Source organism: Anarhichas minor, unplaced genomic scaffold, assembly GCF_050575085.1.
Source record: "Anarhichas minor isolate MPS153535 unplaced genomic scaffold, ASM5057508v1 ptg000041l, whole genome shotgun sequence".
In the NCBI taxonomy this organism is placed as follows: Eukaryota; Metazoa; Chordata; class Actinopteri; order Perciformes; family Anarhichadidae; genus Anarhichas; species Anarhichas minor.
In genome coordinates this window covers 1-256,120 of record NW_027466487.1, presented here as the reverse complement: position 1 = coordinate 256,120, position 256,120 = coordinate 1, and the positions used below count along the sequence as shown (strand labels likewise).

At 41.0% G+C, this 256,120-nt stretch overlaps 8 protein-coding genes, 1 non-coding gene and 6 pseudogenes across 17 annotated transcripts; 4 read left to right on the top strand and 11 right to left on the bottom strand.

Annotated features, from left to right (window-relative positions):
• Positions 1-1,340: 1,340 nt before the first annotated feature.
• Positions 1,341-5,508, bottom strand: LOC142969655 (protein NDRG1-like). Its single transcript, XM_076109660.1, has 12 exons — positions 5,458-5,508; positions 4,677-4,782; positions 4,160-4,280; positions 3,952-4,014; positions 3,771-3,831; positions 3,201-3,287; positions 2,877-2,933; positions 2,574-2,740; positions 2,240-2,339; positions 2,025-2,060; positions 1,869-1,920; positions 1,341-1,555 (listed from the first exon to the last, which is right to left on the bottom strand). Exons 1-12 carry the CDS (start codon positions 5,506-5,508, stop codon positions 1,341-1,343), a joined length of 1,116 nt encoding a protein of 371 aa, XP_075965775.1.
• A 13,067-nt stretch (positions 5,509-18,575) lies between these two features.
• On the top strand, positions 18,576-20,304 carry LOC142969433 (protein tyrosine phosphatase type IVA 3). Of its 4 annotated transcripts, none has more exons than XM_076109319.1 (5): positions 18,576-18,705; positions 18,894-18,986; positions 19,144-19,235; positions 19,667-19,741; positions 20,070-20,304. In XM_076109319.1, exons 1-5 carry the CDS (start codon positions 18,598-18,600, stop codon positions 20,185-20,187), a joined length of 486 nt encoding a protein of 161 aa, XP_075965434.1. In that variant the 5' UTR covers positions 18,576-18,597; the 3' UTR covers positions 20,188-20,304. The 4 variants fall into 4 exon arrangements, with proteins under 4 accessions (XP_075965434.1, XP_075965433.1, XP_075965435.1 ...); XM_076109318.1 differs by having other exon boundaries at positions 19,105-19,235; XM_076109320.1 differs by lacking the exon at positions 18,894-18,986 and having other exon boundaries at positions 19,105-19,235.
• A 2,787-nt stretch (positions 20,305-23,091) lies between these two features.
• zfat (zinc finger and AT hook domain containing) lies at positions 23,092-35,021 on the top strand. Of its 4 annotated transcripts, none has more exons than XM_076109208.1 (24): positions 23,092-23,275; positions 24,226-24,384; positions 24,864-25,022; positions 25,451-25,579; positions 25,808-25,912; positions 26,069-26,191; positions 26,306-26,373; positions 26,820-26,908; positions 27,097-27,174; positions 27,530-27,678; positions 28,243-28,334; positions 28,500-28,648; positions 28,725-29,622; positions 30,206-30,332; positions 30,489-30,721; positions 30,963-31,044; positions 31,286-31,405; positions 32,243-32,416; positions 32,541-32,629; positions 32,791-32,929; positions 33,175-33,281; positions 34,153-34,240; positions 34,385-34,482; positions 34,560-35,021. In XM_076109208.1, the coding sequence occupies exons 1-24, from the start codon at positions 23,257-23,259 to the stop codon at positions 34,758-34,760; spliced, it is 3,675 nt and encodes a 1,224-aa protein (XP_075965323.1). In that variant the 5' UTR covers positions 23,092-23,256; the 3' UTR covers positions 34,761-35,021. The 4 variants fall into 4 exon arrangements, with proteins under 4 accessions (XP_075965323.1, XP_075965322.1, XP_075965321.1 ...); XM_076109207.1 differs by having other exon boundaries at positions 27,094-27,174; XM_076109206.1 differs by having other exon boundaries at positions 23,094-23,143.
• Positions 35,022-35,980: 959 nt separating this feature from the next.
• Positions 35,981-62,939, top strand: mtbp (MDM2 binding protein). 2 transcript variants are annotated; one of them, XM_076109471.1, is made up of 23 exons: positions 35,981-36,158; positions 36,254-36,337; positions 36,429-36,502; positions 37,127-37,275; positions 37,522-37,580; positions 38,255-38,399; positions 39,850-39,964; positions 43,205-43,321; positions 49,627-49,721; positions 50,166-50,232; positions 50,444-50,564; positions 51,442-51,624; positions 52,730-52,843; positions 54,799-54,963; positions 56,108-56,201; positions 56,934-57,092; positions 57,579-57,674; positions 57,839-58,102; positions 58,261-58,379; positions 59,192-59,304; positions 61,185-61,298; positions 62,188-62,253; positions 62,329-62,939. In XM_076109471.1, exons 1-23 carry the CDS (start codon positions 36,092-36,094, stop codon positions 62,365-62,367), a joined length of 2,619 nt encoding a protein of 872 aa, XP_075965586.1. In that variant the 5' UTR covers positions 35,981-36,091; the 3' UTR covers positions 62,368-62,939. The 2 variants fall into 2 exon arrangements, with proteins under 2 accessions (XP_075965586.1, XP_075965585.1); XM_076109470.1 differs by having other exon boundaries at positions 39,850-39,979.
• On the bottom strand, positions 39,121-39,192 carry trnat-ugu (transfer RNA threonine (anticodon UGU)). The gene has a single exon. It is a non-coding gene; the product is annotated as a tRNA-Thr (tRNA).
• A 14,589-nt stretch (positions 62,940-77,528) lies between the features above and the next one.
• On the bottom strand, positions 77,529-115,321 carry sntb1 (syntrophin, basic 1). Its single transcript, XM_076109723.1, has 9 exons — positions 114,249-115,321; positions 110,959-111,765; positions 100,463-100,715; positions 94,260-94,377; positions 94,021-94,110; positions 91,945-92,081; positions 91,252-91,448; positions 83,098-83,327; positions 77,529-79,829 (listed from the first exon to the last, which is right to left on the bottom strand). The coding sequence occupies exons 2-9, from the start codon at positions 111,521-111,523 to the stop codon at positions 79,737-79,739; spliced, it is 1,683 nt and encodes a 560-aa protein (XP_075965838.1). The 5' UTR covers positions 111,524-111,765; positions 114,249-115,321; the 3' UTR covers positions 77,529-79,736.
• A 61-nt stretch (positions 115,322-115,382) lies between these two features.
• Positions 115,383-117,160, top strand: LOC142969713 (uncharacterized). Of its 2 annotated transcripts, none has more exons than XM_076109725.1 (2): positions 115,383-115,512; positions 115,700-117,160. In XM_076109725.1, the coding sequence occupies exons 1-2, from the start codon at positions 115,443-115,445 to the stop codon at positions 116,935-116,937; spliced, it is 1,308 nt and encodes a 435-aa protein (XP_075965840.1). In that variant the 5' UTR covers positions 115,383-115,442; the 3' UTR covers positions 116,938-117,160. The 2 variants fall into 2 exon arrangements, with proteins under 2 accessions (XP_075965840.1, XP_075965841.1); XM_076109726.1 differs by having other exon boundaries at positions 115,434-115,531.
• A 3,345-nt stretch (positions 117,161-120,505) lies between these two features.
• LOC142969533 (CCN family member 3-like) lies at positions 120,506-122,792 on the bottom strand. Its single transcript, XM_076109485.1, has 5 exons — positions 122,745-122,792; positions 122,037-122,265; positions 121,621-121,875; positions 120,945-121,174; positions 120,506-120,799 (listed from the first exon to the last, which is right to left on the bottom strand). The coding sequence occupies exons 1-5, from the start codon at positions 122,790-122,792 to the stop codon at positions 120,506-120,508; spliced, it is 1,056 nt and encodes a 351-aa protein (XP_075965600.1).
• A 10,647-nt stretch (positions 122,793-133,439) lies between these two features.
• Positions 133,440-145,197, bottom strand: LOC142969325 (secretagogin-like). The gene is made up of 11 exons (XM_076109164.1): positions 145,043-145,197; positions 144,755-144,825; positions 142,299-142,391; positions 139,002-139,091; positions 138,073-138,129; positions 137,750-137,827; positions 137,017-137,072; positions 136,424-136,469; positions 136,233-136,292; positions 134,947-135,015; positions 133,440-134,056 (listed from the first exon to the last, which is right to left on the bottom strand). Exons 1-11 carry the CDS (start codon positions 145,110-145,112, stop codon positions 133,925-133,927), a joined length of 822 nt encoding a protein of 273 aa, XP_075965279.1. The 5' UTR covers positions 145,113-145,197; the 3' UTR covers positions 133,440-133,924.
• Positions 145,198-146,509: 1,312 nt separating this feature from the next.
• On the bottom strand, positions 146,510-164,081 carry LOC142969715 (F-actin-uncapping protein LRRC16A-like; annotated as a pseudogene).
• A 1,575-nt stretch (positions 164,082-165,656) lies between these two features.
• LOC142969716 (F-actin-uncapping protein LRRC16A-like) lies at positions 165,657-183,071 on the bottom strand (annotated as a pseudogene).
• Positions 183,072-184,648: 1,577 nt separating this feature from the next.
• Positions 184,649-202,105, bottom strand: LOC142969719 (F-actin-uncapping protein LRRC16A-like; annotated as a pseudogene).
• Positions 202,106-203,684: 1,579 nt separating this feature from the next.
• LOC142969718 (F-actin-uncapping protein LRRC16A-like) lies at positions 203,685-221,121 on the bottom strand (annotated as a pseudogene).
• A 1,579-nt stretch (positions 221,122-222,700) lies between these two features.
• Positions 222,701-240,140, bottom strand: LOC142969717 (F-actin-uncapping protein LRRC16A-like; annotated as a pseudogene).
• A 1,574-nt stretch (positions 240,141-241,714) lies between these two features.
• LOC142969720 (F-actin-uncapping protein LRRC16A-like) lies at positions 241,715-256,114 on the bottom strand (annotated as a pseudogene).
• Positions 256,115-256,120: the final 6 nt, after the last annotated feature.

Here is a 256,120-nt window from a genome sequence, read left to right as displayed (position 1 = left end):
TTGAATCACAGTAAATAGACAAAAAAAAAACAATGTTGATGGACAGCAATGACCTTTCGCATGACATATAAAGATTGATGTAATTAGATTTCCCTTTTTGTAAAAGAAAGTGTAGACGTTCCTGGAACATTTACTGATGTTTTGATCGCTGCTCTCAATTGAAATACTATCTGAAGTATACTGTATCTCAAATGTCTTCTTTTTCACTTAAAAGAGTAGGACTGTGTCACTGATTTAGCGTTGCACATGGAACTATCAGACTCGTGACTGAAAATCGAAGACGCAGAACCAGAACATATTGTCTTTTTTATTTTTTATTCATTTTACAATTAATCCAATCAAATAACCGAGATTGAATGGTGATTATATGAACAGTATTTTGTCAGAATTATGTTGTTTGTATTACTGTAACAATCACAATCTTATTTGATAGCTGGTTTTGTCATTTGAATCCAACATGTTTAGTTGTAGGGCTGCTAAGTTCAAGATGCATGACAGTGATAGCAGTAAATGGTAAAATAACAGGTCACAGTGTTCTGTTTTTCATCTGCAGTTAGAATAAATGAGGGCCACTTAGATGACTGACAGCACAATAAACACTTACATCTGTTTTAATGATTGAATTGAATGTAACATGTTTTTACACTAACAATATGACTTTGTTTTCACGAAATTGCCAAAGCCAGTCCAATTTAAAACAACAATTTCTGATCTTAAACTTCTATCAGTAACATATTACCGGTTTATATCACACAACTCTCACCGTTGCATATAATCAATACACATTAGCTATGAACATCCAGTTATTACACTAGTAAATACTGGATCTTTTCATTTAAATTATATTAATAACATGAATACACATCTGAGTTTTACATAAACACACAATTTCCAAAGAAAACATTTCAGCTTTCACGATTTCCTCATGTAGTGTCTATTGTGATAAATATCAGAGCATGAGGAAGAATCTCTGGTACTAGATCAGTCGGGAGAAGAAAAGAAAGAAAAGAGAAAAGAAGACGAACAGGGACTGTGAGAGAAACACATCGTAAAGAAGGATACAGAGAGACATACAGCAACAGTTCAGAGAGAAGGAGACCAGTTGGATGGAGAGATTGGGAACAATGCCAAGAGAGAGACGCAGGAAAGGATTGTGCAGTTGATGAGGGACTCAGAGGGACAGAGCAAAGTCACATGAAGGTTCACGACCTTTGACCTTTCAGCTAGAGATAGTGCAGAGTAAAGGGCACGACAGAGAGAAGCTGTCTGGGTAGATATAATGAGGTATGCTTTGATTTATGTGCATGGAATTTAGTGCAGAGTGTGCTCTAGGACTCCGCTTAAGTGGACTTTGACGAGATTTGGTTACTGTTGGAATTACACTCCATGGAGACGTCGGTGTGCGAGCGCCCGCGCTTCTCCTCAGTGCTGTGCGAGTGTGTTCGGACACACTGCAGCTCGTTGGTGTGCGCGCGACTCCGAGAGCCATCGACGGACGAGATGCTGGAGCTGGAAGCCGTCCGGGAACGAAGTCTGGTCATGCTGGCACTGGACACTGGAGAAAGAGGAGAGATGTTTCTTATATTCTGCAACAGCTTTTAATGGTGATTAGAGTTTATTCAATCAACGGTTTGCACAATATTGATTCAACCTATGCCTTTATCATTTTCTGCCCTAAACGCCTCATGAGGGGTTACAATAATCCTCTCATTTACAGAAAGTGATGTTTAATAGGGGTTTGTTAGAAATAAACAGAGGAAGAATTGAGTAGCTGCCATAACTGACAGATATGGGAATACTTTCAGTACTGATCTCTCATTTGAGATAACTCCAATTTAAGATTTGGATAGTTTAGGCGAGTGACTTACAGTATCCCATGCCCTGGATGAAATATTTCAAAGCTTCAATCACTTTGGCTGGCTGTGGAGAGAAAGATGAAAAGTATTAAATATATTTCCAACCAATCAGGAGTGCAGATTCTACATTATTGCCAGCGGAGTAGCCAATAACATGTCACAGCCCACCTGATCCACCTGAGGAAGTCCTCCACAGTCCGCCATCTAGAAGAGCAAAGTGCAAAAGTCACGCTTTACCCGGTGTTAGGTTAATGGGCTTTCAGTTGAATTAATTACAAGTTGTTATTTGACAATAACAGATTACTCATTTCACAGGTTTGCAGCTTTAACTTTAATTATTTGGTTATTTGCTTAATTTTTGAGTCAGCCAGTCCTTTGGTTACCTTGAGCAGTGTGGTCTTGGTGGGGTCGAGTTTAGAGTTGCAGTCGACCACGGCCTCCACAGCTGGAGAATTATCTCCTACAACCAGCAGAGTGGAGCACCTGTAAACCAACACACAGACAGGTGAAACAGGCAGGAAAAGTAAGACACATAGGACAGGATAGGATTGACAGAGTCCGCTTCAACAATGTAATGATGATGACCTACACTTTGTTAGATGCTTTCTACCTCTTACCACTAACAAGGACATTATAATATGTGAAAAAAAACATCAGACTATCCATTTTGAATTTCCTGCTACTATGCCCTCTGTAAAGATCAATGTTTGTACTAACTTGAGGGTTCTGGCATTGATGTTTCCTCCAGGAACAGGCCTCTCCACCTCCAGAGCGTTGCGTTTGCTGTAGGAGTGGAGGAACTGAGTCACGTTGGACTGGTTCATCGTTGTGGTGATGTTGTGACGGTATGTAGCTATGAGGTCATGGTTGGTTTCAATCTCATCCTGAAAAGTCAGTTAGACAGGAAGACAGAAATAATCTGTATTCTATATTTAAGACGGACTTGATATTTAGTAATCAAAGATGTATTTAAAGATTCACTTTTGTTGTCCTGGTAACTAAGTAAGCCTGATAGCTTACCTTTCCAAACAAGTGTGTGATGACTGTGTCCGGGAGAGTGTGGGTCCAGCCGGTGATCTTTACACAAAACATACAAACAATTACATTCAGCTACATTCAGATAATAGCCTATAATACTATATCTATGTTACAGCAGGTTTAAAACAATCATGAAATGAAAAATCAAACACAAGGACAAACACTGTCACTACTCTTCTTGTGGCCTATAATCTAATATCTGTCAATACAGCCGGTTGTATTGATTGAAAGTAACACATTATTTGGAACAGGTTTTGATCTTATTCTACATACATTGTGAGTGATCACAACACAAATGCTGCTCACCTTGCTTGCAACAGAATCTATTAGTCCTTCAGCGCTGGGGTTGATGTTGATCAAAACCAATCCGTCCACCATATCTGGGTGATTCAGCTACACACACAAACACAGAGGACCTGTTAGTAATATGAATTCAATAACTCATTTACCTATATTAACATGTTTTTCTGCAGTTCTCTCATTTTAAGTGTGTCGTGTTCTTGGATTACATCATTGATTTATATAGCCATAGATTTCAGTTTATACCTTAGATTCCATCTTTCTATTCCCTATCCAGAGTTATTTATTGACAGCATGGCTGCTGTTTCAGACAGCAAATAATTAAATTATCGGTTTAACAAATGTCATCCAACCTCTGGAATTTATCAAACATGTAGTTGTATCTGTGTAGCTATGCGTAGGAAAGATCTTATCAGTAACTCTGACATGGATCTGATTTACGTAAATGCTTGTGTACACTAGGGGGAAAGTGAGGGTCTGTGCTGACAAGTGAAAGTTTTGGCAAACCAAGTATCAAACTATGCTCTCATTACGTGTCAAGTTCAAATGGGATTTAGAGACGACATTTGAACTCACAGCAAATTTAGCCAGGATGTAGGCTCCCGCTCCAACTCCCAATCCGATCACCCGAGACAACCTGCAAAGCACACAATCAAAAGGTCAACCTGAGGTAGATCCTAGTGTGTCATGTGAAAATAGTCTAACCTTTAACGACAGGACAACTGAAAAGTGTTTGTTGAGTGTCAGATTAACTCACCCAAAGTGTTTGAGGACAGCGGGCAGCGCTTCAGACAGCTGGTCCATGGAAGGGTAGGAATAGCTGAAGGGTCAAAAGTCAACATAACCATCAGCAGGTGTGGGATCCACTCCCTTTTAACTATATTGAATTAGTTATTGGTGTATGAAATTACAGCATGAAACGTAAATACATTACAGACTGAGAAAAACAAAGACAGTGAACTGACTCATTATGCAGAGTTTTGGCTCCCTCATGTTGTCCTGGTGCTTCAACATGACAAACAGGCAAATGTCTGATGATTTCCCGCATGTCCTCGTGGTTGAAGAGTGTCTCAAAAGAGGACTTGTCTATGAGAAGAAAAAACAAAAATTACATAAATTCCGTTGAAGTTAAGTGATAAAAGGTGATAGGAATATGAAATATAATATAAGGAAACAAGACACAAGCAAATAAAAAATATACATCACTCAGATATATATTTATTTATAGAGAATAATACATTAGAAATGCGCAAGACGCTTGGATTAAACTGTAAAATAAAGTGTTGATGGATATGAAATATTAGAAAGAATAGTTTGATGCATTCATGCAAACTAAGCTTATTTTTCATAATGAACCAACAAACTGTATTTCTTAAGATACAATACCAGGGAAATGTAGTTTTCAGCTTAGCTGATATAAACAAAGTGATGAGTGATGATGGATACAAACTTTACAAACACCACACTATTGCTGGGACTTACGGTTCAGTCCAACATCATGAAATGTCAGGATGACGGGGAGGTTTGCCTTCAGAGTTCCTGTCATGATGCAGTGGACGTTCCCATAGTGAGTCTCCACATGCTCCTCCTAAAACAAACAGATTCAATCACATTGTCAAATAATTTATATTGGAGATAAAACTTAGCTGAATTTCAGGAGCAGGACCACACCTCAGCCGCTCCCCCACTTCCGGCCACACTCCTATAAATACCCACCGACACTAAACCTCGGCTTGCCACGCCTTTCGCACCCCACCCTCCCTCCCTCTCGTTAAACCACTTCACTAAAGGTTATCTTCCCCCATAGTCACCATCCACTGTCCCATATGGACCGGGGGGTCTGCAAGGCCCGGGAGCCGCAGTGGACCCTCAACCTAGCCTTTCCCCAAACCGCTTCATCCAGGCTAACCTCCACCAACCATTCCTCAAACTCTCCAAACAACCGACGAAGGCTCGCTCCGGCCGAGGTGGGGCCCTAAGCTAGTGAACTGGTGTTTATGTGTGGCTGAAGTAAAACATTTACAAATTAAGTTTATGTTTTAGCAGATTAGAGTTGTGTTTCTATACATTTTTAATTTGAACTGATAATATATATATATATCTTCATAACATGACACCCAATTGTCTATGCACTCTATATGTAGCCATGCAGTAAAAAAACCTGTGGTATCCAGGTAAAAGTCATGTAACTTTGCCCAAGGATTATAGCTGTAGCAGTGAATTTAGCAGCAAGGTTAACTTAAGCTCTCTGTGGGGTACTTACCGTGATTTGGAGGTCAAAGACAGAGTCACACTCATTCTCCTCGAGCACCATGGCTGCTGATGCAGAGATGTGCAGTAGATGGAGAGCAGATGTCCCGTGTAGATCTTGGATTCTTAAATTTTGAGGCAAATATTTTTTTATCCTTATTCGTATTTCTTGACACTTACAGTCCTGCAGAAAGAGACGACCTGAGAGCAACAGCGCGTTATGTGTGTGGACAGATTTGTTTGAGCTGGTTTATATATCCTCCAACAATGATCTGCCTCAAAGCCCTAACTCCAACCTGGCTTACACGTGACCAACTGGCCCCATCCTGTTTTAATCTGACCTCCGGCTGCTTTTCCACAGAAACAAGTCCAAAAGGGAATTAACCAGAAGATCTTACACTGTAAAAACACAACTCTTTACTGGGAGGTTTTCATCCATCTTAAGATACTTTGAGCAACATTTTCCAGCTGTAATTACAGATGATCGTGACATTTATTTCTAGATATTTATTAAACTTATCGTCTTTTAAAATCACCTTTGAATAATGTATTCGCATGTTTCATGCGCAACAACTGAAATGAATTGAAAACAACTAACTACGGTTATGTAGGGAAAGAAATTGGACTAAATGCACACTTTACCCACTTACATTGAAATCACAGGTAAAGCTTGTTATTCTTGCGATGAGGCGTGAGAGGAATCACAAGACGTTCAGCCAAGCCGTGAGCAGGTCAGCTGTCTAATCTCAGCGAACCATCTGTTCGTCACAGCAAAACATTCAGCTCTTTGCAGTTAAGTTAACCTTGACCCGCCTGCTAACTAGTACAAGTTAATTTGGATTTGGTCATGTTGCTCTTACACAGCACTAATTAATCCGACATTCTACAAGTACATTTAAAAAGCTGTGATACTCTTTGACTTTCTTCTAACTTCATTTGTAAAGCCTTTTTTAAAGATGGAACTGTACATTAGCGAAGTACTATTACTGATACATCTTAGCCTTCGACTTCCCAAATCTATTAAATAAAAACAGATGGGATTCTTCAGTGGAATAATTGTCTGGGTGTAGCATTGAATGTCATTGATACCTAGAAACTATTCTGTAAATATGTTTGATTGTTTATTTTATATGGTTTGAAAATGTTTTTTCAAGATAATCTAATCGTCACTTTACAGGGCAGTGTAAGGGAATTCTTCAAAAGTTGTTTTATGAATAATAGATGAATACATTTTCAGATACAAAGCAGTTGAATGAGGCTATAGACCAGGGGTCTCATTTCTAAGTGTTCTTCCACGCGGTAGTTGCCGTGATTCACCATAAAGATCCACTGATCAGCAGGCTCATCTCTAATTATCAACATTCATGAGGTGCTTTGCGTTGACCATTTATGGTTGAATGTGGGCGTGTAGAGCGCGGGATGTGAGGATGAACCAGCTGCACACATTTACAGGTTGATTTGGGATTTATAAAAGGAAATTGTGCACTGGCAGGTGAGCAAGGTTTTATAAATCTAAATATTTTTGGGCTACGTGCATTTGAACGTAGGCAAACATTTAGTGTGGATCCTATACGCACTGTTTTATAAATGAGACCCCAGATGTTTCATTGCACTGCAATACACTTTGGTGGCAGTCCTTGCAGTTACATCTTTGTGAAAATATCAGCTGTTTTTAAAAAGGCTTACTAAGAATGAGAGGTTTGATTATTTATTAGGTTTACAGATGTATTAAAATAGTTTGCTTGTGGGTAGAGTAAACGCATCTACAAATTCCTTTGCATTCTCCAAGGTAATTGAATGGCTCTTAAATTAAATGGTGTTTCCCTTGTGATGGCAGCAGGTCAAATGATTAGCTTCAGAAAATCAGGGTGGGAAAATGAACGAGCGCTATCCCCTCAGCGTAAAACACTGAATCCTTAACATTGTGACCGTCAGCATGCAGCAGACTTATTGATTTTGTCATTGTCCCTGGCATATATATTACTCTCTGTGATGTATTAAAACATGTTGTAGGGGTCTAGACAGCGGCAGGTGGACGACACTGCAGAGACTAACAGCTGGCTGAGCGGAAACACAGGAGACTGTGCTGTGACCACCTTCTTTATTACGGCATATTGCCTCCACTGCTTTGACGTAAAACACAGCGAGATGAGAGCTGAGTGTGCAGCAGATTTAATCCATTTAGTGGTTGCAGATGGGTCTTACTCAGCCTCACGTCAGCCTGAAGCCATTTTAACGCCATCCTAACTCTGACTAAACTTTGGTCTACTAGCCTATTTCACCATTGACCACTGCCCCATAGTTTGTGATCTTTTCAATTGATCATTGTGTCACTTATTGTGCAAAGGAAAAAAACAAAAACCTGTGTTTGTTTTGTTCTATAGTGTGTCTGAGGTTTAGAGTGACTGTATGCATAATCCCACTAGTTGTAGTATCAATATTAAAACACAGCAATGGCAATACCAGTCTAATACAACATCATTCTGAACTGAATACTGCTCTGAAGTAATCCCTCATTAGGTGGGAAGTAAATAAGTAGGGTAGGGTCAAATAATACCATACACTGATTCAGGATCTGAAGAATAAAGTCATACAAATGAAGAGAACACTTTAAACATCTTATGGCTACGTCATGTGAACAGAGTGACAGTGAGCCAGTGAGCCAGCATGAACAATGTCAGGACCCATACATGTAGCATTCATCAGCTTTGGCACTCAAACCCCACATTCATAAAAGAGCCATATGAAGCTGCAACCGATCTCAAACACTAATCTTGCTGTGTTTGTAGCAGCACATTCTGCACCTGTGTGTCATTTCCACTAGATGGAGGTAGAATGTCGACTTTCTGGATGCAGCTTGTCAACCGGCAGCATGAATAAGATCAGAATAATATCAACACCCTGCTTTGTTTTTCACCTGACAAACCTTGTTTTTGAAATGACTGTTGCTTTATATCACAAGTACTTTGTATGTACTTCCCCATAGCTTGACATTTACAAATGTGGCATTACATATATTCAATAAGATATCTATGGAAGTCACTTGGAGCTTTTTTTTGTTTGTTTTGAAATCCATGTGGGTGTGTCTATTTCAAAACAGAAGGATTGGATGGTGAGATGGAAAGTGAGTTTTGAAAGCCAGACATCTCAGCATATGGTGAAGTCGTCCTTGACTCACGAGTATTGATCTGGAACCTTCTATTTGACCTGTTGCACATGTGTTATGGACATTCTGTGTTGTTGGCGAGAAATAAGTATTGCTTCTATAACAACAGGTTGCATGAGCGCATGTATCCTACACTTTATTTGCTTTCTTTCTTCATGATCTTCGGGGCTGCAAGGCTTACTTATACATACTTACATAATGTTCCTGGCAAGTAAAGTTGCATTGTCATGCTGACAGCTGGTTGTCAAGCAAACTCTTCAGTCTGCAGGTGAAAGTCCTGCTGTCCAACTCTCAGCTTTCAAAAACTCTAATTATACACACAGCAGCTGCTGCTGCTTGCCACATGCTTGACTGTGTGTGTTTGTTGTTTGTGTGTGTGCGTGTGTGTGTGTGTGTGTGTGTGTGTGTGTGTGTGTGTGTGTGTGTGTGTGTGTATGTGTGTGTTATTAAGTATGTATAGGATTTTTCTCTGAACCTGTGTGTGTGTGCGCGCGTTCTCCTGTAAGCATGTTTCTGAGGGCGTGTACCTGTTTATGTGCACAAACACACAGGCCCTTTCCACACTTCCTTGTATAGTATGATCAGCTAAGGGTACAGTATGACGTGTTATTTTCATGACCTGGCTAGAAAAAGAGGTTTAGGTACAGTAGGTGTTTTGCTGTGGGGTTAAGCCTTAAAAGTTTGATCCCTGAAACAGTTTTTTTTAACTAAAAGTAAAGTAAAGGTCCACTAAATCTCCCCAATGGCTCTCAACCCTTTTCTGTTTTTATTTGATTTAGTTTTAGTGACCTGAAAAGCTGCAAAAACGATCCATTATTCAAGTGAAAACAGGCAAAGATGAAAGAAATGTTGGATATGTAAATATAAGTACATTTGTAGGGTTAATGTTTTCCTCTGTTTTCCTATCTTGGTTATCTGCTTCCGATCCTTCAGAGTTATTTTGCAACCTATGGGGGTCCTGCTATACATGACACTGTTATATATAATACAAGTTGTGTATCTATTAGCACGGTATTGCATTACATTTGATCATAATGTCCTGTATCATATTATATAGATACAACCTGCAACACAAGATCCCTCCAGATCAACTGCAACCTGCAGTCATTATAAACTGGTATAGGTAACACTGACATACAGTAACTAATCGTTTGTTTCCTTGAGTAATCTAGTTGAACTTCAAAATATTAGCATGGCTCAAAACAGGAAGCCCCTGAAATAGGATATGATCCAACAAGCAGCATAATGCTGCTTCTCCACCACGCAGTCCTCCATGCTGCGTCTTCATGCACTCCGTGTGTGAAACAGGAAATGGCAGCTTACATTATAAAATATAAAACGGTTGGGAGAAACCCCTTTTCATATCCAGTTTCATAGTTGCTCCGGGGATTACACAGTATTTCACACTGCTGCATGAGTAGTGTGCCTGGGGGACAGAATTACAAATTAGTCCAGGGGAGGGGACGCACTGTGTAATTGTATATATCAACGTGGTTCAGCACCATTTCAGTCATTCATCAGGAGTGATTGACACAGAAATTTATAGAGACATCAGTAGTCAGGACATGGATTAATGAAACATTAACCTTGTATCTGAGTAGTTTAAAGACAAAGATGGACAATTAATAAGGGATTACCAACTGTAATTACAGCGTAGTATACAAGTCATTACAAGAGTAACTTTACTTTAGAAGCTAAGCTTTGCTTACATCCTTTGCTTACTTGTATTGGAATATTTTCACAGTGTGGTATTAGTACTTTTACTGACGTAAAGGATCTGAATGCTTCTTCCACCACTGTAGTTATTCATACCATTGTAAACTGGATGATAAACCAGTCAGTTATGGACTATGGTTAGATCACTGTAGGTCAGACTTTTTTTTTTTACAGGAGGCTATGTCTGTATTCAACAGCCACAAATAAAACAGAGGGAGACGAGAGACTGAGCCAGATTAGAGCGCTTCTATAAATGTGATCGGAGGTTTAAATAGCACCAATCATTACATAAAGCCAAGAATAGCTTTCCAACGATAATCTAATAAATCAACAGGTAAACAAAACTTGACAAACATACGAGAAATAGTTAAGTAACAAACGTGCAAAGTAATGGAGTGTGTATGTTCATAGTGTTAAATGTATTTATGCAATATCGTTTTATTCTCCAGCAAACCTCTTAAACTTTGGCAGCAGCATTGGTTCTTCTTTAATCAGTAATTTCACAATATGTCATCTTTTAAATTCAAAAATGCACTTTGACAAATACACACACACACACACACACAGTTTGACAAGATATGAATTGAAGAATATGTTTGGCATGACTCAAGATCAAGAGATATAAAGTGCCATTGTCATAGTATTTAGCCGCGTTATCATGGAGGCCATGATTTAAGAGTTGTTACACTGAAGGGTTTGATATGAGACAACAAGGTAATAAATGATCCCCTTTCATAGTTGCTGCTTTAGTCCAACTCTGGCAGGTGAGTCTGAGCATAATGATTCATAACTTCCATCATGGCCACCATCAGCAATGTTTGGTTTATGAAAATAAGGCTTGAACTCTTCCTTGACATTTCGTTGAAGCTGAGGTGAAAGGATTGTGGAGCCTTTGCACGTCAGACCATTGCTTTCATGACGCCACAGCCGGCGCACAAAGTGTCCTTTCGGCTCTGTCAAAAGCACAAGACTGCCAGCTGAGAGCTGACCTACAGGGTGTCAGCTCACATTTCCAGAAAACATTGCAGCAACCCTGTTTAGGCCAGTGCAATGCTGTTGGTAGTATCAAAACAGATGGTCCCACTGGAGCTGACTGTTCCTCAGGAGGATCATATGGATGAAGCTTTGAGAGGAAGAGTATGTGCATTGACAACAAGAAGACGGAGGGACGATGTCTCTGGTGTGTAATGGCATATATTTTATTCAAAAGTTCAAAAGAAACTGACATTCGTAAAAGAGCTCTGAGTGGTCAGAAGACTAGAATGGCGCAATACAAATACAAGTCCATTTACCAATTAACTTTAAAGGGATACATTCAAATGCTGCTGAAATTGACTCACAGATGTTTATTTCTGTCATGTTATCTATAAATATTCAAGTTTCCACTACATTAAAATAATTCTCTTATTCAATTTAATTTATAACTCAACCTGTGAAAACAATGGAAATCCAGCCTTTCCACACTTACTATGATGTACTTTTTTGTTGAATGCTTAGGTGGATTATTATCTCCGCCCGGAGATAATGAGATCAGTCGTGTTTGTGTGCGCGTGTTTGTGTGCACAGACCCTGTGCAGACATCTGCATATTACAGTGAGAGTGAAAAACACGTCTGACACACTAGTGGTCTACACTAGCTAATTGTGGTTTGTATTCATTTAATTAAACATTGCTGTGGTTGTTGCAGACACTCCTGGCGGAGATCTGCACTCTATTGAGTGCACCTTTCTAGTTTGTTTTATAGATGATTATTAAAGCAATGCAGTCAGTCAGCCTCAATAACCCTTGTTGTATGTATAACTCAGGTAATGTTTATAGTCTGTCTAAATTGGCTTTGTGATCTCAGAAACAAATTGCAATGTCACCTTCAAACATTTTGTTGCATGCCGTGCCCATGTTCCTGTCTCTTTTGACTGTTTACAATCATAGCGATGCCACCTGTGCTTTGAAAGGTGTAAAATACACGTACTGAATAATGTGTGAACAAGCCATATTCACCTCTATTCTATGTTTAGATGTTGTTTGCAGTCAAAGTCCTCAGCAAAGGACATCAAGGCAAACTAGTACCCTCTCTTTTTCCATCTAAGGTTTTCATCTGTCTAACAGCCACTTTGTTTTTGGAAACCCGCTGATCACCACTTGTGTCTATATTTACACTGATTATCTGGAAACAAAGGGGACAGGTCACCATAAGGAAAGTATTAAGTGAGATAGCACTGGGTCATCATACAGAAGCCGAATGCTTCTCACCATAATGCAAGCAACAAACACAGCTCCATTTCTGAGAGCATGTAAACACACAGAAAATGACTTAAGCAATAAGCAGCAGTCATGATCCTGAACGCTCCAATTTCAATGTGATAAACTGGAAAGCGTTCAAGTAGTGTGTTTTTTTAAAGCTCTGTGCGTGGGGGAACAGTCATGTCAACCTCTACTCAAAGTGATTGATAGTGAGTGAGGCCCCTGCTTGTTCTGCTTTGAGACGTCTGTACATATGACTACCTTGTGACTCTCTGCACTCACATATCCATCCCGTAACCTTGTAAACAAACCTTAAAAACGCAAAAATACAAAGCTGCATGGATTTTTTTGGAAGCCTGCTTTAAATGACATGAAAAAAAAGTGTCCTGCAATTTTCCCTCTTTTTATTGAGCCTTTAGACAAACACTGAGGCAAAGCGCTGAGGCAACAGCAGTAGTAGTTCCACACGGTAGTTTGGCTGTAGGAACACAAACTAACGTGAGACTATTTGTCAGTTAAGGAGAAAGTCAATTCCGTGAACTGGGACTCAAAGGTTTTACTTGTCCAATATGTCTGGTAGTAACTCAAAGGAACGTCTATTTTTAGTTGGTACATGGAGGGACAGGGGGGAGAGAGGGAGAAAAGGAAAACAAGAGAAGGTCCAGACAGACGTGTCAAGACAGAAACAACCCATTGGACCTCCAGTTTCACAAATTATTTTAGTTATATTTGAGAGAAACATGAACTGAAATCACTGATCTGTAATGATCGTGTTCCTGTGCACCGTACTGAATGTGAGACCACACACTTCCTTGACCGAGCCTTGTAAGCATCAGCCTATAGGAAGGGTGAGGAAAGGGGAGGACAGCAACTCTTCTTTACCCTGGAAGAGGGGAGGGAAAAAGGAGTGGAGTGGATGAAGAGCACGAGGAGGAGGGAGTGAGGCTCTTCTGCTCTCCCTCTAAGAGCATTAACTGTAGAGTGTTCTGGTAGTGACAGGGCTGTCAGGGTCAGATGGCTGCTCAGCCTGATTAGATCAGCTCACAGCAGATCCTCAGTCCAGAACACTGCAATGCTACAGCAAGGTAGAGCCACAAAGCGACGCGTACAGTACAGATATCGCAACGGTTACTGATAGGCCGGGAGGTACAGGGAGAGTTTAGTGTTACAGTGAGGCCGTGCAACAGGTTGTTGCACAAACACTTCATTTTCTGCTGGTTGACTACCAGACATTACAGCTTCCAGAGGCAGAAAAAAAGACTAAAAGTAGGTGGACTTTTCTGTGGCAAAGAGGGAGAAGAACTAATATTCAGCCTGGTGTTGGAGATGACATTGAATAGCAGGTAAGGACTATCACTTTATAGATATGTTGCTAGATACAGTGATCAAGCTAATCACAGTTCTTCACTGGAACAGACCGAGTGAGAAGACAGGGCTGCACTAGCGTTGCAGACTGTTGCTTCCACAAAATAATTGTAGTGTGTCATAGAATGAGCTGCTCGTATAGATACAGCTATAAATACAGCTGCAGGTATTCAGTGTCTACAGGAGTTTACTATAACGGGCAGTCAGCTGGTTGTAGGTCAGCACTCTCACTGTTGAAGGATTACTGCATGCTTTTGCGGGACTAACTGTGGTTTGTGGATTTTCCTGTTCAGCAGCAAAGTTGTCCACTGAGGTAAGAGGGAAGACTGTCTGTTTACTGTTTCAGAAACAACTCAAATGTAGGCATTTAGCACATCTTCTCTTTCAGAGTGACTTGTGATTGGAGCTGCTGCAGAAAACTTCCTCTGTAGTTGTCAACAGAGGCGAATGTGTAAACAGGATTGGTCCTTTTTGAGGCTACTACTAACCTGCCTTGTTGTTGTCTTTACTACTAGCCTGCAAGGTTACTGTGTTTCACATTGCACGTACTGTAGAATAGTTTGGCAACCTGACGCGGCTCCAAAATAATATTGAGATCCATTTTTAACTTCTTTGGGACCTGAGCCAGCCTGTGACACGGAAGCAGCCAGGCAGCCAGGCGACCATGGCGACGCACCTGTTTTTATAAACTGAACTGCGCTCTAAGGTGACAGAGAAGATCTGCCTTACAGTTTCAATTGGAATTACTGCTACCGTCTCGTCATTTCCCTCATGTTCCTTTATGCTTTCATATGATATTTTTATATTAAGTCACTCGGCTTTAGATGTCAGCTAATGTCTGCTAAATGTATGCACTACTTGTGAAAAGTTAATATTGAAATATGTTTAGATGCTTTGGAGCTTTTTTTTTTATACCTCGTCTGTCTCTCAGTTTCAGTGAATTCACTGCTTGGTCTTGTCTGTGACAGTACAACATTTTTGCTTTCATCCTGTGTGTCTCATCCTGTGTGGCATCTTTATAAAAACTCATTTAAGTAGTTGTTCTATCGACACTTTGCATTGACTGGATGGAAATTTAATGACGTCTATCCTGATTAGTGGTAACAACAGGATAAATTCCTAATTATAGATAGTCAACAACCTGGAATAGACTGAGAGTTAGTGAGTAAGTCGGCATGTGATTATGAAGAGTGTGTGTGTGTGTGTGTGTGTGTGTGTGTGTTGTATTGTCTGAGCTGAGATGAAGAGGTGAGGATGGATTACCCAGAGTACCTCTGGACTTTTGCTTGTTGTTTTTCTGAATACAAGATAATCAGCATTTGTTTTTCATTTTCTTGGTTAAGATAAAATACTTTTCACCTAAGTCCATCATGTTTAGTGCCAGCCTTTTATACATGTGAGATTTCAATAGCTTTATCAGACAAATTTCTTTCTAAATTATTACTTGTCTACCAAGTAGATTATTGAACTTGTTGACTTGAGAAGAAACTGCATTTTTATTTCCAAGCAGTGTCCATCCTGTATCCTTTCACCAAGACAGAATGCGGCATATGAATTTTCTGCAAATATACTGAACCAAAAAAGCATATTGTATATTGTCTTTTACATCACAGCATTAAGGGAAATGAGCTGTTCAAGACACAATATTATCTTGGCTAAAGGTCATCATTTAAATTTTGTTAAGCTCAAACTAAATATAATTTAAACATATGTACTTACATGTACTTATCATCATCACACAACTACTGTCTGCATGACAACATATGCCAAAGTTTATGGCTGTTGTTGCATTTTTCACAAAGTAGTGATCTGACATACATGACCAGTCTTGGTCTATGAGCCCTGCTCTCCATGAAGTAGCCATTGAGATAACCTTCCTTTTTATTTTGTTCTACGGTTGGTATTCCAACATGTGGTCTTTTGTCCCAAAGGCTGAGGAACTGCCCTAAAATTCCACTACTCTTCTACATTTGCATCCTCCTATACTTTAAGTATACCACTGGTTTTCTGAATGTATCTATTTTTTCCCTTCAGACCAAATTTGATTTGGTTGATATTGTGCAGGCTAATATAATAACGTTACCCATATTTTGTGAGCCTCGTGTATTAGATGTTCTAGGTCATGCTGCATCTGACATCAGTTTCCCAGTATTCTTGACTATTTCATGAAAGTAGAACCACTTTTGTATATCGTTCAGTGACTCCATACGGTGACAGTTTACTCATCATTGTGTGTGTCCAAGCAAGGTAGAATCAGGAATTTAATTTTAAATAATTACAAGGACCAACAAATTTCCAAAAGTCCACTTAGGTTTATTAGTGATGGACAAGTCTGACCTCTTATAAAATAAAATAAAAAATCTGTCAATTTCATTTAGTATTTGAAACTGATGCTTTTAAAATCTGTATAAATGCGTATAAGTGTGTGTTTATCTAAGTGCATTAGCCAAAGCTTCCCTCCTGTTTGCCTCCATATTACTGATGAAGGCTGTCATTAGGATATTTTGCCATACAGTATAGGCTGGAACACTGGAACAAATGCTGAATTATTGATATTTGATTTGTACCAATTGTAATAACTGTTTTTCTGAAAGTTGTTGATTTGAAGAGTTACATTTATTTTGTATGTTTTGCAATTTAGAATCGCTGGTTGATGGAGTCTGTGCGGCGGAGTGGTGACTACTGCCACGCCCAACACATTTAGAGCCTATCTGGGATGAAGCTGCACCATGCAGTCCTGCAGCCCTGAAACCTGAAAGAACATTGGCCCTTGCCCTGTGAACCAGCCAGCTCATGGGGTAACACGTGGAGCCTCAACACTGGAAGTTAACTGGAGAGAGAAAGAAAGAGAGTGCTACTGAGAGAGAAGGACCGAAGCAGTGACAATCAGAGAGATAAAAACAGAGAAACACTGTAGCTTCCTGGACTACAATCAGCTGATGGAGTAAAACTGTACTCAAGACAACAGGACCTCAGAATTGGGAAAATACCTTAAAGGCTAAAAACAGTATCCCAACAGAAGGTTCAATAAGAGACAATAAGTCCAGAGTTACCTGAAGACCTGCTATTAGTTGAAAACACAGCAGCTACCTGCTACAGCTAGAGCTAAAGGTGAGAGGTGACTGGTCACCTGAGCTTCACTAAATATGGTGACACACCAACACTTTTAAACTCCTGCATGTTACTGACTTGTTGTGACTTGGTTATAGGATTCTGTGGTAGTTTTTTTAGTTAGGTCAGTGTGAGCTAAAATCAGCGTTTGGCTTACCTTGTACGATTTATTTACAAGAATGCTTTCATGTTCCAGGCCTTGCATATAAATACATCACGCTCCCTATTTCCAGAACTAGTTCATGTTTTTTTTGGGAAGGTTTAGCACAGTATGCTCAGATGAAATGTCTTTCTCTGTAAATAATACATTGACAAAGCACGCACAATATTTGAAATACAGCCAGTGCCAATGCAACTGGGACGAGGAGTGGCCTGATATGCTTCTCCTGTGTTCTAGGGTGTTCCTTGAATCAGACGCTAAAGTCATCACTGTCTTAGTTTATCCATTTGTTTATAATATGAACTTAAATGTAATAAATAAAATGTGCCCTTATCGGTAAAATGTTACAGGTGCATTCACGAAATCCAAGATTAGTGAAAAATATGACGATATGAACGTTTTTCATTTAATTTATTTTAGCAAACCCACACAGGTGTTTTTAGTTATTCTGGCTGATTAGAGCAGGTTGAAATTGGGCAGAGCGATGATATACTAACAAAATATATCTGCAGGCCCCTATCACAGCAGCCGGTTTGAAATGTCAAAGCAGGGTAAACACAGGTGTAATTGATCAAATTGATTACGGTCTAGCTGTGAGTTATAGTCATTCCAGTGAGGCAGCATGCACAATACCAAGGCCCTGGTCCACCTAAAGGGAACAGGGTCACACTTAATGCTCCTAAACTACACCTGTGTTTACCCTGCAATGATATGTCATAATGGCTGCTATGAAAAGGGACAACAGATAGAGTTGTGACCAAAGCAGAGAAGTCAATCAAGTGTCTGTACCCACCCACATAGTTTTGAGATGAGGTATAATCAAGCAAATAAGTGAAAACAACTGTGGGTGGGGTGGAGCCCTTTAACTACAGCACTGCATTCCTCTTTGAACACTGTCCCTTTACTAGATGTGCTTGTTTTGTCTCTATATTGCATGATACTTACATAAAAGGACTGTAAATATGTGACCTTGTGAAGAGTCATGAGATTTGGTTTGGTTGCGTTTTAAACATTTTCAGTAATGGAAATCAGCCATCATTCCTTTCATCATTTACACCTGTGCTTTTCCTACTGTGAAATGTCAAACGTTTTCCATGAAATGGCCTCTTGGTCAAAGATACAATAGTGATGTTTCATGGAAAAATGATTGAGAAAAACCTGACAAACTACAACGCTTGCAGTCAGCAAAACACATTTTAACTTTGAGGTAACTTGAGGTATTAAAGCTCTACAAGGCCTTCTGGGGACTGTTTTATGAGCAAATGTCTAAGGAGCTTAAAAATGTGAACAAAATGTGGCTCAAATATTTGACACCAAGTTACATTTTTAGTTATAAACTGTACATTTCTCCCCAACATTAAAAGGTCAGAGATCAACCTGGGATATCAAAGATCATGCTGGCCAACATGAACCGTCCAGCGCCAGTGGAACTGTGCCACAAGAACATGAGATTCCTCATCACACACAACCCCACAGACAGCACACTCACCTCCTTCATAGAGGTAAGAAACTTGTGTCTGTGTGTTGACAGACCCCCATCAGTACACCGAAGAGCTTCAGAAAGCTAACATACAAAAGCATGTACCTCATGTACTGCATGTTTCCCTTACTGATGACATGCAAACTGAAACAACTAAGAAGTTTTGACTTAGTTGTGAAAATTATCTCCTACCGCTGTCGTCACTTTCAGGATCTGAAGCAGTTCGGTGCCACCACAGTTGTTCGTGTCTGTGATATCACCTATGACAAAACACCGTTGGAGAAAGACGGCATCACTGTGGTGGTACGCGCACGCGCACACACACACACACACACACACACACATACACACATAAACTTAGTATGACAAAACCAAAACACAAAGTAACAGAAGTACTGTAACTGTTCTGCTTTTCTTTCAGGATTGGCCGTTTGATGATGGAGCCCCGCCCCCAAGTAAGCTGGTGGATGATTGGTTGAGTCTGCTGAAAAAGAAGTTTCAGGAAGAGCCAGGATGCTGCGTCGCAGTTCACTGTGTGGCTGGACTGGGGAGGTGAGAGACACACACAAAACCCAAAAAAAAAGATTTATTCTTATATAGTTTGTATTTGAAGTGAATCCAAGAGAGGGAGATGCACAAACACATGCACACCAGGGATTAACATGTAGAGAAAGTTTCATGTTTTTGGTTAAACTAGGTCAGACCGGTTTGATTACAGTCACACTATGGTTATTGTCCAATACTTATGATGATACTGTACACAACAACAACAGTAGTCTTTGTGGCATTGGCCTCTCTTTTAAGTGTTGGACACTTTACACATACACACACTTACAGATTCTAGTTTACAGGAGCTAATCGTTCTATCATACAGCATTACTGAAACTTTTTTAAAGATGCGGATAAACTGTCGTTATTTTTACACAGACGTCAGTCTCAACAGACATGGACGTGACTCTGTGTGTGTTTATGCATGCATACAGGGCTCCTGTGCTGGTTGCTCTGGCTCTGATAGAGAGTGGGATGAAGTATGAAGATGCTATTCAACTTATCAGACAGTGAGTACATTGATATCCTACATCCTCATCATGCAGAAAAGACAAATATCAAACAAATATGCAATATTAAACAAAAACAATATCTTATTCTGATTTTGATATATTGCACACCTGAAAGCTTTTTGTAGTATGTAAAGTGCTTTACATGGATTAGGAAATCATCTTTAAACACCACAAAACACAATTTATGCACTTGATGTTTTCTTTCTTTGGTGCCATCTGGTGGTGGTATCAAAGAAGACAATGTGGCAGACAGGAATAAGGGTAATCAAGAGGGGTTATGTCATTGACTTCCATCATACATTAGGTTTCTTTATGTGTGTCTCAGGAAACGTCGTGGAGCCATCAACAGTAAACAGCTAACCTACCTGGAGAAATATCGATCCAAGCACAGACTCCGCTTCAAAGACTCTCATGCACACAAGAACAAATGTTGCATAATGTGAACACACACACACACACACACACAGAGACATCTTGTGGTCCTCGACAAATTCTCTCAGGAATCCAACCATACAAGCCTTGTGTCACCGTCACAAACATTCAATTTTGTATACAGGCTTTATTGGCCCATGTGTACCCTTGACTATTTTGACAGCAGTTTTAGCAGAACCCATCTTTGTTCCCTTGTTTGTGATGATCTCTTGAGATTGATTCGAGATTCGAGAGACAGATTACAGTGAAGAAAGACACGGCAAAGATGGTCGAGGCAGAGAATATCACATAAAGAATTCAATTTTGTCGACACAAAATACATAAGGTTGAGGCTTGGGAATCCAGTTGGAATTTTCAATAAAACAAATTCATACAGTGCTCCTCTGGGCACACATCTAGACAGATTTGGTGTAGCTGATTTACTATGATATACCTGATGTATTGGCCTTCAAAACCTTAAGTCATACCGGATATTTTGTGGAAATACCATTGAATTTTCATTATTTTGTACAGATATTCAACATGTTTAAACTTCACCATGATCCCGGTATAAAATGACATGCAGTATTTCTCTGTGTGTTTCTTTGAAATTATTTCATGTCATGAAAAACACTTAAGACACTTTTTAAACAAGAGCCAAAACCATAACACTGAAACATAGGATTAAAATCATTTTGGCAGCTCAGTGTTTTTATTGAGAATTAGTGTCAATACTCTAAGATGCCCCTTTTTTAAAATGATTCCTGTTGGTGTCTGTTCTCAGAGTAACTGCAGATATAAGAGCTCATTTCTATCCCAGCATTTTCTGCCATTTATCTACGCTCAGAATTCAAATCTGCTTCTGAAATGCTAGATGAAGCAACTTGGTATATACATAAAGCAGTTACTTGGTTTTGTTACAGTTGCAGCATTTCTTGGTTGTGCTCAAGTTATGTGTTTACATATCAGGTTGTGCATTATATTATGCTCTGTTTGCTGACACCGACAGTAGGAAACATCTTTGTCAGCAGCAGCTGATTTGAAGTCAGGTTTAAAGTACATATGTATAATAAAAAAATGAATTGTTAATAATTTACCAGTAATGATACATTACACACATTCTAAAATGACAGAGAGATGTAAACTATTGTAAATATTAAATTAGGTATCTATTTTATTCTCCTAGAGGTAAACCACTCTAATACATTGACTACAAAAAGTTGCAAAGAAATTAAAATCATTGCAGGTATGACAAAGGTTTTTTTATATTTGCGTGTCAGGGAGTCATTTTCATTTTATTGTCCGTTAATGACCCAGTCTCTCAGTTTTATTCCCTTGGATGATATATGGGTAAATTGAGATATTGGTCAAATCCTAGCACAAATAATGCTGGGCATCATTTAGACTAGGTTACACTATATTATACATATTTTCTTGTGGGGTGGAATTTACTTATTAATTTGTATTGATCCTGAATGAGGCATGTAGCAAATGGCTTCAGTTTTTGCTGACGGTAGAGCATACACCTTTTATGGATTAGTCAGTTGCTTGTGATAGTCTCCTCACCATCTGATGTCATGAACAATAATTTGTAAGAAAGAAATTAAAGCAAAGGGTGTAAAATTGAAGTAAAGAATGATAGAGAAAAGATAATGTAGCATCTTTACCTGAAAGATTAACAGATTGGCTACAGTTTACTTGTTCATATGTGTGCGTGTGTTTGTTTGACAATGTGTGTGTGTTTGTTTTGTAGTCTTTAGCCATTATTAATCATTGGGACTGGCCTGAACAGACACTTTTTTAATGTAAAAACAAATGCTGTAAATGTCTGTAAATTATTGCACTGTTTAATAAAGGTTTTGTCATTGTCCCTATATTTGAATAGATAATAATTCATTCCTATCTGGAATGTCTGTTTTAATGTGCCAATATGATCCCTGTTTTGCAGCCTTAAGTTCTATTCTGCTGGAAATTATCAAACAAAAAGAGCAGTTGTCAGGCATCTAATATGACTATACAGAAGGAAGCATATACTGTACATTCCCACCTAAACCAATACAACTTTAGTTCCTTGTTGCTTGTGGAGAAAACATAGTTATAGATTTAGCATTAAAACATGAGAAAAAAACAAATGAACAAACATTTATGTACAGTATACGCATTAATAGTATAACTTTCCCTAAACTCCTGTATCTCATTAAATTGTACTTTTACTTGTTTTTGTTGTGTGCAATCATCAAAATTTCACTTGTGTTGATCTAACTATGAGCTTGCAAGTGATTGCACTGCCTTGTGGTGGATGTCTGTAAGGCCTGAAAGGATAATCCAGCCTACTCGGGTCTTTTCTACACTCTCCAATTTAAAACTATGTCATGTCTGTTCTGTGTCTCTATTTTTATGAAAATAATTTAGCTTCACTTTCTCAAATCATTATTATTGTTATTGACCTGATGATCATTTTTATCTTGGCCTGGGATATTTGAATGCATTCTTAGGATTCCAAATTCTATATTGGTAATGGTTTTCTAGACACGTAAATGTTTATTTAGTAAATGAGAATATCTTTGCTGCACTTAGATATCAGATATTCTTCAGCCATATCTTAGTTATTATCCTGTAAAATGACATTTCAATTATTTTATACACAGTCCCCCATTACCCACACTATGTAACATTGGAACAGGTATTACTCTATGAGACACTCTGTATTACTCCCACAACTTAAACTAAACAAATAAAAGTCTATAACAAGAGTGATGAGGCTTGTTAAGACAATGGTCAACATATTAAAGATGTTAGTGAAAGAAATCCTTGGCCAAAATTAGTTTCTTTGATAAAAACTGAACTAGTAGTAGAAGTTCGCGTCTCAGCCGCAGTACAGTCCTCCTGCCACAGAGGGCGCTGCTCTCCCAGCTACAGTATTACTGAGTCCGGTGCACTTCCGCTGGTTGGAAGGACTCATGTGGCAGATTCGACAGAAATTTCAATGTGCGTAATATAAAATTAAGCTCTAAAATCCGAATTCAGCGATTATGTTTAGCCGTATGATGTCTCAAATCCATCGATAAATTAGTTTTCTATTGTTGTTCGTACGCGGGAGAATGGACGGTCAAAAAGCAGGTACGGCTTTTGGCTAGCTTCAACTCGAATATGTTTGTCGGGTCTTCATGTTAGTTTGGGCCAAATCAAAATAAACGGATGTGTTAAGTATCTAACGTGGGCTGAGTTTCAGAGTGTTTTTTATTCTCGCTGTGGATATTATTTACAGATTTTCTTTTCTGCAATAAAGTAGTCTGCAGAGAGTGGCCTGTCGTGGTCGACAGCTAGCAGATAGTTAACTTCATTATAAATCCATATAAATTACATCCACGTGAAAAACAAATGCCAATAAGTTGTTTATCAATAGAACTAGCCTAATTGTTTAAATTGTCTACTGTTATGCCCTTCAATGTTACACAGGTGGGAACAAGACTACAGGAGCTGTGGTTAATATTAGACCGTCTCTTACTTTAATGAGCCCAAACAGCTCTGTTAGATGTGGATTGTGAAACGATAGAAGCAAAGCAACCGGTTGAAAGTGAACATGAACAATTAAAAACAGTTTTATTTAAATGTTTTCCAGCAAACATACATGCCATCCTCCATTACCTATCATTATACTGCATACAAGCAACAGAATATTCCTTCCCTTCCATTTCCCTCTTTTCTCCCTACTGTTGCATGTACAATATAGAAATACAGTTGAACAGAAGAAAAGGGGGGTGTCAACAATTTCAACACTGACATCTACACAAACTAACACTATGATAAACAACATATTGCAACATGTTGTAAGTAATGTAACATTTGAAATGAAGATTTAAATGTACTGCAATGACATTTATTGAAGCAGTTTTCATTGATCTGTCTGTTTGGCACCTCAGATTAAATAAACTCTGTCATGCCAAAGACAGTGTGTCTGGAGTATCAAGATGAGGAAATGAGGTGCAATGACTCAAAATCGTCAATCTGTCTCTCACAATTATTCTGTATGTTTCCCTCTGCCACCTTTCTTCTCCGTGTCCCCTCAGCCGGTTCTGTGTTTATGTGTCGGCTCTGCAACCTCTTCTCTCCCAGTCGCGCCCAGCTGCTGGCCCATTGCTCCTCGCTGCACGTCAAGCAGGAGCCTCCTGAAGACATCATCATTGCTCTGCAGCCTCTTGCAGGAGAGCTTGTGGAGACGTTGGCAGGTAAGATTAGCGTGTTCGATGCCAGAATCACAAAACCATGTGGAAAAAAACAACAACCCACACATGTTATGTCATAGTAAATATCACTACGTTCACTAATTTGGGGATGAACTGAACTTTGTTGTACAATGTATTTGAATTCAGTACTCTACTAATATTCCTGGACTGGTAATTACATCAGAGTCAATTATATATATATATATAGAGCAAATACAAATGTGAACAATTAATAAAAAATGAAGGAAAAATAAACACGATACTAGACGGCAATATGTCACTGCAACACTATAACTTTTCATTGTATCTGTGAGATAAAATCAGAGCTATTCGACATAAACTGTATGAGGCTTATGCTACACAGAAAATACGTGTTTGTAGGATAAGCTCGTTGTTTGTTTTGGTCTCTTAGTGGGACTTTTTTTAATTAATAGAACCCAGTGTTATCTTTTTATTTCTTTTGCTGTCTTGTTGGCCCACAGAGAGCCCAGTGAAGCGAAAACGAGGACGACCGAAAGGCTCGACAAAGAAGACGCGCACAGATTTGACAGAGGGCAAGGCCGACTCTACCCAGTCTAATGTTCAAAGAGAAGAAGAAAGGAATAAGGAGGAGGGAGACGAACAATGCAGCTCAGCACAAGGTGGCAATCCCATAATTCTTTCTCTTTTATGCGGACGACAGGATAAGCACCCTCTGCACAAGAGAAGATGCTTGTTTAGTTTATTTTATAAAGTTTATATATTCAAGTTGATAAACTTGACAAAGATGACATGGATGAGATCTGAATATCACCTTGCTGGTTGAGTTATAACGGACAAACAGTTCAACCGAGATATCTGTTTTATCTTTCTCACTCATAGTACTGCCAGTGTTTTAGGCAACTGGCTTTTGCCTGGTTGGTAATCTAACTTTTCTTAATAGTAACGTAATTGTTGTGTTTGCATTCAGGCAATGAGTTCTATGTCTTTTAAATTACATTTGTTTTTGTTTGTGACTTTTGTAAGTCTGCAACACAAACTGTGTTTCCCGCTCTGGCTACTCTGACTCTTTTTTTTCTTTCTCTGATAGGCGAAAGCCATGACGGGATATTGGGGCTTGAATGTAGAGACTGCCACCGCTCGTTCAGCAACAGACGACAGATTCGCAAACACATCTGCCTGAGAGAGGAGGAGGAGGAGGAGGACGAAGAGGAGAATGGTGAAGAGTGAAACAAATCAGCAATAGCAAAGTTAATATGTGCCAAAGAGGCAGTCAAAGTTGGGGTGACCTGCGGGATCCTGCTTGGAATTGTCCTTCCTATATTATAGATCATTAAGTACCTCCGTGTTAACTATAAATTAAGTACAGAAGAATATAATTTACATACATTTATTGTACTTTCTAATGCAGGTGATTCTGGTTAACAGACAGAATATTTATTTACAGGAAGCATCTGTGGTGGAGCAGGAACCGAGGGTTCTGGGAGTCTGCATCCTGGGGGAGCAGATCCAAACCAAAAGCCAGCAAAACCAGGACTCGTGAGAGAAAAAGGTTAAATTAAGTTCGGGACATGGTTTCTTCAAATTAATTCTTACCCGGAGGGACACTTAACTGCTGCATTAAAATCCCTGCTAAGTGTTATCTGGGATGACCTGTAAAAGATGAATAATCCCAGCGGTCTGACGCTTTCTTCTTCTCTGCTCGTAGACGTGGGCAGCTTCAGACACCCGAGAACCAATCGAAGCCGCACCTCCAAAGAAGCAGGGCTGGCAACGGGAAACAAAAAGTCGGTCATCAGTGTTGTTCTGACAGAAGATGAAACATTTCCAGGTTTGTCTGAAAGAGCTGTTTTTTTGTGCTAGCTTTTATGCTTTGGCTCTCAAGTGACTCGCCTGCAGAAGGAGACATAATTATGAGCGAGATGTGTTACCTTCAACTCAACAGGTGTTTCTAAAATGGTTCCAGTAGAGGACAATTCAGCAGAGACAGAGACTTCGGCCATCCAACCTCAGGTAATACCCAGAAACATTCACCCAAAAAATGAAATGTCTTTCTCACTTACCTCTTGTAGTCGCCTGGCAGACAGTTTGGATTTTATTTGCCCAGGTTCTGAGATTCACGCCTCCGTCCCACATCTTTGCATCTTTTTTTTTTTTTAAACTAAGGATAGTGCACAGACCTTTTTGTGAGAGATGATCTTTAAAAGCTGTCGACAGCTTCTTGTGTAGTGCTACTACTTACCACTGTGTAAATAATTACAGTAGGATGTAGGCTCCAAAGCAAAGTGAAAACATTTTATTTCTAAAATGTACATTGTTTTAGCATTTCAGCTGACTTTCAAATGGGATGATTCTGTGATACAATATTGCAGTGTGTGTATTTTAGATTATTGTCTAATATGATCTATGAATCCCAATATTACATGGGTTTATTTTCTTGAATTTGTCCGGGCGGTCAGCGGTCTGCAGTTTTCCAGAGTCAGTCACAAGACCTTGCAAGTGAAGCCACTGCCTGCGAGGGGAACCCTGAAACGGACCAGGAGCCAAGGTAACATAATGGAAAAAGTCCATCTCTCTTAATGCTTTCAATGTAACACATAGTTGATGGTCATGATAACGGATTGTCAGTAACGACGAGAGTTGATTCGTCAACTGCATGCGTGCATAATGATGTAAAGGCCCTGCTAGTTTGTACTTGTAGTAGTCTGACATATCAATGTTATCTCCTGTCAGCAGTGGGATCCCTTTGTCCACAACAACAGCAGCAGCCAGCAGAGGCTTCCAGGAATATTCTATCAAGCAGGATGCTACAAAGTACTGTAGGAATATTTTGTATTAAATGTCTTAACATCGATTTCATTTGATAGTAGTTGTAGCTTTGCAGGTTACGTGTAGCTGAATGCTCCTGTGTAAACTACAAGCTCCACACTACTGTTAACAGATCTGGTTCTAATCTAACAATCGATCATAAAAGAGTTTTGTTTTTCCTGTTTTTTGAGAAGTTAAAAATGATTTAGTCTGCTTACTTATTTGTGATGTTTTATCTGTGCAGCCTAAAGAAGTTTGTTTATTTTATTTGCAACATCAACAATCTCCAATGCCACAATAGCAACTACAATGATATTGGTCATCTGGTAAATGTTTCATATTGTTCCTCTCTGTCTCCTAGTCTACTTCAGAGCCAGTTGAAGATCTTTGCCTGTGAGTTCTGTAACAAGATCTTTAAATTCAGACACTCACTGATGGCTCACCTCAGGACACACACCCAGGAGAAACCTTTTCAGTGTCCACACTGTGACTACGCATCAGCCATCAAAGGTAAATCATCACAAATGTCAGCTTGATTAATAAAAGTGAGACGAAATCAAGATGGTTGAGTTACAATTTGTAGGATTTTATTTTTTGAATTTGCCTTTATGAGATAAAGTGTTAATCAAGGGTGCTGACAGGAAATATGGGGCAAAGGTGTGTGTGACAGTTCCCAGGTTATAAATATGTGTCCATATCTGTAGGATTTCATGTGATGACAGCATCTTTCAAATTATTCTGATGGAACAAGTTTTTGTTGATTATATGTTGATTTTGTGGTCTGCAAGTACTCTAACAGACACATCCTGATTGGCAGACTACGTTATGCAAATTTTCAGTTGGCGAATGCGTGCTCATAATTGAAGGAGAGTATTACCCATAGAATCCAGTAGAGAGTGGTGTCATAGTGACAAACAAGAAACACTAAATTATTGGACGGATAAGTATTTGTAAAACATATCGCAGAGCAGGGTAACTTCTGCAATCTCTAAATAACAAATGTGTAAAACTTGCAGTTACAAACTAATTTAAATTCCTGTAAAGGTTGCGTACTTTCTGCATTTCCCTTCACAGCCAACCTGAATGTTCACCTGAGGAAGCACACAGGAGAGAAGTTCAGCTGTCAGCACTGTCCTTTCAACTGCCTCAGCCCAGGACACCTCAAGGTGCTTTTATTACTCTTTTTTTGTATTAACATGCAACATTTGAGATACAGTGTGAACTCTGTTGTGATTCTGGTTTCTACATCCAGATAGATTGGATCAATTTCCAGGTCGCAGCGGCACTGTTTTCCTGGTTGCAGCAGTAATTCCGTGTTTCTGGTCATGCAGGTCCACATAGAGCGAGTCCATCTGAAGGTGAAGCAGCACTGCAGCTTCTGTGTGAAGAAATACTCCGATGTAAAGAACTTGCTGAAACACATTGAGAAGCGACATAACATGAAAGACCCCGCTATCTTCCAGAGCTTCCAGCAACTAAGGTTCGATCGACATTGTTTTACCTTCCTATCTGCTATCAGACACACCTGCCCTTCTAATCTGTTGATCTTGTTTCAGGTTGAAGACTCGTCAGGGCCTCAGACAGCTCCTCTACCACTGTCCCACCTGTAACCGGCGCTTTAAGAACCAGCTGGAGCGGGAGCGCCACCTGCTGGTCCACGGGCCCCAGCGTCCCTTCGCCTGCCTCATCTGTGATCATGCTGCGACAAAGATGGCCAGCCTGGCCGCCCATGTCAAGAAGCACCTCTTCCTATACATGTGCTGTGTGTGTGACGGGAAGTTTGTCAGCTCCCAGCGACTGAGGAGTCATTTGAAAGAGTCTCACCAGGAGCTTGACCAGGAGCAGGCCTTCACAGACTGCATCAACAGCAGCTACTATCTGCTACAGCCTGGAGGAGGCATGTGGGGCGATGAGGAGAGGGAAGATGTAGAGAAAGGGATGAAGGGAGGTCCAAGGATGGAGCAGGAGGGTGAAGATGAGAGGATGAGTGAGGAGGGTAGAAGAAATGGTGTCGGAGGGGAGGAGTGCCGAGATGGGGAAGTGGAGCGGCTGAAAGTAGCAGCGAGCGAAGATGGGGAGCAAGAGGAAGAACAACCTAAATCTCAGGGTGACAGAGCAGAAGATGTGCCGGGGAAAGAAGGAGAGTTAGAAAACGGAAGCGAGCAGCAAGGTTCCCAAGATCGGCTCCATCAAGCTATTGCTACAGAAACCACAACTCCCTCTGACAGACGGGATGAAGCAACAGCTGGGGAAAAGTCCCAGGACAACACGGCAGACACATGCACCCCTGCAGCTGGAGATGACACGCAGACTTTCTTATCACCAGAGAGCAGTCACACCCCTCTGTTGGAGAATAGGACTCCAGAAAACACACGCCCAGCTGATGAGAACACACAGACACGTTTGTCGTCAGCACCTTCAAAGGACGATTCTCAAACTCCACCTCCAGAAAGTGTAAGTTAATTACAGGTGCTCAGGAAGGGCAATAACCTCAGCTAGGACTGCATAGCGGTTATTTTCATAATTGAAGTATTTGCCAATTATTTTCTCAATTAATCATTTTGCCGTAGTTTGTCTTATTTTGTCCAACCAACACTCCAAAACCAAAAGGTATTTAATCTGATATAATGTTTGGACAAAGAATTTCACATTTCAGAGGTTAGTTGCGGGTTAATTTGCTGTCGATCAATTAATACGTAATAAATATTAGCACTGAAAATCTAATCATTAGTGATCTTTTACATTGCAATACTTTTATTTTGGCATTAGCGGACAGATACGTCTGAATTATGTTCTCCATATCTGATTATCCATCCAAAAGAACGTCCTTCTGCATGTGTAGAAATGCCGATGACGGGCAATGATTGCGCTCAATAAAGAGTATGATGTAGTCTATATTACTTATTAATTCATTAATATTTCTGGAATACATAACTTCTCTTACAGGAATTCAACTTTAAATCATCTTCTCATCTTCTCCTCAGGTAGCAGCTTTGCTCCTGGCGTGTCTGACATGTTCTTTGTTTTCTGCCGGCAGGTGTCGGAGGTTTTCCATCAGAGTGCGTTCCAGCAGGTGATCTCATCACTTCAGAAGACTCGGCTCAGTATGGAGTCTTTCCAACGGCTCAGGAAAATTTACGGAGACCTGGAATGTCAATACTGTGGTGAGGAAGATGATGAAACCCCCTCGGGGAGGCTGGTTTTGTTGTGTCCTGTTATTTAGTTTAATGTTCTTTTATATTATATTATTGTTATGTATTACTTAGTTTTTTGTCTATCTGGCTTGAGTGTTAAATATTGTCCTTTGTTTGGCTGCACAGGTAAACTGTTCTGGTACAAGGTCCACTATAACGTCCATGTACGCACGCACACCAAGGAGCACTCGCATTACTGTTCAAAGTGTAGCTACTCGTCCATCACCAAGAGCTCTTTGAAGCGACACCAGATCCAGAAGCACAGCGGTTTGCTGCTGCCTTGCTCCAACCCTGACTGTAAATACACCACACCTGACAAATACAAACTTCAGGCCCATTTGAGGACACACCAGGAACAGGTAACCAGCCTTCACCCGGAGAAATACCTATAAATCTACTTCAACGTTTGTGTACCTTCAATTAAACTTTACACGTGCTTGATCAATATTCTAGTTGATCTGCAGTACAATGTAATGTATGTGCAGAATGGAACACTCAAGGTAGCTTTTTAAATTGGTTAAATTAAGGTATGCCAACATTGACTTTTGATTTCTATTGGTGAGACTTGTCTTAATGCCTTTGTCTTGTTGCTGTATACAGGGGAAGAGTGTGACTTGTCCTGTCTGCCAGCAGAGCTATCCAGAGCACAGACTAAAACACCACATCAAAACATCCCACCCCGGTAAAGAATACATGGATATATATCTAAAGACATGGACATAAAACACACACACACTACCTGTTAATGTTTGTTTCAAACCTGTCCTTAAAATCAATGTGAGCATTAGCAGTTCATTCTTCACTGAGCTGACTGTGTGACACCTGACTGAAGTAAATAGCTCGTCACATAGCCAGGGTTAATACAATTTCCACGGTTGGGGTTTCACTTAGTGCGTTTGTGTTTGCATGCATGTGTTGCACAGACACACTACCTTCGCAGGGCAAAGGACTGATGGTTCAACGTGCAGAGAAGTGCCCCTACTGTGACTCCTACTTCCTGAAGAACAGCAGTGACTTTCAGCGGCACATCTGGGCCCACCAAGGTGTGATATTCCTCTTCTTTTAACACAGGCAAACACATACACACGCAGCACATGTGTGGAGAAACGCATATGGGTCCGTGCATGACCGTGCACAGTATTTCACTGCTTGATTACCGAGTTACCGGAGGTTCCATCTGTCTCTCCTTCTCCTGGCTGCACTTAATATGTAACACTGCATATGTTGGTCAAGTCACATGTGAAGTGATGATACAATTGTCTCCTTGTATGCTGCTGGCATTACACAAAAGTTATAAGACTTGCTGTTTTTGCAATGATCACTTGGTCAAAATGTGTTTTTTTTGCTTTGCTAAAATCACTGCTTATACATATGCGGTTGCTCAGATGAAGTGGTGAAATACATAAACCATGTCTACATTATCTGTGATGTATGTGGTTTTGTTTTGAGGAAGTGACTTGTTAGTCTGCTCCTCTTCCTGTCAGTCCCTTCTTAAACACTTCCTGAGCCTGATGAGCTGTTTACTTTGAAGTCTGTCCGGAAGCTGAGGAAGCTGGCACACATCCAGCACAGGTGTTGATGAAGGTCTAAGTGAGCACAGCCAATTTACAAAAAAACAAACCTGCAGTGCATAGTATGCTCATTATGATGTTATTTTATTAAACTCCAGATAATGTAATTACTATTAAACAAAACTATATTATCAAAAGTTCCATCTTATCTTGGCCAATCACCTTCATTCAACATTTTTATGTCCAACACCACCATCTCGTTTCTTCACACTCTTATACCCTTTGACTCTAAAAGTCTTTTTTTTCCATCTTTTTGTTGCTGTCTCGTGTGGTTTAACCTTTGTACACACTTGTGTCTGTGTTTTGTAGGTTTGAAGCCATACGTCTGCAGTGTGTGCGACTATGCGGGCCGCAGTCGGAGTAACCTGAAGACTCACATGAACCGACACAACACAGAGAGACGTCACCTCTGTGATCTGTGCGGTAAAAAGTTCAAATCTAAAGTCACGCTCAAAAGCCACAGGCTGAGCCACTCAGATGAAGGTACGTGTTATGTGTCTATTTATTATTATCTGTGGTATTATTGATTATTCTGCTTGAGTAGAAGAATTTGAGGAAGTACAAAGCGATGATAAATATGAAGACAATTAGTATTTGGTTTGTTCAGGGAAGCGGTTTCAATGTTCAGAGTGTGACTTCACCTCAGTCTCCAAGCCTTCCTTGCTCAGACACATGGAGCAACACGCTGAGTTTAAGGTCAGAATAAACACACACACACACAAGTTTCACTCATGATGTCACGTCAATGTTTTGACACAAATGATTGACAAGTTGCTTCGAAAAATCCATTCATATATCAAACGAAGTCTTGTCGTACAGCTTTATCATTGGCATTAACTTTTTGCCTGTCGATGTAGCCTTTTCGCTGTGCCCACTGCCACTACTCCTGTAACATCGCTGGTCCCCTGAAGCGACACTACAACATCAAACACCCAGATCAGAAATATCAGAATGCCGGACCTGGAGTGCCTAACCCTGATGCTCTGAAACAGCAAGGTCTGCTCTCTGCCATGTCTAGACTTTTCATTTTCTTTAAAGTCACATTTTACCACACTTGGACATTTGCACTGCATACAGATGTTTGAAGTGTGGTTGGCATTATGGTGAAGACTCTCAGGAGTGAGAATCTATGTGATGCTAGGAGGGAAATCATTTAAGATTACTTTAAGCCTGTACAGAGAACAAACGGCGTGTTCAGCTGCATGACGTAACATAGCTTGTGTGTGTGTCCCTGTGTTTAGGTGGTATGAAGTGTCCTGAATGTGAATTTGTTTATGGCACCAAGTGGGAGCTGAACCGCCACCTGAAGAGCAAGCACAGCCTGAAAGTGGTGGAAGGCACCTGGGAGGTAAACCTCTTACACATGAACAGACTAGATACGCTCATTTTTAGCCATGCTAGAGACGTGGCCCTTAGGATGGCAATGTTGGTCTGTGGGTCGGTTCACCACTTGGGTCCAGACTGTGATATCTGGAGAACTATTGGATGGATTGCTATAACATTTTGTGCAGACATTCAGGGTCTCCAGAGGATAAACTCTAATGACTTTGGCGATCGTCTGACTTTTTCCCTTAGCACCATCATAGGGTCAACTTATTCACTTATTCCATGAAAGGGTTATTCTAGTAGTATTCTGATTTCAACATCTAGTTGATGGGTTGTCACAAAATTTGGTACAGAGTACATTTATGGTCCCCACAGGGCAAATTGCCACTTTGGTGACACCCTAACGTTGCCTCTAGCACCATCGTCGTGTCAAAAATGTATTTTGTCTACTTTGGTTAATGACCAAACCTTTTGCATAACTAATAGCACTCCCATCAGCCTCAGCTGTATGTTGTGTTCAGTGCTAATTAGCTAATGTGAGCATGTTAAACTTTGATGGTAAACCTGCTGTAAATCAACATGATGGCATTATTTTTGTGAGCATGTTTGCATGCTAGCATTAAGCTCAAAGCAACACCGTGCCTAAAGTACAGCCACACAGAGCTGCAAGCAGGGATGGAGACTCTTTGTCTTGTTTCTGTCGCAATCTTTTATCATTCAAAATCCTATTCCTGATTAAGAAACTTAAAAACTGTTAAAATATCAGAAATTGGAATCCTACTGGAAAAACTTGCTAGCTCGACAATGTTAGCATATAGTTTAAGTATTAATCGTTTTTGTTCAACAGAGCATCAGTATTTTCAGGATAATACATAATCTGTATGACTATCCAGGTGGGGGAGACAGTAGAGGCCCAGTTCATACCTGTGGAGGATGAAGAGCAGCTGACAGAAGTATCTGTAGCGTCCCTGCAGGACAACGGTAACAACAACAACAACAACAACAGCACCAGTGATGAACATACAGTCGATACAGAGAAACCAACAGACCAAACCGTTTTTATTTGTTTTTCCTGCTTGCATGTACTATGTAACACATTACAATAAATGTCTCTTTTATGTTCAGTTGATATCCAGCAGATCACCGAGTTCAATTCAGAGACTCACAACGCCGTCACCTCCATGGTCGCCATGGCTCCAGGCACTGTCACCGTTGTACAACAGGTAAACAGCGCCACATCACGTACTCGGGTGATTGTGAGTGGTTACAACAAAGTGTTGACGTTAAGCTGTGGCTGCAGTTGCAGGTGGCTGACGAGCAGGAGGTCGGCGAGTGCACAAACCAGCTGATGGTGGTGAATGCAGACGGGGATCTAACTGGTGACCAGGTGATGGTTGTGGAGGACGCACACGGCCTGGAGGCCCTGACAGTCCTCACCCAGGGAGACAACACTCACCACTATATCGTCTACGTCCAGGAACACACTGTAGAAATCAACTAGTAATGCCAGCATGTCAACATCTGCTGGTTCATCAGTGTCAGCAGATCTGTTTTACAAAAGGGAAGTAACATCAAATGTACAATTGGGCAATGCATTCAGGATTTAGTGAATGTTTCCATGTCATCATTATGAATTTCCTTAATCAGATTTATTTTTCAGTGACTTCATAATTATGAAAACCATAAGTGCAATAACTGTTTGTGTGATTATGTGACATATTTTGTACTGACAAAGTATATTTGAATAAACCCTTGTCCTGAACTGCTCGATGCACTGGAGTGGCTTCATTTTCTAAAAACAACAAATCTCCAAGTTGTTCAGATCAGTTTTTACTCAAAATGTTTTTTGTCATTAGAATTCCTTAAAGGTTTGTTACAGTTTTCATATTATGACACACATTTGACATTTGTGACAATATAATATGAGACAAAGCAACACAGACAATTTGTAATTTACTTTAAAGTATCACAAAATATTCTAGTAATTTAAGAATAGTAAAACAGAAACATTTTAAATAATATTAAAGAGGATGTGTTTCTCTTCCGTACTTGATTGGTGTATTAGAAAACTGAAATATACTATAAGACTTTACCATGAAGACAATATGAACATACAGACACTGCAAAAAGTCTGAAAAAGAGGTCATAAAATTCAATAAGAAGTCCTGTCACTAACTTTTTTAAGTTGATAAACAAGCAAACAAGGAATATACTGTATATATCCCTTTTATTTGTGATATTGTTTTGAATACAGTATATTCACATGTTCCTGATAAATGAAACCATAGACTGCAAAATGTAGTGTGTGCCTGTGTTTTTTACATTAATTTAGATATGATAAATGTCTGAATATTATCAAAGCTTGAAAAGTTTAAACCATAAAATAGCCTTACTACACTTTAAATGAGCTAGAATTTGGCCCTGATTAACATACTTAAATTAGGACAACTATTCAGAGAGAGATTATTTAGACAACTATGTGATCGAGATTTTCACATAAAATAAATGTTTTTTAAAATTCGTTTTTAAAACCATGAATGACATGTTGAGATGGGTTTGCCAATAAAGCGACTATGAATGCACTGTGTCGTAGGGGATGAATAGAGAGACAGATTCTAACTCAACATTTCTAGTCGTAGTTCAGCCTCAGTCCAGCAGGTGGCGGTAGTGCGCTGTGTGGTCTTTTGACAGCTGCTGGTACATCACAAAGATTACAGAAGAAGAACAACAAGAAGCGGTGGGAAATTTGACAGTGCGCGAAAGATTGTTGTTCACAGTTCCCATTTCACTCCGAGCAAACATTAATCGTGAAAATACAAATACGTACATGACATGGACCGGTACGTGTTGGTTGTATCCTTCAGCCAAACGGATGACGACCTGGCGGAGGAGTACTCATGTAAGTTTAGCTAACGTCCACGCTGCTAAACCAGGTTTAGTTAGCCTGTGGCTTAAAAAGTGTAAACATGGCTACTGACTTGTCAATGTCCACAGGTCTGGAGCCAGTAAAGCAGATGCATGACAGACTTGTGGACATCTCCACTCAGGAATCATCGAGAGGGATCTCCGTGTTTCCAGGTGCAGTATGGGCATCGTTCAGCCTGTCTGACCTCGGTTGTTATTCCACTACTTTCCTCACCGCTTGTCTTTTCTCTTTGTGTTTTCCCAGCTTGTTCTCTCAGTGGCAGCCCTTCGGTTCAGAGGTGGTACTTCGCTGTTCAGGCTTGCCAAGGACTCACGCAGGTTGGAAGATTCAAGCTGGTTTATGTTGCGAGGAACTTTGCACAAGTGCCTGTATATGTGTCTACAGGAAAATGCCTCTCTGTCCACGGATAAGAAGTATCCATCGATCAGAAAATGCTGTTCAAATAGTAGAATAAATACTTTTTCAGGTTTAAATACACGAGACAATCGTATGGAGAGCTCCTGTCATGAAGAGTTGAGTGTAATATATATATGAACCCTCTCACTGCTCGACTTTCATGACTCTGAGTCTTATCCTCATAAGTTATATTATATAAATTTGGAAATGATTGCTTATCATTAGTAGTCATCATAGTCAAAACTACAAAGAACAGAACTTTATGGCAAGTTTGCAACATATTGATGATTTCCAGTTGTTGGTATAGCTGTTCAGTTTGTCATTAATGTTGAATCCACTTGTATGTTGACAAGTGAATTCATGTCAATGATGCTGTTAGAAGTATTCCTTTATTTTCTCCTAGCTATTACACTATAACGAAAAAAGGGGCCATGACATTTTAAGGAGTGAATGTATTTGGAGTTGTACCATTATTGACACCATGCTTAAGGAAAAGAGGCTGTCATTCTGTCATCATACTTGAATCTCTATCACCTGTTTGGTAGTTTTGCAGCTCGGACTGGGAGGAGCCGGGCTCAGGCCATCAGAAAACTGAGAGTGGAGAGGAGAAGCCCACTGCTGTGGAGTCGTGTCTCAGTTCTCTGAGTACTCAGGAGGCACCGGACCAAAAGGCTGATCAGCCGTCACTGACGGAGTGAGTGTCGGATGATATTTACTTTTTCTTTATGTGGATGTGTATTCTTGTTTTTGTTCTGCTCGCTGCTGCTCTGTGTTGCAGGTCTGTGCGTAAATCTGAAATAGTAAACTATATCATGATGATGCTGAATATTCCCCTCCTCATGAGTGAATGGAAATCTTATTATCCAGTATAAGTAAATATTATTCATGTCTCTTAAAAAGTCAAAGTGTTACATGTGATGTGAATGTCTTTATTGATCAGGCTGTTGGAGGAGGCTGCAGAAGGACTTCATCTACTGTCAGACAAGCTGCCACCTCCAGGTACTGTCGACCAATCCGCAGCGCTCACTTTCTTTGTTAAATGTATTCATATTAACTCTTTTAATCCATGGTGTTGAATCCAAAATGATTCCACACACTACTTACTTCTCAGATGATTTTGGGTGTTGTCGTTATCTGTACAGCACAGCTCGCCAGTTTCCTCCATTCATCTCTAATTAGGAGAACAACAAACGTCTCGTTTACTTATAGGGCAACAGAGCAAGATGTTAGTCTGCTGCACAGGAACAATGTCTGAGGTGAGAGTTCCAATAACAAGGAATTAAAACCTCTTTACTGAAGCCAAACTCCTCAGCGGTGTGACAAGGATCCAGTCCAATTTAAAGCAATTCGGTTTTGAATATCTGCGTGCTGCAGCCTTGTGGAAAAGGTGGCCTACTCTACTCCATGAATATGCACTCAGCACTTCTACTCTGACTACTTCTCTGCGACTCTGCCTCCTGAAGTGATATTTGCTTTCACTTCATCTTCACTGTCTTAAGGAGCATTTCTCAGTCACCGTCCATCTGGAGCTGGAGTCACCACGGGCTTCCAAAGATAGTGTCAGCGGAACAACCGGTCTCTGATTGAGCCCTCGTGAAATCCTATCGAGACAAAAAAGAAAGAAGACTGAAATGTTGAATCAATTCCTCTTTGGTTTGTCCCCCCCCCCCCAGGTAAAGCCTTGCTGGATGTGCTGGTGTTGGGCTCTGCCGAGCAGTCCCCTCCTATTAAAGACCTGCTGCCTCTGCTGGGAGCCCTCAAACACATGTCCCTCTGGCACGCTGCTGAGATCACTGTCGTCACACAGCACACCACTGGGTGAGGAGACGGCAAACACGCATGCGTTACACTTCTGGAGTTGCACAAAGCAAATGATGTCGACACTTTTGAACTTATCTAAAATGCAAACACAAAAGAACCTTCATAACGTCATTGTGTAAACAGGATACCTGTACATTCACTGGGCTGTACACACACACACACACACATACACACACACACACATATTCACGAGACTCAGACTCGCACTTCTTTTTTTTACTGAGAAGTCCGGCATTTGACACAACTCTGGGCTGGGTCACACTGCTCCGTTAATCATCATTTCTTAATTGCCTGTTAATTATTTGATCTCAAATGTAGATAACAGAACTACATGTGTCACAGATTTGCTGTGTGCACGCTTGATTGATTTGTTGATTTAATCTAAAGCTAACTTTTGGCGAATTTAGGCAAATAGACAAAGTAGTAAATTAAACAAATAAATGTATATTTTGGATGTTTTCTTTCCTCTGGTCTGAAAGAAGACATTATGGAATGAAATTGCCCAAAATTTCATAAGTTATCAGTCCAAAAATGGTGTTTTTTCCTGTAGTGTCTCCCCTTAATAACACAAAACAATGTAGTTGGTTCCATTGAGCTCCTACAACACGAGACAATTACAGATGAACTACCTCCTCCCTGTGTGTGTCTTTGGTCAGTGAAATGTCCAGCCATAAAAACACTATATTTAAGTGATTATTTGTAAATAGCATAATAATTAAGGCTCCAATGAGGATTGAACTCATGACCCCTGGTTTACAAGACCAGTGCTCTGCCACTGAGCTATAGAGCCGTATAGAAGCTGCAGGACCAGATCTCAGTTATGAAGAACCACCCAGGGTGTGGGACACAGTTAGATCAACAGGTTAAAGGTGTGTCCTGAGCTTTGTTATGCAGCACCAGCTGCTTGAATGCATAAACTGTTCACATGATGCAGCAATATACTATTCTAACTGATCTAAATGAAGATGTGCAAACATTTTCCTTAACTGTCCTTAAGGCAACTCTATGGCCAGATGAGGGCGTTCTCTTCAGGCTCAGCTGCTGCTGGTCTTTACACACAAAACTAATAGTTTGTTGTTTGTGTGCCAAACGGGAACATTGCTGAAGGAGAAATGGCAAAGATTACCCCAAAATGCTAGGAAATGCAGCGATATCGTATGAATTAGCAGATGTAATTATTTTGGAAGTGCTCCCAGTTTACCACTAGGGGGAGTCAGAAGAGTACATATGAGCAAAGTCAATTTACAGTAATTCTTGAATAATCTGAGGACCATTTCTTATGAAGCACTCATTTCAGTTGATGCTGAGATAGCTTCATTAAATCCATAGCAATAAACTGCTGTTGTGCTTGCTTGTATAGGAGATTATAAATTACAGGAATCGGTACAAGTTCCTAAAGTTCCCCAGTGCTCGTCATTGAGTGGTCCTTTTTTTTTTTTTTGCCCAGTTGGCAGAAAGCAGCGTCTTACCTGAGTGCCAGTCTGGTGGAGCCTGCTGACCTACACACCTGTATGGATCCTAGAGAACTGTGGAGGGGCGGCCTGGTTATCAGAGAGAAGAAGGTGAGGACCTCAGACGTGAGTGGAGGAAACCTGCAGGATGTGTCAAGTTTATTCCACCGTTTTCCTCTTTACCTGACGGAGAAAGATGGAGCAGGTGGAGAAAACATGAATTCAGTTCAAACCTGTACATTGTGCAGCACTTACTTACTTAATATGTAAGTATTTGTTCGTACTTGTATGTACTGTGTACAGTTTTGAAGTACTGTAGGTGTAGCTGATCATTTAAAAGCAGCAATGAAAGCAAAAGGTGTGTGTGTGTGTGTGTGTGTGTGCGTGCGTACGTGTATGTGTGTGAGGTACTAGCTGTTGATTAATGAGACAAAGTGAGTCTCTGTGTGTTTGCTGGTCATGTGCTGTAGAGGGCATGAAGAGAAAGCGGGGCTCTTTTGTCCTCACCTGCCTGCTTGCTCGGGGCTTCTTGTTATGAGCCGTGTTGTCTCTGCACACAGCTTGCTGGGCTCAGTGAGAGAAGGCGGAGGAAACGGCGTTTTCTTAAGCACCACCTGTGCCAGGGCTACTCGTGGAGACCTGTATCAGGCCTCAGTGTGCGTTCTTTTATCTTTTTCATATGGAATTACTCATGTGCTGCACACAAAGGCATTGGGTCCATTTTCACATATTTTGAATTATGTGATTTTCTGACTCCGTGGGAGGCATTACTGGAGGTCACTGAGGGGTCATGGGAAATAGCTCAGCCTGGCTGGCATTGCTCTGGCAGACCCGGCCCGGCCCCACATTGACTAGACCTTTCGCAGACAGGAGTCGGCTGTAATTGATTATTTAGGATTTAAGTAAGGACAAGTGTTAGAAAACGCCTCTGGGCAGCTTCTGCCTGTATTTAAAGGACCCTGATACTGACATGCAGGTACATCGTTGGTCTTTACTTTCTTCGGAATTTAAAGTGTAAAAGTACAATGAGATGAAAAATAATGGCTTTAACAGTACTCAACTTCATTCTCTTCAGGAAAACAATGTAATCTAGTCCTTACTGGTTTATTTACTATTCCATATGGTCAAAGTCATGCAAACACCAGCGTCGTATTTTAGACCAAGGGTTCTCTACCTTTTTGGATGTGGACCGGAGTGAGTCACCCTCATTCAAAAGATTCATCTCATTCCAGATTCTATCATTGAATCTGATCATTGATTCGATCATTGAATCTGATCATTGATTCGATCATTGAATCTGATCATTGAATCTGATCATTGATTCGATCATTGAATCTGATCATTGAATCTGATCATTGATTCTATCATTGAATCTGATCATTGGTTCTATCATTGAATCTGATCATTGATTCTATCATTGAATCTGATCATTGATTCTATCATTGAATCTGATCATTGGTTCTATCATTGAATCTGATCATTGGTTCTATCATTGCAGTCCATTGTCAGTGTATGCTCACTGCAGTCATCTGCATAGATTTAAAGCTGATGAATGTGACAACAAACGCTGCTCATACGTCATTCTGCACAGTGATGCTCAAACGTGTCAGTGGGTTAACAATAAGAAAAGCATGTCTGACTGGAGAGGGACTTGATCAAACAAGTGTAGTGGGTAAAGTAAGGTCAAAGTAAGTTAGTTCATTTAATTCTACCTCCACATTAAACTGTTTCAGAGAGAGAGAGTGAGAAATGTGGACATATTCACAACTAATCTGTCAAAGTGTGAACGATCCATATCAGAGACAGATGGAGGGTCTTTTTTCTGTTTTTTTTGGATGACGGGTTGGAGAAATGAAAGTATGTGGTCTGGAGGGGCAGGAAGTCTGTCGCTGCTGATGGTGGATGCTCAGCATAAACTATGAGAGGGCGCCAAATTGAATGCGCAGGTAAATGCATCATCATTTTTGATTATCTTTTAATGGAGCAGGGGTGGGGGGGGGGGGGGCAGGGGGGTACTTGATAGGTTCTTCAGATACGATCTTTGCAGCCCGGTCGTTGAGAATCACTGTTTTAGACAATAGTGTGATTCCTGCAGTTTGTCTCATACTGTTGGTGGTTTTTAACCTGGCTGACATTTCCTGTTGATCAGAGCTAAAAAAAATGTGTATATATATATATATATATATAAATAACTTAGGTATCTTGAAACTGCTCAGAAGTTATTTATGTTATCTTATGTTAAATTATGTGTTTGGCAAAGAATGTCTAATAAGGGCATGTTGTTAAATTTTTCACCTTATTTCATTTTAAACATAACCAAAAATGTTTTCAAAGGGTTTTTAGGCCAGAGAGATTGGAAGTTGAAGAAACATTCCCTTAAATGATAAGAATAATGTTTCTGTAGATGTCTGTTTGATGCGGACCGTATGAGAGGTTGTTGTGGAGATGAATCCATAAAACTGATGTAATTCTGAGGCCACACATTCTACGACCAGAGATTCCAGTTTGAAGTTGAACATTTCTCATTTTCTCATTCTCTGTTAATATTAATTTCCATTTCAGCAATATCTAAATTCTATAGCAGCCCTTTTACATGTAACGGAGACAAAAAGTTTCTGGGCTCAAATTCCTTAAGATTGAATTTGTTCGGTTCATTGATCTAGTGCTGTTTGTGTTCTTCTCTGAAATATGTTCAAAGCAGCATTAGCTGATATTTTTTGGAGGGGTGCAACAGCCTCTAAAAACACAACATTTAAAGTGAAGTTGCAGGCTAGTTTGAATTGTTGCCCTAGTCAACTGGCAACAGCATTGCACGGCTGACAGAAGTGTTCTCCAGTCATCTCTGCTCCGTCTACCGAGCTGCGAGCGAGCTGAGGCGAGCGTGCGGCTTCTCCTTCACAAAAGTGACCTTTTCTAAGTTGCTGCTTTCAGAAGTGAGTCAGTCAGTAAACGCTTCACAGTTGGCGAGCAGTGGAACAAAGGAGAATCCCCAAAAGGAATAAGAGCCTGTCTGAGAACAACCACCGCCACTTTACAGCTGTGTAATACAAAACAACTACTGTGTGTGTGTGTGTGTGTGTGTGTGTGTGTGTGTGTGTGTGTGTGTGTGTGTGTGTGTGTGTGTGTGTGTGTGTGTGTGTGTGTGTGTGTGTGTGTGTGTGTGTGTGTGTGTGTGTGTGTGTGTGTGTGTGTGTGTGTGTACCATTTACTACGCAGCCTTGTGACAAAGCAAACCATGTCTATTTCAGTGTTGAACAAACATTTACTGCATGATATAGACTGTAGCATTGTACAGAATACAATAACTTTCCTTTTCTCTCCTGTGTGTGTGTGTGTGTGTGTTTGCCTCAGTATGTGTCGGAGCTCCGTTTTGACGGCTTTTCTCTGCGCTCTCCATTGCATCACACACCAGGGACCGGCCTCTTGCAAGCTCCCTACACCACGACGGACCACAAACTGCAGTCTGAGGTGAGTCCTGAGCTCCTCACTACCTCTCACATCTTTATTCACCAACCTCAACCTTTGTTGTTTGTGTCATCCACTTTGTTCTAAGCTCAAAAACACCTCAGACAACCAAAAGCCTTTACTTATGGGAATAGTTCCCACTGCACTGAGAATGTGGCCGTCTTTTAATGCGTAAGTGTGTGAGAGCTGTAGCATGATAATCAGACTGAAAAGCCATTTTGTTTCAGGGCTTTGTATTTCGTTTTGCACCAATCAATCAGTCGTGAGTGACGTATCCTTTCCGTTGACGTCGTTGGCGATATGAAGCAATGTTGCTCTCCGGTTTGTTTGTATCGTGCATGAACACTCACGTGGGCGGTGTGATTCACATCCTGCCACTAGTTTCACGCCATTCAGCTGATCGAGATGCAAAGAAATGCAGTAATGAAGAAGGAGACAGCTAGTATGTAAACATGAATACAAACAATGCACAATTTTAGGTATTTAAAATGAGTAAGGAAATTCATTTAACACGTTTATTACACTTCAAGATTACAGACGATGTGTTTTGGTGAGAAATGAATGTAAACATTTCTCTTTTTTTTTTTTTTTTTTTTTTTTGTTTACAAGAAATCTCCACAGGGTAACTCTTCCACCTCATTATTTGTCGTTTCTTCCTCTTTGACTAAAGAAACGCTCTGATGTGCCAGCAGTTGCATCACAGCAGTGAGCAGAGTCTTCTGCCAGAGTGCTGTGGGCCCTGCACTTGGTCCAAACGTTGCCAGTGAGGAAATCTTGTTAAGAGAAATGTAACGTGTTTGAGGTCATTAAGCTTGAAAGAAGACGATGATATAATTACGCCTGTATGTCAGTTTTCCTTCAAACTTGAGGGAAGGTTTGGATTGACAGGATGTCGAGGAGATAATGACTGAATTTACATTTAGGAAGGAACTGTTCCTTTAACCCCAGTTCAAGCCTCATCTTACCTCCAAGCTAAAGAGTTGTATGAGCTGCACAATCTCCTAATGATTTCTGGTGGCCAGACGGAGAGGAGTTCAACAGGGTCACTTCCTGGTTGCCCTTTAATCACATTGAGGAACCTGTGACTGAAGGACCATCAGTCGGATGAATCAAATGCATTTTATCTGCCAAATGAGGGCTGACCTCTTGCGCCTCTGATGAACATTTAGCCACAAAACAGTGTTGAATATAGATTTATCATCTCATCACAGAGAGCCAATGATTCAGGGTTTAACTGATGGGAATCTGTCTGCTGCAGTCACATGTTGTTTCCTGGACCTCAGTGCTCATCTTTTATCCATCAATCTCTCACCAGAGTTTATATACTTCATGCGGCAACCTTCAGTTGCATCGTTCACTTTTCAATGATCAGCTTTTTTTTGTCAGATTTTGTACTCAGTTGTACTCGGTTCAGAGGTATTTGTCTTGAGGGGATATGAATCGCTGGCTGAGAAACTAGAGTTAGCTGTCAGCTCGCACTGATATCTCTATCCGCCCGATGTGTAGCCTCGGTTAATGTTCATGTAACACTTTTGATAGTAAGTTATTCATATGATCTGTTTGCAGTACATGTTTTTTAAGGGGTGCATCGATCCAACTTTTTCTTTCTGGATGTTGATACCTGGGCTCGGTATTGGCCGTTGCAGAGAACCGATCCAATACCAGTGCTGTGTAATGTAACAAATGATTACATAGATATATATTTACTGAATTGTTATTATTTAAATAATAAAATCGTGCTCCAGCAGCTTTGTAAAAAAGCTTCAAAATTAAAAGGAATTCAAATTGAAGTGTAACCGTATTTAAATGCAGCAACAAATAATAATCATACCTATTATTATAATAAGTCAAAACTTAAGCATATGTATTGGGGCTTTTTCTAGCATACTAAATATGGTAGTACGAGTACTGGAACACACTCAGTTACTGTCATAGTTGGTAATTACTGGTAAACATTACCTGCTCAATGTCAGCATTGTCATTGTGAGCATGTTAGCATTGTCATTGTGAGCTTGTTAGCATTGTCATTGTGAGCATGTTAGCATTGTCATTGTGAGCATGCTAGCATTGTTATTGTGAGCATGTTAGCATTGTCATTCTGAGCATGTTAGCATTGTTATTGTGAGCATGCTAGCATTGTCATTGTGAGCATGCTAGCATTGTTATTGTGAGCATGTTAGCATTGTCATTGTGAGCATGTTAGCATTGTCATTGTTAGCATGCTAGCATTGTTATTGTGAGCATGTTAGCATTGTCATTGTGAGCATGTTAGCATTGTTATTGTGAGCATGCTAGCATTGTCATTGTGAGCATGCTAGCATTGTTATTGTGAGCATGCTAGCATTGTCATTGTGAGCATGTTAGCATTGTCATTGTGAGCATGCTAGCATTGTCATTGTGAGCATGCTAGCATTGTTATTGTGAGCATGTTAGCATTGTCATTGTGAGCATGTTAGCATTGTCATTGTGAGCATGTTAGCATTGTCATTGTGAGCATGTTAGCATGCTGACGATAGCATTTAGCTCAAAGCACCACTGCTGATGTTGATTGACAACTCAATTAGTCAACTAATTGTGTGAGCTCTAAACATTATGAACATTGTAACATACAGTTATTATTGTTTTATAACAATGGGTGATTTTTTAAATACATTGAAATAGTTTTGCTACTTTTTTGGTTAAGTCTTGGTTATAACTGCATTTTTCATTTTGCCACTGAAGCGTCCACCATCGGAGATGAATAACATGAAGAGCTTTTTACTCTATAGGAGCGGAAGTACTAAAACCCAAATGCTAACTGTTCCAGCATGTGATATGTTATAATCTGAGAGTGTGTTCTTTGGAGAAGATGTTGTGTGCTGGTTGTGTGCAGTGTAGAAGCTGTGTATTTGTTTAGAGAGTGTGCTCTGTGTGAGACGAGGTCTTTTATAACAGTTGGTATAGTATAGTTCTGTAATGAGTTTTCTCATGTAGATTAACATCCATAACAATAAAACCACACAGAAGCTCTGCCTCAGAAGTTATGACCTGATATGGGGTCTAATGGCACACACACACACACACACACACACACACACACACACACACACACACACACACACACACAGATGGCCTTTATTAGCATTTATAGCATTAGCATCAAGGGCAGTTGGCTTAAAGGATGTCTGTTGTACACACTCAAGAAATACTGATAATAATTAGCTCTTCAGACAAGAGTAGTGATACAGAGTGGCTTCTGTAAGTTATATAATTTCCAATATGTGTGTTGTGTTTATCCTAACCATTGTCTGCTTTGTGAGTTTGTGTCTGGCACCAGATAGCATGTTTATGTCGTGTGTGTGTGCGCTCATTATTTAGTTAACACAGCAGAGAGCCACAATTGAGGTGTGTGTTTTTGCATGCTACCCATTTACACGTCTGTGGAGAGTGAGCCTTTGTGTTTGTGTGCGCCGGATGTGTGATCTCATTAGATCTGTGTACAGAGAAGCAGATGGCGGTGATTGTCTTGGCACACAATATAAACAACCGTCTGAGGACAACAAGACTATCACATCTCCACTCTGCTGGGATAACTGACTGTAAAATCTAAACTATGCTCCGACAAAAACTATTAGGCCTCCACACTGTCAGGAATAACTGTTGTGTTAATTACTAACACACACACACACACACACACACACACACAGAGACGCTCAGCCTCAGTGGGAAGGGAGGACACACTTTGGGTTTGGTGTGTGAGCACCAAACCTAAAGTGTGTGTTTACTGCATGATTTATAAAATCGAGTATGAAGTGTAGGCTTGCTTCTATCACATACTTGTAATGTATCGATCACAGTCATTTTTATGCTGCGATATCGATATATATCATGATATAATAATAGTAAATTCATTGAGATGAGAATCTGTCTGAGTAGATGAAATACTTGTCAAATCAAGGTACTTCATCACACTGATGTCCTGCTCAATGATTGTCAGCACTGCGCAGAGTGAGCTTGTACAACCACAGATATTGGAAGAATGGGCACTTTCTTACTACAGGATACAAGTCGTTATTCTATAATCTAACAAGGCGATTATTCTACAATCAGACTCAGAAGGATGGAAATTGAGTCCAAGTGAAAAAGTGATTTTAGAAAATGTGCAGTCAAGGAGATGCTGCTCTAAAAGTAATTATACTCTCATTCTACATATTTTCAAATCAAGTGGAGGACATTCCTCTTAGTCACGTCACAGTCAATGTTTTTTATTCTCTTTACTTAATTCTCCAGCGAGCTGTTTATCAGAAAAGCTTTTTATTAATGGTGAATGTTCTCCTACACAGATTCAGCTGCCCTATAGCGGTTATATGCCCGGTTACATGCGGAGGACTGTTACACAATATAAAATCACAACGTGCTGCTCCTGAAGAGCACTTACGGTTGAACACTGCTCAGCTATTCACAGGGGACAAGATTACAGCGATCTATGTACATAAGGATGGAAATAATATGGAATGCTCCTGCAAAACACGAACCCTGTTGCATGTTGGATCACCCAGAGTCATGTGGAAAAGTACAAAAAACATTATAACTACAGGCATATGCAATTTGAAACTATTACAAGGACAGTTTCCAGTAATGAGGTGTTTATTATTGGAGGCCACTGCGTTAGTCATCCTCTTCAGCTATTTGAACAAATGAGTAATAAACTTTACCATCTTGCTAGCAAGACTGTGAATTCGACCCAGTTTCATTAAAATCTCGGGTCTATCAGAAATAGGTCAGCCCGTCATTCTTTGATCCGGATCAATAAATTATGAGATTTCAGGCTTTCCTCGGTGTCCTTGTAGTTTTCTAAATGCAAATGTTCTGTTTTTCCACGTGACAAATGATTTATATATTATGGATTTCCCCATAACCTAATGAGCTCATTAGATAAGTAGGACAGCTGCAGATTGTTACGCTGTAGGTCTATTTTTTATTTTTTTTTAATGTGAGCTACATTGTGTTAAGTAACTGATGGGCTCCTGAGAGAAAACCGAAGATATTCTGTGTTTAGTCCGGCAGTGAATCTTTTGGTAGATCGATTGATTCTCGACTCAAAATCGATTCTCGTACAGTACACAGTGTCGCTAATTTCAGAGTCTGCTACAGTCAGCTGTGCACTAATACAGGCGGTTTGGCAAATTGTGGCATAAATGAGAATAAAGTGTGGATGAGATTAAGGAGTTTATTTATTTGACAAGTCATATCAACTAATTGCAATAATGTAAACACAAAGGCAAACCCTAAGACTAAAATGAGCATTTACTCGTGCTATACTTTCTCAGTGACTCTAAGAATGACGAGTTCAAATTCTACCTGTAACATAAATACAGTTACTAGGCTTGGGTTGGTTGCCATTTATATCTTGTAAATATATATATAAACAACACTCTATAACTGATCACACAATGATGTTAGACACAACTTTGACTTGGTGTGTTTGATTATTGTGAATCCATTCAGATTCTTAATTCTTACATATATCCCGTTAAGATGGTTTATGTTTAAAGTGTTGTGTAACTCTAAAATGATTAGTCAATTAATCGGTTAGTTGGTCAGCAGTAAGTTCATCAACATCATTTTTTACATTGGATTCATCTTTTCTTGAAGTAATTTTCTGGCTCTTTTTCTCCTTTTTTAATATCGGTGTAAACAGATAATCTTTGTGAACAAGACATTTGAAGACCGTCATCTTTAGCGATCGGCACTTGCGATAGAAATTTTTCTAAAATGTTCTGACATTTTATCAACCAAACAATTAGTCAAAAAATGGATGCATAAATTGATAATGAGAATAAGTGTTCTGTACTTAGGTAATTATACTGTACAGCGGGTATAACGGTGGATGTCCGTGCTCTGTCTCTGTGTGTAAATCTGTTTTCCTTTCCCTCAAATCCTCCTCTTCCTTTCTGCACACACACGTCTGGATGCACCATAATATTATTTTGCTGACATTTCCACTGGAAGTCCAAATCCAGATTTAGAACCGAGGAAGATCAGATCCGAGGTTGGTTATACAACATCACCTCTGAGCTGGTTACGGTTGAGTGTCTTGCTCAAGGACACTTCAGCTGTATCTTAGTCTTTCAACTGCTGGATGCTCTCCAACTCCTTAAGCTGTTGCCTCACAAACTACTGTGGTTTTTAGATGCTGTCTGTGTGATAAGATAACCCTGTTGTTTTTTTTCTTCATCCTCTCCTCTGTGTTTGTTTGTTTTTTTTCCTTATTTCGCTCTTTCTCTCCTCCACCCTTCTCTGTCTGTCTGTCTGTTCTGTCTTTGCAGGTCTTCCATTACTACGCACCAGTTTTAGATTTGGTTCAGATGGTTAATCTGTCGGACCTGCCCAGGTTTCTGATGTCCACAACCCAGTTTGAACTGTATCCTTATTTCTGGTGTGTGTGTGTGTGTGTGTGTGTGTGTGTGTGTGTGTGTGTGTGTGTGTGTGTGTGTGTGTGTGTGTGTGTGTGTGTGTGTGTGTGTGTGTGTGTGTGTGTGTGTGTGTGTGTGTGTGTGTGTGTGTGTGTGTGTGTGTGTGTGTGTGTGTGTGTGTGTGTCTTCAAAAACAAAGTATCTTCATTTCTTCATCAATCCACTTTTAGCCGAACCCACTTTTCTAGAAGCAAACTGTTTGAGTGACAAAATAATAAAACAACCTTCATTATTTTTCCTGGCATATAGATTTTGATGCACTTGAGATTACCCGATTGAATACAGGTCACAAAATGCAGCTTCTAGTGTTTTTACTGCAGCCGTCTAAGGATTATCCAGTCTTATCCAGGTTGGTATCGATATTGTATTGTTCCTTCACCACCAGCAAACAGAAGCGCGTCTGGGAAGTCGATGAAAGCTAAACTTCTGTTGGACCAGTTGAAGTCGCTGCGTGGAAAGGTATCGCCCCCTAAAGTCTGCCTTTATATGTACAAATACTGGAAAAAGTCAGTCATATAACTTCTCTAATGAAGTTTTCCCCAGTCAAGTCTGTGTACATGTGGATAACATGTAGATGGGACATACAGTAGAAAATGCCTAGAACATGCACCTTCTATTTGATTTGTGGGACTGAGTGAGTGTGTATGTTTATCTATGTTTCTACGTCTAGGTCGGAGCGTTGTTCAGCATGTCCTGTATAATCACCCCCATTGCTCAGCACGCAGCCAGCCAGCTCAGCTCGCAGCGCTGGAGAGAGTCTGTAGCCAGGAGACCAAAGTCCTTACCCGACTGTAAGACGGTTTTTGTTTTTTTCATGTCCTTTTCATTGCCTTGTTAAATGGATGACTGTCTGGCAACAACAGAGAGGAGCCATATCACCTTCTGTGGGGAAATAAATTGCTAACTAGGAATATACGGATATAGATAATAAAACACTTGGAAGTAGGACTGAATCAATTTGGAAAGCACCACAGGAAAATTCAGAGGCAAAATTTACTGGTATAGCATACCCTTGAGGAATTTGGATTGCTGTAGCAAATGGTAAACAATGAATTTTAAGAATTGGACAGCAGGGATATACAAAAACGCTTGATCAACAGTTTTTAGAGTAAGATACCTGAGAAGTCCAGTGTGTAGGCATTTATTTGCATGTAGTGGTGACGTTGCAGAATGCAACCAACTGAATACCCTCACCTCGCTCAGCCTGTAGAGAATCTACGGTGGCCTTCAGGTCAGTTAAAAAACGCAAAAGGCACTCTCTAGACCCAGTGGTTTTTGGTTGTCCGCTCTGGGCTACCGTAGCAACATGGCGGTGCAACATGGCCGTCTCTGTGAAGAGGACCCGCTCCCTGCGTAGATGTGGGGGGGGGGGGGCTCAGTCTAAGGTAACGAAAACACAACGAGTCTTTTCGACCAATAAATACCCCTAAATCCTACACACTGGACCTTTTAATGAGAATTGTATGGATGAAATATTTATAAATAAATTAAATTATTACCAGCTATAGGACAAATTAGGATTTAAAGATCATATGGAGAGTGCAGCAGGCGTTAAAGCAATAAATAACCGTAATACAACAAGTTTGTAAAACATGTTGAAGTGAATTCCCTGCTCAGTCGTGGGTTAACTCTGGATGTAATCTCTCTCTTTCTGTGGGTACCCTGCAGTGCCTGACGTAGAGCTGAAAGGTGAGAGTGCTCACTACCTCCTCCTGGTCCAGGGCTCGGAGGACGTCGGGTTCGGAGGCTGCAGGGTCCGGATGTTGCACTCAGACAGCCAGATCAATGGAGCGGCTGCCATGGCAACCGTCTCAGGGCTGCTGAGAGAGAAGTCTCTGTCATCATCATCAGGTATATTAAGCTGGTGTGTGTGCGCGCGTCACTGTGATTGTTTTGTTGTCACTATAACTAAAAACTTGAATCGCAGCATCTTGGACCCGTCTGTCTGTCTGATAGCAACATTTATTATTTTGCACCATTAAAATAATGCCAAATCAGCGATTTTCAGTTCCTGTTTGCTATGTACCCATGGTTGTACAGACAATTATCACTGGATTACTTTGATAGTGAAGAAACCTTGATGAAAGATGAAAGAGATGAGGAGGAATGGAGTGAATGTACAGTATAGGTGAGAGGGAAGAACCAGATGGATGGTTGAACAAAAGCCGTGGCTGGTTATGGCGGACTAGAAGGACAGACACGCGTGAATCTCAAACTGTTGTGTGTTTTGTTCTCTAAACTTCTCTTCTCTCCGGATGAAAGTCCTCCATTGTTCTTGGGCTTTATATGTTATTCAAGAGACCGGGTTTGGTGTTTCCTCCCGAGGGTTTCCACTGTTGTTAACATTTTATGCAACCTTCAGGAGACATTTTTGAAATACTTTTAAATGCGGAGCAAGACTATAAAAGGTGCCCTAACTGCTTCAATGACGGCAACGTTTTGACTAAAAATGAAAGTCTTAAAATGCGTACCAGAGGGTTGTTGTACCAGAACAAAAAGCGTTAAATACTCAATATATATGTGTGACCTTTTCTGGCATGTTTCAAATCTCTTTGGCCAACAAAGCAGTGACAGATTTAATTAGTGAACCATATGTTTACTACAAAGTATTGGAGCAGCAGGTTTATCTGTTGTTGTTGACTCATTCAGTGGTCCCCCACCTTTTGACCTTATGATGCCTTAAACAGGGCTGTAATTAATTAAAAATTAGTCGTAATTCCTCCCAAGAGTGATATTTTTTAAATTCGTTTTGCACATTTCTTAGAGACTTGAAGAGTTTTCTGCCAAGTATTTCAAGTGAACTGACCTTTTTTTCAGCAAAATCGTTGGAGCACCCCTTGAACTCTCCGTTGCCTCTTCTGATCCCACTCAAGAAATATCAAAACATTCTGCAAAGTCACGGTACAGGTTGAGGTTTAGCACATTTTTCATTCACTGTTTGTCTCTCATTGACCAGGAGGCGCTGTCGGCAGCATCTTCTACCCTCTTCCCTGTCTTCAAGGAGCCGGCCTGCTGAAGAGAGAGAAGAAGGTGACCCGGGTCCAGACACTGGTACTCCAAGAATATCTCAGTAAGTTCTACTTTTAACACGAATCCCAGAATATACTGTAATTCTGGGAATAAGAAGTAGGTGGTGTAGAAGTCGAACATTATGAAGACAGAAAATACAGCACACTGTTTAAGTCGAACAGATTTCATCATCACTTTTGTTGTGTTTTAGTGCTACCAATGCAAATTTTTTGAAATGCTTGCATGCTTAATGGATGATAATATCCAAGAAAAGCCCTCAGAGCATCACCTTGAGTTCTCTAAGATGTGTCAATCAAACGTTCATGCCCCCAAGCAGGATGGAGAAGCAACCTCTCACAGACCAGTAGAGGAGGTTCATGCATTTTTATGGGCACAGATTCTTCACATAACCTGACTTGTCTAATAATTGTTGTGTCTTCTCATCAGGAATATTGTTTGACACTTCATGACAGACCCGCATACATACACCTGGTTGATGGTGCGCACTGTTCAGCAGTCATTGTTACAGCGTGATGGGGATTGTCTGATTCATGACGCTAACCCTGTCCGTACCCTGACACACAACTCGTTGGTCCAACATGTCTTTATGGTTTGGGGATCAACACACGATGTGTAAATCCATTTCATGGATGGAAAAAACGCATCAAACCATTTGCTTCATGGCTCATATCTTCAAAAACAGGCTATACGATCTTCAAAACACAGATTAATCTCATTCCATAAAGTTATAAGAGCTGAAAGAATGAATTGATTAACCGTTCAGTTGATGTACAAACGACAAATTTGCAACTATTTTAATAATTCATTAATCATTTCAGTTATTTTTTAAATGAAAAAGTCATACCCTTGCTGGTTCTTCTTATATGTGAAGATTTGCTGCTTTCTTTCTATTTTATATCATAATAAATTGAACATTTTGGGGTTTTGTAATGTTGCTCGCATAACAAATTAGAAAATTGCAGTGGCAGTCTTCAGAGTGTGTGCATCAACTGTCGGGGCACATCGGAGCTTCCTGAACTGTTTTCAGTTGGAGCTCTCACCAGCCCCTCAGCACAGGCTGGTGCACAGAAACGCTCTGTTGAAATATCATTATTTTACAGACACACATTATGTCCCCTTGGCAGGAGAAGATAGCGAAACACCAGTAGAGTGGAGCCAGATTAAATGAAGTGGAGTGAAATTCTTCAACTTCAGGAAAAGCAATAGGGCTGTTCTTTGAAAAGGCCGTGAGCGGAATGAAGAGCCCTGAGAGACCAGAGACCTTAATGAAATTCATTGCAATGTATTCTGACTTGGCATTAAATTGGGAAAAGGCGTGTCAAAAGTTAGAAGTATGGTACTGAAGTTCACTGAAAGTTTTTTTGATGATGTGAAACGTGTGTGTGCACCATCATGGGTCCGTCGTTTGTCTCATAGGCTGTAATCAGTCTGTCTCTGCATGTGAGGAGTATTCAAGCTGATGCTGGTGCGTGCTAAGGACTTCGTCTTTCAATTTCACTGCTTATCTAACTCTTAACCGTTTATAATGTAGCATGAACCTTTTTTTAATGTGCCCCTTCACACCCGTGGCACTCTGCAGCTTTTGTTGACAAGAAATAGTTGCCTGGGTCCAGACCTTTGAATCCGCCCACTCCACCGATTACGACTATTCTGTTTGATATCAGGCAAAATAAATACTCAAGACAATGAATAATTACTAATGAATTTTACAACTGAAGTAAAATGTACAAAACGATGCAATTTGACAGTTACATAGATAGACGTACATTTACTGGGGCTACATCAGAGAGGAGACTTATCTCCCATAATTAAAGCAAGAGAGTCTCCCTGTTTCATCACATAGATCTTTGGAGTTTGTTGTAGTCGAGGGAAACAACTAGTCTGGTGTTGAGTTGTGAAATTCAAAAGTTTAGTGCAGCGAGAAACCAAAAAAAGTCAAAAACCTACATTTGAAATGTTGCCAAGATTAAACCCAGTGTCTGTTTGTGTGTCTAGGACAAAAAGAAGAAGCGTCCGCTTCAACCTCAATACCCGTCAATGACCTGAAGGTCATTCTGAGTCTGGCCAGGGAGCAGTATCTGAAGATGACTGACTCCACTCTGCCCTCTGGTGCCACCTGTCTGACAGACGAGGAGGAGAGCACAGCCGCCAACAACTCGGGTATGGATCCATCCAGAGCTGCAGTAGACGCAATGAAACTCCTCCCGCTCACAGACCACCTCCTCCTACACCACCCTGGGAAATGCTCTGTTTATACCCCTGAAATAACACTTTCTTTTTTTTAAAGTTGTTATTGTGTAGGCAGAATGTGAAGAACTGGAACAACGTCCCGATTCTGTCTCGGTAGAGTTCTCCTATTATTCCAGGATGGTTATCCTCGTTGCTAGCATGCTGTCAGAGCATTTAAACAAATGATCTTCTTTGGTTGTGTTACCTTTATGGAGTGGTAAGTTAACAAGCAGAACTAGATACAAACTCTTTTCTTGTGAGTCTTGTGCATCGACCTATGTGACTAGATTTGCCTCAGCTTGTGTATTTGTATTGGAACTCGTCTAATTCTCCCAAACAGTCCACATAACAGCCTTGTCTTTGTGCGTGTCCTCCCGATTTCACATTCTGTACCATTTACCTATATTTAGCTCTCCATTTGGTGAAGCCAGTAAGCTTCTAATAAGAGAAGTGATGATGGATGTAAACACGTAGAGACACACTTTCTAAGTTGCATATCAGGTTTTTTTTTTTTTCTATAATCCTTGCCCACCCTCTGCTCTGGAGAATATTATTTGCTGCTTCTGCAGTCCATTAGGAATGTCTTTCTGCATTTGCATTTCTGCAGCGCCCTGAAGGTGTGAATGACTCTGTGTGGGCTTTCAAACCACTGGCGGAGAGCTTCAGTCTCTTCATATATCACACTTAAAACCTACGGACATTTCTGTGCATGAAAAACTGTCATCTTGTCAGTGAACCTGCTCGAGCAATGCCAAGCAGTATTTGCAGTATACTGCAAAAGTAAGGATCGTTTCATTCAGACTTGAAGGCTTCTTTTGAAGTGCGAGTGTGAGATTTCGGGGCACGGTATACTCCTCTCAATGGGGAAACAACCTGTGACTGCAGTTTAATGGAAATCAACCAATTGAGGTTTTGAAGAAGAGGGAGACAATTTAACTACTCACATTTTTAATCAGACAAATACAAATGTTTCACGTGAGACTCATATTCAGCAATGTTGGCTCTTGCTGAAGGGGAATTTACCAAATGAATCATTGGGAACGACCAGCTGAGCCTTGATGTTTCCTCGTTGTAGGTCTTCCGAACATTTCCCACCTGCTATCTGACTGGCCTGAGAGGAGTGTCCTCCACAACATAGAGAACTTGCAGAGGAGAAGACAGAAGAGAAGGTACATTTTTGTTTTAATTTGTTGTCTTTTCGTCTTTATTGCTGGAGCACGTATGGCATGTGACAGAGATACACTCATCAACATCGATAAATGACGATGATCACCGCCCAATGCATCTTCGGAACAATCAGCCAGGCAGGGCCGGCCCGGACGCCACAGAAAGCTGAGTCGACTGCCTCGAGAGGAGAAGGCCGAGATGGAACCGAAGCTAACCCAGCTAGGACCGAAGGCTAGTCTGTCCCCGGCTAATGTCCGGTCGCAGGAAAATAAGATGGATGAAATAAGACTTGAGGCTAACCCAGCAACGGGAGCTCAGAGCCTGTTGTGCCCACATGTTTACATCGACCTGGCTTCTCTGGGGCATCCTGGATCAAGACTCCGGTGGGAGACGAGAGGAGGCGGACTCGGTGTTTACACTAACGGTGCTTGGTGCCCTACATAGTCAACGTGGATGACATTGTTCCCCTGGTGTTGAACTTTTAATGTCTGCCAAGAGGCCGGCCTTGTTATCTGCCCAGAGGATTGTTTTTGTTGCTGCGGTTTACATTCATCCTGATGCAAATTTAAAAAATGCACAAGTGTTTTGTTATATTTTGTTGTGCAACCCTGCGTTGCATAATCATGACACTACATTATCCTTGAATCCTTAAATGATATTTAAATAGACACATGACAGTTATGTGCTCTTTATATGCTGTTTATGATCTACAGTGTATTTTGTGTGTGTGTCAGATTTGGTTTGTTAGGTCCGGGCTCCAGTGACAGTCTGCTGGGTCCTAAAGACAGTCAAAAGAGCTCCTCTGCATTACTGGACGCCAAAGAACTTCTAAAACACTTCACATCTGATGGCCTGCCCAGTGGGGATCTACAACTCCTGGCTATCAATAGAGGGTAGGTTCAGTCATATTTTCTGGCTGAAGCTTATACACACATGGCACATATAGGCCTTCACACAGGAAGACATAAAGAGACAGTCGTGTAGACCGAGGCAGCCACAGACTGACAGGATTACAAGCAGACAACCGGCTGAGAGTGGCTCACACAAAGATGATCATGAAACAGGACGTATTAATAAAATAACAGATTTACAAATACACATGCTGTATTCAGGTTGTTTTAGCATGGTTATGAATGACAGTTAATGAGGCCATAATGAGGATTTGATTACGATCATAAGCCTGCTACAAACAAATATTATTGAGTTGGGTTAAAAAAGTAGCGGAGTTAGTTCTAATAATTATGTCAAAAAGTGTGTTTTAATCAAAAAAATGTGTATTTGTGATTCAATGAAGAGAAAAACATTTTCTTCAATAAACTTTTTATGTTTTTGTCCCCCACCCCTACTCTCTCTTTCTCCCTCATTGTCTCTCTCTCCAGTAATAACGTGTTTCAGTTGTCACCAGACCTTTCTCCCAGGAGAATTAGCCAGATGCCCTTCAACCAAGCCTCAGTGTCCCACTACCATGGCATAGAGTAAGTTTCTAGAAGCTATGCAGCGACTGTTCAGCTACAGTAACTGGTATTTTATAGTACAGGCAGCTATGAAAAATGTATTATGATCAACAGACAGTAGCAAGCCACATCAGTCTCCGTTCCTTCTTAATTTAATATTCATAAAAATGTATTTGTTCATTTAGGTTCTGCCTGGACAATCAGCGGTCCTTGGACCGGGACCAGGCCTTTGTAAAACTCCAGTCCCGTCTGATTCGATACGAGACCCAAACTACCTGCTCCAAGGAGCCCTGTGCCCTCCCGTTCGCCCTCAGCCCCGCCCCCTCCCCTGCTGTGATGTCAGAACCAGGAAGTGTGCCTGACGGAGAGACTCTGCAGAACGCTGATGTAGCGCGACTCAAGCGCAGGTCGAGGGACACAGACATTATCGGAGGTTATCCTCGCAAGAGGTATGATGATGAGGATGAGGATGATGATGATCTATGTTGGTCCTGGTTAGCGCCAAGAAAGCGTATAAATGAATGGACACATCGATGGATGGATCTTGGGGTTGCACCAACAATGTTTACCATGTTTGTGTCTTAATGTTTTTATCTGAATGATCCAGGCTGGTGAAGTCAGAGAGCAGTGACTCCCTCTGTTCTCAGAGCAGTGGCAGCAGTGGGACACACCCTGCCATTAGGTCTCTACGTCAACAGCCGAGCAGATCTCAGTCCACAGCCTCAGGTGTGTGCACGGTATTAACGATCGGACTATCTAATGAACAACACTCTCAATCTGTTGTAGTTTAGTATATAGGTGCTTCAAAACTGGCAAATATGCGTGAGAAAATCTGCACACCATTGATTATAGTGTTAAGTAAAATTCATCAGCTTAATTGTTTAGTGACATCCTAGACATGCAACCAGTATGAGGATATCAAATTATACAAAGAGCAGCAATTCCAAACTGTATCCATCATCTCTTCTCACAACAGGATACATACTTATAACATCAATACATCATATGTAGTAATTTACTCTTTTTGTTATGGAATTCTTTATTGAATAACTTTAAAAGCCTAAAACATCTTTTAAATGTGATTATGACATCAAAACCAATAATACATAATAATAATACATGCTACCAATAAAGCTATTATTATTAGCATGTATTATTTGCAAATTTGTAGATTTGCAAAATGAAATGCATCTCCTCTGTATATCATATCGTTGTGGAACAACACACTTATCAGAAAGAGATCCTGTTTGTATAGAACAAACTTTATTAACATGTTTTAACCAATTCAAACTTACTTCAAGCCCCTCAAATTTTTAGGTGAAAACTTTGGAAGACCTCCTAAAATAATAAAGAGATGTCTGGTGTCTGAGTGTAGTGACTGTTTACAGGAGAGCCTAAACACATGTTTCAGTTTGACTAAATGATATAAACATATTTATATTGATATTATTATGATCAGGATTGAGTCTTGTTCTACTCAGACATATGCTGAGGATTTGAAATGCCTTGTTGTTCATTTTCCTGACATTACTACCCAGGTTTGGTGACTCTTCCCCCCGCTGACAAACTTAAACCTCAGGAGCTGAAGAGCCATTACGAAAAAGCAGAGGACAAACCTTCCAAAGAGTCACGCTCCCAGAAACACAACAGGGTGAGTGTCTGTGTGTGTGTGTGTGTGTGTGTGTGTGTGTTATGTTAAAAGTCAACATATTCATGCTATGGAAACAATCTAGATATAACTGTTAACTTTGACTCATCAAAGCGTGTCAACCTCACTTGTTTGTGTATTTCTAGCAGGAAGCATGGAGAGCACTCACTGTGGATTTTTGGTTCATACATGAACTACAAATACGTTTTCCCTTCATGTAAGGTGGTTGAAGTTTCTTGTTAGGAGGCACTTTGGTAGCGGACATTGACCACGACGGCATAACACTGCATTTCTCTCATACCAACTAGTTTGTGATTCACAGTAAACATGGTTCAAGTTAAAGTTTGCCTTGGATTGCAGACCAGACAAACTGAAAAGTTAACAATTTATTGCAAATTTGTTGGACTTCACAACACATACACTATAAATAACATAAACAACGTGAGGAAGAATGTAAAGTCCGTGATCTTAAGGCTGCTAGTCTCCTCTTTGTCAGTCATGTCTCTCTCTCACTGAGCTTTTACCTTTCGGCATCCTTAAACTATCAGCACTCCAGCAGGTCGACAAGCAAATGTTAGCATTGCCTCGGTGTCTGGAGCTAAACAAATACAGAGCCTGGCTGTCTGGCCTGCTGTGGTCACTCTGCCTCTGTGTGACGGGTAAAAAAGGCAAACCCTTGTCGTGACTAACAAAATACAACTGCAAATGAAGACGGGAGCACTGTGTTGTGTTCATGGTGCCACCTGAAAACAACAGTATAAAGCTGCTGCTATACTGCCACACTTCTACTTCTATGACAACGACAGACACATTTTTAGTGATGTTGCCACACTCGCACAAGATCTAAGTCTAAGATTCTAGTTACTTTGGTTAGTAAAGGTGATAATAAACCATAGTTTTCCTGTGATATTCACCTATTTAACAACACATTTTAAAAAGGCTGTATTGTACCGTTTCTACTAACAACTGAATGTGTAATTCCCTCACTCACCACTATCTATAAAAGCTGCTGTAGTGAAAGAATTTCCCCTTGCGGGATTAATAAAGTATCTATCTAAACTTTACACGCACACACACACACACAACACACTTACTGTCTTTCTACTACAGATGAGAGTTGTGCAAAAGCTCCAGGAAAGATTAACATTTTGTGTTTTGCATACGATCACTGTGAATGTGTGGGCTGCGTTATAATGTCGCAGAAAAATCACTTTACAACTACTATACCATTATCATGTCACCTGCTGCCTGCCTCCATAGACACACACACACACACACACACACTTTTCTCTCCCATCTTTTATGTATTTTTAGGGTACAGTGTGCAATGACAGAAACATGTACGTGGCGACGTGACATAGTGCACACTGCACACACACACGTACAGCTCACAATCTGCATCGCAACCTTGGCTTGTTCTGATTTGTGATTACTATTCAAACAGGCTTATCATCCAAACCCAAGTATAGGAAAGGACAGTTGGCCCTACTCAGAAATAATGATCGCAGTTTATTCAGGACGGAGATTAAAAGCTGCCTTTCTCCTCTTGAGACTGAATGGCACAGATGATTCCTCACAATCATTTATCGTGTTTCCTCTGAACAGTCGCTGTGACAAGATTAAAGGCAGATCTATTTATTTCAGGACTGTGTTTTTCCCGCGGCGAAGCTACCGGTACAATATTTGTATGTTTTGTACCTGCAAGCTCACACTGAATGTAAATGCGCGCAAGTCTGAGGCAAGGACGGCCCCCAAAGTCGAGAGATTTTGACATCCCTTCCTTTTTAAAAAAAAAAAGGGAGCTGTGCTAAAATTAGCTAGTAGATGTTTTCACAGTAATGCCAATATAGAACTGTGAGCGTGTTTGTCTTTTGTGTCCTCAGATGCTGCAGGAGGTAGTGGCTAAAGCGCTCAAACACCACGGGATCACTGCCGAGCATGAGTACTTTGAGGCCTGCGGCAAAAGACTGTTTGATATCTCGAAATTCTATCTCAAGGTTGGTCTGTTTACTGCCCACACGCAGTCAGCGCCGTCCTCCCTTTGACAGTTTCTTTATTTGTATGCTTTGTATCCAGGACTTGTACTGAACTTTTGACCATATGTTGTGTTTTGTTAGAGATCCTCGCAACAAATTAGAACAATAATAGGAACAGTTTGAAGACATCCATTTCTGATATTTTTGCCCAAAACACACATTTCCATCTATTTTCTTTTGTGGCTCCTTGTAAATTGTGATTAGGTGTTTTTGTTTGATAGAATATAAACACTGAGGAAAAACAGCAACAGTGCTGGAAGAAAGCTACTTCGATCTACTTCATATACTGTTGGGTAGTGTCGAAGCTATATATTTCATTTCTTTTGAGTGTTTGATTTATCCTAGATGTTTGTTTTTGTGTAGATAGTATTTTTCATTGCTATTTTTCTTTCTGTAAGTATTTGGCATCACTGCAGGCACCTCAGGTTTATAGGACAATGGATACCACACTGAAGAAAAACACACATTACTTGATGGACAGTTGACTTCTTTTGTCTGCATATCATTTATTCCTGTGACGCATCACTGGCCTGTTTCAAGTGTTTGATTTTGATTATGGACAAATATGTAGTTTAATCTAATACAACTCACTGTATAGTTTGTATGTATTCATTTCCCTCTGAAATGTATTGCAGGATAAAGTAGCTGAAAATGCTCAAGAATATTTTATAGATATTTGAGTACATGTTACAGTTTGCTTTTTTTCTCTACTCTGTTCTACCAATATCCTCTCCCCACTTCAAATGTGTTCAACTTTGGCCTAAAATATCTGATGTGTATGATGTAAAGCCCACTTGAGTTTACCGTACTGTCAGTCAGAGTGATCTCCTCTTCTGTTGTTTGATCCCAGGATCTGAAGACATCTCGTGGTCTGCATGAGGAGATGAAGAAGGCAGCCAGCAGCAACGTTAAACAGGTAACACCACCAGACACCAATGGTTCTCAGCTTGGCTTTGTAGTCCTTCTAAACCTAAATGTTTTCTTGTTCTAGGTCATTGACTGGGTGTTGGAGAAGACTTCAAAGAATTAAAGACAGTCTTAAAGAATACGAGAGAAAAACTTCATTTTTATGTGATTTTTTTTATTATTTTATTACAGCTAAAAGAAGGATCCACCTTTTATTTTACATATATTTTATAAGAGTGTTTACATTTTAAGCCTTCTTGATTAGTTTTGAATTGTTACATTAAGTCTGTTTTAATGAACGTAATCCTTTATTTATTTTGATCATGTCTTCCACTAAGATAATCATTTAGTGACATATATTCTTTTTAGATGTATTATTATTTATTTTTTTCAGTTTGTGTTTGTGCACGTCTTTCTGATATACTCCCACTGCTCCAGAGCCTTGAAACAGAAAAACAGAAGCCTACTGAGACAGAATGGACATAGTGCCCTCTGCTCTCTGAGAGGCAACAAGGGCTTAAACATTGGCTTCAAGTTGCAGTTGTCTTTTCTTTGTAGCTATTTCCAAATAGGATTTTGAATACTTTCCCACTTTGTTCATTTTGTTTCTAAATACTATAATAATTTCATGGCTTTATGAATGTACATATTTTATCTTTTTACTGTTTGTAACACAATAAAGTGTTTATTTCCTAATTTGGGCACAGTGTAACTTCCTGATTACCACCTGAGGCAATGGGTACCTGTGTGTGTGTGTGTGTGTGTGTGTGTGTGTGTTTTTGTTTAGAATAATAATAATATAGTATGTGTGCAATCTCTCACAATATGTATTGTTATATTATCAGTGTAACGACTAACAGCCCAGTCTGAATGGTAGCTGTTATTCAGAGTCTGACAGCAAAGCCAGGAGCAGTGCAGAACACCATGAAGCACCGATTATCACTGATGGTTATACCGACTGATGAGGAACGCTGCTAAGATTTCTGGATGGCCATAATGAGACGCAACAGTCTCAGGCAGTCGTTCCACTGCTGGCACCATGCTGTCTTTTCTCCAAGAGGAGCTGGCTACAGGTTTCTGGCAACAACAGAAAAATCTCCTCCTTGCCAAGATAACATAAAATGATCTGCTTGAAGTTGAACTTCGCAACAAAAAAACCGCTTCAACTTCACAGCAGCGGATAGTTTTATTCTGAGTTGGCATTGTTATTACCTGCATGAATAATGCCGATACAAAGACAGTTTTATGACTATCCTCGAGAAGCCAAATGCGGTGAGGATAGCTGGACTGTTCAATAAACGGGAATAACTTAGTCATGTTTTGGTTTGTTACTTGGGTGCACTTTGGTACTAATTATGAGAATTAAGAATTGTCTGCTCTCTTTAAATAGAGGAAACTTTATTCTCCATATTTGTAATATTTGTTTGAATTTGAGAGAGAGAGACACAGAGAGATATATTATTAATATTATTGTGTATTGATGTTATTGTATGTTTAATTTTCTGATGCTTTGGCAATACCGTTTGTAAACGTTCATGCCAATAATGCAAAATTTGAATTTGAATTGAATTGAATTGACAGGCATAAAGACAGACAGACAGGAGGTCTAACAATGCCTCCAAGTTGTGTGTGTGTGGGGGGGGGGGGGGGGGGAGACAGACAGAGAAATACACCTGTGTGTGTGCTGTAGTGAGGACGCCAAATGTGGAAGAAGAAGAGTGTCAAAATACGTACGGAAGAAATAGTTGAAGAATAAAGATTAGAAGAACAATAGTTATATTGCCAACAACTATTGCTGGAATAAACAAGTGTGCTCACTTTAAAACATATTGGCTGTGGATGAAAACAAAATACATAACACACATTGGTGGGCATCACACTCACAACATGTTATCTTTGTGCTACCTCAAATGCACATGTAGCGCAGACGGACACCAATTCCATACAGCACTAAACAACGAAAATAAACATTTTCGGTACAGTACATGCACATTAAATGTTCTCGAACTTGAAGGATAACAGAATCTATAACTGTAGGATGGTCTTAAAATGCTAAACATTATTAGCCTTGCAGTTCTCTCCTGAACGCTTAGTCACTCGAAAAGAAGGATTTCACATCCTGCTTCGCTCTTCATGTCCCGCTAGCTTTCTCTGGAGTACAGTGCCTTCTAGTGGCTTTAGTGGCAACATCATTGTTCCCACTAGGTCAGTCACTTATAAAACTATTGCTGGAATAAACAAGTGTGCTCACCTTAAAACATATTGGCTGTGCATAAAAACAAAAATACATAACACACATTGGTGGGCATCACACTCGCAACATGTTATCTTTGTGCTACCTCAGATGCACATGTAGCGCAGACGGACACCAATTCCATACAGCACTAAACAACGAAAATAAACATTATTTTAACCTTGCAGTTCTCTCCTGAACGCTTAGTCACTCGAAAAGAAGGATTTCACATCCTACTTCGCTCTTCACGTCCCGCTAACACATTGGTGGGCATCACACTCACAACATGTTATCTTTGTGCTAATCACAATTTCATCACTTGCACTATCCAATCTGAGATATTAAAGTTCTCACTATTTCCACTCCACCAACAAACAATCCTGCTGCCAGTAGACCTTTGCCATAGCGAAACCACCAACTTCTGGTCTGAGTCTCAGCAGCATTGTTATGTTCAGCCACCTTTAGCCGCTGTTCAAGGTCATTATTTCGGGCCGACTCGACATCGTTGTTATGTTCAACTACCTTTAGCCGCTGTTCAAGGTCATTATGTCGGGCCGACTCGACATCGTTGTTATGTTCAGCCACCTTTAGCCGCCGTTCAAGGTCATTATTTCAGGCAGACTCGACATCGTTGTTATGTTCAGCCACCTTTAGCCGCTGTTCAAGGTCATTATTTCGGGCCGACTCGACATTGTTGTTATGTTCAGCCACCTTTAGCCGCTGTTCAAGGTCATTATTTCGGGCCGACTCGACATCGTTGTTATGTTCAGCCACCTTTAGCCGCTGTTCAAGGTCATCATTGTTATGTTCAGCCACCTTTAGCCGCTGTTCAAGGTCATTAGTGTTATGTTCAGCCACCTTTAGCCACTGTTCAAGGTCATTATTTCGGGCCGACTTGACATCGTTATGTTCAACCACCTTTAGCCGCTGTTCAAGGTCATTATTTCGGGCCGACTCGACATCGTTGTTATGTTCAGCCACCTTTAGCCGCCGTTCAAGGTCATCAGTGTTATGTTCAGCCACCTTTAGCCGCTGTTCAAGGTCATTATTTCGGGCCGATTCGACATCGTTGTTATTTTCAACCCCCTTTAGCCGCTGTTCAAGGTCATTATTTCGGGCTGACTTGACATCGTTGTTATGTTCAGCCACCTTTAGCCGCTGTTCAAGGTCATTATTTCGGGCCGATTCGACATCGTTGTTATTTTCAACCCCCTTTAGCCGCTGTTCAAGGTCATTATTTCGGGCAGACTCGACATCGTTGTTATGTTCAGCCACCTTTAGCCGCTGTTCAAGGTCATTATTTCGGGCCGACTCGACATCGTTGTTATGTTCAGCCACCTTTAGCCGCTGTTCAAGGTCATTATTTCGGGCCGACTCGACATCGTTGTTATGTTCAGCCACCTTTAGCCGCTGTTCAAGGTCATTATTTCGGGCCGACTCGACATCGTTGTTATGTTCAGCCACCTTTAGCCGCTGTTCAAGGTCATCATTGTTATGTTCAGCCACCTTTAGCCGCTGTTCAAGGTCATTAGTGTTATGTTCAGCCACCTTTAGCCACTGTTCAAGGTCATTATTTCGGGCCGACTTGACATCGTTATGTTCAACCACCTTTAGCCGCTGTTAAAGGTCATTATTTCGGGCCGACTCGACATCGTTGTTATGTTCAGCCACCTTTAGCCGCCGTTCAAGGTCATCAGTGTTATGTTCAGCTACCTTTAGCCGCTGTTCAAGGTCATTATTTCGGGCCGATTCGACATCGTTGTTATTTTCAACCCCCTTTAGCCGCTGTTCAAGGTCATTATTTCGGGCAGACTCGACATCGTTATGTTCAGCCACCTTTAGCCGCTGTTCAAGGTCATTATTTCGGGCCGACTCGACATCGTTGTTATGTTCAGCCACCTTTAGCCGCTGTTCAAGGTCATTATTTCGGGCCGACTCGACATCGTTGTTATGTTCAGCCACCTTTAGCCGCTGTTCAAGGTCATTATTTCGGGCCGACTCGACATCGTTGTTATGTTCAGCCACCTTTAGCCGCTGTTCAAGGTCATTATTTCGGGCCGACTCGACATCGTTGTTATGTTCAGCCACCTTTAGCCGCTGTTCAAGGTCATCATTGTTATGTTCAGCCACCTTTAGCCGCTGTTCAAGGTCATTAGTGTTATGTTCAGCCACCTTTAGCCACTGTTCAAGGTCATTATTTCGGGCCGACTTGACATCGTTATGTTCAACCACCTTTAGCCGCTGTTCAAGGTCATTATTTCGGGCCGACTCGACATCGTTGTTATGTTCAGCCACCTTTAGCCGCCGTTCAAGGTCATCAGTGTTATGTTCAGCCACCTTTAGCCGCTGTTCAAGGTCATTATTTCGGGCCGATTCGACATCGTTGTTATTTTCAACCCCCTTTAGCCGCTGTTCAAGGTCATTATTTCGGGCAGACTCGACATCGTTATGTTCAGCCACCTTTAGCCGCTGTTCAAGGTCATTATTTCGGGCCGACTCGACATCGTTGTTATGTTCAGCCACCTTTAGCCGCTGTTCAAGGTCATTATTTCGGGCCGACTCGACATCGTTGTTATGTTCAGCCACCTTTAGCCGCTGTTCAAGGTCATTATTTCGGGCCGACTCGACATCGTTGTTATGTTCAGCCACCTTTAGCCGCTGTTCAAGGTCATTAGTGTTATGTTCAGCCACCTTTAGCCGCTGTTCAAGGTCATTATTTCGGGCCGACGCGACATCATTGTTATGTTCAGCCACATTTAGCCGCTGTATAAGGCCATTATTCGTTGACCTTCTTCTTATACCCTGCCAAAGTACATTCATTTTGCTTTCTTGCTTCTACTGTAGGCTACTGGTGTGTCTTGAAAGTTCTCAATAACTGTGGACAAAGTCTGGGGTAGGTAGGCTTTATAGTTTCTTTGCCTTTGATCTGGACAAATGATTGTCTCTTTGTGACGTCATGCCGTTCTACAGAGTCTGTTTTGCCTTTCATCTTGAGAATCATGTGTGAAGTCATTCTATGCGCCAGCTGTGGCCATTTGGAGACCGAATGCTTCACTGCGGCTGCGACGAGGCTGTCCCATTTAGAAGACTCCTTCCAATGTAAAAAACTAGCTAGCAGCACTGATGGCTTCGACCGGGCGGCCGCTGGCAGACCCGCTGCGGGATGTTTTCCATGCTAAATCCCTTGTGTAGACTAAATTACTATCGCCGGTGATGAGTGATTTATTTATTCGATCGCATTCCTGTAAAGTGTGCGATGATATCGTTAGCCAACATGCGTCTTCTGCAACGTCCTTATTCTCTGATTATAGCTTATCCTCTTCACATGATTCGAGCCGAGGTTTCTAGACCGTTTGGTCCATCCATTAGAGCGAGAAGGAACTGTTGCTGCGCCTGCACAACTTCATTCGTACACTCACTCTTTCTGTTGTATTGAGGACAAACCGATAAGCCAGAGATGGACTTGCTGCTGCAGGACTAGGGGGAAAACGTCTTGCATTCCGAGGTAAGTCAGGCATCATGATGGACACACGTATTTTTCTTGAATCAAGTTACCTTTCAAAAACATTAAACGTTATTATATTTCAAGTTAGATTGGTTGTTTGTATTATTATCTTCTATTTTCAGGTGGTCATACAGATCCAGATGACTTTAGAGAATTCATTTTAGAGGCATATCCAAAACTCAGACAAGGGGGAGGATTTGAGTTGCTCAAAATCTCTGGAACAACACGAAGTCGCCAACTGATCATCATACCATGTCCCAATGAGGGTTACCATGTGAGACATTTAAAAGATCCACAAACACAGATTGGTCATGCTACAATTTCCATCCGACCACTCCAAAGAAACCTGAATCTGGACCCCTGTAAGATCCTCACTTTTAAATTGGTGTTCCCATATGAAAATGGCAAGAGTATGAACATTTACACAAGTATAGCTTGTGTTACATTTTAAAATGATCTTGTTTACAGGCATGTCAACCAGAATGCAGTAATGAGCTCGTTAGACCACCTCAGAAATGTGTGACGTGTGGAGAGGAGTTCCCTTTTACAAGAATCAAGGCTCACAGTGATGAGTGCGTGAGGTATCGCTCTACAGAACTAAAACATCACATTTGTCAAGCACTCAAGTAGTCGTACATCAGACATGAAGCATTAGGCTCTGGAGTCTGCCAAAAGATGTAAAGCATGTTGAATGTGGATGATCCTGTATGATCCTGAATATTGGTCTTGAGGGAAAGTTGAATTTGAATGGATTTATTCTATTCTATTGATATGACCATTCTTTTCTAGTTGCAGTGTTTTTGTGAATGTGTAATATAAAATATCCTGGCCCCAATAACAAAACGTGCTTCTCTTTACCCAAGACCATCACAGAGCAGTGGTGAGGTCGAAATTGTTGTGACCACAGAAAGTGCCTCCCGAAGTGAAGGTAGATTTGTGAGCATGTTGACAAGACTACAAGTGAGACAACAAGGGCCAGCAACACAAACTACTGCGTGCCACCTCTCAGGGACGTGTGGCTGCTCCTGAGATAGTTGACCTAGATCCTACATTTTCTCTACAGGATCACCCAAAGTATTCAGTGGCTGATTGATATTTCCTTATTAATTCTGTATGAAAGTTTGAATGTCTATGTCCTTTACATTCTGCACTATCAATGTTCTTTCACTTTTCTCTTTTAATTGAAGTACCAGGAGGAACTCTTCTTTTTGAGGGGGAACAAGATCATCTGATTCCCTCCACTTGGCATTACCTTTTGGAGCATGACTTCTTTGTTGCTGCTGGCCGAATGCTTGGTCATTCATTCCTCCATAATGGGCCATGCCTTGGAGGACTCAGCCCAGCTATCCTGCATGTGCTCTTTGGTGGATCCCCAGAAGAAGCCATAATAGATATTAAGGACTGTGCTGACCTTGACATCCGTGAGACAATCAAAGTGGTAAAATACATTTTTCCAGTAAGATTTGAATGATAAAAATTCGGGGCAAGGACAATAAAAGTAATACCTGATGTCAGCAATTTTTCTCATACATTTCTACCGACAAAATATCTAATAACTGAATATTTAAAGTGTTATTTGATTACGATCATAAGCCTGCTACAAACAAATATTATTGAGTTAAAAAAGCAGCACAGCAGTCATCAGTTAGTCCTAACTGTCTGTTTTAATCAGCAAAATGTGTATTTGTGATTCAATGAAGAGAAAAACATTTTCTCTAATAAACTTTTTATGTTTTTGTCCCCCACCCCTACTCTTTCTTTCTCCCTCATTGTCTCTCTCTCCAGTAATAACGTGTTATAAAAAGTATTTTCTCAATAATTCCAGACAATGACTGATATATATGTGTTGAGGACATTGTTGACTCCGCCCATACTGAAAATCAGACATTTTTACTGTACCAAATAAGAGACATTTAAAATAAAAGTTATACATTTGTCCCAAGAAATGGATACATTTCTGAATATTTGAGGTGATATAAAAACTATTTTCTCAATAATTCCAAACAATGACTGATGCATATGTCTTCAAGACATCGTTGACTCCTCCCATAGTGAAAATGAAACATTTTTACTGTACAAATTAAAAGATCTTTCAGAGTAAAAGTACTAAATATTTGAACATTCAAAAAGCTAATTTCGGAATATTTGAGGTGATATAGAAATACTTTTCTCAATAATTCCACACAATGACTAATGCATATAAGTTGAGGAAATCTCTGACTACACATTTACAGAAAATGAAACATTTTTACTGTACCAATTAAGAGATTTTTTAAAGTAAATGTCCTACATTTGTTCCAAGAAATATCCAATATAATAATAACAATACAAGGTATATTATCTGCATGTGCTGGTTGTATCGCAGTGGACCAACAAGAGATGATACAGTTTAGATTGTACCTCATGCATCTGTGTCACACAACAAAATCCTTGATAGAAAATGACCAGAAAAGGAAAATACTTTGTGGCTGTGCAGAAGAGGAGACAACAAATGGTGCCACTTATCACTAGTCCTTGGTAATAAGGGATACATGTAACTAAGCATGGAGACAGAAACTTTTTGTTCCTGTGTTAATAATACTTTGTACACATTTAAGTCACAACAATGTCAGATATACAACTTTCAAAGGAAGACAAAATCACAAAAGTGTAGAACAACAAATCCACAACCAGATATTGCAGTAGACGTTGCTTCTTGGTTTTAATGCCAGGACCCTAAATGATTTACAGAGATGATCTGTGGGCCCATTAAATGAATACAGCAGAAATAGATGAGTTGCCCATCTGTTGTCACTGCTGCTTGTTGCAACATATTAAATAAATGTTATTAATGGCCGTGGGAGGTTCTTGTTCCAGGGACAAATGGGCAGAAGCAGATTCATGCAACTAAAGGGGGAAGGAGAGGTTGCAGAGTAAAATACAGTCTTCTATCTTCTATCTAAACTGTTTCATCAGACATATGAAAAGTGTAAAGTTTTCACTCTGTTGCTTGTTTGTGAGGGAAACAATTTAATCTGTGTGTGAGGAGAAAACAGAGAAAAGCAGAATGTCTGTCTTCATGACAACTGGACCAAAAGGCTAATTCATTGTGTACGTTTAGTTCCTGATCAGCATTGTGTACCGAAGAGCTAATTCATGCGCTACGATGTTACATTGTTATCTACCTGTTTGATGTGGCCCTTCAGTAAAGCCATCCATCGCCAAAGTAGTTTCTTGATGAAACATTTTGGACTTGCCACTGCACTATAGTCACTATTAGGACTGAACTCTTAACTTTTGCTAATGCAGTGTTTTGAAAGTCTTTTTCATTTGTTCTTTCATCTCTATATGTTTAAGGTGTAGTCAATTGGGAAAAGTGCAAAATTTCAACTTGCATTTATGCATCTTTGTCTCAATTCGCCCATGTCACTCGCATCTTTGCATTGACCTTATGTGCAATTGCACTGCCTCTGAAGTTTCTTTCACATTTTGTCTAAAGCACGACAAAAAACTAATTTAACTTTGATTTTGTCTTCTGTAAATTTGATCTCCCTACATGCTGGTCTTAATGTTGTTAAAAAGCCTTCTCCACACTGAATTATGCACTAAGTTTTGCCTAAAATGCGTCCAATTATTTAGTCATTAGTTCTCAAGTCATTAAACTTGGGTGGGTGTAATTTTGTGTTAGTATGTGTAGGTGGCTGATTTTGTACAGGTGCATCAATGTGTGACAGTGCCCATTTCGGGGACAAAACAGTTATAAATGAAAATACAATCATGATTGCCATCTAGCCTGTGCACCTGTGCCAAAACATTCCTCTGAGAGATGATACTGGACCGGCGTGTGACAACATGAGACAACATGTAAACTTCTCACACACAGCTGGAATGTATTTCTTACTTTACTTTGTTTTATCTTCTTGTTTTATAAGCATTATTTTTTCATTTTATTTTAACTGGAAGGAATGGTTTGACAGTTGGGTAAATATGTATATTTGCTTTCTTGCCAAGGATTGGATGAACAGATTGATGCTACTCTTTCTTTTGTTAATTGGAGTAATCTGCTCCACTTTTCGTCTCTGTAAACAGCATTCTGAATGAGCTGTAGTTGTCTGATTGCGTCAAGGCCAACATGGTAATTTCTTTTTACCTAGTCTGTGAAAAGGGGTCATTTTTTGCCTAACTTCTCTCGTTCCACAAATAAGCATGTCAATTAAGTATCTTCATGCGTCTATGCTGACCGTGTTAGTGGACCACTAATGGCAACAACCTGGACCGGTGGAACATCGCCATGTTTTACGGTGAATTGTGGAAGTGTCTGGTGTTCGAGATGCTGGACGTCAGCCTAAACAACTACCTTTGTAAGAACTGTCATCCAGCAGGTAAAGCATCAGCAAGAAGGCATCACTGAACACTGTCAGTTTTAAACTAAATATTATTTGTATTTCTGACCTTGTACTTCTGTTATCTCATGACTGCTGTCTCTTATTTCTGCTTTTATGATTTAAAGCACTTTGTGCTACATAAATGTTACATTTATCATTATCATATCACTTGCATCTCCTCTCCAATGAATCGCACACAGATCCAGTTGAAATCCTGCTCTGCTGGCCTGATAATCTTGTAATGACATAATGTTGTCATGGTGTTTAAACTAAAAATTCACAGCTTCCAACTCCCATTGGTACTGTTTTCATGACAGCTTGCGTTACTCGTGGGATCCATTCACATGTGCAAGAAAGCAAGGCACACATGCACATGCATTACAGATGAATCTATCCCTGTGCCTCTGTGCACAGGTTGATGGGACAGAGTAGAACACAAAAGACTCTGTGTGTGTGTGTGTGTGTGTGTGTGTGTGTGTGTGTGTGTGTGTGTGTGTGTGTGTGTTAGAAAGAGAGATGGGGGTGCATTCTGGGGTAGTGTAGGGACTTGGCAGTGGCATCCCGAAACATTCCTTTCTCTCACACACACCCCTTCCTCACCCCTCATCTCTTTTATCGTCAGGTTCCCAGAGACTGGTACTTTGTATTTCTGTGTGTGTGTGCGTGTGTGAGAAAAGGAGATGTTGTGTACAGTCAGTGGGAGTACATAGTTCCGTGATTTGAGGCCACGTATGTGTATAGGTTGCGTGTGGGCGGTTGTTTTTGAGAGTAACCGAGCTTGAGGTGCAGCATGTGTTAAGTGGGAGGGTCACGGCAGCGACTTCACCTCACAAACATGCTTTCTATCTGCTTTAGTAAGACAGTGTGTCCTTCTGTGTGTGTTCATGTACAGTGTGTATGTTGCTGAGAAGCTTACTCATCTTCTTCATGTACATTAACAGATAATAACAGGGACAGAGTGAGGCGATGACCCAGTTTCTTTCTCTTGCAGTGCCTACAAAGTGTGCCTTTGTCTAACAGATTAATTGTGAATGTTCTCATGTGTATCACATCAGAGACCAGTTGTGTTCGCTGAGTTATCAGCTCAGATATCACATTCGACATACGTGCTAAAACTTAAAAGACATTAAGTAAAGTGAAACAAAATGGCCCATATTCCTTTGATTTAGGATAAACACAGCAAAAAAAAAAAATGTCTGAGCCAGATGACAAGACTTTGTGTTGAGAATATTTGAGCCTAACTAGGCCTCAAGAAAGTGCTATCCTGTAGAGCGACTTGTACCAGCATCACCAGCACTATCGCTGTATGCTCATTTGCTTAATGATTAAGGTAATAATATGTCAGAGGTGTGCGTTTTGTGTTTTTTTAGCTTGCTGTGGAGTGGTCAAACAATAAACACATTTATATATGTAGGCTTGTATCTATGATATAAAGATTATATATTGCAATGTCAATGCTCAGCCTGTACACTGCTACAAGGAGACTGTACAGATTAAGCCCAATTTGAAACCCCAAATTGGTTGCCCTGGCTAATTTCTCAGCAAAAGCAGAACGTCCTCTTCTTTCAAGAGAAGAAGCATTTGCAGCAGTTCTTCTTTTTTTCTTCTTCTTGTCTAAAAAAAAAACAATAGACAATAGATACCTCAACCATCCCCAGATCAAACAGCAATGTGGAATGTCTCAAACAAGATACGTTTTTCTTACCCGAGGTGGGGGAGGGAGCGATCTGCTTTTGTGTGGGTGGATCTTGGTGGCGACCAGAGCGGTGACAGGAACTGCAGCAGAGTGGGGACTAAACATGTGAATACCCACAGTTAGTATTCGCCCTGTTTTTGTCGTAACTGCTCTGGGCCTGGCTGCTGCAGACTCCACAGGTCCATCACTATCAAAACATAAAGTCACACTGCTATGTTAATGGGCAGCAAACAGGATTCCCACCTGGTTGTAATGAGTATTTTCGATGTGCAAAGCAGGAACGTAAGCGCTCATAGCTCACCACGCAGACAAACAGATGCACACACACTGCTGCTGTTGAGGGAGCTGTTGGTAATAAATAGGTGGTTGAGAATATCTTGAGGGGTCATCTTTCCCATCCCACTTGAGTATCTCCTTCAACAAGCTCAATGCACTCCCCCCTCTCATCGCCTTCTGTCTCATTATTATCGTCCAGGCGCATCCAGTTTAAGAAAAATTGGAAAATGCAACAGTGGTCAGGTCTTTCTGACAATGAATGAAAGTCACTTTTCAGCAGCTATCGACTATTTAACCGCCTACAGTCTTTCCTTCGTCCAGAGAACGGAAGGTGTAGAACCTGTAGACTAACGAGTAATTAGTTGATTCCCAGTACGCATCAGGCGTCTAAGAGAAGGTTGAATATATTTAAGACAAATGTCAATACATTTAGCATGTACTAACTGCAGTAAAACTGTTTGTTTTAATAATAAAAGGAAGGTTAAAGATGAATTGACTATTGTAAAAGTAGAATAAGTAATAACACCTTCATCATCCACTGACTGGATTCTGTTTTCTTGAAAAACACCTTGGATTTCCAACCAGCATTGAGGAGATGCCTCAGGTGGCGGACCATGGAGGTCGATAATGAATTGTAGCTGGAGACAAAACCCATTATAAGAATATCCAATAAAAAGGCCATCTGTCTCTTGTTGCCATGAAGCATTTCTATGGTAAAATCATAAAAACAACCTTTCATTGCAAATGACACTGGAGTTTCACAGAATAGATTATCAGACTTAAAATCATGAATATATGCTTTATATACTGTTTTCAAAAACAGCACTGATATATCAAACCTTAGCTGTGCTGTAGTTTTTGTCCTCTAATTAGAAATGACCAATTTCCAATCATATTTAGGCCTCGATTCTCCTAAATGTGTGTGCTAAAAACTCGTAATTCACTCAGATGAAGATTGTAAAATCCAAACATTTATTATAAAATGCTGGGATATTTATTACATATTGCGTTCAAGCTGTTTATTACAAAATGTAGCAGACTATTACATAATGCGGTGTTATTACACAATATGTTGTTAAATGCCTTTAAATATCTTATTGCTACTTTTCTAAATTAAGCCAAAATGCTGTGTAGCCGGCTAGCTACAGGTGGTTTAGCTAATTGTGTAGCACAACGAGAGGCTTCAGGTGTGTTTTATGCCCTGAACAGAGTCCAACTGCATGACTCAAGCTCAGAACCCAGTGTGTGACAGCTTATGACTTGTGAGTTGATTGAGGAAATTGACCTACTGTGGATGACCCGAGCATGAGATTCATGGGGTGTAACTCATTGAGAGAAAGGTTTGGTCAACCTTGACTGAAAACTTTGAGGGAGCCTTTATGAAATTGGTCAGAATGAGGAGGATGAAGATATTTCAGATGAGTCAGGACGGTTGCAGGATTTTTGGGTGATGCCTGACGATGAGAGTGAGGACCACCTTCGCTGTGAGTCAGGCACTCTAAATCTTGTTTCCACCAAAGAAGAAAAGTAACAAGGAACCACCCACAAACTGAAGCACAGCGCTGTGTTCTGCTGTCTGGAACACAGCATACAGGTTTTCTATAGTAGCAGAAGGTTTTGTTTAAGTGTTATTTATAATGTCCACCATGCCACATTGAGACTTGGGAGTTCAGGGCAGTAGTGACATGTGGATGACTTGGTGCTCAACTCACTCCCTCTCAACCCATCTCAAGACTACTGAAAGTAGTCTAAATTATTTGTATTTCTTTAATTTAGCACAACATTAAAATTTACACTCAGGAAATAAAATATGGTTCCGAACAAAGTATCCCTAAATGTTAAACGTTAAAGTCATGTTCAGTCTAAGTTGGACAGGTATTGGCTTTGCCCTTCCTTTTGCTTTGCCCACCCTGTTCTCTCTCTCCCCTATTATGTACACAATTTTGATCTAGACTCTCCAGCAGGCAAAGTATACAGGCTGCACACTCGCATGCAAAGACAAAAAGCTTTTCACACACACAAACAAAAAATAAGTATCCACTGTGTGCACATGAACACAACTCTGGACATTTGTTACACACACACACACACACACACACACACACACACACACACACACACACACACACACACACACACACACACACACACACACACACACACACACACACACACACACACACACACACACACACACACACACACACACACACACACACACACACACACACACTTATGCCTGATTGCTAATTGATCTGGTTCTTGTCCAGCCCCTCAAAATGAAAAGCTGACAGTCTAAGTCAATACAGCCCTCTCAAACTCTCTCAGTGAGAAAGCTGGTTATTAGTGAGCGTGCATGTTTGTGTGTGTGTTTGAATTCCATCAGTGATTGTTGGTCCATTTGTATGCGTGTGTGTTTTTAGGTCTTAAAATTGGCACAAACACTGCTTTCTGTCTGTCTCAGTGGGAAAGGTGACCTGGAGAGCTCTTTGTGTTTTTCTTTCACATGATGCAACAATTGCTATCTGCAGACGTTAAGTGTCCCACAGAGATGCTGACTTGATTCAACAAAACTCTGAGCAGAAGGGGAACGGCGATAAACACAAAGAGGTGGGGGGAAAGGTGGGAAATTGCTATAAAACAATGTCAACTGGTGAACAATGTCAAGAGTTATGATTGCTTGAGAGGTCTAAACTCCTTACCCTCAATTACATGAACGTGTCCATCCATTTGTTTGTGTGTGTGTGAGGGAGAGAGAGAGGATGCCAGCTCATTACCTAGGAGCCAAGTTAACAATGCCAAAGAGTTACGATTGTGTTAAGCGCTGCCTACAACTCAATTACTGTCAAGCTCTTTGGCTAAAGACGCGTGAATTCTTCCTGCTGAGCCGATCAATAAAACGCTTCCCAAGTCAAGCTAAACTGTCACTAATACGCAGTATATCAGCGAACCACCTCTCATGCTAACTGTCCCAAGATAAATTACTGCCCTGTTTACAGCAGGGTTCATTTCAGTTCTGAAAGTAGAAGAAGGGTGAAATAATAACCTACTACTAAAAACAAGTATCGTTAGCAAACAAATTTTAGATGTGATTTACATTTTTATGTGATTTAAGTGAAATGTCAACATTTTCCAGGCTTCTTCTCTCGATTTGTATTTGCTGTTGAGAAATGAATAAACAAGTGAAGACAATAAAAACAAACTCATCATGTCGCTTTTGTTAAATACATGATTTATGTGCACTGTTTGAGTTAAAAACTAGGCTTTGTCATTCTGAGTGACAGTACAGTAGCTGCCAAAGGCATCAGAGTATTCTACATATCAAAGCAACCTTCACTCAAAGAGCTTCTCCTCACTTGAGGTCATCAGTGAGTGCTGGCTTCTCGGCTGAACACAAACGTGTCACAATGACTTTAGTATCAACAAAACAGAGGCGTCTTCTAGAGAGTGGTGGGATTACAATGTGTAAATCATTCTTCACAGTGCGAGTGTGTGTATACTTGGTCATTGGAAATGTGTGTTTGATATGAACAAGACAGCAAACACAAAATATCTGCTAGTTGAGTATTTCTGTGCTCGTAACCAAGAGAAAAGTAGCCATAATAGAAGCCACACTATTGATCCACCCTTTGATCTCTATGATTACTTTCTTTGTCTTCCTCTTTGTCGTCTCAAGCCACGGGAAAAGACCCAGCAGCCGACTATGTCAGAGACAGTGCAGTGTATAGATTTGATCTGCTGCATAACATCCAATAAAAAGTGTCCTGCACTGGCTGCTCCAAGCAGGACGGAAGACTCCTATCATGTTTATATTGCTATAATTAAAGACAAATAATACTTGATGGGGCGACTGTGGCACAGACTTTTTAAAATATGAATATTAGAATCACTCATGGCAGATGTTGGCTTTAGTGTGTTAACCAGGCAAAGAGGCTCCGTTCCTCAGAGATTATCAAAGAATTTCAGTTGATTAAACAGGCTTTTAATCATGAACAGCTCTCAATCCACTCTGAGATAAAGGAGGAAGGAGTAAGACTGCAGACCCTTTGAGGAATAGTTTAACATTTTGGGAAATAGATCAGAAGATAAATATCCCTCTCGCATCTGTCCATTATATATAAGGCCATAACCAGTAGCTGGATAGCTTATCATACAGGAAACAGCCAGACAGTCCAAAGGTACAGTAATAAACTCCACCTACTAGCACCTCTAGAGCTCTCTGATTAACTAGCTTATCTAGCTAGCTGTTTTCCAATGTTAGCAAAGCTAAGCTAATAGGCAACTGGCTGTAGCTCATCAAACTCTCTGCGAGAAAGTGAAAAAGCATATTTCCCTAAAAGATCAAACTAATGTATCTGGTCAAAATGTGTTTACCAAAGTATTCTGCACATTACCTCATTGTTTGGCTATGGAACCATTAGGGATTAATTAAACATGCGCATATTTATCCTCATCTTAAACCTCCATGCATATGTAATACTAGTATCTCTGTGGAAATTGAAGTTGGCTGTATCATAGCAAGCTATTGCGCTCTTTCTGAGTGATAAAGAATACATGGAATTTAAATGTGATTTTAAAAAATACATCTGAATGCTTGTGTATATTATAATTCATGTTGATTGGAGCCGAGGCTTTTCTCTATAACTGAAGACATCAGAACTGACTTCAGATAAATCAGTCAAATGCTGAAATACTTTACTTACTTTGGTCACAGTATGCAACATCTTAAAAGAATACGGTGACATTTTGAATTTCAGTCAGCCGTCACATTGGTGGAGACTGTGCGGGCGGTTGTGCCAACCAGTTTCGATGATGAATGACGACGTCGCTAACAAGACGATTCAGTGGACGCTAACAAAGACAAATGCATAAAGTTTTTCCAGTGTGTCAAGTGTTTGGTGAAGAAAAATGACAGAGTGAAATTCAGAATGACCTTTGAGAGCTAATGGTGAATAAATTATATAATTGGTAAATGGAAGGCAGTTCGCTATTACATTTTGATTGAATTAAAAGTGAATTCATCTCAATCGTGTCCAGTCCTTCTAATCCTGGACGTGACAGTAATGCCCAATCTGTGTCCATCTGTCCGTATATATCATCCCTCTCTTTCTAGTCCAGTCCATGTTTTCTTCTGTGGTTCTTCAGTCAACACTTCAGTCCATGCAGCCGGTAAAGGGAGGGTTTATCCCAAAAAACAGTCCACTTCACTCAAAGCAAAAACCTACCTGGGTTAGTTTCTCCAGTGTTTCATTGACTTGGAGTTTGAGGTCAATTTCCAGATAGAGGCTACATTCAACTCAGCTTGGGTACCTGACTGATGGAGTTTGACGTGGCGTACTGCTGCATGCGGGCTGCAGAGAGGTGGAGAAACAAGGTGGATTTATGCTTTCAAAAAAGACTAAATGTCCCTTTAGAGAGGTCAGGCCACCAGACCCAGACGATAGATCTTAGCAGAGAGGAAGGAGTGGAGGATGAAGACGATCGGCTTCGGACACGAGTGGAGGTCCAGTTGCTGGAGGAAAAAGGGAAAAAAAAAAAAAATTTAAGAAGTACAAAAAAACAGAGTAATGCAAATATTACCAAACGGGACAGAATATATTTAAAAGATGTGAAAATTAATTGGAGCAGAAGGGATGACAGAGAGGGGAGGGAAAGAAAAGAAAAATAGTTTGTAAAGCTCATAGAAGTATATTCAGAACCAACTACACAGGAAACAGTTCCCCATGAGGCACGGATTAGACAGACCTAGCTGGAGCTGAGCACTGCGCACACACACAAACACCATCACTGTGAACAAAGCTCTGTTCATAGCCTGAATCAACGGTGGTACTATGACTCACATCCTGTTCCTCAGGTCTAAAGGGAGATTTAACCCATAACTTCACACTTGGACGACTGTTTAGGTGGTCATATTTAACACTTAGCACATTTTAGCGGCTATCTCATCCAGTATATCCAGTAAAAAAAAATATGAGTAGACCTACATCATTATTGGTCCACAAACATATGGTGTATCCAGAAAGTCAGATTTTCAGCATAGTTTTTTAGCAAGGCTTTAGTATTGGCAATGTCAGTCGGTCTGTCAGTTAGCCCAACACAGACTGAAATATTTCCACTATTTGGTTGTTTACTGTGGACTTTGGTGCAGATATCCACGCCGGCCAAGGGATGAATTCTAATGACTTTGGAGATCCCCCGACTTTTCCACGAACGCCACCAGCAGGTTGATATTTGTGGTTCAGCTAAAAGTTATCGAGGGAAATGTCTCAACAACTTGCAGGATTGCCATGAATTGTTATGCTGGTGATCTCTCCAATTTTAAACCCCTGCCATCATCAGGCCAAAGCTTTAATTTGTCCAACATTTTGGTTTACGACCAAATACCTGCTAAAATATTTAATTCTCGCCAGCCTCAGTTGTACTTTGTGTTTAGTGCTAATTAGTAAATATTGGCACGCTAACGCGCTAAACTAAGATGGTGAAAATGGTTATCATTGTACCCGCTGAACATCAGTATGTTAGCTTTGTCATTGTGAGCTTGTTAGCATGCTGAATCAAACATTTAGTTAGCATTTAGCATTAGCCTTGCAAGTCAACCACAGCAGAGGTGTGTATATACTTTTTGGTTTCTAAACCCAACATATACTTCATGCTTGGTCAGGGCCCTTGACCTCATCTTCTAACGCACGGTCGCAGTTAACAGGTGGTTAACAATGTGAAAAAACACTTTCTTAGGTTTAGGCAACAAAACCATTTAGTAAGGTTTAGGAAAAAACATTATAGTTGGGTTAAAAATAAGTATGTAAACTAAGTAAAACATAAACAACATAAGTACGGAAAGCAAGTAACTTCAAAATAACTCAACCACACTTTGGGACGCGAACACCAGTCTGCTGGTTGCAAGTCCTGTGTCATCCACCTCTCCTCCCTCCCATCCTGTGTGGGTTTTATGGGTCTTTATACTACGTCATCACACGCAAGGAGCATTTTCTCTAAGCGTCTAATAATGACGTGGATGGGTTTACATAGTAGTTACTTGAAAGCCTGGCGCATCTCCTACAGACACTGAAGGGTGCCTTGTGCGTCGGTGACAAAGCGTAGGTATTTGAAGCCCTGGGGATGAGAACAGACTGCCAAACCTCATCAATGGTTTTAACTTTATCCTTGCTCTATAATACATTTTCTGTATGGGGGGAGAGGGACTGTCAATTGCTGTGACAAAATTAGATATACATAGTCCCTGCCAAATGTGACAGTGTAGTCAACACTACTTTCAAATGTTGAGCTAATGAGCCATCAGCCACATCCGCAAGTGCCTTGGGATTTTTATAAAGCCTTGTGTATGAATGACTGTGTTGGGATTCAGAAATGCTACAGACACCAAAATCTGTTCTGCTATGGTAGCCAACAGAGGGTTTTGAATCAAAGCTCCAAAGTCTTTGCTTATTTGCCTTCAGCAGTATCTGAGCCGTGAAACACGAGTGTATCTGACAGAAGTTTTATACGGAGCTGTATGTGGACTGTTGTTCGAGACATTGATACAAAACGTCTCAGTTTCCAATTTGAAATCCCAAAAGCCTAGAGAGTAAATATTTTAGCTTTCAACGTCACTAACGTATAGTAAATCTCAGTGCTATGGCTTTATGAATGATGAAACATCAATGTTGCGATTCGGGGTAAAAACTGTTTGTAGAAGTGCGAGGGGGGACGGGGACGGGGGACGGGGGGGGGGGGGGGGGGTTAAGAGCTCATCCTCCAGACACCAACATTAATATTTATATCAGTGTTGTCAAATAAGATCCAAGAGGCTAATAACTGAACAGCAGCAGTAATACATATATTGAGTAGTGAGAGTGTGAGTACTTTCAGGTACACACATCGATAACTTTGAAGGTGGCCACTGAAACACCACACAGGGAGCTGTTGAGTGGTGTAAACAGATTAAAACTCTTACAGTTAGTGGCAGGCAGGCTATTGCTAAAGAAAAACACCTACGTATGTGTGAAGTTCTTTATTTTATGATGAAGTGCTGTAATTTACTTTCAGCTGTTCCACTTTCCCTCTGCCCGTCTCATGGACTTGTACTCGTTGGTGTTGGGCTTCATTTCTCAGAAGGCCTCCTTAAAGTAGGCATGAACACGACCACAGCAAAGTAAGCTTGATATTGAAGATTGTTTTTAGCTGCGACCAGCAGCTTAATTGCTCACTCGGTTGGTTCACATAAATTACCCCACCCTTTGGCGGCCACAGTTTTCTCCTTAAGAGGCTGAAATGGGCATGGAGGTCATGTGTGTGTGTTCATATAAGTTGCATAAAACAGGTGTGGCATTTAGAGAGAATCGCCTATAACAACAAGGTCTATAACTTCTAAACAGACCTGTTTCACTGATGTGTGTTAACCCTGCCCCCTATACTTTGACACAATGATCAAAACACCTCTATTTTACACTGAAGTTTAAGATTACGCTACGTGGGTTTAAATAAATCTTAAAAAGTTGCGTTTTAGTCTAGATATGTTAAAACCTTATATTTAAAACCGGAACTACCCTGTGCCACATTTGGAAAAATAGCAAATCAGCCTTTTCTATGGTGGTTTTCTACCTGTGTGCTTGTTTAACATTAGTGAGTCTAAAGAGAACCACTCGCATTACTTCACATGATTTCACATCACCTGTGTTTGACTATTTATACACAGAACTAAATGGAGTTTCAGTTGACCGTGAACAACAGAGTTCCTATCAGAGCACATCTTGTAATATGGTGTGTGTCAAAACACTCACAATCTCCCCCTCCTTCCCTCCAAATTCAAGGAAGAGCATGCGAACTCCGTCATCCGAGGACATCTTTAGTTTTTCGTAGGGGTAGGACAGGAGCACCCGGGGCCTGGTGGGTGTGTGAGCTCCTCTCTCCTCCCCATTGTCCCCGTCTCCCAGTTTGGGGTCAGCCAGCACAGAGAAGCCCTGTTCGTAGTGAATCAGCAGCCGGCACTCCTGGCTCTGGTATAGACAACCTGGAAGATTGAATAGATAGGACATTTTAACTTTGAATTGTTAGCGAACAAGATGCTTGTGGACAAATCCTCTCGTTTGAATCACTTGGTACATACGTTATAGAATGAGTCATTACTATGAGAGGCAAAAGTTAGACTCTAAATCACAGACTTAATGTAAATAGCAGTGCATCTTTAAATTGATATTGCCCACTTCAAAAATTATATTTCATCTCTGTTGGAAAACTCTCTCTCCTCCTTACTTTCATGGAGGATGTGCATTTTCTATTGTCTAATGACTTAAGTGCTAAGTGTTGGCAGGGCCATTCAGCATGATTGATGTCTTAATATGTTACTGGGTTGGATGTTTGTACAAAGTGCTTTCATTTTCTATTAATATAAAAAAAGATGAACGACATCGATACAGTCTCTTTTTCAGCTAAGTCAAGTGACATTCAGCTCTTCTCACGTAAAACAAAAACATCAATTACTTGTTTTATTAGTTTTTAATTATAGTTTGCTCAAAAGCATTCATTTTTAAAACAATAAAGTCATACGATACATTTCCACTGAAAGTCAATACATATATGGTGAATATTGACAGAACATTTGACCAGCCCTATTATGAGTATAATGTACTATATTACTGCTTCTATAGATAATAGAAAATACTTAAAACATCAACAATTACTGTTATTGTGATGGCATTCTCGGCTATATTTTCCCGCTGTTACTGTTCAGAAGGTATTTACCCTCTCTCTTATGTTTTTATTATGTACACTGAGCTAAAACTAATGACACACTTATAATATAATAATAAACCTGTTCTTCATGAAGGGTATAATGGTTTTTGCATTTATAACAAATTAAGATTATTGCATTCTGTTGTCCATGTTTTTGGTATCTTAAGCATGCGATTTTACATTTAAACTGAGAAGAATAATGATACAAATGTACAAATGAATACATGGAATGGAATAGTTATTCACGTAATAGTTATCAACCATTTGGTCACTTTAACCTATTATTTATTGCACAAAATTAATGTTTTACCTGGTTGTGCCACCTGACATTTAGCAGTTGACAACATTAATAATAACAAAATTTATGCTGAATATTTGCATTTTTACTTCAAATACAAAAAAGAGTTTTTGTCAACAGTCTCAATTGAAGTTAAAGTAGTAAATATTTCATAGCATCATGGTAATCATGTTCAGTTTTCTTTGTCTGTACATTTGCTCGGACAGGGGCGCCGCCGGACATTTTCAGGGTTTGAGATGCCAAAACATAAAAGAATGAATATTATTTGAATGTACTGAAAATGAATTCAAACTCAATAACTTTTATTGAATGAAATGACATAATGTCATGAATTGATACAATTTATTTTAAAAGGAAATAATGGACTCGGACACTAAAATATGGACGTCATGTCATTGACCCTCGTATCAATGAGGGAAGACTAAATATTGGAGACACCTCAAATACAGCATTAGGTTTAGCTAGCTGAACCTAATAAACCGGCTTCTGGTCTGTTGATTAAGGCTCTTCATATTAAAATATATTGGACAGCTCTGTCATGTAGTCCAAGCCGGACTTGTGTCTTTTACACATTAGAATTTACCACATTTCACGTGACAGACGGGCAGAGCAACCTGCTCTACATCATTTCTCATCACTGTCTCTCCCTCCTCGCAGCATGTGTCCGGCTGAAAGCATCTATCTTAATCTACTCTCCCAATTTATGCATCACTTTCCTCTGCTTTAATGACAAACCTGTCGCATCTCCACACAGTGTGATCCAGCTGCATTTAGTCCTATTTTTTAGTGCTTTGACAGTCCGTCTCCCCCCCCCACCAAGCTTCTCTCTCTTGATGACACCTGATCTATCGAGTGGCGTGTTTGCGTGACAAAAAGGCGAGAAGAAAGTTGTTATCTTTCCATTGCTTGCTGACAGCCTGAGCAGGATGTGTGTGCGTGTGTATATATTGCATGTGCAGGGAGGGGAGTGTGTGTTTGCACGCACGTGCGTACATATAACAGTGAGTGTCTGTGTGTGAAATGCCTCTAAGCTGGTAATGGAAAATTTGTATTTTTTTTATCTCGCCGCCACGTGAATGAGACATTGAGATGCATAGATGAATGCGTCTCTTCTCTCTCTGTGGGTTATAGAATAGCTATGCATGCGTGTTTACATATACGTATGTGCACTCTCTGTGGCCTGTGTCAGTCTCTTTTGTCCGACTGTCAACAAACCGATCCTCTGATTACTTAACCGTGTTGTCAGTCAAACCTCGCTAATCACACTATACACACCTATACACCCTTTGCGTTTGTCTCTTTAGCTGAAGGCGATTATGAAACCAAGGTTGGCAAATATGTACACAGTAACACACACACACACACACACACACACCAGACTATGAACGGCAAATCATTATTGTGAGTTTAATTTACCCTGCACAGAGTGCAACGATGCGATCAAGTTCTAGAAATGCATGCTAAAGGGATTTTTTTGTTATTGTTTCGATTTGTTGGCATCTCATTAGGTTCTGCACATTTTAATCTCTTTTGGAAAACTCACTCAATGATGAAAACCTAACCCTTGACGTAAGCATCACACTGGTTCCCTCGATAAAAAGCCGATGGGGTTTTCCATTGGATTTTGGATTATTTCGAACAAACATGGTAAACAAATGTCAATGATACTTAAAAGTTTTTGTTCAGCAAGAGAATCTTCAGAAATGAACACCACTTTTATGATTTTGAAGCATGAACGCAATCCTCAAAAGTAAAAAGCTAATTTTAGGCTATAAACAAACTACACCACGGTCACATGAGCGCGAGTAAAACATTCAATCTCTTAAGCTTGTGTTAACCGCAGCCCTTATTACAGGCCTCTAACCAACAACCCATTCAAAAAACCGAGGGAACTGGAAGTGCAGAAATGCTGACACATTACCAGGTTTTAGGACTCATTCTACTACAGCACTCTATATGGGAGTTTACAATACAACACAATCTCAAAAATGATAAGTGGAGCATAGCTCTAGACAGAGCACTGAAGTCATCAGCTGCTTGATGACCAGCTGACTAGTAATGTCCGATCATATTCAGGTGTGCAGTGCAGCCATTACACTTAGTGGCCACTTTATTAGGTACAATCTAGTAAAATCAAGTAAGACTCTTCTGCCATAAAGTTTACTTTTATGATTCCTATATTGTTCATTTTTTTACGACACTGTCAAAGATGCGTTTCATGTATATAAAAAGGGAGGCACATTTTTTTTTTTGTAAAACTGCTCAATATAATGTAGTCCAATACAACATACCGGAAACTACAACCTCAATGACAACCATATGGCAGTGCCTTGGTAGCGGAGTGGTTACAGTTACTTTTAATTCTTTAATTCTTTTAATTTCTTTTAATTACTGCAACGTCCCGGGTTCGATTCCAGTATTTGGATCTTTGTTGCATTTCATACCGCTCTCTCTTTCCCCATTTCTAGTCTCCGTCTCTAACACTGATAAATAAAGGCAAAAATACTCCCAAAAAACTGAACATTCAAAACGGCAAGGTAGAATTCACTAAAGAGCTGCTGAGTTGAATTGCATTAGATTGTACAAGTGTATACCCTGATAACTTCCACTGTTAATCTGCAGTAATGTTGATGCAAACTAAGTTTTCTGTTGCATTTCTCTCTGCCACCTCTTCTGCCTCCTTACAGTATGTGCTATAGTTTTGATATTAAATATTCATGTATCTGTTTGTTGAGGGGGGGATTAAGGGCCTGGGTATACTCTATCAACTAGTTTTTATGACATGCTGTGCCACCAAGTGTTTGTACTTTGGCTGTTTCTAACGGCTTCACTTGAAAGCAGAGTGAAAAGCCGGTCTATTGTGATATAGAACATTTTACATATTCCTAGATAGGAATACCGCAGAAGCAATGTTGGTTTAAAACATCACGGATCAGGTGTGGTGTTGGGACAATTAAGGCACCTACAGCAGGAAGTGCTACTCTGGGTTTTTCACTCTGTTGTGTGTGTCAGGAGCAGAGCAGTATATTACAGTAATTCCTCCTCTCCTTATCAACTGTGAAACGCACTAAACAACAGAGGTGTCTTCATTACAACTTCAGGAAGTAATGTTGATAAGGACACTGTGAATCAAATCGAAAAATGAGGCGCGCACACACACACACATTCTAATACACAGTAATATCCACAGAACCCTGAAGACATCCCATTCATGATGAAAAATGAGTCTCATAATGTGTAACATTATTCTAATGACGTATAAACAATCTGGCAGGACAAACGTCTCTCTAATGGCACAACAGTTGTAAATGGGGCAAAGAGTGCCGGGTCTTTGTTGTGTTCGGGAGTAAAAATTAGACCTGAAGCTCTACTCTTTCACCTGAGAGCCTTGATCTGTGAGGCAAGCAGGGTTTCCCATCATAACACACACACACACACACACACACACACACACACACACACACACACACACACACACACACACACACACACACACACACACACACACACACACACACACACACACACACACACACACACACACACACACACACACACACACACACACACACACACACACACACACACACACACACACACACACACACACACACACACACACAGAGGGGCTTTTCAGGCTGAAACAAAAGCCCCTCTTTGACGGTGAGTGGAGAAGACAGAAGGAGGGGCACACAGTGATAACACAGAGAGAGCTGAATGAATGAGGGAAAGAGGGAGGCAGTGAGACCCTAACTAACGCTTACTGTTACCATAACAATAAGTGCTAAGAGGTTTTTACAGGACAAAACTCTTTGTCATTAGCTTAAAACTTGTAAATGACATTAACAGCCAGTAAAATACTTAACATTTATCCTCCCACTGCGTTAAACTTCCAAGTATCACAGCAGGTTACTAGCTTCATTTTCCACAAACCACTGAGGCTTTCTTTTAAGTACTCCAAGTCATTAAGCTGTTTACCCATTCATTAACGGGACCCAATCGACCTCTCAGACAATTTTGCAGCTGTCACCTTTGACAACGATATGAACGAGAAGCCTGCGGGTGTACAGAAGGAGGGAGGAAAAGTGGGATTACTAACTGCAAACATACATATGAAGCTGCTCATAAAATAATGTTTTGAATCAGTGGTTCAAGGTAGCTTGACACCACGACCAACTTGAGGTTTTTACACTTTGGTTTTTGTACAGATTAATCAAGCGAGACATAATTAGGGAGCTTTAGGAAGGCAGATTTAGTTATCTTTGGACAGAGCCAGGCCAGCCGTTTCTCTCCGTTTCCAGTCTTTATGGAAAGATAAGGTAAGTTGCTCAACTAAGGCAACAGACAGCTGGTTGCAGCTTCATATTTAGCGTGCAGACATGAGTGGTATCTATCCTCTCATCTAACTCTCGGGCAAGAAAGCTAATTAAAGTCCCAAAATTGCAAACTATGTCCTTAAAACATTATAATCTGCGACACCAATGACAACTGGACAAACTATCTGCTGGATCATGACACAGGATTGTCATTATTGATTCATCGTAGGTTGATTAAGACTCCAGTGAAGCGAGACAAGCAACAGAAGACAGGGACAGCAGATATGCAGGAGACATAAGCGGGGTTTGAACCTTAAGACTGCATGATAGGCAGTGCCTTACCCTGCTAATTGCTCAAAATATCAATGTAACCTCTGAAAAGTTTGAGTCACCTTGGACATAATAATAACAGAATGACTGCAGGCCAAGTCCCTGGGAAATTTAATTTTGGAGCCGAACAAATTACTTTCTCCTTTAAAGTCGCTCTAAGAATGGCCTGCTGCCCGTCGAGTGATTGAGAGTTAATCTATCTAGCCTTGACAGTGAATAAACCATCACAATGATTTATCAGAATGTAACAGATGAAAAGATGACAAGGTCAGCGCGCCGACTCGTCAGGTGGAAACTGCTGAAAAATGAGTGAATGCACTTTGTATGCATTATCACACTCTCAGGGAAGTGTAAATTACTTTTCTACTTCCATAACAAGAAAGCGAGTGCTTGGTGCTGACATCAATCTGTTTCAGAAAAGTTATGGGATCCATTTCAGATAGAAATTCAATGGTGAGCAATAAAGATTCAAAACCACTCTCATTTTTCTTCATTCTTTCGACGTGTCACCGACCTGTATCCTAAATCTGTATTACACTTCAACCCATTGTAGCGGCATGCCTTTGCATGGTGGTGTCTGACTGGCAGTCCAGATATTCTAAGAACTATTTAGCTGATTACAGTGACATTTTGACCAGAAATTCACAGTCTCCAGAGGATGAATCCCAATGATTTTGATGATCCCCTGACTCTAAGCGTCACCATGAGGCTGACTTTTGATTTTGAGTGAAATATCTCAACAACTATTTGCTATCCAGTTTGTTACAGACATCCACGTCTTCATCAGGATGAATTGTAATCACTCTGCTGAACTCCGAACATTTCATCTACTGTAGCACTATCAGGTTTCAATTAAGGTACAATACTTAGATTTTAGACTTTATCACTAGATACCTGCAAAACAAATGACTTTCCATCAGTGCTTTGTTTTTGCTAATTAGCAAATGTTAGCATTACAGTCGTCAGCATTTGGCAGCTAAATTGATGCTAATTAATCATACTAATTAATGCTAATGTGGCTACATATCTGCTCCCTCAAATGGCACCAAAAAAAAAAAATCAGTTAATGCAGGTTCAAAGGCAGGGGTGTTTTCTCTTTTCCCAGCTGATTAGACATCTGCTCAGGTTTTAAGGTGGGCAGAGAATTACATGCGGTCACTGGACGCCATGCACCAATACGAATGATAACAGGTGTAATATTCACATAGTTTACAGGAGAATAAGGAAGGTGTTAATCAAACAGTCTGCACAATCCCACACACTCCTGTGAAGAGTTGTGTCATCCAAAATAAGTAAAACCATCCGTGTGGGTGCACCATGGGCGTGCAGGGCCCTTCACTTTATCTGTTGACTTGAGCTACAGCACGTCAATACTGAGCAGCTTGTTTTAGTCTAGACAGCGTTTTGTCATGGGATTAAATAAGATGTCCTTTTAACGACACACAAAATGTGATTATTATGAAACATCTTGGGAGTGTTTAATTCAAATTGAGCTCTGCAGGCGTGAATGAAGCCCTGCTATGCCTATCACAGAGTAACACCTGGATCAGTGGGTGAAGACATGATTTAGGGAGAGTTTTAACCGTTTGGTGAGGCGGAAACCACGCTGACAACCAGGATGTAGTGTTGAGGTCTTGTATCATTTGCTGCTGGAAAAAAGCTGTTTCATATATATGAGTCTGAAGTGAAACTTAATTTGGCACGGCGTTATCATAGATGGAGAGAGGAGGGGACCCAGGGGAAATGTGCAGTTCCCAGGACATTTTGTGCTTGGAGAGAAGGGGGGGGGGGGCATTCTGTTGGATTTCCCTGGACGGCACAAACCTAATGCCAAAAAGTGCGCCCACACACACACACACACACACACGAATAGCATTCCTTTCTATAAATAGCAAGTGCTTTGTCCACATCTTCCATATGGATGTCAAATTATATCACAAGCCCTCCCCTATCTCAGTGTATGAGTGGACTCATAGTGTATGTTTACATTTTGCTTTATGCACTGGATTTAGACTTTATCTTAGGCTTGCAAGACCTCAGGCAGTAGAGACTCTTAGGTCTCTCTGGATACGTTTTGCTGCAGCGAGCCCGAACACGTCTGAGGATGCGTCACAGAATCCAGCACGGCGACCTGTGCTGCTCGCTCCGCTCCATCCACAGCTACATGTTTGTGTGTTCCCTTCTCTCTTTAAAGTGTCTTTATCCAATTTAAAAGGTACTTTGAGTTACTCAATCTAAATGTTCATGCGTTTACTCACTTGTCGTGACTTCTTTGATCATCTCAGCTGAGGCGTGACATCCATTGACGATGTGTCTGGTCCACAGGGACAGATCCTTGGTGGTCTCTGCCCGGAACAGGTGAGTCTCGATGCCGAGTCGTGTGCCGGTCCGAGTGGCAAAGAACAGCTCTGTGCCAGAGTGTGGCGACCCCCGGTCAGGGCTAGAGTGGACCAGACTGGATGAACACAGACACAAATACACATTTGTTTACTCTGCGTCAAGGCTTTTGTCATACTGAAGTGGCCGTGGTTTTATCTCTGAGGCCCTTGCCCACTTTATATTTTTGTGCATTTTTCTTAATTGGTGGACTTAGGCTCAGACCTGGGGTGAAGTTACACATTCAAATAGTTGTTTAACCACTCTGCAGAGCTACGCATGTTAGCATGTTGACTTTAGACTTAACTAAAGGCTTCACTGTGGATAAGAGCCGCTTGCATGGCTGTAGTAGACTCACTCTTGTTGTCCTTGGGACTTGTGGTAAAGTAAATAAAAAAAGAACAGCTGTCATGCTAACATGCTCACAATGAAAATGCTAACACGCTGGTGTTTAGCAGATAATGGTAACAATATTCAACATTGTAGTTTAGCATGTTAAGATGCTTTGCAACATTCAAATTAGCACTCAGCACAAAGTACCTAAACTTGTCTGCACGTATGAGGGGTGGACCTACCGGGTTGCTAAGAGTGGATACGTGTGTGCAGGGCTCTGCCAGGCCTCCTTGCCTCGTGGTAGACTCTCATACAGCAGTAGGTCTTTCTCTGTCACCACCATCAGCACCGGCTTCCAGCATTGCTTCTCACTCTCCGTCTGCAGCACAAACACATAAACAATGAGACAGGAGAGGTTGTATCCATCATCTCTCCGATTTTTATATCCACTCATCCTGTGCAGGGTCATTGGGGATGTGCTCTATTCAGATGAAAAACATTGAAACAAAAAAGCAGTTTGAAACCATTATCTGGAGTATTGCACTATTTTGTTAAGTGCACAAATTACCAGAGCCTGAAGGCAATAACTTAAAAATGATTATCGAGTCTGATCAGCGGCCCAGAAAAGCATTTAGTATTCATTTTTGTAATAATATCAGCAGATCTTTGTGGAGCAGTAAAAGATAAATTAATTGAATCAATCCAACAAGGCTGCTCATGTTGAATTTGAATCAAGCACAACCTCAATTAATTTGATGCTGCGGGATTTGATATTCCTATGCCCTCTTATATTTGTGGCGAGTACTGAAATCGTTAGACGAAAGCAGGTATTTCATCTGTAATATCAATGGTTGTTTGCCAGTGAGCTGGCTTTATGAGACTAATGGTGTGTCAAAGAGAGGAATAGTGTGTGTGTGTGTGTGTGTGTGTGTGTGAGATTCATATGTAAACGACTGTACGAAGTGTGTACTCAGCAGTTGGTGTAGACCAGTCTTCATCTCTTTCCATCTGTCTTCTGTAATATTTCACGCCAAAATATGCCAAAAATGAACTATTATTATGTTATGAAGCTGTTCTGGACCCTCACTAGAAATGTGTACGTTCACTATACTGCTGTGTGTACCCGGTGGGGAATTAGCTATAAATAAACGGGAGCTGGTTTGCAGCTGCAGGTACACTTTCTTCGGATTTTCTTTGCCGTGCCCCCTCGCCTACCAATCCCTCCTAACGAGCAAACCCAATTGCTTTCCCCTTCAGAACACACGCTGTTAATCTCTAAACTCAGAGCACACACACACACACAGCCCGGTATTTCATTTCACAATGCTCCATAACTATTCTCGTTATGAGTGCTTATCTGCAGCCAAGCCATGGAATCCTAAACTGCTCTTTCATGTTCCGCCTCAGCCAATCATATCATGGGATTTAAAGGGTCGAGGGTCAGCTTTTTACCATAATGAGAATATGTTGCTAAGTAACAGTATTGTACTGCATTTGAAGGATCAAATATTGGCAAATTCATGAGGGCTAAATTATAGAGGAATGTGTGTGTGTGTGTGTGGATATGTTTGCACAGGTGATGATGTCTTTGTATGAAAGAGAGAGTGAAGCTTTACCTGTGTGTGTCAGTGCTTATGAATTTCAAAGAGGTCTGCATAAGTGTGTACAGTAATGAAAAGATAAACATGCAAACACCTATGCGCTCACACACACATTTGTAATTCTAGATCCTGTTTGCCATAATGCCTTTCTGAGCTCAAAGAAAATCTAAACCTAATTCTAACCTTATCCCTGTTATTATTAGATAACCACTAAATGAAGGAAACATATTTAAATGCAATTGATCAATTATTAAATAAAAAAGCAAATCATAAATGATGAATCTAAAAAAAAAGACGGAAAAACATTAATAAATAACAACTGTAACAACCAGAAATCGATATGTCAGAAAACAAGCAGATATCACATCTTTCATCATCTCATGTTTCAACTCCATAATTTAGTCCTCATGAATTTGCCAATATTTGATCCTTCAAATGCAGTACAATACTGTGGACACTAAACATAAAAATCCAAAAATCAACTTTTAACCTTTAAACAGCCCTTTAAAGATGAAATTGTGGGTCCTAATTTTCCAAAAATGTCCAAATGTTCCAACTCAAACTGGTTCTCAGAAAGACAGAACAAGAGCACACATGCACATATACACCTACACACCATAGTCACAAAACGGTAAAGAAAAGTTACCCCAATAAAATGTGAGAAATCTAGAAGCATGGGCGTCACACACACGCGCACACACACACACACACACCTACCTTCCCTGCCAGCCATCCCAGGTGTCGTATCTCTTTGCTGCCAGCTACCCCCGTCCTGGCGGTGCTCTGGATGACCTCTGCCAGCACCCGCTGTGGTGGGATGATCGTTCAGGGCGCATTAGATTTAAAGCAGCTCAGAGGAGCCGAATCGTGGCCACAGTATAGAATCATTGAACTATCTAATTGCAATGGTCACGTATATGGGAATATATGTAAAATCGATGAAATCAAAGACAGACCTGTGCCAGTTTGGATGTGACGGAGTGCATGACAGAGAACCAGGACAGGGCAGATGGTTGGTCTGGGCACCGCAGCACCACGGTGTGCCTGGCGTCAGGGGAGTGCAGCTCCAGTTGTCTGGAGGTGGAGATAAGAAAAGTTAAAACAGCTTTAACCTTTCGGTTATCGTTGGACGGGTTCTAAGACTTTACGGTTCACATCCCTCGGTGAATAAATTCCCTTTTGAATATTGAAAATCTATTGCTATCAGGCAGACCCAATTGGACTCAATTTAATCTCAACTCAGTTTTCGAAACCAAATGTAATCCATTTAGGTCTCAGCTTCAACAGATGCTCGTTTGTCTCATCCATTTGAAAATGGGCACTCGGTCAGAACAATGGAATGAAGAGCATTGCAATTTGAGTTCATTCGAGTCAATTCAAAATATAAAACAGGCATTTCTCATGCATCCTCTGTGGGCCATATGACATAGTGCTGTCTAAATTTCCATAGCTAATCTCCTTGAATCATATGGGAGTATTTCTGGCCTCCAGAGAATCTGTAGGATGCTTCTCCATCTCATTGAACAGCTCTTTGTGTGCTCAATGAATAGGAATTTTAAAAAAGGCCTTTATATATATATATATATATATATTGCAGCCTTTACAGTGCATAAAGCAGTGTACTTTGTAGCATCAATACCGATAGTGTTCATCTCTGTGACGTAAAGGAGGACAAGGCATGGTAAACGACCCTTCAGAGCGTGCCTCATGCTGGGATTTGGAGTTTACCACCTACTCTGAAACTATCTAGCATCTCTGTTCACACAGCACTCCACTGTCCAGGTGCTCCCTGTGGTTTAAAATAGAAACTACTCCAAAACCAGGGTGGTTTCACCTCTGCAAACATGCTTTCTTTGCAGCTTTCCTTGTTCATACAGTACACACTGGGGACCTGGAAAAGCCCCAGCGAATGTGATGAATCTGCTCTTCCACTGAACCCCCGGAGGTGGGAGAGACCGTCCAGACCAGCTCCAGGTGTTTCTCTTGGGTTAGAAATAGAAATGTTGCCTGTTGATTAAGGACAAGCCAGGGGGACAGCATAGGGTGAGGAAGTGGGGAGACTCCAGGGCCAGATGTGCGTCAGATCGAGGTGGTTCTTTAAGGATGGTGTTTGTTTTAGCAATGACTTGACTCCTGTGAGTTATACTAGACCTATGGGGAGGCATTATCTGCCATTTTCTGGCCAAGATGTGGGGTAGCTTTGGGGCTAAATTACCCATCTGTTGCATGCATGACGACATGCATTAACATGGGGAATCACTGGGAGAGCAGCACATGGACTAGATGACCTGTACATAGACTTGAATGTATGGACTTATATAAATCCTGCCTGAATGAAGATCAATGTCTCACTTGATCAAAGGGTTGTTCTCAAAGGATTAGCGCTATATATAGCAAGTATGTATTCAAGCTCAGTACTGTAGGTCTGTTCCAGCATACAATTTATTGTAAATATGAATTAATGAACTCTGTATGCACACACACACACCAGTTGCATGGAAGAATTGTTTTAATGGCTAAATATCAACTTTAAAGCAAAGGCGACCAGAACAAGAAAGATTTAATCCATTTGATTGTTTGTCATGGCCCACCCTGCCTCTACCTAAATCCTGATGATGACTCAACGTGGACTAATTGTTGCCTCACACACACAATAGGCTTCATTCAGAGCTGGGTTTAAGTTCTTTTTAGGTCTCAAGTTTTGGTAAGGCACTTCTCATGTCACATTACAAGTCTTTGAGGGCAATTCTTCACAAGCAAATTGCAAGTCAGTTAACATTATGTGAAACTTAAACTTAAAGATATGCATGTATTTTTACATAGCTGAGTTCTCTAAGTTAGATTAGAGGATGTGTGTTGTGTGACCATTTGGTGCTGTATTATTAATAAATTTACTAAATTGTCAAAACTAGTCTAGACTGTTTTTGCTTTTAGTCAGGTAGAGTTTAAGATGTTCCCTTGATTTCAAACCAATTACTCTTTTCCCGGAATTCCTGGGATTTGTAGGATTATGCTTTATCATGTTTAGTACAACAACTCCTCTCTAAAGTACATTTTTTTCATTTTGACCTCTTTGCGGTTCAAAAATCATTCGAAACGCCTGATCGGCTGATTTTCAGCATATCCTCTCACCAGTTTTATGCCCAAGTGGTTCAATGGAAGCATTTTACCATCTTTACAGTTCTCACCTGGGGTTAGTTGTGTGTGCAGGAAAGGATATCTCTCCCGTTATTTGAGTGGTTTGAGGAATTGGCAGCATTGTTCTTGGACATTTAGCTAAAACTTGCTCTTGTTGAATGCTGCTTTTCAACTGGCCCTATACTGCTCCCATTCAGAATGGATGTCTATGTTTCATTTGGACGTTTCTTGAAACGTCTACATAGTTTACCTTTACAAATTTTGCAAGTCCCTACTTTTGCTTCAGCTGCTATTTGAGCATGAAAATGATATGATACGGTGTGGATAAATGCTGTGCATGGGCAGGGCTAACAGTTGAACACTCTCTTGGCAGCGTGAGCTGCAGGTTGTTCATGTAAAATATGCGATGAGATATATGGAATACAAACAGGTACTCCGCTTTAAACCAGTGATACTGGAGACAGCTTAAGAGATCAGTAGTTCTAGAATACTAGAGCAAGAGGTTTTTATATAGTACGCAGATACACACCTGACCAAGGTGAGAATTGGAAAGAGAGTGTAAGTCCTCATCCTTTCAAAAATCTGTCCAGGTTAAACAGAGGTAGTAGAGAAAACTGTCTCATACTGTGAGGAGCCGTGCTGGTTCTGCCAGGAGTCATTTCCTCCCTTTACACAGCCATTTCCTGTGGATATTCAATTCTCCTACATTCACACTGCAGGGTTTTCAAGTATGTGATCTCAGTAATGACACAGATTAATAGCGAAAGAAAAAAGAGACATTTCATCCATTTTAAGAGCTAATTTCCTCTTTGTGTCTCTCAATTCTGCTTTCTCTTATCTTTGCTCATCTCCGCCTTTCTTGTTCTTTCTCAATTTCTTTCATTTTTCTGCTCCACCCCTCGTCGCTTCTTCTTATCCCATCTCTCCACACCTTCTCGCAACACATTTAATCCACAGTATGAATGATACAAGTGTAATCCTATCATTTTTTAAATTGAATCTGTCACCAGTGTCACAGAAAGTTTACGTCCTTATACAGTGTGTATGTTACAGTAAGGTGAGGAAAATGTCTTCAGAACATTACAAAGTTTTAGAAGAAAAAGGTATATCAAGTCTTTTATTCTCTATACTTACATCTTCCATACACACTCTACTCCCTCATTTTTACTTTCCTTGTCCTATATCATCTCTTCTCATCAATGTACGTGCTCCGCCTTTTCTCATATCCTTCTCTCTCGTCTGTCCTCTCAGGCTTATACACAGTCTAAACAGCATCTGCTGAAATGAAGAGAGAAACCCTCAGAGGGATGCAACATAGCACTGAGTCTCGTATTAAAAAGATAAGCCAGACTTCTCTGTCACTTAATATAAAGCCTCTTAAACCATTTCAGCTTTGAACCCAAAATAAGAAAAACAGAGAATAGGTTTAGTCTCGCCACGCAATGTTTATCTGATGCACATTAAACACTGCGATACTGAGAAGCATCCAACGTTTCAGTAGAAATGCCCTCCCATTTAAACATTTACTCAATATTTACTGGTGAGTCAAAGGGGAATTTACCCTGGCTGTGAGGATAAGGAAGGACCTTCATGAAAAAAAACAAGCTGGTCAAAGTAAATTTGGCCGGCTTTAACAAAACACTGTTATCTGTGGAAGGTAAAAACTCACCTTGTCACTAAAGAGAGTTATTGACCCCAATTCCTGGTATAACTGGCTGACCAATAAAGTCAAACTTACGACCAAAGTCAATGTTCAACTCTATTGTGCTCTTAAAAAAGGTTTAATACTTAAACCAAGATTTGTGCAAGTGCAGCAGAAATTGTCACCCAACACTCCCTTGGAGGTGGATCCTCCTTTATTACCTGAACTTGATGCACGTCACAGCCAGTTTCAAATGCAGCTCTAAAGAAGTAGTTTGACATTTTGAGCAATACGCTTTTTTTTTTTACAGAATTAATAAGAACAATACCACTCTCATGTCTGTGTGGAGAGCTGAGAGGCAATTAGCGTAGCTTAGCATTAAGGTTGGGAGAGAGGAGGAACAGCTAGCAGAAGCAGGTGGCTCTGTTCAGCCATTTCCTCCATTATGCGTAACCGCTTATCCTTTTCAGGGTCGCTTATTTAGTCATTTTAGGTAATTATCTGCATGTTAACAGATGTGTTGTCTTGTTGGGAATGCGATCGTGACGGGTTGTACGTGGGGTTTTGGCAAGCAGCTGCTGTCCCCTCTTCAGGTACTGCATCTTTTTGTGGTACGGAGTACTGGACCGTACCAGCCTACTTTCACCCCTGGTCTTCATGCTAAGCTAGGCTAACCGCCTCCCAGCTCTAGCTCTGCGCTTTCTCTAAAATGATTTACGTAATGTAGTGTGAGCACGGCCTCCGATCCTGGTCAGCATTTACAACGTTTTCCAGCCTGAAGAGTCACAGTGGTGCTCATGCAGCCACGGGCAAAGTACAGAGAAAAAGGCTTATGGATGCAATTTCTGTCAATAACTTACTCTACAAAGACTGGACTCATTCCCAGCAAGGAAAAGTGACAACTACATTTCCTTTTGTCAAGAATAATGTACTTTTTAGTTTTTCTTTATTTTGACAGTAATACACATCTTATTATACAGAAGAACCAGCCAACAGAGAAGCATCTGCTCTATCTGTGGATGGTGCTCTCATTCTGCATTTCATTTACAAGTATTTTTTTTATTGATTGTTTGGGTGTGTTAGCATTTACATTTTACATCCGCAGCGTTGAGCTGCCTAACAACATCCATACAGACAGAGGGACTTTGAAGTCACTGCTCACTGCTAGGACTTGACTTTGAAGTTGCCTCGATTGTCTGAAGCTTTGAAGTTTAGTGAGGTTTAACTGTCTTACACTTTTAAAATCATACATATGCAGAGGACACACATGAATGGAGGGATGGGACGATGGGGAGAGACACTGAGCTGTAGAGAGAGAAAAGGGAAATAAATCAAGAGAGACAACAACTGGAAGAGATAGAAAGAGAGAATTGATTACAGATAACAGAGAAAGCTGGGAAGACGTAGAGAGAGAGAGAGAGATCAGGAAAGTAAAGAAAGGAGAGGACAGCGAGAAGACAAAAGGGACAGAAATACACAAACAAGTAGGAAAGAGGGAAAATCACCAGAGTGACGGCACAACAAACAAAAAGACAAGCAGGAAGAAAAACAACATGGTAAGAAGAACGAAACAGAGGGAGAGACAACAGGGACAGAGAGCGCACATTCACAGACTGACACCAGAGATGTTTGAACAGCAAGTCTTTTTCTGCCCCCATGCTGTTTGATTGGGCCATTGTCATATGACTAACCAATAAACTTGACGACACCTCCTAACACCCCCCCCCCCCCCTCCCACTGACTGAGAGTTATCAAAGTGCCGCTTCAAATGTCTCTCTTTAAGAAAAACTGACTGAAAAAGCCAGAGACAACAGTATTGGGTAATCCCTTCAGGACAGCAGAAGGCGGCTGCAGTCTCTCTCTCTCTCTCTCTCTCTCTCTCTCTCTCTCTCTCTCTCTCTCTCTCTCTCTCTCTCTCTCTCTCTCTCTCTCTCTCTCTCTCTCTCTCTCTCTCTCTCTCTCTCTCTCTCTCTCTCTCTCTCTCTCTCTCTCTCTCTCTCTCTCTCTCTCTCTCTCTCTCTCTCTCTCTCTCTCTCTCAATATGGTACTTAAATCCCATAGAAACACCAAATGAACAACCCGTTAGTCAGTCCGTCAATACGTAAGAACTTTCTGCCTGTGGCTCCCAGCCCATTTGTTGCTACTGAAGATAGAAATCTTTTAAAATGGTACCACGTGAGTTGGCTGGCTGAACTATGTGAGTCAATCAATGAGCTATTAGTCATTAGTCAGTGAATCTAAAGCACAAGAGGAGCAGACAGATAATATTTGAGTGACTGAAAAAGATGGCGGCATCTCCGAAGAACTGCCTTCAGCTCTAGAATGAGGATGCAGGCATTTTCTATAGTGTGTGTGAGTGTGTGTGTGTGTTTCACCTACCTGTTCTCAGGGTCTGGTGTGGTCATGGCTCGGGTTACGCAACACATCTTGAGTGGTATGCACCTCCTGTCGCCCTGCAGGGACAGGGAGGGCTGGGTAGGAGAGCTCGGAGGGTCAAATGTGTTGAAGGAGGAGGAAGAGGAGATGATGGTAGGGCTGAGGCGAGGAGACTCAGGAGGGGGGGTTTCCCAGCCGATCTCTGACACCGGGGAGCCCTTTTTGACGTACGGTGTGGCCTCGCGCATGTACTTCACTGGGCAGAAAGGGAAGACAGAGATTTCCAGTATACATTGAGATATGGTACAGATGATAAACTAGGAAATGGAAGTAGCACATTTAGAGATTTAAACACTTTTGGTCAAAGTGGGGGGTTTAATTTACTTCACTTAACACTGAAGTCTTTTGCCATTGTTTAAAAAAAATGTAATACAGAGGCCAATTCAAATCTGAGAAGAATCTCCTGTATGTTGGAGCATTTAGTCATCTTTTGACGTGGACCCCATTTATTATATCAGACGCACCAAGCAGATTGTTGTTTAAAAAGGCTCACACACTGTTGAAGATAGTTCGTCTCAGAAACAGGATGTGGGGATACCACAGTTTAGATACAGAGCAGAAATATAAACTGCTTAATTATGGTACCTCTGAGGCATTTGGCAAGTATTAAAGACTGTCATGGGGCGTCAGATTGAAAGATAACTCTCGGCAATATCTCCGTCCATAAATGATGCTTGAACTCAGGAAGTGTCTGGAAACTGTTTTTGAGTTATGAGTCTGTTCAGGTTTGCATGAAAGGGTGAATTTTCTTCAAAGTAGACCTAAATATATGTTAAATATCAAAATAAATTGGTGTACAACTTGTTATTCTACCGTGCAAATAAAGCGGTGCATGCAGTCCTAAAACCAGTGAACCGTCTGTACCTCCAGAGCCTCCAATACTCCCTGATAGGACAGTCACAATCAATTTATGCTGCCAAATACCTCAGAAACTGCCATATCCACAAAGTAAAACATCAGGCTTTACTTGTAAATGTCAAACTCAATCACTGGAGGCTTGACAACCATTTTAACTTGCCCGTGTTTTTAGGTTTTGAGAAGGGGAGAAGAAAAGAGAAGACAGGACACATGTTTTAGCGAAGGACAGAAATGGAGAGGCAGAAATGAAATGGGTGCTCAGTACGCTTTCTATGTCCTGAATATTCTGAATCCTCGGTATGCCCTGGATGTTTAATTGGCATATCCTACTGTACGCGCCGCGTATAATTGGCATATGGCTGGTGGCATTTGTAATCCAGCAAGTGAACTATTCTTGGAAGAAGCACTGTGAACCCCTGTGAGACAGTGTAACAAGCCTGACTGTCAACCTGTAGAGGAGAGATGACAGGCTGACACATAACACAGAGGAGGAGACGGTGCGAAGATGTGAGTGTGTCCTCGATGGACCTGTGGTGACGACGTGATCCAATTACACAGCAAAATAACCCACACGGTCTAATCAGATTATAGGACTGAAAAATCCATTCGTTAAAATGCATCATAACAAGATACAATACAAGTAGATTCAATGGACTGAAAAGATCGAATCGCCTGCAGTTGGATGACGACAACCTTGTGTGGTTATGTTCGCTCGGAGGCATTGATGAGACTGAAGTGACACAAAGGCACATGTAGGATTTGGATTTAGAAAGGAAACCGCAACAAGGTCTTCAAATTTAAGATAGACTTAGTACAAAGATACACACACTAACACACACTGTCTGCCTGATCTTCTGTGTGTGTCTGGACTTTGGAAATGACACACACACACACACACACACACACACACACACACACACACACACACACACACACACACACACACACACACACACACACACACACACACACTATTTAATTTTATGATAGTGGCAAACTGTAGCCATTTAAACACAATTGCTGTTGGGAATATAATTAATGTATGATACAACCGGCGAGTGTTGGGGGGGTGGGGGGGGGGGGGTGGGGGGGTCGCTATCAAAGGGAGAAATCTGAAGCAGAGTTATAAATCAAAACCTACGACTCCAGAGGACTCCCATTAACCTCTTGCTTCGACCATAAATCTGGCTTTAGACTTTACAGGGCTTCACTTAAGACAAACAGAGTAGCACTGAAACAATTAATGTCGATGGATACAAATCTCTGTAACTTAAAGCCAGAAACTCCCTGGTTTCAGGGTCTACAATGTTTGGCTTTCTCAGCTTTCTATCATTTTAAATCAAATTTCTTTGGGTTTTGGACTGTTGGTGTGTTTTTTTTATATGATTAATCAAGTAATTAATACATTTTGCAGTCTTAATGAGGACAAATAATTTTTACTTTGAACACAAATGATATTACAATTATGTAGCCTAACAGCTCAGTCTTTGGTTATTTACAGTCCACTTTCTGAACTGACTTAATTAAAACAAATCAAATGCAGCTTTAACACAAACATAATGCTGTGTGATTTGTCTTTAGTTAACATTTACAATTGGCAGTCTGGAGGGAGGAAACGTAAACTCATGGACCAGCGTCACTGTACCCAGAAATAGAGCTGTAACTGTTTCCAGCGGAGGGGGAAATAAACGGGGTGGAGTCCATGTGATCATTACACTGGAAGTGTTTAACTGTGTGTGCATTCCCCTGGGTTGTGTTTCTATTTCATTACAGCACCAGCACAGCCAACTCTGCACAATAACCTCAATAGCACGATAAGAACTTGGAGAGGATATGGCTCGTACTAATTGGACCTTCATTTGAAAGCAACAGTTACGTAAGTCAAACAAAAAGATCCCAAATCCAAATGACCTCCCCCATCTGTCTGATTTTAGTTTCCATTTTTTTTGGCTTGTGCTTGAGACAAAGTGAGAGCACACACACACACACACACACACACACACACACACACACACACACACACACACACACACACACACACACACACACACACACACACACACACACACACACACACACACACACACACACACACACACACACACACACACACCTTTTTCATTATGACTCCTACTCTCCACTTCATTTGGAAACAGTGACTTGTTGTTTCAGGAGTTGTGATGCAGATGTCTGAACGGCAGTGCTTCACCAGAGACCGGCTGTCCAGCTCACCATTAAGAAAAGCCCCTTCCATTCATGATATTTAAAAATCATTCACTTCATTTTACAACTGCACTCAACCCCATTCACTTACACATTTTCCAATGAGGCAATTCATTTCTTCAGAAGTGTTCAGTTATGTCCACAACACACACTCAAGATGAATACACACACACACTCCGCTCTATACCACAAGGTGTAATTACTATATCAGCCTCATTGCGTCCTTTTCACTCAGTGGTCCTTAACAGTATTTAATGAGGTCCCAAGTCATTGGACTTCATTCCATATGCTTCAAATGGGGATTTCTATTTGGTGAGAAAATGTACCGAAGGAAAAAGAAACCTCTTCTCATTAAGCCTGTGGGGGAGTAAGTCGGTTCAACATTGGTAGAAGCTGGAGAGAGAACAGAGCAGGGCAAAGAGGTAGAAAAGAGGGAAAAGGCTCGACTGATTGAAGGCTTTTACTCCTTGTCGGCAGCAGGTAGCTGGATACCACAGCAGCACAAAAGGCCTTTATAAACCCACCCTCAAGGCTTTTTGTAAGATTTGGACCAATATCTCAGAGTTCAAATGTCCCCTTAACTGAACAATGAACAGTAACTCAGTTGGAGGCCCTTTTTAGAGAAGGAATTCGACAAAGAAATGTAAAAGTGCGTAGGCAGAATTACTTACCGACACTGAACTCTGAACTTGATGTCGAACAGTTACTATTGACCAATTAAAAGATGCTTTGGTTGAATGTAGGTAAAGAGTCTGTGTGGAGAGCAAAAGAGGAGGAACGCATCGGTCAAACTGCAATCCCCAAACCCACCTGCTACATCGATTTAGCACTTTAAAATTAGTTTTTAATTAGCTTGAAAACTGGCTACTTGTGAAACAATGCGGTTGTATACACGTCGTCTCTCAACTCCAGACTCAAGTTTGCATCTCATAAATTATTACGCTCATTTAGCAGATGCTTTTTTCCAAAATGACAATGGACTATCCACCAAACCCCTCTCTCGAATAGCGATTGTCCGATCACAGCTTAGCACTTAGCAACCATAACTACTAGGCACTGCAGGTCTGTCAAGCTTCAGGCTCCACATGCTGAAGTGGTGTGCATGCGGTTATAGTGAGAGTAAGATACCAGGCATTTAAAGAGGTACAGACAAAATAAAACAAGAGCAAAAGTGTAAGGAATTCAGTTGGTTGCAATTTGCAACCACACTGCCAGGGGCCAGCAAATAGATACTGACATTTAGATGATTTAAGCTTAATAATCCAGCCTACCAAAGCTGATAAAGTCTACCAGCACAATAAAGGATTATCAGCTAGAGATACAAATCCTGCTCTTTTCTACTAGTGTCTGAAATCAGGGACAAATTGTTAAAAATCACAAAGAATTTCAAGTGGTAAATCATAGTAGACTGTTTATGTGCCGTGATCAGTAACGAAGGAGGCCAGGGCTTAGTTTATGCCTAATTATTGCATTTAATCTCCATAGGACCAAGAGCTACTGTACACATCTCAAAAGACGTCAGGCCTCAAAAATGTTCAGTGCATCATCCATATTTAAACTTTACACAAATCTATCAAGGCATTTCCTCAATGTCAGCTCACGAGAACCAAAACACGCAGTGGCCACTACGCCCCTAATGATGCAAGGATGTCACACAATGACTTACTCTGATTTTAAAAAAGAGAAAAAAGAGAAAGGCACTACACATTATCTTTATCATCATCAATCTTTAAACCAGTGAGCTGTGTGTTACATGTTCCATTGTTTCCATAATTGGCAACAGAAACCACCATACTTACTCAAAACCACAGAAAGTGTGAACAGATGGTAGTTTTTACAGTAGGCTGTTGACTCGTCTACAGTGACACGGATTCAACACAAGTCGGCGAAGCTGCATAACGACTTCCTATTATGGGTCATTTTTGGCCACAGTCTTAATAAATGTCTTTTTAAACTCTCAATTTAAGCATTTAGGTGAAGTATTTAGCCACCCTTGCGTTTAGGTCTATGACGACCATCAGTAGAAAACCAGGACTAAAGCAAACACAATGTCAGCTACAAACACACAATGCTTACACCTGGAGGGAAAAGGAGTTGTTGTGTTCTTCAAACAAAGCCAACAGGAAAAAACGGATGAGCTTTGACTCTCTGACTCAGCTTTTGTTTTGCCTGTATAAACAGTCAATGTATCATCTTCACCACAACAATAATGCAACGCTGTTGCTGTTGTCATCATCATCATCACCATCATCTGCTCTGAGTCAGACTCCACAAACAGTAGCAGAGGAGAGGGTAGTTTCTCTAATGACATAAACAGGCAGCTATGTAGACACATCGGCTCTCTCTTCCTTAATCTCTCTCTCTCAACCACATACAGTATATCGACTGTAGCATCAGACTAGACTACACTGCTGATGACTAAAGTTGATGACGCATGTGCATATACACAAGCTGCTAGACACACTGCTGACAGCGGGCACAGACAAACTCACAGACAAACCCCTCCAGATGCCAGGTGATGACAGGTGACAGGCTTGTTAGTGGGTGAACAGGGGAGCTTACAGGACACTGACTCATTTCCTGTCTGCTGACATGTGGCAGATGTTCTTTATTGTATTCTGACTTTCAGTTCCTCATTTCTTCCACTTTTATGTTTAGGCTCTTTGGAGTTATCTTGATGCTTTTAAATAAACCTACAGTTTGACGCTGTGTGTCTGGTTTAATTTTCTTACAGAGTGTAACTACGGCTAGTTTCAACCAAAACTATCTCCATTACTTCAGTATGGTGTCCCGTATTTGACACCAAATGTTGGCTAAAACCCTCACCCGAACATTGTCGACTCATACAGTAGCTTAGCAACTCTACCTTTGGATTTCTCCACATGAGATGTGTGTGGGGTTGTAGTATGAGCAATACTCCAAATTTAAAGGGTCTGGAGTGTTGTCTATCTTTTTAATTAGCCTCTCTAAACCACAACAGCAAAAGTGTAAGGAATTGATTAAACAGTGTGTGTGTGTGTGTGTGTGTGTGTGTCTGCTGTAATGTAAGCTACAAACATTAGCATGTCCTACAGTATTAACCTTACAGGTTTATTTCCAAGGCCAAGAATTACATTAGATTACAACAGCAAACATTATTTTTTAAGGTTTTAAGGTTTACGGTTATGTAGGTCATTAACTGGTAAAGACGCTTATTATATGCTATAGATATTTTTAGCATGATACCACATAGCCACAATGTGCAAAAGATCTCTTTTACAGGGTTCTCATTGTCAGCTGAAAACAAACAGTCAGCCGGGAACTTCATCCGATTAATTCATTCGAGCTAGCCCGCTACAGGCGATACAATCTGCTATCAAAAGTTGTATTTCAGCCGGCAATAGCCGATCGACAGTTGCCAGCCAGAGATGAGGAGCATGTTTTTCTCTGTCTAATGACTAAGAATTTCGATGGTGAATCCGTCTACACTGTTTATTGCATATGGGCTGTGCTAGAGAGAAAAGCTTGAGGCCCAGCAACAACAACGCAGGGCAGAGCTTACAGGAAAATGTCAATTTCACTACCTGCTACTCTTAAAAAAAATAAAAAATAAAAAAAGAAGTGTTTTCACACCTTAAAAAGAATGATATACCGAGTATTCTCAACACCACTGGCTACTCAGACAACCTGTACTACTCTATTTAGCCTCTTAGTAGAAAGTCAACCTTGAGAAGTATTTGCTCAGTCGTCATGTGACTCAAGGAATACAGATAAAGGTTACTAAATAAATAAGCTGACCTCTCCTTGTGTGGGGTATACATCTCTTTCTGGCACTAAAACACTTTGTAATATAAATATGGACAAATATTTTTTACATGTGAGACCATCCAGTTCTAATTATAAACACAAGTGAATTGAGCTACACAATTCTCTAAAGGAATTTGTCATCTCTTTTTTTATTTGAATCAAATTGCTCTCTGTGCTGAGGGGAAAATAAACTTAACACCCACATGGTTTGACTGAATTTCCAATCATCATTATGTTAAACAATAATACAAAAATGAAAACAATGGGGGAGGAAAAGGAAGCGAGGGCTAGAACGAGGACAGCTGTGAACACTAAGAGCAGTTATCCTCGTGTGACCGCCTCGACTGACACCTGTAAAGCTCTCTCATTCCTGCACCGGGGACTTGTGAAGTTGTTTACCACCGGAAGGTAAAGGGGTTGTGTGTCCTGATGTTGCCATCCACAGCATCCCACAGGTTATCTGTGGGCTGTTGGCAAGAGAAGGCAGCATCTGCTGACTAAGTACGGTCACGGTGTCTTTTTGAGAGAGAAGTCCAAATCTTGCATACTTTCGCTCCTGCACACACCTGGCTATTAGGGCTTTTTTTTCTAACTTAAGACATCTTGACAGGTCGCAGTAGGTAAAGCACAGGTGTATGATCAAATTCATAATGGCTGAATTCCACATATTTACTTCATTTTCAGGGTCTTTCCATGGCATACTGGGACACTTGCATAGAGCAGAGCGAACCTTAAGGTTATTAGTAACACCTGTGCTTTTTCCTACAGCGACAAGTCAAAATGTCCAATCGCTGCATCAAGCTTTTCAGATATGTCAGTTTGGAAAAGTTGTAAAAGTCGTCAGATGCAACCCCCTCCAATTGTAACGTCAGAAAAGTGTGCAGCTTTCAGACACAACTCGGCAAGCACTTTGTTTGAACAGTACCGAGGTGCGTGAGTGACCTGGCGCTGTTCTGCGGCTGAGAAGCAGGTTATATTGACAATAGGCCTTTCTCACAGCAGACATTTTGACTCGTCATAGTAGGAAAAGCACAGCTGTTACTGGCAACATTAACTAGTAAGTGTTCCAGTGACAGTGACAGTGAGCCAGCACGGATTCTGAAATCAAAGCAGCTACATGGAATTCAGCCATTATTATTTTCATTATCTACACCTTGGCTTTTTCTTTTGTGACAAGTCAAAATGTCCTCTGTGAAAAAGGCCTATTTGCCACACGACCACCTACCAATGGTGTGACATAGGCCTTTTTTCACAGCAGACATTTTGACTTGTAAGAATAGCAAAAGCACAGGTGTGACTAATAGCATTAACAATGGCTTTGTTCTATTCAAGTGACCACAGGTAAACCTGATTAGGCAGTGCTGCAGGTGGACCTCATTAGCTCACATAACTATCTCTAGTGTGGCTCTCAAGTTGCAGTGCACTCTACAAGCTACACACACTGCTTTGAATTAGCAATATTCTGTACAAGTACTAACGGTATACCATCAGAATGTAATTGAAGTCTTACTTGTGAATAACCAATTATTCACCGTCAAAATTTAATTGAAGTCTTACTCGTGAATAACCAATTATTCACTGCACCACCTATAATAGCAGTGGCTGTGGTTGCTAGGAGCTTTGTGGCGGAGCTGCAGAACCCTGACTGATCCCCATCGGGAAAGTCACTTTTGACTTGTCAGACTGCATGCTGAGCCACAGAACAGAGCCAGCAAAGAGCCAGCAAAGAGATGGCGTCTTGCTCAGGGGACACTTTAACAAAGCGGATGCTCTCTGACATGGGGGCTTGAACTGAGATCCTCAGCTTTTGACCACTGGGTCATTCTGCTGCACTCTTACAGCCTTGCATCGGTGAGTGCTCACTGCCTATTCTATTGAAATGAAAGTTAACATGCTGGGCTACGTGTTAAGAACCTTTCACACCCCCAGAGATCCATGAAACCCCTTGAAAACACACTGTTTCACTTTTTAATATTCCTCTGTTTCACTGCTTTGGCAAATGCAGATTTTTTCTATTAAATTGCAGTTGTGGAGAACTTCAGTCTCTCCGTTACTATTAAGTTAACCCTCGCTGTCGTCTTCATAATCAGCCTCTTAGCCTCCCTCGTTAGCTCTCCTTCTGTTCCGTCTATTTCTATCTCTACCTCTCAGCACTTTCCCCATTAAATTCACATTTCAGCTATGACCCCCCTCCCATCTCTCTCTCTCTCTCTCCCTCGTCTTCCTTGCCTTGCTTCATACCTCCTCTCCTTCTTTCTTATCTCGGTAAGTTTTCAGCTGGGACCTGATTTTTCCTCTGCAGTAGAGCCCCTGTGTCCCCCTGGGAAGTATCATCACCATGCTCACATGTGTGTATATAAGTGAGAGTGTGCGTGTGTGTGTGTGTGTGTAAGAGAGGGAGAGCGAGAGACACTTTGTTCTTACTGTCTTGGGTCCAAGAGTGCTAACAGGAACAGGAAAAAAATACTCAGAAGTGGGCACTTGTGTGCAACATTTTCTGGTGTGTGAACGTGTGTTTTTTTGTGCTTGCAAACTTGTGTGTGTTAAGTGCTCACGTGAACGAGTTGAAAGCAAGTATGTGTGTGTGTGTGTGTGGCCTAGCATGATTCTCCCATGGCACTTCTGGTTGCATAATAACAGTTTCCTTCTAAATCTCAACTGTTCTTTTGTGCAAAAAGGCAGCCAGTCATTCACCTGTTTCCCAACTACAGAATAAACCTAGGACGTCCTGCACTGTTGCACTACGTAGCCTACCCGATTGGGTAGAGCGCTGCAAATTAAATACATTTGCAGAGAAGAAAAGTTTCACTTCAGTTTTGTAGCCTGGGAGACTGTTTGGCAACAACAAATGTTGACTTTGTAAATGAACAGGAAAACACATTGGATGAAATGAGATATGGATAAAATAGCAATACATTTCTTTCTTCGCTCTTGATATTAACCAGTAACTCCTTTCTTTGATGGAAAGTAAATCACATCTAACAGCAGAGGCTTCAACACTCAGAGCCCTGCTGCTTGTCCTCTAATCAGGGAGTTATTTGCAGCTGGGACGCCAAGTGAACGCAATCAACTGGCAGGTAGGACAGAAAAGTTGCAATACTCTGTATGCTGAGGACTAATGACCTGCTGGATGACATGCATAAAACAGCACATGAGGGATGAGAAGATCAGCCTTTTATAAAGCATGTTTCCTTCCCTGAAGTATTGGGCTTCCCGTGCGTGTTAAGGTGGACAGTTCCCTTAGGGATCTTTGAGTCTGGTTATATTGGGGTTCCATAAAAAATGAGGCAGAAAGCAGAAGGACTTTGGCTGAACTGAGGTCCAAAACGCTTATCTTCACTAAAAGATATCGATATCAACACTCAGATGTGGGCTTCCTAAACCTTATCTTGTGGGAGTTCATAAAGTGAGTTGGGTCATGCATGCGGTATTCCCTAACCCACATACTTCACCTTTGGGTCCCCTCTTGTTTCTGTCACACACACGCGCACGCACACGCACACGCACACACACACACACACACACACACACACACATATACACACACACACACGTCCAGCCTGCCTACCTACCTTCCAGTGTCACCTCTTTCCCGGCCCGTTTCAGCGCCTGCACAGCCTCGTCGTGGGTCGCGTCCCGCAGGTTCACACTGTTCACGGACAGGATGGCGTCCCCGACATACAGAGCCTGTGTCTGGTCCGCTGCGAGTCCCTTGAATATCTTACTGATGAGGATGGGCATTTTATTCTCCTTCCCACCTTTGATGCTGATCCCAAGCCCTCCGACCTCCTGCTTGGTCACCTTAAGGCACCGCTTTCTGTTGGCGATCGCCTCCGGCACTCGCTCCGGGAGGTCCGAGAACGCGGTGCGCACAGTTTGGGGACCGTTGTTGGAGTTGGCGTTATTGTTATCAAGGTAAGATCCGTTGGTAACGCCGTTGGAGTTGACGCTGTCGTTCACGTTGTCGTTATTAACGCAGCCCTCCTCGCAGCTTAACGTGAGCGCTTCCTCGTTTAAGTTGACCAAAACTTTGTGCCATCGTTCCCGCACCAAAACCTCAAGAAATCCACTTTTTTGGACTCCGAAGGCACCTGAAACCCCCGTCGTTATTACCACCGCCATCTTTGGAGCATTCATTTACAAAGACATGTGATTTGTTTTTTCTCCCCCAGCACGCTCTCTCACGTTAACTTCCACTCTGTCTCCCTCGCAGTCAGGCTGGACTTTGCCTCCTCTGAAGTTTTCAGCGGGACTTGTCAAGCGTCCCGACCAACCAGCCCGAGCCCTTTCGGCGCAAGCTGCTCCCCGCTCCGCCCGCCCGAGATCCTATCTGCTGGGTGGAGTTTGCGCCCCCCGCCGTCAGCCGATGCCATCAGATCCTGCATGCACAAATATGTGTTCATCATTTTACCCTGGACGTTTGAGACGTGACAGTTTATGCAGAGTGAAACACGACTAAACACTACCTTTACAAATCCATTATTTTGTATCCATTGACTCGTATCAGGTTGATCATAATAATATAATTATATACTATAATATATATATATATATATAAATAAATATATGGATGTTTACCAACCAAGGAAATTAATGTATATTTTGGGGGGTAAAGCCATAATCTGGTTTTGTGAGTCATTAGGCCACGTGGATCTGAAGCGATGACAGAAAAAAACTGGACCTTTTTATTCTCAGTTACTTTAAAACATGTCTTTAAACAAATAGACTAATCTCAAATATGACTAGAACTGAGTTTGTATTCTTCAAATTCCCCGTGGGACTGCTGAACGTGTCAACGCTGCAGACGTGACACCGGTTACGCGCGTGCAGGAATGCGCCTGTGCCTGTTTTGATGTTTCAAAGAGAAAGAGCTGTTTTTTCCCAGGAAGCTCTGACAGCTCTGGAAAGACTCCTTGCAATGATTTGCTCTCCATCACTATTATTATTATTATTATTATTATTATTATTATTATTGTTATGTAGGCCCATAAGAGTTGGGATTTGTAAACTCGGACCGTGAGGGTGCAACTAGTGTTATCATCACTACAATGCCTGGAACAGCTGTGTGACGGTTATGCGAGTTCGAGCCCCGCGAAAGACTGACAGGGAGACAAAAAACATGATGCAGCTTCAATCAGCGACATGGTATCAGAATAAAAAACTACGAAGCAGCTGCTGTGAGTGACTTCAATCAGGACTTCAAGTGCATTGAAGTTACAGCATTTTGGATGTAACAACACATAGATCTATAAATATGCGTTGTCTTTTAAAAAGCCGTCCCTCTGGAGCATGTCATCATGCTTTCAGTATCAAACGGCCTCACACTGAGCTATTCGCAATGTTGTTACGACACCTACTGGTGACTCTAAATTGATGTCTGTGAGGGTCAACAGTCCTGGCAATACAGGAAAACCATAAGGAACCCTCCATTGGTAAACAATAAGACGCACAAGGGTCATTTGTACAGGCCTGATCAAAAATTAACCCACTGGATTGAAATATCTTCATGCTGTTAGATTTCAATATATTTGTACCAAGCTTTGTGCTCACATTTCTGTATTGATGATGATTTTTGATTTGTGTTGCGGTGAGGATCAATCTTTCTGCCCTGGTGCCATTAAGATTATTCTAATTTATACACCAACCTAACTTGTATCTTGAACATTTTTAAATCATAGGCCACCAACACATACTGACCATCTTTCCTTAATTCCCCAAAACATTTTGTGATTTTGTAACACATAATACCGTTTTTTTCTTAAAAGATGCTCGGAAGTTTGAGTTAAAAAAATATGTTAAAATGAATAAGCGTACAGCCAAGCTTCTTATCAAGAAGCATAATCACCTCTTTTATATGTAAAATCCTGCATGTGATTTTGAGTCCAACACATGAGGAGGCATCAGAAACCAAGATATGTAGTGTTTTCCCTTTGAGCTATGCTTATAATTGAGTTTACTCTGTAAATGTATGGCCATAGGCTATTTGTTATTAGTTTATTATAATGAATTTAAATAAAAAAGGTCTAAAACAACAGCTGGGAACTTATATTTAAGGACATTTGTGTAAACTATGAGAAATAAGGGCATCATATCATTAATTTAATATTATGTATTTCAGTGAGTGTGTGTGTGTCATAATTAATCACATTGTGTAATCACAGGAACATATAGTACAGGCATGCTGTGAAGGAGACACACTTCCTTACTTGCCCGCCTTCTAAACTACAATGGATCATTACTAGCGAGCACCAAAGAGGGGATTTATTTTGAGAAAGAGACTGAAACAGAAATACGAAGAATTCTTTGGCTTAATGAGGTGTAGGAGCTACAATTGATTTTTGCTTTTATATGGAAATGAGCTATCAGATGAAATGTATACTCTTTGTTGTGGTAATGACCTTCAAAACCAACTAACAAACAGAGAATGCAATCCTATTCAATGTGATGGTATTTAAAGGTTGTTAATGAACCTTTTTTTTTTTAACCCTCATTCAGCACTTGTTTTTTCAATGCAACAGGGAGCAGCTGCAAAGAGAGTTATGCTCGCTCACCAGCACACAATCACACGCTCACACATGGGGTTTGTGTTGTTTGATCTGTGGACTGGCTTTCTGCAGTAGTTAAGAGAGTGCAGTCTTTTGCTCAAGAGCACTGCAAGCAAGAGATAAGGCTGGAGAAATATTCCTCTCCCATATTCTGCACCACCATATTATGTGTTCTTTCAGTATTTCAAGGTGCCTTGTAGAGTTTTTAGTAAACAAAACAAAAGTTCTGCTTAAAATTTTTTTTTGCAAAGCTGGTCATTTTTGCATGGTTTACCCCCATGTTCACTCGCTTCCGGTCTTCACTTGCATTTTCTTACCTTTGCTGGTGCATTGCTACGCTTCTTCGTGCGACGCCATCAACTGTCAATCAGCGGGATAGACACTTACACTTAAATGGCTCATTGACTCAGAGACAGACAGCAGGTGTGCATAGGTGTGGAGGTCAGGTGGAGCTGAATGGTTGGAAACAAAGGGGGCTACTGCAGGACAGAGAGATGGGGTGCGTTAGTGACTGTTGGCAGACTGACAACATGAACAATAAAAAAATATGCAAAGATGCTGTGAGCTGGCTGTTGCTATATTTGCCCACATAATGCCATAATGCTGAGTCTTTTGATGATGTGCAAAGTAAGAAAGCCTCAGTATTTCATGAATGTCAGTGTAAATACAGGAATTAACAAATGACCACACACAATGTTTTTGTCGACAAAATTTACCTGAGCTCCTACAATGTTCTTTCCTCGTACACAGAGGAATGATTAACAATACTCACAACATGTATTAGATTTGAGTCTCACAGTAAGAGGCCAAATACCAGGACTTCAGGGTTCCACTGGTTTGGCAGCATTTTTGTAATGGCTGCTGCTGGCATTGTTAAAACTTCCTGAAACGAGTTTCCAAAACCCAACTATCCAATCCAATCCAAATGTATTTAAAAGGCACATTTGAAAACATCAACATAATATAGCAAAGACATAAAAACAACACAGTAAAACAACATAATAATGATATCAAATGAACATGTAAAAACACTGGTCACTGCTGTCCCAACAGCTGGTCACACAGGTCTTACAGGGAACGATGGGAGATTCTTTTCTTTATTTTGCATACTGCAAAAAAAAGAAATAATAATGCATTTCCTCACAGAAACTAAACAGCCGTTTTACTGAAGAGAGAATATTTGTGGAGTGATCAGCTCATTTCAATCCTTTCACGTTAACCCTTTAAGAGCACAGACTACAAATAATTTCAATAACTAGTTGACTTGATTCTGAAAGCGATCAGAGTTGAGCACAGAAGCTTGTTGTGGTTGGATCCGGTGCTGTTTTGGTTGAGTGGATCTGTAATTACACTGACACATAAAAGTGACACATTATTATTATTATTATTATCTGTTTAAGCGGAATTGATGCTCATATTTCATTTTATGACATAAAGAGTTAAAAGTAGAGCACAGATGGGTGGAGTATGAGTCAGGGGAGGAGTGGCACCATTGCAACATTTGTAGAGAAATGAAACTAAAGGAAACAGTTCAGTTCATTTGCAAACACAGACCGATAGCAGAGCAGATCATCCAAGAAGGTGAAGTTAAACTCCATTGGTAATGTACATATACTTGATAATATTCTGATATTGGAGAGTACTCATAGCTTTGTATAATATGTAACAAACTTTGTACCCTTTGTTCATGAAGTGGCTCACACTAGTTGCACATAGGAGTCAAAAAACATGGATGGTTCTTGGTTTTAAAACCTCTCCTCTCCTCTAGATATGGCCACGGGCTGCAGCTTCCTGTCTGAGGATCAGTTCCTGTGCGCCATCTGTCTGGAAGTTTTCACTGAGCCTGTTTCTATTCCATGTGGACACAACTTCTGCAAGGCCTGTATCAACAGGCACTGGGAGGACAAAGAGCGGTGTCAGTGTCCCCTGTGCAACGAGAGGTTCAACAAAGGGTTCAAACTTCGGGTCAACACGGGATTCCGGGAGGTCGTGGAGAATTTTAAGGAACATCATGCCAAAGCTGACAATAATTCCCTGGCCAAACCAGGACAGGTACCATGTGACTGCTGCCTCGCCAACAAGTTCAAAGCCTCTAAAACCTGTTTGGTGTGCTTGACGTCTTATTGTGAGACACACTTAGAGCCTCATCTGAGAGTTGCAGCTTTAAAAAGACACAAACTGACAGATCCTGTTTATAACTTGGAGGACCAAATATGCAAGAAACACAACAGGATGTTTGAGCTCTTCTGCAGGAATGACCAGACATGTGTTTGTGTCCTGTGTACGGAACATAGCTCCCATGACACGGTACCTTTAGAGGAAGCCTTTGTAGACAAGAGGGCTCAGATGAGGAAGAAAAAGGCAGAAGTACAGGAGAGTAAACGTAGGCGTGGAAAGAAAGGCCAGAAGACAAAAGAGGCAGTGCCGACCAAGAGGAAAGGCATAGAGAAAGCGATGTCAAACTGTGTGGTGCCGAATCAAATGCAAGCTCCTCTCATTTGGTGGATTCCAAACCAATTCGATTGTAGCGCTGTTCCTGGAAACAGGGACGTTTCTGAAGGGAGATTCTACCATGAGGTTCAGGCTGAAGGGTTCACCAGCTGGGATTTAGAAGTAGTCAGAGAGCCGATGCGTGGGATAAGGACATTCATACCTAACCCGAGGAATGGAAACTGGGTCATAAGGTTAGGAACTGACGCCAACTGCAAGGCTCGACGCAAAATCCCCGTCCATTTCTTCCGGATAAAGGAACCTAAGAGAGTCACAGTGTTGGTAGATTTTGACGACGGATTGGTGCTCTTATATGACGCCGACACCGGAATCCTGGCCCACACTTTTATCTGCTGCAATTTCATTGATATGGTTTACCTATTCTACTGCCCCAGTCCGGACAGCTGGGCACACAGGCTGCAAAATAAGGTTCAGAAGATAAAAGCTCAAATTTCAGATACCATAGTCATCTTTTGTTGTATTATCTTTTACTTTGTATTCGTTAGTTTTATGTGAATTGTATAAACAAAATACTTTTTCTAAATCATGAAATTAAATAAAAACTATTCTCCTTCTCCCTCCAGTCACAAACTGTCACTTAATCAACTAAATAATAAATGTTCGTATACAGTAAGTCTGTAAATCACAATTCATGTTGTAAAAGTTGTAATCATGACTTTGTATGCTTGTTTTTTAATTTTGTGTTGAATTATCAATAAATGAGTTTACATAAAGTTTACATCTAAGAGATGTTGGTAAAGTCCTTTCTGAAATGAATAGATTTCACATTCACGATGGTGACAGAGGCTTTATTCAAATACACCACTAGAGGGAGCAATCTACTTACCCTTCATACAAACAGCAGCCCGCATTGCCCATTCCATTAAGATAGAGATGGCAAAATACGTCTTTATTGTACACGTCTTAATGCTTGTAAATTAGTTAGACAACAACCAAAAGTTGGGAAACTGCACTTCAGTGGTGAGTCTATCACAGTGGTGAACACTGGTGCATTAATGATTCATGACAGCATGAAGTCCATGGGCAGGTTATCGGTTTACTTTTAATATTCATTATTGGCCCCATTGTCTTTTCAAAAACTACCACTTGTAGTTGCTGCAGTAGGGATCCCACAACAAAACCTTGTGTATTTAATTAGACCATTGGTCACATGGGGAAAATCAAGGGATTACGCTGCAAGAATTGAATAGATGACTTGCATTACATTACAATTTTTCTTCTCAAGTTCAGGAATTTCCCCTCTTTGACAGAAAGGGTTTATCAGTCAAACACTTTTAAACGTCAGATTTCTGAATGCCTTCACAGAGCAGCAACAGACTTTGTTGGAAAGAGCGGAGTAAAAAAAAAAAAAAATTCAAACTGCCAGCAAACACAGCCAGGCTGTCAAGTCTGTCATTCATTGACATGCAGACAGTCAGCAGCACTGAATCAAGACTTACGCAGAGACGGCTGAATGATACGTCTTGTCTCTGTCTGTCAACGAATGAGAGGAGAATGGATCGCAGTCAGCATCCATACCAGACCAATCTCTCACACAGATGATATTTTACTCACACGGTACAGCAAGGCCGAGGGAAGATCTGAGCAGCATTGGAATGTGAACAAGCTAAAAGGAATTTAAGGGTTTTTATTAAAAATCAAGATGTTACTGAAATCAGCTGGTCAAATGTATTCTGTGTTTATCTTTTGTTGCAAAGTTATTGCTTGAACACAGAATGTGATACAGTCTGTGTCCGTGTTGTTGTTTGTGTAACCTGATGGGAAATGGTTTTGAGTTTCAAGGATGACAGACAGACATTGCCATCCCAAGAGCCATGCTACAGCGAATGGTCCATCTTCTTATGTTTTCATTGTTTAGCTTGCTCGTTGCTCTTAACATACTGTATGTAAAGAGAATGCAACACTAGGATACACTCAAAATCCTCGATCCACAAACATAACCAACATGTAACATTACCACACACAGCTGGTCAGCAGACACCATAACATAGCTGCAACCAGATGTGTGGACCACAGTGTCAGTCCACCTTCTGATTCAGCTACTGGTGAGCTAAAGTTTCCAATGAGGAGCTATTTTAGGAAGCAACAGCGGATAACAGGGTTTTCCACTGTGACCCTGCAGGTGGGGTTCAGGGAGAAAGGTCAAAGGCTCGGGGGGTTCGGTAACTTCTGGGTCCCACATGAAACCATGAACATCCTGCACTGTTAAAAGGGAATCCAGGCGAAGAGGTTTACCCCAAATGCAGATGTGTGAACACTTTCACGAGACACGGGATTATGGTGCATATAAGTGAGAAGAGAAATCAGTGTTTGATTCTTATGTGGTTAAATATATTTGATGATCTTTTATATTGTTTTGCTTTTATTCAAGGATATATGGTTCATTTATTGTCATTATGTAACACAGGTTTGCACAACAACATTCAGTTGTAACACCCTTTGCTACATCAGAAAAACACAACAAAAACAAAAACAGTAGTGCATTCCTGTAGGAATTGTTTTAATTTGCATCAGTATTGATCAATGTGGAGCAGCCATGTTGTTATATTAGGTAACATTTGCCATACATTTGACTGACCTAAAACCTACATGACACATCCATGATACCACTTATAACATCACGGTTTGATGTAGGGCAATTATCAGCGTCAATCAAACAACACGAGAAGCCAGATGTGGGAGAAATCACATGTTTTACGTTTTAACATTAAGTCATTAAGACTACTCATTTGTTCTTTAGTTTTAGGTCCTATCTATTCATGATGTGTATATTCCTGTTTCCTCTATTATCCTCAGTTTAAATTTTTAGGCAATTCCTGCTTGATTCTTTTTCATCTAACTAATTCAGCCTAAAGCTACGTCCCTAAAGTCATCATCTCATTTATCATCCCAATGATTGTACCTGAGAAAAGATTGATTTTAGTGTGGAATGTAGAGATGTGAATAAAGAGATTACAACTTTGATACAAAAAAATACACATTTATTTTCAAATGTTGAGTTTTACAGTATTATTGAGACAGATACAGCAACAAGCAGTGTGAAGTATAATTCAAGTAGTAAGCAAAACAATACCATACCAATATATACAATTCATGTTTACATTGTTACCGACTAAAGCTGTGTATTTGATACACACTCGGTCGAACAAGCTATACTGCAAGTATTTACAAAACTTTTGTCACGTGCACTACTTTTAACAAAAACAAAAACCTAAAAAAACATACAATTTAATTTATTGAAGGGAACATCGACATTATATAACAGGGGTCAGATTTCGTGCAGATGTTAGAAATGACACTAAGTAACTACAGCGACCTCTCTTTGGACCAGGTCAGAGCACACAGTCCAATTATTTAAAAAATGCATCCCATAGTTGAAAGATTTCCAGGGCAGTGCCACTAAAAGGTAACAGCTCACCCTGAGGTCCTTTATTTCCTTCTTTGTATTGTATCAATGTGAAAGTAAAAGGATTTCAGTATTATTATTTTGTGATATATAGATTTAGGTGTCAAAGTGTCACAGTACAGCAGGTCTTTTATTCTGAAAGAGGAGCTACTTTCTCCTTTGCCGAGTGTTTTTCTTCATGATTTAGGCTGAACAAAACACACAGTGGTTTCATGCTCTTTGTCTAAAAAACTATACGTTTTTCCTGATCAGCCAACCCGACTGTCAATCAAACTATCTGGTTGGAAGCAACCATGACACTCCTGTATTTCCCCACTAACCTGTAACGTTACACCTTCATGTTTGACCTCTTAAGAAGAGACAATGTAAGAGCACCTACAGACATCCGTCCAACTGAAGTCTGTTGTGAATGGTTGGAAGTATACTCCTCCTGATATATCACAAGGTTTAAGTGCTTTGATTCTACTAAACAGTAGAAGATGACACTTATTTGTCCACAGGATTTTATGAATACAAGTATGATTCTGACCATAATAAGCAGATCTAATCGTATTTTCACTGTTGATATATCACAGACTTGTTTTAATCTAACGTTTAGAGTTAATGCAACTCATGTTTTAAAGTGAATAAAAAGCTATTCTCCCTTCAATAGGGATTTTAGGACCTATAACCGCTGTATCCCATCTCCGATGGCTGCCACACAGCGTTGTCTTGGGGACAGTGGCTGTGACAGGCACAGGTCAGGATCACCATGACGGGTCTCCTGGTTGTTTTACCTTTGGCACACTGGAACTCCACCAGGGCGGTCTTGGTTCTGTGGGGGGTACAGCAGCGGCCGTCCGTGCAGGAGCCACAGTAGCGAGGCTTGTAGGCCTGGACGCTGGTGCAGTTCTTGTAGGAGAGGTGGACGGCTGCGTCGCTCCTCACCATCCTCTGACACTTACTGCCTCTCTGCAGGGAGAAAAAGAGCCATTCACTGAATGCATGTGCACTGTATCCCTCTCGAAAATAATGTGATTTCTTATGTATTCTCATCCTACTGGGTTTACTGTAGAGTAGAAACTCCTACATAAAGGACATGGCATCCAAAAAGTACCTTCTGTGCAAGTTGTGTCAGCTGCGTCTGGTCCTGCTGGTTGTCACAGGGTCTGATCATACACAGTCGGCTCTGCTTCACCATCTCACACCGTCGGTTCTTATTGCTGACCCTGGTGGACACTCCCATGCCGCAGGTTTCAGAGCAGGCGCCCCACTCCGTGGTCTGCTCGATGCAGTTAAGGCTGGGGTCCCAACCGTCGAAGCTCACCGTTTCCTCCTGACGATAGGCTGAGGGAACACACAGGCGGACAGTGGGTTAGAGAAAGAAGTCACCATTTTCATCTGGTACAAAAAGTAGACTAAGGTGTATACTTGAAACTTGAAAGCAACCAATCCAAGAATGTAGAAAACTTTTAGAGAACACGATGCTTGATTGGATTCAACTGACTGCAGTGATGTATCACATTGCTGTTTCACATTGGAGTCATAACACTATTTCTTTCCTCTGTGTTTCCTCCTCTCAGCCTTTCTCAGCTCTCACTCTATTTTCCTCTTTCCTTCCTTCTTCTCTTGGTTGCTGCTCCCTAACCCTGATCAGGTCAGAGACATGTACATAACCTTTAAACTCTGTCTCACACTGCAGTGGCACTGACGTCAAAGAGGAATGGTTGATTGTATGTGTCTATCTGTATGGTCCATCTCGTCCCATCACACCCTACTTCCAGTCCACTCACCCGCCATGGCAAAGCCGCCTAGTGCACTGGCCTCAACCTGGGGCTCACACACCCACTTCTCGCAGCACTCTCCAGGCACCTGGACCCTGCGTGGCATGGGGCAGTCCGGTCCAGGCAGCATCACGTCCAAGTTGCAGCGTGGCACACAGCCGATCTGCCCATCGCGGCACATACACTGGTACTTACAGCTGGGGAAGAAGGTCTGGCCGTTCTGATAGACAGAACCGTCCAGAACACAGACATCTCCTTCATGAACTGGATGAAAGAGACAAAATAGATAAGAAATCTAGTTTTAGTTTTTTTTTTACAAGTTAAATCATCTCTTATTCACAAGAAGAATAACTGACATCAGGACGAACAGAGCATCTACCGTAAATTGGACATCCTGCACACAATATTTGGGAATGTCCACTCACCGGCACAGATCCCAGTCCTCCTGTGGACCTCGACGGTGTATTCACACTGCAGCCCTTTCCGTGTGTCACAGGGGTTCATTTCAGAGCAGACCTGCCCTTTCTGACGGGCACACACCAGGCAGCAGACGCAGTCATCAAGGATCAAAGGGACCCCTGGGAGACACATGGGGGGCTCCTTAGGGCACTGGCATCTCCGAGGGCACACCTGGGTCCAGACTATTGTAAACACCTGGGTGGGAGACAAAATTCATTGGTGTTTTACATATTGTTGAAAGTCTTGATCTATAATCCAACCAAAATGACAAATATTACACACAAAAATATGTTTTATACAAGTAAATTTTTATAGGATGCAAAAGTTGCTAAACATTTTGTAGGGTAATTAATATGACATATCTTGTGAAAAAGGGAACATTCACAGAATAGCAAACAATGACTGAAGTAAACCTTAAAAGAACACTTGCTCAGTGAAACTCATTTGTACTGTTGGTAAAAAGTGGCTAACCAGTTCATCAATTTAGGTAAATTAAGACAACTGTGAAAAATTGTCTGTGAAAAAAAAGAATTCGATAGTTTCCAAAGTGAGAGGATTTTTTTTTAAATAAAATAAAATATTGTCTTTATCTTAAACCCCTTCAGAGCATCTGGTGTCACAATATAGAACTCTGTATCTCAATGAAAACAGTCCGTTACTGTTGTAATGCCTACCTGTGCTGCAAAGAAGACAAACAGAGCTCTCTCTGACAGATTGGTCATCTTCCTGTTAAATAAAGCAGAATCCAAAATATCTGCAGTCCAAAAAGGTTTTAGTTGTCTTTACTGGAGCTGATTTGAGTTCTTTGAGTTCGGGGTTGAATCGTCTCCCCTCTCTGGCTGTTGTGTAGCAGAAGGATGTGATCTCTTTGTCGTTCTGGCTCAGGGCTCGGGAGAGGAGGACCTTATATAGCGGAGCTGTCCTGCTGGCACCATGACGACAAACAGGAAGGAATGTCGGCGAGATCGCCCAGGTGTTGGAGGAGGATGAGAGTCAATGAGGATACCACAACATACATGGAGGTTCTTTTAACATTCTGCTAAAAAATACTTGTTTTTTACATGGTATTAAATGTACAACTCATATATGTATACATTATATACTTCCTTTTTTTTCATCTGTTAGTTATTAATGCACACTTTCCTTTTTCCTTTTGAAGTTTCCGTATTGGGGATTCCCTTTGCCCTCCAGGGTGTTCCTGTCGTCAGATATGGCATGCATGGGGTTCCCTTACTTTGGTCCCACTGACAGTGGGTGGTGACACTTTGACCTCTCTCGCCGAACCCAACCTGGGAGGTCACAGTGGAAAACCCTCTTATTCCCTGTAGGATTGTTACTGCTTCCTAAAATAGCTACACAGTGGAAACTTTGGTTCATCAGTAGCTTGGATCAGTGGGAGGACTGACACTGTGGTCGACACATCTGGTCAGAGATGTGTTATGGTTTTATTCCAAGCAGAGGTACTTGGATGGATTTGGGGGTGAAAGCTGACTGGATCCCTGAACAGAAGGGGGGCAGAAACTAAATGTGTATGTAAGTTTGTTTGGGGTTTATGTGAGTGTGATAGTACGATGAAGAAACGTGATCAGCGTGAATGTACATTTATGTCTTATGTGTGTGAGTGTATCCATGTTTCATGTTTGTTGATAATCAACCTATGATATTTTGTTACATGACATTATATAGATGGCATTATATAATTGCTCCCTTTATTTGGTCAGAGATTGTAAGCAAAACTTCAGGAAATGTATCTGGCAGAGCCAACTAAAAGCCATATGTTTAGAGTTTGTTCATGTCTCAACATGGCGCCTCCCAATGGTGGTGTTGACAAACATGCACAACACAAACTGCACAAACTGATATTCCTCAGTATTGCTTTTTTTTTTTTTTTACAAATAGAAGTAATACTATCAGAATCGTCATATTCTATCAGAAAGAGGCTACAAACACAAAAAATACATACAGTATCATTAGTTATTAAGAGTGACACATATTGATGCTTTTATTTTCAGGGGTCGACTCATCACTATTTACATTTCGGTTGTTCAAATTTCACATGGCAGACACGAGCGACAGAAAGGACACATTAAGTGTCAAAGAAAATGCTTAAAAAAAACAATAACAAGGCTGCATGGAAGTGTGCAGAAGTTGTAAAAAAAAGAACACACGGACTGAGGCAGCGCGTTAAATGCTATTGATACGTTAACTCATCCTTAAAGAGGGAATCAGCTGACCGAGCTACTTTCTTCTTTGTGGCCTCGTTTTTCAAGCTGTGACCACTGGGATGTTTGGTCTAAACGATAGTGTCATGGTGGATGCGTATATGTGAAGGACAGCGGCAGAGACCACACACCTGTTTTTAAGGTAAGACTGCTTTGGTTTGATACCAATACTGTTTATTGCTGGTTTAATGAGCAATGCAACTGCTTGCTTGGCTCTGGGCTTAATGTTTTGCTTTTTGGTGAGCGGATGGTCTGTGAGAGTACGACTTGCAGGTGCCAGATATACTTTATCCAGGTTTGAAGGTGGTGGCAGACTGATAAGATTTGGATGGAAAATACAGCATGTAGCTGTTGTGGAGTGCAGTTTAATTCATTGTATTGTTTTTCACATACAAATGCTGGTGAGTGAAACTTTTCCTCTAATATATGCAGTACAATGCAGTTGGCCTTTTTGATATTTCATGTGTTTTTTACTCTGGGCATGTGATATTTCACGGTTTTTTTCTGTTGGCATAAGTTTTATACAGGCTAGTATTGAGCTAGAGGTTGGTTTCCACTGTGTGATGGCCCAATCTGTGTTCAGATGGTTTCAAGAGAGAGAGATTGACATTTCAGAGATGAAGTGGCCAATAGAGAAGCTGGAGTTTGTGAGCTTCGTAGTTGTGTGTAAAATCATCAGACTTCAAATGAATGATCACATGTCTTTCTACTACATGGCGTACTGAGCACTTACTGTATGAATATTAATATTTGAAGGTATTCAAGATCAATCAAATTATTAAAACATGGAATCCCTTTTAGACAGTAGATATAAACTAATTTGTTGCAGAAGTTCAGTGTTCAACACTTACTTTTCTTTATACTTGCCGTGCACCGTTTGGTTACACCCACGACTACCATTTTATTTATTGCAGTATTTGTTCTCTGTTGCCATAGCAATATCTTGTTCTCACCAAAGTAAAATATTTAAAATATGTGACCAAGAAACTGCTAACAACTACCACATGTGGCCAGCTGTTTGGAGAACATTTATATGCAGGTTCCTCCCAACTTCCTTCATCAACGAAAGATACTCTGTCTGGACTTTCCTGTCCATCCACATACTATATAAACGATTGACTCCGTCACCCAGTTAGTAAAATCTGCCTTCTAAATGACTTGTGATTCCAGCGAGCAGTGGTTAGCTCTGCCAAAATCTTGATTCAGTGCTGTTCAAATAATTTGCCCGAAGAAGTTGAAGACTGTCAAATATCACAGGGGTGGTTGTGTTTGCCGACTGTGTGTGGATTTCTGCTCCTTTATTGCTTCTGCTTTGGTCTTTTTAAATTCTGCTTCTATTTCGCTGCTGAAGAGATAAATCAGGAGATGGTGCTGTACCACAGACATTTGTCAGGGCTGCGGTACCCACAATAAACTAAGGATCATGGATCAGTCAATTCTGTCTTTCCCTCCCAGATGTTTCTCATTTGAAAATCAGTTTGATTCAATTGATTGTAATTGGACAGAGATGGAGGAATGAGAGGAAATCGGGCTGCTGGCCTTAAGATGGAGGAGGCGGAGAAGGAAGAATGGACGAACAGACAGGCAGTAGCTGACTAGTCTCTATTTCTTTCCCTGCTTGTTTGTTTCCGTTGTCCAGAGGAGGGGTCTGTGGTAGGACCTGTGGCTGTTAGATGTTACACTTTGAGTTATTTTCACACTAATCTTTTGTTCACCCCCTAAATACCCCTCATCCTCCAGTGGAAGGACATGTTGCGGTACCACTTTAAACTGAGGTTTGACGCAGTCCTTTCTAAACAAAGATAAACAGTAAAAGACTTGCTTACAGGCGGCTTGTCAGCCTGCTAGCTGTTGGTGGACTCCACTGTAGGGGATCAAACCTTTTGCCAAGCGGTCAGGCCACACAGTCAACGCCACCACTGAGAGCTCCCCATGATTCATTTAGAGTTTACACTGACGGGTCCAACATCATTTAATGTTCTTGCAACACATCATACGGTGACATAATGTGGTCAACGGTCTGTGTGGCGCAGTAGATGGAGGACCTTCTTTGTCCCGTTCCTGAAGAAGTCTTCTGTTCACAGCGAGGAACCTAATGAGAGAAAACATTTTATGAAAACATCACATGTGGGATTCTTATTATACTCGGTTGACATTTATGAGCAGATCATGATGTTAAAAGCGTCTTTGCTATTCAGTTAATTATGGTTATTGCTTTCTTTATAGTTTGGGATGCCAAATTCCCCTTTCCTGTTGAATCCAATGCAGTTATATTGATATTCATTATTTTGGATGAAAGCTGTTTCCTCTTGACAGTGCCTGGAATATTCATTCATGAATCCATGCGTGCAGCCAGTCACAGTATTAGTTCAGGAACAGATGAACTCAGCGGAAGCAGAATATTCAGACTACAGAGAACATATCACAGATTATTAAGTTATCCTGTCATTTCTGATTAAAACAGGCCAGTTTCTCTCCACAGCCAGGCTGCACCGTCTGGGATCTCATGGTTGCACTTAATCCCCGACTGAAGGTTGGATGACTCCCATTGTGTTACGTATTGAAACAGAAACATTATCAAAAGTTCCATGAAAAGGAAGGTGCAATAGGAAAAAGACAATTTCCTCATATAACTTTGATATTATCATACATTCGGCCCCTGACCATCTGGGACGAGTCATATTTGGAACCAAACAGTTACGAAGTGTAGTGCAAATTTGGCAAAATGACTGGATCCTTTCAATGATGTAATTACGGACAGAGATTGTTGTTTGTAACAAGTGTGTCTGACCATTGCATACACGGCATGGTTGAAAAGCTGCTTATTTCCTGCATGACATCATATTTTCATCAGCATTTCCTTTCGTGAAAATCTTGTTTTTTTTGTCAGATCATTTAACATTGGCTTCCAGCCTTTAGACATGTAACTCCACAGTGCACCATTACTGGCTAGTAGGGGTGGGAATCACCAGAGGTCCCGCGATACGATATTATCACGATACTTAGGTCACGATACGATATTATCACGATACTGCGATATTCTGAGTATTGCGATAACATAGGCCTATATTGCGATTTATTACTTTTTTCAACTTCAAATTATGTCCCCAAAGGAAAACTGTGTCAACATGTTTTATCTAATAAGATAAAGTTTTCAGTCTGTTCATCTCACTTCAATCATTTTTATTGCAGCAAAATATGATTGTCAAGCAGACAGACTGACCAACAATGTCATAAATGTTGCATGAACCTGACAAACTGAACTGTTTGTATTATTACATAGTCCAACTTAACTAAATGCAAACGTGTGGACTCAGTATATGAACTATAACTTATATAAGTAGGATATAAGAGTTATATAACTCAGTATAACTTGCGATGCGTTATGCACTGCACTCTCCCCATGAGCCTGGCTACTGTTGGCAGATTTAACCCCGTTGTGAGGCCAGATGTCTCTATCTTTGTTTTGACCAACTTCCTACCAATCACGCTGACCCGGGACCTTTGCTGACCTCACCAGAAAATAACTCAGCACCATCTAGTGGACTGAAAAAGTAATTGAATTGATTTTTCTAAAAAAACAATTTTTTTATTTTTTTTATAGCTTATATAATAAAAGATCGATACTTGGCGTCCGTGTATCGATACAATATCGCCACGCAAAATATCGCGATACTATGCTGTATCGATTTTTTCCCCCACCCCTACTGGCTAGCAGTACATATGATGTCTACTGAAAGGAATTTTAACCACTGTTGATCCGTCTGTGTTGTTAGACATAAAAATGGAAATGTCAGTTTAATGGGATACACAACCAGTGAGTTAAAGCATTGCAGATGTTGCTGCAGGGATGTTTTGGAGACGGTTTTGTATTTGACTGGGAGTTCATGTGAGGCTCTGGTTGGGTTCAGAGAAAGTTGAAAAGTTCTAAAAAAAGCTGCTTGTCCTTTTTTTTAATTTCTCCCTCTCAATCCATCTCTTTACCTTACTTTCTCCCATGCACATCATCAGTTTACATCACTTCCTCCACACATTCACGGATGACTTTGAGGGCTCCCCATATTTTCAATTTGCTCGCCAAGTGGCATTCATGGCAGTGGGTTCAGCAGCTTGGGAGGCCACCGCAAATCTCTCACTCTGGGTTTATTTGCTGCGCGCCACCATACATGAGCTGAGACTCTGGGACGGAGGCAGATGTGTCTTATGGTGGGTGGGTGGCTGTGGATGGATGCAACACATGTTTTATTAATTAGTGGAAACTCCATATGGAAAAATCTGTATTTCATGAGGATGTCAAAGGCTTTATGTTCTGTCCGAGCAGACATATCTGATACCTGAAAACCTTGTGTATAGAAGAACAAGCACAAAGTGGGGATTAGTAGAGAATCACAGGACTCTGTATGAGAGAAACATTGTAGTTTGTGGTGCTATATCAGCTCATTGCAGATATATGGGTATCCATGAAAGTGGAAGGTGGTGTCCATGAGGTCTTTTTAATAATATCATTCTACTTGGCCAGCTATGTGCATTGTTGCTTTGGAGATTGGTCTCCCAGGATAATCATCATCAAACATTGTGTTTCTGTGGAAACATGTAAGTCAGATATAGAGGGTTGTTGTTGTCAGTGGTCACAGGGCCAACACACTCGGTTGCTCTCGTCTTCTCTGACAGGACACCCTGTTGAGTGTTCACAGTGTTTGTCACAGTTTGGAGCCATGGGTGGACAGTGATGTTTGTTTGAACTTCTTCTTGGTGGAAAAACTGAGCACATGGCTGCCGCTTGGGGGAGATCTCTTACAAAAACAAACACGCATATTGAAATTTATGGCCATATCTTCACAGGTATTATTTCCAACAGTGCACAGAGAGCTCCGAAAACAGAGCAAACTCAAGGAGGTCTGACTGGAATGATGAAACACAAATATTTCACCCTGGAAGGAGGATCAGATCTCAGCTTGAATGTTGGACTTTTGGACATTAATCTAATGTTTATGTTAAGATTAGCAATGATCACTGAGTTTAACTTGGCCTATTAATTGAGTCATACAAATAATCTGATACATTTCGTATTTAAAATGTGTTGCTAATTGCTTCATTCAAATAAACAAAATGTTTATTTAAATAACTTGCACAGCTTTTATAACCAATTTGACATAATTTGGCATAAAAACATCGTATTCAATCTTCCAGATGGTTTGAGTCTTTGGCCGTGTGACATTTTCACCGGTTCCACTGCTGCTACCTGGTTTGTTTGGGGAAATGCTCGTTAATCTACAGTGTTTGCCAACCACACGAGACAATTTCTATAGAAAGTTACGCAAGTAAAGAGACTTTTAGAGCGTCGCTTGAAACACCATGACCACACATTTTACATTATTTGCCCAACACCACTCTAAATATAGATCACTTTCACTTAGTTTACATGCTGTAAAGTGTTGAAGTGCAGTGACTCTCTCTCTCTCTCTCTCTCTCTCTCTCTCTCTCTCTCTCTCTCATTACTCCTTTCTTGGAGCAGAGTGTAACATCTTTCATTATGCAAGATTTGGCTTCAAATTTATAAAATAGTTACTTTTAGTACAAAAGTAAAAATGTAATTTAATATTCGCTGCTACAAAATATTTGAAACATGCAGTATATGTTTCTCATAATGTTTCCTAATTCATCAGTTTTCCACTAATGACTGCTTCAATCAGTTTATAGTCCACAGCGATACACGTGAATTTAGGGCAATTAAGAAAATTAATAATGTACGATCTCTTAAAGGATTTTGGTTGTAGAGCCACTCAAAACCTTTCTCTCTATGGCCTGTATGTCGTTTTCACTTGATTCAGGATAAAACATCATTCAAATTTCAATGACATTTTGCACCAAAGCATATATTTTTTCCTCTGACTGACCTTCTGTTGTAAAAGTCGTTAAGGCGCTCGGCTGAAACCACGGAAACCAGTGACCTGGCAGATCCATACATTGTGAATTTTGTTTACAATTCAGCTTACAGGTCCAGTGAACTGCATGCAGCGCTGGGATTTTGGGAATGGGAATGTTAGGTTTCACCTAGGAGTTGGGACAGAAATGCAACCTTAAAGAAGGACTCAAGGGTTACAATTTACAACACCGTTCTTATTTGTTGTTTACTCAGTGAGAATGCTCTGGAGCCAGAGAAGAAAAGAAGGTGGAAGAAAAGACATGGAAAGAGGACCCTGGGGTCAGTGGTCTGTCCCTCCGAGGAGCCTGGTGCCTTGGCCTTTTATACATTTTAACAAGTTGTTGTTCTTAGCTGAGAACAGACAAGTGCATACCAGCTTCATGCTGCAAGCCTGCTATTTTTTTCTTCCATAATGGCTGTAAGCAGTTTACCTAAAGAAATGGCTGAGCCTGCTCATTACAAATGAGATTTTCTGTTTTAAGACGAGTAGAAAAGTGGTTGTTGATACAAGACTGTCTTAGAATGGTGAATCATTTAGTGGCGGGCTGTCAGCCGTCCTCGGCACTAATAGACTTGAGGAACAGCACCATCTTCTGGGGGTGAAAATGAACCTATCCACTCTAAGTGTAGAGCTGAAGGCAGCTATATTTTAATTACAGGTCTGAACACAAGTTAACACCTTCAACTTCCTGCTCATTGCAGAGTACCACCGTTGATTATTCTTATTTAGTTCTGCTGTTGTGAGCAGCGAGTGCAAAAAAAACAAACGGGCTTTAGATCTGCAGAGATTTTTCAATTTTTACAGTTTACGGTTGAGAGAGACTCCACATGAATGGTTCAAAGGCTGCAGTGCCTCCGTCTGACCACTAGAGGGCAGCATGAAGCAATGTTACCTTCAATGATGCTCTGTTCTCTCTCTCTCTCTCTCTCTGGCTCAAAAAGAAGTCAGGCTTTAATAGTCTTCAAAACACAAAGAGAGCACAAAGTAGATTAAAGGTTAAACTGATGCACATAATATGTACATTTAGTCCTTTACAAAAGGTTATACACAGTATGACCTTTAGTTAGACCGTAGCTTCCCCCTTCATTTATTTTGGCTGTAAAGCCTCAGGTGAAGCACTTGTTAATGTGATGGCAATAGAACACCACTAAATACATCATTACTTAAGGATTTAGTCCCATCTAACTGCCTGATAACCTGTTTAGGAGCTCGGAGCAATGCAGGTTCAGGGCTGTGTGCCAGTGAGGCTACAGTTCAATAAGGGCCACATCACCACTGGATAGATTGAAACAATTTAGTAGACCGGACATTACTTAAACAGGAAAATAAATAATAAAACGTTTTTTTGTACGAAAAGGCTTGATTTCTAACTAAGATTTAAAGGCCAGACTTCCTGTGGTTTGAGATATCATCTCGGTAGGCTGACGATCAGGAAATAATAACAGACATGCACAAGGACATTCAAGTAGTCAGATTCAGTTTGAAGCCAAAATGGAGCTTAATTCAACAGGAAATATAAAAGATAAAATCACTTTGATAATATAAAAAGGATTATTTTGCTTGTGAAAGGAAATACATAATCGATTACGCCTTCATTAGAGTGCTTCAACTCCACTTTGATGATATTGATCGGATATTATTTAATTGGAATTCCCCGCGACTGCACCACTAAAACGTTACACTTCCAGTGACAATGAGGCCTGAGTTGAGGTGGGACTGCATGGCGAGTAAAGCTTTCAGCCTAAATGGGCAACTGTTTGTTTTGCAGCAGCTGTGTAGCAGCTGCTCTGCCCACACAAATACACTCGTAAGCCCTTCACTATAAAGTACAATACACACACGCAAACACTTAAGACAAATCTATCTATTTACTGTTCATGAACACACTATCTAAAGTCTCTCTTTGTTTGTAGTTGTGTCTCTTTGTTTAATGAGCGCGCACACACACACACACATATACAGAGATAGACGAGATCAACCCGTACACTACAGCTCTGTGAGGACTCAAAAGGGCAATCAGGTGGTCTGAGGCAGAGTAAAGCTTTTATGTCCGCACCATTAGCTCCCTTTTAGAGGCCAGAATGGTTTTCCATCTATTTAACCAAGCCGGTGTTCAATCTCTGGCTTCGACTTAACAAACACAGACTCGCCCTGTCAGCTTGTTGCATCTCACAGGAGAAATGTCGCAGTGACCTGACTCACAGTCTATCTGGTGGGGATGAAAGCGTTCAGTTAACCTCTACAGATGTTTACACAAGAATATCAAGCTTACATGACCGGGAACTTGTTTTTCTTCTCAAGATGTTTTTGATTCGTATTTTGTCATTTCCAGTCAGCAGAGTCGTATTGTATAATATATTGTATTATACTGTTAGGTCCCTTTATACAAAGAATACTCTCCCGCACTGCTGATGACTCATCAATGTGGAAGTACTTTCAGCATAAATGTGTATAATGAGTCATTGCATGAAGAGTTTATGTTTGATTCATTTTGTTGTGGAAATTTATCATATGGTTCTTTTAGTTATAACTTGTATCGCAACCTGCATATACCACCCTAACCCTCTACCCACGCAAAGGCTGGGAACCTGGCCTTGTTCTTCTTCGGACAACATCTGCGAGGGTTGCCGGGGGGGGGGGGGGGGAGAGGAGACGAGATAACGTGTATATACACTGTTTTGTCTGTTTATCTGGGTTAGACCTCCGAACCATCCGTGGGGACAGAGCTCTATCCATTCAGCTGAATTTTGATTGAAGTGTCTGTTCATTAAATATGTTTAACACTTTATGAAGTTCCATCGTGATTATTTCTCAGAGGTTAAAAAAATTTTTTTCAACCACAAATTTTCTTCTTCTGTTACAGCATTTCTGCCGTAATAATAATTGTCAACACACTTTTACCCATAACCAAAGCTTATTTTAAAGATTTTGTAATGAAATGTTATGTAAAATTAAGATTTTAGGAATAAAAACCATCTTCTGTTTTATGTATATTTCTATTATATCTTGAGATTCACTGATGTCGGCCGATATTGACTCAACTAGCTGGATCGAGTATCGGTGACAATGAGGCTGATCTATTCAATTATATGCTGTATATATTACATTATAGATCTAATGTAAGTTTCTATTTTGGCTGACGCAGTTTAAGAGTTGAATTTTTTTGTATTTAAAAGAGCCGTTACAATATAATCTCAAAAAAGGGAACAGAAAATCTGAATCAATATGCTCATCACTTTATTTCTTCTGCAATGCATTTATATTAAAATTACATCATAATATACTTCATTCAGCCTACTTCGACAGGAAAACATGCAGATGGCTGAAAGTCAGTAACTGCCAACAAACACGAGCACCAAACTGAAAGAAAAACCCTCTATATTACAATGGAAAACATTGTTTACTTACTAAAAAATTGATTCATATACCACAACTCTTAAGCGCAGTCATTTTAGCCAAAAAGACATTCACATCTCTTTTTTTTTCTACCACATGCATTTTCAAGCCTATAATTTATTTTTCATCACACTGTATCAAATTGTGTTTTTATAAGTGTCAGGATCAAATGACTTTATGAATATTGACCTTAAAAAAAGCCAGTAATTAGACTGATATGGATCAAAACACAATGTTCCCTCACTGTTGATTTTACAACGGATACAGAGTCAGTTTTTCATGATACAATCTCATAACATTACAGCTCTCTTAACTATGTTTAGGTTTGACTCCCAGACACAGAGACAGCTCATTTCTCTGAATCTTTCCGTCCTTGTTGACGTCACAGTGACGCAGCAGAATGCCTTTCAACTTGTCCAGCTCGGGGCTCGTGAGATTGGGCTGGAGACGACCGAAAAGAGAGGAAGAGGGGAAAGGCATTATACTTACTGTATATCTAGTAATCAACACTATGCCAGCGTTTAGACAACCTCTATTAGCATCTGTTCAATCTCTCTTTGAGTTGACCGTTACATTTGTTAGCTCAAAACAAGTTCCTCTTAAAAAGTACAGAATACAATTACATTAATTCCGTTTGATCATCAAATCAGGTTTAGCGTCACATTGGGTGATCGGTAGGGTTGTAGGGAAATAATCCATTTACTTAAGTATTACAACTTTTGATTTTAAAATGTCTGGATCGATAAAAATTCCTTAATTTGACTTTGAAGGTATAACAAATGTATCGCTTTGTCCAGTTTTCAAAAATATAGGCATATACAAAATACATTTATGGAAATTTGATTATATTTGCCACAAGTATAAAACATGTCGTCTGTATGCATAATACATTTAAAAGAAAATGTCATTAAATTCTTTGATTTTTGGGTTGCTCGAAAACATAACATTTCTGACGATAATTGATATTATTGACTTCAGGACATCTCTGACTATATACACATGCTGAAAGTCAAACTGTATTTTACTGTATCAATTTAGAGAAGCGTATGATTCAATTTCTTCTAAATCACAATACTTTTCGAATCGACACCCAAGTATTGTGATAGTATGGAATCGGTAGATCAGCATCACGGCCCAGCCCTAGTTTACGTATAGTTCTAGAGAAAGTTGTAGGGCTGCATCTAAGAATTATTTTTTACTATTGATTATTTTGCTCATTCTTGATTCATCTGTATACATTACAACAATTGTACTTCTTGTAAACAACACTCTAATATCAGCATATGAGAAAGCACATTCACAAAAAACAGCATTATAGTGTCATGTCCTACCCTGACCAGCCCCATCATGTCTTTGACAAAGCCGTCCACCTCGGGACCCTCCAGCGCTCCGGTCTTACTCTGAACAGGAAAGAAAGAGGCAGAGAAAACAAACAAACAGAAAGGAGGAGTGTGGATTACTTCATCTAATTCACATCCCACTCACATTATTCAGTCATCCATTAGCCTTCCTTTTCTGGGCGTATGCCTTTGGTTCACTTTCCAGCATGCAAGCTATAGTAAGCTCCCTGGAGTGTTTGCCCGTGAACCATATAGCTGCTCACATTAAATGCATTTGTAGTTTCCACAAACTGCAGTGGAAAACAAATTATTCTGACTGTTTCTCACTGCAGTTCTAACACTTTTGCTAGATTGCAGTTTCAAGTATAGGGCGAAATGAGACATTAGCCATCTTGCTATAAGACCGAAGCGCTTTAAAAGCTAATATCTGTAACTTTCTGCACATTTACCCTCTTCAGGATCTGGAGACATATTGTGTGACAGACTGCTGTTAACTTAAAAGAGCAATGGAACACTTAATAAAAGGCTTTGATAAATGCAGCCAAGGTGAAACAAGAGTGACAAAGCTTCTCTGAACATTAAAGCAAGTACATGTAGAAGAAAAAAAGGTTTCACACGAGCCATTAGGCCTAGTACATGCCGTACTTGACAAAGACAATCTAGGCAGGGTCATGAAAATGATTTGACAGAATAGGGGAAGCTTGTCAGTGACTCCTGATGGAGGTTATTGTGTCCTATCTGGAGCTGTACTGTGAATGAGTCTGAGAGAGTTAACTCATCAGCCCAGAGAGTGACTTGACAACCTAATGGGTGCTTTATTTCATTATAGAAGTAATGGAGCTAATTGGATTGACCGTTGCCATCCTCTTCTGAGCACCCACACGCATGCAGATTTTAGAGTGTTAATTTGGGATGGAACTGCTTAGTGGAGGTGATGCCTGCCTTGACTGGACCGCTACCATCACAAGAATCATAATGTACTTCCCTTGTGCTATGGAGGAGTACTGTCCTTTCATAAGAGCGATATCTGTAACACATTTAGTTGTTGGGCTGCTTTGCCCACGGGTGCGTCTTGAAGGAAGAAGTGGAGAGCGATTGTTTGCCGTCCTCCTCAATATAGAATTTCCTTTAGGCTAGCTGAGGATTTAAACCCTCAACCTTTAGGCCAGAAGCCTGGTGTATTATTTGTCCACATTCTCGCATAGTTTCCTTCAGGACATGCTCGTATGTAATACAGGTCAGCACCTGTGTCCCACACGGCGTGGTATTGTACTTACGACATCGTAATGGTCAAAGATCTTCTCAAAGTCTTTCTTTCTCTCCTCTTTACTGCAGGCCTTGGGGGAAAAAAAGAGTTCTTATAAACCAAGACAATATGGAGAGAAATGAGATAAAAAATAACTTGTTAAACTGTGTGTTGTGTTTTCATCTGTCAAATATTATAGAACAAGATAAAGATTACACTTACATCCATTTCGAACTGGAGCAGGAAATTCTCCTGTAAAGCCAAGATCCTAATTGAGGAAGAAATACATGTTTTACGAGCAGTCGAGTTATGAAAGAGATTAATGTTCTTAAAAAAATATCGGTTGGTGCATTTTGTGTTTTTTATTTTTATTTCTTTTGCTCAATGACCTAGATTATCCAGATGCATGCAGCTATGTCTCTCCACCAACTCCCATTACAACATGCAAGCTCGGACATAATCCATCAAGCATTTTAGCATTAAAATGTCTTATCCATTTGAACTTTTTTCTTAAAATGCAAATGAGCTAAACAAAGCAGTAATTTTGGAGATGTTAGGAAAATGTGATCAAATCTCTCCTTCATGCCTATACAACCATCTAACAGGTGTGTAATGCAATTCAGAATAGAGACAATCACAGACAGCTTAGCATTGCAGGGACCTTTACGATTACATTACAGTCATTTAGCAGACGCTTTTATCCAAAGCGACTTACAATAACTAGTCACCAGAACAAACATCTAAGAGCATAAACCAGAGCAAAAGTACAGTGCAGAAACAAACTAACAGGAAATTTAGAAATAGATAATAGATACCTGGCCAAGTCGTTCAAATCCAAACAGCCATCCTTGTTTTTGTCAAAGATTTTCATCTGCAAAAAAAGAGGAAGTACTGAGGAACACAAAAAGAACTTCAGCGACTGAATTTCTGTATCGCTGGTTCTTTCTTAACGCCACTTGTGACTCTAGAGGCGACTCATCATTCGATCTGACACTGAGCGTGAACCAATCTCTTCCAAATTGAAACTTAAAGAATAATAGGAATAGGCTTTCTGATACTCTGGGTTTCTACATAGCTAACTCTGGGAGACGGGTAAATAAATAATGCAAGCTGCCTACTGTGTCACTGTCTTTTGACATCTGAAGCGACACGTAAAATTCTCAGCCATATTTTAATTTAGCAGAATACCTGAGTGTAACCACTCTTATACAGCTTTTATTTGTGAAAATAAACACGTCAAGAATAATGTTTTGAGTACAGGTGTTGCATATATTATTTCCATTTCAATAAATGTACAGTAAGTCACTGACAATTGCAGAATTTCACTATTAAAACCCCCCAGCTCTACACACAGCTACACAGCCAATACAGTAAATGCAACAGAGCCTCCTGCCCGCAGTCGGCCACTATAGCGTGACCAATTAATCCAACTGCACACTGAGTAAGGAAAGGGTTTAGCATAAACGCATCTTATTTTAAAGCCAAACAACGTAGAGCGAGACTAGCTGTGGAATGTCAGTTTGTGTGCATGAGAGTGAATTGTATTACCATGGTATCTGTGTACTCCTCCAGCTTATCAGATGACACTTCCTTGTCATGCTTTTGAAACAGATCTTTCAGGAAAGCCTAAGAACAAAAGTTTATCACATGATTAGACACTTAAAGGGTCAAATGCAATGGGTGATTGACTACTACGCACACACACACACGATACTTCTTTGTGTAGTGAGGGAGAGGATAAACATCTCAGTGTGTGTCAGAACAGGAAATAGTGGCTGAGGGTTCTCTGCCAATGCCACCGCTTTTTCCCCTGAACAGAAAAGGAGGTGTAATTGGTCTTCTGTTGTGCATTTGTGTCTGTACAATCTTACTTTGAGCTCCAGAGCGGATATGTAGCCGCTGCTGTCAACATCATACTTCCTCCAGATCTACAGGGGGAGGAAAGGGCAAATGTTTACATGCAAGTGCACGGGTGAATTTGAACTAGTTGGAATTAATGCAATACCATTAAAATCATCGTCATCATATCTAGTGGTGATATTCTGACATGTTTTTATAATGCAGCGTTCACAATGAGAACTATAATTCACCGTTACATATTACACTCTGTTAGACACAAATCAGATGGATATAATCCAGATGGTTAAAAGCATCTTGTAATTATGATGTTATCAAAGTTAACAAGAAGCATTGAGTGTCATCACCACTACATTAAAAGTCAAACTCTGCACTGGTTCCAGTCAGGTTAGAATTCATACTCTGGAGGTTGTTGGGAGACTTCCTCATACTTTGCATGTGCTGCAACTCCAAGTTACTGATGCATTCTCCTCCACTCTTTGCTGGTGGATCTAGCTTTACTCATTATACAGAAAAACGTGTTGTCGTGTTGCATCTTACCTGCCATTATAATATTCTTAGAATTTATCCATAGATACATTTCCTAGTTGCCGTTATAGGCTCAGAATCAAAGAAGCAATTAAAACTTTTGCATTTTCAAGCTTAAAAATGCGGTACTTGTGTGAGACATTTTTTAGTCCCAATCATACCGTTTATGGCTCATGTCTATGCACACAAGAGTGTAATCAGTCCTGTAAAGTTATTAAACATGAAACAATGGTCCCCAGTCAAACCATGAATGTCGCAGTCACTTCATGTACGTGTTCGTCCACTGGCCCATCAGGATGCCTTTCTAGTTTTTGTGGCTTGATTCATTGACGCATTGGGATTGATACATTCTTTTGGGGATTTGGCTCGTCTTGTCACATCTCATAATGGTGTTTGGCATACTTTGTGACCTTACCTTCATGAAGTCAACACTGTTGTCCAGAGGAGCTTCTCTGCGGAAAACTAACAGGAAGTTCTCATCTTCAGGGAGGATCATGTTGGCCAACTGGAAAACAGGGTAGAGGTCAGAGGTCAGAGCAGTGATTGGATAATGTCATTCTATGAGGCGTTTCATCTTAAGTTGTCCATTTTATTAAGTTTACAGCAGTTATACATACAAACTTCAAAACAGTTCAGTCTAATCCGGTCTGTAATTGTGATCAGATCCGGGGTCAGTTTTTATTACATCTATTTTCCACAGAAGAAATGGATCCAACAAAACTGTTGACAGTGAGGTTCGTGGATTATCCTGATAAGCCGGGACACTGTATATTGACATTTCCAATCACCTTTATTGTATTAACGGGACAGCAGATGTCTCAGCCGCAGATATGTGAAAATATCTGCATGGGTACATGCAACAACAGGACACGTGAGAATGTCAACATGTTTTATCGTCATTTAGGTGACCAGCCCTACACAAGTTTCTCCTGGCACCTCTCCAGTTCATGTTGCTCTTCTCTTGTGTGAACTTCTTTAATAGCATCAGCCCTCCATTAGCAGATTAAACTGGTCCCCATCATCAATCTAATTATAGTACAAGATGATACTGCGGTCATTGGGTTCACAAAGAACCACTCAGTCAGACAATCGCAATGCACCAACAGTGATGCCAACTCCAGAAGAGCAGTTCAGGAAAGAAATGCAGATTGACACGTTTAATGGCGTAGTAAAGGACAGACTGAAATGTAGGGAGACACGGGGAAACAGAGGGTTGAATATAGGTAGTTTTAATGGTAAAGAAAATGTTCAACACAAAATTTGCAGAACAGAGGAGTCAAAAAATGGGTAACAAAATTGTCTATTAAAACAAAACTTCAAAAAACAGGGAACACGGTAGGGAAGAGCAGAGATGACTCAGGGAACATACCAGGGTTGATCAGCAGCACAAGTAACACCACAGACCAGGATACGCCACAGCAGACCGACAATGAGGGACACACAGGGTTTAAATACACTGGGAAGGTGCAGGTGATGAGACACAGCAGGGTTCAATCAAGGGCGGGGCAGACGATCACAGAGGCGAGAAACAGACAAGGACAGGAAGTGAAGTGAACACAGGACACAAGAGGCAGGGAAAGTCAAAATAAAACGGAAGAAACAACTAAACAAAACCGTGACAGAATAACACACTTTGAAAAAAAGTTGTGCCATTGTTGAATGTTTTTAGACATGTCTCAGCTAAAGCAGGAATATGAAATAAGGTCAAAGTCATTATATAATTATCTGTTGATCGAAGGTTGAAGTTGAAGTCGTCATGAATAAAGAACGGTTGGCAGTTGCTGGCAATAAATAATACATCTGTATATTGTTGAATAAATCTATTCAACAATATGCAAGTGCACTTTGTAAACACAACGGTATACACAAAGTAGCCTATATATGGTACCTACTGTACAGTACTGCAGTGCTGCCTTAATAATGTAAGAAGACTGTCTGCCAGCAGAATGTTACTGTTCAGACTGTAAATCCATGGATCGCAGTCAAATGCTGGACAGGTTGAAACCCTCATTTCATCAAGCGTCCATCTACTGAAGTGCAATTGAGTCAATAAGAGTCTCTGCCAGATTGTAAAAAAGGCTTTTAAATATCGCGTCCATGCAATTAAGTGTATATGTCACAATAAATGCACGGTATGCTGTACATTTGCTTACTCTGCACTAACAGTGGGAAGGGAGTAGGTTACTGTTTATAGATTTAAAGAGATATCGTCATATTTTTCTCGTCTGATAGTAAGTTAACACTGTGTCTTAACAGATCATCATATGATACTGAACTAGAGGAGTAACAGCATTTCCTGCAGTCATCACACAGGAAACTATGGCTTGTTATATTCTTACTAACTTCCTTCTTCCTTCTATAGTATCATAGAGCAGAGGCGACAGTAGAAGGGGAAATAGCATTACAAATCATTTAGAAGTCCAAAACTGGTCAGTAGAGACACATGAGCCTATATTCTTATTGTTGGCTGTAGGGCTGCAGCCACCGATCTGCTGCGCTGGATCAGTACCTGGTCTGATGCCGACTTCATTAACTGGATCAGGTATTGACCAGATATAACTAATCCACTAAAATACAGCACTGTAGAATATATATTGTAGGTACAGTTCCTTTGTCGATGTCATTTAGAATGACAGTGTTTCTGCTATCAGCTACATTCATTAAGTCACATAACAACATATGTAAATGTCCCAATGAGTTCCAAACAGTAAGATACACACAGAAAAAAATACACAAATCGGGAGAGAAAGCGTCTGGTGGGTGCATCCCTGGTCGGCAGGGCGTGTTGCTACAAAGAGTTTTGACCACACTGTTCCTGCATCAGCCACCATATAATCAGTGTAAGTGGAAGGCATGTATTGATTTTGTTTTCAGCTTTTTGAGTAAAAGCCAAAACATCTGGGGTCTTTGGGTGCAATGCATTAGGTAATTGGCCTAAGTTTCTTTTTCACAACTAATGATAAAATGCTCCGATGAAGTATGCTGCTGCTGTGCCAAGAGCTGCACCAATTACTCAGAGTGGAGGCTGAGAAAGCAATGTCATCAAAATATGGCTGTACATTTCTCGGAAACAGCCGCAGCCTGTTGAATTGTCAGTCAAATTTTTATTTAATGAAAGAGTCCTTTGAGAATCTACCTTAATTAACTACTTCTTCTCTCTCCGAAGGCTGTTTCTTCATTAAAGGATGGCTAAGCATGACCCTCAGCAGGCCTGGAAATGAGTTTTCATCCTTCTCGAATACAGCACAAGTTGCACGCTGTTATTCATACATGAGAAAAATAAAAGATAAAGAGGAGATGCAGCGGAAGCAGAGGGAGGTGGAGTGGAGAAAGCGGTGAGTAGAATCGATAAGTATGTGAGAGAGAGAGAGAGAGAGAGAGAGGGATGGTGAGGAGGAAGAAGATTTAGAATAATAGAGAATAGAATAAAGAGGAAGTTAGAGTGAGAAGGTTTTCAGTGTGTGCAGTTGGTGAGTGAGACAAAGAGAGAGAGGGGGCGTTGTGAGGGAGTTGACTTGTGCAGTGTGATGCTTAAATGTCACCGAAGTGCTTAATTGCATATCGCATCACTCTGTATGGACCATAAATATGAAGGAGAATTTCATATATCCGTGCTTCACCTTTACTTACTATAAAGTACCCGACCTTAATATGAAAGAAATAATCAAGTGAATGAGAGAGCGATTTCAGATACAGAAATTGTATATATTACCTCCTGAATCTGTAGTTTCCCATCAGCAGTGACATCATAGGCGGACATAAACCTTTGCTTCAGCCTCTGGACTCTCTCTGCTGTCACTTTCTCCTGAAGAGACACAACAGGTTGAAATGCAATTGATTTTCTTGCCCCAGAACCATCATTGAACTGAACACACACATGATGATGATACAGTATATGAAGGGTAAAATAAGAGCGGTATCTACAGTAGTAAAGAAAACATGACAGTTTGCATTGATTACTGAAAAGAATGATATTGAAGGACTGGCTGAGTCACAGTTATTTTAAGCAATGTCACCATGGATACCTCTTTGATCTCCCATTTTTTTCTCTCAATGTTCATTTTCTCAACCCCGGGCTAATAGTTTGTAAAGTGTTTCTGTTGCTCACTCTACATGACCTTGATCCACCCACTCCTTCTGCTACACAGAACAAAGTGTGTGCTGCTTTATACCACAAAGCTTTGCCTCCGTGACTTGCCATCCAAGATGAGATGAGGTATTTCTTATACACAGTGTCATGATTTTCTGTTCTTTTCTATGCATTTACAGTGTTCGTCAATGACCTGACTGCTTTTGGCTGCAACAAGCAGTTTCCTGTGAAATATATGAAAGCTATCTAAACTTTCTCATCAGTCGACTACACGGTGCTATAGACAACGAACAGTCAAGTAGTGCATGAAACTTGATGCACTTCAGGATGTGGAGGATGAACATATTTTAGCAGATTAGAACTAAAGATAATTTGAGATAAGTTTGTTGTATGCTTATCTTTATTTTCAAAAAACACATTTAGCTAATCATGCCGTTTTTCTTTGCAAACACCAGCATCACTGTACTGTAACTATAGAATCCTGTTGATTATGAAGTCTGACTCATCGTTTCATGCAGTGCAGAGCTCACTGACTGCAGACCAGCAGGTGCCGGATCCTTGCTCATTACAGAAAGATCCTCAGCATCAGCTTTCATGTTCGGCAACAGTAATCTCTTGTTGCTAAGCAGAAGTTTTTAAAGCACAAATTAATATTTGACTTAATGTACACTTTTGACAATATGTACACTGCATAACAAACTCATGTATTCAGGCTTTTACTGATACTGATACTACATTTACACTGCATCACACACAATTTCATAATTACTGGATATGTTGCCCTAGAGGAAATAAAGACACAAAGATAGATAGAAAGCCTCCATGTGGTTATTGTCACCAGTGGCTGAATATAGTATAATAGAATCACTGTGCCATGAGAAATGGACAGCAGCCAGAACTTATCCTGGGGGCATTTATGCTGGAAAGCAAACATCGGAGAGACAAAGTGGCGTGTGGTCGGTGGTCTGTTTGTTTTAGTGCAACCCCATTAGTATCCGAGGGAGTCCAATCACACAAGCAAACACACACTGCAACATGTAATAGTTGTACGCCCATTTGGTTTTCCATTATAACTGGAGAGGAACTTTTCCTCTGACAGGGACCAGATCTCTTTAATTGTGCTCTGTTTTATATCGTTACAGTCACCCCACCCATCCAGATAACTGCATTGAGGTTCAGCTGCCCACATAGCAGAGATCAATGTGTCCAAAACCAAATGCATTTTCTAGAAGCTGATTCAAGATTCAATGTCAACGAATGGTGTCTAACATTGAATAATTAACCTAAATATGCGAACATTAGTTACATTTGAATGAATTACTATTGTATGCAGAACATTGAATTTAATGGCAAATTTCAATTTTATCTTGAAAACAGTAATGCACATTATTTACACTAATATTATTAGTATTGGCTAATACTGTGTGTGTGTGTGTGTGTGTGTGTGTGTGTGTGTGTGTGTGTGTGTGTGTGTGTGTGTGTGTGTGTCTGTGTGTGTGTGTGCGTCCGTTGGTTTGTTCATAGCATCTCACAGTTGGTTATTTGAGTTACTGTTTTTGAGTTACTGTTGCATTTCTATCAGCTAAAACCAGCATGGCCATTTTCCTCTGACCTCTGACATCAATGTGGCATTTTTGCCCAGAGAAATGCTGCTCAATGTTTTTTTATTTTTTGATAATTCTCTTTAAACCCAGAGAGTCCAAGTAGATCAGCAGTTTGTGAAATACTTAAACCAGCCCGTCCAGCACAAACAACCATGCCACGTTCAAAGTCACTAAAATCAGCTTTCTTGCCCATTTCGATGCTGTTTGGTTTGAACTTCAGCGGATTGTCTTGACCTGCCTAAATGCATAGAGTCACTGCCACATGATTGGCTTATTAGATATTTGCAATAATGATATGATATAGTGGCCGGTGAGTGTTGATTGACACATTAAAGTAGCATCATATGCATTTTACAGATGTAAATGATGGTGCAGTTGTGTCTTTGTTCCTGCTCAGCTGCCCTTGACATACACTGTATTAAACAGCTGTCATCACAAGTTATGGAAGAATTAATCCAAACAAAGTTGACTTACCTTCGGACCCAGTCTCTTCATCAGGTGACGAAAAAAGTCATCAAGTTCTTTGCCCTCAATGTAGCCATTATCTGTCAAATACAAAATGTGTCGTAAAGGACAGATCCAATGAAGCACTGAGTGAGTGAGACACAGAACTTAAATTACTTCCTTCAACCAGGACTCACACATTTGTCATCACAAATAAGGACTGTCTTTTTCTCTCTAATGTCCAGCAACGACAGAAGATGCATTGTAAAGGAGTGCACTTTTTCTGGTAGATGGAGGAAAAATATAATCTGTCCTCACCATCTGCATCGAAGTGTTGCCAGATTTCCAGGAAACCAGCTGCATCCACGTTATCAAAAGCACTGTCCATTCTAATGAAGAAAGGCAAAGAAAGCTGTCAACTTTGCCACGTAGAAACAATGAGGACTGAGGTAACAAACTGTGTTGCACTGTGCCTGCTTGGTTGACATATGCTCCTTTCTGACTTAGTAAAAAACACTCCTCCTCTGGGTGTGTTTGTGTGTGTGTGTGTGTGAGAGAGTGAGGAAGAGAGAGACTGTACTGTAGCATTGTATTTGCCATCTGGTGGCTGTATTGTTGCAGTGCAAGTCAAAAGTTGCAAAGAAAGACAATACAGAGATTTTAAATGATCTTAATCAATATTAATATTTGCACAAATAAATGTCCAACACCAGCAGAATGACTTAGTGGATCTTATTGATCCATGACAAAATGGAACAAATAACCTATCAACACTGACAATGAGCAAACATGTCATTTGTTTGTGTGTTTTATTTTTCCAGCTCAGGGAAAATGTTCCATTGTTTTGCATAATTTCCTTTTTTTGAATAATGATGAAAGTAGCATTGAATTGATTACATGTAATAACAAATTAATACATACAAAGAATTAATTTCTACATTTATGAACACAATGTACAAGAAGAAAAACAACAAAGGATCAAGACATCACCGGCCACTGTTTTTTATTCCAAATAAGTTAAAAACAAACCCCTAGTATAGTAGTGTACTTAGTACCAAAACAACGTAGGTTTTGCTGAGTTCACATAGGCGTGTGTATGTGTCACAGTGTGTATATTACATGTGCGTATATTACACATTCATATCTACACACGTACACTCCTACATGTATGAAAGCACATATATACATACAGTACAACTCACAGCCACATCATGCAGTCTCACACATGTAGACTCAGGAGTCAAGACTCAGTGTTACTGGTTATCTTCACTTTCTCCACTCCGTGCACCAACAGTCTTTCACACAACTTGACAGAAACACAGCCAGCTGCTTCTGAAATACGAAACAGAAAACAAAAACAGAGAGAGGAGGTGTCCATATGATTTCCTTCCATCAGGATATGGCATATTTCAAACTAAAAGTAATGTTTCAGTTTTGGGACTTTGACTGTAAATCAAAGCAGTTGTTGACATCAGACACTAGATTAACTACATACAGAAGGAACAGTGTTATTTCCGAGCCATGATTAGTGACAAAAAAACCAAAATCTCATCATAATCCTTCAAAGAGACATCCATAGACGTCACAGGAAAAGGTGCACCAGTAAGACTTTTGGCTGTGACTAAAATAACTCTTGCATGGTACAACAAAATACAAGTTGTGCCCTTTTCACACTGGGCATAAAGAGTGAGGTCTGGTGTACATTTAATGTTTAATGTTGGAGCACAGTTTGGCACACAACAACTAGATATAATGATATATATCATTGATATAATGAAGCATTAGTTGGATCTCACATTCAGGTATTTATTCAACAGAAATGAGACAGATTATCATGTTTATGACGTGCGACAAGTGTTTCTGTCATCCCTTTGTATGACTGCAAAGTTGATTGGATAAGGGTTTAAACAATATGCTTTGACAATATAGCATTCTATCCTTTCAATTTGGGTTATTTCCCTTGACTGACGTGAGGCGTCCATGTTTGTTTGTTTTTTAAGGAAAACTTTCAGAACAATTTTTCAGAGTTATTATTACAACTTGGATGTCGATGGTATTTGTAAGTTAACTGGTAATTATAGTAACCCCAATATGAGATGAATGCAGTATAATTTAATGCAAAGGCTAAATGTCTGTCCCAACCGCTTTTTCTAATATTAGTGAAACTGCATGTTTATAATTCAAAGCAAAAAATCCAACGCTAAGGGTACAATCTGTAGAGGTATTAGTTGACACACAATCTGAATTTTTTTAACCGTAACCAATTAATCAGATGAATGATTTTGAACATGATTTTAGAATCTGTATGCTGACTGTGTAGCAGTGTGAAAAGGGCATTTCTCGCTGTTAAAAGACAAAGATGAGGCCTGAGACCAATGTGTGTCGTCGTCGTCGTTGTTGTTGTGTAGCGTTCAGGTCCTGAAAACGCTACATACAGACTAGCCTACAGGTCCCTGTGGTCAAAATCCAGCTACCCTCTGTGCACTTTTCCTTCAGGCACTGTTTTCTCAATCGTTTTCTAACAAATGCCAACTCCTTATCATTTAAAGTTCAAAACTTGTCTTTGGACAGAATAAATTGAAAGTGAACTGAATTTGAAATCCCTGAAGGTCAAGTCTGAAGTGTTTGAAGGCTGGAGTTCCCTCAGTGTGCCGCTTTCACACAAAGATAAGACAAAATAGCTTCTGAAATTGAAAGCAAATGTCAGTGGTTTCCATGTTACCTTCAAGCAGATTATTATACACAACATTACATACATAACATTATAACATCCTGTTTTTGAGTAAGCTTTCATTGGACCATCGGCACACCAGGTAGTGCTACCAGAAGTGAGGAATTAATCTGTCTTTAAGAGCAATTCAGAGTATGTGTGACAGAGTTTAGCAATGATCTATATTCTCATTTGTTTTGACAAGTTCCAGCTAGACATAATGCTGTTTTCTTTTTCTTTACCATAAAGCACCACAGACATGTTTATGATGGGCCTCTGTATTGCTCTTTAATGACAGACACATACTCCTTTCCCCCACAAACAGCAGAAAAAAGACATCCGCAGTTTAAAGGTATCATGATACAGTAAATGTTTTTTTTTTTTTTTCTCACAGTGTCTAAACACAGAACAGTGTTAGTTAACAGTGCTGAAGCCGTATGGATTGGTGATCAGTGATGTTATAGTGCACCACAGTCCTCTCAAAGCAACACTTCATATGGTTACTCCAACTCTCCCACACAGAGACAAACAAGAGTTCAGACGGGATGTTTGATGTAGTCTCCTCTAAGGGACTTGTGGTTTTGCTGTTAGATAAGCTACATCAAATGTGTATTTCTGATTTATGGTGGGCTGAGATTCTCAGCTGAACCTGTATTTTCCTGAAAAAAAAAAAGATGAATTGCATAATGGATTCAGTCACCTCTGAAGTCCGGAGAAAAGTAACTTGCACATACTGATAATAGCATATAGAAAAATCTATACAAATATATAGAAGGAAACGAATGCCATTGGGTCCTGGTCTGGTTGTATGTTTGAGATCAAGTACAGTACAGTGATCCTGATATTATTGTTACATGTGTTTGGTCCCTGGGAGAAGAGCTATTAGACAAGGAAAGAGAATTTTTTTTTAATGTCCACTCATATTTTCACAGTCTCTCTCTCTCTCTCTGTCTTTTGCACAAAAAGTCTGCTGGTTCCTGGAAGCATCTTTTTTTTTTGTGGTTTACAAACGTCATTCAAGATTCAGTAGTCATTGGCTGAAGATGCTTGAAAACTTCAGGAACCGTTTCCTCAAACCCTGAAAAGGTTATTTTTTGAGAGACATGAGATTTTCACCTGACGGCAGAGAGTAGGAATGAAAAAAGGAGAAAAGGCCGTCTGTGAGGAGGAAGCTCTTAGGAGACTTAGCACAGTTTGGTTTACTAGGTGACAAGTTGTGACTAAAAAAAGATTACAGAGGATATTACCCCAAGTGTTAATATCATTAGTTTTATCTTGTCATAGACAACCAAACTTGAATTTGAAACGGTGTATTGCATGACACTACAGCAGGTCTTCCTGCAAACCAAAGAGGATTTGTACTTTGCGGTCAGACAAAACCTACAGGTACAACCGCTAATATAAATGAAAACATATCAATTAATGATTATTGATTATAGTCCTCCTTTAGTTGCTTTTCTAAAAGGAAAACATGTGAGACTTGTCAACAGGTTTTTGCTGTGAATTTCTCTTACTCATATTAAAATAAAGTCTTTGTCTGCCTCCTCCCCAGAGTCTGAGGACTTTTTGCCCGCTGCCTTGTCCTTGTCTGGGTTTGGAGATTGGTCCTTGGTCTTGAAGGAGCCATGATCCTCAGAGTTGGTACGGAGACGGCTGGGTCGCTGAACAGAGTCCGACACAAACCCCGCCCTCACTAAAAAACAAGAGAGGGAGAAGATGAAAATGACAGCAAGTGTTGACAATGCTTAGAATAAGGGGAAGATAGGGGAAGAGAAAAGAAAGGTGAGGAAGAGAGGGAAATTGTTGAAACTACACATTTTGTTTAAATATATCTGATATTACGTATACTGCTACAGTTTCTTCATCAGAGGGTGACGACCGCATCGTACGTTGTTGTACGTTACAAGAGGTAGTGGAGCAGTCTTCTGTGCATGTGTAGAACGCAGGCATCGAGCACAGACAGAACAACTACGCATACGCAGCTCTTAGTGTCCGTTTTGGAGGATAACCGAGGCTTTACAGCAATAAGTGATGTAAAGCGCAACAATTCACCCTTATCTTTGCGAGCAATCTGCTGCCAAAAACGTCTTAGTAAATGTGCAAAGGAGTGCACGATTACAACTGTAGCAGAAACAATGGATTCTTAGATATACAGCACAAGTTGTAAACCTTTATTAAGGATATACAGATTGTTATCCCTTCGATTGACTGATAATCGTTTAAGAATATTTCCCTACTCTCTGCCCAAAGCATGCTGGGATAGAGTACTTAAAAGGGATTCTGCTCCACACTGCCACTTCACTATTCTTGATCGTCTTCTTCAACATGCAAAAGGAACTAAACATTCCCTTGTGTATACCGCCACCTAATGGCTCTCGATTGACTCTGTAATGATCTGCATCTGACGCATATGGTCATATATGTACAGTGCTTTCAGACAAGGGAGGACAATGTGCAAGTCTTTTTTTTTTTAAACGTTTCTTATAAAGCCCTGAATGCTTTCATGTCCTACATTTATTGTTCCAGCATCATTAAATCTCTAATAAGTAGGAGCAAAGGTTTTTTTCTGGTTAAAAAATGTGTTGTTGTCCAAGAATCCATCTGATGGCGCAGATGTTTTGACATTGCACTTTCTGCACTGAGCAAACAGAAACTACATCCTCTAGCTTTTAAGTCTCTGGAATTATTCAATATGCATATGGTTAAAACGCTGATTTTATTAAAGTTCTATTGATGATACAAAAAAAACAAAAAACTAAGCAGCCAGTGCTTTCAAAAGAAGTTGTCCTTTGCTTAAGAGCAGGAATTAAGCTCATCAACATGAATCAGATGTGTGTGCCTCTGACAGGGCCCAGAGGGCGTCACTGATAACGTTGAGTAAAGAAAATGAAGGGAGGAAGAGCAGAGAGAAGAAAGGGAGACCAAAGGAGAGGACATAATGTATAAAAACATCAGAGGGAAAGGAGCATAGACAGTCATAAATCACCAAGTTGCCGGGCTGCCTGTTACATAATACTGCTGTCACAACCTGACAGTGACATCAAACATCTATCAGTCTGTCTAGGCCCTAGATAATTCCTCTAGATTCAAGGGGAAATCTGCTCTGGCCAAAGGACAGGTTTCAGGTGAAGGAGAAAAAAAAAAGATACTCAGAGATTTTGACAGACAGATTTTGTGACCCACCATCCTGAGTGGTTTTGTTCGTAGAGCCTCCTGACTGCAGACTGTTCTGGCCCTCTTTGTCTTTCTCTGACACCGTCCTCTTCAGCGTTGGAGGAAGAACTGTGGCTTTAGGAGACACGCCACCACTGTTTGGGGAATCTGAGCTCTCATCTGTCAGGAAAAACATATTATCAGCTTATAACAAATATGGTCTCATCCGTCAAACAATCTGACAGGAAGATTAACAACTGAACCACTGCAGCAACAATCCTCTCAGTAATGTGGACATAAACAGTGTGGTAATCAGATCCAATGCTTGTACCTATGCTCCTGCTGGTGCTGCTGGTCCTTGGCTTATGTGGGATGGAGGGTCGGGCAGCCAGGGCAGGCTTCGCTCCCTGTGGCACCGGTGGTTTGGGACTTACTGGCCCCCCAGGAGAACTCGAGGAGGACGTAGCCCTGAGACGAGAGGCCTTGTCAGGCTTCGTCTCGCCACGAGGAGGTGCCTTGTCAGGCTTCGTCTCGCCACGAGGAGGGGTCTTCTCTGGAGAACCAGTCGGAGGATCTGATTTATTAATTGAGCCACTGGGAGAGCGGCTTTCTGAGACGATGGGCTGGGGCTTGGCTGCTGGCACATGCATAAAAATAAATTAAAATCATGCACACAATGATTTTCATGTACCATATGGGTATGAAACCAGACACTAAAACAGGAACGTGATCCACTAATAATCCACTAAAACCAGCTGCAGGTCTGCTTGAGTCACTAACTGTTGAGTTAAAAGTTTTGTTTTCTTCCTATGTTTATCTCAACAGAAAAAAACTCTCACCTGTTGCATTGCTGTCAGGTCTGTCGGGGCTGGAAGACTAGAGGAGACACAAGGACAAAATATTGTATTACGATATTCACGAGTGTAGAACGTTCTTGTTTTGATTCAGTGCAGTGGTGAAGTGATTATACAAACTGAACAGGCAAGTGTCAGCAAGACATCTTAAAGTCTCTTGAAGGTCTTTAGTATCATCAGATTATCTTTACTCTGCAATAATGCCCCCCCCCCCCAAAAAATCCCTTGCATTAAAAAAAGCCCTCTCCTTCTCAAAGTCCTGGGCTGAATTTCAGTCCCAGTAGTGACCATCTTTTTGAGTCTGGTATATTTTACACTTTGCAGTCAGTTTTATATACAGTATATTTGGAGTTTCAAGCTTTTATTGTTGACTGTACGTGTAAAGCAAAGCAACATTCAAACAGGAGGTGGCGCCTTTGTGTTAGAAAATGCCCACACACCCAAGCTCTGTATTAAGTAGTCTCCTGAATAGGTCTCTCCATTACACCTGTATATATACACACACACACACACACACACACACACACACACACACACACACACACACACACACACACACACACACACACACACACACACACACACACACACACACACACACACACACACACACACACACACACACACACACACACACACACACACACACACACACACACACACACACACTTTTCTCGCTTGTCTTCAGCACTGAACACTTAGAGCACTTTGTCCCCAAAACTAAAATATTTAAAGAAGCATCCCTCTATATCTCACTGCCATACCACTTTACTTTTGAAGTTTATCTTTTACTGTCATGTTATTTTGACATTCATTTTACAGAATTGGCTTAAAATAGACTATTTCATTTTTTTATTATTAAATAAATAAATGGAGCATTACTAAAACACCCCTTTTTTTCTACAGGTGGAAGGCTTAACTTGAGTTCAAAGATAATCACTTTTGAATCTCTTGCAAAACTGAGCTTGAATTCTTTCATTAACTTAATTTGATCATATTACAGTAGGGTTTCTCCTTTTTATTGCAGTTTATTAGTGTCACTCTCTTTCTTGTTGACTTTCTTTTGTGCCGTGTTTGTTTTTGCGATGGTTTGCAAAAGTGAAAGGAAGAGCACCACTATCATCTCTTCCATGTTGAAGACAGCTCCAAAAGAAGCAGGTAATTCAACCTTGAGTTGAGTTTTTTTATCAACTACATTTTGCAACTACAACCTCACTTTGTAACTGCCTTGCAAGTTACGACCCAAAACAGATGTTGCAGGATAAGGATATTCTGTGTTTGATTATGGGGGGCATATTCATCTTGTCCTATGAAATTAAAATCAGGCACAAGACATTTGCCACATGGTGGCGTCTCCCATCAGTACCTTACTTTTCCCTTATTCTTGTATCTTTTGCTTTTTGAAATCACACCGCCTCACCTTGTGTGCTCTCCTCTCCTGCTTGGCCTTCATCTCTGCGAGGAGGCCGCTGCCCATCATTTGCAACCCTTGGTACCGCCGGCCTCCCTGAGGGCTGCCCCTGCCGTCCGAACACTCCCAGGGCTCGTCCATGGAGTCTGGCGTCCTCAGCTCCTCCGAGCGGTCTGAGCTGCTGCTGTAGTCTGTGTGCTGGGAGCGGCTGGAGGCGTCTCTGCAGGAGGGACAGGAATTATTAGGGTATCAGGGGCCGACTGGTACATTCAGAGGTACTGTGAAATCTGTTGTTCTATAACAAGAAAATATTCATCTGTACCTGGACTTTGGCTCAGGTGCTGGCCTTTGGTGAAGAGGGCTCCTCAGGGATGGAAGCCGCCGTCGAGGCTACAGTGGCTGAGGATGTACCTGAAGCTGGATTGGTCGCCTGGTTTTTCTCTGACTTACCCGAAACTGGGGGGGGGGGGGGGGGGGGGGGTCGTCTGATTTTTTTCTGATTTGTCCAATTTATCTGCTTTTTCGGATTTGGTGGAACGTTTGATGAGGTTGAGGAATCCTCCTTTACTCTTCTTCTTCTCTCCATCATGAGATTCTGAACTCTTGGAACGTCTGAGAGGAGACAGAACGAGAGACAAAAAAGTATTAAATAATTAATACATAATAGTAAAATATAAATATTAGAAGCAAGTATAGTTGAATACATCTATACTGGAATACATATTCAGACAGTCCTTCATGACAAAACTCTAAATGAAGCATGATCCTCACTTGGAGTCCATCCTGGTGACTTTTGTGGAGAAGAACTCGTCCACACCCTCGTCCACCCTTCCCATTAGGCCGTTCTGCTCCCCATCCTGAGATGGAGCACTGTTGATTTGCTGAAAGAGGAAGTTGAAGGATCTGGTACCATGTCTGGAAATGAACTTTAAAAATCCATACAAAGCAGCTGAGCTTTACTCACAGGTATTTTGCTGGAGTGCTTTTTCTTGTTCCTTCGTGGTCGCAGTTTGGTGAAGTGCTGCAGCTTTTTTTCCTCCTCGGACGGCAGCTCCACCATCCCTCCTGGCGGTCGGTGCTCCAGTTTTGGCAGGACCTGAGATGGAGTAGGTGGAGTTTGAGATGAAGTTGATGCTTCGTCCACATGGATAGGGACGTCTTCCAGGGCCTTGTCCAGGTCAAACGCCATCTCTGTGGATTAGACGGTCATTAGAAGGTTCATTGTAGATACACATTGAATATTCAAGAGTACTTCCTTCCACGTGTCATCAGGTAGCACAAGATTGAGGAATTATTTGAAAGACCAAAGGCAGAATGATTAAAACCAGCCACCCTGATCCATCCGCTTTTTATATTATCAAGCAGAAAGATAATGTACTATTTGATTCTAATACAGCTAAATGTCACGACATATAAATAAAAAAAATATAATATACTGCTTACCAAAGGCACGAGACACTGGCCGAAGCATTCTGCTGTGGATGCTCTTCCTCTTGGATTTTGGAGTCATCTGAAAGAGGCGCACAGAATCAAATAAAATTTCTGGTAATTGTTAACAAATTGTCCAAGTCATTTCTATCACTCAAGACCAGTAGAGCTTTTAGTACTGTCAAACATCATGAAATTGATCAGCTAACTCTGTGGCTATTTGGGATTCTGTCCACATCTTATTTTAACTACACTAGATTTCATAGTTTGTACTAAGACCAGACATCATCATGTAATTATTAACAAATTCTAGAGTTACTTATTATGTTTTTTTAGACGGTACTTATTATGATGTTGCATATTATATTGTGCTGTGATCCACATTTACAAGGTGGTGATGACGCACATAGTGCATTGAGTGGAGAGAAACAGTGCAATGTGGCTGGATGCATAACAAAAAAGTTAATTTTCAAATATCAGTATTCAACTATGTTAAATAATTTGGAGAGTGAGTGAGGAAGTAATAGATAAATGCGTCCTACGATACTCGTAGTGTAGCTTTTCTACACCATCTTTAAAATACATCACCAGGATTAAATATTAAAATACGTGAGGCTCTTTGTGTTGTAGCACAGAGAAATGTGAAGCAAGCCGGCGCAGCAACGACAGACAGAAAAGGAAAAGAGCAGCGTGAGCAGAAAGTGAATTGAAAAGAGAGTTTAGAGGGACAGTCGAGAATTACTTACACTGGTGCAGCACAAAATCTCCATGGAGCAAAGGTGGAAAGAGAAGGAAGAACAGAGGAAAAGAAGATTGAAGAGGAAGAAAGACAACACATAGTAAAGCCTAGTGAAGACAAAAGAAAGATAGCTGGTGTTCTTGTAAAAGTAGAGGTGAATAGGACAGAGAGGGATATAAGATGAAAAGAGGGGCAAGACACCAGAGAAACAGACAGGACCAGAGACCGAAGAACATGCAGCTTCCTGTTGACTGCAGCCTGCATTTACTGTACATCCCAACTCACACACATTATTACATCAACACAAAAATCAACAAAACAAACGTGGTGAAAAGCAACCGTTCCAAGGGTTGACTACATTTGAAAGAGTGGTAGGTGATGAGGAAACAATAAGACTCAGGTACGTCTCCACACACACACATATCTGCCCTCATAGAGTACAAATGAACCAACCTGAAATGCCAACTATAAAAGCAAAACAGGTTTTTAGCATTTTGCAAAAAGTTCTGTTCTGATATTTACTGAACATCGAGACAATTCTTTAAATTAATAGTAAATTCTATCCTCAATTGTCTTTGGCAAATGTAGAGTAGCCAAGGTCTATTTTTTTCCAGTAGAGGGTGGTATTAGGTTGTAGTTTGCGTCATACAACTAAATCGAACATTTAATTAATAAATGTAATTTGAGTCGCATGAAAAACACGAGGTGCCTAGATAATAATACATGAAATAAATCACGGACAGTTAAAACACACGGTTCCACCCACGCCTACCATGCATGTCTCTAGATCCTCCAGCCTCTCAGCCTCCAGTATCTCGGTCGATGCTCTTTTAGGAATCTTTTCCTCCGGGACGTCCAGATCCACAGACTCCTGCTGCACCAAGGGGCGACCTCGCCGCACCAGGTGGTCTGCCTGGTAGGAGGAGAGGAAACCGGGAGCAGAGGTGAAGATGTGGATATAATTGGCAAGAATGGTAACGGAGAGATAAGGAGAGGTAAGATGGAATGTGAGGAATTGACAGAAATGGAGGATAAAAAACAGATATAAATGAGTTTCAGAGAGATTTACATATGTTACAGCAATTTAGAGGGCAAGTTATCAGCCATTGTTAATGAATCAATGAGCCAGTTGAGAGCTTTGTTGACTTTAATCTTACCAGAGTAAGTTGTGAAGTGGAAAGAGCCTCCAGAATCTCACGTGGTTGACACCCACTGGTCTCAAACCACATCCCAAATAATGTCATTTTGTATCCCTTTTAAACAGCATGTTGGGAACCTGTTAAAACTGTGTTTGCTCTAAAAACACATTTCACATGATGACATCCGTCACTATAATCACATGTTTTAAAGAAATGGACTTACGTTTATGGTTTTAATATTGCTTCAGCACCCCCTGCTGGTTTAAATTAGTAAATTATGTGATTGTGGCATTATAAATATCTGAGAAAAATTGCTGACATCAGGTATTACTTTTATTGTCCTTGCCCCGAATTTTTATCATTCAAATCTTACTGGAAAAATGTATTTTACCACTTTGATTGTTTCACGGATGTCAAGGTCAGCACAGTCCTTAATATCTATTATGGCTTCTTCTGGGGATCCACCAAAGAGCACATGCAGGATAGCTGGGCTGAGTCCTCCAAGGCATGGCCCATTATGGAGGAATGAATGACCAAGCATTCGGCCAGCAGCAACAAAGAAGTCACTCTCCAAAAGGTAATGCCAAGTGGAGGGAATCAGATGATCTTGTTCCCCCTCAAAAAGAAGAGTTCCTCCTGGTACTTCAATTAAAAGAGAAAAGTGAAAGAACATTGATAGTGCAGAATGTAAAGGACATAGACATTCAAACTTTCATACAGAATTAGTAAGGAAATATCAATCAGCCACTGAATACTTTGGGTGATCCTGTAGAAACCTACAGGGCCACAGCAGCTGCGTCACATTTGTTTGTTTTTTTAAGGTTTTAGGTATTTTCTACAAACCAAACACAGAGCCTGATAGCTGACAACCAGCCGTCAGCCAAAGTGAATATTCACTTAAAAGTCATCTCAAAACCATACTGAAGTTTGGACATGATGCTTGCAAAGAAATGGCGAGTCACGTCATCACCAATTGCTGGATCTCCTGAAAAAGCAAAATACACAGTACAGACATCAGTTAAATGAATAGATGATAATTTTTTACCTTTAGTTTTGCGTGTGTAACCAATTTACCCTCGAGTGTGCATGTCAAGGGGCAAGCCCACTCAACATTAGCCATCTTATAAAAAGAAAGGACTGTCCTCTGCACTGTCTCCAAGATCCATGGTAAGATATAATGATTTTCTAGTTGCATGCTGGCTTAAAATGTCTTCTTTGAATCTCTTTGCTGCTTCACTGGGATTTGAAAGAATTTTCCAATCTAAAAATAGTTTTTAAATTATTCCAATTAATACTGGATGAGTTGATATGTAGAGAGCAACAATTTATTGGAATAAATGATGTAACACACCATTTGGCGACTTCGTGTTGTTCCAGAGATTTTGAGCAACTCAAATCCTCCCCCTTGTCTGAGTTTTGGATATGCCTCTAAAATAAATTCTCTAAAGTCATCTGGATCAGTACGACTACCTGAAAATAGAAGATAATAATACAAACAATCGATCTAACTTGAAATATAATAACGTTTAATGTTTTTGAAAGGTAACTTGATTCAAGAAAAATACGTCTGTCCATCATGATGCCTGACTTACCTCGGAATGCAAGACGTTTTTCCCCTAGTCCTGCAGCAGCAAGTCCATCTCTGGCTTATCGGTTTGTCCTCAATACAACAGAAAGAGTGAGTGTACGAATGAAGTCGTGCAGGCGCAGCAACAGTTCGCCTCCTTCTCCCTCTAATGCAGGGGTCACCAACCTTTTTGAAACTGAGAGCTACTTCAAGGGTACTGAGTAGTACTGAGTAGTACGAAGGGCTACCCGCGTTCAAACCTCTAGTCTGGGCCTTTTCGGTCGGATTGTGTTGCCTCGCCTCTACCCCCGCCACCCCTGAGTTGTTGCCCCGCGGCCTGTTCCGAGGATTTACGGACCTGACGACGGGGTGCGCTCGCAGCTCGCGTCTGGCACCAACGGGATGCGCCCGCCATTCAGAACCTGAAAACCTAGTGTGGTCCGCCAGCCTCGTCCCGGCTGTCCGCCGTGCGCCTCCGGGTACCCAACTCTTAACTCTCTGCAAGCGTTTTTGATTAAAAAAAGAACAACAACTACAATTTTAGACGGAGCTCCATAATGACTAGTGCTATTTTTAGAACATGTCTTGCGGGCGACTCACTTGGTCCCTGCGGGCGACAGGGTGCCCGCGGGCACCGTGTTGGCTACCTCTGCTCTAATGTATGGACCAGACGGTCTAGAAACCTCGGCTAGAATCAAGTGAAGAGGATAAGCTATAATCAGAGAATAAGGACGTTGCAGAAGACGCATGTTGGCTAACGATATCATCGCACAATTTACAGGAATGCGATCTGACGCACAGCATGAATAAATAAATCACTCATCACCGGCGATAGTAATTTAGTCTACACAAGGGATTTAGCATGGAAAACATCCCGCAGCGGGTCTGCCAGCGGCCGCCCGGTCTCCGAATGGCCACAGCTGGCGCATAGAATGACTCAAGATTCTCAAGATGAAAGGCAAAACAGACTCTAGAACGGCATGACGTCACAAAGAGATGAAAGGCACAATCATTTGTCCAGATCAAAGGCAAAGAAACTATAAAGCCTACCTACCCCAGACTTTGTCCACAGTTATTGAGAACTTTCAAGACACACAGTACAGCTATTTATTCCTTCCTTATTTGAATAAATAAATATGAATCCGGCACAAATTAATCAATTTAGGGAGCGTCAAATGTTGAATCAGCAGGTCCGAATTAATAACCTTGAGCAGCAGCTAAAGGTAGCTAAGGATGACAATGATGTTAAGTCGGCCCAAATCAATGACCTTGCGCAGCAGCTAAAGGTAGCTAAGGATGACAATGATGTTAAGTCGGCCCAAATCAATGACCTTGCGCAGCAGCTAAAAAGAGCTAAGCAGGGAGCTAAGGATGACAATAATGTCAAGTCGGCCAAAATCAATGACCTTGAGCAGCAGCTAAAGAGAGCTAAGCAGGGAGCTAAGGATGACAATGATGTCAAGTCGGCCAAAATCAATGACCTTGAGCAGCAGCTAAAGAGAGCTAAGCAGGGAGCTAAGGATGACAATTATGTCAAGTCGGCCAAAATCAATGACCTTCAGCAGCAGCTAAAGAGAGCTAAGCAGGGAGCTAAGGTTGACAATGATGTCAAGTCGGTCAAAATCAATGGCCTTGTGCAGCAGCTAAAGAGGGCTAAGCAGGGAGCTAAGGATGACAATGATGTCAAGTCGGCCAAAATCAATGACCTTGAGCAGCAGCTAAAGAGAGCTAAGGTTGACAATGATGTCAAGTCGGCCAAAATCAATGGCCTTGAGCAGCAGCTAAAGAGAGCTAAGGTTGACAATGATGTCGAGTCGGTCAAAATCAATGGCCTTGTGCAGCAGCTAAAGACAGCTAAGCAGGGAGCTGAGGATGACAATGATGTCAAGTCGGCCCAAATCAATGAGCTTGTGCAGCAGCTAAAGAGAGCTAAGGTTGACAATGATGTCAAGTCGGCCCAAATCAATGAGCTTGTGCAGCAGCTAAAGAGAGCTCAGCAGGGAGCTAGGCTTGACAATAATGTCAAGTCGGCCCAAATGAATAAACGTGGGCAGTTTCTAAAGTGGTCTAAACATGACAATGATGTCAAGTCGGCCCAAATCAATGGCCTTGAACCGGAGCTAAAGGGAGCTAAGGATGACAATGATGTCAAGTCGGCCCAAATCAATGACCTTGAACAGGAGCTAAAGTGGTCTAAGTGTGACAATGATGTCAAGTCGGCCAAAATCAATGTCCTTGAGCAGGAGCTAAAGGTGGGTAGGCATGACAATAGTGTCAAGTCGGCCCAAATCTATGGCCTTTCGCAGCAGCTAAATACAGCTAGGCAGGAAGCTGATGACAATGATGTCAAGTCGGCCAAAATCAATGACCTTGAGCAGCAGCTAAAGAGAGCTAAGCAGGGAGCTAAGGATGACAATGATGTTAAGTCGGCCCAAATTAATAACCTTGAGCAGGAGCTAAAGTGAGCTAAGCAGGGAGCTAAGAATGACAATGATGTCAAGTCGGCCCAAATCAATGACCTTGTGCAGCAGCTAAAGAGAGCTCAGCAGGGAGCTAAGGATGACAATGATGTTAAGTCGGCCCAAATTAATAACCTTGAGCAGGAGCTAAAGTGAGCTAAGCAGGGAGCTAAGGATGACAATGATGTTAAGTCGGCCCAAATTAATAACCTTGAGCAGGAGCTAAAGTGGTCTAAGCATGACAATGATGTCAAGTCTGAAGAGAGCCTCTTGCCGGCTCCAGCTGCTGAGACTCGGACCACACAGTGGTTTCGCTGTGCCAAAGGTATACTGAAAGCAGGATTGTTTGTTGGCATCGCTGTCGTTGGAGTGGGAATAGTGAGCACTTTAATGGGTCAGACTGGAGTGTGCAACCTGTCAAGGCCCATATGATGATTAGCACAAAGATAACATGTTGTGAGTGTGATGCCCACCAATGTGTTGTCACATTGTTATGCATTTTGTTTTCATGCACAGCCAATATGTTATAAAGTGAGCACACTTGTTTATTCCAGCAATAGTTTTATAAGTGACTGACCTAGTGGGAACAATGATGTTGCCACTAAAGCCACTAGAAGACACTGTACTCCAGAGAAAGCTAGCACGACGTGAAGAGCGAAGCAGGATGTGAAATCCTTCTTTTCAAGTGACCAAGCGTTCAGGAGAGAACTGCAAGGCTAATAATGTTTAGCATTTTAAGACCATCCTACAGTTATAGATTCTGTTATCCTTCAAGTTCGAGACTTTCTATCCATCTTTAACTTTTTATCTCATAACTTTCTGTCTCATAACTTTGACTTTCTATCTGATAATTTCGACTTTCTATCTCATAACGTTGTACCTCCCCTAGGCCACTGCATAGCCTGGGGTAGCTTGACTTTAGGGTCGCCATGTCTATGCTGTCAACACGAATGAGTAAGGGCCACTATGGCTGGCAACAATGGCATGCGCAGGTTTTTGACCACATAGACCTTTGCCATGGTTTGCTTGGCTCCTATCCTCAGCAGCAGTCTAGTGAACCCCAACACATCTAGAGGAATCCGTCCTGGACCAAGTAAAGGCTTCTCTGCCTTCTGGAGCACAGTCTGCTGTGCATTGGAAAGAATGCTCTTAAAACAGACTGTTTTAAAACAGTGACATCCGCTCCGGTGTCAAGTTTGAAAGTGAAAGTTTTGTCCTTAACGTCTATATCAACAGTCCATGGATCAGCATCAGATGTCACAGAGCTGAGAAAGAAACTCTCCTCCTCTTCCTCAAGACCAAGCACGGCTTTACCAGCAAGGCACACACGCTGGTAGTGACCTTTTATTCCCACAGGAACGGCACTCTGCATCCTTAGCAGGGCACTCGTTTTCAGGGTGGGGCATACCACCACATCTGTAACACTGGGAGCTCTTTGGACTTGTACTCTGAGAGCTGTGTGGCTTTGCGACATTACTTTTGAATTTGCCGAATTTAGGCTTTTCCTTTAGCTGTCTGCCTATTATCTGATATAATCAATGTGTTGTAATTTCATTGAATGTGTTGTAATTCTGTTATGACATCTATTGCACTTATGTCCATCATGGGAGAGGGATCCCTCCTCTGTTGCTCTCCCACAGGCCTCTTCCTTTTTTTACCCCGTTAAAGGTTTTTTTTGGGAGAGTTTTTCCTGTTCCGATGTGAGGGTTCCGGGACAAGAGGATGTCAAATGTGTACATATTGTAAAGCCCTCTGAGGCAAATTTGTAATTTGTGATTTTGGGCTATACAACAATTAATTGAATTGAATTGAATATCCATCTGTTTTCTCCAATTACAGGCTCTACCAACAACCATCACTGCTGCTGCCTCCACCTGCAGATCCTCGCAGACACCTGCCGCCTGAACCTTCACCTGCAGCCATCAACCTCGGCCTCCACCTGAAGACGCTACCAGATGACTCTAGCTCCACCTGAAGCCTCCTCCATCAACCTGCACTGCTGCCTCCTCTCCTATTGCCATGTGAAGACCATAGAGGAACAGCAAGGACCAGAGACACACTCGTAAATATCACCTCTCAGATAACAAACAGAAACATAGCTGTGTCATAATAACATGTCTGGGCTGAAGAAGTAAAGCTGCCTTTCTGTTTACATCCTTCTTCTCCTCACAGCTATTTCCACACATTGACTGACTGTGATGCTGAACTTCATGGACCAGAGAGCGCTCTTCTTCCTCCTCAACTCAAGGTAGAGTTGATCAGCCAGATGTTCAGCAGTGTGAGATATTTGGTAGTGTCTCAGTGTGCAGCTGTGCTTCTTCAGCTCATCTGATTTTTTTTAATGGAGGGTTGGTGATGCGTGTTATTTCAATACAACACATGTTCTTTGTGGTTTCCTCCAGACCCTGTTGGACTTCACATCCAGATCCACAAGGAGCTGATAGAGAGCCGATGAGGACGATCCCTTCTACCAGAGCTGTGTACCAGAGATGCTTTGTCCTCCTCCACATCCTGCACATTCGCCACCGACTCCTGCTGCTCCTCTCCCAAACTGAGAGCGCCCCTCCCTGTCTCAGTTCCACCACCGCCAGATTAGTGGAAGTCTGAAAGATGCAGAGACGGCCAGTTAGCTCGCTCTGTTACTGTGCACGTGTAAACCTTTTCACTGTTGCTCAATAAATGTCCATCATTCTCTGCAGTCATCAGATCAGTCGTTTGTGTCCACAAGAGTTAACATAAACAGACACGTTCATATTAGAGATCATAGTCAGTTTTTTTTATGTTTTTACTTCAGTTTACCAGCAGATATTTTTACTTTATTTTTACTTTCTGATAAATGAGTTGATACAAATTATTTATTGGTTAAAAATGCTTACGTTTATCACTGTAAAATAATAAATGTCTTTCATATATGAAATTCATGTCTTTAATGCTTTATAAGCACAATCATAACACATTATAATGTATGTGCCGTCTTACCACCTAATAACCTCAGGATGGCGCCACAGCTACGGTTATTTGTTTCTAGGTGTGTAACATCACGTATTCGTATTAAACCGTTCGGTACGAGGCTTATAAACCGAACAATAATACTAGTGCATTTGGAAAATGCAGAAGTAAATATAAAGATTTCGGTGGAGACACCGGTCTGTCTGTCTGTTTAGTTTCCGGGTCAGCGCCTGACCCCGGAAGCAAAACAAAACACAGCTGAGGCACGTATGTTCTGCGAGGCTATGCTAAACTAGCTTAGTAAGGAAAACAACACGCACAAACTCACGCCACATTCTCCCCGCAGCGTTTAGGCAGCTGTTCCCAACTGATTCAAACAGGGCTAAGCAATCGCCACACAATCCCCATTTCTCCAGACCATCATTCTTGTTTGTAAAAGAAAACAGCCCAAACAGATTCAATTGTCCGGACCCTAAACCCACGCAGGACGGTATGCTTCGTAATTAACGGACAATGCATATGGTCAAAATCTATGTAATTACCACAATGACAAGAGCGAACTCACAAGAACCAGTCACATATATTTACAACAAAACGTGACAAAACAATCCAGCAACGCTCACACTAAAGAGCAAGGGCCATTCAAATATTATTTACATCAGGGAACACTATCCATAAACGACACGATAGGCAAAATTAACACACTGCAGATGTAAAGAAAACAAAAGCAGTTTCACTTACCAAACGCTGTTCTATTTGTCCAGACAATCGTGGTCCTCCAGAAATCGGATGAGAAGAGCAGCAATGTCATCGGCTCTCTTGTTGCCGGGTAACATAAAGCCTTATAACAAGGCGTACTATAGGATCATCTCATCACTGGTAATCAAGGCATCACATGTATCACCTGCATTAACGTGTCACCTTTTTTTCTGGCTGGTTTCAGTGAAGTTTCTTCATGTGTGAGTCCACAAAGATTTGAGACTTGAGATAAATCCTCATATGTTAAGTTCAACTTTTACTATTTAGTTTGGATACAACTTGTTGTATTTCTTATTTCAATCACAAGATGGTGCCATCATATTTAAAGCACACACAGGTGACAAGCAGGTGATACATGGTTTGATCACCAGTGATGTGATTATATTATAGGATGCCTTGTTATGTGTGAACATGTTTTTGGAAATGTATAAAAAGTTGTTTGTAACTTAGACTTCTTCCTTCTGACTTCGTAAAAACCACTCCTCCTCTGTGTGTGTGTGTGTGTGTGTGTGTGTGTGTGTGTGTGTGAGAGAGAGGAAGAGAGAGACTGTACTGTAGCATTGTATTTGCAATCTGGTGGCTGTATTGTTGCAGTGCAAGTCAAAAGTTGCAAAGAAAGACAATACAGAGATTTTAAAGCCTGTCAAATTATTTTAATCAATATTAATATTTGCACAAATAAATGTCCAACACCAGCAGAATGACTTAGTGGATCTTATTGATCCATGACAAAATGGAACAAATAACCTATCAACACTGACAATGAGCAAACATGTCATTTGTGTGTTTTATTTTTCCAGCTCAGGGAAAATGTTCCATTGTTTTGCATAATTTCCTTTTTTTGAATAATGATGAAAGTAGCATTGAATTGATTACATGTAATAACAAATTAATACATACAAAGAATTAATTTCTACATTTATGAACACAATGTACAAGAAGAAAAACAACAAAGGATCAAGACATCACCGGCCACTGTTTTTTATTCCAAATAAGTTAAAAACAAACCCCTAGTATAGTAGTGTACTTAGTACCAAAACAACGTAGGTTTTGCTGAGTTCACATAGGCGTGTGTATGTGTCACAGTGTGTATATTACATGTGCGTATATTACACATTGATATCTACACACGTACACTCCTACATGTATGAAAGCACATATATACATACAGTACAACTCACAGCCACATCATGCAGTCTCACACATGTAGACTCAGGAGTCAAGACTCAGTGTTACTGGTTATCTTCACTTTCTCCACTCCGTGCACCAACAGTCTTTCACACAACTTGACAGAAACACAGCCAGCTGCTTCTGAAATACGAAACAGAAAACAAAAACAGAGAGAGGAGGTGTCCATATGATTTCCTTCCATCAGGATATGGCATATTTCAAACTAAAAGTAATGTTTCAGTTTTGGGACTTTGACTGTAAATCAAAGCAGTTGTTGACATCAGACACTAGATTAACTACATACAGAAGGAACAGTGTTATTTCCGAGCCATGATTAGTGACAAAAAAACCAAAATCTCATCATAATCCTTCAAAGAGACATCCATAGACGTCACAGGAAAAGGTGCACCAGTAAGACTTTTGGCTGTGACTAAAATAACTCTTGCATGGTACAACAAAATACAAGTTGTGCCCTTTTCACACTGGGCATAAAGAGTGAGGTCTGGTGTACATTTAATGTTTAATGTTGGAGCACAGTTTGGCACACAACAACTAGATATAATGATATATATCATTGATATAATGAAGCATTAGTTGGATCTCACATTCAGGTATTTATTCAACAGAAATGAGACAGATTATCATGTTTATGACGTGCGACAAGTGTTTCTGTCATCCCTTTGTATGACTGCAAAGTTGATTGGATAAGGGTTTAAACAATATGCTTTGACAATATAGCATTCTATCCTTTCAATTTGGGTTATTTCCCTTGACTGACGTGAGGCGTCCATGTTTGTTTGTTTTTTAAGGAAAACTTTCAGAACAATTTTTCAGAGTTATTATTACAACTTGGATGTCGATGGTATTTGTAAGTTAACTGGTAATTATAGTAACCCCAATATGAGATGAATGCAGTATAATTTAATGCAAAGGCTAAATGTCTGTCCCAACCGCTTTTTCTAATATTAGTGAAACTGCATGTTTATAATTCAAAGCAAAAAATCCAACGCTAAGGGTACAATCTGTAGAGGTATTAGTTGACACACAATCTGAATTTTTTTAACCGTAACCAATTAATCAGATGAATGATTTTGAACATGATTTTAGAATCTGTATGCTGACTGTGTAGCAGTGTGAAAAGGGCATTTCTCGCTGTTAAAAGACAAAGATGAGGCCTGAGACCAATGTGTGTCGTCGTCGTCGTTGTTGTTGTGTAGCGTTCAGGTCCTGAAAACGCTACATACAGACTAGCCTACAGGTCCCTGTGGTCAAAATCCAGCTACCCTCTGTGCACTTTTCCTTCAGGCACTGTTTTCTCAATCGTTTTCTAACAAATGCCAACTCCTTATCATTTAAAGTTCAAAACTTGTCTTTGGACAGAATAAATTGAAAGTGAACTGAATTTGAAATCCCTGAAGGTCAAGTCTGAAGTGTTTGAAGGCTGGAGTTCCCTCAGTGTGCCGCTTTCACACAAAGATAAGACAAAATAGCTTCTGAAATTGAAAGCAAATGTCAGTGGTTTCCATGTTACCTTCAAGCAGATTATTATACACAACATTACATACATAACATTATAACATCCTGTTTTTGAGTAAGCTTTCATTGGACCATCGGCACACCAGGTAGTGCTACCAGAAGTGAGGAATTAATCTGTCTTTAAGAGCAATTCAGAGTATGTGTGACAGAGTTTAGCAATGATCTATATTCTCATTTGTTTTGACAAGTTCCAGCTAGACATAATGCTGTTTTCTTTTTCTTTACCATAAAGCACCACAGACATGTTTATGATGGGCCTCTGTATTGCTCTTTAATGACAGACACATACTCCTTTCCCCCACAAACAGCAGAAAAAAGACATCCGCAGTTTAAAGGTATCATGATACAGTAAATGTTTTTTTTTTTTTTTCTCACAGTGTCTAAACACAGAACAGTGTTAGTTAACAGTGCTGAAGCCGTATGGATTGGTGATCAGTGATGTTATAGTGCACCACAGTCCTCTCAAAGCAACACTTCATATGGTTACTCCAACTCTCCCACACAGAGACAAACAAGAGTTCAGACGGGATGTTTGATGTAGTCTCCTCTAAGGGACTTGTGGTTTTGCTGTTAGATAAGCTACATCAAATGTGTATTTCTGATTTATGGTGGGCTGAGATTCTCAGCTGAACCTGTATTTTCCTGAAAAAAAAAAAGATGAATTGCATAATGGATTCAGTCACCTCTGAAGTCCGGAGAAAAGTAACTTGCACATACTGATAATAGCATATAGAAAAATCTATACAAATATATAGAAGGAAACGAATGCCATTGGGTCCTGGTCTGGTTGTATGTTTGAGATCAAGTACAGTACAGTGATCCTGATATTATTGTTACATGTGTTTGGTCCCTGGGAGAAGAGCTATTAGACAAGGAAAGAGAATTTTTTTTTAATGTCCACTCATATTTTCACAGTCTCTCTCTCTCTCTCTGTCTTTTGCACAAAAAGTCTGCTGGTTCCTGGAAGCATCTTTTTTTTTTGTGGTTTACAAACGTCATTCAAGATTCAGTAGTCATTGGCTGAAGATGCTTGAAAACTTCAGGAACCGTTTCCTCAAACCCTGAAAAGGTTATTTTTTGAGAGACATGAGATTTTCACCTGACGGCAGAGAGTAGGAATGAAAAAAGGAGAAAAGGCCGTCTGTGAGGAGGAAGCTCTTAGGAGACTTAGCACAGTTTGGTTTACTAGGTGACAAGTTGTGACTAAAAAAAGATTACAGAGGATATTACCCCAAGTGTTAATATCATTAGTTTTATCTTGTCATAGACAACCAAACTTGAATTTGAAACGGTGTATTGCATGACACTACAGCAGGTCTTCCTGCAAACCAAAGAGGATTTGTACTTTGCGGTCAGACAAAACCTACAGGTACAACCGCTAATATAAATGAAAACATATCAATTAATGATTATTGATTATAGTCCTCCTTTAGTTGCTTTTCTAAAAGGAAAACATGTGAGACTTGTCAACAGGTTTTTGCTGTGAATTTCTCTTACTCATATTAAAATAAAGTCTTTGTCTGCCTCCTCCCCAGAGTCTGAGGACTTTTTGCCCGCTGCCTTGTCCTTGTCTGGGTTTGGAGATTGGTCCTTGGTCTTGAAGGAGCCATGATCCTCAGAGTTGGTACGGAGACGGCTGGGTCGCTGAACAGAGTCCGACACAAACCCCGCCCTCACTAAAAAACAAGAGAGGGAGAAGATGAAAATGACAGCAAGTGTTGACAATGCTTAGAATAAGGGGAAGATAGGGGAAGAGAAAAGAAAGGTGAGGAAGAGAGGGAAATTGTTGAAACTACACATTTTGTTTAAATATATCTGATATTACGTATACTGCTACAGTTTCTTCATCAGAGGGTGACGACCGCATCGTACGTTGTTGTACGTTACAAGAGGTAGTGGAGCAGTCTTCTGTGCATGTGTAGAACGCAGGCATCGAGCACAGACAGAACAACTACGCATACGCAGCTCTTAGTGTCCGTTTTGGAGGATAACCGAGGCTTTACAGCAATAAGTGATGTAAAGCGCAACAATTCACCCTTATCTTTGCGAGCAATCTGCTGCCAAAAACGTCTTAGTAAATGTGCAAAGGAGTGCACGATTACAACTGTAGCAGAAACAATGGATTCTTAGATATACAGCACAAGTTGTAAACCTTTATTAAGGATATACAGATTGTTATCCCTTCGATTGACTGATAATCGTTTAAGAATATTTCCCTACTCTCTGCCCAAAGCATGCTGGGATAGAGTACTTAAAAGGGATTCTGCTCCACACTGCCACTTCACTATTCTTGATCGTCTTCTTCAACATGCAAAAGGAACTAAACATTCCCTTGTGTATACCGCCACCTAATGGCTCTCGATTGACTCTGTAATGATCTGCATCTGACGCATATGGTCATATATGTACAGTGCTTTCAGACAAGGGAGGACAATGTGCAAGTCTTTTTTTTTTTAAACGTTTCTTATAAAGCCCTGAATGCTTTCATGTCCTACATTTATTGTTCCAGCATCATTAAATCTCTAATAAGTAGGAGCAAAGGTTTTTTTCTGGTTAAAAAATGTGTTGTTGTCCAAGAATCCATCTGATGGCGCAGATGTTTTGACATTGCACTTTCTGCACTGAGCAAACAGAAACTACATCCTCTAGCTTTTAAGTCTCTGGAATTATTCAATATGCATATGGTTAAAACGCTGATTTTATTAAAGTTCTATTGATGATACAAAAAAAACAAAAAACTAAGCAGCCAGTGCTTTCAAAAGAAGTTGTCCTTTGCTTAAGAGCAGGAATTAAGCTCATCAACATGAATCAGATGTGTGTGCCTCTGACAGGGCCCAGAGGGCGTCACTGATAACGTTGAGTAAAGAAAATGAAGGGAGGAAGAGCAGAGAGAAGAAAGGGAGACCAAAGGAGAGGACATAATGTATAAAAACATCAGAGGGAAAGGAGCATAGACAGTCATAAATCACCAAGTTGCCGGGCTGCCTGTTACATAATACTGCTGTCACAACCTGACAGTGACATCAAACATCTATCAGTCTGTCTAGGCCCTAGATAATTCCTCTAGATTCAAGGGGAAATCTGCTCTGGCCAAAGGACAGGTTTCAGGTGAAGGAGAAAAAAAAAAGATACTCAGAGATTTTGACAGACAGATTTTGTGACCCACCATCCTGAGTGGTTTTGTTCGTAGAGCCTCCTGACTGCAGACTGTTCTGGCCCTCTTTGTCTTTCTCTGACACCGTCCTCTTCAGCGTTGGAGGAAGAACTGTGGCTTTAGGAGACACGCCACCACTGTTTGGGGAATCTGAGCTCTCATCTGTCAGGAAAAACATATTATCAGCTTATAACAAATATGGTCTCATCCGTCAAACAATCTGACAGGAAGATTAACAACTGAACCACTGCAGCAACAATCCTCTCAGTAATGTGGACATAAACAGTGTGGTAATCAGATCCAATGCTTGTACCTATGCTCCTGCTGGTGCTGCTGGTCCTTGGCTTATGTGGGATGGAGGGTCGGGCAGCCAGGGCAGGCTTCGCTCCCTGTGGCACCGGTGGTTTGGGACTTACTGGCCCCCCAGGAGAACTCGAGGAGGACGTAGCCCTGAGACGAGAGGCCTTGTCAGGCTTCGTCTCGCCACGAGGAGGTGCCTTGTCAGGCTTCGTCTCGCCACGAGGAGGGGTCTTCTCTGGAGAACCAGTCGGAGGATCTGATTTATTAATTGAGCCACTGGGAGAGCGGCTTTCTGAGACGATGGGCTGGGGCTTGGCTGCTGGCACATGCATAAAAATAAATTAAAATCATGCACACAATGATTTTCATGTACCATATGGGTATGAAACCAGACACTAAAACAGGAACGTGATCCACTAATAATCCACTAAAACCAGCTGCAGGTCTGCTTGAGTCACTAACTGTTGAGTTAAAAGTTTTGTTTTCTTCCTATGTTTATCTCAACAGAAAAAAACTCTCACCTGTTGCATTGCTGTCAGGTCTGTCGGGGCTGGAAGACTAGAGGAGACACAAGGACAAAATATTGTATTACGATATGCACGAGTGTAGAACGTTCTTGTTTTGATTCAGTGCAGTGGTGAAGTGATTATACAAACTGAACAGGCAAGTGTCAGCAAGACATCTTAAAGTCTCTTGAAGGTCTTTAGTATCATCAGATTATCTTTACTCTGCAATAATGCCCCCCCCCCCCAAAAAATCCCTTGCATTAAAAAAAGCCCTCTCCTTCTCAAAGTCCTGGGCTGAATTTCAGTCCCAGTAGTGACCATCTTTTTGAGTCTGGTATATTTTACACTTTGCAGTCAGTTTTATATACAGTATATTTGGAGTTTCAAGCTTTTATTGTTGACTGTACGTGTAAAGCAAAGCAACATTCAAACAGGAGGTGGCGCCTTTGTGTTAGAAAATGCCCACACACCCAAGCTCTGTATTAAGTAGTCTCCTGAATAGGTCTCTCCATTACACCTGTATACACACACACACACACACACACACACACACACACACACACACACACACACACACACACACACACACACACACACACACACACACACACACACACACACACACACACACACACACACACACACACACACACACACACACACACACACACACTTTTCTCGCTTGTCTTCAGCACTGAACACTTAGAGCACTTTGTCCCCAAAACTAAAATATTTAAAGAAGCATCCCTCTATATCTCACTGCCATACCACTTTACTTTTGAAGTTTATCTTTTACTGTCATGTTATTTTGACATTCATTTTACAGAATTGGCTTAAAATAGACTATTTCATTTTTTTATTATTAAATAAATAAATGGAGCATTACTAAAACACCCCTTTTTTTCTACAGGTGGAAGGCTTAACTTGAGTTCAAAGATAATCACTTTTGAATCTCTTGCAAAACTGAGCTTGAATTCTTTCATTAACTTAATTTGATCATATTACAGTAGGGTTTCTCCTTTTTATTGCAGTTTATTAGTGTCACTCTCTTTCTTGTTGACTTTCTTTTGTGCCGTGTTTGTTTTTGCGATGGTTTGCAAAAGTGAAAGGAAGAGCACCACTATCATCTCTTCCATGTTGAAGACAGCTCCAAAAGAAGCAGGTAATTCAACCTTGAGTTGAGTTTTTTTATCAACTACATTTTGCAACTACAACCTCACTTTGTAACTGCCTTGCAAGTTACGACCCAAAACAGATGTTGCAGGATAAGGATATTCTGTGTTTGATTATGGGGGGCATATTCATCTTGTCCTATGAAATTAAAATCAGGCACAAGACATTTGCCACATGGTGGCGTCTCCCATCAGTACCTTACTTTTCCCTTATTCTTGTATCTTTTGCTTTTTGAAATCACACCGCCTCACCTTGTGTGCTCTCCTCTCCTGCTTGGCCTTCATCTCTGCGAGGAGGCCGCTGCCCATCATTTGCAACCCTTGGTACCGCCGGCCTCCCTGAGGGCTGCCCCTGCCGTCCGAACACTCCCAGGGCTCGTCCATGGAGTCTGGCGTCCTCAGCTCCTCCGAGCGGTCTGAGCTGCTGCTGTAGTCTGTGTGCTGGGAGCGGCTGGAGGCGTCTCTGCAGGAGGGACAGGAATTATTAGGGTATCAGGGGCCGACTGGTACATTCAGAGGTACTGTGAAATCTGTTGTTCTATAACAAGAAAATATTCATCTGTACCTGGACTTTGGCTCAGGTGCTGGCCTTTGGTGAAGAGGGCTCCTCAGGGATGGAAGCCGCCGTCGAGGCTACAGTGGCTGAGGATGTACCTGAAGCTGGATTGGTCGCCTGGTTTTTCTCTGACTTACCCGAAACTGGGGGGGGGGGGGGGGGGGGTCGTCTGATTTTTTTCTGATTTGTCCAATTTATCTGCTTTTTCGGATTTGGTGGAACGTTTGATGAGGTTGAGGAATCCTCCTTTACTCTTCTTCTTCTCTCCATCATGAGATTCTGAACTCTTGGAACGTCTGAGAGGAGACAGAACGAGAGACAAAAAAGTATTAAATAATTAATACATAATAGTAAAATATAAATATTAGAAGCAAGTATAGTTGAATACATCTATACTGGAATACATATTCAGACAGTCCTTCATGACAAAACTCTAAATGAAGCATGATCCTCACTTGGAGTCCATCCTGGTGACTTTTGTGGAGAAGAACTCGTCCACACCCTCGTCCACCCTTCCCATTAGGCCGTTCTGCTCCCCATCCTGAGATGGAGCACTGTTGATTTGCTGAAAGAGGAAGTTGAAGGATCTGGTACCATGTCTGGAAATGAACTTTAAAAATCCATACAAAGCAGCTGAGCTTTACTCACAGGTATTTTGCTGGAGTGCTTTTTCTTGTTCCTTCGTGGTCGCAGTTTGGTGAAGTGCTGCAGCTTTTTTTCCTCCTCGGACGGCAGCTCCACCATCCCTCCTGGCGGTCGGTGCTCCAGTTTTGGCAGGACCTGAGATGGAGTAGGTGGAGTTTGAGATGAAGTTGATGCTTCGTCCACATGGATAGGGACGTCTTCCAGGGCCTTGTCCAGGTCAAACGCCATCTCTGTGGATTAGACGGTCATTAGAAGGTTCATTGTAGATACACATTGAATATTCAAGAGTACTTCCTTCCACGTGTCATCAGGTAGCACAAGATTGAGGAATTATTTGAAAGACCAAAGGCAGAATGATTAAAACCAGCCACCCTGATCCATCCGCTTTTTATATTATCAAGCAGAAAGATAATGTACTATTTGATTCTAATACAGCTAAATGTCACGACATATAAATAAAAAAAATATAATATACTGCTTACCAAAGGCACGAGACACTGGCCGAAGCATTCTGCTGTGGATGCTCTTCCTCTTGGATTTTGGAGTCATCTGAAAGAGGCGCACAGAATCAAATAAAATTTCTGGTAATTGTTAACAAATTGTCCAAGTCATTTCTATCACTCAAGACCAGTAGAGCTTTTAGTACTGTCAAACATCATGAAATTGATCAGCTAACTCTGTGGCTATTTGGGATTCTGTCCACATCTTATTTTAACTACACTAGATTTCATAGTTTGTACTAAGACCAGACATCATCATGTAATTATTAACAAATTATAGAGTTACTTATTATGTTTTTTTAGACGGTACTTATTATGATGTTGCATATTATATTGTGCTGTGATCCACATTTACAAGGTGGTGATGACGCACATAGTGCATTGAGTGGAGAGAAACAGTGCAATGTGGCTGGATGCATAACAAAAAAGTTAATTTTCAAATATCAGTATTCAACTATGTTAAATAATTTGGAGAGTGAGTGAGGAAGTAATAGATAAATGCGTCCTACGATACTCGTAGTGTAGCTTTTCTACACCATCTTTAAAATACATCACCAGGATTAAATATTAAAATACGTGAGGCTCTTTGTGTTGTAGCACAGAGAAATGTGAAGCAAGCCGGCGCAGCAACGACAGACAGAAAAGGAAAAGAGCAGCGTGAGCAGAAAGTGAATTGAAAAGAGAGTTTAGAGGGACAGTCGAGAATTACTTACACTGGTGCAGCACAAAATCTCCATGGAGCAAAGGTGGAAAGAGAAGGAAGAACAGAGGAAAAGAAGATTGAAGAGGAAGAAAGACAACACATAGTAAAGCCTAGTGAAGACAAAAGAAAGATAGCTGGTGTTCTTGTAAAAGTAGAGGTGAATAGGACAGAGAGGGATATAAGATGAAAAGAGGGGCAAGACACCAGAGAAACAGACAGGACCAGAGACCGAAGAACATGCAGCTTCCTGTTGACTGCAGCCTGCATTTACTGTACATCCCAACTCACACACATTATTACATCAACACAAAAATCAACAAAACAAACGTGGTGAAAAGCAACCGTTCCAAGGGTTGACTACATTTGAAAGAGTGGTAGGTGATGAGGAAACAATAAGACTCAGGTACGTCTCCACACACACACATATCTGCCCTCATAGAGTACAAATGAACCAACCTGAAATGCCAACTATAAAAGCAAAACAGGTTTTTAGCATTTTGCAAAAAGTTCTGTTCTGATATTTACTGAACATCGAGACAATTCTTTAAATTAATAGTAAATTCTATCCTCAATTGTCTTTGGCAAATGTAGAGTAGCCAAGGTCTATTTTTTTCCAGTAGAGGGTGGTATTAGGTTGTAGTTTGCGTCATACAACTAAATCGAACATTTAATTAATAAATGTAATTTGAGTCGCATGAAAAACACGAGGTGCCTAGATAATAATACATGAAATAAATCACGGACAGTTAAAACACACGGTTCCACCCACGCCTACCATGCATGTCTCTAGATCCTCCAGCCTCTCAGCCTCCAGTATCTCGGTCGATGCTCTTTTAGGAATCTTTTCCTCCGGGACGTCCAGATCCACAGACTCCTGCTGCACCAAGGGGCGACCTCGCCGCACCAGGTGGTCTGCCTGGTAGGAGGAGAGGAAACCGGGAGCAGAGGTGAAGATGTGGATATAATTGGCAAGAATGGTAACGGAGAGATAAGGAGAGGTAAGATGGAATGTGAGGAATTGACAGAAATGGAGGATAAAAAACAGATATAAATGAGTTTCAGAGAGATTTACATATGTTACAGCAATTTAGAGGGCAAGTTATCAGCCATTGTTAATGAATCAATGAGCCAGTTGAGAGCTTTGTTGACTTTAATCTTACCAGAGTAAGTTGTGAAGTGGAAAGAGCCTCCAGAATCTCACGTGGTTGACACCCACTGGTCTCAAACCACATCCCAAATAATGTCATTTTGTATCCCTTTTAAACAGCATGTTGGGAACCTGTTAAAACTGTGTTTGCTCTAAAAACACATTTCACATGATGACATCCGTCACTATAATCACATGTTTTAAAGAAATGGACTTACGTTTATGGTTTTAATATTGCTTCAGCACCCCCTGCTGGTTTAAATTAGTAAATTATGTGATTGTGGCATTATAAATATCTGAGAAAAATTGCTGACATCAGGTATTACTTTTATTGTCCTTGCCCCGAATTTTTATCATTCAAATCTTACTGGAAAAATGTATTTTACCACTTTGATTGTTTCACGGATGTCAAGGTCAGCACAGTCCTTAATATCTATTATGGCTTCTTCTGGGGATCCACCAAAGAGCACATGCAGGATAGCTGGGCTGAGTCCTCCAAGGCATGGCCCATTATGGAGGAATGAATGACCAAGCATTCGGCCAGCAGCAACAAAGAAGTCACTCTCCAAAAGGTAATGCCAAGTGGAGGGAATCAGATGATCTTGTTCCCCCTCAAAAAGAAGAGTTCCTCCTGGTACTTCAATTAAAAGAGAAAAGTGAAAGAACATTGATAGTGCAGAATGTAAAGGACATAGACATTCAAACTTTCATACAGAATTAGTAAGGAAATATCAATCAGCCACTGAATACTTTGGGTGATCCTGTAGAAACCTACAGGGCCACAGCAGCTGCGTCACATTTGTTTGTTTTTTTAAGGTTTTAGGTATTTTCTACAAACCAAACACAGAGCCTGATAGCTGACAACCAGCCGTCAGCCAAAGTGAATATTCACTTAAAAGTCATCTCAAAACCATACTGAAGTTTGGACATGATGCTTGCAAAGAAATGGCGAGTCACGTCATCACCAATTGCTGGATCTCCTGAAAAAGCAAAATACACAGTACAGACATCAGTTAAATGAATAGATGATCATTTTTTACCTTTAGTTTTGCGTGTGTAACCAATTTACCCTCGAGTGTGCATGTCAAGGGGCAAGCCCACTCAACATTAGCCATCTTATAAAAAGAAAGGACTGTCCTCTGCACTGTCTCCAAGATCCATGGTAAGATATAATGATTTTCTAGTTGCATGCTGGCTTAAAATGTCTTCTTTGAATCTCTTTGCTGCTTCACTGGGATTTGAAAGAATTTTCCAATCTAAAAATAGTTTTTAAATTATTCCAATTAATACTGGATGAGTTGATATGTAGAGAGCAACAATTTATTGGAATAAATGATGTAACACACCATTTGGCGACTTCGTGTTGTTCCAGAGATTTTGAGCAACTCAAATCCTCCCCCTTGTCTGAGTTTTGGATATGCCTCTAAAATAAATTCTCTAAAGTCATCTGGATCAGTACGACTACCTGAAAATAGAAGATAATAATACAAACAATCGATCTAACTTGAAATATAATAACGTTTAATGTTTTTGAAAGGTAACTTGATTCAAGAAAAATACGTCTGTCCATCATGATGCCTGACTTACCTCGGAATGCAAGACGTTTTTCCCCTAGTCCTGCAGCAGCAAGTCCATCTCTGGCTTATCGGTTTGTCCTCAATACAACAGAAAGAGTGAGTGTACGAATGAAGTCGTGCAGGCGCAGCAACAGTTCGCCTCCTTCTCCCTCTAATGCAGGGGTCACCAACCTTTTTGAAACTGAGAGCTACTTCAAGGGTACTGAGTAGTACTGAGTAGTACGAAGGGCTACCCGCGTTCAAACCTCTAGTCTGGGCCTTTTCGGTCGGATTGTGTTGCCTCGCCTCTACCCCCGCCACCCCTGAGTTGTTGCCCCGCGGCCTGTTCCGAGGATTTACGGACCTGACGACGGGGTGCGCTCGCAGCTCGCGTCTGGCACCAACGGGATGCGCCCGCCATTCAGAACCTGAAAACCTAGTGTGGTCCGCCAGCCTCGTCCCGGCTGTCCGCCGTGCGCCTCCGGGTACCCAACTCTTAACTCTCTGCAAGCGTTTTTGATTAAAAAAAGAACAACAACTACAATTTTAGACGGAGCTCCATAATGACTAGTGCTATTTTTAGAACATGTCTTGCGGGCGACTCACTTGGTCCCTGCGGGCGACAGGGTGCCCGCGGGCACCGTGTTGGCTACCTCTGCTCTAATGTATGGACCAGACGGTCTAGAAACCTCGGCTAGAATCAAGTGAAGAGGATAAGCTATAATCAGAGAATAAGGACGTTGCAGAAGACGCATGTTGGCTAACGATATCATCGCACAATTTACAGGAATGCGATCTGACGCACAGCATGAATAAATAAATCACTCATCACCGGCGATAGTAATTTAGTCTACACAAGGGATTTAGCATGGAAAACATCCCGCAGCGGGTCTGCCAGCGGCCGCCCGGTCTCCGAATGGCCACAGCTGGCGCATAGAATGACTCAAGATTCTCAAGATGAAAGGCAAAACAGACTCTAGAACGGCATGACGTCACAAAGAGATGAAAGGCACAATCATTTGTCCAGATCAAAGGCAAAGAAACTATAAAGCCTACCTACCCCAGACTTTGTCCACAGTTATTGAGAACTTTCAAGACACACAGTACAGCTATTTATTCCTTCCTTATTTGAATAAATAAATATGAATCCGGCACAAATTAATCAATTTAGGGAGCGTCAAATGTTGAATCAGCAGGTCCGAATTAATAACCTTGAGCAGCAGCTAAAGGTAGCTAAGGATGACAATGATGTTAAGTCGGCCCAAATCAATGACCTTGCGCAGCAGCTAAAAAGAGCTAAGCAGGGAGCTAAGGATGACAATAATGTCAAGTCGGCCAAAATCAATGACCTTGAGCAGCAGCTAAAGAGAGCTAAGCAGGGAGCTAAGGATGACAATGATGTCAAGTCGGCCAAAATCAATGACCTTGAGCAGCAGCTAAAGAGAGCTAAGCAGGGAGCTAAGGATGACAATTATGTCAAGTCGGCCAAAATCAATGACCTTCAGCAGCAGCTAAAGAGAGCTAAGCAGGGAGCTAAGGTTGACAATGATGTCAAGTCGGTCAAAATCAATGGCCTTGTGCAGCAGCTAAAGAGGGCTAAGCAGGGAGCTAAGGATGACAATGATGTCAAGTCGGCCAAAATCAATGGCCTTGAGCAGCAGCTAAAGAGAGCTAAGGTTGACAATGATGTCGAGTCGGTCAAAATCAATGGCCTTGTGCAGCAGCTAAAGACAGCTAAGCAGGGAGCTGAGGATGACAATGATGTCAAGTCGGCCCAAATCAATGAGCTTGTGCAGCAGCTAAAGAGAGCTAAGGTTGACAATGATGTCAAGTCGGCCCAAATCAATGAGCTTGTGCAGCAGCTAAAGAGAGCTCAGCAGGGAGCTAGGCTTGACAATAATGTCAAGTCGGCCCAAATGAATAAACGTGGGCAGTTTCTAAAGTGGTCTAAACATGACAATGATGTCAAGTCGGCCCAAATCAATGGCCTTGAACCGGAGCTAAAGGGAGCTAAGGATGACAATGATGTCAAGTCGGCCCAAATCAATGACCTTGAACAGGAGCTAAAGTGGTCTAAGTGTGACAATGATGTCAAGTCGGCCAAAATCAATGTCCTTGAGCAGGAGCTAAAGGTGGGTAGGCATGACAATAGTGTCAAGTCGGCCCAAATCTATGGCCTTTCGCAGCAGCTAAATACAGCTAGGCAGGAAGCTGATGACAATGATGTCAAGTCGGCCAAAATCAATGACCTTGAGCAGCAGCTAAAGAGAGCTAAGCAGGGAGCTAAGGATGACAATGATGTTAAGTCGGCCCAAATTAATAACCTTGAGCAGGAGCTAAAGTGAGCTAAGCAGGGAGCTAAGAATGACAATGATGTCAAGTCGGCCCAAATCAATGACCTTGTGCAGCAGCTAAAGAGAGCTCAGCAGGGAGCTAAGGATGACAATGATGTTAAGTCGGCCCAAATTAATAACCTTGAGCAGGAGCTAAAGTGAGCTAAGCAGGGAGCTAAGGATGACAATGATGTTAAGTCGGCCCAAATTAATAACCTTGAGCAGGAGCTAAAGTGGTCTAAGCATGACAATGATGTCAAGTCTGAAGAGAGCCTCTTGCCGGCTCCAGCTGCTGAGACTCGGACCACACAGTGGTTTCGCTGTGCCAAAGGTATACTGAAAGCAGGATTGTTTGTTGGCATCGCTGTCGTTGGAGTGGGAATAGTGAGCACTTTAATGGGTCAGACTGGAGTGTGCAACCTGTCAAGGCCCATATGATGATTAGCACAAAGATAACATGTTGTGAGTGTGATGCCCACCAATGTGTTGTCACATTGTTATGCATTTTGTTTTCATGCACAGCCAATATGTTATAAAGTGAGCACACTTGTTTATTCCAGCAATAGTTTTATAAGTGACTGACCTAGTGGGAACAATGATGTTGCCACTAAAGCCACTAGAAGACACTGTACTCCAGAGAAAGCTAGCACGACGTGAAGAGCGAAGCAGGATGTGAAATCCTTCTTTTCAAGTGACCAAGCGTTCAGGAGAGAACTGCAAGGCTAATAATGTTTAGCATTTTAAGACCATCCTACAGTTATAGATTCTGTTATCCTTCAAGTTCGAGACTTTCTATCCATCTTTAACTTTTTATCTCATAACTTTCTGTCTCATAACTTTGACTTTCTATCTGATAATTTCGACTTTCTATCTCATAACGTTGTACCTCCCCTAGGCCACTGCATAGCCTGGGGTAGCTTGACTTTAGGGTCGCCATGTCTATGCTGTCAACACGAATGAGTAAGGGCCACTATGGCTGGCAACAATGGCATGCGCAGGTTTTTGACCACATAGACCTTTGCCATGGTTTGCTTGGCTCCTATCCTCAGCAGCAGTCTAGTGAACCCCAACACATCTAGAGGAATCCGTCCTGGACCAAGTAAAGGCTTCTCTGCCTTCTGGAGCACAGTCTGCTGTGCATTGGAAAGAATGCTCTTAAAACAGACTGTTTTAAAACAGTGACATCCGCTCCGGTGTCAAGTTTGAAAGTGAAAGTTTTGTCCTTAACGTCTATATCAACAGTCCATGGATCAGCATCAGATGTCACAGAGCTGAGAAAGAAACTCTCCTCCTCTTCCTCAAGACCAAGCACGGCTTTACCAGCAAGGCACACACGCTGGTAGTGACCTTTTATTCCCACAGGAACGGCACTCTGCATCCTTAGCAGGGCACTCGTTTTCAGGGTGGGGCATACCACCACATCTGTAACACTGGGAGCTCTTTGGACTTGTACTCTGAGAGCTGTGTGGCTTTGCGACATTACTTTTGAATTTGCCGAATTTAGGCTTTTCCTTTAGCTGTCTGCCTATTATCTGATATAATCAATGTGTTGTAATTTCATTGAATGTGTTGTAATTCTGTTATGACATCTATTGCACTTATGTCCATCATGGGAGAGGGATCCCTCCTCTGTTGCTCTCCCACAGGCCTCTTCCTTTTTTTACCCCGTTAAAGGTTTTTTTTGGGAGAGTTTTTCCTGTTCCGATGTGAGGGTTCCGGGACAAGAGGATGTCAAATGTGTACATATTGTAAAGCCCTCTGAGGCAAATTTGTAATTTGTGATTTTGGGCTATACAACAATTAATTGAATTGAATTGAATATCCATCTGTTTTCTCCAATTACAGGCTCTACCAACAACCATCACTGCTGCTGCCTCCACCTGCAGATCCTCGCAGACACCTGCCGCCTGAACCTTCACCTGCAGCCATCAACCTCGGCCTCCACCTGAAGACGCTACCAGATGACTCTAGCTCCACCTGAAGCCTCCTCCATCAACCTGCACTGCTGCCTCCTCTCCTATTGCCATGTGAAGACCATAGAGGAACAGCAAGGACCAGAGACACACTCGTAAATATCACCTCTCAGATAACAAACAGAAACATAGCTGTGTCATAATAACATGTCTGGGCTGAAGAAGTAAAGCTGCCTTTCTGTTTACATCCTTCTTCTCCTCACAGCTATTTCCACACATTGACTGACTGTGATGCTGAACTTCATGGACCAGAGAGCGCTCTTCTTCCTCCTCAACTCAAGGTAGAGTTGATCAGCCAGATGTTCAGCAGTGTGAGATATTTGGTAGTGTCTCAGTGTGCAGCTGTGCTTCTTCAGCTCATCTGATTTTTTTTAATGGAGGGTTGGTGATGCGTGTTATTTCAATACAACACATGTTCTTTGTGGTTTCCTCCAGACCCTGTTGGACTTCACATCCAGATCCACAAGGAGCTGATAGAGAGCCGATGAGGACGATCCCTTCTACCAGAGCTGTGTACCAGAGATGCTTTGTCCTCCTCCACATCCTGCACATTCGCCACCGACTCCTGCTGCTCCTCTCCCAAACTGAGAGCGCCCCTCCCTGTCTCAGTTCCACCACCGCCAGATTAGTGGAAGTCTGAAAGATGCAGAGACGGCCAGTTAGCTCGCTCTGTTACTGTGCACGTGTAAACCTTTTCACTGTTGCTCAATAAATGTCCATCATTCTCTGCAGTCATCAGATCAGTCGTTTGTGTCCACAAGAGTTAACATAAACAGACACGTTCATATTAGAGATCATAGTCAGTTTTTTTTATGTTTTTACTTCAGTTTACCAGCAGATATTTTTACTTTATTTTTACTTTCTGATAAATGAGTTGATACAAATTATTTATTGGTTAAAAATGCTTACGTTTATCACTGTAAAATAATAAATGTCTTTCATATATGAAATTCATGTCTTTAATGCTTTATAAGCACAATCATAACACATTATAATGTATGTGCCGTCTTACCACCTAATAACCTCAGGATGGCGCCACAGCTACGGTTATTTGTTTCTAGGTGTGTAACATCACGTATTCGTATTAAACCGTTCGGTACGAGGCTTATAAACCGAACAATAATACTAGTGCATTTGGAAAATGCAGAAGTAAATATAAAGATTTCGGTGGAGACACCGGTCTGTCTGTCTGTTTAGTTTCCGGGTCAGCGCCTGACCCCGGAAGCAAAACAAAACACAGCTGAGGCACGTATGTTCTGCGAGGCTATGCTAAACTAGCTTAGTAAGGAAAACAACACGCACAAACTCACGCCACATTCTCCCCGCAGCGTTTAGGCAGCTGTTCCCAACTGATTCAAACAGGGCTAAGCAATCGCCACACAATCCCCATTTCTCCAGACCATCATTCTTGTTTGTAAAAGAAAACAGCCCAAACAGATTCAATTGTCCGGACCCTAAACCCACGCAGGACGGTATGCTTCGTAATTAACGGACAATGCATATGGTCAAAATCTATGTAATTACCACAATGACAAGAGCGAACTCACAAGAACCAGTCACATATATTTACAACAAAACGTGACAAAACAATCCAGCAACGCTCACACTAAAGAGCAAGGGCCATTCAAATATTATTTACATCAGGGAACACTATCCATAAACGACACGATAGGCAAAATTAACACACTGCAGATGTAAAGAAAACAAAAGCAGTTTCACTTACCAAACGCTGTTCTATTTGTCCAGACAATCGTGGTCCTCCAGAAATCGGATGAGAAGAGCAGCAATGTCATCGGCTCTCTTGTTGCCGGGTAACATAAAGCCTTATAACAAGGCGTACTATAGGATCATCTCATCACTGGTAATCAAGGCATCACATGTATCACCTGCATTAACGTGTCACCTTTTTTTCTGGCTGGTTTCAGTGAAGTTTCTTCATGTGTGAGTCCACAAAGATTTGAGACTTGAGATAAATCCTCATATGTTAAGTTCAACTTTTACTATTTAGTTTGGATACAACTTGTTGTATTTCTTATTTCAATCACAAGATGGTGCCATCATATTTAAAGCACACACAGGTGACAAGCAGGTGATACATGGTTTGATCACCAGTGATGTGATTATATTATAGGATGCCTTGTTATGTGTGAACATGTTTTTGGAAATGTATAAAAAGTTGTTTGTAACTTAGACTTCTTCCTTCTGACTTCGTAAAAACCACTCCTCCTCTGTGTGTGTGTGTGTGTGTGTGTGTGTGTGTGTGTGTGTGAGAGAGAGGAAGAGAGAGACTGTACTGTAGCATTGTATTTGCAATCTGGTGGCTGTATTGTTGCAGTGCAAGTCAAAAGTTGCAAAGAAAGACAATACAGAGATTTTAAAGCCTGTCAAATTATTTTAATCAATATTAATATTTGCACAAATAAATGTCCAACACCAGCAGAATGACTTAGTGGATCTTATTGATCCATGACAAAATGGAACAAATAACCTATCAACACTGACAATGAGCAAACATGTCATTTGTGTGTTTTATTTTTCCAGCTCAGGGAAAATGTTCCATTGTTTTGCATAATTTCCTTTTTTTGAATAATGATGAAAGTAGCATTGAATTGATTACATGTAATAACAAATTAATACATACAAAGAATTAATTTCTACATTTATGAACACAATGTACAAGAAGAAAAACAACAAAGGATCAAGACATCACCGGCCACTGTTTTTTATTCCAAATAAGTTAAAAACAAACCCCTAGTATAGTAGTGTACTTAGTACCAAAACAACGTAGGTTTTGCTGAGTTCACATAGGCGTGTGTATGTGTCACAGTGTGTATATTACATGTGCGTATATTACACATTGATATCTACACACGTACACTCCTACATGTATGAAAGCACATATATACATACAGTACAACTCACAGCCACATCATGCAGTCTCACACATGTAGACTCAGGAGTCAAGACTCAGTGTTACTGGTTATCTTCACTTTCTCCACTCCGTGCACCAACAGTCTTTCACACAACTTGACAGAAACACAGCCAGCTGCTTCTGAAATACGAAACAGAAAACAAAAACAGAGAGAGGAGGTGTCCATATGATTTCCTTCCATCAGGATATGGCATATTTCAAACTAAAAGTAATGTTTCAGTTTTGGGACTTTGACTGTAAATCAAAGCAGTTGTTGACATCAGACACTAGATTAACTACATACAGAAGGAACAGTGTTATTTCCGAGCCATGATTAGTGACAAAAAAACCAAAATCTCATCATAATCCTTCAAAGAGACATCCATAGACGTCACAGGAAAAGGTGCACCAGTAAGACTTTTGGCTGTGACTAAAATAACTCTTGCATGGTACAACAAAATACAAGTTGTGCCCTTTTCACACTGGGCATAAAGAGTGAGGTCTGGTGTACATTTAATGTTTAATGTTGGAGCACAGTTTGGCACACAACAACTAGATATAATGATATATATCATTGATATAATGAAGCATTAGTTGGATCTCACATTCAGGTATTTATTCAACAGAAATGAGACAGATTATCATGTTTATGACGTGCGACAAGTGTTTCTGTCATCCCTTTGTATGACTGCAAAGTTGATTGGATAAGGGTTTAAACAATATGCTTTGACAATATAGCATTCTATCCTTTCAATTTGGGTTATTTCCCTTGACTGACGTGAGGCGTCCATGTTTGTTTGTTTTTTAAGGAAAACTTTCAGAACAATTTTTCAGAGTTATTATTACAACTTGGATGTCGATGGTATTTGTAAGTTAACTGGTAATTATAGTAACCCCAATATGAGATGAATGCAGTATAATTTAATGCAAAGGCTAAATGTCTGTCCCAACCGCTTTTTCTAATATTAGTGAAACTGCATGTTTATAATTCAAAGCAAAAAATCCAACGCTAAGGGTACAATCTGTAGAGGTATTAGTTGACACACAATCTGAATTTTTTTAACCGTAACCAATTAATCAGATGAATGATTTTGAACATGATTTTAGAATCTGTATGCTGACTGTGTAGCAGTGTGAAAAGGGCATTTCTCGCTGTTAAAAGACAAAGATGAGGCCTGAGACCAATGTGTGTCGTCGTCGTCGTTGTTGTTGTGTAGCGTTCAGGTCCTGAAAACGCTACATACAGACTAGCCTACAGGTCCCTGTGGTCAAAATCCAGCTACCCTCTGTGCACTTTTCCTTCAGGCACTGTTTTCTCAATCGTTTTCTAACAAATGCCAACTCCTTATCATTTAAAGTTCAAAACTTGTCTTTGGACAGAATAAATTGAAAGTGAACTGAATTTGAAATCCCTGAAGGTCAAGTCTGAAGTGTTTGAAGGCTGGAGTTCCCTCAGTGTGCCGCTTTCACACAAAGATAAGACAAAATAGCTTCTGAAATTGAAAGCAAATGTCAGTGGTTTCCATGTTACCTTCAAGCAGATTATTATACACAACATTACATACATAACATTATAACATCCTGTTTTTGAGTAAGCTTTCATTGGACCATCGGCACACCAGGTAGTGCTACCAGAAGTGAGGAATTAATCTGTCTTTAAGAGCAATTCAGAGTATGTGTGACAGAGTTTAGCAATGATCTATATTCTCATTTGTTTTGACAAGTTCCAGCTAGACATAATGCTGTTTTCTTTTTCTTTACCATAAAGCACCACAGACATGTTTATGATGGGCCTCTGTATTGCTCTTTAATGACAGACACATACTCCTTTCCCCCACAAACAGCAGAAAAAAGACATCCGCAGTTTAAAGGTATCATGATACAGTAAATGTTTTTTTTTTTTTTTCTCACAGTGTCTAAACACAGAACAGTGTTAGTTAACAGTGCTGAAGCCGTATGGATTGGTGATCAGTGATGTTATAGTGCACCACAGTCCTCTCAAAGCAACACTTCATATGGTTACTCCAACTCTCCCACACAGAGACAAACAAGAGTTCAGACGGGATGTTTGATGTAGTCTCCTCTAAGGGACTTGTGGTTTTGCTGTTAGATAAGCTACATCAAATGTGTATTTCTGATTTATGGTGGGCTGAGATTCTCAGCTGAACCTGTATTTTCCTGAAAAAAAAAAAGATGAATTGCATAATGGATTCAGTCACCTCTGAAGTCCGGAGAAAAGTAACTTGCACATACTGATAATAGCATATAGAAAAATCTATACAAATATATAGAAGGAAACGAATGCCATTGGGTCCTGGTCTGGTTGTATGTTTGAGATCAAGTACAGTACAGTGATCCTGATATTATTGTTACATGTGTTTGGTCCCTGGGAGAAGAGCTATTAGACAAGGAAAGAGAATTTTTTTTTAATGTCCACTCATATTTTCACAGTCTCTCTCTCTCTCTCTGTCTTTTGCACAAAAAGTCTGCTGGTTCCTGGAAGCATCTTTTTTTTTTGTGGTTTACAAACGTCATTCAAGATTCAGTAGTCATTGGCTTAAGATGCTTGAAAACTTCAGGAACCGTTTCCTCAAACCCTGAAAAGGTTATTTTTTGAGAGACATGAGATTTTCACCTGACGGCAGAGAGTAGGAATGAAAAAAGGAGAAAAGGCCGTCTGTGAGGAGGAAGCTCTTAGGAGACTTAGCACAGTTTGGTTTACTAGGTGACAAGTTGTGACTAAAAAAAGATTACAGAGGATATTACCCCAAGTGTTAATATCATTAGTTTTATCTTGTCATAGACAACCAAACTTGAATTTGAAACGGTGTATTGCATGACACTACAGCAGGTCTTCCTGCAAACCAAAGAGGATTTGTACTTTGCGGTCAGACAAAACCTACAGGTACAACCGCTAATATAAATGAAAACATATCAATTAATGATTATTGATTATAGTCCTCCTTTAGTTGCTTTTCTAAAAGGAAAACATGTGAGACTTGTCAACAGGTTTTTGCTGTGAATTTCTCTTACTCATATTAAAATAAAGTCTTTGTCTGCCTCCTCCCCAGAGTCTGAGGACTTTTTGCCCGCTGCCTTGTCCTTGTCTGGGTTTGGAGATTGGTCCTTGGTCTTGAAGGAGCCATGATCCTCAGAGTTGGTACGGAGACGGCTGGGTCGCTGAACAGAGTCCGACACAAACCCCGCCCTCACTAAAAAACAAGAGAGGGAGAAGATGAAAATGACAGCAAGTGTTGACAATGCTTAGAATAAGGGGAAGATAGGGGAAGAGAAAAGAAAGGTGAGGAAGAGAGGGAAATTGTTGAAACTACACATTTTGTTTAAATATATCTGATATTACGTATACTGCTACAGTTTCTTCATCAGAGGGTGACGACCGCATCGTACGTTGTTGTACGTTACAAGAGGTAGTGGAGCAGTCTTCTGTGCATGTGTAGAACGCAGGCATCGAGCACAGACAGAACAACTACGCATACGCAGCTCTTAGTGTCCGTTTTGGAGGATAACCGAGGCTTTACAGCAATAAGTGATGTAAAGCGCAACAATTCACCCTTATCTTTGCGAGCAATCTGCTGCCAAAAACGTCTTAGTAAATGTGCAAAGGAGTGCACGATTACAACTGTAGCAGAAACAATGGATTCTTAGATATACAGCACAAGTTGTAAACCTTTATTAAGGATATACAGATTGTTATCCCTTCGATTGACTGATAATCGTTTAAGAATATTTCCCTACTCTCTGCCCAAAGCATGCTGGGATAGAGTACTTAAAAGGGATTCTGCTCCACACTGCCACTTCACTATTCTTGATCGTCTTCTTCAACATGCAAAAGGAACTAAACATTCCCTTGTGTATACCGCCACCTAATGGCTCTCGATTGACTCTGTAATGATCTGCATCTGACGCATATGGTCATATATGTACAGTGCTTTCAGACAAGGGAGGACAATGTGCAAGTCTTTTTTTTTTTAAACGTTTCTTATAAAGCCCTGAATGCTTTCATGTCCTACATTTATTGTTCCAGCATCATTAAATCTCTAATAAGTAGGAGCAAAGGTTTTTTTCTGGTTAAAAAATGTGTTGTTGTCCAAGAATCCATCTGATGGCGCAGATGTTTTGACATTGCACTTTCTGCACTGAGCAAACAGAAACTACATCCTCTAGCTTTTAAGTCTCTGGAATTATTCAATATGCATATGGTTAAAACGCTGATTTTATTAAAGTTCTATTGATGATACAAAAAAAACAAAAAACTAAGCAGCCAGTGCTTTCAAAAGAAGTTGTCCTTTGCTTAAGAGCAGGAATTAAGCTCATCAACATGAATCAGATGTGTGTGCCTCTGACAGGGCCCAGAGGGCGTCACTGATAACGTTGAGTAAAGAAAATGAAGGGAGGAAGAGCAGAGAGAAGAAAGGGAGACCAAAGGAGAGGACATAATGTATAAAAACATCAGAGGGAAAGGAGCATAGACAGTCATAAATCACCAAGTTGCCGGGCTGCCTGTTACATAATACTGCTGTCACAACCTGACAGTGACATCAAACATCTATCAGTCTGTCTAGGCCCTAGATAATTCCTCTAGATTCAAGGGGAAATCTGCTCTGGCCAAAGGACAGGTTTCAGGTGAAGGAGAAAAAAAAAAGATACTCAGAGATTTTGACAGACAGATTTTGTGACCCACCATCCTGAGTGGTTTTGTTCGTAGAGCCTCCTGACTGCAGACTGTTCTGGCCCTCTTTGTCTTTCTCTGACACCGTCCTCTTCAGCGTTGGAGGAAGAACTGTGGCTTTAGGAGACACGCCACCACTGTTTGGGGAATCTGAGCTCTCATCTGTCAGGAAAAACATATTATCAGCTTATAACAAATATGGTCTCATCCGTCAAACAATCTGACAGGAAGATTAACAACTGAACCACTGCAGCAACAATCCTCTCAGTAATGTGGACATAAACAGTGTGGTAATCAGATCCAATGCTTGTACCTATGCTCCTGCTGGTGCTGCTGGTCCTTGGCTTATGTGGGATGGAGGGTCGGGCAGCCAGGGCAGGCTTCGCTCCCTGTGGCACCGGTGGTTTGGGACTTACTGGCCCCCCAGGAGAACTCGAGGAGGACGTAGCCCTGAGACGAGAGGCCTTGTCAGGCTTCGTCTCGCCACGAGGAGGTGCCTTGTCAGGCTTCGTCTCGCCACGAGGAGGGGTCTTCTCTGGAGAACCAGTCGGAGGATCTGATTTATTAATTGAGCCACTGGGAGAGCGGCTTTCTGAGACGATGGGCTGGGGCTTGGCTGCTGGCACATGCATAAAAATAAATTAAAATCATGCACACAATGATTTTCATGTACCATATGGGTATGAAACCAGACACTAAAACAGGAACGTGATCCACTAATAATCCACTAAAACCAGCTGCAGGTCTGCTTGAGTCACTAACTGTTGAGTTAAAAGTTTTGTTTTCTTCCTATGTTTATCTCAACAGAAAAAAACTCTCACCTGTTGCATTGCTGTCAGGTCTGTCGGGGCTGGAAGACTAGAGGAGACACAAGGACAAAATATTGTATTACGATATGCACGAGTGTAGAACGTTCTTGTTTTGATTCAGTGCAGTGGTGAAGTGATTATACAAACTGAACAGGCAAGTGTCAGCAAGACATCTTAAAGTCTCTTGAAGGTCTTTAGTATCATCAGATTATCTTTACTCTGCAATAATGCCCCCCCCCCCCAAAAAATCCCTTGCATTAAAAAAAGCCCTCTCCTTCTCAAAGTCCTGGGCTGAATTTCAGTCCCAGTAGTGACCATCTTTTTGAGTCTGGTATATTTTACACTTTGCAGTCAGTTTTATATACAGTATATTTGGAGTTTCAAGCTTTTATTGTTGACTGTACGTGTAAAGCAAAGCAACATTCAAACAGGAGGTGGCGCCTTTGTGTTAGAAAATGCCCACACACCCAAGCTCTGTATTAAGTAGTCTCCTGAATAGGTCTCTCCATTACACCTGTATACACACACACACACACACACACACACACACACACACACACACACACACACACACACACACACACACACACACACACACACACACACACACACACACACACACACACACACACACACACACACACACACACACACACACACACACACACACACACACACACACACACACACACACACACACACTTTTCTCGCTTGTCTTCAGCACTGAACACTTAGAGCACTTTGTCCCCAAAACTAAAATATTTAAAGAAGCATCCCTCTATATCTCACTGCCATACCACTTTACTTTTGAAGTTTATCTTTTACTGTCATGTTATTTTGACATTCATTTTACAGAATTGGCTTAAAATAGACTATTTCATTTTTTTATTATTAAATAAATAAATGGAGCATTACTAAAACACCCCTTTTTTTCTACAGGTGGAAGGCTTAACTTGAGTTCAAAGATAATCACTTTTGAATCTCTTGCAAAACTGAGCTTGAATTCTTTCATTAACTTAATTTGATCATATTACAGTAGGGTTTCTCCTTTTTATTGCAGTTTATTAGTGTCACTCTCTTTCTTGTTGACTTTCTTTTGTGCCGTGTTTGTTTTTGCGATGGTTTGCAAAAGTGAAAGGAAGAGCACCACTATCATCTCTTCCATGTTGAAGACAGCTCCAAAAGAAGCAGGTAATTCAACCTTGAGTTGAGTTTTTTTATCAACTACATTTTGCAACTACAACCTCACTTTGTAACTGCCTTGCAAGTTACGACCCAAAACAGATGTTGCAGGATAAGGATATTCTGTGTTTGATTATGGGGGGCATATTCATCTTGTCCTATGAAATTAAAATCAGGCACAAGACATTTGCCACATGGTGGCGTCTCCCATCAGTACCTTACTTTTCCCTTATTCTTGTATCTTTTGCTTTTTGAAATCACACCGCCTCACCTTGTGTGCTCTCCTCTCCTGCTTGGCCTTCATCTCTGCGAGGAGGCCGCTGCCCATCATTTGCAACCCTTGGTACCGCCGGCCTCCCTGAGGGCTGCCCCTGCCGTCCGAACACTCCCAGGGCTCGTCCATGGAGTCTGGCGTCCTCAGCTCCTCCGAGCGGTCTGAGCTGCTGCTGTAGTCTGTGTGCTGGGAGCGGCTGGAGGCGTCTCTGCAGGAGGGACAGGAATTATTAGGGTATCAGGGGCCGACTGGTACATTCAGAGGTACTGTGAAATCTGTTGTTCTATAACAAGAAAATATTCATCTGTACCTGGACTTTGGCTCAGGTGCTGGCCTTTGGTGAAGAGGGCTCCTCAGGGATGGAAGCCGCCGTCGAGGCTACAGTGGCTGAGGATGTACCTGAAGCTGGATTGGTCGCCTGGTTTTTCTCTGACTTACCCGAAACTGGGGGGGGGGGGGGGGGGGGTCGTCTGATTTTTTTCTGATTTGTCCAATTTATCTGCTTTTTCGGATTTGGTGGAACGTTTGATGAGGTTGAGGAATCCTCCTTTACTCTTCTTCTTCTCTCCATCATGAGATTCTGAACTCTTGGAACGTCTGAGAGGAGACAGAACGAGAGACAAAAAAGTATTAAATAATTAATACATAATAGTAAAATATAAATATTAGAAGCAAGTATAGTTGAATACATCTATACTGGAATACATATTCAGACAGTCCTTCATGACAAAACTCTAAATGAAGCATGATCCTCACTTGGAGTCCATCCTGGTGACTTTTGTGGAGAAGAACTCGTCCACACCCTCGTCCACCCTTCCCATTAGGCCGTTCTGCTCCCCATCCTGAGATGGAGCACTGTTGATTTGCTGAAAGAGGAAGTTGAAGGATCTGGTACCATGTCTGGAAATGAACTTTAAAAATCCATACAAAGCAGCTGAGCTTTACTCACAGGTATTTTGCTGGAGTGCTTTTTCTTGTTCCTTCGTGGTCGCAGTTTGGTGAAGTGCTGCAGCTTTTTTTCCTCCTCGGACGGCAGCTCCACCATCCCTCCTGGCGGTCGGTGCTCCAGTTTTGGCAGGACCTGAGATGGAGTAGGTGGAGTTTGAGATGAAGTTGATGCTTCGTCCACATGGATAGGGACGTCTTCCAGGGCCTTGTCCAGGTCAAACGCCATCTCTGTGGATTAGACGGTCATTAGAAGGTTCATTGTAGATACACATTGAATATTCAAGAGTACTTCCTTCCACGTGTCATCAGGTAGCACAAGATTGAGGAATTATTTGAAAGACCAAAGGCAGAATGATTAAAACCAGCCACCCTGATCCATCCGCTTTTTATATTATCAAGCAGAAAGATAATGTACTATTTGATTCTAATACAGCTAAATGTCACGACATATAAATAAAAAAAATATAATATACTGCTTACCAAAGGCACGAGACACTGGCCGAAGCATTCTGCTGTGGATGCTCTTCCTCTTGGATTTTGGAGTCATCTGAAAGAGGCGCACAGAATCAAATAAAATTTCTGGTAATTGTTAACAAATTGTCCAAGTCATTTCTATCACTCAAGACCAGTAGAGCTTTTAGTACTGTCAAACATCATGAAATTGATCAGCTAACTCTGTGGCTATTTGGGATTCTGTCCACATCTTATTTTAACTACACTAGATTTCATAGTTTGTACTAAGACCAGACATCATCATGTAATTATTAACAAATTATAGAGTTACTTATTATGTTTTTTTAGACGGTACTTATTATGATGTTGCATATTATATTGTGCTGTGATCCACATTTACAAGGTGGTGATGACGCACATAGTGCATTGAGTGGAGAGAAACAGTGCAATGTGGCTGGATGCATAACAAAAAAGTTAATTTTCAAATATCAGTATTCAACTATGTTAAATAATTTGGAGAGTGAGTGAGGAAGTAATAGATAAATGCGTCCTACGATACTCGTAGTGTAGCTTTTCTACACCATCTTTAAAATACATCACCAGGATTAAATATTAAAATACGTGAGGCTCTTTGTGTTGTAGCACAGAGAAATGTGAAGCAAGCCGGCGCAGCAACGACAGACAGAAAAGGAAAAGAGCAGCGTGAGCAGAAAGTGAATTGAAAAGAGAGTTTAGAGGGACAGTCGAGAATTACTTACACTGGTGCAGCACAAAATCTCCATGGAGCAAAGGTGGAAAGAGAAGGAAGAACAGAGGAAAAGAAGATTGAAGAGGAAGAAAGACAACACATAGTAAAGCCTAGTGAAGACAAAAGAAAGATAGCTGGTGTTCTTGTAAAAGTAGAGGTGAATAGGACAGAGAGGGATATAAGATGAAAAGAGGGGCAAGACACCAGAGAAACAGACAGGACCAGAGACCGAAGAACATGCAGCTTCCTGTTGACTGCAGCCTGCATTTACTGTACATCCCAACTCACACACATTATTACATCAACACAAAAATCAACAAAACAAACGTGGTGAAAAGCAACCGTTCCAAGGGTTGACTACATTTGAAAGAGTGGTAGGTGATGAGGAAACAATAAGACTCAGGTACGTCTCCACACACACACATATCTGCCCTCATAGAGTACAAATGAACCAACCTGAAATGCCAACTATAAAAGCAAAACAGGTTTTTAGCATTTTGCAAAAAGTTCTGTTCTGATATTTACTGAACATCGAGACAATTCTTTAAATTAATAGTAAATTCTATCCTCAATTGTCTTTGGCAAATGTAGAGTAGCCAAGGTCTATTTTTTTCCAGTAGAGGGTGGTATTAGGTTGTAGTTTGCGTCATACAACTAAATCGAACATTTAATTAATAAATGTAATTTGAGTCGCATGAAAAACACGAGGTGCCTAGATAATAATACATGAAATAAATCACGGACAGTTAAAACACACGGTTCCACCCACGCCTACCATGCATGTCTCTAGATCCTCCAGCCTCTCAGCCTCCAGTATCTCGGTCGATGCTCTTTTAGGAATCTTTTCCTCCGGGACGTCCAGATCCACAGACTCCTGCTGCACCAAGGGGCGACCTCGCCGCACCAGGTGGTCTGCCTGGTAGGAGGAGAGGAAACCGGGAGCAGAGGTGAAGATGTGGATATAATTGGCAAGAATGGTAACGGAGAGATAAGGAGAGGTAAGATGGAATGTGAGGAATTGACAGAAATGGAGGATAAAAAACAGATATAAATGAGTTTCAGAGAGATTTACATATGTTACAGCAATTTAGAGGGCAAGTTATCAGCCATTGTTAATGAATCAATGAGCCAGTTGAGAGCTTTGTTGACTTTAATCTTACCAGAGTAAGTTGTGAAGTGGAAAGAGCCTCCAGAATCTCACGTGGTTGACACCCACTGGTCTCAAACCACATCCCAAATAATGTCATTTTGTATCCCTTTTAAACAGCATGTTGGGAACCTGTTAAAACTGTGTTTGCTCTAAAAACACATTTCACATGATGACATCCGTCACTATAATCACATGTTTTAAAGAAATGGACTTACGTTTATGGTTTTAATATTGCTTCAGCACCCCCTGCTGGTTTAAATTAGTAAATTATGTGATTGTGGCATTATAAATATCTGAGAAAAATTGCTGACATCAGGTATTACTTTTATTGTCCTTGCCCCGAATTTTTATCATTCAAATCTTACTGGAAAAATGTATTTTACCACTTTGATTGTTTCACGGATGTCAAGGTCAGCACAGTCCTTAATATCTATTATGGCTTCTTCTGGGGATCCACCAAAGAGCACATGCAGGATAGCTGGGCTGAGTCCTCCAAGGCATGGCCCATTATGGAGGAATGAATGACCAAGCATTCGGCCAGCAGCAACAAAGAAGTCACTCTCCAAAAGGTAATGCCAAGTGGAGGGAATCAGATGATCTTGTTCCCCCTCAAAAAGAAGAGTTCCTCCTGGTACTTCAATTAAAAGAGAAAAGTGAAAGAACATTGATAGTGCAGAATGTAAAGGACATAGACATTCAAACTTTCATACAGAATTAGTAAGGAAATATCAATCAGCCACTGAATACTTTGGGTGATCCTGTAGAAACCTACAGGGCCACAGCAGCTGCGTCACATTTGTTTGTTTTTTTAAGGTTTTAGGTATTTTCTACAAACCAAACACAGAGCCTGATAGCTGACAACCAGCCGTCAGCCAAAGTGAATATTCACTTAAAAGTCATCTCAAAACCATACTGAAGTTTGGACATGATGCTTGCAAAGAAATGGCGAGTCACGTCATCACCAATTGCTGGATCTCCTGAAAAAGCAAAATACACAGTACAGACATCAGTTAAATGAATAGATGATCATTTTTTACCTTTAGTTTTGCGTGTGTAACCAATTTACCCTCGAGTGTGCATGTCAAGGGGCAAGCCCACTCAACATTAGCCATCTTATAAAAAGAAAGGACTGTCCTCTGCACTGTCTCCAAGATCCATGGTAAGATATAATGATTTTCTAGTTGCATGCTGGCTTAAAATGTCTTCTTTGAATCTCTTTGCTGCTTCACTGGGATTTGAAAGAATTTTCCAATCTAAAAATAGTTTTTAAATTATTCCAATTAATACTGGATGAGTTGATATGTAGAGAGCAACAATTTATTGGAATAAATGATGTAACACACCATTTGGCGACTTCGTGTTGTTCCAGAGATTTTGAGCAACTCAAATCCTCCCCCTTGTCTGAGTTTTGGATATGCCTCTAAAATAAATTCTCTAAAGTCATCTGGATCAGTACGACTACCTGAAAATAGAAGATAATAATACAAACAATCGATCTAACTTGAAATATAATAACGTTTAATGTTTTTGAAAGGTAACTTGATTCAAGAAAAATACGTCTGTCCATCATGATGCCTGACTTACCTCGGAATGCAAGACGTTTTTCCCCTAGTCCTGCAGCAGCAAGTCCATCTCTGGCTTATCGGTTTGTCCTCAATACAACAGAAAGAGTGAGTGTACGAATGAAGTCGTGCAGGCGCAGCAACAGTTCGCCTCCTTCTCCCTCTAATGCAGGGGTCACCAACCTTTTTGAAACTGAGAGCTACTTCAAGGGTACTGAGTAGTACTGAGTAGTACGAAGGGCTACCCGCGTTCAAACCTCTAGTCTGGGCCTTTTCGGTCGGATTGTGTTGCCTCGCCTCTACCCCCGCCACCCCTGAGTTGTTGCCCCGCGGCCTGTTCCGAGGATTTACGGACCTGACGACGGGGTGCGCTCGCAGCTCGCGTCTGGCACCAACGGGATGCGCCCGCCATTCAGAACCTGAAAACCTAGTGTGGTCCGCCAGCCTCGTCCCGGCTGTCCGCCGTGCGCCTCCGGGTACCCAACTCTTAACTCTCTGCAAGCGTTTTTGATTAAAAAAAGAACAACAACTACAATTTTAGACGGAGCTCCATAATGACTAGTGCTATTTTTAGAACATGTCTTGCGGGCGACTCACTTGGTCCCTGCGGGCGACAGGGTGCCCGCGGGCACCGTGTTGGCTACCTCTGCTCTAATGTATGGACCAGACGGTCTAGAAACCTCGGCTAGAATCAAGTGAAGAGGATAAGCTATAATCAGAGAATAAGGACGTTGCAGAAGACGCATGTTGGCTAACGATATCATCGCACAATTTACAGGAATGCGATCTGACGCACAGCATGAATAAATAAATCACTCATCACCGGCGATAGTAATTTAGTCTACACAAGGGATTTAGCATGGAAAACATCCCGCAGCGGGTCTGCCAGCGGCCGCCCGGTCTCCGAATGGCCACAGCTGGCGCATAGAATGACTCAAGATTCTCAAGATGAAAGGCAAAACAGACTCTAGAACGGCATGACGTCACAAAGAGATGAAAGGCACAATCATTTGTCCAGATCAAAGGCAAAGAAACTATAAAGCCTACCTACCCCAGACTTTGTCCACAGTTATTGAGAACTTTCAAGACACACAGTACAGCTATTTATTCCTTCCTTATTTGAATAAATAAATATGAATCCGGCACAAATTAATCAATTTAGGGAGCGTCAAATGTTGAATCAGCAGGTCCGAATTAATAACCTTGAGCAGCAGCTAAAGGTAGCTAAGGATGACAATGATGTTAAGTCGGCCCAAATCAATGACCTTGCGCAGCAGCTAAAAAGAGCTAAGCAGGGAGCTAAGGATGACAATAATGTCAAGTCGGCCAAAATCAATGACCTTGAGCAGCAGCTAAAGAGAGCTAAGCAGGGAGCTAAGGATGACAATGATGTCAAGTCGGCCAAAATCAATGACCTTGAGCAGCAGCTAAAGAGAGCTAAGCAGGGAGCTAAGGATGACAATTATGTCAAGTCGGCCAAAATCAATGACCTTCAGCAGCAGCTAAAGAGAGCTAAGCAGGGAGCTAAGGTTGACAATGATGTCAAGTCGGTCAAAATCAATGGCCTTGTGCAGCAGCTAAAGAGGGCTAAGCAGGGAGCTAAGGATGACAATGATGTCAAGTCGGCCAAAATCAATGGCCTTGAGCAGCAGCTAAAGAGAGCTAAGGTTGACAATGATGTCGAGTCGGTCAAAATCAATGGCCTTGTGCAGCAGCTAAAGACAGCTAAGCAGGGAGCTGAGGATGACAATGATGTCAAGTCGGCCCAAATCAATGAGCTTGTGCAGCAGCTAAAGAGAGCTAAGGTTGACAATGATGTCAAGTCGGCCCAAATCAATGAGCTTGTGCAGCAGCTAAAGAGAGCTCAGCAGGGAGCTAGGCTTGACAATAATGTCAAGTCGGCCCAAATGAATAAACGTGGGCAGTTTCTAAAGTGGTCTAAACATGACAATGATGTCAAGTCGGCCCAAATCAATGGCCTTGAACCGGAGCTAAAGGGAGCTAAGGATGACAATGATGTCAAGTCGGCCCAAATCAATGACCTTGAACAGGAGCTAAAGTGGTCTAAGTGTGACAATGATGTCAAGTCGGCCAAAATCAATGTCCTTGAGCAGGAGCTAAAGGTGGGTAGGCATGACAATAGTGTCAAGTCGGCCCAAATCTATGGCCTTTCGCAGCAGCTAAATACAGCTAGGCAGGAAGCTGATGACAATGATGTCAAGTCGGCCAAAATCAATGACCTTGAGCAGCAGCTAAAGAGAGCTAAGCAGGGAGCTAAGGATGACAATGATGTTAAGTCGGCCCAAATTAATAACCTTGAGCAGGAGCTAAAGTGAGCTAAGCAGGGAGCTAAGAATGACAATGATGTCAAGTCGGCCCAAATCAATGACCTTGTGCAGCAGCTAAAGAGAGCTCAGCAGGGAGCTAAGGATGACAATGATGTTAAGTCGGCCCAAATTAATAACCTTGAGCAGGAGCTAAAGTGAGCTAAGCAGGGAGCTAAGGATGACAATGATGTTAAGTCGGCCCAAATTAATAACCTTGAGCAGGAGCTAAAGTGGTCTAAGCATGACAATGATGTCAAGTCTGAAGAGAGCCTCTTGCCGGCTCCAGCTGCTGAGACTCGGACCACACAGTGGTTTCGCTGTGCCAAAGGTATACTGAAAGCAGGATTGTTTGTTGGCATCGCTGTCGTTGGAGTGGGAATAGTGAGCACTTTAATGGGTCAGACTGGAGTGTGCAACCTGTCAAGGCCCATATGATGATTAGCACAAAGATAACATGTTGTGAGTGTGATGCCCACCAATGTGTTGTCACATTGTTATGCATTTTGTTTTCATGCACAGCCAATATGTTATAAAGTGAGCACACTTGTTTATTCCAGCAATAGTTTTATAAGTGACTGACCTAGTGGGAACAATGATGTTGCCACTAAAGCCACTAGAAGACACTGTACTCCAGAGAAAGCTAGCACGACGTGAAGAGCGAAGCAGGATGTGAAATCCTTCTTTTCAAGTGACCAAGCGTTCAGGAGAGAACTGCAAGGCTAATAATGTTTAGCATTTTAAGACCATCCTACAGTTATAGATTCTGTTATCCTTCAAGTTCGAGACTTTCTATCCATCTTTAACTTTTTATCTCATAACTTTCTGTCTCATAACTTTGACTTTCTATCTGATAATTTCGACTTTCTATCTCATAACGTTGTACCTCCCCTAGGCCACTGCATAGCCTGGGGTAGCTTGACTTTAGGGTCGCCATGTCTATGCTGTCAACACGAATGAGTAAGGGCCACTATGGCTGGCAACAATGGCATGCGCAGGTTTTTGACCACATAGACCTTTGCCATGGTTTGCTTGGCTCCTATCCTCAGCAGCAGTCTAGTGAACCCCAACACATCTAGAGGAATCCGTCCTGGACCAAGTAAAGGCTTCTCTGCCTTCTGGAGCACAGTCTGCTGTGCATTGGAAAGAATGCTCTTAAAACAGACTGTTTTAAAACAGTGACATCCGCTCCGGTGTCAAGTTTGAAAGTGAAAGTTTTGTCCTTAACGTCTATATCAACAGTCCATGGATCAGCATCAGATGTCACAGAGCTGAGAAAGAAACTCTCCTCCTCTTCCTCAAGACCAAGCACGGCTTTACCAGCAAGGCACACACGCTGGTAGTGACCTTTTATTCCCACAGGAACGGCACTCTGCATCCTTAGCAGGGCACTCGTTTTCAGGGTGGGGCATACCACCACATCTGTAACACTGGGAGCTCTTTGGACTTGTACTCTGAGAGCTGTGTGGCTTTGCGACATTACTTTTGAATTTGCCGAATTTAGGCTTTTCCTTTAGCTGTCTGCCTATTATCTGATATAATCAATGTGTTGTAATTTCATTGAATGTGTTGTAATTCTGTTATGACATCTATTGCACTTATGTCCATCATGGGAGAGGGATCCCTCCTCTGTTGCTCTCCCACAGGCCTCTTCCTTTTTTTACCCCGTTAAAGGTTTTTTTTGGGAGAGTTTTTCCTGTTCCGATGTGAGGGTTCCGGGACAAGAGGATGTCAAATGTGTACATATTGTAAAGCCCTCTGAGGCAAATTTGTAATTTGTGATTTTGGGCTATACAACAATTAATTGAATTGAATTGAATATCCATCTGTTTTCTCCAATTACAGGCTCTACCAACAACCATCACTGCTGCTGCCTCCACCTGCAGATCCTCGCAGACACCTGCCGCCTGAACCTTCACCTGCAGCCATCAACCTCGGCCTCCACCTGAAGACGCTACCAGATGACTCTAGCTCCACCTGAAGCCTCCTCCATCAACCTCCATCAACCTGCACTGCTGCCTCCTCTCCTATTGCCATGTGAAGACCATAGAGGAACAGCAAGGACCAGAGACACACTCGTAAATATCACCTCTCAGATAACAAACAGAAACATAGCTGTGTCATAATAACATGTCTGGGCTGAAGAAGTAAAGCTGCCTTTCTGTTTACATCCTTCTTCTCCTCACAGCTATTTCCACACATTGACTGACTGTGATGCTGAACTTCATGGACCAGAGAGCGCTCTTCTTCCTCCTCAACTCAAGGTAGAGTTGATCAGCCAGATGTTCAGCAGTGTGAGATATTTGGTAGTGTCTCAGTGTGCAGCTGTGCTTCTTCAGCTCATCTGATTTTTTTTAATGGAGGGTTGGTGATGCGTGTTATTTCAATACAACACATGTTCTTTGTGGTTTCCTCCAGACCCTGTTGGACTTCACATCCAGATCCACAAGGAGCTGATAGAGAGCCGATGAGGACGATCCCTTCTACCAGAGCTGTGTACCAGAGATGCTTTGTCCTCCTCCACATCCTGCACATTCGCCACCGACTCCTGCTGCTCCTCTCCCAAACTGAGAGCGCCCCTCCCTGTCTCAGTTCCACCACCGCCAGATTAGTGGAAGTCTGAAAGATGCAGAGACGGCCAGTTAGCTCGCTCTGTTACTGTGCACGTGTAAACCTTTTCACTGTTGCTCAATAAATGTCCATCATTCTCTGCAGTCATCAGATCAGTCGTTTGTGTCCACAAGAGTTAACATAAACAGACACGTTCATATTAGAGATCATAGTCAGTTTTTTTTATGTTTTTACTTCAGTTTACCAGCAGATATTTTTACTTTATTTTTACTTTCTGATAAATGAGTTGATACAAATTATTTATTGGTTAAAAATGCTTACGTTTATCACTGTAAAATAATAAATGTCTTTCATATATGAAATTCATGTCTTTAATGCTTTATAAGCACAATCATAACACATTATAATGTATGTGCCGTCTTACCACCTAATAACCTCAGGATGGCGCCACAGCTACGGTTATTTGTTTCTAGGTGTGTAACATCACGTATTCGTATTAAACCGTTCGGTACGAGGCTTATAAACCGAACAATAATACTAGTGCATTTGGAAAATGCAGAAGTAAATATAAAGATTTCGGTGGAGACACCGGTCTGTCTGTCTGTTTAGTTTCCGGGTCAGCGCCTGACCCCGGAAGCAAAACAAAACACAGCTGAGGCACGTATGTTCTGCGAGGCTATGCTAAACTAGCTTAGTAAGGAAAACAACACGCACAAACTCACGCCACATTCTCCCCGCAGCGTTTAGGCAGCTGTTCCCAACTGATTCAAACAGGGCTAAGCAATCGCCACACAATCCCCATTTCTCCAGACCATCATTCTTGTTTGTAAAAGAAAACAGCCCAAACAGATTCAATTGTCCGGACCCTAAACCCACGCAGGACGGTATGCTTCGTAATTAACGGACAATGCATATGGTCAAAATCTATGTAATTACCACAATGACAAGAGCGAACTCACAAGAACCAGTCACATATATTTACAACAAAACGTGACAAAACAATCCAGCAACGCTCACACTAAAGAGCAAGGGCCATTCAAATATTATTTACATCAGGGAACACTATCCATAAACGACACGATAGGCAAAATTAACACACTGCAGATGTAAAGAAAACAAAAGCAGTTTCACTTACCAAACGCTGTTCTATTTGTCCAGACAATCGTGGTCCTCCAGAAATCGGATGAGAAGAGCAGCAATGTCATCGGCTCTCTTGTTGCCGGGTAACATAAAGCCTTATAACAAGGCGTACTATAGGATCATCTCATCACTGGTAATCAAGGCATCACATGTATCACCTGCATTAACGTGTCACCTTTTTTTCTGGCTGGTTTCAGTGAAGTTTCTTCATGTGTGAGTCCACAAAGATTTGAGACTTGAGATAAATCCTCATATGTTAAGTTCAACTTTTACTATTTAGTTTGGATACAACTTGTTGTATTTCTTATTTCAATCACAAGATGGTGCCATCATATTTAAAGCACACACAGGTGACAAGCAGGTGATACATGGTTTGATCACCAGTGATGTGATTATATTATAGGATGCCTTGTTATGTGTGAACATGTTTTTGGAAATGTATAAAAAGTTGTTTGTAACTTAGACTTCTTCCTTCTGACTTCGTAAAAACCACTCCTCCTCTGTGTGTGTGTGTGTGTGTGTGTGTGTGTGTGTGTGTGAGAGAGAGGAAGAGAGAGACTGTACTGTAGCATTGTATTTGCAATCTGGTGGCTGTATTGTTGCAGTGCAAGTCAAAAGTTGCAAAGAAAGACAATACAGAGATTTTAAAGCCTGTCAAATTATTTTAATCAATATTAATATTTGCACAAATAAATGTCCAACACCAGCAGAATGACTTAGTGGATCTTATTGATCCATGACAAAATGGAACAAATAACCTATCAACACTGACAATGAGCAAACATGTCATTTGTTTGTGTGTTTTATTTTTCCAGCTCAGGGAAAATGTTCCATTGTTTTGCATAATTTCCTTTTTTTGAATAATGATGAAAGTAGCATTGAATTGATTACATGTAATAACAAATTAATACATACAAAGAATTAATTTCTACATTTATGAACACAATGTACAAGAAGAAAAACAACAAAGGATCAAGACATCACCGGCCACTGTTTTTTATTCCAAATAAGTTAAAAACAAACCCCTAGTATAGTAGTGTACTTAGTACCAAAACAACGTAGGTTTTGCTGAGTTCACATAGGCGTGTGTATGTGTCACAGTGTGTATATTACATGTGCGTATATTACACATTCATATCTACACACGTACACTCCTACATGTATGAAAGCACATATATACATACAGTACAACTCACAGCCACATCATGCAGTCTCACACATGTAGACTCAGGAGTCAAGACTCAGTGTTACTGGTTATCTTCACTTTCTCCACTCCGTGCACCAACAGTCTTTCACACAACTTGACAGAAACACAGCCAGCTGCTTCTGAAATACGAAACAGAAAACAAAAACAGAGAGAGGAGGTGTCCATATGATTTCCTTCCATCAGGATATGGCATATTTCAAACTAAAAGTAATGTTTCAGTTTTGGGACTTTGACTGTAAATCAAAGCAGTTGTTGACATCAGACACTAGATTAACTACATACAGAAGGAACAGTGTTATTTCCGAGCCATGATTAGTGACAAAAAAACCAAAATCTCATCATAATCCTTCAAAGAGACATCCATAGACGTCACAGGAAAAGGTGCACCAGTAAGACTTTTGGCTGTGACTAAAATAACTCTTGCATGGTACAACAAAATACAAGTTGTGCCCTTTTCACACTGGGCATAAAGAGTGAGGTCTGGTGTACATTTAATGTTTAATGTTGGAGCACAGTTTGGCACACAACAACTAGATATAATGATATATATCATTGATATAATGAAGCATTAGTTGGATCTCACATTCAGGTATTTATTCAACAGAAATGAGACAGATTATCATGTTTATGACGTGCGACAAGTGTTTCTGTCATCCCTTTGTATGACTGCAAAGTTGATTGGATAAGGGTTTAAACAATATGCTTTGACAATATAGCATTCTATCCTTTCAATTTGGGTTATTTCCCTTGACTGACGTGAGGCGTCCATGTTTGTTTGTTTTTTAAGGAAAACTTTCAGAACAATTTTTCAGAGTTATTATTACAACTTGGATGTCGATGGTATTTGTAAGTTAACTGGTAATTATAGTAACCCCAATATGAGATGAATGCAGTATAATTTAATGCAAAGGCTAAATGTCTGTCCCAACCGCTTTTTCTAATATTAGTGAAACTGCATGTTTATAATTCAAAGCAAAAAATCCAACGCTAAGGGTACAATCTGTAGAGGTATTAGTTGACACACAATCTGAATTTTTTTAACCGTAACCAATTAATCAGATGAATGATTTTGAACATGATTTTAGAATCTGTATGCTGACTGTGTAGCAGTGTGAAAAGGGCATTTCTCGCTGTTAAAAGACAAAGATGAGGCCTGAGACCAATGTGTGTCGTCGTCGTCGTTGTTGTTGTGTAGCGTTCAGGTCCTGAAAACGCTACATACAGACTAGCCTACAGGTCCCTGTGGTCAAAATCCAGCTACCCTCTGTGCACTTTTCCTTCAGGCACTGTTTTCTCAATCGTTTTCTAACAAATGCCAACTCCTTATCATTTAAAGTTCAAAACTTGTCTTTGGACAGAATAAATTGAAAGTGAACTGAATTTGAAATCCCTGAAGGTCAAGTCTGAAGTGTTTGAAGGCTGGAGTTCCCTCAGTGTGCCGCTTTCACACAAAGATAAGACAAAATAGCTTCTGAAATTGAAAGCAAATGTCAGTGGTTTCCATGTTACCTTCAAGCAGATTATTATACACAACATTACATACATAACATTATAACATCCTGTTTTTGAGTAAGCTTTCATTGGACCATCGGCACACCAGGTAGTGCTACCAGAAGTGAGGAATTAATCTGTCTTTAAGAGCAATTCAGAGTATGTGTGACAGAGTTTAGCAATGATCTATATTCTCATTTGTTTTGACAAGTTCCAGCTAGACATAATGCTGTTTTCTTTTTCTTTACCATAAAGCACCACAGACATGTTTATGATGGGCCTCTGTATTGCTCTTTAATGACAGACACATACTCCTTTCCCCCACAAACAGCAGAAAAAAGACATCCGCAGTTTAAAGGTATCATGATACAGTAAATGTTTTTTTTTTTTTTTCTCACAGTGTCTAAACACAGAACAGTGTTAGTTAACAGTGCTGAAGCCGTATGGATTGGTGATCAGTGATGTTATAGTGCACCACAGTCCTCTCAAAGCAACACTTCATATGGTTACTCCAACTCTCCCACACAGAGACAAACAAGAGTTCAGACGGGATGTTTGATGTAGTCTCCTCTAAGGGACTTGTGGTTTTGCTGTTAGATAAGCTACATCAAATGTGTATTTCTGATTTATGGTGGGCTGAGATTCTCAGCTGAACCTGTATTTTCCTGAAAAAAAAAAAGATGAATTGCATAATGGATTCAGTCACCTCTGAAGTCCGGAGAAAAGTAACTTGCACATACTGATAATAGCATATAGAAAAATCTATACAAATATATAGAAGGAAACGAATGCCATTGGGTCCTGGTCTGGTTGTATGTTTGAGATCAAGTACAGTACAGTGATCCTGATATTATTGTTACATGTGTTTGGTCCCTGGGAGAAGAGCTATTAGACAAGGAAAGAGAATTTTTTTTTAATGTCCACTCATATTTTCACAGTCTCTCTCTCTCTCTCTGTCTTTTGCACAAAAAGTCTGCTGGTTCCTGGAAGCATCTTTTTTTTTTGTGGTTTACAAACGTCATTCAAGATTCAGTAGTCATTGGCTGAAGATGCTTGAAAACTTCAGGAACCGTTTCCTCAAACCCTGAAAAGGTTATTTTTTGAGAGACATGAGATTTTCACCTGACGGCAGAGAGTAGGAATGAAAAAAGGAGAAAAGGCCGTCTGTGAGGAGGAAGCTCTTAGGAGACTTAGCACAGTTTGGTTTACTAGGTGACAAGTTGTGACTAAAAAAAGATTACAGAGGATATTACCCCAAGTGTTAATATCATTAGTTTTATCTTGTCATAGACAACCAAACTTGAATTTGAAACGGTGTATTGCATGACACTACAGCAGGTCTTCCTGCAAACCAAAGAGGATTTGTACTTTGCGGTCAGACAAAACCTACAGGTACAACCGCTAATATAAATGAAAACATATCAATTAATGATTATTGATTATAGTCCTCCTTTAGTTGCTTTTCTAAAAGGAAAACATGTGAGACTTGTCAACAGGTTTTTGCTGTGAATTTCTCTTACTCATATTAAAATAAAGTCTTTGTCTGCCTCCTCCCCAGAGTCTGAGGACTTTTTGCCCGCTGCCTTGTCCTTGTCTGGGTTTGGAGATTGGTCCTTGGTCTTGAAGGAGCCATGATCCTCAGAGTTGGTACGGAGACGGCTGGGTCGCTGAACAGAGTCCGACACAAACCCCGCCCTCACTAAAAAACAAGAGAGGGAGAAGATGAAAATGACAGCAAGTGTTGACAATGCTTAGAATAAGGGGAAGATAGGGGAAGAGAAAAGAAAGGTGAGGAAGAGAGGGAAATTGTTGAAACTACACATTTTGTTTAAATATATCTGATATTACGTATACTGCTACAGTTTCTTCATCAGAGGGTGACGACCGCATCGTACGTTGTTGTACGTTACAAGAGGTAGTGGAGCAGTCTTCTGTGCATGTGTAGAACGCAGGCATCGAGCACAGACAGAACAACTACGCATACGCAGCTCTTAGTGTCCGTTTTGGAGGATAACCGAGGCTTTACAGCAATAAGTGATGTAAAGCGCAACAATTCACCCTTATCTTTGCGAGCAATCTGCTGCCAAAAACGTCTTAGTAAATGTGCAAAGGAGTGCACGATTACAACTGTAGCAGAAACAATGGATTCTTAGATATACAGCACAAGTTGTAAACCTTTATTAAGGATATACAGATTGTTATCCCTTCGATTGACTGATAATCGTTTAAGAATATTTCCCTACTCTCTGCCCAAAGCATGCTGGGATAGAGTACTTAAAAGGGATTCTGCTCCACACTGCCACTTCACTATTCTTGATCGTCTTCTTCAACATGCAAAAGGAACTAAACATTCCCTTGTGTATACCGCCACCTAATGGCTCTCGATTGACTCTGTAATGATCTGCATCTGACGCATATGGTCATATATGTACAGTGCTTTCAGACAAGGGAGGACAATGTGCAAGTCTTTTTTTTTTTAAACGTTTCTTATAAAGCCCTGAATGCTTTCATGTCCTACATTTATTGTTCCAGCATCATTAAATCTCTAATAAGTAGGAGCAAAGGTTTTTTTCTGGTTAAAAAATGTGTTGTTGTCCAAGAATCCATCTGATGGCGCAGATGTTTTGACATTGCACTTTCTGCACTGAGCAAACAGAAACTACATCCTCTAGCTTTTAAGTCTCTGGAATTATTCAATATGCATATGGTTAAAACGCTGATTTTATTAAAGTTCTATTGATGATACAAAAAAAACAAAAAACTAAGCAGCCAGTGCTTTCAAAAGAAGTTGTCCTTTGCTTAAGAGCAGGAATTAAGCTCATCAACATGAATCAGATGTGTGTGCCTCTGACAGGGCCCAGAGGGCGTCACTGATAACGTTGAGTAAAGAAAATGAAGGGAGGAAGAGCAGAGAGAAGAAAGGGAGACCAAAGGAGAGGACATAATGTATAAAAACATCAGAGGGAAAGGAGCATAGACAGTCATAAATCACCAAGTTGCCGGGCTGCCTGTTACATAATACTGCTGTCACAACCTGACAGTGACATCAAACATCTATCAGTCTGTCTAGGCCCTAGATAATTCCTCTAGATTCAAGGGGAAATCTGCTCTGGCCAAAGGACAGGTTTCAGGTGAAGGAGAAAAAAAAAAGATACTCAGAGATTTTGACAGACAGATTTTGTGACCCACCATCCTGAGTGGTTTTGTTCGTAGAGCCTCCTGACTGCAGACTGTTCTGGCCCTCTTTGTCTTTCTCTGACACCGTCCTCTTCAGCGTTGGAGGAAGAACTGTGGCTTTAGGAGACACGCCACCACTGTTTGGGGAATCTGAGCTCTCATCTGTCAGGAAAAACATATTATCAGCTTATAACAAATATGGTCTCATCCGTCAAACAATCTGACAGGAAGATTAACAACTGAACCACTGCAGCAACAATCCTCTCAGTAATGTGGACATAAACAGTGTGGTAATCAGATCCAATGCTTGTACCTATGCTCCTGCTGGTGCTGCTGGTCCTTGGCTTATGTGGGATGGAGGGTCGGGCAGCCAGGGCAGGCTTCGCTCCCTGTGGCACCGGTGGTTTGGGACTTACTGGCCCCCCAGGAGAACTCGAGGAGGACGTAGCCCTGAGACGAGAGGCCTTGTCAGGCTTCGTCTCGCCACGAGGAGGTGCCTTGTCAGGCTTCGTCTCGCCACGAGGAGGGGTCTTCTCTGGAGAACCAGTCGGAGGATCTGATTTATTAATTGAGCCACTGGGAGAGCGGCTTTCTGAGACGATGGGCTGGGGCTTGGCTGCTGGCACATGCATAAAAATAAATTAAAATCATGCACACAATGATTTTCATGTACCATATGGGTATGAAACCAGACACTAAAACAGGAACGTGATCCACTAATAATCCACTAAAACCAGCTGCAGGTCTGCTTGAGTCACTAACTGTTGAGTTAAAAGTTTTGTTTTCTTCCTATGTTTATCTCAACAGAAAAAAACTCTCACCTGTTGCATTGCTGTCAGGTCTGTCGGGGCTGGAAGACTAGAGGAGACACAAGGACAAAATATTGTATTACGATATGCACGAGTGTAGAACGTTCTTGTTTTGATTCAGTGCAGTGGTGAAGTGATTATACAAACTGAACAGGCAAGTGTCAGCAAGACATCTTAAAGTCTCTTGAAGGTCTTTAGTATCATCAGATTATCTTTACTCTGCAATAATGCCCCCCCCCCCCAAAAAATCCCTTGCATTAAAAAAAGCCCTCTCCTTCTCAAAGTCCTGGGCTGAATTTCAGTCCCAGTAGTGACCATCTTTTTGAGTCTGGTATATTTTACACTTTGCAGTCAGTTTTATATACAGTATATTTGGAGTTTCAAGCTTTTATTGTTGACTGTACGTGTAAAGCAAAGCAACATTCAAACAGGAGGTGGCGCCTTTGTGTTAGAAAATGCCCACACACCCAAGCTCTGTATTAAGTAGTCTCCTGAATAGGTCTCTCCATTACACCTGTATACACACACACACACACACACACACACACACACACACACACACACACACACACACACACACACACACACACACACACACACACACACACACACACACACACACACACACACACACACACACACACACACACACACACACACACACACATCACACACATCTTCAGCACTGAACACTTAGAGCACTTTGTCCCCAAAACTAAAATATTTAAAGAAGCATCCCTCTATATCTCACTGCCATACCACTTTACTTTTGAAGTTTATCTTTTACTGTCATGTTATTTTGACATTCATTTTACAGAATTGGCTTAAAATAGACTATTTCATTTTTTTATTATTAAATAAATAAATGGAGCATTACTAAAACACCCCTTTTTTTCTAGCATTACTAAAACACCCCTTTTTTTCTACAGGTGGAAGGCTTAACTTGAGTTCAAAGATAATCACTTTTGAATCTCTTGCAAAACTGAGCTTGAATTCTTTCATTAACTTAATTTGATCATATTACAGTAGGGTTTCTCCTTTTTATTGCAGTTTATTAGTGTCACTCTCTTTCTTGTTGACTTTCTTTTGTGCCGTGTTTGTTTTTGCGATGGTTTGCAAAAGTGAAAGGAAGAGCACCACTATCATCTCTTCCATGTTGAAGACAGCTCCAAAAGAAGCAGGTAATTCAACCTTGAGTTGAGTTTTTTTATCAACTACATTTTGCAACTACAACCTCACTTTGTAACTGCCTTGCAAGTTACGACCCAAAACAGATGTTGCAGGATAAGGATATTCTGTGTTTGATTATGGGGGGCATATTCATCTTGTCCTATGAAATTAAAATCAGGCACAAGACATTTGCCACATGGTGGCGTCTCCCATCAGTACCTTACTTTTCCCTTATTCTTGTATCTTTTGCTTTTTGAAATCACACCGCCTCACCTTGTGTGCTCTCCTCTCCTGCTTGGCCTTCATCTCTGCGAGGAGGCCGCTGCCCATCATTTGCAACCCTTGGTACCGCCGGCCTCCCTGAGGGCTGCCCCTGCCGTCCGAACACTCCCAGGGCTCGTCCATGGAGTCTGGCGTCCTCAGCTCCTCCGAGCGGTCTGAGCTGCTGCTGTAGTCTGTGTGCTGGGAGCGGCTGGAGGCGTCTCTGCAGGAGGGACAGGAATTATTAGGGTATCAGGGGCCGACTGGTACATTCAGAGGTACTGTGAAATCTGTTGTTCTATAACAAGAAAATATTCATCTGTACCTGGACTTTGGCTCAGGTGCTGGCCTTTGGTGAAGAGGGCTCCTCAGGGATGGAAGCCGCCGTCGAGGCTACAGTGGCTGAGGATGTACCTGAAGCTGGATTGGTCGCCTGGTTTTTCTCTGACTTACCCGAAACTGGGGGGGGGGGGGGGGGGGGTCGTCTGATTTTTTTCTGATTTGTCCAATTTATCTGCTTTTTCGGATTTGGTGGAACGTTTGATGAGGTTGAGGAATCCTCCTTTACTCTTCTTCTTCTCTCCATCATGAGATTCTGAACTCTTGGAACGTCTGAGAGGAGACAGAACGAGAGACAAAAAAGTATTAAATAATTAATACATAATAGTAAAATATAAATATTAGAAGCAAGTATAGTTGAATACATCTATACTGGAATACATATTCAGACAGTCCTTCATGACAAAACTCTAAATGAAGCATGATCCTCACTTGGAGTCCATCCTGGTGACTTTTGTGGAGAAGAACTCGTCCACACCCTCGTCCACCCTTCCCATTAGGCCGTTCTGCTCCCCATCCTGAGATGGAGCACTGTTGATTTGCTGAAAGAGGAAGTTGAAGGATCTGGTACCATGTCTGGAAATGAACTTTAAAAATCCATACAAAGCAGCTGAGCTTTACTCACAGGTATTTTGCTGGAGTGCTTTTTCTTGTTCCTTCGTGGTCGCAGTTTGGTGAAGTGCTGCAGCTTTTTTTCCTCCTCGGACGGCAGCTCCACCATCCCTCCTGGCGGTCGGTGCTCCAGTTTTGGCAGGACCTGAGATGGAGTAGGTGGAGTTTGAGATGAAGTTGATGCTTCGTCCACATGGATAGGGACGTCTTCCAGGGCCTTGTCCAGGTCAAACGCCATCTCTGTGGATTAGACGGTCATTAGAAGGTTCATTGTAGATACACATTGAATATTCAAGAGTACTTCCTTCCACGTGTCATCAGGTAGCACAAGATTGAGGAATTATTTGAAAGACCAAAGGCAGAATGATTAAAACCAGCCACCCTGATCCATCCGCTTTTTATATTATCAAGCAGAAAGATAATGTACTATTTGATTCTAATACAGCTAAATGTCACGACATATAAATAAAAAAAATATAATATACTGCTTACCAAAGGCACGAGACACTGGCCGAAGCATTCTGCTGTGGATGCTCTTCCTCTTGGATTTTGGAGTCATCTGAAAGAGGCGCACAGAATCAAATAAAATTTCTGGTAATTGTTAACAAATTGTCCAAGTCATTTCTATCACTCAAGACCAGTAGAGCTTTTAGTACTGTCAAACATCATGAAATTGATCAGCTAACTCTGTGGCTATTTGGGATTCTGTCCACATCTTATTTTAACTACACTAGATTTCATAGTTTGTACTAAGACCAGACATCATCATGTAATTATTAACAAATTATAGAGTTACTTATTATGTTTTTTTAGACGGTACTTATTATGATGTTGCATATTATATTGTGCTGTGATCCACATTTACAAGGTGGTGATGACGCACATAGTGCATTGAGTGGAGAGAAACAGTGCAATGTGGCTGGATGCATAACAAAAAAGTTAATTTTCAAATATCAGTATTCAACTATGTTAAATAATTTGGAGAGTGAGTGAGGAAGTAATAGATAAATGCGTCCTACGATACTCGTAGTGTAGCTTTTCTACACCATCTTTAAAATACATCACCAGGATTAAATATTAAAATACGTGAGGCTCTTTGTGTTGTAGCACAGAGAAATGTGAAGCAAGCCGGCGCAGCAACGACAGACAGAAAAGGAAAAGAGCAGCGTGAGCAGAAAGTGAATTGAAAAGAGAGTTTAGAGGGACAGTCGAGAATTACTTACACTGGTGCAGCACAAAATCTCCATGGAGCAAAGGTGGAAAGAGAAGGAAGAACAGAGGAAAAGAAGATTGAAGAGGAAGAAAGACAACACATAGTAAAGCCTAGTGAAGACAAAAGAAAGATAGCTGGTGTTCTTGTAAAAGTAGAGGTGAATAGGACAGAGAGGGATATAAGATGAAAAGAGGGGCAAGACACCAGAGAAACAGACAGGACCAGAGACCGAAGAACATGCAGCTTCCTGTTGACTGCAGCCTGCATTTACTGTACATCCCAACTCACACACATTATTACATCAACACAAAAATCAACAAAACAAACGTGGTGAAAAGCAACCGTTCCAAGGGTTGACTACATTTGAAAGAGTGGTAGGTGATGAGGAAACAATAAGACTCAGGTACGTCTCCACACACACACATATCTGCCCTCATAGAGTACAAATGAACCAACCTGAAATGCCAACTATAAAAGCAAAACAGGTTTTTAGCATTTTGCAAAAAGTTCTGTTCTGATATTTACTGAACATCGAGACAATTCTTTAAATTAATAGTAAATTCTATCCTCAATTGTCTTTGGCAAATGTAGAGTAGCCAAGGTCTATTTTTTTCCAGTAGAGGGTGGTATTAGGTTGTAGTTTGCGTCATACAACTAAATCGAACATTTAATTAATAAATGTAATTTGAGTCGCATGAAAAACACGAGGTGCCTAGATAATAATACATGAAATAAATCACGGACAGTTAAAACACACGGTTCCACCCACGCCTACCATGCATGTCTCTAGATCCTCCAGCCTCTCAGCCTCCAGTATCTCGGTCGATGCTCTTTTAGGAATCTTTTCCTCCGGGACGTCCAGATCCACAGACTCCTGCTGCACCAAGGGGCGACCTCGCCGCACCAGGTGGTCTGCCTGGTAGGAGGAGAGGAAACCGGGAGCAGAGGTGAAGATGTGGATATAATTGGCAAGAATGGTAACGGAGAGATAAGGAGAGGTAAGATGGAATGTGAGGAATTGACAGAAATGGAGGATAAAAAACAGATATAAATGAGTTTCAGAGAGATTTACATATGTTACAGCAATTTAGAGGGCAAGTTATCAGCCATTGTTAATGAATCAATGAGCCAGTTGAGAGCTTTGTTGACTTTAATCTTACCAGAGTAAGTTGTGAAGTGGAAAGAGCCTCCAGAATCTCACGTGGTTGACACCCACTGGTCTCAAACCACATCCCAAATAATGTCATTTTGTATCCCTTTTAAACAGCATGTTGGGAACCTGTTAAAACTGTGTTTGCTCTAAAAACACATTTCACATGATGACATCCGTCACTATAATCACATGTTTTAAAGAAATGGACTTACGTTTATGGTTTTAATATTGCTTCAGCACCCCCTGCTGGTTTAAATTAGTAAATTATGTGATTGTGGCATTATAAATATCTGAGAAAAATTGCTGACATCAGGTATTACTTTTATTGTCCTTGCCCCGAATTTTTATCATTCAAATCTTACTGGAAAAATGTATTTTACCACTTTGATTGTTTCACGGATGTCAAGGTCAGCACAGTCCTTAATATCTATTATGGCTTCTTCTGGGGATCCACCAAAGAGCACATGCAGGATAGCTGGGCTGAGTCCTCCAAGGCATGGCCCATTATGGAGGAATGAATGACCAAGCATTCGGCCAGCAGCAACAAAGAAGTCACTCTCCAAAAGGTAATGCCAAGTGGAGGGAATCAGATGATCTTGTTCCCCCTCAAAAAGAAGAGTTCCTCCTGGTACTTCAATTAAAAGAGAAAAGTGAAAGAACATTGATAGTGCAGAATGTAAAGGACATAGACATTCAAACTTTCATACAGAATTAGTAAGGAAATATCAATCAGCCACTGAATACTTTGGGTGATCCTGTAGAAACCTACAGGGCCACAGCAGCTGCGTCACATTTGTTTGTTTTTTTAAGGTTTTAGGTATTTTCTACAAACCAAACACAGAGCCTGATAGCTGACAACCAGCCGTCAGCCAAAGTGAATATTCACTTAAAAGTCATCTCAAAACCATACTGAAGTTTGGACATGATGCTTGCAAAGAAATGGCGAGTCACGTCATCACCAATTGCTGGATCTCCTGAAAAAGCAAAATACACAGTACAGACATCAGTTAAATGAATAGATGATCATTTTTTACCTTTAGTTTTGCGTGTGTAACCAATTTACCCTCGAGTGTGCATGTCAAGGGGCAAGCCCACTCAACATTAGCCATCTTATAAAAAGAAAGGACTGTCCTCTGCACTGTCTCCAAGATCCATGGTAAGATATAATGATTTTCTAGTTGCATGCTGGCTTAAAATGTCTTCTTTGAATCTCTTTGCTGCTTCACTGGGATTTGAAAGAATTTTCCAATCTAAAAATAGTTTTTAAATTATTCCAATTAATACTGGATGAGTTGATATGTAGAGAGCAACAATTTATTGGAATAAATGATGTAACACACCATTTGGCGACTTCGTGTTGTTCCAGAGATTTTGAGCAACTCAAATCCTCCCCCTTGTCTGAGTTTTGGATATGCCTCTAAAATAAATTCTCTAAAGTCATCTGGATCAGTACGACTACCTGAAAATAGAAGATAATAATACAAACAATCGATCTAACTTGAAATATAATAACGTTTAATGTTTTTGAAAGGTAACTTGATTCAAGAAAAATACGTCTGTCCATCATGATGCCTGACTTACCTCGGAATGCAAGACGTTTTTCCCCTAGTCCTGCAGCAGCAAGTCCATCTCTGGCTTATCGGTTTGTCCTCAATACAACAGAAAGAGTGAGTGTACGAATGAAGTCGTGCAGGCGCAGCAACAGTTCGCCTCCTTCTCCCTCTAATGCAGGGGTCACCAACCTTTTTGAAACTGAGAGCTACTTCAAGGGTACTGAGTAGTACTGAGTAGTACGAAGGGCTACCCGCGTTCAAACCTCTAGTCTGGGCCTTTTCGGTCGGATTGTGTTGCCTCGCCTCTACCCCCGCCACCCCTGAGTTGTTGCCCCGCGGCCTGTTCCGAGGATTTACGGACCTGACGACGGGGTGCGCTCGCAGCTCGCGTCTGGCACCAACGGGATGCGCCCGCCATTCAGAACCTGAAAACCTAGTGTGGTCCGCCAGCCTCGTCCCGGCTGTCCGCCGTGCGCCTCCGGGTACCCAACTCTTAACTCTCTGCAAGCGTTTTTGATTAAAAAAAGAACAACAACTACAATTTTAGACGGAGCTCCATAATGACTAGTGCTATTTTTAGAACATGTCTTGCGGGCGACTCACTTGGTCCCTGCGGGCGACAGGGTGCCCGCGGGCACCGTGTTGGCTACCTCTGCTCTAATGTATGGACCAGACGGTCTAGAAACCTCGGCTAGAATCAAGTGAAGAGGATAAGCTATAATCAGAGAATAAGGACGTTGCAGAAGACGCATGTTGGCTAACGATATCATCGCACAATTTACAGGAATGCGATCTGACGCACAGCATGAATAAATAAATCACTCATCACCGGCGATAGTAATTTAGTCTACACAAGGGATTTAGCATGGAAAACATCCCGCAGCGGGTCTGCCAGCGGCCGCCCGGTCTCCGAATGGCCACAGCTGGCGCATAGAATGACTCAAGATTCTCAAGATGAAAGGCAAAACAGACTCTAGAACGGCATGACGTCACAAAGAGATGAAAGGCACAATCATTTGTCCAGATCAAAGGCAAAGAAACTATAAAGCCTACCTACCCCAGACTTTGTCCACAGTTATTGAGAACTTTCAAGACACACAGTACAGCTATTTATTCCTTCCTTATTTGAATAAATAAATATGAATCCGGCACAAATTAATCAATTTAGGGAGCGTCAAATGTTGAATCAGCAGGTCCGAATTAATAACCTTGAGCAGCAGCTAAAGGTAGCTAAGGATGACAATGATGTTAAGTCGGCCCAAATCAATGACCTTGCGCAGCAGCTAAAAAGAGCTAAGCAGGGAGCTAAGGATGACAATAATGTCAAGTCGGCCAAAATCAATGACCTTGAGCAGCAGCTAAAGAGAGCTAAGCAGGGAGCTAAGGATGACAATGATGTCAAGTCGGCCAAAATCAATGACCTTGAGCAGCAGCTAAAGAGAGCTAAGCAGGGAGCTAAGGATGACAATTATGTCAAGTCGGCCAAAATCAATGACCTTCAGCAGCAGCTAAAGAGAGCTAAGCAGGGAGCTAAGGTTGACAATGATGTCAAGTCGGTCAAAATCAATGGCCTTGTGCAGCAGCTAAAGAGGGCTAAGCAGGGAGCTAAGGATGACAATGATGTCAAGTCGGCCAAAATCAATGGCCTTGAGCAGCAGCTAAAGAGAGCTAAGGTTGACAATGATGTCGAGTCGGTCAAAATCAATGGCCTTGTGCAGCAGCTAAAGACAGCTAAGCAGGGAGCTGAGGATGACAATGATGTCAAGTCGGCCCAAATCAATGAGCTTGTGCAGCAGCTAAAGAGAGCTAAGGTTGACAATGATGTCAAGTCGGCCCAAATCAATGAGCTTGTGCAGCAGCTAAAGAGAGCTCAGCAGGGAGCTAGGCTTGACAATAATGTCAAGTCGGCCCAAATGAATAAACGTGGGCAGTTTCTAAAGTGGTCTAAACATGACAATGATGTCAAGTCGGCCCAAATCAATGGCCTTGAACCGGAGCTAAAGGGAGCTAAGGATGACAATGATGTCAAGTCGGCCCAAATCAATGACCTTGAACAGGAGCTAAAGTGGTCTAAGTGTGACAATGATGTCAAGTCGGCCAAAATCAATGTCCTTGAGCAGGAGCTAAAGGTGGGTAGGCATGACAATAGTGTCAAGTCGGCCCAAATCTATGGCCTTTCGCAGCAGCTAAATACAGCTAGGCAGGAAGCTGATGACAATGATGTCAAGTCGGCCAAAATCAATGACCTTGAGCAGCAGCTAAAGAGAGCTAAGCAGGGAGCTAAGGATGACAATGATGTTAAGTCGGCCCAAATTAATAACCTTGAGCAGGAGCTAAAGTGAGCTAAGCAGGGAGCTAAGAATGACAATGATGTCAAGTCGGCCCAAATCAATGACCTTGTGCAGCAGCTAAAGAGAGCTCAGCAGGGAGCTAAGGATGACAATGATGTTAAGTCGGCCCAAATTAATAACCTTGAGCAGGAGCTAAAGTGAGCTAAGCAGGGAGCTAAGGATGACAATGATGTTAAGTCGGCCCAAATTAATAACCTTGAGCAGGAGCTAAAGTGGTCTAAGCATGACAATGATGTCAAGTCTGAAGAGAGCCTCTTGCCGGCTCCAGCTGCTGAGACTCGGACCACACAGTGGTTTCGCTGTGCCAAAGGTATACTGAAAGCAGGATTGTTTGTTGGCATCGCTGTCGTTGGAGTGGGAATAGTGAGCACTTTAATGGGTCAGACTGGAGTGTGCAACCTGTCAAGGCCCATATGATGATTAGCACAAAGATAACATGTTGTGAGTGTGATGCCCACCAATGTGTTGTCACATTGTTATGCATTTTGTTTTCATGCACAGCCAATATGTTATAAAGTGAGCACACTTGTTTATTCCAGCAATAGTTTTATAAGTGACTGACCTAGTGGGAACAATGATGTTGCCACTAAAGCCACTAGAAGACACTGTACTCCAGAGAAAGCTAGCACGACGTGAAGAGCGAAGCAGGATGTGAAATCCTTCTTTTCAAGTGACCAAGCGTTCAGGAGAGAACTGCAAGGCTAATAATGTTTAGCATTTTAAGACCATCCTACAGTTATAGATTCTGTTATCCTTCAAGTTCGAGACTTTCTATCCATCTTTAACTTTTTATCTCATAACTTTCTGTCTCATAACTTTGACTTTCTATCTGATAATTTCGACTTTCTATCTCATAACGTTGTACCTCCCCTAGGCCACTGCATAGCCTGGGGTAGCTTGACTTTAGGGTCGCCATGTCTATGCTGTCAACACGAATGAGTAAGGGCCACTATGGCTGGCAACAATGGCATGCGCAGGTTTTTGACCACATAGACCTTTGCCATGGTTTGCTTGGCTCCTATCCTCAGCAGCAGTCTAGTGAACCCCAACACATCTAGAGGAATCCGTCCTGGACCAAGTAAAGGCTTCTCTGCCTTCTGGAGCACAGTCTGCTGTGCATTGGAAAGAATGCTCTTAAAACAGACTGTTTTAAAACAGTGACATCCGCTCCGGTGTCAAGTTTGAAAGTGAAAGTTTTGTCCTTAACGTCTATATCAACAGTCCATGGATCAGCATCAGATGTCACAGAGCTGAGAAAGAAACTCTCCTCCTCTTCCTCAAGACCAAGCACGGCTTTACCAGCAAGGCACACACGCTGGTAGTGACCTTTTATTCCCACAGGAACGGCACTCTGCATCCTTAGCAGGGCACTCGTTTTCAGGGTGGGGCATACCACCACATCTGTAACACTGGGAGCTCTTTGGACTTGTACTCTGAGAGCTGTGTGGCTTTGCGACATTACTTTTGAATTTGCCGAATTTAGGCTTTTCCTTTAGCTGTCTGCCTATTATCTGATATAATCAATGTGTTGTAATTTCATTGAATGTGTTGTAATTCTGTTATGACATCTATTGCACTTATGTCCATCATGGGAGAGGGATCCCTCCTCTGTTGCTCTCCCACAGGCCTCTTCCTTTTTTTACCCCGTTAAAGGTTTTTTTTGGGAGAGTTTTTCCTGTTCCGATGTGAGGGTTCCGGGACAAGAGGATGTCAAATGTGTACATATTGTAAAGCCCTCTGAGGCAAATTTGTAATTTGTGATTTTGGGCTATACAACAATTAATTGAATTGAATTGAATATCCATCTGTTTTCTCCAATTACAGGCTCTACCAACAACCATCACTGCTGCTGCCTCCACCTGCAGATCCTCGCAGACACCTGCCGCCTGAACCTTCACCTGCAGCCATCAACCTCGGCCTCCACCTGAAGACGCTACCAGATGACTCTAGCTCCACCTGAAGCCTCCTCCATCAACCTGCACTGCTGCCTCCTCTCCTATTGCCATGTGAAGACCATAGAGGAACAGCAAGGACCAGAGACACACTCGTAAATATCACCTCTCAGATAACAAACAGAAACATAGCTGTGTCATAATAACATGTCTGGGCTGAAGAAGTAAAGCTGCCTTTCTGTTTACATCCTTCTTCTCCTCACAGCTATTTCCACACATTGACTGACTGTGATGCTGAACTTCATGGACCAGAGAGCGCTCTTCTTCCTCCTCAACTCAAGGTAGAGTTGATCAGCCAGATGTTCAGCAGTGTGAGATATTTGGTAGTGTCTCAGTGTGCAGCTGTGCTTCTTCAGCTCATCTGATTTTTTTTAATGGAGGGTTGGTGATGCGTGTTATTTCAATACAACACATGTTCTTTGTGGTTTCCTCCAGACCCTGTTGGACTTCACATCCAGATCCACAAGGAGCTGATAGAGAGCCGATGAGGACGATCCCTTCTACCAGAGCTGTGTACCAGAGATGCTTTGTCCTCCTCCACATCCTGCACATTCGCCACCGACTCCTGCTGCTCCTCTCCCAAACTGAGAGCGCCCCTCCCTGTCTCAGTTCCACCACCGCCAGATTAGTGGAAGTCTGAAAGATGCAGAGACGGCCAGTTAGCTCGCTCTGTTACTGTGCACGTGTAAACCTTTTCACTGTTGCTCAATAAATGTCCATCATTCTCTGCAGTCATCAGATCAGTCGTTTGTGTCCACAAGAGTTAACATAAACAGACACGTTCATATTAGAGATCATAGTCAGTTTTTTTTATGTTTTTACTTCAGTTTACCAGCAGATATTTTTACTTTATTTTTACTTTCTGATAAATGAGTTGATACAAATTATTTATTGGTTAAAAATGCTTACGTTTATCACTGTAAAATAATAAATGTCTTTCATATATGAAATTCATGTCTTTAATGCTTTATAAGCACAATCATAACACATTATAATGTATGTGCCGTCTTACCACCTAATAACCTCAGGATGGCGCCACAGCTACGGTTATTTGTTTCTAGGTGTGTAACATCACGTATTCGTATTAAACCGTTCGGTACGAGGCTTATAAACCGAACAATAATACTAGTGCATTTGGAAAATGCAGAAGTAAATATAAAGATTTCGGTGGAGACACCGGTCTGTCTGTCTGTTTAGTTTCCGGGTCAGCGCCTGACCCCGGAAGCAAAACAAAACACAGCTGAGGCACGTATGTTCTGCGAGGCTATGCTAAACTAGCTTAGTAAGGAAAACAACACGCACAAACTCACGCCACATTCTCCCCGCAGCGTTTAGGCAGCTGTTCCCAACTGATTCAAACAGGGCTAAGCAATCGCCACACAATCCCCATTTCTCCAGACCATCATTCTTGTTTGTAAAAGAAAACAGCCCAAACAGATTCAATTGTCCGGACCCTAAACCCACGCAGGACGGTATGCTTCGTAATTAACGGACAATGCATATGGTCAAAATCTATGTAATTACCACAATGACAAGAGCGAACTCACAAGAACCAGTCACATATATTTACAACAAAACGTGACAAAACAATCCAGCAACGCTCACACTAAAGAGCAAGGGCCATTCAAATATTATTTACATCAGGGAACACTATCCATAAACGACACGATAGGCAAAATTAACACACTGCAGATGTAAAGAAAACAAAAGCAGTTTCACTTACCAAACGCTGTTCTATTTGTCCAGACAATCGTGGTCCTCCAGAAATCGGATGAGAAGAGCAGCAATGTCATCGGCTCTCTTGTTGCCGGGTAACATAAAGCCTTATAACAAGGCGTACTATAGGATCATCTCATCACTGGTAATCAAGGCATCACATGTATCACCTGCATTAACGTGTCACCTTTTTTTCTGGCTGGTTTCAGTGAAGTTTCTTCATGTGTGAGTCCACAAAGATTTGAGACTTGAGATAAATCCTCATATGTTAAGTTCAACTTTTACTATTTAGTTTGGATACAACTTGTTGTATTTCTTATTTCAATCACAAGATGGTGCCATCATATTTAAAGCACACACAGGTGACAAGCAGGTGATACATGGTTTGATCACCAGTGATGTGATTATATTATAGGATGCCTTGTTATGTGTGAACATGTTTTTGGAAATGTATAAAAAGTTGTTTGTAACTTAGACTTCTTCCTTCTGACTTCGTAAAAACCACTCCTCCTCTGTGTGTGTGTGTGTGTGTGTGTGTGTGTGTGTGTGTGAGAGAGAGGAAGAGAGAGACTGTACTGTAGCATTGTATTTGCAATCTGGTGGCTGTATTGTTGCAGTGCAAGTCAAAAGTTGCAAAGAAAGACAATACAGAGATTTTAAAGCCTGTCAAATTATTTTAATCAATATTAATATTTGCACAAATAAATGTCCAACACCAGCAGAATGACTTAGTGGATCTTATTGATCCATGACAAAATGGAACAAATAACCTATCAACACTGACAATGAGCAAACATGTCATTTGTTTGTGTGTTTTATTTTTCCAGCTCAGGGAAAATGTTCCATTGTTTTGCATAATTTCCTTTTTTTGAATAATGATGAAAGTAGCATTGAATTGATTACATGTAATAACAAATTAATACATACAAAGAATTAATTTCTACATTTATGAACACAATGTACAAGAAGAAAAACAACAAAGGATCAAGACATCACCGGCCACTGTTTTTTATTCCAAATAAGTTAAAAACAAACCCCTAGTATAGTAGTGTACTTAGTACCAAAACAACGTAGGTTTTGCTGAGTTCACATAGGCGTGTGTATGTGTCACAGTGTGTATATTACATGTGCGTATATTACACATTCATATCTACACACGTACACTCCTACATGTATGAAAGCACATATATACATACAGTACAACTCACAGCCACATCATGCAGTCTCACACATGTAGACTCAGGAGTCAAGACTCAGTGTTACTGGTTATCTTCACTTTCTCCACTCCGTGCACCAACAGTCTTTCACACAACTTGACAGAAACACAGCCAGCTGCTTCTGAAATACGAAACAGAAAACAAAAACAGAGAGAGGAGGTGTCCATATGATTTCCTTCCATCAGGATATGGCATATTTCAAACTAAAAGTAATGTTTCAGTTTTGGGACTTTGACTGTAAATCAAAGCAGTTGTTGACATCAGACACTAGATTAACTACATACAGAAGGAACAGTGTTATTTCCGAGCCATGATTAGTGACAAAAAAACCAAAATCTCATCATAATCCTTCAAAGAGACATCCATAGACGTCACAGGAAAAGGTGCACCAGTAAGACTTTTGGCTGTGACTAAAATAACTCTTGCATGGTACAACAAAATACAAGTTGTGCCCTTTTCACACTGGGCATAAAGAGTGAGGTCTGGTGTACATTTAATGTTTAATGTTGGAGCACAGTTTGGCACACAACAACTAGATATAATGATATATATCATTGATATAATGAAGCATTAGTTGGATCTCACATTCAGGTATTTATTCAACAGAAATGAGACAGATTATCATGTTTATGACGTGCGACAAGTGTTTCTGTCATCCCTTTGTATGACTGCAAAGTTGATTGGATAAGGGTTTAAACAATATGCTTTGACAATATAGCATTCTATCCTTTCAATTTGGGTTATTTCCCTTGACTGACGTGAGGCGTCCATGTTTGTTTGTTTTTTAAGGAAAACTTTCAGAACAATTTTTCAGAGTTATTATTACAACTTGGATGTCGATGGTATTTGTAAGTTAACTGGTAATTATAGTAACCCCAATATGAGATGAATGCAGTATAATTTAATGCAAAGGCTAAATGTCTGTCCCAACCGCTTTTTCTAATATTAGTGAAACTGCATGTTTATAATTCAAAGCAAAAAATCCAACGCTAAGGGTACAATCTGTAGAGGTATTAGTTGACACACAATCTGAATTTTTTTAACCGTAACCAATTAATCAGATGAATGATTTTGAACATGATTTTAGAATCTGTATGCTGACTGTGTAGCAGTGTGAAAAGGGCATTTCTCGCTGTTAAAAGACAAAGATGAGGCCTGAGACCAATGTGTGTCGTCGTCGTCGTTGTTGTTGTGTAGCGTTCAGGTCCTGAAAACGCTACATACAGACTAGCCTACAGGTCCCTGTGGTCAAAATCCAGCTACCCTCTGTGCACTTTTCCTTCAGGCACTGTTTTCTCAATCGTTTTCTAACAAATGCCAACTCCTTATCATTTAAAGTTCAAAACTTGTCTTTGGACAGAATAAATTGAAAGTGAACTGAATTTGAAATCCCTGAAGGTCAAGTCTGAAGTGTTTGAAGGCTGGAGTTCCCTCAGTGTGCCGCTTTCACACAAAGATAAGACAAAATAGCTTCTGAAATTGAAAGCAAATGTCAGTGGTTTCCATGTTACCTTCAAGCAGATTATTATACACAACATTACATACATAACATTATAACATCCTGTTTTTGAGTAAGCTTTCATTGGACCATCGGCACACCAGGTAGTGCTACCAGAAGTGAGGAATTAATCTGTCTTTAAGAGCAATTCAGAGTATGTGTGACAGAGTTTAGCAATGATCTATATTCTCATTTGTTTTGACAAGTTCCAGCTAGACATAATGCTGTTTTCTTTTTCTTTACCATAAAGCACCACAGACATGTTTATGATGGGCCTCTGTATTGCTCTTTAATGACAGACACATACTCCTTTCCCCCACAAACAGCAGAAAAAAGACATCCGCAGTTTAAAGGTATCATGATACAGTAAATGTTTTTTTTTTTTTTTCTCACAGTGTCTAAACACAGAACAGTGTTAGTTAACAGTGCTGAAGCCGTATGGATTGGTGATCAGTGATGTTATAGTGCACCACAGTCCTCTCAAAGCAACACTTCATATGGTTACTCCAACTCTCCCACACAGAGACAAACAAGAGTTCAGACGGGATGTTTGATGTAGTCTCCTCTAAGGGACTTGTGGTTTTGCTGTTAGATAAGCTACATCAAATGTGTATTTCTGATTTATGGTGGGCTGAGATTCTCAGCTGAACCTGTATTTTCCTGAAAAAAAAAAAGATGAATTGCATAATGGATTCAGTCACCTCTGAAGTCCGGAGAAAAGTAACTTGCACATACTGATAATAGCATATAGAAAAATCTATACAAATATATAGAAGGAAACGAATGCCATTGGGTCCTGGTCTGGTTGTATGTTTGAGATCAAGTACAGTACAGTGATCCTGATATTATTGTTACATGTGTTTGGTCCCTGGGAGAAGAGCTATTAGACAAGGAAAGAGAATTTTTTTTTAATGTCCACTCATATTTTCACAGTCTCTCTCTCTCTCTCTGTCTTTTGCACAAAAAGTCTGCTGGTTCCTGGAAGCATCTTTTTTTTTTGTGGTTTACAAACGTCATTCAAGATTCAGTAGTCATTGGCTGAAGATGCTTGAAAACTTCAGGAACCGTTTCCTCAAACCCTGAAAAGGTTATTTTTTGAGAGACATGAGATTTTCACCTGACGGCAGAGAGTAGGAATGAAAAAAGGAGAAAAGGCCGTCTGTGAGGAGGAAGCTCTTAGGAGACTTAGCACAGTTTGGTTTACTAGGTGACAAGTTGTGACTAAAAAAAGATTACAGAGGATATTACCCCAAGTGTTAATATCATTAGTTTTATCTTGTCATAGACAACCAAACTTGAATTTGAAACGGTGTATTGCATGACACTACAGCAGGTCTTCCTGCAAACCAAAGAGGATTTGTACTTTGCGGTCAGACAAAACCTACAGGTACAACCGCTAATATAAATGAAAACATATCAATTAATGATTATTGATTATAGTCCTCCTTTAGTTGCTTTTCTAAAAGGAAAACATGTGAGACTTGTCAACAGGTTTTTGCTGTGAATTTCTCTTACTCATATTAAAATAAAGTCTTTGTCTGCCTCCTCCCCAGAGTCTGAGGACTTTTTGCCCGCTGCCTTGTCCTTGTCTGGGTTTGGAGATTGGTCCTTGGTCTTGAAGGAGCCATGATCCTCAGAGTTGGTACGGAGACGGCTGGGTCGCTGAACAGAGTCCGACACAAACCCCGCCCTCACTAAAAAACAAGAGAGGGAGAAGATGAAAATGACAGCAAGTGTTGACAATGCTTAGAATAAGGGGAAGATAGGGGAAGAGAAAAGAAAGGTGAGGAAGAGAGGGAAATTGTTGAAACTACACATTTTGTTTAAATATATCTGATATTACGTATACTGCTACAGTTTCTTCATCAGAGGGTGACGACCGCATCGTACGTTGTTGTACGTTACAAGAGGTAGTGGAGCAGTCTTCTGTGCATGTGTAGAACGCAGGCATCGAGCACAGACAGAACAACTACGCATACGCAGCTCTTAGTGTCCGTTTTGGAGGATAACCGAGGCTTTACAGCAATAAGTGATGTAAAGCGCAACAATTCACCCTTATCTTTGCGAGCAATCTGCTGCCAAAAACGTCTTAGTAAATGTGCAAAGGAGTGCACGATTACAACTGTAGCAGAAACAATGGATTCTTAGATATACAGCACAAGTTGTAAACCTTTATTAAGGATATACAGATTGTTATCCCTTCGATTGACTGATAATCGTTTAAGAATATTTCCCTACTCTCTGCCCAAAGCATGCTGGGATAGAGTACTTAAAAGGGATTCTGCTCCACACTGCCACTTCACTATTCTTGATCGTCTTCTTCAACATGCAAAAGGAACTAAACATTCCCTTGTGTATACCGCCACCTAATGGCTCTCGATTGACTCTGTAATGATCTGCATCTGACGCATATGGTCATATATGTACAGTGCTTTCAGACAAGGGAGGACAATGTGCAAGTCTTTTTTTTTTTAAACGTTTCTTATAAAGCCCTGAATGCTTTCATGTCCTACATTTATTGTTCCAGCATCATTAAATCTCTAATAAGTAGGAGCAAAGGTTTTTTTCTGGTTAAAAAATGTGTTGTTGTCCAAGAATCCATCTGATGGCGCAGATGTTTTGACATTGCACTTTCTGCACTGAGCAAACAGAAACTACATCCTCTAGCTTTTAAGTCTCTGGAATTATTCAATATGCATATGGTTAAAACGCTGATTTTATTAAAGTTCTATTGATGATACAAAAAAAACAAAAAACTAAGCAGCCAGTGCTTTCAAAAGAAGTTGTCCTTTGCTTAAGAGCAGGAATTAAGCTCATCAACATGAATCAGATGTGTGTGCCTCTGACAGGGCCCAGAGGGCGTCACTGATAACGTTGAGTAAAGAAAATGAAGGGAGGAAGAGCAGAGAGAAGAAAGGGAGACCAAAGGAGAGGACATAATGTATAAAAACATCAGAGGGAAAGGAGCATAGACAGTCATAAATCACCAAGTTGCCGGGCTGCCTGTTACATAATACTGCTGTCACAACCTGACAGTGACATCAAACATCTATCAGTCTGTCTAGGCCCTAGATAATTCCTCTAGATTCAAGGGGAAATCTGCTCTGGCCAAAGGACAGGTTTCAGGTGAAGGAGAAAAAAAAAAGATACTCAGAGATTTTGACAGACAGATTTTGTGACCCACCATCCTGAGTGGTTTTGTTCGTAGAGCCTCCTGACTGCAGACTGTTCTGGCCCTCTTTGTCTTTCTCTGACACCGTCCTCTTCAGCGTTGGAGGAAGAACTGTGGCTTTAGGAGACACGCCACCACTGTTTGGGGAATCTGAGCTCTCATCTGTCAGGAAAAACATATTATCAGCTTATAACAAATATGGTCTCATCCGTCAAACAATCTGACAGGAAGATTAACAACTGAACCACTGCAGCAACAATCCTCTCAGTAATGTGGACATAAACAGTGTGGTAATCAGATCCAATGCTTGTACCTATGCTCCTGCTGGTGCTGCTGGTCCTTGGCTTATGTGGGATGGAGGGTCGGGCAGCCAGGGCAGGCTTCGCTCCCTGTGGCACCGGTGGTTTGGGACTTACTGGCCCCCCAGGAGAACTCGAGGAGGACGTAGCCCTGAGACGAGAGGCCTTGTCAGGCTTCGTCTCGCCACGAGGAGGTGCCTTGTCAGGCTTCGTCTCGCCACGAGGAGGGGTCTTCTCTGGAGAACCAGTCGGAGGATCTGATTTATTAATTGAGCCACTGGGAGAGCGGCTTTCTGAGACGATGGGCTGGGGCTTGGCTGCTGGCACATGCATAAAAATAAATTAAAATCATGCACACAATGATTTTCATGTACCATATGGGTATGAAACCAGACACTAAAACAGGAACGTGATCCACTAATAATCCACTAAAACCAGCTGCAGGTCTGCTTGAGTCACTAACTGTTGAGTTAAAAGTTTTGTTTTCTTCCTATGTTTATCTCAACAGAAAAAAACTCTCACCTGTTGCATTGCTGTCAGGTCTGTCGGGGCTGGAAGACTAGAGGAGACACAAGGACAAAATATTGTATTACGATATGCACGAGTGTAGAACGTTCTTGTTTTGATTCAGTGCAGTGGTGAAGTGATTATACAAACTGAACAGGCAAGTGTCAGCAAGACATCTTAAAGTCTCTTGAAGGTCTTTAGTATCATCAGATTATCTTTACTCTGCAATAATGCCCCCCCCCCCCAAAAAATCCCTTGCATTAAAAAAAGCCCTCTCCTTCTCAAAGTCCTGGGCTGAATTTCAGTCCCAGTAGTGACCATCTTTTTGAGTCTGGTATATTTTACACTTTGCAGTCAGTTTTATATACAGTATATTTGGAGTTTCAAGCTTTTATTGTTGACTGTACGTGTAAAGCAAAGCAACATTCAAACAGGAGGTGGCGCCTTTGTGTTAGAAAATGCCCACACACCCAAGCTCTGTATTAAGTAGTCTCCTGAATAGGTCTCTCCATTACACCTGTATACACACACACACACACACACACACACACACACACACACACACACACACACACACACACACACACACACACACACACACACACACACACACACACACACACACACACACACACACACACACACACACACACACACACACACACACACATCACACACATCTTCAGCACTGAACACTTAGAGCACTTTGTCCCCAAAACTAAAATATTTAAAGAAGCATCCCTCTATATCTCACTGCCATACCACTTTACTTTTGAAGTTTATCTTTTACTGTCATGTTATTTTGACATTCATTTTACAGAATTGGCTTAAAATAGACTATTTCATTTTTTTATTATTAAATAAATAAATGGAGCATTACTAAAACACCCCTTTTTTTCTAGCATTACTAAAACACCCCTTTTTTTCTACAGGTGGAAGGCTTAACTTGAGTTCAAAGATAATCACTTTTGAATCTCTTGCAAAACTGAGCTTGAATTCTTTCATTAACTTAATTTGATCATATTACAGTAGGGTTTCTCCTTTTTATTGCAGTTTATTAGTGTCACTCTCTTTCTTGTTGACTTTCTTTTGTGCCGTGTTTGTTTTTGCGATGGTTTGCAAAAGTGAAAGGAAGAGCACCACTATCATCTCTTCCATGTTGAAGACAGCTCCAAAAGAAGCAGGTAATTCAACCTTGAGTTGAGTTTTTTTATCAACTACATTTTGCAACTACAACCTCACTTTGTAACTGCCTTGCAAGTTACGACCCAAAACAGATGTTGCAGGATAAGGATATTCTGTGTTTGATTATGGGGGGCATATTCATCTTGTCCTATGAAATTAAAATCAGGCACAAGACATTTGCCACATGGTGGCGTCTCCCATCAGTACCTTACTTTTCCCTTATTCTTGTATCTTTTGCTTTTTGAAATCACACCGCCTCACCTTGTGTGCTCTCCTCTCCTGCTTGGCCTTCATCTCTGCGAGGAGGCCGCTGCCCATCATTTGCAACCCTTGGTACCGCCGGCCTCCCTGAGGGCTGCCCCTGCCGTCCGAACACTCCCAGGGCTCGTCCATGGAGTCTGGCGTCCTCAGCTCCTCCGAGCGGTCTGAGCTGCTGCTGTAGTCTGTGTGCTGGGAGCGGCTGGAGGCGTCTCTGCAGGAGGGACAGGAATTATTAGGGTATCAGGGGCCGACTGGTACATTCAGAGGTACTGTGAAATCTGTTGTTCTATAACAAGAAAATATTCATCTGTACCTGGACTTTGGCTCAGGTGCTGGCCTTTGGTGAAGAGGGCTCCTCAGGGATGGAAGCCGCCGTCGAGGCTACAGTGGCTGAGGATGTACCTGAAGCTGGATTGGTCGCCTGGTTTTTCTCTGACTTACCCGAAACTGGGGGGGGGGGGGGGGGGGGTCGTCTGATTTTTTTCTGATTTGTCCAATTTATCTGCTTTTTCGGATTTGGTGGAACGTTTGATGAGGTTGAGGAATCCTCCTTTACTCTTCTTCTTCTCTCCATCATGAGATTCTGAACTCTTGGAACGTCTGAGAGGAGACAGAACGAGAGACAAAAAAGTATTAAATAATTAATACATAATAGTAAAATATAAATATTAGAAGCAAGTATAGTTGAATACATCTATACTGGAATACATATTCAGACAGTCCTTCATGACAAAACTCTAAATGAAGCATGATCCTCACTTGGAGTCCATCCTGGTGACTTTTGTGGAGAAGAACTCGTCCACACCCTCGTCCACCCTTCCCATTAGGCCGTTCTGCTCCCCATCCTGAGATGGAGCACTGTTGATTTGCTGAAAGAGGAAGTTGAAGGATCTGGTACCATGTCTGGAAATGAACTTTAAAAATCCATACAAAGCAGCTGAGCTTTACTCACAGGTATTTTGCTGGAGTGCTTTTTCTTGTTCCTTCGTGGTCGCAGTTTGGTGAAGTGCTGCAGCTTTTTTTCCTCCTCGGACGGCAGCTCCACCATCCCTCCTGGCGGTCGGTGCTCCAGTTTTGGCAGGACCTGAGATGGAGTAGGTGGAGTTTGAGATGAAGTTGATGCTTCGTCCACATGGATAGGGACGTCTTCCAGGGCCTTGTCCAGGTCAAACGCCATCTCTGTGGATTAGACGGTCATTAGAAGGTTCATTGTAGATACACATTGAATATTCAAGAGTACTTCCTTCCACGTGTCATCAGGTAGCACAAGATTGAGGAATTATTTGAAAGACCAAAGGCAGAATGATTAAAACCAGCCACCCTGATCCATCCGCTTTTTATATTATCAAGCAGAAAGATAATGTACTATTTGATTCTAATACAGCTAAATGTCACGACATATAAATAAAAAAAATATAATATACTGCTTACCAAAGGCACGAGACACTGGCCGAAGCATTCTGCTGTGGATGCTCTTCCTCTTGGATTTTGGAGTCATCTGAAAGAGGCGCACAGAATCAAATAAAATTTCTGGTAATTGTTAACAAATTGTCCAAGTCATTTCTATCACTCAAGACCAGTAGAGCTTTTAGTACTGTCAAACATCATGAAATTGATCAGCTAACTCTGTGGCTATTTGGGATTCTGTCCACATCTTATTTTAACTACACTAGATTTCATAGTTTGTACTAAGACCAGACATCATCATGTAATTATTAACAAATTATAGAGTTACTTATTATGTTTTTTTAGACGGTACTTATTATGATGTTGCATATTATATTGTGCTGTGATCCACATTTACAAGGTGGTGATGACGCACATAGTGCATTGAGTGGAGAGAAACAGTGCAATGTGGCTGGATGCATAACAAAAAAGTTAATTTTCAAATATCAGTATTCAACTATGTTAAATAATTTGGAGAGTGAGTGAGGAAGTAATAGATAAATGCGTCCTACGATACTCGTAGTGTAGCTTTTCTACACCATCTTTAAAATACATCACCAGGATTAAATATTAAAATACGTGAGGCTCTTTGTGTTGTAGCACAGAGAAATGTGAAGCAAGCCGGCGCAGCAACGACAGACAGAAAAGGAAAAGAGCAGCGTGAGCAGAAAGTGAATTGAAAAGAGAGTTTAGAGGGACAGTCGAGAATTACTTACACTGGTGCAGCACAAAATCTCCATGGAGCAAAGGTGGAAAGAGAAGGAAGAACAGAGGAAAAGAAGATTGAAGAGGAAGAAAGACAACACATAGTAAAGCCTAGTGAAGACAAAAGAAAGATAGCTGGTGTTCTTGTAAAAGTAGAGGTGAATAGGACAGAGAGGGATATAAGATGAAAAGAGGGGCAAGACACCAGAGAAACAGACAGGACCAGAGACCGAAGAACATGCAGCTTCCTGTTGACTGCAGCCTGCATTTACTGTACATCCCAACTCACACACATTATTACATCAACACAAAAATCAACAAAACAAACGTGGTGAAAAGCAACCGTTCCAAGGGTTGACTACATTTGAAAGAGTGGTAGGTGATGAGGAAACAATAAGACTCAGGTACGTCTCCACACACACACATATCTGCCCTCATAGAGTACAAATGAACCAACCTGAAATGCCAACTATAAAAGCAAAACAGGTTTTTAGCATTTTGCAAAAAGTTCTGTTCTGATATTTACTGAACATCGAGACAATTCTTTAAATTAATAGTAAATTCTATCCTCAATTGTCTTTGGCAAATGTAGAGTAGCCAAGGTCTATTTTTTTCCAGTAGAGGGTGGTATTAGGTTGTAGTTTGCGTCATACAACTAAATCGAACATTTAATTAATAAATGTAATTTGAGTCGCATGAAAAACACGAGGTGCCTAGATAATAATACATGAAATAAATCACGGACAGTTAAAACACACGGTTCCACCCACGCCTACCATGCATGTCTCTAGATCCTCCAGCCTCTCAGCCTCCAGTATCTCGGTCGATGCTCTTTTAGGAATCTTTTCCTCCGGGACGTCCAGATCCACAGACTCCTGCTGCACCAAGGGGCGACCTCGCCGCACCAGGTGGTCTGCCTGGTAGGAGGAGAGGAAACCGGGAGCAGAGGTGAAGATGTGGATATAATTGGCAAGAATGGTAACGGAGAGATAAGGAGAGGTAAGATGGAATGTGAGGAATTGACAGAAATGGAGGATAAAAAACAGATATAAATGAGTTTCAGAGAGATTTACATATGTTACAGCAATTTAGAGGGCAAGTTATCAGCCATTGTTAATGAATCAATGAGCCAGTTGAGAGCTTTGTTGACTTTAATCTTACCAGAGTAAGTTGTGAAGTGGAAAGAGCCTCCAGAATCTCACGTGGTTGACACCCACTGGTCTCAAACCACATCCCAAATAATGTCATTTTGTATCCCTTTTAAACAGCATGTTGGGAACCTGTTAAAACTGTGTTTGCTCTAAAAACACATTTCACATGATGACATCCGTCACTATAATCACATGTTTTAAAGAAATGGACTTACGTTTATGGTTTTAATATTGCTTCAGCACCCCCTGCTGGTTTAAATTAGTAAATTATGTGATTGTGGCATTATAAATATCTGAGAAAAATTGCTGACATCAGGTATTACTTTTATTGTCCTTGCCCCGAATTTTTATCATTCAAATCTTACTGGAAAAATGTATTTTACCACTTTGATTGTTTCACGGATGTCAAGGTCAGCACAGTCCTTAATATCTATTATGGCTTCTTCTGGGGATCCACCAAAGAGCACATGCAGGATAGCTGGGCTGAGTCCTCCAAGGCATGGCCCATTATGGAGGAATGAATGACCAAGCATTCGGCCAGCAGCAACAAAGAAGTCACTCTCCAAAAGGTAATGCCAAGTGGAGGGAATCAGATGATCTTGTTCCCCCTCAAAAAGAAGAGTTCCTCCTGGTACTTCAATTAAAAGAGAAAAGTGAAAGAACATTGATAGTGCAGAATGTAAAGGACATAGACATTCAAACTTTCATACAGAATTAGTAAGGAAATATCAATCAGCCACTGAATACTTTGGGTGATCCTGTAGAAACCTACAGGGCCACAGCAGCTGCGTCACATTTGTTTGTTTTTTTAAGGTTTTAGGTATTTTCTACAAACCAAACACAGAGCCTGATAGCTGACAACCAGCCGTCAGCCAAAGTGAATATTCACTTAAAAGTCATCTCAAAACCATACTGAAGTTTGGACATGATGCTTGCAAAGAAATGGCGAGTCACGTCATCACCAATTGCTGGATCTCCTGAAAAAGCAAAATACACAGTACAGACATCAGTTAAATGAATAGATGATCATTTTTTACCTTTAGTTTTGCGTGTGTAACCAATTTACCCTCGAGTGTGCATGTCAAGGGGCAAGCCCACTCAACATTAGCCATCTTATAAAAAGAAAGGACTGTCCTCTGCACTGTCTCCAAGATCCATGGTAAGATATAATGATTTTCTAGTTGCATGCTGGCTTAAAATGTCTTCTTTGAATCTCTTTGCTGCTTCACTGGGATTTGAAAGAATTTTCCAATCTAAAAATAGTTTTTAAATTATTCCAATTAATACTGGATGAGTTGATATGTAGAGAGCAACAATTTATTGGAATAAATGATGTAACACACCATTTGGCGACTTCGTGTTGTTCCAGAGATTTTGAGCAACTCAAATCCTCCCCCTTGTCTGAGTTTTGGATATGCCTCTAAAATAAATTCTCTAAAGTCATCTGGATCAGTACGACTACCTGAAAATAGAAGATAATAATACAAACAATCGATCTAACTTGAAATATAATAACGTTTAATGTTTTTGAAAGGTAACTTGATTCAAGAAAAATACGTCTGTCCATCATGATGCCTGACTTACCTCGGAATGCAAGACGTTTTTCCCCTAGTCCTGCAGCAGCAAGTCCATCTCTGGCTTATCGGTTTGTCCTCAATACAACAGAAAGAGTGAGTGTACGAATGAAGTCGTGCAGGCGCAGCAACAGTTCGCCTCCTTCTCCCTCTAATGCAGGGGTCACCAACCTTTTTGAAACTGAGAGCTACTTCAAGGGTACTGAGTAGTACTGAGTAGTACGAAGGGCTACCCGCGTTCAAACCTCTAGTCTGGGCCTTTTCGGTCGGATTGTGTTGCCTCGCCTCTACCCCCGCCACCCCTGAGTTGTTGCCCCGCGGCCTGTTCCGAGGATTTACGGACCTGACGACGGGGTGCGCTCGCAGCTCGCGTCTGGCACCAACGGGATGCGCCCGCCATTCAGAACCTGAAAACCTAGTGTGGTCCGCCAGCCTCGTCCCGGCTGTCCGCCGTGCGCCTCCGGGTACCCAACTCTTAACTCTCTGCAAGCGTTTTTGATTAAAAAAAGAACAACAACTACAATTTTAGACGGAGCTCCATAATGACTAGTGCTATTTTTAGAACATGTCTTGCGGGCGACTCACTTGGTCCCTGCGGGCGACAGGGTGCCCGCGGGCACCGTGTTGGCTACCTCTGCTCTAATGTATGGACCAGACGGTCTAGAAACCTCGGCTAGAATCAAGTGAAGAGGATAAGCTATAATCAGAGAATAAGGACGTTGCAGAAGACGCATGTTGGCTAACGATATCATCGCACAATTTACAGGAATGCGATCTGACGCACAGCATGAATAAATAAATCACTCATCACCGGCGATAGTAATTTAGTCTACACAAGGGATTTAGCATGGAAAACATCCCGCAGCGGGTCTGCCAGCGGCCGCCCGGTCTCCGAATGGCCACAGCTGGCGCATAGAATGACTCAAGATTCTCAAGATGAAAGGCAAAACAGACTCTAGAACGGCATGACGTCACAAAGAGATGAAAGGCACAATCATTTGTCCAGATCAAAGGCAAAGAAACTATAAAGCCTACCTACCCCAGACTTTGTCCACAGTTATTGAGAACTTTCAAGACACACAGTACAGCTATTTATTCCTTCCTTATTTGAATAAATAAATATGAATCCGGCACAAATTAATCAATTTAGGGAGCGTCAAATGTTGAATCAGCAGGTCCGAATTAATAACCTTGAGCAGCAGCTAAAGGTAGCTAAGGATGACAATGATGTTAAGTCGGCCCAAATCAATGACCTTGCGCAGCAGCTAAAAAGAGCTAAGCAGGGAGCTAAGGATGACAATAATGTCAAGTCGGCCAAAATCAATGACCTTGAGCAGCAGCTAAAGAGAGCTAAGCAGGGAGCTAAGGATGACAATGATGTCAAGTCGGCCAAAATCAATGACCTTGAGCAGCAGCTAAAGAGAGCTAAGCAGGGAGCTAAGGATGACAATTATGTCAAGTCGGCCAAAATCAATGACCTTCAGCAGCAGCTAAAGAGAGCTAAGCAGGGAGCTAAGGTTGACAATGATGTCAAGTCGGTCAAAATCAATGGCCTTGTGCAGCAGCTAAAGAGGGCTAAGCAGGGAGCTAAGGATGACAATGATGTCAAGTCGGCCAAAATCAATGGCCTTGAGCAGCAGCTAAAGAGAGCTAAGGTTGACAATGATGTCGAGTCGGTCAAAATCAATGGCCTTGTGCAGCAGCTAAAGACAGCTAAGCAGGGAGCTGAGGATGACAATGATGTCAAGTCGGCCCAAATCAATGAGCTTGTGCAGCAGCTAAAGAGAGCTAAGGTTGACAATGATGTCAAGTCGGCCCAAATCAATGAGCTTGTGCAGCAGCTAAAGAGAGCTCAGCAGGGAGCTAGGCTTGACAATAATGTCAAGTCGGCCCAAATGAATAAACGTGGGCAGTTTCTAAAGTGGTCTAAACATGACAATGATGTCAAGTCGGCCCAAATCAATGGCCTTGAACCGGAGCTAAAGGGAGCTAAGGATGACAATGATGTCAAGTCGGCCCAAATCAATGACCTTGAACAGGAGCTAAAGTGGTCTAAGTGTGACAATGATGTCAAGTCGGCCAAAATCAATGTCCTTGAGCAGGAGCTAAAGGTGGGTAGGCATGACAATAGTGTCAAGTCGGCCCAAATCTATGGCCTTTCGCAGCAGCTAAATACAGCTAGGCAGGAAGCTGATGACAATGATGTCAAGTCGGCCAAAATCAATGACCTTGAGCAGCAGCTAAAGAGAGCTAAGCAGGGAGCTAAGGATGACAATGATGTTAAGTCGGCCCAAATTAATAACCTTGAGCAGGAGCTAAAGTGAGCTAAGCAGGGAGCTAAGAATGACAATGATGTCAAGTCGGCCCAAATCAATGACCTTGTGCAGCAGCTAAAGAGAGCTCAGCAGGGAGCTAAGGATGACAATGATGTTAAGTCGGCCCAAATTAATAACCTTGAGCAGGAGCTAAAGTGAGCTAAGCAGGGAGCTAAGGATGACAATGATGTTAAGTCGGCCCAAATTAATAACCTTGAGCAGGAGCTAAAGTGGTCTAAGCATGACAATGATGTCAAGTCTGAAGAGAGCCTCTTGCCGGCTCCAGCTGCTGAGACTCGGACCACACAGTGGTTTCGCTGTGCCAAAGGTATACTGAAAGCAGGATTGTTTGTTGGCATCGCTGTCGTTGGAGTGGGAATAGTGAGCACTTTAATGGGTCAGACTGGAGTGTGCAACCTGTCAAGGCCCATATGATGATTAGCACAAAGATAACATGTTGTGAGTGTGATGCCCACCAATGTGTTGTCACATTGTTATGCATTTTGTTTTCATGCACAGCCAATATGTTATAAAGTGAGCACACTTGTTTATTCCAGCAATAGTTTTATAAGTGACTGACCTAGTGGGAACAATGATGTTGCCACTAAAGCCACTAGAAGACACTGTACTCCAGAGAAAGCTAGCACGACGTGAAGAGCGAAGCAGGATGTGAAATCCTTCTTTTCAAGTGACCAAGCGTTCAGGAGAGAACTGCAAGGCTAATAATGTTTAGCATTTTAAGACCATCCTACAGTTATAGATTCTGTTATCCTTCAAGTTCGAGACTTTCTATCCATCTTTAACTTTTTATCTCATAACTTTCTGTCTCATAACTTTGACTTTCTATCTGATAATTTCGACTTTCTATCTCATAACGTTGTACCTCCCCTAGGCCACTGCATAGCCTGGGGTAGCTTGACTTTAGGGTCGCCATGTCTATGCTGTCAACACGAATGAGTAAGGGCCACTATGGCTGGCAACAATGGCATGCGCAGGTTTTTGACCACATAGACCTTTGCCATGGTTTGCTTGGCTCCTATCCTCAGCAGCAGTCTAGTGAACCCCAACACATCTAGAGGAATCCGTCCTGGACCAAGTAAAGGCTTCTCTGCCTTCTGGAGCACAGTCTGCTGTGCATTGGAAAGAATGCTCTTAAAACAGACTGTTTTAAAACAGTGACATCCGCTCCGGTGTCAAGTTTGAAAGTGAAAGTTTTGTCCTTAACGTCTATATCAACAGTCCATGGATCAGCATCAGATGTCACAGAGCTGAGAAAGAAACTCTCCTCCTCTTCCTCAAGACCAAGCACGGCTTTACCAGCAAGGCACACACGCTGGTAGTGACCTTTTATTCCCACAGGAACGGCACTCTGCATCCTTAGCAGGGCACTCGTTTTCAGGGTGGGGCATACCACCACATCTGTAACACTGGGAGCTCTTTGGACTTGTACTCTGAGAGCTGTGTGGCTTTGCGACATTACTTTTGAATTTGCCGAATTTAGGCTTTTCCTTTAGCTGTCTGCCTATTATCTGATATAATCAATGTGTTGTAATTTCATTGAATGTGTTGTAATTCTGTTATGACATCTATTGCACTTATGTCCATCATGGGAGAGGGATCCCTCCTCTGTTGCTCTCCCACAGGCCTCTTCCTTTTTTTACCCCGTTAAAGGTTTTTTTTGGGAGAGTTTTTCCTGTTCCGATGTGAGGGTTCCGGGACAAGAGGATGTCAAATGTGTACATATTGTAAAGCCCTCTGAGGCAAATTTGTAATTTGTGATTTTGGGCTATACAACAATTAATTGAATTGAATTGAATATCCATCTGTTTTCTCCAATTACAGGCTCTACCAACAACCATCACTGCTGCTGCCTCCACCTGCAGATCCTCGCAGACACCTGCCGCCTGAACCTTCACCTGCAGCCATCAACCTCGGCCTCCACCTGAAGACGCTACCAGATGACTCTAGCTCCACCTGAAGCCTCCTCCATCAACCTGCACTGCTGCCTCCTCTCCTATTGCCATGTGAAGACCATAGAGGAACAGCAAGGACCAGAGACACACTCGTAAATATCACCTCTCAGATAACAAACAGAAACATAGCTGTGTCATAATAACATGTCTGGGCTGAAGAAGTAAAGCTGCCTTTCTGTTTACATCCTTCTTCTCCTCACAGCTATTTCCACACATTGACTGACTGTGATGCTGAACTTCATGGACCAGAGAGCGCTCTTCTTCCTCCTCAACTCAAGGTAGAGTTGATCAGCCAGATGTTCAGCAGTGTGAGATATTTGGTAGTGTCTCAGTGTGCAGCTGTGCTTCTTCAGCTCATCTGATTTTTTTTAATGGAGGGTTGGTGATGCGTGTTATTTCAATACAACACATGTTCTTTGTGGTTTCCTCCAGACCCTGTTGGACTTCACATCCAGATCCACAAGGAGCTGATAGAGAGCCGATGAGGACGATCCCTTCTACCAGAGCTGTGTACCAGAGATGCTTTGTCCTCCTCCACATCCTGCACATTCGCCACCGACTCCTGCTGCTCCTCTCCCAAACTGAGAGCGCCCCTCCCTGTCTCAGTTCCACCACCGCCAGATTAGTGGAAGTCTGAAAGATGCAGAGACGGCCAGTTAGCTCGCTCTGTTACTGTGCACGTGTAAACCTTTTCACTGTTGCTCAATAAATGTCCATCATTCTCTGCAGTCATCAGATCAGTCGTTTGTGTCCACAAGAGTTAACATAAACAGACACGTTCATATTAGAGATCATAGTCAGTTTTTTTTATGTTTTTACTTCAGTTTACCAGCAGATATTTTTACTTTATTTTTACTTTCTGATAAATGAGTTGATACAAATTATTTATTGGTTAAAAATGCTTACGTTTATCACTGTAAAATAATAAATGTCTTTCATATATGAAATTCATGTCTTTAATGCTTTATAAGCACAATCATAACACATTATAATGTATGTGCCGTCTTACCACCTAATAACCTCAGGATGGCGCCACAGCTACGGTTATTTGTTTCTAGGTGTGTAACATCACGTATTCGTATTAAACCGTTCGGTACGAGGCTTATAAACCGAACAATAATACTAGTGCATTTGGAAAATGCAGAAGTAAATATAAAGATTTCGGTGGAGACACCGGTCTGTCTGTCTGTTTAGTTTCCGGGTCAGCGCCTGACCCCGGAAGCAAAACAAAACACAGCTGAGGCACGTATGTTCTGCGAGGCTATGCTAAACTAGCTTAGTAAGGAAAACAACACGCACAAACTCACGCCACATTCTCCCCGCAGCGTTTAGGCAGCTGTTCCCAACTGATTCAAACAGGGCTAAGCAATCGCCACACAATCCCCATTTCTCCAGACCATCATTCTTGTTTGTAAAAGAAAACAGCCCAAACAGATTCAATTGTCCGGACCCTAAACCCACGCAGGACGGTATGCTTCGTAATTAACGGACAATGCATATGGTCAAAATCTATGTAATTACCACAATGACAAGAGCGAACTCACAAGAACCAGTCACATATATTTACAACAAAACGTGACAAAACAATCCAGCAACGCTCACACTAAAGAGCAAGGGCCATTCAAATATTATTTACATCAGGGAACACTATCCATAAACGACACGATAGGCAAAATTAACACACTGCAGATGTAAAGAAAACAAAAGCAGTTTCACTTACCAAACGCTGTTCTATTTGTCCAGACAATCGTGGTCCTCCAGAAATCGGATGAGAAGAGCAGCAATGTCATCGGCTCTCTTGTTGCCGGGTAACATAAAGCCTTATAACAAGGCGTACTATAGGATCATCTCATCACTGGTAATCAAGGCATCACATGTATCACCTGCATTAACGTGTCACCTTTTTTTCTGGCTGGTTTCAGTGAAGTTTCTTCATGTGTGAGTCCACAAAGATTTGAGACTTGAGATAAATCCTCATATGTTAAGTTCAACTTTTACTATTTAGTTTGGATACAACTTGTTGTATTTCTTATTTCAATCACAAGATGGTGCCATCATATTTAAAGCACACACAGGTGACAAGCAGGTGATACATGGTTTGATCACCAGTGATGTGATTATATTATAGGATGCCTTGTTATGTGTGAACATGTTTTTGGAAATGTATAAAAAGTTGTTTGTAACTTAGACTTCTTCCTTCTGACTTCGTAAAAACCACTCCTCCTCTGTGTGTGTGTGTGTGTGTGTGTGTGTGTGTGTGTGTGTGAGAGAGAGGAAGAGAGAGACTGTACTGTAGCATTGTATTTGCAATCTGGTGGCTGTATTGTTGCAGTGCAAGTCAAAAGTTGCAAAGAAAGACAATACAGAGATTTTAAAGCCTGTCAAATTATTTTAATCAATATTAATATTTGCACAAATAAATGTCCAACACCAGCAGAATGACTTAGTGGATCTTATTGATCCATGACAAAATGGAACAAATAACCTATCAACACTGACAATGAGCAAACATGTCATTTGTGTGTTTTATTTTTCCAGCTCAGGGAAAATGTTCCATTGTTTTGCATAATTTCCTTTTTTTGAATAATGATGAAAGTAGCATTGAATTGATTACATGTAATAACAAATTAATACATACAAAGAATTAATTTCTACATTTATGAACACAATGTACAAGAAGAAAAACAACAAAGGATCAAGACATCACCGGCCACTGTTTTTTATTCCAAATAAGTTAAAAACAAACCCCTAGTATAGTAGTGTACTTAGTACCAAAACAACGTAGGTTTTGCTGAGTTCACATAGGCGTGTGTATGTGTCACAGTGTGTATATTACATGTGCGTATATTACACATTGATATCTACACACGTACACTCCTACATGTATGAAAGCACATATATACATACAGTACAACTCACAGCCACATCATGCAGTCTCACACATGTAGACTCAGGAGTCAAGACTCAGTGTTACTGGTTATCTTCACTTTCTCCACTCCGTGCACCAACAGTCTTTCACACAACTTGACAGAAACACAGCCAGCTGCTTCTGAAATACGAAACAGAAAACAAAAACAGAGAGAGGAGGTGTCCATATGATTTCCTTCCATCAGGATATGGCATATTTCAAACTAAAAGTAATGTTTCAGTTTTGGGACTTTGACTGTAAATCAAAGCAGTTGTTGACATCAGACACTAGATTAACTACATACAGAAGGAACAGTGTTATTTCCGAGCCATGATTAGTGACAAAAAAACCAAAATCTCATCATAATCCTTCAAAGAGACATCCATAGACGTCACAGGAAAAGGTGCACCAGTAAGACTTTTGGCTGTGACTAAAATAACTCTTGCATGGTACAACAAAATACAAGTTGTGCCCTTTTCACACTGGGCATAAAGAGTGAGGTCTGGTGTACATTTAATGTTTAATGTTGGAGCACAGTTTGGCACACAACAACTAGATATAATGATATATATCATTGATATAATGAAGCATTAGTTGGATCTCACATTCAGGTATTTATTCAACAGAAATGAGACAGATTATCATGTTTATGACGTGCGACAAGTGTTTCTGTCATCCCTTTGTATGACTGCAAAGTTGATTGGATAAGGGTTTAAACAATATGCTTTGACAATATAGCATTCTATCCTTTCAATTTGGGTTATTTCCCTTGACTGACGTGAGGCGTCCATGTTTGTTTGTTTTTTAAGGAAAACTTTCAGAACAATTTTTCAGAGTTATTATTACAACTTGGATGTCGATGGTATTTGTAAGTTAACTGGTAATTATAGTAACCCCAATATGAGATGAATGCAGTATAATTTAATGCAAAGGCTAAATGTCTGTCCCAACCGCTTTTTCTAATATTAGTGAAACTGCATGTTTATAATTCAAAGCAAAAAATCCAACGCTAAGGGTACAATCTGTAGAGGTATTAGTTGACACACAATCTGAATTTTTTTAACCGTAACCAATTAATCAGATGAATGATTTTGAACATGATTTTAGAATCTGTATGCTGACTGTGTAGCAGTGTGAAAAGGGCATTTCTCGCTGTTAAAAGACAAAGATGAGGCCTGAGACCAATGTGTGTCGTCGTCGTCGTTGTTGTTGTGTAGCGTTCAGGTCCTGAAAACGCTACATACAGACTAGCCTACAGGTCCCTGTGGTCAAAATCCAGCTACCCTCTGTGCACTTTTCCTTCAGGCACTGTTTTCTCAATCGTTTTCTAACAAATGCCAACTCCTTATCATTTAAAGTTCAAAACTTGTCTTTGGACAGAATAAATTGAAAGTGAACTGAATTTGAAATCCCTGAAGGTCAAGTCTGAAGTGTTTGAAGGCTGGAGTTCCCTCAGTGTGCCGCTTTCACACAAAGATAAGACAAAATAGCTTCTGAAATTGAAAGCAAATGTCAGTGGTTTCCATGTTACCTTCAAGCAGATTATTATACACAACATTACATACATAACATTATAACATCCTGTTTTTGAGTAAGCTTTCATTGGACCATCGGCACACCAGGTAGTGCTACCAGAAGTGAGGAATTAATCTGTCTTTAAGAGCAATTCAGAGTATGTGTGACAGAGTTTAGCAATGATCTATATTCTCATTTGTTTTGACAAGTTCCAGCTAGACATAATGCTGTTTTCTTTTTCTTTACCATAAAGCACCACAGACATGTTTATGATGGGCCTCTGTATTGCTCTTTAATGACAGACACATACTCCTTTCCCCCACAAACAGCAGAAAAAAGACATCCGCAGTTTAAAGGTATCATGATACAGTAAATGTTTTTTTTTTTTTTTCTCACAGTGTCTAAACACAGAACAGTGTTAGTTAACAGTGCTGAAGCCGTATGGATTGGTGATCAGTGATGTTATAGTGCACCACAGTCCTCTCAAAGCAACACTTCATATGGTTACTCCAACTCTCCCACACAGAGACAAACAAGAGTTCAGACGGGATGTTTGATGTAGTCTCCTCTAAGGGACTTGTGGTTTTGCTGTTAGATAAGCTACATCAAATGTGTATTTCTGATTTATGGTGGGCTGAGATTCTCAGCTGAACCTGTATTTTCCTGAAAAAAAAAAAGATGAATTGCATAATGGATTCAGTCACCTCTGAAGTCCGGAGAAAAGTAACTTGCACATACTGATAATAGCATATAGAAAAATCTATACAAATATATAGAAGGAAACGAATGCCATTGGGTCCTGGTCTGGTTGTATGTTTGAGATCAAGTACAGTACAGTGATCCTGATATTATTGTTACATGTGTTTGGTCCCTGGGAGAAGAGCTATTAGACAAGGAAAGAGAATTTTTTTTTAATGTCCACTCATATTTTCACAGTCTCTCTCTCTCTCTCTGTCTTTTGCACAAAAAGTCTGCTGGTTCCTGGAAGCATCTTTTTTTTTTGTGGTTTACAAACGTCATTCAAGATTCAGTAGTCATTGGCTGAAGATGCTTGAAAACTTCAGGAACCGTTTCCTCAAACCCTGAAAAGGTTATTTTTTGAGAGACATGAGATTTTCACCTGACGGCAGAGAGTAGGAATGAAAAAAGGAGAAAAGGCCGTCTGTGAGGAGGAAGCTCTTAGGAGACTTAGCACAGTTTGGTTTACTAGGTGACAAGTTGTGACTAAAAAAAGATTACAGAGGATATTACCCCAAGTGTTAATATCATTAGTTTTATCTTGTCATAGACAACCAAACTTGAATTTGAAACGGTGTATTGCATGACACTACAGCAGGTCTTCCTGCAAACCAAAGAGGATTTGTACTTTGCGGTCAGACAAAACCTACAGGTACAACCGCTAATATAAATGAAAACATATCAATTAATGATTATTGATTATAGTCCTCCTTTAGTTGCTTTTCTAAAAGGAAAACATGTGAGACTTGTCAACAGGTTTTTGCTGTGAATTTCTCTTACTCATATTAAAATAAAGTCTTTGTCTGCCTCCTCCCCAGAGTCTGAGGACTTTTTGCCCGCTGCCTTGTCCTTGTCTGGGTTTGGAGATTGGTCCTTGGTCTTGAAGGAGCCATGATCCTCAGAGTTGGTACGGAGACGGCTGGGTCGCTGAACAGAGTCCGACACAAACCCCGCCCTCACTAAAAAACAAGAGAGGGAGAAGATGAAAATGACAGCAAGTGTTGACAATGCTTAGAATAAGGGGAAGATAGGGGAAGAGAAAAGAAAGGTGAGGAAGAGAGGGAAATTGTTGAAACTACACATTTTGTTTAAATATATCTGATATTACGTATACTGCTACAGTTTCTTCATCAGAGGGTGACGACCGCATCGTACGTTGTTGTACGTTACAAGAGGTAGTGGAGCAGTCTTCTGTGCATGTGTAGAACGCAGGCATCGAGCACAGACAGAACAACTACGCATACGCAGCTCTTAGTGTCCGTTTTGGAGGATAACCGAGGCTTTACAGCAATAAGTGATGTAAAGCGCAACAATTCACCCTTATCTTTGCGAGCAATCTGCTGCCAAAAACGTCTTAGTAAATGTGCAAAGGAGTGCACGATTACAACTGTAGCAGAAACAATGGATTCTTAGATATACAGCACAAGTTGTAAACCTTTATTAAGGATATACAGATTGTTATCCCTTCGATTGACTGATAATCGTTTAAGAATATTTCCCTACTCTCTGCCCAAAGCATGCTGGGATAGAGTACTTAAAAGGGATTCTGCTCCACACTGCCACTTCACTATTCTTGATCGTCTTCTTCAACATGCAAAAGGAACTAAACATTCCCTTGTGTATACCGCCACCTAATGGCTCTCGATTGACTCTGTAATGATCTGCATCTGACGCATATGGTCATATATGTACAGTGCTTTCAGACAAGGGAGGACAATGTGCAAGTCTTTTTTTTTTTAAACGTTTCTTATAAAGCCCTGAATGCTTTCATGTCCTACATTTATTGTTCCAGCATCATTAAATCTCTAATAAGTAGGAGCAAAGGTTTTTTTCTGGTTAAAAAATGTGTTGTTGTCCAAGAATCCATCTGATGGCGCAGATGTTTTGACATTGCACTTTCTGCACTGAGCAAACAGAAACTACATCCTCTAGCTTTTAAGTCTCTGGAATTATTCAATATGCATATGGTTAAAACGCTGATTTTATTAAAGTTCTATTGATGATACAAAAAAAACAAAAAACTAAGCAGCCAGTGCTTTCAAAAGAAGTTGTCCTTTGCTTAAGAGCAGGAATTAAGCTCATCAACATGAATCAGATGTGTGTGCCTCTGACAGGGCCCAGAGGGCGTCACTGATAACGTTGAGTAAAGAAAATGAAGGGAGGAAGAGCAGAGAGAAGAAAGGGAGACCAAAGGAGAGGACATAATGTATAAAAACATCAGAGGGAAAGGAGCATAGACAGTCATAAATCACCAAGTTGCCGGGCTGCCTGTTACATAATACTGCTGTCACAACCTGACAGTGACATCAAACATCTATCAGTCTGTCTAGGCCCTAGATAATTCCTCTAGATTCAAGGGGAAATCTGCTCTGGCCAAAGGACAGGTTTCAGGTGAAGGAGAAAAAAAAAAGATACTCAGAGATTTTGACAGACAGATTTTGTGACCCACCATCCTGAGTGGTTTTGTTCGTAGAGCCTCCTGACTGCAGACTGTTCTGGCCCTCTTTGTCTTTCTCTGACACCGTCCTCTTCAGCGTTGGAGGAAGAACTGTGGCTTTAGGAGACACGCCACCACTGTTTGGGGAATCTGAGCTCTCATCTGTCAGGAAAAACATATTATCAGCTTATAACAAATATGGTCTCATCCGTCAAACAATCTGACAGGAAGATTAACAACTGAACCACTGCAGCAACAATCCTCTCAGTAATGTGGACATAAACAGTGTGGTAATCAGATCCAATGCTTGTACCTATGCTCCTGCTGGTGCTGCTGGTCCTTGGCTTATGTGGGATGGAGGGTCGGGCAGCCAGGGCAGGCTTCGCTCCCTGTGGCACCGGTGGTTTGGGACTTACTGGCCCCCCAGGAGAACTCGAGGAGGACGTAGCCCTGAGACGAGAGGCCTTGTCAGGCTTCGTCTCGCCACGAGGAGGTGCCTTGTCAGGCTTCGTCTCGCCACGAGGAGGGGTCTTCTCTGGAGAACCAGTCGGAGGATCTGATTTATTAATTGAGCCACTGGGAGAGCGGCTTTCTGAGACGATGGGCTGGGGCTTGGCTGCTGGCACATGCATAAAAATAAATTAAAATCATGCACACAATGATTTTCATGTACCATATGGGTATGAAACCAGACACTAAAACAGGAACGTGATCCACTAATAATCCACTAAAACCAGCTGCAGGTCTGCTTGAGTCACTAACTGTTGAGTTAAAAGTTTTGTTTTCTTCCTATGTTTATCTCAACAGAAAAAAACTCTCACCTGTTGCATTGCTGTCAGGTCTGTCGGGGCTGGAAGACTAGAGGAGACACAAGGACAAAATATTGTATTACGATATGCACGAGTGTAGAACGTTCTTGTTTTGATTCAGTGCAGTGGTGAAGTGATTATACAAACTGAACAGGCAAGTGTCAGCAAGACATCTTAAAGTCTCTTGAAGGTCTTTAGTATCATCAGATTATCTTTACTCTGCAATAATGCCCCCCCCCCCCAAAAAATCCCTTGCATTAAAAAAAGCCCTCTCCTTCTCAAAGTCCTGGGCTGAATTTCAGTCCCAGTAGTGACCATCTTTTTGAGTCTGGTATATTTTACACTTTGCAGTCAGTTTTATATACAGTATATTTGGAGTTTCAAGCTTTTATTGTTGACTGTACGTGTAAAGCAAAGCAACATTCAAACAGGAGGTGGCGCCTTTGTGTTAGAAAATGCCCACACACCCAAGCTCTGTATTAAGTAGTCTCCTGAATAGGTCTCTCCATTACACCTGTATACACACACACACACACACACACACACACACACACACACACACACACACACACACACACACACACACACACACACACACACACACACACACACACACACACACACACACACACACACACACACACACACACACACACACACACACACACACACACACACACACACACACACTTTTCTCGCTTGTCTTCAGCACTGAACACTTAGAGCACTTTGTCCCCAAAACTAAAATATTTAAAGAAGCATCCCTCTATATCTCACTGCCATACCACTTTACTTTTGAAGTTTATCTTTTACTGTCATGTTATTTTGACATTCATTTTACAGAATTGGCTTAAAATAGACTATTTCATTTTTTTATTATTAAATAAATAAATGGAGCATTACTAAAACACCCCTTTTTTTCTACAGGTGGAAGGCTTAACTTGAGTTCAAAGATAATCACTTTTGAATCTCTTGCAAAACTGAGCTTGAATTCTTTCATTAACTTAATTTGATCATATTACAGTAGGGTTTCTCCTTTTTATTGCAGTTTATTAGTGTCACTCTCTTTCTTGTTGACTTTCTTTTGTGCCGTGTTTGTTTTTGCGATGGTTTGCAAAAGTGAAAGGAAGAGCACCACTATCATCTCTTCCATGTTGAAGACAGCTCCAAAAGAAGCAGGTAATTCAACCTTGAGTTGAGTTTTTTTATCAACTACATTTTGCAACTACAACCTCACTTTGTAACTGCCTTGCAAGTTACGACCCAAAACAGATGTTGCAGGATAAGGATATTCTGTGTTTGATTATGGGGGGCATATTCATCTTGTCCTATGAAATTAAAATCAGGTTGCCACATGGTGGCGTCTCCCATCAGTACCTTACTTTTCCCTTATTCTTGTATCTTTTGCTTTTTGAAATCACACCGCCTCACCTTGTGTGCTCTCCTCTCCTGCTTGGCCTTCATCTCTGCGAGGAGGCCGCTGCCCATCATTTGCAACCCTTGGTACCGCCGGCCTCCCTGAGGGCTGCCCCTGCCGTCCGAACACTCCCAGGGCTCGTCCATGGAGTCTGGCGTCCTCAGCTCCTCCGAGCGGTCTGAGCTGCTGCTGTAGTCTGTGTGCTGGGAGCGGCTGGAGGCGTCTCTGCAGGAGGGACAGGAATTATTAGGGTATCAGGGGCCGACTGGTACATTCAGAGGTACTGTGAAATCTGTTGTTCTATAACAAGAAAATATTCATCTGTACCTGGACTTTGGCTCAGGTGCTGGCCTTTGGTGAAGAGGGCTCCTCAGGGATGGAAGCCGCCGTCGAGGCTACAGTGGCTGAGGATGTACCTGAAGCTGGATTGGTCGCCTGGTTTTTCTCTGACTTACCCGAAACTGGGGGGGGGGGGGGGGGGGGTCGTCTGATTTTTTTCTGATTTGTCCAATTTATCTGCTTTTTCGGATTTGGTGGAACGTTTGATGAGGTTGAGGAATCCTCCTTTACTCTTCTTCTTCTCTCCATCATGAGATTCTGAACTCTTGGAACGTCTGAGAGGAGACAGAACGAGAGACAAAAAAGTATTAAATAATTAATACATAATAGTAAAATATAAATATTAGAAGCAAGTATAGTTGAATACATCTATACTGGAATACATATTCAGACAGTCCTTCATGACAAAACTCTAAATGAAGCATGATCCTCACTTGGAGTCCATCCTGGTGACTTTTGTGGAGAAGAACTCGTCCACACCCTCGTCCACCCTTCCCATTAGGCCGTTCTGCTCCCCATCCTGAGATGGAGCACTGTTGATTTGCTGAAAGAGGAAGTTGAAGGATCTGGTACCATGTCTGGAAATGAACTTTAAAAATCCATACAAAGCAGCTGAGCTTTACTCACAGGTATTTTGCTGGAGTGCTTTTTCTTGTTCCTTCGTGGTCGCAGTTTGGTGAAGTGCTGCAGCTTTTTTTCCTCCTCGGACGGCAGCTCCACCATCCCTCCTGGCGGTCGGTGCTCCAGTTTTGGCAGGACCTGAGATGGAGTAGGTGGAGTTTGAGATGAAGTTGATGCTTCGTCCACATGGATAGGGACGTCTTCCAGGGCCTTGTCCAGGTCAAACGCCATCTCTGTGGATTAGACGGTCATTAGAAGGTTCATTGTAGATACACATTGAATATTCAAGAGTACTTCCTTCCACGTGTCATCAGGTAGCACAAGATTGAGGAATTATTTGAAAGACCAAAGGCAGAATGATTAAAACCAGCCACCCTGATCCATCCGCTTTTTATATTATCAAGCAGAAAGATAATGTACTATTTGATTCTAATACAGCTAAATGTCACGACATATAAATAAAAAAAATATAATATACTGCTTACCAAAGGCACGAGACACTGGCCGAAGCATTCTGCTGTGGATGCTCTTCCTCTTGGATTTTGGAGTCATCTGAAAGAGGCGCACAGAATCAAATAAAATTTCTGGTAATTGTTAACAAATTGTCCAAGTCATTTCTATCACTCAAGACCAGTAGAGCTTTTAGTACTGTCAAACATCATGAAATTGATCAGCTAACTCTGTGGCTATTTGGGATTCTGTCCACATCTTATTTTAACTACACTAGATTTCATAGTTTGTACTAAGACCAGACATCATCATGTAATTATTAACAAATTATAGAGTTACTTATTATGTTTTTTTAGACGGTACTTATTATGATGTTGCATATTATATTGTGCTGTGATCCACATTTACAAGGTGGTGATGACGCACATAGTGCATTGAGTGGAGAGAAACAGTGCAATGTGGCTGGATGCATAACAAAAAAGTTAATTTTCAAATATCAGTATTCAACTATGTTAAATAATTTGGAGAGTGAGTGAGGAAGTAATAGATAAATGCGTCCTACGATACTCGTAGTGTAGCTTTTCTACACCATCTTTAAAATACATCACCAGGATTAAATATTAAAATACGTGAGGCTCTTTGTGTTGTAGCACAGAGAAATGTGAAGCAAGCCGGCGCAGCAACGACAGACAGAAAAGGAAAAGAGCAGCGTGAGCAGAAAGTGAATTGAAAAGAGAGTTTAGAGGGACAGTCGAGAATTACTTACACTGGTGCAGCACAAAATCTCCATGGAGCAAAGGTGGAAAGAGAAGGAAGAACAGAGGAAAAGAAGATTGAAGAGGAAGAAAGACAACACATAGTAAAGCCTAGTGAAGACAAAAGAAAGATAGCTGGTGTTCTTGTAAAAGTAGAGGTGAATAGGACAGAGAGGGATATAAGATGAAAAGAGGGGCAAGACACCAGAGAAACAGACAGGACCAGAGACCGAAGAACATGCAGCTTCCTGTTGACTGCAGCCTGCATTTACTGTACATCCCAACTCACACACATTATTACATCAACACAAAAATCAACAAAACAAACGTGGTGAAAAGCAACCGTTCCAAGGGTTGACTACATTTGAAAGAGTGGTAGGTGATGAGGAAACAATAAGACTCAGGTACGTCTCCACACACACACATATCTGCCCTCATAGAGTACAAATGAACCAACCTGAAATGCCAACTATAAAAGCAAAACAGGTTTTTAGCATTTTGCAAAAAGTTCTGTTCTGATATTTACTGAACATCGAGACAATTCTTTAAATTAATAGTAAATTCTATCCTCAATTGTCTTTGGCAAATGTAGAGTAGCCAAGGTCTATTTTTTTCCAGTAGAGGGTGGTATTAGGTTGTAGTTTGCGTCATACAACTAAATCGAACATTTAATTAATAAATGTAATTTGAGTCGCATGAAAAACACGAGGTGCCTAGATAATAATACATGAAATAAATCACGGACAGTTAAAACACACGGTTCCACCCACGCCTACCATGCATGTCTCTAGATCCTCCAGCCTCTCAGCCTCCAGTATCTCGGTCGATGCTCTTTTAGGAATCTTTTCCTCCGGGACGTCCAGATCCACAGACTCCTGCTGCACCAAGGGGCGACCTCGCCGCACCAGGTGGTCTGCCTGGTAGGAGGAGAGGAAACCGGGAGCAGAGGTGAAGATGTGGATATAATTGGCAAGAATGGTAACGGAGAGATAAGGAGAGGTAAGATGGAATGTGAGGAATTGACAGAAATGGAGGATAAAAAACAGATATAAATGAGTTTCAGAGAGATTTACATATGTTACAGCAATTTAGAGGGCAAGTTATCAGCCATTGTTAATGAATCAATGAGCCAGTTGAGAGCTTTGTTGACTTTAATCTTACCAGAGTAAGTTGTGAAGTGGAAAGAGCCTCCAGAATCTCACGTGGTTGACACCCACTGGTCTCAAACCACATCCCAAATAATGTCATTTTGTATCCCTTTTAAACAGCATGTTGGGAACCTGTTAAAACTGTGTTTGCTCTAAAAACACATTTCACATGATGACATCCGTCACTATAATCACATGTTTTAAAGAAATGGACTTACGTTTATGGTTTTAATATTGCTTCAGCACCCCCTGCTGGTTTAAATTAGTAAATTATGTGATTGTGGCATTATAAATATCTGAGAAAAATTGCTGACATCAGGTATTACTTTTATTGTCCTTGCCCCGAATTTTTATCATTCAAATCTTACTGGAAAAATGTATTTTACCACTTTGATTGTTTCACGGATGTCAAGGTCAGCACAGTCCTTAATATCTATTATGGCTTCTTCTGGGGATCCACCAAAGAGCACATGCAGGATAGCTGGGCTGAGTCCTCCAAGGCATGGCCCATTATGGAGGAATGAATGACCAAGCATTCGGCCAGCAGCAACAAAGAAGTCACTCTCCAAAAGGTAATGCCAAGTGGAGGGAATCAGATGATCTTGTTCCCCCTCAAAAAGAAGAGTTCCTCCTGGTACTTCAATTAAAAGAGAAAAGTGAAAGAACATTGATAGTGCAGAATGTAAAGGACATAGACATTCAAACTTTCATACAGAATTAGTAAGGAAATATCAATCAGCCACTGAATACTTTGGGTGATCCTGTAGAAACCTACAGGGCCACAGCAGCTGCGTCACATTTGTTTGTTTTTTTAAGGTTTTAGGTATTTTCTACAAACCAAACACAGAGCCTGATAGCTGACAACCAGCCGTCAGCCAAAGTGAATATTCACTTAAAAGTCATCTCAAAACCATACTGAAGTTTGGACATGATGCTTGCAAAGAAATGGCGAGTCACGTCATCACCAATTGCTGGATCTCCTGAAAAAGCAAAATACACAGTACAGACATCAGTTAAATGAATAGATGATCATTTTTTACCTTTAGTTTTGCGTGTGTAACCAATTTACCCTCGAGTGTGCATGTCAAGGGGCAAGCCCACTCAACATTAGCCATCTTATAAAAAGAAAGGACTGTCCTCTGCACTGTCTCCAAGATCCATGGTAAGATATAATGATTTTCTAGTTGCATGCTGGCTTAAAATGTCTTCTTTGAATCTCTTTGCTGCTTCACTGGGATTTGAAAGAATTTTCCAATCTAAAAATAGTTTTTAAATTATTCCAATTAATACTGGATGAGTTGATATGTAGAGAGCAACAATTTATTGGAATAAATGATGTAACACACCATTTGGCGACTTCGTGTTGTTCCAGAGATTTTGAGCAACTCAAATCCTCCCCCTTGTCTGAGTTTTGGATATGCCTCTAAAATAAATTCTCTAAAGTCATCTGGATCAGTACGACTACCTGAAAATAGAAGATAATAATACAAACAATCGATCTAACTTGAAATATAATAACGTTTAATGTTTTTGAAAGGTAACTTGATTCAAGAAAAATACGTCTGTCCATCATGATGCCTGACTTACCTCGGAATGCAAGACGTTTTTCCCCTAGTCCTGCAGCAGCAAGTCCATCTCTGGCTTATCGGTTTGTCCTCAATACAACAGAAAGAGTGAGTGTACGAATGAAGTCGTGCAGGCGCAGCAACAGTTCGCCTCCTTCTCCCTCTAATGCAGGGGTCACCAACCTTTTTGAAACTGAGAGCTACTTCAAGGGTACTGAGTAGTACTGAGTAGTACGAAGGGCTACCCGCGTTCAAACCTCTAGTCTGGGCCTTTTCGGTCGGATTGTGTTGCCTCGCCTCTACCCCCGCCACCCCTGAGTTGTTGCCCCGCGGCCTGTTCCGAGGATTTACGGACCTGACGACGGGGTGCGCTCGCAGCTCGCGTCTGGCACCAACGGGATGCGCCCGCCATTCAGAACCTGAAAACCTAGTGTGGTCCGCCAGCCTCGTCCCGGCTGTCCGCCGTGCGCCTCCGGGTACCCAACTCTTAACTCTCTGCAAGCGTTTTTGATTAAAAAAAGAACAACAACTACAATTTTAGACGGAGCTCCATAATGACTAGTGCTATTTTTAGAACATGTCTTGCGGGCGACTCACTTGGTCCCTGCGGGCGACAGGGTGCCCGCGGGCACCGTGTTGGCTACCTCTGCTCTAATGTATGGACCAGACGGTCTAGAAACCTCGGCTAGAATCAAGTGAAGAGGATAAGCTATAATCAGAGAATAAGGACGTTGCAGAAGACGCATGTTGGCTAACGATATCATCGCACAATTTACAGGAATGCGATCTGACGCACAGCATGAATAAATAAATCACTCATCACCGGCGATAGTAATTTAGTCTACACAAGGGATTTAGCATGGAAAACATCCCGCAGCGGGTCTGCCAGCGGCCGCCCGGTCTCCGAATGGCCACAGCTGGCGCATAGAATGACTCAAGATTCTCAAGATGAAAGGCAAAACAGACTCTAGAACGGCATGACGTCACAAAGAGATGAAAGGCACAATCATTTGTCCAGATCAAAGGCAAAGAAACTATAAAGCCTACCTACCCCAGACTTTGTCCACAGTTATTGAGAACTTTCAAGACACACAGTACAGCTATTTATTCCTTCCTTATTTGAATAAATAAATATGAATCCGGCACAAATTAATCAATTTAGGGAGCGTCAAATGTTGAATCAGCAGGTCCGAATTAATAACCTTGAGCAGCAGCTAAAGGTAGCTAAGGATGACAATGATGTTAAGTCGGCCCAAATCAATGACCTTGCGCAGCAGCTAAAAAGAGCTAAGCAGGGAGCTAAGGATGACAATAATGTCAAGTCGGCCAAAATCAATGACCTTGAGCAGCAGCTAAAGAGAGCTAAGCAGGGAGCTAAGGATGACAATGATGTCAAGTCGGCCAAAATCAATGACCTTGAGCAGCAGCTAAAGAGAGCTAAGCAGGGAGCTAAGGATGACAATTATGTCAAGTCGGCCAAAATCAATGACCTTCAGCAGCAGCTAAAGAGAGCTAAGCAGGGAGCTAAGGTTGACAATGATGTCAAGTCGGTCAAAATCAATGGCCTTGTGCAGCAGCTAAAGAGGGCTAAGCAGGGAGCTAAGGATGACAATGATGTCAAGTCGGCCAAAATCAATGGCCTTGAGCAGCAGCTAAAGAGAGCTAAGGTTGACAATGATGTCGAGTCGGTCAAAATCAATGGCCTTGTGCAGCAGCTAAAGACAGCTAAGCAGGGAGCTGAGGATGACAATGATGTCAAGTCGGCCCAAATCAATGAGCTTGTGCAGCAGCTAAAGAGAGCTAAGGTTGACAATGATGTCAAGTCGGCCCAAATCAATGAGCTTGTGCAGCAGCTAAAGAGAGCTCAGCAGGGAGCTAGGCTTGACAATAATGTCAAGTCGGCCCAAATGAATAAACGTGGGCAGTTTCTAAAGTGGTCTAAACATGACAATGATGTCAAGTCGGCCCAAATCAATGGCCTTGAACCGGAGCTAAAGGGAGCTAAGGATGACAATGATGTCAAGTCGGCCCAAATCAATGACCTTGAACAGGAGCTAAAGTGGTCTAAGTGTGACAATGATGTCAAGTCGGCCAAAATCAATGTCCTTGAGCAGGAGCTAAAGGTGGGTAGGCATGACAATAGTGTCAAGTCGGCCCAAATCTATGGCCTTTCGCAGCAGCTAAATACAGCTAGGCAGGAAGCTGATGACAATGATGTCAAGTCGGCCAAAATCAATGACCTTGAGCAGCAGCTAAAGAGAGCTAAGCAGGGAGCTAAGGATGACAATGATGTTAAGTCGGCCCAAATTAATAACCTTGAGCAGGAGCTAAAGTGAGCTAAGCAGGGAGCTAAGAATGACAATGATGTCAAGTCGGCCCAAATCAATGACCTTGTGCAGCAGCTAAAGAGAGCTCAGCAGGGAGCTAAGGATGACAATGATGTTAAGTCGGCCCAAATTAATAACCTTGAGCAGGAGCTAAAGTGAGCTAAGCAGGGAGCTAAGGATGACAATGATGTTAAGTCGGCCCAAATTAATAACCTTGAGCAGGAGCTAAAGTGGTCTAAGCATGACAATGATGTCAAGTCTGAAGAGAGCCTCTTGCCGGCTCCAGCTGCTGAGACTCGGACCACACAGTGGTTTCGCTGTGCCAAAGGTATACTGAAAGCAGGATTGTTTGTTGGCATCGCTGTCGTTGGAGTGGGAATAGTGAGCACTTTAATGGGTCAGACTGGAGTGTGCAACCTGTCAAGGCCCATATGATGATTAGCACAAAGATAACATGTTGTGAGTGTGATGCCCACCAATGTGTTGTCACATTGTTATGCATTTTGTTTTCATGCACAGCCAATATGTTATAAAGTGAGCACACTTGTTTATTCCAGCAATAGTTTTATAAGTGACTGACCTAGTGGGAACAATGATGTTGCCACTAAAGCCACTAGAAGACACTGTACTCCAGAGAAAGCTAGCACGACGTGAAGAGCGAAGCAGGATGTGAAATCCTTCTTTTCAAGTGACCAAGCGTTCAGGAGAGAACTGCAAGGCTAATAATGTTTAGCATTTTAAGACCATCCTACAGTTATAGATTCTGTTATCCTTCAAGTTCGAGACTTTCTATCCATCTTTAACTTTTTATCTCATAACTTTCTGTCTCATAACTTTGACTTTCTATCTGATAATTTCGACTTTCTATCTCATAACGTT

Coding starts and splice junctions, on each gene's coding strand:
- LOC142969655 (XM_076109660.1), bottom strand. CDS start 5,508: ATGGTGCTCGAGGAGAATGAGTGTGACTCTGTCTTTGACCTCCAAATC. Junction 4,783..5,457: donor TCTTTGACCTCCAAATCACG/GTAAGTACCCCA, acceptor TGTTTGTTTTAG/GAGGAGCATGTGGAGACTCA. Junction 1,921..2,024: donor GACTTCCTCAGGTGGATCAG/GTGGGCTGTGAC, acceptor TTCTCTCCACAG/CCAGCCAAAGTGATTGAAGC.
- LOC142969325 (XM_076109164.1), bottom strand. CDS start 145,112: ATGGACAGTGCTTTTGATAACGTGGATGCAGCTGGTTTCCTGGAAATC. Junction 142,392..144,754: donor TGAAGAGACTGGGTCCGAAG/GTAAGTCAACTT, acceptor GTGTCTCTTCAG/GAGAAAGTGACAGCAGAGAG. Junction 139,092..142,298: donor GGAAACTACAGATTCAGGAG/GTAATATATACA, acceptor CCTGTTTTCCAG/TTGGCCAACATGATCCTCCC.
- LOC142969533 (XM_076109485.1), bottom strand. CDS start 122,792: ATGACCAATCTGTCAGAGAGAGCTCTGTTTGTCTTCTTTGCAGCACAG. Junction 121,876..122,036: donor GAGGACTGGGATCTGTGCCG/GTGAGTGGACAT, acceptor TCTTTCATCCAG/TTCATGAAGGAGATGTCTGT. Junction 120,800..120,944: donor TGACACAACTTGCACAGAAG/GTACTTTTTGGA, acceptor TTCTCCCTGCAG/AGAGGCAGTAAGTGTCAGAG.
- zfat (XM_076109205.1), top strand. CDS start 23,116: ATGTGGCAGATTCGACAGAAATTTCAAT. Junction 25,913..26,068: donor AGGACTCGTGAGAGAAAAAG/GTTAAATTAAGT, acceptor CTCTGCTCGTAG/ACGTGGGCAGCTTCAGACAC. Junction 27,175..27,529: donor ATCAAGCAGGATGCTACAAA/GTACTGTAGGAA, acceptor TCTGTCTCCTAG/TCTACTTCAGAGCCAGTTGA.
- mtbp (XM_076109470.1), top strand. CDS start 36,092: ATGGACCGGTACGTGTTGGTTGTATCCTTCAGCCAAACGGATGACGAC. Junction 43,322..49,626: donor ACCACAAACTGCAGTCTGAG/GTGAGTCCTGAG, acceptor CTGTCTTTGCAG/GTCTTCCATTACTACGCACC. Junction 52,844..54,798: donor GGTACTCCAAGAATATCTCA/GTAAGTTCTACT, acceptor TTGTGTGTCTAG/GACAAAAAGAAGAAGCGTCC.
- sntb1 (XM_076109723.1), bottom strand. CDS start 111,523: ATGAATGCTCCAAAGATGGCGGTGGTAATAACGACGGGGGTTTCAGGT. Junction 100,716..110,958: donor GAAAGAGGTGACACTGGAAG/GTAGGTAGGCAG, acceptor CTTTCTGCCCAG/TGAAGTACATGCGCGAGGCC. Junction 83,328..91,251: donor GATCAAAGAAGTCACGACAA/GTGAGTAAACGC, acceptor TCAATCTTCCAG/GTTGTCTATACCAGAGCCAG.
- LOC142969713 (XM_076109725.1), top strand. CDS start 115,443: ATGAAACTAAAGGAAACAGTTCAGTTCATTTGCAAACACAGACCGATA. Junction 115,513..115,699: donor AGAGCAGATCATCCAAGAAG/GTGAAGTTAAAC, acceptor CCTCTCCTCTAG/ATATGGCCACGGGCTGCAGC.
- LOC142969433 (XM_076109318.1), top strand. CDS start 18,598: ATGCTGGCCAACATGAACCGTCCAGCGCCAGTGGAACTGTGCCACAAG. Junction 18,706..18,893: donor CACTCACCTCCTTCATAGAG/GTAAGAAACTTG, acceptor CGTCACTTTCAG/GATCTGAAGCAGTTCGGTGC. Junction 19,236..19,666: donor TGTGTGGCTGGACTGGGGAG/GTGAGAGACACA, acceptor GCATGCATACAG/GGCTCCTGTGCTGGTTGCTC.